We start from the raw sequence: 242,757 nt of genomic DNA on the forward strand, positions 1-242,757 counted from the left end.
GGGGAAATGCAATCTGCAACAAGTGTTGCCGTATACTCCCAGCCTCTTTGAGGAGTGTTCCAGTTCAGTATCCTAGCTAGCCTGGAACAAGAGCTTTATAGTGCTCACGGGAGGAGGAAATGCAAAGTTTCACGCCAAGCTTATCTCACAGGACAAAGTTCTTTGTTTTATTGACCTTGCTTTTCAACTGAAAGCCCTCACTGTGGCTCACAACATATAAAAACTGTGATGGGTATACTTCAAACCATTAATTTCAAACAATACAAACACCAGCCTATCTGAACCAGGGCAGAGGCCTGGCATTGTCTTTTCTTGCCTCCCCCTTTTTCTCTCAGAATCCTTCCCACAGGGCAATGGATGGCAGGTGGGGGAAGAGGAGACAGTCCAGCCTGAGTCCAGCCTGCTTTTGTCTTCACCTGGTCCTTCCCACTGGGCATCTGGTCTTGGATTGTCTGTGTTTTGCGAAGCAGTGGTCCAGCAGGAACAGCCATCTGACCATAGTCTTTCCCTGCTTCTCCTACCCCTTTCTCTCTGGGTTCCTTTCCACAGGAGAGGCAATCCAGCTAGACAAGGAAGAGACATCTAATGTTATTCTTGTATGCCCCACTCAACTCTGAATTGTTATCAGGATATCCTGGATCACCCACTGGGGAAAGGCCATAGCTAAGTGGTAGAGCATCTCCTTAACATGCAAAAGGTCCCAGGTTCAATCCCCAGCATCTTCAGGTAGGGCTGGGAGAGACCCCTGCATTGAACCCTGAAGAGCTGCTGCCAACCAGTGTAGACAATACTGAGCTAGATGGACCCATTGTCTGACTCATTATAAGGCAGCTTCCTATGTTGCACATTGTGTTTTCCTGAACTCTTTAGAGCACAACTGGTATTCAAACGGATTAATTTAAAATCAGGGGGGATCACATGTAACTGTTTTTAATAATACTGTATTTCCAAACATAATTGTAAAAAGTTTTAAACAAAATCATTTACAGTACAGGTAAACATGAGGCACCCAAGTTCTTCCTGGCCTGTCCCCATCCCAGTATAGCACAGCATCTCGTGAATTTAAACCTCACAAAACTAAGGTATGCTCTTTAGGGCAAAAGAAAAGGAAATATGCAGCTCCCTGGCCCATGGTAAAGATGAGCTGGAAAAAATCCAGCTCACTAACAGATGACCAGTCCAATTATGTTTAAGCACTTTATGGAAAATCTAGTTTATAGAAAGGTATTTATGGTATTGCAACTGCCTCTCTAGATTCTCTCCGACATATAATTCCTTTTTCAATCTTTCCATAAGAAAATCAATTATTTCATATTCTGTTTCAGTTCTGCTTTGCCTTGCCTCAGTTCTTCCACCCTCAAACTGAAAGCTCCCCCCTCCACCTTTTCCCTTTCTTTCATATCATCTCACAGCTTTCAGGGGGGAAAGCTGTCTTTCTGTATGCTATGTTCTTAGGCTTTAGCAATTTTCCATTTCACTTCTTCCTTGTTATACTTTTTTCCATTTAATATTTTGGGAGAAAATTTGTTCTTTTGAAGGTGAACAGGATCCTGTCAAAATGATTCAAGCCAAGAATGTTTAAGTAGAAAGTTTAGTTTATGCCCAGTTTCCTTTTAATTGCCTTTAACGCTTGGGTTTTTTGGTGTGTTTTTTTTTTAAGTAGAAAGCTCCAACAGAAGACATTCATGTAACTTTTGGGCTTTTGCATGAACACTTGCTGCTGGCTTTGGAGAATGTCCATTCTCAGCTCTGGTATACCTGACCCACTGCTAAGAAACTGGACTGTGTGGGTTTTTCCAGTTGTGCGAGTTTGCCAAATAGAAGAACAGTCCACCTTCCAAACCCCCCTGTTTGCTTAGTGGCTATTTGGTTCAGCACAGTGTATCTATTCAGCTTTAATTTTTTTTACATCCAGAAGAGTTGGAAGAAAGAAGTTAGAGCCACAGTCAACAGATCTTCTGTACCCATTGGCTTTTCTGGGTTCTTATAGTACTTAGTGTATCATTCTGGGGGATGAAACAATTGTGTGCTGTCAAGATGTCTACGCACCATTGACCCCTTCTTAAGTAGATTGATAGTTAAGTGTCTAGAAGGTTGGCACTGTCCTAGTTCACACATTCATCTTCAAACAGGGTGGGTACATGTAATGACTCACTTATACATATAAGTCATCACCTGATCTTGCAGTAATCAAATGATAAATAGTGCTCAGTACATGGTGTAGCTACAATTACTGCTTTCCAGAGGTAGTCACACCTGCGCATAGTGCTATTATGAAAAATACCATAGGTGACCAGTTCTTTCATGCACTTCAGTGGGTATTCAAGTTGCTTTGAAATGAACTTGAAATGGATTGGTGGCATATTGGGGCCTTTGGTTTTTCTTTTCACAAACAATGCAATGTATATTAATTTTTCAATGTATAGCAATTTATATTCCATTTCTATTAATGTAGGCAGTGTACACAGCATCACTTGAAATGGTGGGAGATCTGTTCAGAGCAAATTGTGTGAAGATGAAACTATGCATACAAGGCAAGACTTTCTATATTCTTGTATTTGGGATTTTGAAAAAGTAGAAAAGTGGGAAAGATTTGGAAAAGTGGATAAAAACATTATTTAAACTGGACACTCTATAAATAAGAGGGTACTTCGAGAGTCACCTGGTTGGTTGGTTTGTCACAAACATCCTCATCAAAGCAGGCCTTTATTTAAGACTCATTTATTGTTGCCGCTGATGACTTCTAAAAACTGCTAACCCGCATAATTGAATATTCAAAGCAGACAAGACAGGGAGGGGGACTTGTGGCCCTCCAGATGTTACTAGACTGCAATTCTACTATCTCTGGTCATTGGCCCTGCTGGCTGGGGCTGATGGGAGTAACATCTGGGTGTCGAAGGTCCTCATCATTTGTAGGCCAATGAAGCATCCCTTAGTCCACAAGTAGATTGTCATCTGCCAGTTGGGCATCACTACAATTTAGATCTCTACTAAGAGGGACTTGTCTCTAGTTATGAAAAAACACAGCAAAAGAGATCATGGTAGAGATTTAGGAAATTATGCTTGGTGTAGAGAAAGTTGACAGGGTTTTTCTTCCTCTACCACAGTAACAGATCATGGTATCGCCCCATGAAATTGATTGACAGTAAATCAGGATGAACTTAAATGCTTCTTCACAGAATGGTTTAGATTGCTTCAAACAGGAATTAGATAAATTAATGTAAGAGAAGTCTGTTAGCCATGATGAAACTTCATATTCATGGGAAGCATGTCTCTCATTAACAGTTGCTGTGGGCAAAAATGGGGAAATATTATTATTATTATTATTATTATTATTATTATTATTTATTTGCCCTTTCCAGTAGCATTTAGTTGGTAACTGTGGGAAGCTGAATACTGATGGACCTTTTGGTGTAATCCAGCTGTGTCTCTTATATTCTTATGAACTGAGGCCAGTCCACATATCTGAACTGGAGGTGGGAGGGAGAAGTTCTTCAGAATGGCTCTAATATTGTGAATATTCTAATATGAATACTGAATATTATTGGATTAATCCTGATAATGAAATTTCTAAGAGAATAGGATTGCATGACTGAATGTTTCTCCCATATAAATACAGACACCCCCATTCAAACCTAGAAAACGTGTTTGCCAGGAATAAAGCCCACATGTTAGGGTTCCATGAACCAGGAGGGTTTGTTGTTGTTGTTATTGTTTTATTATTATTAACCCAAGAAGCATTAAGGCATGTGATACTACCACCCGAATTTTGATACAGTTTCAAAAGAAGCTGAATGTCTAGGCTGAACTTTGGAATGTATTTATTTGCGGTGCTCTATAAAAATATTGAGTATCATATCAAGCTTTAACATTTTCCAGCGAAACAGTAATGGAAAGATCATGTATCACTGGCACATCACTGTATATTGTAAGAAAGAGGGCCGATGTGTCTCTGCCTAATTTTTCACAGAGAAATTGTTCAAGTACAGCTCAATTCTGTTAAAATTTATTTCCTCATTGCTGTCAAGGTTGTTGATGTGCTCTGTAAATGCTGATTCAGGAAATCACAATTTTCAAGGTCATCTTTGATGTGCTTTTTAAAAAGTAGACAGACCTCTCTGTTGAGCTGCTGAAGCTTAGAACAGATGCCCAAACATTCTGAAGGAGAATTGTGGTTGAGATTGCCACGTTCCATTAGAAAACGGTGCATTGAACAAACGAGAAATGAAACAAATTAGTTTTATTAATTTATTACTTCAATTCCTAGGCTGTTTACTATCCAAAGATCTTTAAGTCATTTTTACAACACATGAATATATATGTCTACATATGCATAATGAGTACAGAAAAAACCATGTCAACAGATTGTTAGTATTGTGGAGAAATCAGTAATGGTTGCTCCCTGGCTCCAACGGCTCGCTGCCAACAAGCGAAAACTTATTTCTACCATGGGCTGAGTGAAATCTAGCTGTTCGGCGCCAGGAATGGTCACCACTATCTTACTAACCAAAGTTGGTAAAGGTACTCCTAGCAACTTCAATCAACCCATGTTGACAGGAAGTCTTCTTTTGTTAGCTGTTGGCTGTTTCCAGAAAGCACCACCCACAAATGTCTTAGGATGCAAGAGAGTGGGGCTGAATAGACTTGTTCACAATGCTACCGGTGCAAACAAATTTTAGTTGCCAAGAATCTATTTCTTTAAAATGGCTTTAAAATAATTACAGCTATAAATGATTTCAGATAAAGCTATAACACCTTGGCCAATAAACCCAACCCCAGAAAGAGAGGTCTCTGCATGGAGTCCTGTGCGCACAACCAACAGGAATACAGATGTGAATCTGCATTGCAGACAAGAGTAGAACAGAGGTAGGGATTGCTGTGGTTTCTCCCTAGTGACAGCAGTGAGCTCCAGGGGGTGTGCAATTTTGCACCACCACTGAGTGTGAGCTTGAGTTGGGGAGCCAACAAAAGTGAGTGCATTGCTGCCAATGGGGGGTTGCACCCATTGGGACTGGTAGGGTGGAAGTCAGTGAGACCAACAGTAGGTGGAGCCAGAGCCAATTCTACTTCTGCTACTATATTCCCCTTTGCAGAGTTAAAGAAGAACAAAACAGACTAAGGAGGAAACTGACAGACAGGGACACCCCCGGAACTGGTGTAAGTAGAAAAGCAGGCAAGTGGGGGATGGCACAGGGCTGACTGAAGTTGGTGGTGGCAGTGCTCCATTTACCTTAAAGGACACTGATAAATACATGATTGTATATTTGGTAGGTTGGGTTGGTTGCCTCTGTTGTGTTTCTTTATTTTGGATCTGCTACTAGTGTTTATGGCCCCCATAGATTGGCTGTTTTAGTTTATCTCTATTCTATTCTGGGTATATTATCTAATTGCTACACTTTAAAATGTGGATTTTATATTTTTTGTATTTATTTGTGATGATTTTGTAGATCGTTCAGAGACTTCTTTGAAATATAGAGTGGCATATAAACTACCAAAATCCAGACCCATTGAACTAGTAGCGTCCATCTTTTGTTATGGATTAGGACATGCAAATCAATCCAGATACTTAATGAGTTAATGTGGGTGTGCACTGTGTGCAACAAGTCAGCTGTTTAAGGGAAAGGATCCTCCTACTCCCACATGCTTGTTCTGCGTGAAGTTTTCTTGCATTTTCTTGTTCTCTTTTTCATACATTATAAGGCTGAGCACGAAAAGCTGGAGTTTTCTTTTTTAGGAGGGCCACAGGGTAAACAGGAAACCAATTCCCACAGGTCCTAGTGGGCAATTCAGTGAATTAATATTGCACTGGAGCTTCTGCTGCTTCTGGATTATGTTGTTTTATAGCATTCATCTTCTGTATATTGGATATACTGTCATGCTTTACTTTTGAGTGGGCATTTTTCCATTTTGTGTATAAAGAGCAGTATTTAAGTTGAATAAAATAAATATGTATTTTTTGGGGGGGGGACTGGGGAAAGTGATTTTTGGAAGGGGAAATGATATGTGGGGTTTAAAGTTTGGAGCTTAGTGATGTACTTTCACTTTGTGCTCAGTCACTTGTCTCCATCTAGACCAGCACTTTGTTGCCCTGTTGTTGGCCTCCAGAACTTGGCATTTAGAGATATGCTGTCTCTGACATGGAGATGTTATCCAGCTACCTGTACTGATAGGAGCTGCTTCCATTGGTGTAGTATGTAGAAGAGACTTTGGGTGGGTGGGACTTAGGTGTGATGGTAGTAGCCTTGCAGCATAAGTGAGGCTTGTAGAATCCCCACTAGCTGAAGGTACTGTCTGCTTGATGTACATATCTCATTTGAGTTTATAGGAAAGCCAGTTGGATTTGAAGAAAAAAAGAAGTGTTGGTCCACTGCTAGTTAATTTATTGTCTCCCTCCCTCCTGTAAGCTATGAGCTTTTTGCTTTCCCCTGTGTTGTTCAGTTTCGTTAACTGTTTTACTGCTTATGGTTTCAAAGCTCTACAAGCTACCTGCTTAATTTCAAATCCTTTGCTTTTCTATTCTGCAGTTACTAGTGACAAACAGTAATCATCTTGGTAGGTTGTCAGTAAGAAAACCTGCTAAGTTCATTTAGGGTTTCCTGATTTCATTTTCAATTTAACCACCTCTATCTTTGCTTGATAACTTGACCTTGAGCTTTCTATTTCAAGAAAGACAGCATGTGCAAAGAGAACAGTATGGAGCCAGACTTTATCTCATAGGTGATTCAAAATGGGTGGGTTGTTTGATTAAGAAGATATGGTATGTGCAGAACAGAGTTAAACATTCTGAAATGCCACAGCTTCTGCTGTTTGAAAGAAAGCATTTGGAGCAAAGCCAGCTTAAGCCTTAAACTTAAGCACACTTACTTGGAAGTAACTCAATTTCCATTTAAATCAATGTGATTTACTTCCATGTAAATACATCTGGGTTCAGGAAACCACCTTGACAGTGCTAACAATTGAGGCAAACAGAATGGGAGATTGACAGAAACGGCTCCCCAAGTCTTTTTGCATTCAAATGGATTGTGGAAGGATGTGTGGGACAGAAAAGAGTAGAACTTTGAGATTTTGGAGAAAAACATTTAAAAATGCTTGATATTTTACTGGACAGGGCTGGGCCTTAGCTGCCCTAGCAGACCAGACTCCACTGACTTTAATCCAAAAGCAACATAAATGAAGAATGGAAACAATGCAACAAACTAAAATACTAAAATGCAACAATGGTGATACATTGTAACTGTGTTTCAGAGACACCCTCTCAGTTAACCACATATACTAGTAACTAGGAGTGGGCTCAGCTGTAAAGGGCTCTAATCCCATGCACTCTATGCATACATGTAAATCTGCCACTGTGGACATGTGTTTTTTGTATGTATGGTTATAGGGGCAGAGACTCATCAACCATTTTGCCCAAGCCTGCAAGGAGTTCAGCTTGACAAATGCTGACGAATTTTCTACATGTAGGGATTTTTCTACGTGATTACTAAGATTATAGGACCAGGACCATCCTGTGTGATAGCCCTGTACATGCTGTACTTGTTTTCCTATCTAGAGCACTAAAATTATAATCTGTAAAGGCAGGGAAATGGAAAAAATTTGTTTCACTATATATACCAAAATAAAAGATTTTATAGATCAGTTAAGCAAAATGATTATCATCAGATCCTATGAATTAATGCACATTCAGTTGTCTTTAGTGTTAAATGAATTTAATTACTTTTATAAAATACTTTTATAAATGTTGACTACAACTGAACCACATACTTTTACCAATCCTTGAATTAAACAAACCTGAGTGGCCAAATTTGCATGACAACAAAACTAGAACAGGTTTGTTGTGGGGATTAAATGGGGGAGGGCGGAACCCTAAACACCACCTTGAGTACCCTAGAGAAAAAGGTGGGATACAAATGCAATTAATTCAATAGTAAAAATAATGTTTTGTGTTTTCTTCTCCTTTTTTTGGCCTCTGCTGTTGTCCCCACCCCCCATGCACACTACTTTTCAAAGCTTTGCTTTACTTTCTTATGCCACTTTCCAGTTTCATTGTCCTTAATAATCATAACCAAAAGACTATGTTTTCAAGATGCATGTGTCATCTAGAATTGTACATTCTCAAGTCCTGCCACTGCCACTGCATCCAGGTGGCTGATAATAAATGAAGTCATTATTCCCATTTTTTGTGTTGGACAACTGAGACCCAAATTGCTGAGGGAAAGATGCCACATGCCTTAGGAGTTCCCAAGTGCATGGGGAAGTTCCCTGTATTGTCTTACTGCTCTGTGAGCATTCAAAATCTCTTTGTGGTGTGCAGTAGGTAGGCCATGCCAGTGAAGCTTTGAATTGCGTCTCTCAATCTTCATCTTGACTATTGCTTAATTTCAAAATTGCTCATTTCAGTGGTAGAGTGTCTGCTTTGCATGCAAAAGGCCTCGCCTTCAATCCCAGTATCTCCAGGTAGAGCTGGAAGGCACTCGCTGCCTGAAACCCAGGACAGCCAGTGCCGATCAGTGTTGACAATATTTTGAGAAAGGTCGACATAAGGCAGCTTTTTGTGCAAAATGCCTTGAAGCATCAATCTTGCCTTCTGGACATAGGGTGCTTCCTCATACAATGTCAGACCACCAAACCACCTAGTCCATTTCTACCTTGCACTCACCATGACCCGTTCAGGATCTCAGAGAGTTTCACATCACCAGCTCCCTGGCGAGGCACGGCCCCGAACCAGCAGCTCACTGCAAGCCCAGTTAGATCCGTTGTTCCGAGCATGGCGCTGATAATGCCAAGGTTTCAAGTTCACTCCGTGTAGGTGACAGCTGCATATTCCTGCATTGCTGGGGCTTGCACTCACTGATCCTCGGGGTCCCTTTCACCTCTGCAATTTGGCGATTCTACACTTCTAAGCTGCAGGCTGGAGCTGCCTTGAAGTTCAACTCTGCACATGCTCAGAGGCTCTCCCCTCTCTTCCACATTGCTTCAAACGGCCCAAGACAGAGTAAAGCTAAACTACTGGGGACAGGCAGGAAATGGGGGCTCAGCCTTGCTCTTAAAGTCCTAGCACCCACCAACCCACATTTTCTCTCTTCTTTTCATTGTCTCCTGTCTCTCTCTCTCCCCCCCCCCAACCCCCTTTTGCCTCGTTTTCCCTTCCTTCTTCCTACAGAAGCGCGGAGATGCCATAGTAACTAGCCCGGGTAAGGGGAGAAGTGCAGGAGGAGAGTTGGCAAGGGAGGCCTGGCTGGCGGGCGCCACAGCGCCCCCTGTCTGCGCTCCGCGCGCGCTCCGCGGCGAAAGCAGCAAATGGCTCTGGATTCGCGAGCTCCTTTGTGTGGAGCACACTCGCAGCGAAGCGGCCGAGGCGCACGCCGGCTGCCTCCTCTCCGCCCTGCCGCCAGCGACGCGGGGCAGCCCTGCCGGAGCTGGGGATCCGCCTCAGTCCGTAGCCCAGCGGCTCGACGGTAGCTTGCGGGGGCTGGTGCTTTTTCCCCCGGCTCTCTCCCTTGACTCCTCTCGAGGCGGGGAAATAAAGACCTCCGAAATAAAGCCGCTGAACAGAGAGCGGAGAGAGCGAGCGAGAGGGCGCGGGCTGGGCAGGGAGAGGCGAGGGCGCCAACTCTCTTCAGGCGCAGCGCGGTCCTGGGCTGCTTCGGCGAGCGGCGCGTGGGGGGACAACGGAACTCCTCGAAGTTACCTGCCCGGCCGTGAGAGAGAGAGAGAGAGAGAGGGGAGGACGCTTTTGCCTCAGGTAGCCGTCGCCGCGCCAGGCGAGCCCGGTGCTTTTTGGAAGAGTTTCTCTCCCCTCCCACCAGCCCTTCTTCTCTTTTACGAACCGCAAACGGATGTGAGGCAGGGAAGGTGTTTCTTTCCCAGCCCCCCTCCTGCCTGCTTCTCCTCAGGCACCTCAGTTTTCAGGGGTTTCCCCGCCCCCCGCTTTCTCTCTCTCTCGTTTTGTTTTGTTTTGTTTTGCCTGAACGCCGACGCGAAGCGGGAAGACGAGGAGTTTGCTTGATGTTTTAGTGCGATGGACGTACGATTTTACTCGCCGCCGCCTCAGCAGCAGCCGCCGCCGCCCTCGCAGTCCGCCACCGCTCCGGAGACCCCTTGCCTGGGACCTTCTCCTTGCTTGGACCCCTACTACTGCAACAAGGTGATTCGGCGTGAGGGGGGCCCTAGCTACCCCCCCCACCCTCTCTCTTTCCTCGAAGGGAGTTTGGCTTGGTTGGTAGATGGCTGGGCAGCTTGAGCGAGACTTGGAGCGGGGCAGGTTGCAGGCTGGAGCCAAAGGCACCACCAGCGTCGTGTGTGTGTGTGTGTGTCTGCTTGCCTTGGCGTTGTGCAATGTTTGTGTTGTGCGCGACGACGGGGGAGGCAACTGGGCGCTTTTGCGAAGCCCCTCTCGGCCTCTTGTGTGGGGTGGCCTTGGGCGCCTTCAAAATGCAAATCCATGAATTGGCCGAGGGAGGGAGGGAGGGGGGGGGAGAGAAAGCCGCCTCGGGCTCGCAGCCCTTACTCGTGAGTAAGTCCCATGGCAATTTATGGAGAATCTAACGTAGGGAAATGTTCCCGGGACTGCAGCCCTGCCTAAGCGCAAAGTCTTTTCTCAAGTGCTCTCTCTTCCCACGCTTGGGATGCTCATGCGGGAGATTTAAATTCACTCCTCTTTTGGGTGTTACTTTAGGGGAGGGAGACTCGAAGGACAAAGCGTGGTCAGATCGTAGCCTGGCCACGGTTGGGGTGGGTGGGGTACTGGGGGGGGGGGTGTTCCAAATTGCAGAAGCGTGGCACGTTTTGTATTGAATAGAACGAAGCCCAGAATCAAACTGCATCCATTCCCTTTATAACTTGATTCAGCGCCATCAGAGCAAGTTTTCTCCTAGGTAGGAAAGACGAGGCGGAATTTGCAACGCCCGGTGCAGGACAGAAAGAGAGTGGAGTGTACTGCTCAAGAGTTTCGCGGGACTTATTCCAAGTATGTGTGCGTAGGGTTGCAGTCCGGGTCGTCTTCTGTCTGGTTTTGTGCTACGCTTAAGGCTTCTGCCCCAGAACTTCAGGGCCACTGATTCCTTATTTTCCACATTCTTTTTTCTCCCTGGCTTCAGCCAGCTGCTAAGCCTACTATGCATGATGTGCAACGCTCCCCCTCCACTCCTCTGTTGTAGAATGGGCAGTGCTGGCCATAGGAAATAATCAGGAAGTGTAAGCTTTCCAAAACACTCCCCCAGGAGGGGAGAGGAACAGAACTGTGAGCAAGCATTGGTAGTAAGATTTGTTTAAACCTGGGTGCCTGTTAAGCTTTTGTTTAAGCGGATAGCCTGGAAGGCTGGAGCTTTTGCAGGCAGCACCAGATCTTTTTGTGTATGTGCCATATAAACGCCTCATCTGACTAATCAGCACCTGGCTATTCCTTGCTTGTTGGTGATTCTGTGCTTGGTTATTGATTTGCAACAGAGAAGGAGTTAAAGATGCCTTTTACAAAAGGGGAGTGTGTTCACTTTATGTTCGAAAGTGGAGTGTGGGCATAAGCCCTGGGGTTTTTTTTCTGTCGTCACCAGTGTGTTTGTGTTTACGGTAGGAGCTATTTCAAGTGTTTGTCTAAGGCAAAATGCACCTAGACATAGTGCTGTAAATACACACTTCTGTTTTGCTGCTTGTTTAAAAACACAAACTGTTGCACTGTGATAAAGACCCATTCACTTTTCAGGAAATATTTCCTGCATGATATCATCTGTCATTCATTATTTGTGGAACACTGATGAGGACAAGACTTAAGAGTGTCCTAACATCTTAAACTTGGAGCTTGATGGCAGAAATTCATTAGGTTGATTTGTGTACAGTGATCATCTGGGCTGCAGCACTTGGGCTTTTAATTGTTACAATCAAGTAAAACCCTTCCTTTGGAAAAGTTACCTCTTTTTTAAAGAAAGAAAAAAAGGATTTAAGTTTGGATAGCAGGAATGAGCCCTGTATATGTGCCAGGCTGTTCATGTGCTAAGGCTTCTTAAGTGTACTGAGCAATGATGATTATAGAACTACTTTCACTCTGTGACTTGCCACTATAAAATATAATCTCGATTATCTTTTATTGTGAATTGTAAGCCTGCCATGCTGAAAAGTAAAGAAGCATTGGGTAGAATTAATGACATAAGCGCCAAAGTGCCTGAAGAGCCATTTGGCAATGAAAACTGGACGAACGGTTATTAAATCTATCAGTGATTTAAAGCTTCAAAAAGAAGGTAATGACTTGAATACACATTTCGCTCATCATACTCAAGATGGTGAGCCAGATTTAATTTAAAAGTTAAATGCTTTGGAAAATCAGGAATTACGTTAATATATTAAATCATTTTCCAATTAAGTGCTTTAAATCATTTTGGGTGGCTATCATTTCTGATTGAATAAATTAATTTAGAAAGCTTCCCCCCTTCTCTGTTTGCCCTATGTTCCTAGTCAGTTTTTTATTTGCCACCACCACCCCCCCGAAAAAACCTGGTTAAGTCCAAGCATAAAGAAGCAAACTTTTTTTGACTTTGAAAATGAGGCACCCTATTCAACTTAGTCAGGACTGATAATGGATTTCAGAAATGCTCAGTTGTAAGACTTGCTCTGTTCTTGTTTCTTTCTCTCTTTTTCTCTTTCTAAGCTTAGGAATGACATACCAGGAATGTTTCTTGTAAAACAAGATTCTTGAAGCAATGTATATCTCTGTCAAACAGCCCTGCCAACGACCATTGATTATAGAAAATGGAATTAGAGTAGCTTTGCTGGCTGGGCCCCTATGAGGCATGTGTTGACTGATCATCTCATTTTCCTCCAGTCCCTCAGCCCCATCTATCCAGGCTGATTTAACATTGTTATAAAGCCTTAACTTTATGTGTGCTGTTGTTCTTGGGTACAAAGAACATTTTTATGAACAGTGTTGGAGAATTCCCCCCCCCAAATGCTGCATCATCTTCAGCAGATTTTATGAGTACAGATGCAATGAGAAGCCCTATAACCTAGAACACTAATAGCAGACGTATGCTTGTGTTCACAGTTTCCTCAGAACTTTCAAGCTGATTAGACATTGCAGGGCAAACTTGTTTGCTTTGTATAAATTGTACTATAAGCTGCATTTACTTCAGAGTGATCCCCTTTAAGCCAGTAGAGTGGATCACAGTCTTAAACTTGTTTGAAATGATTGGCAATCAATCAGTGATCCTCAGGTGCAGGTCTTCTGACATACAATGTCATAGTTCATGTGTAGTATAAGAGTTGGCCGTATCTACACATGTCCGTGCTGCAAGTTAAAATGAATCACCCTTGACCATGCTTTAAATAACATACAATTAGCACAGACATTTCTGCTCAGCTGATTTTTCTGTTGGCTGTCTTTGTTTCAAAAGATGACTGAGGTCTTTATAAACTTAAAAATAATGTCCCGAAACATTTTAGTTGGCCATTGCCATGTTTTGCCTTTCTGCATAGTGTGCTTTGTACGTATTGTATTGGATCATGTTTCTTTCCCATCAAAACCTCAGAGGGAGAAAAGTGAAAGAACAATGCAAACAATGTTGGTTATGGCAACTGTGTGAGGTATCTCTTGTACAAACAGAGAGAATGGATGGTATGCTGCTGTATATAGGTCAGCCTTTGAAATAACATAGTGAAGCTCATAGGCTGGGCAGGCAGATTTAGACTTGAGGTAATATGGTTTAGCTCTGAAACTTCCAGGAGAGCTGTTTAGGGATGGCAGCCTAGATCCTCATAACTTAAATTTCCCTGGAAACAATTATGGTGTTATATGCACAGGGTGTGAGCACAGCAGTAAAATAATCCACTAGCCTTCTGCTGTTTAGAGATGTCATGCCTTTAGTTTGAAGATATGCCCATGAAAACCAGTATATACTCCTTACATACACTGATTTCTTAAGTACTGTGAGTAGACGGTTGCTTATAATTTTTCTAAAGTTGCTGTTATTTTGAGCACAGCTGAACTGTTTAAGTATCTGCTTTAATATAATTTTGTTTTGACACTTGTAATAACAGAGATGCTGACTTATGCCAACAACAGGAGGGGCATAATGGCCTTTATGGCTCCCAGTAGCTAGCATTGCAAAATTATGTACGGATTTTCTCCCACCCCCTGAGATTTACTGGTAAATATATATATGCCTATGGCTCATTTGCTGTTTAATTCTTTATACTTGTCAATCCAGTGGAAAAATACAAGCTGATTAGATAGAGAGAAAAACGTAGACTAAACAAAATGGGGGCAGGGAGCAATAAGGAAATGAGTACATAAAACAACTTAGTGGGCAAGTAGTATTTTAAAACTTCTTTGTGACTCCATAGTCAGAAAACCATGGTATTTTCAACAAAGATTCTTGTTAGTCTTTAAGGAGCTATAAGACTCTTTGATACTTTATCTATGTTGCAATCTACAACACAATGCAAAACAACTACCCCTTGGAAAATGTTTATAGTGTTTATTTTACTATTGTATCTTTATCATGCCAAACCAAAACTAAAATTGAGCTCTTTATAAAATGTCCCAGAAGTGTATCTCTTTCACAAGCATGCTTTGTTTCTGATGCTTGGTAGTCTAACTCCTACTCCCCATTGAATTCTAGGAGATTCCCTCAGGAAAACTCTTAAGTGCTTATGTAGCTAATATTTTGAAAAAATTCAACATCTGTGTGGGATCAATTGGGTATTGAATTTATTTTGTTCTTTATTGTTTTCTTGAAAGGGTAGTTTAGGGTGCTCACAAAACATTTTTACTCCATATTTGTGAGTTCCTCTTAAAGAGAGAGAAACTGCTTGTATTACTGATTTGTCGTGTTGATGTTTTTAATAAGCTTTGGTACATTTTATGGTACCAGTTAATGGCCACTACTTTTTGTGGACAAATTAGATTGCAGCAGCCAATATGGTACCCTTCAGACATTGGGTACCATCAACCCCAGCCATCAGGGATGATGGGAGTTGTAGTTCAGCATCACATAGTGAATTAGATTCTCTAATCTGTGTGTAATAATGAGTGGCTCAGACCATCACTTTACCTATAAGCAGTGACTTCTGCCAGTCCTCTCTTGGGAAAGGCCTGCACAAAACATACTTTCATGAATGGATTCAGCAGGAGCCCTAGATTCCTATTCATTGCAATTCTTATGCAGCTGAAATATTTGCTGACCACGTTGAACTGGGACATGGATGAGGCCCTTCAGATGCTGTTGAACTCAAGTTCCCATTAGCTCCAGCCAGTCTGTGGTCAGCAGTTATGGGAATTGTAGTCCAGCAACATCCGGAGTCTCACAGGTTTCCCAAACCCTGGTGTGGGGAAATCAGGATATATTGTTCAGCTTGACCTGTCACAGTTTGAAATTTTCAGCTCTTAGGTCCTGATCTTGAAAGTCTTGTGTCCTTTGATACCAAAAAGTATTAGATAGCATAGAACTATTTTCACAGTTACATTTTTTAACAAACAAACCACAGAAGTTTTGATAATAACATAACCTAATAAAAATATAACATAATAAAATATATTTAGGCTCCCTACCAAGGATACAAACCTAGTAAATGAAATGCCATTGATTCCAATAGACTTTGCTCAGAGGCATGTCTGTTTAGGATTAGGGTCTGAATACTTGCATTAGGTGAGAGACCAGAATTCCTGAAACTCTATATCCAAGGCTGACACAATAGCACATACTGAATACTCCTAGCACAAGCTTTCCCCTTTCAATCAGGGTTTCACAAACTTTTAATAGAAAGTAGGCATCCATTCTCTTCTATCCATGCTCTTTGTGTCAAAACGGTGGCAATGTCTGACTTTTTTTTTTAAGTGAAAGTGGTGCTTGCTCTATGTGGATGTTTTCATTAAGGAATTGTTATTCATTAAGAAACCTGTTATAAGCTGATCAGTAAATGAGGTTCTCAATGCATGTGCCAATAGACAGTTAATTATAGACAGTGAGATAAGGAATTTGCTTAACCCAAATGAGATTTTTCTGGTGGTAGGTAACATCCCCCCCCTACAACATTGGGCTTGAAAATGGCAACCTTGTAATATACTCTGCAATGAAAAGTACATTCCAGTTTGGCAACAGATTAGACAAAATATTCTATTCAGTTTCTTGTCTGTGCTGCAATGTTCAGTGTACTGTTCGGTGGATAAATGATCTGGGCTGAAGATACATCTTTTCTATTTGCATTTTAAATGTCTGTTTGTATGTATGTAGTCCTTTGATGTTCTTTTGCATATACAGTATATGCAATTATGTGTGTGTGTGTGTGTGTGTGTGTGTGTGTGTGTGTATATATATATATATATATATATATATATATATATATATACTGTATATAGTTACTTTCTTCAAATCTACTTTAGTGCATAATCCAAGTGAAGTTTGTTTTTGTATAACTGCTGCGCCCCCAACTGCTTGTCCAACCATTTGATTTTGTTGGTTGTTGGGTCACCAGTCTTGATGATTCTGAATAGCTTGCATACCCATATTTGTGTATGAAACATGTTGGATTACCTTTACACTAGACACCAGTAGCAAATGATTAGCTAATTTTCTTTAAATTGTTGCACACACTATACATATATATTGTAGCTATTGGCTGTGTTTAAACAACTGCATTGTCTCCAGGTCTATTTCTGAGTACAAATTATTTACTGCCATTAAACAAACAACTTGGCGTGATGGTACTGAAGGACTGCTTTCTTCCTCATGGACCGCCTGAATGGTGAAATTCTCATTGGAGTTTCTTTGCCCACAGAGCTGGCCCTGCCATTAGGCAAAGTGACATTAAGCTGCCTCAGGCATCTGATTTTGGCTGTCACGAAAGGGCAGCAAACTTCTTTTTTAAGAGGGGGAGAGATGCTTGCCAAAATAAGTGGCTGTGGGTACTTTGCACCTTTGAGCATGCCATGTCCTGAGTTCTGTCTCAGACAGCAAAATATTTGGGACTGGCTTTGTTCTCTGAGTCCCCAGCCTTTGAAGGTGAGGTGGATGGTCTGGCCTTTGCTGTGGAAAGGCCTTTTCTATGGTGGTGACTCAATTATGGAACAGTATCCCCAGGGATGCAGGTGACGCTGTGGGTTAACCACAGAACCTAGGGCTTGCTGATCAGAAGGCCGGTGGTTCGAATCCCTGCGACCGGGTGAGCTCCTGTTGCTCGGTCCCAGCTCCTGCCAACCTAGCAGTCCAAAAACACGTCAAAGTGCAAGTAGATAAATAGGTACTGCTCCAAGCGAGAAGGTAAACAGTGTTTCTGTGCACTGCTCTGGTTCGCCAGAAGCGGCTTTGTCATGCTGGCCACATGACCTGGAAGCTGTACGCCGGCTCCCTCGGCCAATAACGTGAGATGAGAGCCGCAACCCCAGAGTCGGTTACGACTGGACCTAATGGTCAGGGGTCCCTTTACCTCTATCCCCAGGGCAGCTTCTTTGTGCTTTTTTTGTTTTAGCATTGAGTGAAGACAGTTTTATTTGCTCAGGCCTTTTACATTTGGTGGTTGTGATAAGGTACAACTGGTTGTTGTTCATATTGTATTGAATTTTTTTGGTCAGCAGTTTAACTACGTAGCATGAATTAATCTGAAATCCTTTTGACAGAACAGCAGGAGAGGCAATTTTTGGAATAAGTGAATAAAAGTATCAGTCATTCCTGCCGCTATCACTTCTTTGGCTGGCTTGTCCCATAGACCATAATGCCACTGAAGACAACAGCAACTTGTCACGAGAAGCCCTGTATCAGTCCCCCTCCCCAATACTGCCACCTTGTTTATTCAGTACATAGGCCTTTCTCAGGACTGTACACATCATACGTTTAAAACCACTGGGAGCTGTAGCTTATCTTTCACAGTGCTACAGTGCCCAGCACCCTTAACAACCTTTAATTCCAAGGGTTCTTTGGGAAAGTCATGTGCTTTAAATGTGTGGTGCTTACACAACCACTTTCTCCTTCAACCATCATTCTCTGCTTTTCAGTTAATTGTCTTCCATCTCTCAGCAACCACAGCCTGACTTTAAACCTCCTTCTTAGCCCTCTGCTTTGACATTGCCCAGTACTTCTGTCCTTCCTTCCTATCTTATCCCTCAAAGCTGCATAAGCTATGGATGGGCAACTGGTCCAGATGTCACTGGACTCTAATGCCTATCAGCCCCAGGTGGTATAATCAGGGATGAAGAGAGTTGTCATCTAACAACATCTGGGGGGGGGGCGCACAGGCAGCTTGCACTGGCATTAACTTTTCCTGCAGTGAGCCTTGTGCAAAGGTTTCAATGCTGCGAGCCAGATAATTTTCTAGTACTTTTATTTTCCATGGGAAATTTTCCATTTCTTAAATTCATTAGTAATGATGTCAACATCTAATACCATATTGGGCAAGCTTGGAAGCTTTTAACTTTGTTAACTAACTAGAACTACAATAAATATGCTAAATTAGATAACTAACTTGATTCTTTTCTGATGCATTGGGGGGGGGGATCCAATTTTTCAAAAAAGAAGCCCACATCACTGGAAGGTTTTTCTATTTTCCTATCTTCTCCCTAGTATTCTTATCCTGTATAAGCTATGTATTTCCTCAGCTAAACCTAACATCCTAGAAAATGCCCCCCTCCACACAATCCCAACCTCTCTGGGGCACAGATGGTAGGAGGGAAATACTGTAGGACAGGCAAAACAAGAACAACCAAAAAAACCTGTGTACCATTTGTTGAAGTCAATTATATCCAATTCAGCATTGTTTTCAAAGGTATATAAGGTACTGGCAACATACAGGGATTTATGTGTAACTTGTGTCCAATGTGGGCCAGTGCATACTGTGGTTCATGTGATGGGTTTCTCAACATTTGGAGGAAATGCCTCCATCGCGCATGTGATGGACTTATTGAAACTGATACTATCAAAAGAGGGATACAGTGTTTGTGTGGAAACAGCAATACCAGGGTATAGGCATCCTGCCTATGGTGGCTCTGTCTGTACTAAGGATCAAAGGCTTCACCTCTTTCATTCCAGCTTTCTCTCTACTTGTGCTCACTTTCTCACTGTTTTCCACAATAGGGGAGCATAGGACACTATCCATATCTAGCATGCCTACTTGATTCTTTAGGATGCTAGTCTGCCTGCTATGCTCAAAGGGAAGTTGATGTCCCTGCTGTCATTAGATGGGGAAAGGGATTTAGTACAAGAACATGAATTTCTTTTCTTTTTTCTGCTGTGGACAGTGCTGAGGTAATCCAATGGTGTGTCATCTAGGGCAGAACTTTGGGTGATTTGCAATAGAATGGAAGGATTTCTGCCCCCTAATTGCTAAACAAGAGCAATACACCGAAATGATCCTTCTCCAAATTAGACTGCTGAAGTGAAAAAAAGAAGAAGCTTTGAGTAACCAGGAATGGATTTTTATGTGAAAGGACTGTGAGTTCAGCTTATTTCTGGTACTCAAAGCAAATCCTTGTGCTCAGTAGCTGCTCAGAGGGAGGCTCCATGTTCTTGGTTATTCCTTTGGAGCAGGCTATTGCTTTCTTGCCCTATGTACACACAGAGGAGGATCACTTTGTCTAATCCATGTAAAATTTCATTTATAGTAAAGGGAGAAAAGTACTATCATTTTACAGTTTTTTGTGTTATATATTGTGGTTAGGCTGAGTTGTATCCTGTGTGTTCTCGTCCATTAGTGTGTCCTCTCATTCACTAGTTAGTTTCACTTTGTAAGCTTAAGATTTCATACTCAAGGTCTCTTAACAGTTTGGGCATAGTTAATCTGTGTGGGGTAGCCAACATAATGCCGTACAGATGATATTGGACTATAGCTCTCATTGGCTCTAGCCAGCTGGCCAATGGCCAAGGATGATAAGAGATGTAGTCCAAGAGATGTATACGGATTGATTACTCCTGATCTGGAATAATAGAATCATAGAGTTGGAAGAGACCACAAGGGCCATCCAGTCCAACCCCCTGCCAAGCAGGAAAATCTATACTGAGCAATCCTCTCTGGGTTAAGAATGTAACTAATAAGAAGTTACTTGCCTATGCTTTGGAAGAATCCTAAAAACACTCACACACTAGTATTCCTCCAGAAACTGACCAGTCTATCTTCTGCCCATCTCCACAAGAAAACAAATCTTTATATCTGTATGTCTCCTCACCCCGTTAGTATATGATGTTATAACTACTGAAGTTGTTTCCCTAAAAATCCACATCCCTTGCCCATTTAATAGCAGTAAATAAACTACCAGTTCTGTGGTTTTCAGCCATGAACATAATAAATGACACTATAGTTCTCCTTCTTTCAAGTTCTAGCATTGTGATACTTCAGTATTATATTCCATCACCGCCACCCTTTGCGAATGCAATCAAATTTTTTGAATGGGCTATAATTCTTCCACTTTGGGCAAGGCCATCCTTACATCTGACAATAAATGTTTAATGTGTTGTATTTCTGCCCCCCCCCCAAGATACATGTATTGTAAAGCTTGTCAATTTATTTCTGGATCAGTCCAGTTTGTGTTGTTTACAAGACTTGCTTTCCATGGAAGTGGCTTCCAATGTTACAAAGTCCCTTTGGCAAAGAATAAAATTAAGCTGATACACATTGTGCATATCAGCCTCAAGTAGCATGCTTTAAAAAAGGAAGTAAATGTAAAATGGCAAGAAAAACTTTCAACAAAGCACATTTTACATTTGGCAAATGCAGTAATTAAAATTAGTCATAGAAACCTACAGATAGTAGAGCTTAGCATCATAGTTAATGATTTATTTTATGTTAATGACTTTCTGCTAGGGCATAAAAGACTGCTCATAATGGACTCTCAATGCTCTATTCAGTTGCCAAGGATAATGGGATAATCTTCCCCAAAATTAAGCTTTTTTGAAGTATATTATGCTGTTATTTTTCAAGTTAACTCTTCAAAATTTATTGCAGCACTAATCTTTCAAGACCTACTTGTATCCTTAATGGAAATGTGTTTTAGAAACATCAGGTTCCTTGCTCGTTAACCAGGTCAGTTAATTATGTTGGAAATGTTTCATTTTATGTTTAGTTTTATATTCTAGAGATTAATATTCATGAAGTGGAAGTCTTAAATGTGGCGTTAGGTTCTGTGCTGAAGCTGTAGATGTTCTAGCGGATTGCTTAAGTGAAGGGGTTGGAATATAAAGCTTTTTAGAATTTTCCAACCCATAACTAACTGACCAGCAGTGAAACCATTTTTTCATTTTGGACTGGGATGTTTGTGGGTTCTTTTTTTAAAAGAATGTTGATAATTGGTTACAACCAACACTATATTTCAATAACAGATAATTTGCCTACTGAAGTTTGCATAATGTGCTAATCATGTCTAGTGGTTAATAAAGGCCTCCTCTCTCACTCCCCTGATGGCTATAAAAGGCTATTATGTTTGTGGCAGCAGTTCAGGTACAGCTGCTGTGTGTTAATAATGCATCATTGTCCCACTAATAAACACAGCAAAGGTCATCACCCTAAGCACCTAAAATACCTATTTTCTATCCAAAATATTTATTAACACCTTAAAAGCATATCTATTCATTTTAGTTAACTGTATGTGAGTTAATGACACTCATAGCTTCTTGTGTATCAAAGCTTTTGACTCCTCTGTTGTACTGTGGACATATGTTAGTGTTGTAGGTATGATAATCTCTTACTACTATGTTCCCTGCCCCCACCCCTGCCCATTTTAGCAAGCTGTGCAGTATGTGAAGACTGGTCTGGCATTGTACAATTAACTTGATATGCTGCTTAGTAGTAATGCTAAGTTTTTAGGTGGCTTAGTTGAAGATCATAGGATAAGAGTTCAGGCTGGTGGGTATGAGGGACAGGGGCTTTTCTACCATTGCCCTATAGCTATGGAACCCCCTTGCTGAAGGTGCCTCCTCCCTGAGAGTGTTTAGGTGGCCTCTGAAAACAGTTTTGTTTAGGATTGCTTTTAATGAGGGGTTTTAATAGGCAGTAGCCCCTGTTTTTAGTCTTCTGGGTGGCTGTATTATAGGGACAGAAATCCAATCACCTAGAAAGATATGAAATGTTATGATGGTGATGTTTACATTTTATATGGTTTTAAATTGTTTAAAAAGCTGCCAGCCGCCGGGGGAAATACTGTATTTTGAACGGCACCTAGTAAAAGTATTAAATAAGTAAAAATAAATGAATACACAGTCTTGAGGACTGGTTGACAGTAATCATAGTTAAAATGTAGTGATGTTAATTTGTGTGTGTGGCCTTGCACACATGAGTAGGGTGTGGATTAGTTTCTTGCATCTGTTTGTGCAGTACACTTATTTAAATTTTAGCTTAGTGCTCTGTGCTGTATGTCTGTGGCCTATTTATTACTCACATATTCCCTTTTAAAAGGCAGGGATTGCTGTATTCATAAAGGCTTTATAAAATATACTTTCTCCAGACAAAGAGGATTCACATGGGATTTCCATTTTGCCAAGGAAACATGCAAATCAATAGGCCAGCACTTATCTGCATTGAAATTAGGTATACTGTAATTTATGGGCATAGCAATATTTTTTCCTCCGTGTTCCATAGCCTAACATTCTTTAAGGTAACCCTGGTTATGTCTCCTTGGAGAGAAGCAACTGAACAAATCTCATTTTCATATCATGTGCTATTGTCTCATGTTTTCTGTTACTCATTTTGATAACCTTGCATTTCTCCCCTCCTGTTTTGATTTGGAAACAAATGTTCAGAGAGCAGAGTGATTCAACTGTGTTTCTATCATCAAGAGAAATGAGAAAAGCCTGACTAACTGAAGGAGTTTTATTTGTGCCGTACATAGCACACAACAGTTCATTTGTCATGGTTTAAATATATAATACAGACAATAAAATGTGTGCAGGCACAGTTGTGATATATGTAGTGTCTGGCCCCATTGCTATTGTTCGTGGTCTCTACGGTTGTCATACATTGTTCTTTGCACATCATCCCCTTACTTTGACACAATTTCTAGCTTTCAGTGCTGCAGCATTTTCATTGCACAATATACATGAGTTTGACAGGGTGTGTTGAGGACAACTCTGGCAAGCAATTGATATTTTGAAGTGGCAAGCGTTTCAGCAGCTGCTTGCTTGTGAAAAAGGAATGATAAGATATACTGTATTGTTAGTTTCAGGCAAAGCATTAAGGTTTAAGCTCTGTAAAAATGTACACATTATTCGTCAGTGGTGAAGCAAGTCTTTTATGTTTTTTAGAGCTTAGCTCCCTGGCTGATGTGAACTAGAATGACATTGGTTTAATGGTCAGTAAATGAATAGGAGTACTTTGAATTTGAACTGCTGCCAATTTTGCACCAACAAAGAAACTGACAAAAGAAAGATTTTATGTGAAATGCAAAGCGCAAGAAATGTTTTGGAGGGAGAGGAGTAGCAAAACTCCAAAAGAAATATTCTTTAAGGCAGCGTATAATTTAAATGATACCAAAATGGTTAAATTATATTCATTTCATGTGGCTCAACAGTTTTGGACATAAGCTGTTACATTTAATGTCTTGCAGAACTTGTGTGTCTGCCCAGTCTTTTAGAATATATCTGTGTGGAATTCACAGTGTGTTTTTCTAAGTACTGCACTGTGCCCTGAAGGCCTGTTGGAAGAACATTAGAGTTGTCCACTGCTGGGGTTCCCAAGTATCTGGTAGTGCGAAATTGTAGTTTAATCAGTTGTGGCATTTCCAGTGTGTAACATTCATTAGCAAGGCAATTTGTCATGACTGTTAATAGTCAGAATACATCTGTTCTCCTCCTCAGTCACTGACCATGATAGGTACAAAGGCAAATATTTCCATTTCTGAACTTAACTTCTACTGAATTGTAATCTATGGTTAACTACTTCAAGATGCATGCACCAGCAGCACATCAATAGGACTATGTTTCCCCGACTTTGCTTTTTATGGGTTTGTTTCTATTAAGTATATTAAAGGCATTAAAGGGTAGGCATTCTTTGATTAGATGTTAAGCAGGAATTGTAAGTTATGGGTGTGGTATTATCTATATTCTGAGAATAACACTATTTAGAGAGTATCATATATTAAAATGCATGAATATATATATTAAAATAATAGCAGCAAGTATATAGTCTGCCAGTGATTATTTATTTGGAGTGCTTCACTGATTTTATATTCACTTGATATTTTAGAGCCAAAATCTTCCTTTAAATTAAAAAGAAAAAAACTATTATTGTATATAGCAATATGATCAAGATCTAATTAGAAAAACTTTAAATGTTCACCCAACCCCTGCAAACTCCCTTGTACTCATGGTTCTAAAAGAGGTTACTTTATTTCTGTTAGATGTTTTTTACACATAGATGTAGCTCCTGTGAAAGACACAAGCTTCATGGTGTATTCTTAATTTTAATAAAAAGTCCCCTACATTTGATACTTAAAAAAAGAAGAAGAATCTGAACCTAATGTTGATAAAATCTCTTCCTGCTGATAACAAAACTGTTACTGTTTAAGTTCTCATTTAGCAGTTAGTTGGTACGCTTCAGTGAATGTTGTCAAAAAGGCTTTTCTCTTGAGTGATAGCCTTGTAGGAATGTGAATAGAGATTTTAATTGTATATCATGTGTGTATATCAGAGTGAGTGGATTCACTGACTCTACTTAGCTAAATCTTCACAGGTCAAACATGCAAAAAAAATACTGTATAATTTATTTTATTTTATTGTGTGTGTGTGTGTATATATATATATATATATATATATATATATATATATATATATATAGCTTAAAGATTCTGCCAGCCACTGGGTTGCTCACAGTATTATGTACAGTACCTTCATTTTCATTATAAAATGACCAGAGAATGCCAGGATGTGTGTTTTTTTAAATATAGCCTTTGCTCAGCAAAAATTTATAGTTATCACAAAACTAGGTTTATTTTCTAAGCCAGTGAAATTTTTAGCTGAGGCCAACTCTCCTTTAGTAACGTGGTTTCTACAGCCTTGATTCACAAATCAATAAATAGGAATGCATATGATTGAATGGGACCTGACATGGCCTAAATCTAAGGCTGATACTTTACCTAGGATTGCACAAAGTGAGGATGACTTTGAATAAAAATGCACAAAGTTCTAGAACCAATGTGCACTCCCAGCTGAGATGCCTACAAATGTGAAGGTAGTGCAAGCCGCTTGCATGGGAGGAGATCTGAAGGTTCTGGTTTGGATTAGGAAGCAGAAAGCTTGAATTACTCCACTTCCTTGTTTCTCCCTAAAGTTTCAAACATTCAGAGTGAGCTGCTCTTTCTGTGATGATTAATGTTCGTTTTATGCCACAAGGGTACTAAGCATTATAACAGTGTGAAAAGTGACATTCTAACCAGGAAGCATAAAGCCTAAGTGTTAAACTACATATTACATTGAAAATCAGCAGAGTACTATGGTTTCCTGAACATTATTATAAAATTGAAATGAAGCTATTATTGGGAGAGGGTCTGCCAACTAGTTTGCAATGGTGGTCTTGAAGTTGCCCTCCCTCTCTCAATTGTTTTTACTCAAATTGCCCACTTCGAGCTGTGGTTTGCCTCATGAAGTGAATACCCCACAGGACAAACAGCAGTTGCCCTTTGAAAAAGGGAAACTTGCCCCCACTCCAAAAAGATTGGCAGTTTCCAACAGCTCAGTTTAGGAAAAGAAGTCAGAGAATCAAATCACAATGTTTCATGTAAAGTGTAGTTTGTCCTTGAGTAGACAGGGCAGAAGTCAAAGGAATTTGTGACATCTCTGTAGCCTTTATCATCTTTACCCCAGTTCTGTTCTTAGCATCCCAGAAAGTCAACTGGACTTACCTCAAGATTAGATCTTCCCTCAGATATTCGAGGAATTAATAGGTGATACCACTTGCTGTGAACAGTATACTATGAGGTAGTAGAAATCTCATTAGGATGCTTAGGTTTTATCTGTGCTTTTGTTTTGTTATGACACTGTGTTTCAGATGGAATTTATCTACTGTACCTTGCCCTTAAATGGATATGATATATCAATTGGATTAAAAATAGCTTTATTTACTGAATAAATATCTTACATAGCACCAGGAGGTCCATAGTACCAGGTGGTAGGAATGAATTCAAAGTCTTTATTTCTGCGCATGTAGCAGAAGATGCTGCAAGGACTACAGGGAACATAGCAAGCTAGCTCCACTGGAAGACCCTTAAGACCTGGTTGTAGCTGTATAGGACCCTGCCTAAGAAATTGAGGCCTGCTTAGGATAATGGGCCTTAGTGAGCAACATGTACTTTCCATTAGGAAAACAGGTAGATTTCTTGATGAAACAAATTACAGGTACAAATTTAGAAATAGTCTTAACATGTCTGTAATTTAATTTGTTGTATCTTGACTCAAGAAGTTTTTGGGAAGTGAGATTTGATACTGAGGCCAGGGAAATGGGTGTTGGGAGATGCTGGGGAATGTCAGCAGACAGTTCAGAAAAGTAAGAACTACTAGGTCCAGAAAGAACTTTATCAGGAATTATGCAAGTCAGAGGGCAACTAGAATGTATGGGGTGGTGGAGGAACCAGCATGCTTTCCACACTGCTTCCTCTCACACAGTAACTTAACATGTAATTGGAACACCTGAAGAGGGTAATAAAGTTTTTGTTGATATTTGACCAGTCCTGGACTCTAGGAATGTGTTCTAGTTCTACTTCTGACTAAGGAATGTAGCCTTTGCCAGTGAATGAACCAATTATTATTTGGCTTTTTTCTTTTTTATATACCAAGTGTAAAAATAGAAATTTTGTTTACATATACAGGAGCAAGGAAAGGGGGATGTCACATCCCATTGCTAACATTGTTTATTTCTCTGTGATGAAAACGTTTGGTCTATACTCTGCTTGTGTATAATCCCCAGCAGGAAAAACTGAAACAAGCGTATGACACTGTTTGCTCACAGCACATCACAAATTGTTAAAAAGCAAAACAAAACATGAAACCCATTGAATCACTGTATCATTCTGCAGTGTATCTGTGTTCCTGGGAATAATCCTGGGTGATTCATTCAGGAGAATGCTGTCAGATTAACTTGCTCTGTGTTCTCACCAAACTGAGGTAAATATACAGAAGGTAAAATTACCATTAGTGAAGAAACTTCAGTTTTGTTTCCTGCTTGGCATGGGGTTGGACTGGATGGCCCTTGTGGTCTCTTCCAACTCTATGATTCAGCTAAATGTGTGTTGCTTTTTACAGCATACTCTCATTGTCTTCACTTTCTTTCATGACACCCCCTGATGGGGAAAGGGCTCATCTTTAATGCTTTTCAGTGTGACAGTTAGTGTATGCTGAAAACTGCAGCCATCTAGTTGCAAGCTGAAGTTAGCCCATATTTCTTTTAGCACAACGCTGCTCCAGTCTCATATTTATCCAGTTAATACAACAGTATAGTTTTGTTTATTGGCCAGAGAGTCAAGGTTTTGAACCAGAAGAGTTGGATGCAGTACAACACTAATAATTTCATACAAGTCATTTTGGGCCTGCTGGGAGGAAATTTGACTTTCATAAATCAGTGCTTGTAAACTGTTTATACTTGCAAGTATATAGTTGGATATACTATTGTAAGTGGGTGGTGGAAATTACAGCATGGGAAAGCACCTTCCAAAAGAAAGTGTGTGGAAATGTGTTTCATGTGAAGCCTTCTGACTGGAACACTGAATGGCAGCACTCTGTGTTGTAGCATTCTGTTGCAGTTCACACTTGTACTTCTGAATACAGTACTAGATTCAGGGGTAATTATCTCAGGAATGCAGTTGCTTTCTTTCCCTACTTGTACATTTGGCTAGGATTTGAGATGCCATTTGCCCAAAACAATGCAAGTGAGCGACCTTACTCCCAACACCAACCACCAGTGCTCCATCATTCTTTTAAAAACTGCAACATGTGTGTCAAAATCAGTGCCATGCCATGCATGGTATGCTGTGAATTGTTTCTCCTCCTACCTCTAGTGGTATCCAATCATAAAAGCCTAATGCATTCAGGGATCCAGTCTATAGGACAGAGCCACTGAATAAGTAGACGTTCATTCTTTATTGTGAGATGCCATACTACACTGACCTTTCCAAGAATTCCAACAGTAAATACAGTATCCTTGGAATGCCTTATGTCTTCTGTAACACCTTGTAGATAGCTCACTAGTAGTGAAATCCACTTCATTGTCCTAGGGCTTTTATGCCAGTAGAGGTGTCCCCTAATGGTGACATTTTTTTTTTTGGCAATACTTCTCCCTCCATGGTCTCAAAAATCTGTTCTAGAGGGTTTCCCAACCTACCAGATTTTTTGTGAGTCCAGGGCACCACAGGGGGAATCTGGAAAAACATCTCCTTCTCCACTAAATCAAAAGCCCTTGCCCAATTGAATACAACTGGAAGGTAACATTTATACCTCATTGATGAAGTATCTGTTTTAACACATATTTTTTATTTCATCTATAGATCATTTATGATAATTTATTATTATTATTTTTAAAATATGTATATTTTTAGAAGAAGGCCTGTTCACAGTAGCCTGGCTAATTTAGTAGTAGTTTATGTCTTGATTTGAAAAGATGAAGTCCACTTAAAAAGCAATTACCTGACAAAACATATTTGCAAGTAATTATGGCCAACCTTGCTTACAATAGTTCAACAAACCCTATATTTTCTTAACATGGTATGCAATTAGATTATGATTACACCTTCACAATGGTTTATTGTAAGAATTGAAATACACTCCGGGAGCTGTTATTACATTTTAAACACACTGTTTGCTTGGGACCACTGATGGCTGTCAGTAGCTCTTCCTTAATACAATCTCATCTCTCCATTTTTACCTTCATGTGTTTTAAATTGAGTTCAGTGCCAATAAAATTCTCTTTGTTTTTGAATTTTTAATGTTCCAGCACTTAAAATAGCTGAAAATGACACAATGCTAGCCACAGTTTGGTAGGCTATGTATGTCTTTAGAGTTGTTGGCTCAGTAAAAAAAATGAAACTACTTTTCATGTCAAAAAGAAAGGGGGAGAGGATGGTTTCAGTACAGCGTGTGCCCTTTTCTTGTTTTTAATATTCATCTCTAAATTAAGAATTACCCCTTTAACATCTTTCTTACTTCACTGGTTAAAAATTTTCCTTTCATATGCAGGGCAATCTTTGGGTGAGTCATTCCAAAGTGCTGGTGGTGTTTGTTCCTTCCTTATAATTGCATTTAGTGTAAAGCTCTCTGCTCTGGGTTATGTCCACTTAGTTGTTTAGATGAGATAGTGTGTTGCTGAGATGGACAGATTGCACTACAGTGGTACCTCTGGTTAAGAAGTTAATTTGTTCCAGAGGTACATTCTTAACCTGAAACTGTTCTTAACCTGAAGCATCACTTTAGCTAATGGGGCCTCCTGCTGCCGCCGCGCCGCCAGAGCACGATTTCTGTTCTCATCCTGAAGCAAAGTTCTTAACCTGAGGTACTATTTCTGGGTTAGCGGAGTTTGTAACCTGAAGCATTTGTAACCCGAGATGCCACTGTATTGCAATATGTTTAAGTGCAACAACACATGCAGAATATATGTCATGTTTTTATATTGGCCATTTCCTTGGCTTCATCCATAGCTTTGGGATTTTAGAAAACTTAGCACTAATAGTATATCTTAATGTCACAAGTTTCTTCCTGAAGACCTTATTCATAAATATTAAAGGAAATTTTGTCTACAAGCTCCTTTATTTTGTCAGAATTTAATTTTATTCAGGAGCAGACATAATGTCCTAACATACATTCTCACATTTAATGTAACACGTAAATCACATCTTATTAAGGATTCTATTAAATAATTAAATACTGCAATTTTTTAAATGTCGTATTTTGAACCTGTGACCAAAGTGTTATTGGCAAATAGATGCTTTATTGGAAGCTGCAAAGAGTTTGTAGCTTTCCTCTAGGGAGGTTTGACCAATGTTGTGTTTTTATTTAAAATATTTCCCCAGAATTCCCATGCCTGTTATGCAGGTGCTAGTTTTGTTGGGCATCTAGTTTCTCATGCTACAGTGAGATGAATTGCACCACTTGAGTTCAACCACAATTTTTCCATAGTCAACTAGTAGCAGGTCCATGAAGCCAATAAACACATGCCTGCAGTTACAAGCAAAGAGGACCCTAAACAGTGTTACCAGTGACTACCGGTACTACTAAAGCATATTCAGAGGCGGTATAATTCTGAGGACCAGAAGCTGGTGATAGGCACTGGGTGGTATTTGATTAAGTCAGACTAGATCCATTGAAACAAATGGATTCAACTTAATCCTAACACAACCCAATCAACTTCAGTGAGCCCACTCTGAGCATGACATAGTTGAAAACCACCCATCATTGGATTGCCATTGTCAGCTTGACTTAGTCCTAGAGGATGGATCAATTTGCATGATCAAGAAAACCAACTCTGTCTTACCTGTATTAGCAGCAGAGGATGGAAAGCCTTCCCATTAATTTATGATTTCTTCATATCTCTTAATAGGCATTTCTTAGAGTTGCCAGTAAAACTTTAGAAAGGAGCTTCTGCTGTGTGTAGTGGTTTTAATATAAAGGTTCTACTTGTGTGTGTGCAGACATGAAATGAATAATGCACCAAAACATGGATGCCGTGAGCAGACAGTGATCAACTAATCCCACTGTCAGGCCCAAGGCAGGTTCCTCAAAATACTTGTATCCATCAAAATATCTGTCCAGAACTATGAGTCAATGAAATAGGTTGTCAGTTTTTGTAGTTCTGAAAGCCTTAGGGAGGCATTCATGATAAACTATGAATTCATTTTTGGTTTGTTAGAGAAAATATCTGTCTGTTGCTCTAAAAAGAGGGGGGAAATATATTTGTACAAATAAATTAAAATGTTTATTATTTATCACTTTAATAATGTTTTTATTCAGTATTATCTACATAAAGGTTATCATCCAGAAGATAAAATTTTGTAAATAAAACAAAAAATACAGAAAATATCAAGCAGATTTCAAAGTATTAAAATTAACCTAGCATAACTTCTTAAGGTGCTTGATTATACTGTACTGTATCATATTTTTGTGGCAATTAATGTAATAAAGAATTAAGAGTAGAAAGAACAAAGAAAATGAAAACTCAAAACTATGCTGTATTTTAAGGAAGCATAAGTTCTTCTGAAAGTATTTCAAAAATGGTCTCCATTTTGCAATAAATTGTTGTGCCCCTGTCCTATTTCCTTGGATTAAAAATAAAAATATAATCTATTTGATTTTGACCTCATAGCAAAATCCCAAAGCATCAAATCAGTTGTCTAATGTTTAATTCAACTGGGGACCTCTATTCCTGTATGAGCAAAACTCATATGGCAATTATCAAATGCAAAGTCAAATCTAGATGTTCTGTATTGATGATAATGATAATAATAATAATAGGGGAAGTGGTAATATGTTAGATATTAAATTTGTAGCTTTCCCACAGTATTTGTGCACTATACAGCAGGAGTTCCCAAACTGTGGTCTATAGACCACCAGTGGTCCATGAGTGTCATTCACATGCTTCATGGCATGTAGCGTCAAATATTAATATTGATTTTTAATTGTATTTTTATTGCTTCTTTTATCTTGTATCTTGTATTTTACTGTATTACAGTTTGAATTCTACGGATTACACATTGTAATTCAATAAAATACAAGATACAAAATAAAAGAAGCAATAAAAATACAATACAAACCAAACAACATCTAGCACAGTGCATTACAATTGCAACAAAAGGCAGAGAAATCATTAAGAGGTTCTTTAAGACCATCAGCAATTTTCAACTGGTCCATTTTTTGGGGGGGGGGCAGTTTCGGAACCACTGCTGTACTACATTTCCAACACATACAGTGCTAGCCTCCTAGTTGTTTCCTACACCTCCAACATGTTTTTGAATAGTACATTTTATTCTATTGATTGTTGCTGGAGTTAGTTACCAGCTTGACAACACCTTAATATATAATGAGACCCTAAGGGCTTTATTTCAGAGTTTTTCCCAGACTCCCTTGGAAATATTACATCCACCATCTTGTGCTCATTTTACCATTTAATTCTTTCACTTTCTCATTTTAGCTTTCATATTTCAACAGCAATTTATATATCTTAGATAGTTCATATTTTTTAGTCTTTGAAATACCGGTAACTTTCTCAAATTCAGTTAATTCCATTAACGAATGATTTGCTTTCAGATACTCTAGTAGTAACCCTCTTATCTGAAAATTCTCAAATCACGGAAAATCTTCTGAATGCCTTCTTATTTCAGTCCAATTATTTGTTTTATAAGGCCTTTATATCTAAATAGGTTGTTCCTTCTCCAGTTCTTACAATTTAGGGGTTTATTTTATTACAGCTGTTTTTATTGGATCATAAATACAGTAACTACTTTTGTTGTTATGGTATTATTGACCATGCCACTTAATGACTTTTGTTTGAATTTCCTTGATAGTTTCTGTTGTTACTCTCATATGAATACTTTTTGTTCTTTGTTCTTTTGAAATTTTTGTTTTCATTTCTTGACAGCTGCTGTTAAGACTAAAAGTGTAAAGGTAGTATTTTTTAAAATGAATGAATGAATGAATTTATCTATGAAGAAATCTCCATAATTCCACTGAAACAGTCTTTTAGCATCTCAATAAATAATAATACAGTGGACCCTCCGGATACGAACTTAATTCGTTCTGGGGGTCTGTACGTACCCCGAAAAGTCCGCATCTAGAGGCGCCGCTTCTGCGCATGTGCGCGGTGTGATAGAGCGCTTCTGCAATAAGCATGACGCGCAGAGCACTTCTGCGCATGTGTGACGGCAAAACTTGAAAGTATACACTTCCGGGTTTGCCGCATTCGCAACCCAAAAGTTACGTTACCCGAAGGTAACATAACCCGAGGTTCCACTACAAAATTATTATGGCATAAACCTTGTGGCCTGGAATTTAAGCCTATGAAAGTTTATGTCATGCAAAATTGTTGGTCTTGAAAGCACTACAGCATTCTCTGAGCACCTTCTGGCTGTCACTACAGGCATAAAGCGAGATGAGCGCCGCAACCCCAGAGTCGTCCGCAACTGGACTTAACTGTCAGGGGTTCTTACCTTTTAAGTGAGGAGCAGCCTCTAAAATGCCTCTAAATGCTCGCTTGTTTCTGGCTGTCCAGCTCACTCTTCAATCCAGACCAAAAAAAAAAAAAACTACCCTGTATGTCACCTATCAGGCAGGGAGTCTGAGCAGCTTAAAGAAAACTGCTGCACCTCCAGTCTCTTTGGGGCTTCTTCCATGCTCACGTCCTCTTCTGGCTCTGGGGAAGATCTCCTCATGAGCCACAAGGACTGTCCAGGGCTCTCCTGCAATTTCCTGGTATGATTCTATTCATTTATTTCCCAGCACTGCCCGTATACGCGGTTGCACATGAGTTAGTCACACGTATTTTATGGTGGAATTCAGTCACATACTGTAGTGGCAAATTCAGGTTATGCAGTTATTGTTGATTAAGAAACCTTGCACAACAAACCTGCGTCCTGCAGAGAGAGAGAGAGAGAGAGAGAGAGAGAGAGAGAGAGAGAGAGAGAGAGAGAGAGAGAGAGAGAGACCTTTTTGTGAAAAGGATAGTTTTGGAAGATTTGCTGGGCAGTGTGGGATAACACATTGTAATCTAACCTTCTTAGAGACAAATCAGAATGAACAGGTTGTCTGGAAGGTCCCTCTGCTGTCTAACACAGCTACTCCTCTGCACGTTTTTAGCACAACATGCATTTTCCCAAATCACATTCATATTGTTGTGTGCTCCATGTTAGCTAAATGACTAACCTTTAAATTTATAGGTCTCCTGGTCTTTTAGTCACTACCGTAAATACATTTTGGTCCAACAGCAGAGCCCTATAGTAGTTGTGCTTGGTCCATTGCCTATATTCATGCAACAGGTTTTATAGGCGATGTGGTTTGTTTGTGGTTGCATGAAATACAGTAAATGAAAATGTTTACATTGATCTCAATTGACTGTAGATTGAATATAAATACTGCCTACTCTTTTATTTTAGAAGGAATGCACAGTTATTTAATAGTTTCCATATACTGGGAGTATCAATATTCAGTGCTGCATGAATTAATAACATTTTTAAAGTAAATATATGATGCAGCCATGCTATTTAATTTGGGGTTAATAAATGCTTGCCAGACAAATGTGCAGTCATGTAGTTGGGCAAATGCACAAAAATGTCATTAACTTGTTTATATCTCTAGGCAGTGATGTATGTGACAATGACTCTGAATTGTCTTGCTTTGCATACATCAAAAACTACCTCATTTGCCAAATACGGCTGTGATCTTTTGTCTGTATTAATTGAGAATGGCATCCTTATTCATCATGTTCAATTTTCTTTGTAACCATTAAAATACCATCCAGAAATGACCCAACTGAGGAGAACCACAGAATAATGCATAGCTCTCAATGATCTGTTGTTGTAAGCTTTCAGTTTTATGCCACTGAAATGAATGAGACCAGAATGATATTTGAGTTGTAGTACAATTGCTACAGAGATTTCTTTCCTCCCCCCCCTTTTTTTTCTTTTTGGAATATATCAGTAACAGCATTTTGCTTAAAGCAATTTCATCAGCAGTGCATTTTTGTTGCCTCCTTTGACCTTCTGGCAAAAACAAAAGCTCATGAAAAATATATTAAGATAATTTACATTACTTGTCAAAAACTGTGTTTGTTTCTTGGATAATAAAGGTTTCATTCCGTTGATTATATTTATGTTCATATTTGACATTTTCCTGGGGTACATAAATCCACATGGCAGTTAAAGTCTATGCACTCCCAGTACCGAGTGCCAGCTTGAGTTGAATTTGGACACATCGCATAAATAAAAGTGGTTTTACATTTCACCTTCATCTGGTAGGTAAGCACTCCACCTTTTCTTGTGAAACATAATCGCTTTTGACATAGCAAAATTAGATCCTGGCTATTTATTATCTGCTGAAATCAAAAACCATAACTGGAAAAGCATGTGGCAAGTCCATTGGAGCAGCTTGCATGCAGAGAGGAAAATAGAAGAGTTTCCAATTTTTTTAGCTCAAGGTGATTTTCCTCTAACACCCACAGCATTTTAATTAATTACCCTGAAAGATAGAGTAAATTATTATTTGAATACTTTATGGCATTACATGTTAACATTTCAAGGACAAAGTGCTTTACTTGCTTTTCAACAATGCTTCATCTGTCAGAATATATCTTGTGAATTTATGCAGTATACCACACTGTAAAGGATAGTCAGGTCTTGACTACTATGAATTATTATTAGGAGCCTTAGTAAAATTTGATCTCCTGGAATAGAAACGAATATTTATGAACACTTTATTTGGGCCTGAAAATTAGCAAAAAGTGCAGATCTCTCCTGCTTCTTGCAGTTCACACAACCTTTATATGGTTGTTCCCCATTATGTCAGTATAGCATGGAGATTTTATTGTATAGAGTTGTGTACTGATGTTGTGTATCATTTTTTACAAATTTAGTATATAACAATAATCCTGTCCCCTGCCCTCAGCATAGTAGTCTTTTTGTACCTTTATATCCCACCTTTCTTTCACAATGGAACTCAAGGCAACTGTAGAAGGGGTTTCCATGCAGTCTGCTATACAGGCACTGACCCTGACCTAAACCTGCTTAGTTTCAGCAAGGTGGCTCCATCATGTGATCTCCAGCCATGCCCTGGCACAGTGCCTGAGCCCCACGCCAGCTCTAGCTCATGTTGGGTGGGTATTTTAATGTATAATAAATAATATAATATAATGTAATGTAATCTGTTTAGCAACATTTGTGTGTGTGGCAACTTAGGGAGTGACACTGGGGGGGGGTGTAAAGGGCTCTAGAGCAGGCATCCCCAAACTTCGGCCCTCCAGATGTTTTGGACTATAATTCCCATCTTCCCCGACCACTGGTCTTGCTAGCTAGGGATCATGGGAGTTGTAGGCCAAAACATCTGGAGGGCCACAGTTTGGGGATGCCTGCTCTAGAGCTTTGTCCACTGTCCTTTGCTTTGTTCCATATCAGGATTGGATTGCTCCTGCCTCTGCAGGAGGTGTAAGCTCCCATTGGGTTGTGAGAAGGATTGGGAATGCAGTGGGGCACAAAGGGCTAAAGCCCCCATACCCCATACCCACACCGTCTTTCCAATCTAGGTCCTGTCTGGAAGAAAACTCCTGCGCTGAAAGACAAACTATGAGATTAATGTAATGTGTTGTCTGGCTCTTAGCTACAGTGTGGCAATAAGCCTTTACCCGGGCTTTGCTGTATTGCTACATTGAGGCTAAAAAAAGATGAAAGAAGGCAAATATGCTTCTTGGTTCCACTAACCAGAACAGTTACAGTACACACCCTAAGGTGGGGGGCAGTTCTTCACATTGGAAATCCAAGACTGAGATCGTGGAACCTATGTGCATTGGCCATTGGGGCTGCCATATGTGCATCTGGGAAGTGCCAGGGAGACTCTGTTTTCTATGCATTTTTCACAATCACAGTTGTCATATAGCATGGAGACTTTCATCTGTGCACCACCACCTCCAAAATCTGGATAAGGCTCATAAAAATATTCAGTCTTCATGTGTGTACATTTATAGAATCTTTATCTGCACCTTGTACACTATTAATGAGGACAGAACAGTGGCCTGTGGATGTAAATTTAATTGTTGCAAACTATTGCAACTAGACTATGCATCTATTTGCCAAGTTCAGCAATGATTTAATTTGTTGGACATTAAGTGCATTTAATGAATTCCGTTTACTCCAGATTCTGTAATTTTATGCGATTAGTGAAAGAAAACAAGATATAAAGCTGACACTTGCCAGTGAGTCTACTTAGAGGTGGAAAGCACATAAAATGCCTGAGCTGTTAACTGAACTTTCTAATCAATAATAACAAGCTGTACTCAACAGATATAATATGTCTTTTGCTATAAAAGCACCACAACCTTCTCCTGATTTCAGCCAACCATCAGTAGATTAGATTAAATTCCCATTTGCTGCATTATATTAATATTTTCAGTCCAAGATATAAATGCGTCAGTTTCTATGGCTACACTATAATGGGCACAGCCATAAGAGAATGCCTTAAAGGCACATAAAATACTTAATGTACAGATTGAATAGGTGCACATTATTTATTACTAAACTATCAAGCCAAGAATTTAGTGATCTCATTTTTTCAGATTTGCCATTTGAACCAAACTAATTTGCTTGGCCGAGGTTATTGACTATTTAAAGATCTCACAGTGGGGTTCTTTAAAAAAAACAACTTTAAACAACTTTTAAGTAAATTTGGCTTAGAGCCTTTTCATGATTACTGTGTCATATTTTGTTAATAATAAAACGTAGCAGTTCTTGCATGCCAACTATCAGGTGACAAGAATACAATGTTTGTTAAATGGATAAGTTGTGAAGTTTAGTTCTGAAGTTTGTTTTATAAAAATATATAGCTATTTTTATAAAACCTCTTGCTTAGTCTGTTTTGTATTACTATATGTGTATCTGAAAGCATCCTTTCCACGTGTTCCATGTTTGAGTACTCTGCTATGTCAGAAGCCTACTGTACAGTACGTGGGAAGTTAGCACATTGTGGGAGATGCTAGCAAGCAAGATATGCCTTCACTGTTTAGAAATACAGCTTATAACTTTTGTTATCAAAATACTGCAAACACTCACAGCACCTATATGTGGTTTCAGAATTAGGGCAAATAAAATAGTGTGTTGGTGTAGGGCAGGCATCCCCAAACTTCGGCCCTCCAGATGTTTTGGACTACAATTCCCATCCTCCCTGACCACTGGTCCTGCTAGCTAGGGATCATGGGAGTTGTAGGCCAAAACATCTGGAGGGCCACAGTTTGGGGATGCCTGGTGTAGGGGAAGCCTGCCAAGCAGTTTATGAAATGCAGTTGACCCTCTTGATTGGGTCTACCTTCAGTTAAAAACAAACAGTATTCTTGTATTTGGGGAGGAAGCGTCATGAACTAGTAAAGCATTATACTTACAGGCTTAGTTGGCATTTCTGGTTGATGTGCACCTAAGTCATACCCAGAGCATATTTGAAAAAACCTGCTGCACATGGAAAGCTAGTACATGAGAGCGAAGGCTAAAACCCTCATATATTGTGCTACTTGTGCTCCAAACATGTGATTGTCACCTGTAGTCTGAAGTGGTACAATCCTGGATGAAATGTACTATCTAGTTTTTTGCCTGTTTGATTATAGCATTGCCCAAAACAATGTTTGGTAGGTAAGAGTAAGTATTGGTTGTACCTTCTGTTACAACAATACATGCCAGTAGCTAGTACATAAGGAAACACAAAGGAGCAGTATATATTAGAGCAGGCATCCCCAAACTGCGGCCCTCCAGATGTTTTGGCCTACTAATCCCATGATCCCTAGCTAACAGGACCAGTGGCTGGGGAAGATGGGAATTGTAGTCCAAAACATCTGGAGGGCCGAAGTTTGGGGATGCCTGTATTAAGAGGATGGAAAACCCTCAAATTCTAGTTTTTCTGACTTGAGTGTAAGAATTTCAGAAGAGTGTTGCAAGATATGTGTCATACAAACTAGATTAGGGAATCCACCATGGTACTGGCAATAATATTCAAATATGTGACATGCAATATGTAGCTGCAGCCCTTTGACTTGCATTTTATTTCTAATGAGTCCACTGTTGTTGAACAGCATACTAGTAGCCCTCTGCTTTAGAGCTTGCAGATTTAGAAGAAGGCTTTAAAAATATGCAGGATCAAAATTCTTTTTTTGACTGCATGTCCTAGAGGAGTTGGCAAGGTCCTAGTAGGGCCAACTATTATGTCTGTCCTGGAGCCCCCTCTAGGGAAAAAAGACTTGTCTGGTACAGAGTTGCTCTGGGGCACTAAAAATGTAAATTAGACCCAACTGGTTTTTGTTATTTCGGGTACTGCTGTCCATTTTCATCACCCACCAGCAGAGTACAGGATCTACTAAAGGGCACTTGGGGAAAAATGTAGATTAGAAATTATTGGACCTGATGCTTGCATACTCATAAACAATGTCTCTGTATCATCACCAGTGTCATATCTCTTGTGGGTTTTATCATGAACAGGCGGAAGTATGTGGAATGGATTGCAACAATCCCCAACTTGTTAACATTTTTACAATAGGGTACGACTGGGAAGCCACTGAGATTGTATCCTGACCATAGATTGTGAATATACCCATTCTGAAAGATTTGATGAAGGAAAAAGCTGTATAAAATATTATTTTGCACTTCCTACGTCAACTGATATTATGCTTCATCTTAGTCTGCTAATATAACAGTAGTAGGCTGCAGTGCTGCCAAGAGCTGACATTTCCAGAATTTCACATGTCAATAAAACTGTTTAAAACATTGTAGGGAGTCTGAGTGAAGACAAGAGAGACTTAGCAGAACATATTAGTGGTTTTAACAGAGGCCTCCCGATCTAGTTAAGCCTTAAAATTTATGTTGTGGAAAATCCCATTTCTAGTACCGGTAAGTCAAAATAACCTTTGTGACAACTTTTATAAACATAAAATGCTACAGAAAAGTGACAGTTATTTACAGAGCATAGCTTATGTAGAGTGTGAACATAAAGTTATAACCTATGAACTGGTTAGAAATAGAATAATATGCCCATGAAGTACTACAGACTTGGGAAAGCACAGAGTGTAATGTCTTTGCCACCTCATAAGTGACTAACGTTTATGGGCCCTTTGTGGGCATTTGCCATTATCAACACTACAGTAGTCCTTTGCTTTTAAGTACTCTTGTGGATTAAATACATCTTGTTAAAACAACCAACTGCCTATTAGATTCCAGAGAAAACATAACTTTCTGCAGTTTTTCTGCTGCTGATGGAAGGAAATATGGAAGGAAATGAAACATCTGTAGAGTGGGCAATTGATTTGGCTATGCTGTGTAAAGAAATACCTTCAAGACAGTGATATTTTTGTGAAGCCACTCCTCTCTGATGCTGTGGCAAACTATTATGATGCAACTGTTTGGATATGTTAATTACATTTAGAATATGTTACACTATCCAAGGCAAAACGTCATGGAAAGTATGAGGAAATAGTTGCTTCATGTACCTTCATATAACCTCTGCATGAACAAATCAGGATGAACGTTCAAGAAAAAGGTTAAGTGTAAGAGGCTGATGCGGCTAAAGCTAGAGGGGAGATAATTTAGACAGAAAGTGTTCACAGTTTTAGGTCTAATGTTATTGTTTAGTCATTTAGTTGTGCCCGACTCTTTGTGACCCCATGGACCAGAGCAGACCAGGCACTCCTGTCTTCCACTGCCTCCCGCAGTTTGGTCAGACTCATGTTGGTACAGTGGTACCTTGGGTTACAGACGCTTCAGGTTACAGACGCCTCAGGTTACAGACTCTGCTAACCTGGAGCATTTATAACCCGAAGCGTTTGTAACCCGAGGTACCACTGTACTTGAAGCATAGAGAGGGCAGCCCATTTCAGGTGGTCACAAAGAACATTGGTGATGCAGCAAGTGTTGCATCCACTCCACTCCAACCTTTCAGACTTCTGCAGGAACAGGAGCATAGCTGAACACACTTAGGAATTTCCCTTTCTGCTAATGGAGTGTTCTTGATTGCAGGAGGCATATAAGTGTATACAACAGAACAAACTTAGTAGCTTTGCTCAACATGGAAAGGTTGTTAGTGCAGTGGGCTTCCCCAGTGCACACAGGATTTGGAGAAGCCCCAATTACTCTCCCTAGTTTGAGCAATCCTACACTCATTTTTAAATGCCTACATTTCTTTCAACAAAAATCTTTCTCCATTTGTACTAGTTGCATTGCAATGAACAAATCAGACCTTTGAAGTAACATCTCCCCTGTCTTCTAATAAATAATTTTTTCTATGCCTAGGTTAAGCACAGAGTTTTATCCTTTGAGTCATCTCTGTGCCTTTTGGAGAGACATTAGCAAAATATATTTAAATAAGAAAACGTGAATGATATATTTTGAAGCATTCTTAGAAGTGAGCTATTGCTCCTTTCTGCTGTAGTCATTAATAATGACAGATGTATATTGTGTTCACCCACATTATTGTCAGTACCGGTGAAAGAGAGAGAATATTTATTACTTGAGGAGGAGAGGGAAAAGACATGAAGTTTCATTGGAAGAAAAGAACAAAGCTGAATGTGTTTCTTTCAGATATTTAACGAAGTGCCTTTGTGAGGGTTTGGAGCTCAGTAGAAGTGAATATCAATATTTATATAGCATTTGCTCACTACCTAGTCCTCTAGGTGCTTTTCAAAACACAGTGCTTACATTATATAATAATATTTACATATCATGTGACTGTTATTATGGAGAAAAGTATGGAGATACACACACACACACACATTTTGGGGAAGGGCTTTAGCTTAGTGGTAGAGCATCTGCTTTGTATGCAGAACATCCCAGGTTCAATCCCCCTCATTATCAGGTCGGACAGGGAATCTCTTCTGCCTGAAACCCTGGAATGTGGCTTCCAGTCAGTGTAGGCAATACAGCTACCGTGTTTCCCACATTTTAAGACACCGTCTTATAATTTTTTTACTCAAGAAAATAAGCCTATGGCTTATTTTCGGGGGGTGTCTTAGTATGGTTCCTGCCTCCTCCTGCCGCGACCGGCGTTGCTGCTGCTGGGCTGGCAGCACTCTGCGAAGGCAGGAGAAGCCGGCCAGACCGCTGGGGGGGTGGGGTAGAAAAAAGTTCGGAGCGCGTCCCAATGGCAGCACTCCTCATGCGCCACAAAAGCTACCAAACAACTGGGGGGGGGGGAGGTTAGAAAGGTGGCCGGAGCGCAGCCTTATGGCAGCGCTCCTCACACACCACAAAAAAGACGCAGAAAACTGGCAAACAGCTGGAGGGGGCTAAAAAGCAGCGGCGGCCACAGCTTTAAATGGCTGGATCGCGCCTTCCGTCCCGCGCCTGCGCTGCGCGCCAGGTTTTGCCCGATCCGTCGGGGAGCAGGGAGCGCTCAGAATCTGGTGAGGGGGGTCTTTCTTCCCATTTGGGCGCCCGAGCATCGCCGCTCGACTGGCCGGAGGCTCTCGGCGGAGTGGTCTGGAGGAGCGATCGCAAGCTCTTGGCTGGCTGGCTCGCTTTCTTTTTGTTGCTCACGGAAGGCGGAAGGGGCCAGCAGGGCTCCCGCCACCGTCAGTCGCCCCGCCGCCCCTCTGCCTTGGGCCATGCAGCCCACAACGTTCCGGCAGCGCGGCTCCCGCTGCTGTCAGTCGCCCCGGCGGCGCGGAAGGGCCAGCGGACCTCCGGCCGCCGCTCTGCCATGGGCCATGCAGCCCACAATGTTCTGGCGGCGCGGAAGGGGCCAGCAGGGCTCCCGCCGCCGTCAGTCGCCCCGCCGCCCCTCTGCCTTGGGCCATGCAGCCCACAACGTTCCGGCAGCGCGGCTCCCGCTGCCGTCAGTCGCCCCGGCGGCGCGGAAGGGCCAGCGGACCTCCGGCCGCCGCTCTGCTGTGGGCCATGCAGCCCACAATGTTCTGGCGGCGCGGAAGGGGCCAGCAGGGCTCCCACCGCCGTCAGTCGCCCCGGTGGCGCGGAAGGGCCAGCGGACCTCTGGCCGCTGCTCTGCCTTGGGCCATGCGGCCCCAGAACGTTTCGGCGGCGCGGCTCCTGCCGCCGCCTGTCACCCGCCGCCGCTCTGCCTTGGGCCATGCGGCCCCAGAACGTTTCGGCGGCACGGCTCCTGCCGCCGCTTGTCACCCGCCGCTGCTCTGCTTCGGGCCATGCGGCCCCACAACATTCCGGCAGCGCGGAAGGGGCCAGCAGGGCTCCCGACACCGAGGGGTTTCCCCGTCCGGGCTCTCGAGTGTAAAAAATTTCTGGGAAGTGTGGGGAGGCTCCCAGCGCGGCTCGCCTGGCGACGCCGAAAGAGGGCCGAGCGCGCGGTGCTTATGCCTCCTCCTGCTTCTCCCCCCCGCCCGTGTGTGAGGGAGAAATTAGCAGTTGAGGGCGAGGACGGATAGAGAGCTGCACGGCGCTTCAGCAGCAGCAACAGCAGCAACCAGTTCCAGGTGGCTCGGGGTATGGCTTATTTTCGGGGTATGGCTTAATTCCGCAAAAGTGTAAAAATCCTGCTACGTCTTATAAAATGACTACGTCTTAAAATAGGGGAAACACGGTAGATGGTCCAATTTTACGACTTGAGAGGTGGTTTCCTGTGACCCTGAAACAGAACAGAAAATTTTAAAATGGAAATCTGTGACAAAAGAGTGAGGTCAAGAGCAAGCACTACAAATTCAGATTTCAGTAACTGTTTTTAGGGGGAGCGTGGAGAATCACAAAGTTTTAAACTACTCCCCAAAAAAGTTCATAGAGAGGAGGGATACTGCCATGGGAGATAGTGACAGGGAGTTGGGAGCAGACAGGGTCAAGGGAGCATGTAAGGGATTACACAAGGACATCACTGAATGAGATGGCAGGAGGAGGGTTGAGGGTATGTAAGTGGGAGGAAAGCTAAAGGAGAAGAAAAGGGTCAGGAAAAAGAGAGAAGGGGGAAAATCAAAGTGGATAGTTTCATTTTTATTGTGGAATAAGGATGCAAACTCTTGAGCAGAGAAGAAAGAGTAGTGAAATAGTGTGGGCCTTGCCTTGGTAAGGCACAAAACTTTAAAGATTCTTAGACCTGAATCATGAAGGTAAAGTAGTGTTATTTAGCCAGGTAAATGGAAGACAATAGTGTATCAACCTCCTAGGGGTGGGGGGAAAGTGTCATGTACAGGGGAGCTATAAACCCTGTTTAAATAGGGCACACTCCTGTTGGCTGCTTTCTGAATATATGGTACAGATATGCATACCATTGTTGTGTTTTAGGAACACAAATTTAATTGGATTTGAGGGCTTTAAAAATGTGGTGCTGAACTGATGCACTTAGCTCTATAGGTGCTATGGTTTAAGAGTGCTGTTCTAATACTACTCTTATTCCTCAGATGATTTAATGACTATTATTTTTAGAGTAACATTACTGTTGTACAGAAGATGCTTTAAAAAAAGGAGATGGCAGTGTAAAAGTTGTGAAATAATGATTTCCGCCTGTGTTTACATGTAAAAGTAACTTGGAGCATGATCTTATTACAGAGAGAATTGCCTCTATTGTGGGAGGGGAAAATATTATTTTTCTTTTCTTTCCTTTTTTTTGGTAAACTGAGCATTTTAAAATTTAGTTTTGTATCTATTATGGGGTTTATTTTTACAAACAAAGAATTTTAACTAGGGATATGTTTTGGTTTTTTAATTTTTTTAAAAAAACCCTAGAATGAAAGTTGAATCTAATTAATTGGGTTGGGTCCAAAGTGGGGTGAGCAGCCATCAGAACAATTAAAGCACACAATTATAGGGCAAAATATTTAAATCACTCTTTTGTATCAGAATGTGTCAGTCTGAAGCTGGAATCAATCTCTCTGGTAGTGAGGAGGACTCCCTTTGCTTACAACATTTTAGGGAAGAATTTGTAGATTGCACTAGTACTGTATTATTATTATTATTATCATCATCATCATCATCATCATCATCATCAGCTCTGGTTAATTATTAACCTACTTGATAAAATCCTGTCCTGGTCAGAATGACCATGAAACTGTTGTCAGGAACAAAGAAATGAAATGTAGGCCCAATATAGGAATCCTCAACCTTTGCGGACTACCTGAATGTCCATCTTTGACCATCACTGGTGTGAGAATAATTGAACTAGAGTCTTCAGCAATGTCTGATGGAGTCCTTGGTATGAGAATAGGGATTTTTATAAGGATGTCCCTGTTGGATAAATGTTGCTTAGAGTTAACTGTGTGTGGAGCTGGGCTCATGTGGTTTTGTTTAAGGCAATCTTCTAGTCAAGGGGCTGCTTGTGTGAACTGGGTCTAAGAAGTACTACTATGATTGTGAATGTGATGCTGTGCTTCTGAATCATGACCCCTAATCTGTATTTACTTGTATTGTTGATTAAGCATACTCTTTTGTCATAGCTGCTTAATAATATTGTTTTGGAAGTACAACAGATAGACAAAAGCGAGGATAATTGCACTATACCAGTGATGCATGTTGACTCTATTGACATGTGACCTCCCCCCCCCCCGCCCGCCAATCTTCCCATGTACATAAAAAGTTAATTGACCAGGTTTCTTTTGGCTCATTACATAGAAGACATTTCTTATAGCCAGAATCATATCCTGAATTCCTTCAAATGAGAGCAGAATGGAAATATAACAAATAAACTATGTTCTCATTTTGTGTTTCAAACTGCTGTGATTTTCTTTTCCTCTCTTACGAAAATGTTTCTGAGAATGCAGTTTATTTCTTGTCACAGTTTAAAATGCTGTGTTATTAAAGGTATGAAAGGGCTTACTATTTGCTCTTTAATTTCCTTACTAATATGTTGGCATGTTTGGTTTGAACCTGAGCTTGTGGAAGTTTATTCTTAACCAAAGCAGTTCCTTTTTGAAGAAAGTAGGTTAAATGTGAGTTGTAGAGCCCCGGGGCTCTTTTTTTTGTTGTTCAGCTTTAAAACTCCTTCAAGTGGGCCTCCTTTTAGAGACCTGGATTCATATGTTTGTGAGGTTGATCCAAATTAACATCAGAATACTTCCTTTCAACTTTTATATATACAAAGAATTGTAAAAACAAAACAAAAAACCTACTATACTAAACTAACAGGGTTTGAAATCCCTCTGAATAAAGAGAGTTAATTTTCCTTTTGCTCAACGGGGTTTTTAAATGCCTGTAAGAGTATGTTAAGGCGCTGTAGAGTATAATAAAATGCTATTACTGTCAAAAAAAAGGTACATAATGAAGGCATCTGCACAAAAGGCTCGTATAAATGTCAATCACTTCCTTCTGGCTTATACTCTTAAGTGCAATATTTGAAGCAGATAATGTTTAATGTTTGGACAACATTTCAGAACCTTCCATTTTCATCAAAATATCAATCTGTTTTTATCGCACCATGGTAGAATGGCTTTGTGCGTTATTTAGGTGGCATTATTTAGGAAACAAACCAATATTGCATAAAACATTTTTAGCCCCCAAATGCATGCGTGTATGTGGCCATGTACACACATGAACACACACATAAATGCACACATGTGCATGTGCACACATGTTAGAGCATGTTCAGGTTGCTGCTTAAAGAAAGTGGGCAGCCATTTCCACAGTTCTTTCAGTTCCTTTGTTATTTCCACCCAAGTCTCTTCACTTCCACAGTGCACAGTGCAGGTTACCTGGGAAGCAAGGATATAGTTGTATCCTTCATAAGATCTAGTTGTGTGTTGGTAACATGTAACGATTTGGGGGGGGGGGAACCATGTGGAAACTGAGAAAACTATGTTAACTTCTGTGTTCAACTGATCATATGAAAAGCAATGTTCAAAGAACATCAGATCTGATCTATAATGGGGAGATCTTTTTAGCCTTTAGGAATTATCATAGAATATATCTTACTTTACTTAAATTATTGTTATTTGGCCTTAAAACATTTAAAGACTTTGTATTACTTAATACATACATTCACTCAATAAATTAAAATTGATTTTAAAAATTTAAAAATTGATGTGTTCTACTGCTGTGTGTAATCATCCAAAGTTATGCCTGAAATGTGTATAATTCCATCAACTAAGCTTATAGTTTTGCTTCTATACGGTAAATAAGCACTATGTCAGAAAGTAGCATCATAACATCCAATAATTGTAGGTCTTTAAAGCTTGAAACTTCATGCTTAGCTATTTTTATCGTCAAGTTTATTAAAAGCCCAAACATATATTATTTCAAAGCATATATCAAGAACAAACCATAGTCAAGCGCAAGTTCAGAGGATAAATAAAAACAACAATAATATTAGTTTCAATTACACACTTAAGCTTATTTACAATAGTACGTGGAGATGTACAGCTTGTGTGGAAGGCTTCATATCAAATATGAGTTTTGAGAAAGGGTTTGAAAGAAGCAAAGGAGGTAGAATCACATAAGTGAGGGGGTTTCAAACAGAAGAGGCAGGGTGGGAGAAAAGTTGGAGGGAGAAGGAGAGCTTTTGACAGCAGCAAATAAAAGGGCTGGTGGAGCAGAGTTCATGAGCAAAGATGTACAGTATTGGGATATGAGAGCAGAGAGATAAAAGAGGACAAAGCTATGGCAAGCTTTTAAGATAAACACAATAAGCTTATGTAGTATATGGAAATGAACATGGATTTAAGGAGGTAAGAACATAGAACATAAGAAGCTGCCTTATTCTGGGTCAGACCATTAGTCTATCTACCGGTAGCTCAGTATTATCTACACTTTCAGGCAGGGGTCTCCCCAAGCCTGCGGAGATGCTAGCAATTGAACCTGGGGGTTTCTGCATGTAAGGCATATTCTCTACTCCTCCCCAATGTTCAGTTACCCCTCTCCTCATGTGAGGTGTCCTGCATGATTAGAAGGATGAGAGAAGTGAACAGTTTAGGCAGCAGAGTATTGGACAGCTGTGGGTGGAGATACTGGAACACCAGGCAGGAAAAGCTTACAATTGGAAAGGCCAGAGGTAACTATTGTGTGGAACACCCCATAGTCACATTTGACTGGACTTAACCATCCAGGGGTCATTTACCTTTACCTTTTATGGTATAGAACAGATGGGAACAAGAGATCGTAAGGGTCAGAAGTGATGTGACTTGGCAACATTCTGAATGTGGGGAGCAAAGGAGAGAAAGGAGTCAAATCTTCTTCATGTTTGCTAATCCATGGTGTCCTGCTATTATCAATAGCTATGGAGAGGAGTGAGGAAAGCAGGATGCCGGGCTTGGGAGGAAAGATGAGAAGCTCAGTCTTTGTACATGGTGAGTTTTAGAGGACAATGAAGCATCCAGGCAGAAATCCCACAGGCAGGTAGAGATGAGTGAATGGATCCACATTTACACCTGGGAACAAGGTGGCATCAGCAGTGTTTGCAGGGCTCTAGTCAGTGGCTTTCAAAAATCTCTGTGGTTGATTTTCTAAAGGGAGTAGAATGAAACAAGGCTGTGTGTTGAACTATAACAAGGTGTTCCAGTTCTGTGCACCAGAAATGTAAGTCCACTTTAATCATCATCATCATCATCATATTTGAGCATTTTGTTATTTAATTTTTACATGGTAAGTTGTAAACACACTGACTAAGGGATGAGGTAATATTAAATCAAGCAATAACACTATACAGTACATCTAGTATTTCCATTTCCAACAGTTTTGTCCAATCTCTTGAATGAAGAATATTCCTTCAGAGCTTGTCATAGTTTCTGGGCTGGATCAGACTTCTAACTTTTATGCTTCATTCCACTCTTTCCCCTCCCTCCATGAGGTCTGATTTCACCTCTGATCTGCTGTTTGGGCAAAGCATGGCTTATTGTTATATCTAAATCAGCAGATTATGGTTTACAGTTGCCTTTCAAACCAAAACTAGAAATCATAGTTTGGAGGGCAAGCATGAAGATAAGTGTGCTGATTAAGAAGTAATGGCAAATTATGGCTTGCTTGAATAATAAAGCCATGAAGGGCTTTAGGTTATTTAAAGGACAAAGGAAACACAGAAGCCCCAGCTCTTTGATCAAACAGTGGTTTGCATCGTTTCTGAGGTCGGAAAAAAAAAGGAAATGTAAGTGTAATGAGTAAATATTTGAAAATTTACTCTATACAAATTTATTTAAAGGCCAAGCTTTCTATGCTTTTTAAAGGACTGACTATACAGTCTAGGTCCTGATCTACGATGCAGCAGCAAAAATGGCTAATGCTATTCTAGGCTTGCATCAACAGAAGTATAGCATCCAAGGGAAGTAATAGTAGCACTCTATTCTGCCTTGGTCAGACCACACCTGGAAGTCTCTGTCCAATTCTGGGCACCACAATTTAAAAAGGATGTTGACAATTTGGAACATATGGAAAGGAGGGCAACCAAGATGATCAAGGGTCCGGAAACCAAGCATTATGAAGAACAGTTGAAGGAGCTGGGTATGTTTTGCCTAGAAAAACGAGACTGAGAAGATATGTGATAGCCATTCCAATATCTCAAGGGTTGTCACGTGGAAGAGGGAGCAAGCTTGTTCTCTCTGGCTTTGGAGGGTAGGACCCGAACCAATGGTTTCAAGTTACAATAAAGGAAATACCAACTAAACATCGGAATGAATTTTCTGACAGTAAGAGCTATTTGACAGTGGAACAAACTCCCTGGTGGTAGCAATCCTTCCTTGGAAGTTTTTAAGTGGAGGTTGAATGGCTGTCTGCCATGGATGCTTTAGTTGAGATTCCTGCATTGCAGGGGGGGGGTTGAACTAGATGAGCTTTGGGGTCCCTTCCAACTCTACAATTCTATGTTTTGTGCTTTAAGTGTTCTGGCAGTACTGTTCACAACCAGAGCACTTTCTGACATTTATGCAGCTGAGCTAGAGAGGTTTTTGATCAAGATAAATAAGATGCTACAGTTGCTACACTATTAGATACTGTTCATATTATCTGTTAAACTGGGCTCTTGTCCACCTTATTCTCAGCCGAAAGTTGTTCAGCCGTGAATACTGACTTTAAAAGTTAATCCATCTACATACATGGTCATGTTCCTTTTACCATTCCACCCACAGATTACTTCCTGTCCTCCATAACATACAAGCAAACTAGTTGTTTGATGCAATGATTCTCCTGTAAAGTAGCCTGAGATACACAATCCTTAAAAGATTGTGTAACAAGTTTAATAAATAATAATGATATTGAACATAATAAGCCATACTACTATTGAACATACTTTCCAGAATGGTTAACGGATTATGTTTTTCGTTGGCAGTGAAGGACAGTTACATTTCTTAGACAGTACAGCAGCATGAAGGGTTTCTTAAGAATGGGTGCAAATGAATGCCAAGTGATCCTTTACTCCCCATAAATTAACTGTAATAAAAGATGATTTGCAAACACTGCTCTTATTAATGTAGCACATTGAGAAGTGACTAAAACCAGATTATATTGTGTAAGTGTATGTAGCTGTACAGGTTAATGTTAGCAACAGGTTTTAAACAGTGCAGCCTATATTGTGCTTAGAGCCCCCAAACACCCTCCCCAATATAAAAAAAAACACAAAGTGACAAAGAATTAAATTTAAATGTTTTTGGGCATAATTTTGGCCACAACTTTATTAAAATACACCAAGTGTGACTGGTATTGGCTTAGGCATTGGTATTAAGCTCTATCTGGCCCCTGACCCAAAGCAGGGAGCCAGAAAAGGTAAACATCCAACAGAGGGAGCTCCATCAAGGTGTATTGACTGGGCAGCACCCCTGGGGTTCCCAGGTTCTGATATGGCCCTCAACCCTCTGTCGGGTTTCGGACAACCCAGAACCCGGATTCCTTTAACAGAATACCTTCTAAAATTGGAGGGGCAGGCGATGGCCGGACCTCCCATCCCTGCAGATTCTTTTTGACCAATGCCTAACCGCCAAACCTTACAAAGTTGTGACGATTGCTAAGGAGTAGGCAAAAACCAAGTGGCTACAGCCAATCTGCCAGAATGGACAAAATTCCTACCCGCGCCTGTTCCAAAACAGATGACCAACCGAAGTCCAAAGCAAGGCCAAAGAATTCCTAAATAATGGGTGGGCTGGTGGGTGTTTGGTAGTTCGAATCAAGAGAAGATCCCCACGTCGCGCTGCCATGTATTTTAACCCCCAACCCCCAGGCCTTGCCACACTGCCTATTGGCTAAAGCCATTAGCAAATATGACTCCACCGGCTGAGGGCGGGCCAGCCCCGTCCCCAGGCCAGTTGGGGAATGACGTTCTGGGGCCGAGCACAACATGGCCCCTCTGTTAAGAGGATCCACCTTGTTGTTTTCACACATGTGCATTTGGAATCCAGGGGAAAACATTTTTTAAAAATAAAAATGTTGAAGTGTTGTGCTTCTGTTTTCTGGTTACCTTGGCTGTATTCCCAACACAGACAATCCACTATGACTGTGAGTTGCATGTTTGGTTCTTCTGAATCTATTAGTATGTTGTGACCAAAGCAATGAAACCGGGCACCAAGGTAGTTTGCTTAAAATATTTGAAGATCAAGATAAGTTACAAGCACTTTTCATACCAACCTTTAGACTGCAATCCTGTACCTACTTTTTGAATAGTCATTGTGTTGTTAAGGTATGTAATAGCGCAACAACAATACGGGCACTACCAAGAAGTCCTCTGTAGATGTTAAATGGGCCTCTCAAATATGTAGGTAAGTGTAAATTATTTTTTTTAAAAAAATGTATTAAATTTCTTTTCTTTTATTTAATAAATAAATAAAAACTTCCTGTATTACCTTTCCTTATTTCTGGGAAGGGTACAAAAGAAGCATGGAAAAGATCTGCAGGAAATATTATGAAGCTAAAATACATTCAGGAATTATTTGGCAACAGACAAAGAAAATATTGAGGAAATGTGTAAGAGATACTTTTCAATTTCATCTTGAGATGCAGTAGAGTTTTTCCTAAACTGTTTCAGGCTACTGTTGAAACACTACAGAAGTGATTGATATCTAAAGTAATTTGTAGATTATGGTACCTGGTTCCCAGGTGAGCTCTGTTCTGCTGTTACTTGCAGTTAATTCTAGAATTGCCTGGCTCTAAATCTGTTTCTGTTCACTTACTTTACTCAAGATAAAGTAATTTTCTTTCCCTACGAATGTAGATGTAGTAGGGCACATCTTGTAGAAGGACTCATCTAAAAATACCTTTTATATTTCTTACCATATATTTCTTAGCATATCTATTATGTATTACAAATGCAAATACCCTTTAAAACATTTATCTAGAAAGGTTTACAGGTTTTAGTAAACATGTTGGATTTTTTCCCATCTTACTTAGGAACTGGATTAGCATTTTTAGACTTTTACACTTTAACAAGTTACTGTCATTGATCAGCTACTTACCGGTAATTACCATTGATTCTCCATAATCTCATGGCATAGCTAGAGTAACAGTTGCTAAGAACAATTTAACATCATACTCTCCCTGTGTGTAAATGTATAAAATCATTTTGCTTTCCTTTTTGGGCAACATGTTTCCTAACAGCTGGGATTTTTTGAATAACTGCCGTCACTTATGAAAAATGGCAAATCTTTTTGCAGATTTGTGGTCAGTGTTATTGAATTCCAATCCATATAAATGTTGATTAAAATCTGTTTAAGAGCATAAACGTTCTGAGATTGTGCTGAGGATCCATGGTTTATAAAAGTAGGTTTTCTGTGTGAAAAAATATGGAGATAAACACATATATTACAGTATTAAATACATACAGCATTTCAGTGTTCTGATTTGATTATGCTGTGATTCGCCCTGAGATCTATGTAGAAATACAAATTTAATAAATAATAAGTAAACAAAATATTAATAATTATGAACCTTTGCTAAAATATGAAAGTCCTGACAATGGCAGTTTATTAACTTTTCATTATACCTATGTTAACAATCCACCATGTTTTTTGTTCAAATCCTGCTACACGATCCATTCTATGGTGAAATATGTGTTTCTATGTTCAGGGCATCTTCTTGTCAAATACCGTGTTTCTTGTCATCTTCTTGTCAAATACCGTGCCTATAACATAAGCCATGGCACGATTTTCTGGAGGCAATAAAATATAAGACATACCCCAAAAATAAGACGTACTGGGGTATTGTTAGTGGTGGGAGCAGGTCTGCATGGCGCTTCTGCAGCGCGCGCCTCGCCGAATCCCGACTGAGCGCTGCTGTCTCTCCTGGGTCCTGCTGGGTCGGGACTCGCCGTGGTGCGTGGTGCTGTCTTTGCCGGGTCCCGCTCAGTCGGGGCTCGGTGCTGTGCACGCTGGCTTTAGGCATTGTAAGAGACATGCTTTAATTGTGATGGAGAAGCATACCCACCCGCAAGGCACCAGAAAGCAAAACAAATTTAAAAAAACCACCCTAATAATGTTATAAGCAGCTCATCAAAATGGTCATCACAGCCACCAATCATGTGTGAAGGGACCCAGCAAAACTCTCTGAAAGCTAATACCGGTAAAAAATAAAAAAGCTTAACACAAAAAAGACATCCCCTGAAAATAAACTGTGGTGTGTTTTTTGGAGGAAAAATAAATATAAGACGGTGTCTTATTTTGTGAGGAACACAGTATTTCCTATCAGGTTCTAATGTTAACATCCCAGGATGCAGTGTGGTTGGGCAGAGGAGTCTCTGTCAAAGATGAAAGCCCAGTTGAACATGACAGGGAGGCTCTTTGGGATTGCCATTGACTTCTGAGAATCAAGAGTTTAAGGCGCTGAATGTCATTGGAACCTTTGGCTCAGGCTCTTGCTATTAGGAAAAAAGACAAATGCGGTTCCAATAGTTCACTCTCAGGTCTGCCATAGTCCATCTATTTTTCTGACCTTGAAGTCAGTATCTGTTTCAAAGATTTAAGTTATTGGACCCGTGAAGATTTAGGCATGCCTTTTGTTTTGTGGTGAAGTCTGCCAAGCCTCCCTTCTCCCACTCTTCCTTCTCCTCCTAACAGATTTTTAAAGGGGTATAAATAAGATGTTAAGCAGCCAAAGGTCTGGTTGAAGAGGTGCCTGTATAGGTGTTACCTAGAAACCTAGCAAATTATGATGAATCAGACCATGTTACTCCCATAAGTATCATAATTACACATGGATGACTGGGAGACTTTCACTGGGGGAAACATAGGTCTTAGCTGATGGCTGGGGTCAGAGATACAGTGGTATAGCTGGGGTGAAAGAGTGGTCTTGCTATAACATTTAATTTGCCCACTTTTCAGAGAAACAGGCTTGTCTTGTTCGTATTGACCATAGATTGTGGGCCTGTTTGGGGGGTGAAGTAGTCCAAATACACAACTGGAATTAGTGGTGTGTTACAGAGTGTTGGATCCACCACAACATCCAGAGCTTGTACTGGCCAGGTTGGAAGGTGTTAGGGAAAATTCATTGTGGTTTTTTGCCCCATTGTGGGGTTAAGCGGAATCATTTATACATTCTTTTAAATATTCTTCTCTTCTTCTTTCGTGATCACTCGTATCCGAGTAAGATTGTCTTCCATAAACATGGTTTTAACAATGGGTCCATAAGTGACTGTGGAGGCCAATTCTGGATCCACACGTCCTTCTACAGTGGGTACATTGGTTTCCAGGCGGGTGTTGATCACGGTGTGGATTTGCCAAATACTGTGAGGTCTTTTAAATACTGTGAGGTTAAGCAGAATCATTTACACATTCTTTTGAATATCACATTTTCAACTTTTTTAAAAAAATTAAAGTTCTAAAAATGTAGTTACAGAACTAAAGTAAAGTAATAATAATTTCATCCCATGCATACTATATTTTTTGGAAATGCCTAACTATTAAGACATGCCCTTGGTTTACACTATGTTTATTTCACAATAAATTGCTGTAATGTTGCACAAGATGTGTGTATATATTTAGTGAGTCAAAAGAAACAGTAAAACAACCCAGAGTATAAAGGAACAAAAAGAATTTTCAACAAATAGAATGTATTCCCACCTTAACAAAAGAGCTTTAGAACTTCCCAAGGGTCATCAGTAGGTCAGCTACCCAGAGAAGATAAAGAATAGTATTTTGATAATGTGTGTTTGCCTTGCCTCCCACAAGTGTAATATACACACAGTTTTAAAATTTGCAGTTTTAACACTCCAACCCTTCCTCTTAATTGTTTATACCATTTCTCCATTTTATTTCACTGGGCATTATCTTGTTTTTCTCTGCCTCATTACACTTACGAAAAATAGCTTCATGGCCTGATCTTTCAAATTGGTGTTAACTGATAATGTCCGTTTCAGAATCATTCCTACCAGTAGACTTGTGTCTCTCTTTAAAATGGAGAACTATTGTTATCTACATACATACTGAAATAGCTTTGTATGCCAGCGTTCTTTCTTTCTCACAGTGCTCAAGGTACTGTACATAGGAAATCCTGCCCTTCTGTTCATTTAAACGGCCAATGACCATGTAAGATTTTTTTTTGCTATAGATGGGGAGGGCACGATGAAGATTGGAAACATTTTTTTTCTGTTCCCCAAATATTGGTTACATGTACTGTTGAAATGGGGCAGGTTTATTGGAAGGCAAATGTTGCAGCTATCAAACATAAGCTACACTTCTTGGCTGCCAAATGTGAGTGATTGGCATAAGCTGCTTATTTCAAAATGTGTTAATTATTCACAGTTTCTGCAGAATTGTTTTCCTTCACACATGATTGGTGGCTGTGATGACCATTTTGATGAGCTGCTTATAACATTATTAGGGTGGTGTTTTTTATTTGTTTTGTTTTCTGGTGCCTTGCGGGTGGGTATGCTTCTCCATCACAATTAAAGCATGTTTCTTACAATGCCTAAAGCCAGAAACTGAAACACACAATTTACCATGTCTACCTCCTTTCACTAGGTGCTCATAAATGTAAGTTATGCAAGTTCATGAATAATGATACATTGAGAGTGCTCTTTAGGACATTAAAAGTTAAGTACTGTGGTTCAGCAAAAAAATATTACACAGAAAAATATTTGTAGGGCAGAAGGAGTTTAAGGATGAGAGCATAACATATATATCATGTGTGTTTATGACTAAACAAAGACGATAGAAAGGTACACTCCATCCATAACTGCAATTTCTTGCTTGGGCTTTGTACAAGCTTGTGGTGTAGTGGCAAATTCTGAAGTACAGGGATTCTTCCTGACCACCCCATAGCCAGGTACCCTTAGCCATGCCCCTTTGTAATACTATATAACAAAAATGCATTTTTGATCAGTGCAGACGTTATTTCTTCAGGAACAAGCCAGCTTTCCCCCTCAACCTCTGCTCTGTCTAACATCCAACTTGATGAAAAGTTCTGTTGGATTCAGTATTTTATGGTACTTGGTTGGTCACAATAAAGAGGCCTTGGAATATTCCAAAATAATGGGCAGTTTAACCCTTAGCCTTGCCTGCTAATGCAACCTGCCTCTTCCTATGCTTAGCTTATTTCATTGGCTTGTGAAGAAAGCTTATTTATTTGGCATGCAGAGGATTAGGCAATAAATAACACCCCAAGACATGAAATCATTAACATCTTATTGTAATTATTTGTATGATTTTAATAGATGTTATATATGTATATCGTTTTAATTCTATCAATGTTTAATTGGTTTTCAATGATAGTTTAAATAAATATATTAAATATAAATATACTAATAATCAACCATACTGTGAAATATGTAGCCATGTTGGTCTGACGTAGTCGAAACAAAATAAAAAAATTCCTTCCAGTAGCACCTTAGAGACCAACTGAAGAAGTGTGCATGCACACAAAAGCTCATATCAATGACAAACTTAGTTGGTCTCTAAGGTGCTAGTGAAAGCTGGACTATAAAGAAGGCTGATCGCCGAAGAATGGATGCTTTTGAATTATGGTGCTGGAGGAGACTCTTGAGAGTCCCATGGACTGCAAGAAGATCAAACTTATCCATTCTGAAGGAAATCAGCCCCGAGTGCTCACTGGAAGGACAGATTCTGAAGCTGAGGCTCCAATACTTTGGCCACCTCATGAGAAGAGAAGACTCCCTGGAAAAGACCCTGATGTTGGGAAAGATGGAGGGTACAAGGAGAAGGGGACGGCAGAGGACGAGATGGCTGGACAGTGTTCCTGAAGCTACGAACAGGAGTTTGACCAAACTGCAGGAGGCAGTGGAAGGCAGTGGAAGACAGGAGTGCCTGGCGTGCTATGGTCCATGGGGTCACGAAGAGTCGGACACGACTAAACGACTAAACAACAAGGTGCTACTGGAAGGGGGAAAAATTACACTGTGAAATAGGTGGTGATGCTGCTTTCTCACTTATCCTGGCTCCATTACAATAATTAATTCTGTAACTGTGTTCATTAAGTTATTATATCAGCTTTGGAAGTTGAACTGGATCTCTTGGTTCCAAACAAGCTATTATTTTAATATGTAGAATGACTTACAAATAATCGTTTCCCATCCATTATTATCATAGGTGGCAAAACTTTTGTGCTTGAATCAGGGTCTGCACCAGACCTTGGGGGGTGGGACATGACATGATGAGCTGATGATGAGCCCTTAGCCAGACTATAGATCTATGAAACCAATAAATTTCATAGATGTATGGGCTAGATCTTCACATTTTGGGTAACTCAGCATTGTGGGAGGCCACCACAGATAGGAGCTTCACTTCACTTCACTTCACTTCCATTTAAAACCAGCACCAGCACCTGCCCCTTAAAAGCATCCTGGGGTCTGGCAGGAGTTGTGCCAGTGAGGGGATCCTCAAGTCCCTTGGGACCTTGGCAGGTGTCCAGGCTTGGCTCAATTGACCAGAAATTGAGGAATCTTCAGTTTTGTCTCCATACAAACAGAATGATAGCAGGTTCCTCATATTTAAGGTACAGTGCAGAAAATGGAGGCTTTTGCTAGGCTTTTGAGAACTGGTATGTTTTTAAAGGAATGATTTTGATTAAATTATTTATACAAGGCACCTACCCATCCTTGTTTCAATTTGCCTCTAGATATTTGAGGCCAATGCGCTAAGAGTCACAGCTGCTGAGTTCACATGTTACATTATTCACATAAGTGCAGTTCACTTGATAGACTGAACTTGTGCTACTCTTGCCATCAGTTATTTCCCAATCCAGCGGGTATCTGTTGTGCATTTACATACTATTTGACTTAAATTGACTGAAATTATCCCCTTTGGACCATTTTACATTAGCAAGATTGTTGGAATATATCCTTTACCAGGTGTGCCATCTGCTGCCCATAGCCATATATCCCTCCAGTGGAAAGCTGAGAAACCAAGTCATCCCTACAGCCATATTAGTCTTTTATCTGTTTGAAAGATTATGCTCCAGGAACTTGCGTAGTACATGATGAAAAAGTTTATTTCCCTTTATTTAAACCATACTACATTATTCTTTTATGCAGGCTTTTTTGACATGTTTTTGTTTCCATAGCTTCACATTAATAACCTGAGTACTCATTTCAGCGAGGTAGCAGAATAATATGATTGAATAATTTCTACCATAAACTAGATCCATAATTATGTTACTGTATATATACTATATCTATCTATCTAAGCTGAAATTGCCTATAATTTTTTTCTGGAATTATCTACAGATGTTTGTAGAATTTCCAGTGGTTTTTTTAAAAAAAGAATTTCCAGTGGTATGCTTTATGCAAGTTTCTTCATCCTAAATCCCCCCCCCTTTGGGATGGAGGCAGGGCCTGCTATCTTTGGTCGCATGGATTTTAACTATAGGTTACCTAGAAACACTGGATTGATTCTAAACACTAGAATGGCAAACTTTGACCTCCTTCATAGCAGATGGAACATTTAGTGAGCAACTGGTCATGTGTAATGTTAACTCTTAGCAACTAACAAAGGGACAACATATGCCCTGTTCTTCAGTTTTGCAGAGGCTGGAAGTAGATGTTATTAAAATTGCATCCTCCAAGCACTATACAGTTGTAACATGAAATATTATGTTCATTAGAATGGAGGAACATTTCCCTGTATTGCCTTTGCAACAACTGCACAGCATGTTTTTAAAATGAACATTAACAGACATTATACATAGCCACAGTTGTCAGTGTTTAATTAAGGAGGGTCTCTGCAATGTAGAATGTCACTGTTTGTAAATGTGTTATAAAAGGTTCAAATTAAAATGCTGTACAATTAGTTTGCATGACAAAATGACTTTGCAAGACCCCTACAATAGACAATTTAGAGAAATAACTATTCTGTGTTTAAAATACTAAAGGAGCAACAATTTAAGCAGATGGCAGTGGCTTTCCTCTTGATTATAACTTTGAGGCATGCTTTACTAAATGGAATCAGCGGGGTTCATTAAGGTCCCGTTTGATGTATCAGTATTATAAAAATACCATGTTAATTATCCTCAAACGTTGCAAGTTACCTCCATTTTCCTGCAATCAGAAGATGAGAGAAACCCTGTGAAGCAAATTAGTCCTAATTGAAAGAAGACTGATTAATATTTAAATAAGGCATTGTGTGAGGGATTCTGCCATGAGAAAAATAGGCTGAACATCTGAATTAATTGCATAGCAGGTTAAATTAAATTTCATATAACGGGTTGGAAGATGAGTTGGCACAGTGCTTTAGCAAGGAACACAATGGCTGAAATACCCGTCTTTTCTTCCACTCTTGGCTGGATTCCATCAAGGTCCTTGTAGCCCTTACCTCTTTGTTGTCCCTCTTTCAATGCAAACAAAGGTACTAACAGAAAATTGCAACTACATTTTTTTAAAAAAAATGTTAATCCTCCCCCTTTTTAGGGGAAAATGGAGGGAGGGGAGAAAACACCTGTCTACATTTTGTCCATTTCTCTTCCATGTTAGCTGCAAAACTAGGAAACATCAGTATCTTTCTTTCTTTTCCCCCACCCCTCTGTTCCACATTTAATGAGGATTGATGACATAAAATGCTAATGGCTGGAATTTAGTTAGAATTGTGCTATTAGTGGGTTATCACTGTCTGACATTTTCATGTACAGGAGCATACATGTGGAGCCTGTTTAAAGTGATTGGGTTACTTAAGGGTCCCTGTTAGGGATATTTAATCCAACATAAATTACTTATGCACTTTGTTAGTGTTCAAAGAGAGAGTGTCACATTGTACATGTTGGCAGTTTTCCAGTCAAGAGCTGTTAATTACTGTACAGCTCGTGAATACATTTTGTGGCAATAGAAGGGGGGGTAGAGGAGGAGAGGAACTCTGTATCCATAGTCTGTTTTACTAAAAAATGGCTAGGTGAGAGTGCAGGGGGGCAGCAGAAAATTACACTGAAGTCATTTTCACCCTTAGGAGATACAATGTGATTTGTTTTCATGTTGAATATAAAAACAAATGACAGTACAGCTCCCTAAGGGGGAGAGTACTTTAGCTTTAAAGAATCCCTGCCAAAAACAAGCCATTATCTATTTGTTTAGCGATAAGAAAAAAAGATCTTCTCTAAAGCTTTATTTCAGAGTCTCACATCTTTGTAAAGTTCAGGGTTTGCTATGATACTGTTTGCTTATCAAATTGCATACAAGTGATAACTCAGGAAAATTGTGCATATAACATATCTATCATTTCTTTTAAGTGTACTGTATAGCCAAGTTCTCTGAACATTGTTGAACTTACATTAGAAAATTAATTTTCATCCCTCAGTACAAGGGATGGGATGGGGGTGGGGAATTAGCAAATGTTGGTTGATATAGTTACACAGCTTAACCTTGGCAAGTAGCCATAAGAAATACCACTGACCAACTAAATATATTTAACATGGAGTCACATAGATCATGTTACTCTATTAGCAGAATAAAAAATATTATTGTTTTAGCAAGTTATATGAGCACTATGGAGATAAAGGATCTTTTTCTGCCCTTCATTTTTGTAAAATGGAAATGAGGGGAGCTAACATTTATCCTAAAGTAGTATCTTTCTTTCACATTGTAGTCTAACATTTCTATTACTTGTGGAGTTGTCCATAGAAATTCCTTATCATGAACACATTTCATTTTCTGTCTGTATTTTGAAAATAGCTTTGGGCACAAAATATGCAATATTATGATTATGTAAGGAAACTGTTCTTTGCATGCATCATTTATAAAGCTGGGAGGGGGGCTTTTCCAGCAATTTTACAGATACCTTGCCCAGCTAAACACAGACTGTGAGCTGTAGAAAATCTAACCAGCTGTTTAATAAGTTAACACACACTTGTTATGGGTCATCTTATCTGTGAACAGTTCTATTTCCTGTTTTGCAATTCATCAGAATCAGTATGAGGTCATCCAATTAAGTTCAGGTTATGTCTTCTCTCTAGCTGAGAATGGTTTTTCTGTGCTTTTTCTTTTTTGCAAGCTATTAAACATGTGAGGAGCAAGGGTGCAAATCTCCAGCAACTCAGTACCCATTGGTATCAAAAAACATGGGCCTGGCAACTGAGGAAGAAACTGGTTCCTCTTCCTCTGATGTATGCAACTGCTAGTTGGATTGGGCATCAGCATAACTTTGTTGAATGTGCCCCACCTATTATTTCTGTTGCTGCACTTTATCTAACCCAATTACTATTTCATGATTGAGATAATGGCCTGGTTGGCATGACACTGTAAGCCACACTATGGCTTGCCAGGACTGTGTAAATGTGTGGCTCCCAGAGACAGAAGCTCATAGCTACTTTGCTGCTCCCCAGTTTCCTTTACTGCTGCACCGCATGCCAACTGAACTCATGGCTAAACTCTCCTCAATTACCACCAACGAAGTTTGGCTACCGCTCATGGTTAGTGGGATTGAAATAATAGGGACTCTTTGGATCCTTTTCCCACCTTGGGTTTGTAAAACGCCTGAATTTTGGCTAGAGTGTGTGATCTAAGACAGGTTTGTCTTACAATGGGGAATAGACTGGTTGTTGATTAAAGGTAAAGGGACCCCTGACCATTAGGTCCAGTCCATAGCTGTCAAGTTTTCCCTTTTCTCATGAGGTAGCCTATTTCGCATAAGGGAATTTCCCTTTAAAAAGGGAAAACTTGACAGCTATGGTCCAGTCGCGGATGACTCTGGGGTTGCGGTGCTCATCTCGCTTTACTGGCCAAGGGAGCCGGCGTACAGCTTCCAGGTCATGTGGCCAGCATGACTAAGTGGCTTCTGGCGAACCAGATCAGCGCACAGAAAGTCCGTTTACCTTCCTGCCGGAGTGGTACCTATTTATCTACTTGCACTTTGACGTGCTTTTGAACTGCTAGGCTGGCAGGAGCAGGGACTGAGCAACGGGAGCTCACCCCATCGCGGGGATTCAAACTGCCAACCTTCTGATTGGCAAGCCCTAGGCTCAGAGTGCTGGAAATGATTGGCGGTTGTTGTTGTTTTCTTTCAGCTGCTGCAAGAGCATGGGGCTTCCCATGCTTCCCCTCTAGGGCTGGTAGAAAATGTATACTGTTATTTTTTTCCCAAACACTATTTTTTTTAAAGTGTTACGGTAACTTTACTAGAAGTCTAAAAAAAATACTTTTATCTTTCGGTACCTATATTAATTACCCCAAAAAATGAATTAGTTAACAGTTGTGAAACGATCAAACACTTTTTTGGGGTGGGGGGACAAGGGTATTGAAATTTAATAAATAAATAAAATAAAGCAGCCCCCATTCCCACCGTATTAAATAAATGACACCATGATGAAATTAGAGAGGTACACTGCCACCAGCACTGTTGTATTTGTGACTTCATATGGATGATTTACTGGTATTTTTATTATTGGATTTTATTCTTGTTTTAAATTGCATCAGGACCCCTTTTTGTGGGAAGCGATACATAAATTCAATACACCTAACCATAAGGAAAGTTTGTAAACTGGAATAAAATCAACTGTCTGACTGACTGACTTAGCAAGAAATAGGTGGCTATTGGCTGATCTGTTAACTTGTGGTCCACATCTACATCGTTCACCTCAACCTGTTGCTTGAGGTATTTTTTTCATTGGGCAGAAAAAAAAGAACCTGGGGCAAGGGATGGAGGGGGATGTAAAGTGCAAGAGGCAGGCAAGATGCATCAGTAACTCTTTGCCAAATCTTCATTGAATGGAAGAAGTAAGCCACCTCACCTTTGCTTTATATGTGAATGGGGATGACATGTGCATAATGACCCTTGTGGCTTGTTTGGACTAGCCCTGATTCTACAATTAAAACCCATTGGTTTTCGCTATGTTGGCTAGCTTTCCCCTTCAGTTGGTAGAAGAGGAGAAACTCCTGTCCTTTTTTGCCTTCTCCTGACAGTGCCTGCCCTTTCCTCACTATTAAATGTTAAACAAGTCTGTTAGTTTAGCCTGTATTAAGCTGCAACCTTGGTCTATAAAGCACGACAATACAGCATGCGCAGGCTAAAGTATCTATGGGATAAACAAATACATGAGGGCAAAAAACCAGCAATACAGAAACCCAGAACCACTTTAAAATTCAAAAAAATCCACAGCGGCCTAAGTAGCAAAGTGCCACATTGACAGACACTTCAAAACAATTCACTAAAAGGACCTTTAAAAGGGTCAGTGGTTGCAACTTAATATTCAGGCAGTACTGTGCTTGGATTGCCCTGTGGTTTTTCACTTGAAAGTCATGGTGGTTAATTATAGTAGTACAGATTTATATTATAAAAAATAATTGAGACCGCTTTTTTTAACTAATTATTATTTATATTTCAACATACTGATTATTAATGTTATTTTAACTACAGTATTATATATGGAAGCTAATATGCGACCAGAGTATGTGCTCTGCTATTGCACCATAATCTGTAACTAGGGATCCCACTTATTCTAGCTCTCCTTCTGGAAAAGAAATGGCAAAATTTATCTAAGGATGAATCTGTTGACAATTACGAACTGAAGTTCATTCATAGACAATTCATCATTTAATGCAAGAGCTGATTCTCACAAGCCTATTCATAACTAAATTACTTCAGCTCCTGATGACATGCAGCTGAAAATTGAAGTTGCCTCCCATTGAAAAAATATTATGTTTCAAATTCAGAAGAAGAATGTGCCTTTGGCATTTGATCTCTGGAGGCTATTTACACATATAAGCTTTAATTTGATGTTGTAGCAACCATGCATATAGAAATTCTCCTAAGAATATGGACTGAGAAGAGACCACCCAGAGCCAGTGTGGATGGTTAAGAAAGACTAATGGTACAGTGCATCCAGGAACACATCTCCTCATAGTGTACAGGGTGATTCATAATGAAGTATACAGGTTCCATTCAGTATAAATGGAAACACTATACGTCATTATGAATCACCCTGTACTTTGCATGTACTGTACAGTTTTAACGTTCCATGTTAAAATGGGCCTGCCACTTAAAACTAGGGTTATCAGGGACAATATTGTAGCATGTTAACACATGTGGATGGATGTAGGAGGGGGGGGGTTGTCTGACTAAGCATTTCATAGCAGAATGACTGCCAAAATATATGTCATTGTCTGTATCTTGTATTTGTCTAATAGAATTGAAGACCATAATGTACAATGTCTCTACTAAAAGACAAAGACAAAGATTCACTGTTCCAAACCATGGTTATGAACAGCTGCCTAACTCTGAGAATCCCCCCCCCTTTTCTTTGTAATGCCTGATGATTTGCTTATCTTCACATTTGTTGAAAGATGTAATTAGAACATTTATTTCGTGAACAGCTTTTAATGCACAGTCAATAGTATCTGTGGTTATCTGAAAATGAAACAGTTATTACAAAGAGCTTATTGTTAAAATTAGGGACTGCAGATGCAAAGTTGTATTGTTTATTCTAGTTCTTCTGTGCGCTCTGTAAATTCTTATAGCATGGTAAATTGTATCATCCTTGTTTAATTTCTAATCCTAGATGATTAGCATTGTTCACAAACTCGGACCCCTTAAAAAAGTTATAGGCGATAAATTTGCTGGCCATAGGAACGATCAGACACAGGTTACTGAAATTTCTGGCAGATATCTAGAGTATTCACAGCATTGCATTTAATGTAGTTTAGGTGGCCTTCCCATTTCCATTTAAATCACAGGAAGCAATGAGAAACCTTTAAAATTAATGTATGTTTATTGTTAACTTCAGCAAATATAATTGCACTGAGTGACTACAGATTACCCAGCACAGAGACACAAGTGATTTGTTTGGTGGTCTGTCTGTTCTTTAATACATCAGTTTGATTCCTGTAATTTATTCCACCTTGACTTTCGGTTTAGATTATTGCAGTGCATTTTAGTTGTAGCTATCTTGTAAGATAGCTTGGAAAAGTACATATGGTAAAACCGAGTCTCTTAATCTTGTTAGGAAGCATTAGCCATAGGGAACAGGTTACCCCAGTTCTTCAAAAACTTCACTGACATGGTTACTTCCAGGTCAAATTCATGTTATTTAGACTGATCTTTAAAGACGTATGTTGGCCATTACCTGTGGAACTATTTCTTAGGCTTGTTTCCTAAACCCCAAGAAAGGCAGTGCACCCTTTCAGTATTTTTTAATCCTTGCTTTCAGTTGGAAATGACCTTTAACCTCTAAAGAAGCATGTGTGTGGGTGTGTGGGTGTCAGTCTGATCTTGCTCTTAGTTTTAAGGCAACTCTCCTGTTTCTTTACAAATAAAAAAAGAAAGTAAGTGAATTAGGCAAGTGTTGTGTAAATTACAGATTTTTCTTTGGGTTTGAAGAGAATCAGTAGAGGTAAGAATAACAACGGATCTATGAAGGAAGTATAGAGAGAGAGATATCTTTATTGTCATTGTCCCCTTGCGGGAACAACGAAATTACTCGGTTGCTACATCCACTCAGATAAAGCATTCCGCATAATCCAAAATTACAAAAGCTAATTAAAAACAGTAAATATACTACAAAATAACAAGTAAAATAAGATGACTTCAAAGTCCGGGCTTTCCATTTAAGGCCAAAATTGCTCTAGAGAAGAAACTGTTCCTGAGACGGCTCGTTCTTGCCTGCATTGTTCTATATCTCCGTCCCGATGGCAGGAGCTGAAAGAAATGGTGACCAGGGTGCGTTGGATCTCTTGATATATCTAGTGCTTTTCTATGGCACCTGGTGGTGTAAATTTGTTCTAAGGTGGTGAGTGAGCAGCCAATAATGCTCTCTGCTGTTTTAATAATTCTACACAGCCCTGCTCTGTCCTGGGAAGTACAGCTTCCGTACCACACACATAAACCGTACGTGAGCACGCTCTGTATGGCACAGTGATAGAAGGCAAGCAGCAGCTTTTGTGGAAGATGGTTTTTCCTTAAAATTCTCAAAAAATACAGTCTCTGCTGCGCCTTCTTCACAAGCCCTCTTGTATTAACACTCCAGGACAGATCCTCCTGTAACTCAATGCCTAGAAATCTAAACGTTGTTACCCTCTCCACACAAATTCCGTCAATCAAGAGTGGCTGGACCTCGTTCTTCTGTCTCCTAAAGTCCACCACAAGCTCCTTAGTTTTCTTTGTGTTTATGAGCAAGTTGTTGACTCTGCACCACTCTGTCAGCCGCTCCACCTCATCTCTATACTCAGTTTCACCCTCCTTATCAGAGATGAGCCCGATCACGGTTGTGTCATCTGCAAATTTGACAACCCTATTTCTAGGGTGGGCAGCGACACAATCATATGTATAAAGAGTATAAAGGAGCGGACTAAGCACGCATCCTTGTGGTGTTCCTGTGTTAGTCCTAAGCATGTTAGACATATAAGGGCCCAACCGGACCCTCTGGGAGCGATCTGAGAGAAAGTCCAGTATCCACCCACAGAGTGATAGCGGGAGCCCCAGATTTCCCAATTTAGTTATCAGACGTCGCGGTAGAATGGTATTGAATGCCGAGCTGAAATCTACAAAAAGCAGTCTGGCGTAGCTCCCCCGCTGCTCCAAATGCTCCAAAGTATACAAATTACTGAATATTTTGCAAAACTTACATACTAATTAGTCAGAAGATCTCTAAGCTGTTTACAAAGGGCAATCCAAAAGATTCATTAAAGCACACCGATAAAAGGTAACTTTTTTTAAAAAAAGTTAATATAATATTTAAAACTATAAATAAAACCATCAATCTAAAAAGTCATTATGCTTATTAACGATCCTTGTTGGTCACATTGGTCAGAAATGTACATATGCTCTTCATTTACTTCTCACAATGTTGATTTTCAACAGTGAATTGCTTGGGGGTATTAAGTCACTCTTGCATTGTTTGGTCCCATGCTATAAAAGTTACACCTATAAACTAGAACCATGTGCATCATGTGACAAATGCAGTTGTTCTCCATGTTTACCTCCAACATATACTAAGTAACCTATAAATTGTGCCATAGAATTTATATTTTTGAGGGGTTGACTCCATAAATGTTTAATTCAACACTTCTGCTGAAATAGCTGACAGTTTTGGAGAAAGTTCACTGTTTTAAATGGACCTTTAATCTTGGTTTATTATAGCGGTTCTTATATTTGTGTGACAGGTCCTGTGTCGGATACCAGGAGCGATGTATGAAAGGAAGATCTGGTTGGCCAGAAAAACATGTTGAAACTATATGAATAACATTCTGTAGATTTTTCTTTCAGTGTGAAAGTACATACAGTGGAACCTCGGTTTACGACTACCTCCATTTACGAACGCTTCAGCGAGCGAACACCACGGACCCAGAAGTGTTTACATCCGGATTCCATGGTGTCAGATGCGCAGAAGCAATCTGCGCAGTGCATGCATGCGCAGAAGTGTGCCTTTGATGAGCAAACGCCTCCGTGGAACGGATTGCGGTTGCAAACTGAGGTACCACTGTAATTCCTCACAAAATAAGCCCAGACACCAAGTTACTTGACCCTGTCTTGTTGAAGTTGTTTGTCACAAAATAACCTCTCTGATACTATGGGTTTATAGCAACAAAAGTAGTAGGATTATGGCCTACTCTCTTCAAGACATCTTTGAAGTTGGCAGAGTATCTTTAATTTTATTTCAGCTTTGGGATTTAGATGTAAGTGCTTAAGAAGCTATTAGCTTGGGTGGATTCCAACACAGTAAAGAATGGGACTAAAAATCTCTAATAGCATACATGTTGAGAGAGTGTAGAGTTCTTGAGTTGATAGAAGGTGTTTGTGGTCCTGGGGAATAGGTGACTAGATGTTGAGCTTCAGTGTGCAAATGCACACTGTGCAGATGTTCGGCAGAGGAAGCATGAGGCGGTTTAAGTCTGCCCTGCCTCTCCATCAACCTAAAAAAATTCCTTCCAGTAGCACCTTATAGACCAACTAAGTTTGTCATTGGTATGAGCTTTCGTGAGCAATAAATGTGAGCCAATTCATCCAACCTTGTCTCTTGCTTTCTTATTTCCCTGTGTGGTCAAAATAATGAGACTAAAATTCTCCTACAGAATGTGTTGAGAGAGTGTACGATTAAAAACAGCTCTGTGGATTCATGGGTTCATAGAAGATGTCTAAAAGTTTTTGATGCATTACTTGTTGGATAAGAGGTTGCAGTTGGAGATAATACATTTATGCTGCAAAAACATGTAACTAACTAGATGTTATTACTAAATCTGAAATGAAATGTATGTATGTATGTATGTATGTATGTATGTATGTATGTATGTTTATGTGCCGCTCCTTCTCAAAGGGTTAGGCAAGCAATGAGAATGGAAGCATACATGACACTCTGTGACATGTAATGGGATCCCTCTATGCAGTTTATGGTGTGGAGAAGGTGCTTAAAGCTGCCAGAACTATTGGAGACTGTATTTGGTGGGGGCAGCAGACGAAGGCAAGGGGGCTTCCTGCATTATGGATAGGCTTACCTCTTCCTGCTGTAAACCTCCATGCAGCAGTACTTTCTCCTCCTGCCAAATACTCTTGGGAAAGTTTTTTTTGGGGGGGGGGGAATAGCAAGAAAAGGCTAAAAACTTTTTTTATTCCTCTTCCCTTCTCAGCAGCACAACCATGTCTTTAGATTTTAATGATTTTGTAGCTTGCAAAAACTTTACCATATATATAAACCAAGAGTGATATCAGGTTGTCATATTCAGAGTGCACACATTGAAATGAGCCCTGAATATGACTTAGTTATTATCACCCTAATATTATAATATGTTTTTCTAAACATATTTCCCCCCCCCACTTTTTAGGGTGTAAGGATTTTATACCTTTGGCACAATGAAAGAGAATGAGCTGAAATATATTTTAGCCAAGCAATCATTTTAAAATTTTCATACTTTCGACAGTGACTTTTATGCATGAAGTAAGGTAGGATGAATGGCCTACTTCTGTCTGTTTTCATTACTCCATTATTTCTCTGTGCTGTTCCATCTTTTTTACTCTCTATGCCTTGTGGGATATTAAACTTTCTCTAATTATTTCAATAAGATCAGGGGTTATCGATTTTTAGGGTATCATTTGCTTGTTCCCTAATAAAACCTGGCTCTGTGCTGAAAGCCAACAAAGTTATTTAAAAACAAAACAAAACACAAACAGCCACTTTTAAGTAAAATATATTAGAGTATATATTTAAAGGCCAAAATTATATCACATGTAGTTTTTCTTTCCTGTTAAAACAAGAGCCTCATTTGTTCTAAAAGCTAGTAAGTATTGCAGTTTTGGTGTTCAGCTAACTGATTTTCTTGCTTTTCATAATAAAGTTTTTTTATAAGCATATTCCCTTATAAATAATAGTGAAGATGGATTAGGACTGGAATAGGCAGCATACGACCTTCAAAACTATTTCATACACTCATTTATTATAGCTTACATTTATTTTTGCACCAGCCACCAAGGGCTTCTGCATAATTTGGATCTCATTAGTTCCTGCCTTGATTGAAGATTTGGCTCAACATGCATGGATTTCATTGCACTTATGATACCACGTTAGGATGGTGGCTGACTGCGGAACCCTCCGGTAAATTCAACCTGTCTGCCTAGTCTTGCTCTCCCAAGGCCAAAGACAGTGATTCATATACATGATTATGCCTTCAGGACTTCATCAGATATGAATGATGACACAACATATACACACTGGATAGCCTTACCTAGCTAAACCACGGCAACAACACATAGATAACATCTTAGTTTGGGCTTTGTAGGCCACCTGTAGACTACAACCACCCAGAGGCAGATGGTATTGGGGCTGACTAACCTCTGGTTAGTTGCATCATTGTTGCTTACCGGGCAGCTAGAGGGAATAAGGTAACAGTGTCATTCACGCATGGCAAACACACTGTGGGGCACCAGATTGGCTCCACCAGTGCATTTGCACCACAGCCAACTCACTGCCCCCCTGTCCCCTCTACCTGCTAGTAAGCAACATCGAAATGACTGATGGGAGGCCAGCTGAGCACCCTCCAACCCACCATATTATCTGCTGCTGCAAGCTTCACTAGGAAATCCTTACAATCATAACATATATGCAGTGTAAAAAAATAATAATCTTGATGACTGCTCCATTGCATTTGAAAGGTCTTCTGCCTTGAGATTATTTTAAGTACATGAGATTGGGATTGACTTTAGGGACATGTAATACATGTGCTAAACGTCAGCTATCTTGTCCCTCTCCCGTTGTCCCATGGTAGTTCAAAGTAATTATTATAACAGATTCTAGTTTTGATATAGGCTACATGGTGTTGAAAGATTTTTATCACCTCAGATTTACATTATTTGGGACAGTAATTGTGCACTGTAATAGATTGATATAATTCACGTTGACATTTAAAAAGCATAGTTTATATTGATTCTGCTAAATAATACCATAGCTTTGTGAAGAAGAAGAAGAAGAAGAAGAAGAAGAAGAAGAAGAAGAAGAAGAAGAAGAAGAAGAAGAAGAAGAAGAAGAAGAAGAAGAAGCAAACTGACACCTGGATAAAAACTGCATTACTGTTTTTGATCAAGCCTTAAATGTTTACACATTGGGTACTAATGTACACAGATATCGTTTTAAGACTAACTGTGGAATTGTGCTACCTCTGACTGGAGTGCAAAGGCAATTGAGCTTGAAAATTGAGTAAAACTATACAAGCTCGTTTCTCTCTGTCTTTTGTTTTTAGCAGACATTGACATCAAACTTAACTTTCAGAAAAGATTTAAAACTATTTCCCAAAATCCATGAGAAGATGTGGAAAGCAAGCCTGTCGCTTCACGTCTCCACATAGTTTATATGTAGGTTGTAGGCATGGTATCCTCCATGTGTTGTTGGACTCCAACTTCCATTAGCCCCAGCCAGCACTCCCAGTGGTCAGGGTGACTCAGGGAACATGGAAGGCATGGATCAGCAACTTCAAGAGGATACATGTTGGCTACCCTTCATTAAAACTCTTGTTTTTGCAGAAGGCACTACTTCCTTATTTTGAAAGTTATTTGCAACATTGCCTCCCGCCTGTCTATAGTCATATACATCTCTGCTTTTGACCTTGCTTCTACAACTTCATCAGCCCAAAGGCCCCATCTTTTATTAAACAGCTCTTATTTGTTCTCCTCAGTGCCCATTGTTAGGGTTGCCAGACTCAATTGTGGACAGGACTTCTGTGCCTTTAATTGCCCTGCTCTCTCTCTTTTGAGTCTGGAAACCTTAAAGAGAAACCAGCAGACCCTTTGCTAAACAAAGGGTCTGCTGGTTTCTCTTTAAGGTTTCCAGACTCAAAAGAGAGAGAGCAGGGCAATTAAAGGCACAGAAGTCCTGTCCACAATTGAGTCTGGCAACCCTACCCATTGTACCTTGGACACCCTCCTAGAGGTCTTAGTTGTGCTATTTGCCTCTTTTTTCTCATTTCCTTGTGCATAAATCTACCATTACTGTATCTGTGAACAGGGTCCACAAATTCACTTTCCATCTTGTGGCAAGCACAAGGTGAGAAATGTGGGGGGGTTAATCACTGACCATATGCTAGACTTTGAAGCACCTAGAAACAGTGAGATTTGTCACTGCTTTGGGGTACCTCTGAAACTGAGCTGTTATGCAAGGCTGAAGAACCTCTGTCTTTCTACCAGAGCAAAGGAGGTGTCTCTCTGCAATGTCTTTATTTTTATTTTAAAAATATTATCCCTCCATCCAGGCTTCATCTTACCTCCAAAAGGAATTGAAGGCACCTAACAAATCAAGAAAGGCTATAAACCATATTAAAAAAAAACATATTAACACAATATAGTTAGCAGGAAACAATACCTAGGGAAAGGTTTTTTTAACCCTTTCAAATTAAACAGGAAAAATGTTCAGCCAAAGCCCTCTTTAAATAACCAAGTTTTTACCAAAACAGTGAAGAGTAAAGCTGACAGAGAAGAGTAAAGCTGACAGAGAGCAGGCACCACTACCGGTAAAGTTTGCCTCTGGTAGCTGCCAGCTTCTAAGAATCTGAAGTAGAGCCTCCAAGGATAAAGGGAACATACAGAGAGGAATTCCCGAATTCCCAGTTCCAAGCTAAACTTAACGGCCTGGGAACCCAGAAACAAGCAGGCAACAGTTACAAATCAAATGGGACAGGACTTCTAAGTGTCTTCAACTCTTCTAGTGGCTGCAGGTGTGATCTTCTTGCCCTCATCCTGAAACTAAGAGAAGAGGAGGGTGGGGTTGTTCTTTCAGTTGTGCTGAATTTTAGAGGCACCAGGAAAAACCTCTTTTGGAATTCCTTCAAAGTATAATCCACAAGTGGAGAATGCTGTTGCTGTTCTACTTACAGACTTCCCTTGAAAATCTGGTTGGCCACTATAAGAACAAAGTGCTAAATTAGATGGGGCTTTGGCCTGATTCAGAAGGGCTCTTATATATTTAACTGCAGGATAAGTCTCAAGAGCATATAATCAGTGATGGGGACTTTGGGAGGGGGAAGAGAGTTGATGATGGCCACTTTTTGGCTGACAGCAAGGCCTTTCTACATTTGTTGGTTGAAGTTCTCCATCCTCAACTGAAAGTACACATTTCTTCTTTACCCCCTTGTTGCTCTTGTCACTCTCCCTCCCATCCATCTGTTGTCACAGGAGCTTTGCCAGGAAAAACAAGCTGGAAACCCTAGCAGTGTGTAATTGTTAAGTGGAATAAAGGATACAGAGCAGTAAGATTATGCATTTAACAGTAACAGTAATTTGAGGTGAAAATAGGTTGCTTTGTCCTATTCAGCTGTTGACGTTTTCTGCAAAATTGGGTGGGCTGGAGTGTGTACTCTTATGGGACAAAACTCAAAAGTAGGTGAGTGTCAGTTTAAACTATGTGTGGAAGTTACTTTGCTTCAGGCAAAGCTCTAATCTATAGAGCAAGCATTTTAGCAAAATAAAACTAGTAGGTTGAAATGCCAGTCTATGCCTGGTAGGTAGCCTATGAACTACTTAGTGCATGGTGTGTGTGTGTGTGTGTGTGTGTGTGTGTGTAAAAGGGGTTAATAACCGGCTTAATTAGACATTTTAGTAACATAGCACCTAAAGCACAAGTGTAAAAACAACTTCTGTTTCTGCTTGCTCTTTTATTTTGTGGTGGTCAAAATGAAAAATAAAATAAAGTTATCGAAAGCTGAAGTAGAAGGAAACCAAGTGTTTTTTTCCATTCACCTTATTATTGAGCTGTGGTTACATGAACTTCCTTTTTTCTGTTATCAAAACCTCTCAGCTAAATGTCAGTTAAATATGGTAAATAACCAAACTGTTTCAGGGGCAAAGAAACAATGTCAAGGTACCTGTGCTTGATTGATTATGGAAGGCCAAGACATACATGTAAAGTGTAGTGACTAGCGCACTTTGCATTGCTCTTTTAGTTAATAAAATAGTTGAAACATTTATAAAAAAATATTTTCCATTTGAAAAAAAGTGTTTCAAACAATAGTAAAAATAAATAAATGCTCTGGTCTTTAAAGTGGATTACTTTGTAAAACTGAAAGTGTGTTGCTATGGCGCATTATGACATAGCAAAGTAGTGCTGTTCAAGAGATTAAGGCTGTTATCCATTGGCCTGGGAGTAAGCTCCATTGAACTGAATAGGACTTACTTCTGAACTGGCAGGTACAGAATTTCATTGTAAATGTAGTAAAACTGCATAACCGCACAAGCTGTATGGGTGATACCAATGTTAGTACATCTACTGAAAGCACTGGGTGGCATTCAACTAAGTTTTACTCAGAGTAGACCCACTGAAATTAATTAACATGACTAAGTTAGCTCCATTGATTACATTGGGTTGACTCTGAGTGAAATTTACTTGATTCCCACCCATTGGACATAAATCCATTGATTTCAGTGGATCTGTTCTAAGTATGCCTTAGCTGGATTATCGCACTATAATTACAAGACTGTATTGCCTCAGATGGAGAAAGAAGACAAGTGCCACAGGATGGATGAACTTTGCCACTCGGGAAGGTCTGATAATTGCCCTGAAATAATTGCCTTATAAGGTGTATTGTTGCAATAACAGAAAAAAATCTTAATAATACAAAAAGGAATTTGACTGGAAAGGAAGACATTGATCTGACATAATAAACCTAAAATCAGAAATTCTGACTGAGTCTAACCTTCCAAAGCCTCTTCAGCATGTCAAATAGCATTTAACTTGGCTGACTTGGCAGAAATCCTGCTCCAGAATACTGTGTTGGTAATAGGCTTCAAATGATTTTATTGGTAAAGGTCATTGTGACCTCAACACCACACCACTGTACTAACTTAAACTGATGAAAATAAAGCTTTAATGGGTTGGATCATAACATTTAATTTAATTAAACCACATTTTCCATTTATGAAATCATAACAGCATTGTGTGAAGTTCATGCTAAGGCACTGTAGATAGTGTCAGTACATAATTTATTCACAAGATGGCACCGAGTTTAGTTGTATCTGAGTGAAGTCAGGTGTTTCCTGTGGCTTATTGGAGAAAGAGTAATGCTATTGTCTAGCTTCCTAACTGGTGTGTCCTCCATATCTTCCAAGCCTTTTATGATAGGGACCAATCTGTGGGTGACCATCATTTATTGTTTACAAGCTTTGCCCCCATCCGCAGAGGTTGCCGTTTGCAATGGGAAACCTGCAGGGAAGAAGAGACTCAATCCCCACTGGTTGTTTTTCTGCTGAAAATTACCTTTCCTAAGATGCTTATTGGCTGGAAGAACAGATAATAGTACTAATTTGAGGTATGGCTTTTCCTGGGGGGGGGGACTTATGAAGATGAAAGAAGGCACTTACGGATGGACAGTGAGGGTGATCGATATAAGGCACTGGCATAGCAGTGGTATTTCGAATACCACTGCTCTACCCACCATATTTGTGGGTGGTTTGGGGTTTATTTTCACTTTCAAAATATGCCATCAAGTGATATTTTCTTTCCTTGGAAATGTGCAGCATCCTTGGATATTGAGCAGAAATATTAAGTTGGATTTGGCTGCTGCTATCAGTAGCCCTGTAAGTAGCATATTGCATGGAGACTGTTTACAGCTGGTGAAAATATCGACCCCCTTCGGGCAATTCTTCAGCATCAAAAGTGTTTGCAGAATGGCTGAACACTTGCACAGCCACATTCTTCCCACGCTCACAAGTCTAACCTCCCATCCCCACTAACTTGTACCAGTAGTTGGGTGGTCATGTGGTAGTGGTCTGGTCAGTAAAATGTGGAGAGCAGCAGTTATGTTCAGGGTTGTGTACAAACATTGCTATGTATGTTGAATTGATTAGATTCGCCCTTTTGTTGGGTCCTCTCCAACAAAAACTATCAGGGATACTATTCTAAAATATATTTTATTGGGGCTCTTCCAATTTTATTCTTGATTTCCCCACCAAAGGAAAGCCAAGGACTAACAGTGTATACACATAACAAACCTAGTTTCATTTTCTTGTAGCTTGCTTTCTTCTTTCTTTCTTTCTTTCTTTCTAATCAATGAATTTGTTTTATAATGATGAAATTGCAAATGAAGTCTGGTCTAGAAAGATTAATTTAGTCCTGCTCACAGCTGTGAAGACTGTGGAAATAAATATCCCCTGCAATAATGTGTTCTTGACAAAGGGCATAACAAAAGAATGATTTCTATTCAGAGATAGGGGGAATATTTATTTTGCATGCTGGGGGGAGGGGTAGTGGTCTGTTGCTGCGACCCTGACCTAGTTTTGTAGCTGCTTATTATTCAGCTATATATTTCAGCTCTTTCTGTAATTTAATTTGGCAACTTTTTCTGCATGTCTGCTCTGAGCTCATACCAAGAGCACCTACTGCTATGTCCCGTCCAAAATCACATTTGTGTTTTGTTTTTTAAAAAACCTAACACATTCATAACTCGAAAAAGAAATTCTTTAATTGTTACCAGAGAACTGCCTGATTACAGACTGAATGTCTCGTCCAGGCCCTGCCATAATTAGTAACCACTGTTGACATTTAGATTTAAATTGAATTTTCTTCTAATTAAACCCAGAGGGGGTTGATCCTCTCAGATGTACAGGTTAATAAAATTAGTCAGAAACTGTTAAACAGTAAGCTGAAATCTCTGAGAGTGCTGTGCCAGTGTATTGTTAGAAAATCTGTAATTAATAATAAAAGGATTCATTAGATTACAGAATTGCCTTTTTGTTTTGGATTGCGTATGATTTTGTTGCAGTTATTTCTTTAATTGGTTCCCCCCCCCCCTTGGTAACTATAGTAGTACTAATTTTTATAATACTTGTGAATATGTAATCAGAAGCACTGTAGCACTATTCATCCATGCCTTGCAATATAATGTTTAATAACAGAATCTTTTCCCCCCAGACATGCACTGAATGGTAATGAAATACAAAAGACAAGACTCGAATGGCTTAAATTTTGAGCAATATTCTTCCTATCATCAAACCATGCAGGGCAGATAACATCTTCATTCCAGTGTGTCTTACTATTTTTGCCCAATTAATAATTTGAGCTACAGTACATCCAATGAGTCTGATATTAATTTGTAATTTCTTTGCCCACATATTGCCAATTAAGTTGTGATTTACTTTATTTTTGTCTGGCTAACAATCTGTTGTTCTGCTTTCTAATCCTACTTAGAGAAGGAAAGAAAAAACAATTAGGAATGTGTTAATAATGGGAAAGCTTAGTTGTCAAGACAATACATAAACATAAACAATGGACATGCCGAGAAGGTATGGCATTTCCTGTGATTTGTTGTTGTTGTTTAGTCGTTTAGTCGTGTCCGACTCTTCGTGACCCCATGGACCATAGCACGCCAGGCACTCCTGTCTTCCACTGCCTCCCGTAGTTTGGTCAAACTCATGTTCGTAGCTTCGAGAACACTGTCCAACCATCTTGTCCTCTGTCGTCCCCTTCTCCTAGTGCCCTCAATCTTTCCCAACATCAGGGTCTTTTCCAAGGATTCTTCTCTTCTCATGAGGTGGCCAAAGTATTGGAGCCTCAGCTTCACGATCTGTCCTTCCAGGGAGCACTCAGGGCTGATTTCCTTAAGAATGGATAGGTTTGATCTTCTAGCAGTCCATGGGACTCTCAAGAGTCTCCTCCAGCACCATAATTCAAAAGCATCAATTCTTCGGCGATCAGCCTTCTTTATGGTCCAGCTCTCACTTCCATACATCACTACTGGGAAAACCATAGCTTTAACTATACGGACCTTTGTCGGCAAGGTGATGTCTCTGCTTTTTAAGATGCTGTCTAGGTTTGTCATTGCTTTTCTCCCAAGAAGCAGGCGTCTTTTAATTTCGTGACTGCTGTCACCATCTGCAGTGATCAAGGAGCCCAAGAAAGTAAAATCTCTCACTGCCTCCATTTCTTCCCCTTCTATTTGCCAGGAGGTGATGGGACCAGTGGCCATGATCTTGGTTTTTTTGATGTTGAGCTTCAGACCATATTTTGCGCTCTCCTCTTTCACCCTCATTAAAAGGTTCTTTAATTCCTCCTCACTTTCTGCCATCAAGGTTGTGTCTTCTGCATATCTGAGGTTGTTGATATTTCTTCCGGCAATCTTAATTCCTGCTTGGGATTCATCTAGTCCAGCCTTTTGCATGATGAATTCTGCATATAAGTTAAATAAGCAGGGAGACAATATACAACCTTGTCGTACTCCTTTCCCAATTTTGAACCAATCCGTTGTTCCATATCCAGTTCTAACTGTAGCTTCTTGTCCCACATAGAGATTTCTCAGGAGACAGATGAGGTGATCAGGCACTCCCATTTCTTTAAGAACTTGCCATAGTTTGCTGTGGTCGACACAGTCAAAGGCTTTTGCATAGTCAATGAAGCAGAAGTAGACGTTTTTCTGGAACTCTCTAGCTTTCTCCATAATCCAGCGCATGTTTGCTATTTGGTCTCTGGTTCCTCTGCCCTTTCGAAATCCAGCTTGCACTTCTGGGAGTTCTCGGTCCACATACTGCCTAAGCCTGCCTTGTAGAATTTTAAGCATAACCTTGCTAGCGTGTGAAATGAGGGCAATTGTGCGGTAGTTGGAGCATTCTTTGGCACTACCCTTCTTTGGAATTGGGATGTAGACTGATCTTCTCCAATCCTCTGGCCATTGCTGAGTTTTCCAAACTTGCTGGCATATTGGGTGTAGCACCTTAACAGCATCATCTTTTAAAATTTTAAATAGTTCAGCTGGAATATCATCACTTCCACTGGCCTTGTTATTAGCAGTGCTTTCTAAGGCCCATTTGACTTCACTCTCCAAGATGTCTGGCTCAAGGTCAGCAACCACACTACCTGGGGTGTACGAGACCTCCATATCTTTCTGATTTCCTGTGATAGCCAGGGTTAAAAACAAAACAGGGAAGGCAATACTGTAGTTATCCAAGACTAAGACATAACTTTATTTCTCATATTATCATCTGCCACTACAAATGTTTCATCTCATAGAAGATGACGATGAGGTCACACGTTGCTGTTGTTGTTGTTTAGTCGTTTAGTTGTGTCTGACTCTCTGTGACCCCATGGACCAGAGCACGCCAGGCACGCCTGTCTTCCACTGCCTCCAGCAGTTTGGTCAAACTCATGATGGTAGCTTCAGGAACACTGTCCAACCATCTCGTCCTCTGTTGTCGCCTTCTCCTTGTGTCCCCAATCTTTCCCAACATTGAGGTCATATATTATTCTTCATTTTAAATTTATACTACTATTAAAGGCAAAAGAGCAATCCTAACATGGTTGGAGGGGGATTATGTTGTGAGAGGTGGCACAAGAGCCCGAGCCTTGCCAACCCAGCAGTCAAGGGAGAAATTTAGGGACTTGCTTTTTTTTAATCACTACACTATAGCTGCACTAGATAGCTTTAAAGAAGATTGGACAAATTCGTGGAGAATAAGGCTATCATTGGCTACTAGCCATTGCTGGCTATGCTCTGCCTCCCTGGCTAGAGGCAGTATTGCAGGGGTCCCCAAACTAAGGCCCGGGGGCCAGATGCGGCCCAATCGCCTTCTAAATCCGGCCCGCGGACAGTCCGGGAATCAGCATGTTTTTACATGAATAGAATGTGTCATTTTATTTAAAATGCATCTCTGGGTTATTTGTGGGGCCTGCCTGGTGTTTATACATGAGTAGAATGTGTCCTTTTATTTAAAATGCATCTCTGGGTTATTTGTGGGCCATAGGAATTCGTTCATTATTTTTTTCAAAATATAGTCCGGCCCCCCACAAGGTCTGAGGGACAGTGGACCGGCCCCCTGCTGAAAAAGTTTGCTGACCCCTGCAGTATTGCTTCTGAATACCAGTTGCTGGAAACCACAGGAAGGGAGAGTGGTCTTGTGCTTAGGTCTTGCTTGTGGGTTTCTCCATAGTCATCTGGTTGGTCACTGTGAGAACAAGATGCTGGACTGGATGGGCCTTTGGCCTAATCCAGCAGGCTCTTGTTATGTTATTACGGCATAGCTGAGAGGCCCAAGAATCTGACAACTTGAGGTATAGAGAGGATTCAAAGCTGCTGTTGTTCTACCTCAAAATGTCACATGTCAAGGCTTGTTGCTTGCTATTGCTGGTGAGAAAACTGACTATTGCTGGTGATTAGCTTTAGTCTTCTGGAGTGCACCTGCATTGTGACAGATTTTCTCTTTGTCTCCACCAGTGGAACTCCTCTCTGCCAATGGAGGCCAGCAGAGAGGCACCAATATGCCATTCTAACCTCCCAGTGATCAATATGGTGGAGGGAGGGGCGGTTGGATAGAATTGTTAAATCATAATTATGGTGCATGAACATTTTAGTTCCACCTGTACGATGGACTTGCAATAAGACCTTGATTTCTTTTCACTTCTCCGTTTGTGAAATAGCAGTAATCAGACCACTTTTTGAAGCTATTGCAATAGCATACAGAAGTATTTGCAACAAGGTACACCAATGACAGCTCCGGCTGTTCCAGAATTGAAAGATACTGCTCTGATAACCTCTTGGATAGATTCGAGCAGTATCTATTCAAAGGTCTACCCTTGAAGATTCTGGAACCTATCCATTCTGAAGGAAATCAAGCCTGAGTGCTCACTGGAAGGACAGATCCTGAAACTGAGGCTCCAATACTTTGGCCACCTCATGAGAAGAGAAGACTCCCTGGAAAAGACCCTGGTGTTGGGAAAGATTGATGGCACAAGGAGTAGGGTATGACAGAGGACGAGATGGTTGGACAGTGTTCTCAAAGCTACAAACATGAGTCTGACCAAACTGCAGGAGGCAGTGGAAGACAGGAGTGCCTGGTGTGCTCTGGTCCATGGGGTCACAAAGAGTCGGAAACGACTGAATAAACAACAACAACCCTTGAAGATAGCTTAGGAGCTGCAGTTGGAATGGAATGCCACAGCTTGATTGCTATGGGGAGCAACAAGAAGGGATCACATGGTTCTGATTTTTGAAAGAACTGCCTGAGAACCACTCAGCCCCATTCAAGGATTTGGACAGATGTATGTGAAGGAGCCCCTTCTTGTACCTTCAAACCCATGCATTGCAATGGGTTAGCTTCAATGGTGAGTAAGATGGGCTTTCTCAATGGTGGTGCCCTACTTATGGAACTCCCTCCCAGGGGAATATTCATTTAGCCTTCACTTTAAAAGTATTTAAATATAAGTTAAACACTATTTTGTTGTTGAGGATTTGGGGTTTGAACAATGATTTTTTAGCATTATGCTGCTGATAGTAACTCTTGCTTCTGTGAAGTTCACTTTAATTTTTTGTTTTTAATTTAATTTGTTTTATTTTGTATTGTAAGTTATTTATGCTATGTTATATTGTTAGCCAACTGGACTCATTGTGTTAAAAAGATGGGGTTACCAAACAAACCAAATATCAGAACAGAGTTTGAAGTGAGTTCCAAAATTAAAGTGTAGATCAAATTGAAGAGGGCAAAGTTAGCATTCAATATAAATGGCCCACTTTTTGGCCCCGGCTTTTTATTTTCATTTGTAGATGGAGCAGTAAAGGAACAGGGTGAAAAACAAATGTGGTTAGGTCACTAAGGACATAGAGTTGAGTACCTATATCATAATTTCAAATGGTAACTAGTTGCAGGTGCAAATATTTTCTTCTAAAGTGAATGGAAATTTCCTTCAAATGTGTTTGTTTTCCTGCTTTTTTGCATGTCCATTCAAATATCTAGGTAAGGTATCTACACAGATAACCTCACAAACAAAGTTAGTTAAAAGCAGCATGGGTAGTGTGGTAATATTTAAATACAAGGGTTTTTAGAATAAAATAATTGATCAGAAAATGAATTGATGAAGCACTCTCATCATATTTTGCACTGTTAAAATGTAGTCTAATGGGGAATCATTACTGGAGGTCAGTCCACTGACACATTTTGGACTGTTCTTTATTTCTAGAGATCACAGCTCAAGAGAAAATGACTAAATTGCAAGTGTGAACAGCAAGGTCTCATAAGCATTTGAAAAAACTCACATACTTAATAAATTCCATAATGGTTTTTTTTTAGTTCAATGGCTTTCTAATTACTTAAATTCCAAAATGCTGAGTACTATTATGCTATGGGTCATCATTTGAAGGCTATTCTTCTTCCACAGGGTGTGTTGGTACAGTTTGGTTCGCCCTGCCCTATTGTCTCTGTTCTGATCACCATTCTTATACCTTTAACCTATTTTCCTAATAGGCTATTTTCCTATGGAAATTTGTGTAAACATTGGGTTTGTTTTATTTGCTTAATCTCAGTAATTGGCACAAAGCAGATAAACAGATCAGAAAGCTATTGCCTGAAGTCTTCACAAAATGTTAAATGGTTAAAAAGCAACCCTGAGCTGGCCTCCTCATTCACATCTTCATGCAGACTATTAAAATGAAAGATTGCTTTTGCTCAGGATGTTTATATTCAATCTGTAGCAACTATTTATAGACACCTTGTGCTTTTTATTATTATTACAAGTGACCTTTGTGGTTCTGGGTATTAACCTGTAGACTAGTATCCATAAGGCTAGGGGGGGATGCACGGTAGTTTCTGGGCAAATAAGTGGATCGGCCATATTGCGGAGAAAGCTAAACATCTGGGGAAAGGAAGAAATCTTGTTTGTTTGTATACTACCACTTGCTAACTGTGTAGAGGATAAGTGGGTATTGAATGTATAACTAAGTGAGGTGGTACAATTTAAATGGAAAGCTTTCAGTTCAGTTCTCTTAAAAATAGATTGTCAGGACTTCAATCCTTAAAAGAAACAAGGAAAAACGTCTCATGAATTTCTGCTAAATGAAGATTCATCAGCACAGTGTTCTTGCTGAAACCATATAAGGTGTGCTGTACATAGGGGGTTTAGTAGTACCATAGATAATCAAACCTAATGGAGCTAAGGTTTGGGGCATGTGGCTGGAAGGTTAAACCCCATGTATTGGGAGCACCCATGCTGCCATCTACAGACAGCACACAGTAGTACCAACATATTTGCATGTTTTGCTCCTTGAAGCATTTAACAATGCCAGTAGCCTGAGACGGCCCGAAGTGTATCATCCTGTGCTAACAGCAGGATTTATCTTGCCCTGAACACTCCAGACAACGTATCTGGGCATGCACTGCCGCTCACACTGCACAGTTCTATGGGCATATTTCCAGCACTGCTCTTGAAGTGAATAATCAATGAATATGTCTCTGTCAGTTCACATCTGTGGTTGCCTGATATGTAAATATTCCGTTTGGCAGTTTTTGGATGACTTCCTTGTTCTTGTATAGAAGTTATGTACTCTTGTGCTGTGATTAAGCAAGGAGAAGTGTTTATGTTTGGGGGGAAAGGCTTGCTATGGTGTGCTAGACAAACCTGTGACTAGAATAGGAAAGGTTGTTGCTTCTCTTCTTTCCCTATGCATAGCCTGACTGAAGTCAGTGGAATGCCCACAAATATCATACAAAATTTCACTAAATATCAGGGCTTTGCACAACAGCCTTTCACGGCAACATAAAACAATGATTAAAATGACTGGCAACTCAAGAAAATGTGTTGGCAGAAAATGTATTAAAGACACCCCTGAAAGCCCAAAGTGAGAATGCCTGCCAAATCCATACTAGAATAGTGTTCCACAGGATGGTACCAGTGGCACTAAATGCCCAACTTCTGGATGAGGCCAGTTGGGCCTCTGTAACATGGGGGACAATTAACAGCGCTCCTCTGTAGTAGTTGTGCACATGATTCTATTCTTGTCATTGCCATTACTTGCACAGTTGACCAGTAAAGCAAACAGGAATATTACAAATAAGTATCTTTAACTCAGCAGCCTTTCCTTTATATTTTTTTAAAAAACGTAATTTGAAATTTAAGATGCTTTCTGTACCTTAAAATATATTGTGTGGTAGTGAACTTCCATTTTTCAATTTATACATAATCAATTTTTGGCGACTATTAAAGATGTTGCACTGTTTTTACCACTTAAATAAAGTTTAGAATGCTAGGTAACACCAAACTATGCTTTGCCACTACATGAATGAACCTTGGATCATGAGTTTCTTTTCATGTGCTGCAGTGTCCTTATTGTCATTCTGGTTTATGGCAAGCTATAGCTTGCAAATTACATTTGAACCAGCAAGGCAAGCCGACCCATTGTTTGTCAGCTCTGTTCTGCAACATACTATGGTTTGCCACAAACAAAGAAAGAAGTCAGATCATGATAGGGGGAAGGGAGTGCACTAAATCAAGTTCATTTATGTACAGGTAGTGTCAAACTCTATTTTCTCTCTCTCTCTCTCTCTCTCTCTCTCTCTCTCTCTCTCTCTCTCTCTATATATATATATATATATATATATATATATATATATATATATATATATGAACCAAGCCATAACATAATAATTATGGCCATGTTCATATAAACAATTAAATTTAGCAAAGATGCTTGAAATCTTTATTTGTTCATTATGTATCTTTCTATACCATCCTTCATTAAATGTTCTCAGGGCACGTTACATAAGAAGAAAATACACAATTAAAATATAAATCAAATAGCAGAAAGACCTTCAGATCCAGATAAAAACTATCAGAGGGGTACAATTATCCCCTCAGCTAGACCAGTAAAGAAAAAGAGATTCATATGTGTTGTATGTGCGATATAACATTGTGCCACCAGATGGTGACATGGAGTCCCATTTTTCTGTACCTGTTTTTGCTTTTTAAATTTACAACACTTCTTTGATGTGTCTAGATCCAGCCCATGTTTAAAAGGCCTGGGAAAATTGAAAAGGACAGTATCTGAAAGGACAACACAGGAGGACCTCTGGTGGACCTCTTTGGAGAGAGCATTACATAGTTGGTGTTTCTACCACTGAGAAGGCCTTCTATTTTCCACCTGGTTTGCTTCTGCCTATGTACACACTATACACAAAACTAGAATGTGAATATTTGTTTCTATACATAAGATAATTCCCCTGACTTTAAAATAATGTTTCACAAAATATCCTTGTGGTTTGAATTCTACTGGTTCATAAAGATTTGCAAATGACCCGCTAAAATAATAAATGCCAACTATTTTTTCAACCTATTTTCTTAGCTCTGAATTGAAATCTTTAGATCTTTTCCAGGAAGCTGTTGCACTTTGAAAGGGTGTGCTGTTAATGTTAGCGCTGTTAAAGAAAAGAGAGGGCTGAAGAAAATTGCTGTTGACTGGAATCAAACTACACTTGTTGCTTACAATTGATTGTATGTTCTTCAACCACAAAGATAAATTAGAACACAGAAATACTGCAATAGAAAAGTGGTCTAGATGTCAGCAACAGTATAGCTATTTTTATCTTTCTGTTGTAAACCATAGCTTACAGTGGCTGAAATGACATTGAACTGTTTTTCTCTTTTGGTGATTTACAGCCTGTAGAGTGCATTGGAAGTAACAGATATCACATTTTATGTATTTGAAAGTATCAACACTGATGAGTTATGCTTGAAGATTTTGAGCTTGAGTCAATATAACGTAGCAATTTCAATTTCTTAGATCCCCCCCCCGGGGGGGGAACCATAATAAACTATGCACACAGGGAATTTGTTTAGTCGTTTAGTCGTGTCCGACTCTTCGTGACCCCATGGACCATAGCACGCCAGGCACTCCTGTCTTGCACTGCCTCCCGCAGTTTGGTCAAACTCATGTTCGTAGCTTCGAGAACACTGTCCAACCATCTTGTCCTCTGTCGTCCCCTTCTCCTAGTGCCCTCAATCTTTCCCAACATCAGGGTCTTTTCCAAGGATTCTTCTCTTCTCATGAGGTGGCCAAAGTATTGGAGCCTCAGCTTCACGATCTGTCCTTCCAGGGAGCACTCAGGGCTGATTTCCTTAAGAATGGATAGGTTTGATCTTCTTGCAGTCCATGGGACTCTCAAGAGTCTCCTCCAGCACCATAATTCAAAAGCATCAATTCTTCGGCGATCAGCCTTCTTTATGGTCCAGCTCTCACTTCCATACATCACTACTGGGAAAACCATAGCTTTAACTATACGGACCTTTGTCGGCAAAGTGATGTCTCTGCTTTTTAAGATGCTGTCTAGGTTTGTCATTGCTTTTCTCCCAAGAAGCAGGCGTCTTTTAATTTCGTGACTGCTGTCACCATCTGCAGTGATCAAGGAGCCCAAGAAAGTAAAATCTCTCACTGCCTCCATTTCTTCCCCTTCTATTTGCCAGGAGGTGATGGGACCAGTGGCCATGATCTTGGTTTTTTTGATGTTGAGCTTCAGACCATATTTTGCGCTCTCCTCTTTCACCCTCATTAAAAGGTTCTTTAATTCCTCCTCGCTTTCTGCCATCAAGGTTGTGTCATCTGCATATCTGAGGTTGTTGATATTTCTTCCGGCAATCTTAATTCCGGCTTGGGATTCATCTAGTCCAGCCTTTCGCATGATGAATTCTGCATATAAGTTAAATAAGCAGGGAGACAATATACAACCTTGTCGTACTCCTTTCCCAATTTTGAACCAATCAGTTGTTCCATATCCAGTTCTAACTGTAGCTTCTTGTCCCACATAGAGATTTCTCAGGAGACAGATGAGGTGATCAGGCACACCCATTTCTTTAAGAACTTGCCATAGTTTGCTGTGGTCGACACAGTCAAAGGCTTTTGCATAGTCAATGAAGCAGAAGTAGACGTTTTTCTGGAACTCTCTAGCTTTCTCCATAATCCAGCGCATGTTTGCTATTTGGTCTCTGGTTCCTCTGCCCTTTCGAAATCCAGCTTGCACTTCTGGAGAAGATCAGTCTACATCCCAATTCCAAAGAAGGGCAGTGCCAAAGAATGCTCCAACTACCGCACAATTGCGCTCATTTCACACGCTAGCAAGGTTATGCTTAAAATTCTACAAGGCAGGCTTAGGCACTTTCACTTCCCACCCCAGTTTCACTAATAACAATCTCTATTTTTACCCTTGGCTTTGCTTATGTTAGGGGCATTAAATACATGCTGTCACTCATTTACAAATATGAGTGATAAAATGCAATACAAACTGAGCAAAGGGCTACATTAAGGTTGTTACAATGTTAAAAGTAGACAGTGTAACCTAAACAAGTTTACTCAAAGAGGAGGCTTTTTTATTTTAAAGGGACTTGCTTCCATGTAAGCGTGCATAGGATTAGAAGCTAAAGCTGCAGGACTGAACTCAATGTTGTAGGCTCCATTTAACACAGTGAAACTTACTTTTGAGTAAACATGCACAGGACTTCCCTTTAAATAATATACATAGAATTATTTCTTCTGGTTCCCTCCCCTTTTTCAGATTGATTTTATCTGAGCATTTTAGGTCAAGTTACTGAGTCTCTTAAATGAACAAAAACACAAATTTGCATTTAAATGGAAAATGCTTTGAGCCTGAAACTTCTCTCTCTCTTTCCCTCCTTCCTTCTCGCCCTCTCTCTCTCTCTCTCTGTGTGTGTGTGTGAGAGAGAGAGAGAGAGAGAGAGAGAGAGAGAGAGATGTTGGAGGGCTGGGAGAGAGAGAGAGATCAAAACAGTTGGACAAGTAATGAAGTAAAGACCCACAAGGAATGCAGTCTCGTACCTCCTGTGCATGCATTTTGAGAATAAATTCCACATATATAAGTATACTTACTACTGCTGAAGAACTTGAAAATGAATGACCACAACTGAAGTCCTACCGAGCCCATGTATTCACATTATAACATATTTTTTAAAAAACAAAACAAAACACCGTCTTAGCTGAAGTCAATGCAAAACAATAGAATTATAGAACTGTAACAGACCTTGGAAATAATCTAGTCCAATAATGCAGGATCTTAATGCAGAATACAACTAAACCACTGCTCACACATGGCTGTCCAGTCTCTGATTAAATACCTCCAATGAAAATAGATATGTTCCACCAGCTCCCAATGCAGAGCAACTCATACTATTAAAAAGTTTCTCCTAATGCTTAACAGAAATACATTTCCCTTCAATTTCAGCCATTCATTCTAGTTCAGCAGTCCCCATGTTTTATATTTTTCCTGGTACTGCAGAATGTTCCCAGTTGTAGACAGCAACGCTGCCTGAGTGCATGAGGGCTTTCTGTTTGTCAGGTTACTGCCTTCTATATTTGTGTTCTGCTGGCACTAGAAGACCTTTTTTTAAAAAAAAAACAAGCTTTGGATCCTTTCCTTCCTTAATTTGATTTAATTATTATTGAGGGGTTTTTTTGCCCTTGATGCTGCTTTTAGTTTGGTAATTTATTATTATTTGTGCAAAAATATTGTTGGCATCCATCTATCTCCTGAGACAATGGAGTGCTCCTCTGGGGGTGAAGTAAAACCACTGGAGAGTCACAGTGCCAGCTGTAGCTGCTGAGACTGATTACCCGTAATTGCTGCCTCCTATGCTGTTCTTGCTGTGTTAGCAGTACCAAAGTCATCTCCCCTGGGGCACGAGTCTGGGCAGTGTGTATGAAGGTCCTGGGTTGTCCAGTCGACAAGTTGCCCCTCTTGGCCTCACTGATATGGTCTGAAGGAAAGCAGAACAATACATTTTGCACTGGCTTAGCTGTAGGAGTTGCCAGAAGGAGGTGTACAGGATGTCATCCAGCCATCTTAGGGACTCCATTCCTTATTGTGTAGGGCAGGCTTCCTCAAACTCGGCCCTCCAGATGTTTTTGGCCTACAACTCCCATGATCCCTAGCTAGCAGAACCAGTGGTCAGGGATGTTGGGAATTGTAGTCTCAAAACATCTGGAGGGCCGAGTTTGAGGAAGCCTGGTGTAGAGCTTACTCCTCAGCCGTTTGTTCTCCTACAAGAGAGTGGGTATAGATTTTTCCTCAAGATTTACACCTGCCTGAATAAATAAATTGAAATTGAAATTTGTGGGCCACAGGATTAAGCACACAATACCTATTTTTATTGAGTGCAAACGTAGCTAACATTCTGTCAGTTTTTATTTGATGCACAACTCTTGCATGTCATGGCCTGCCATAACAGGAATTTTTAATGATTTGCTGTTGCTGTGCCCAAGCAACACATTTTTAGGCCTCACATCTGTCAGTAGGCATGCTACTGCAAGTCCCTTAGCCCTGTAGAATTGGTATAAAACTAGAATAATGAAGGCTAGCCTGCAGAAGGCTTTGATAGTTTCCACCAACCTATGCATAAATCCATCATTGATCCCAATGACGTTGGACTCAATCTTCTTTTTGATCTGCCCACTTTAGGGCCATTATAAGGAAGTATCCTGTGTGCACAGTCAGAATTGCTGGAATTGCCCTATTTCCAGTACAGAGCCCACATCATTTTTCGAAACTGGCAAGTGCTTTTCAAGAGCAGCTCACTCCAATGAGTACAAAGTAGAGCAAGTGTCTTATCTTATGCTGCTTTTCTTCTGTTCTTTTATATTTCTTTTCACATGTGTGCATCTGAGAAATGGCCATATCACAAGATATAGAAAGCTCAACTATGTGACAGGGAAAAGGGGGGGGGTGAGGAGTCACCACTCCCATTTCTCAGATACACACATGTGAAAGAATATATAAATGTTCCCCAGCTATAGAAGAAATAGTGCTGTAGATCTTGCAAAGATGTTGATTACATTACTTGTTAGTAAAAGCTGCACTTTCCTGGGAATATGTGAATGTTTGTGAATTGTTTATGGGGATGGAACATAGTTCAATGGTAGAATATCTGCTTTGTCTGTAGGAGGCTCCAGATTCTGCCTTTGGTATCTATTGTTTTGTTGTTGTTTAGTCATTTAGTCGTGTCCGACTCTTTGTGACCCCATGGACCATAGCACGCCAGGCACTCCTGTCTTCCACTGCCTCCCGCAGTTTGGTCAAACTCATGTTCGTAGCTTCGAGAACACTGTCCAACCATCTCGTCCTTTGTCATCCCCTTCTCCTTGTGCCCTCCATCTTTCCCAACATCAGGGTCTTTTCCAGGGAGTCTTCTCTTCTCATGAGGTGGCCAAAGTATTGGAGCCTCAGCTTCAGGATCTGTCCTTCCAGGGAGCACTCGGGGCTGATTTCCTTCAGGATGGATAGGTTTGATCTTCTTGCAGTCCATGGGACTCTCAAGAGTCTCCTCCAGCACCATAATTCAAAAGCATCAATTCTTCGGCGATCAGCCTTCTTTATGGTCCAGCTCTCACTTCCATACATCACTACTGGGAAAACCATAGCTTTAACTATACGGACCTTTGTTGGCAAGGAGATGTCTCTGCTTTTTAAGATGTTGTCTAGGTTTGTCATTGCTTTTCTCCCAAGAAACAGGCGTCTTTTAATTTTGTGACTGCTGTATCTATATTTGGTATCTATAGTTTTTTTTTTTAAATGAAATATTTCTGATAAAGACCCTGGAGAGCTACTGCCAATCAAAATAGACTATTCTGGGCAAGATGGACAAATTGTCTGATTTAGAAGAAGGAGAGTTCATTTGTAATTTAAATTAAATGTGGCTCTACAGCCCAAAAGGGGGCCAAAAGCTAAAACAACATTACCAATTCACACCCATTGTCAGAATTTGTTGGCAAATTCTGGATATGAGTAAGCACTACTAGATTATTGCTGTCAGTTGAGCCCTTCTGTTTTTTTGTGAGTCTGAAGTTTTAGACTCACAAACTTTTTTTTTTCCTATTAACTTGTCCAGTCACATTAGATACAAGTTACATTGCTTGCCATTATCACATCCCCATCATCTTGCTCAGTTGATGAGGTCTCTTGAAGGCAGCACATTCATTTCTGAGGAGCTAAAAATAATCCTCTTGGATTTTGTGTGGTTAGCCTAAACTCTGTTGAATGTGTTTGATGATCTAGGTGGTTTTCTTTTATGTTTGTAAAGCCCTTGGCTCCCTAACCCTTGAAGAGTGTTGGCTGTTATCAAACCCATGATCTTGTAACTGGTTTCCCTTCTCCTGACGCCTCTAGAGAACTGTCAGAAGCTTGATCCATTTGAAGGGAAGGTACCGTATTTCTTTCCATTCTGTATCAATATGGTTTGACATTTTTATTTTGTTATAACACACACACACACACACACACACACACACACACACACACACACAAATAACCCCCTGGTACCAAACCAGTTGCTATTTTAGCAATGTTGATAGTCCTCTGGGTTGATGCAGTAAGCTATGTTGTAAATGTAGCAGGATTTCAACAGAATTATAACCAGATATTAAGATGAAATGGAAATGGGGAACGAATGTAAGTAGAAGAGAGTTGTGTTTATTTATGAGGAGCAAAAATGAGCAGGACAGCAAATTCTTGGGAAATTGTCATTCACAGATGTAGACTGATCTTTACTGATATATTCTGTAAGATTTACATATAGCAATCTACCAGGACACATGTCCTGTTCTTACATATGTATGTGGTCGATATTTTTTGGTGGTGTTAGCTACCTTAAACACAGGGGAGAGCTCCCACTCCCGGTGATATATAAATCAGTTAAATTGGATTACTTAAATTCAAGATTAGCTTGATGTGGATAGGGATGAAAACTTGACTTCATATCTTTTAAATTGAGCAGAAAGTATTTGGGGGGGGGGAGTTGCATTTGTTTTCAAGTCAAACCAGTGTATAGTGGCTTCATTATTTTCAGCAGTTAGAATGGCTTTATAATGTAAATAAGTAGGGGACTTTTACCCCTATTCTTATCAGGTTTAGTGCTTTGAGTTGCACTGAGCTTTTCCTGTTAATTTATCACTGTGGAACAAAAATATGTGGAGAAACTTTGATCAAAGCATTAATGACTCCCAATTCAGTGATGTAAATGGAAAGCCCGACAAATGAAGATGCATGTTTGTCAGTTTAAGGGTAGCATGTAAAAATCAGCTGTTTTTGTATGTGAATATTCAAACGTATTAATATCTATTATTTGAACCCATGGTTAAATAATCTGTTTTTCACTCTTCTTTTATCCTTCAATCTTGATTTCCTGCATTTCATCAGAAGCATCTGTTAACTGACAGGCGCAAAGCACTATAAGAATATAATTTACCATGAGTTTTAATTACTAGTTGATTGTTCTTGTAATAGTCAATTAATTTACCTATCATATTTGAGATATAAAATGAGTTTATTCTCAGCTTTCTGTATGGAACTAAATGTGTGTTTTAATTTTCATTCTGCTCCTATATTGTAGATTTAGAGTTTTCTGGCCTCTGGCTGAGACAGTTTAATTACCTCTAATATTTATTTTTTTCAGCATGAAAATAAACTTCCTAGACACATGCGGCATTGTTTTAGTGCATGAAAACTTGAATGTCAATCTGAATAGGTCTAGATCTATGGTGCAGCCACTGTAGAAAATAATAAATAACATGGCATAAAATGCAATTCTGATCATAGCTGCCAAGTTTTCCCTTTTCGCGCGAGGAAGCCTATTCAGCATAAGGGAAAATCCCTTTAAAAAAGGGATAACTTGGCAGCTATGATTCTGATCCTTATCATGCAGGGAAAGCTAATTTTGAATTAAACTTGAGTGGAAACAATTTATGAATCACATTGGTACAGTTTTAATGTGACCCTAATCTTGGAGATTATTTGAGTTTAACTCAACTAGTTGAGCAGGTTAAAAGCAGTAGCATTTGGGTAGCCTAATTGGTTTACATTTACAATACAGTACAGTAGTTTGTGCAAGTTACATCATTCGTCTTTAGAAATAACATAATATGGAGGCTTTGGTTGCTTTGCTTTTATTAGCATTCTTCTCTGTTTTTACATGCTTCCAGAAAGGCAACTTCCATATTGCTTTATGCACTGCAATAAAAGTGTGTTTGTGCCTCCTCTTTTCATTTGGAGGTGCCATTCACTGACCAGTAGAAGAGACCTCTTTAGAATGCTTTCCTGTCTATAAATAATGGAGTGGGGGACAAGCTTATTATCTCTCTGAGAAATAAGTTCTTTAAGGATGTGCTTTTATCAGGAAGGAAGAAACTCTGCTGGATTTGTCAATCTTAATTCAGGAGCTGCTTTTTTCTGTTGAGAAAGTAGATCATTTGCTGTAAGCCTGTCATCATGAGTAGCTGTGGGGATTTTTAAGAGTTGAACTAAGCAATTAAATGTAGAACATTACAAGGGTTTGGGTGTGTGTGTGGGGGTGTGTGTTTTAAAGTTGATCATTATGCCTTAATGGCTTAATGCATCATTTGTAGTACAGCATGGTCACTTGTGTTTAGTCATGTTTCAGTGGAACATGAATGACACAAAACTGGTATATTTCTAGGTGTTGATTTATTGCACCTGAATTTAACTGATTAATAGGTGAAATTGATCTTGGGGGTAAAGAGAAAGTAGAATAGATTGGATTGTAGATTTCTTACTCCACAGAAGCCAATAGCAGGCCACTGAAATGCTTATAACCTCACAACTACTGAAAGATGAACCCATAAGTGACAAAATGGGAATAGGTTACTTTTTAAATAGTCAGATTCCATTTTTCATTTGGTTTAGCTGGATATGTTTTTTCTTACTAAGTTTTTGTTAAAAATTGTTTACAAAAAAAGTCCTCGGTTATTTTAATTTGTATTCATTTAGTATTTTAAGAATGTATTATATTCTGCATTTTACTGTCTCATCTGCTATGTACGCACTGGTACATTTATAGTGGCCCCCAAGGAATGATTTCTTTGAAACACATCAGGCCTGGAGACTTTCTCTGTTTTTACCTCCAGATAACCTTCAGAACGCTAGTTTTCAATTATATTAAGGCATCGTTAGAAGATAGGAAAGGACTCTTCTAATACTCTACTAATACTCTTCTGATACTCTACTAAGTATCAACTAACATTATTTGTACCCATTGTTATGCTGGAAACAAACCATGAGTCTGGGTTTGGACAACATGTTAAGTCAAGGCTTATTGTTTGCTGTCGCTACTATAGTATACCCAGGAGCAGAAAAAGAGCAAATCAGGGACTTTTGAACAGAGTGCCAAGCATGCTGCTTGTTTAATTTAAACCATAGTTAAGCATTAGCTATGGTTTAACATAACACCTTTGAACACACCCAGAGAACATTTCCTTTAAATGTTTGGACATCTACAACATATTTGGCGGTGGATGGGAACAGCTAGAATGATGTCCTGGTAATAAATTAGATAAGCCTTCCTCAACCTTGACTCCCCAATGTTGTTGGACTGCAACCCATCCCCAATTATCTGGACCAGTGCTCAGGGATGGTGGTAGTTGCAATCCAGCAATATCTGGGGAACCAAGGTTAAGAACAACAGTGCTAGATTGTTCTAAGCAGTGCTTTCTTCTGGAGGTATGCAGGGGTACACATACATTTCGTGCATCTTTGTACTTTTGTTCATTTACTGTACTGTATTTATTTTTCCTGATTTGAACTATAAAATGGTGGTTTTCTTGAGTCAAAATGAGAGTACCCCTTAACCTTATTTTTTTAATTAGAAAAAAAGCACTGGTTCTAAGTACAGGTGGCAACCATTTTGTCCGTGTTCAATTGATGCATGGCCTCTGATGCACAGGTTGTTTTGGACCCAGAAGAGGCCAGAACAGGAGTGGAGCAGGGTGGGCTTATGTGTGCTGCACCATCTTGTGTGGAACCAGGATGGCAATCCCCATGGAACTTGGAAGTTCTCTGTATAAGCACACTGCATAATTAAAATGAAATTTGGGCTTTCCTAGATATCAGATCTTTATTAAATGCCCTTCCTCCAAAATTGAGGCTATAATGCTATACACATTTACCTGGCTGGGACAACCCAGTCAGATGGGCAGTATATATATATAGTATATATATTGAGTCCTGTTGAATTTAATGAGACTTCTAAGGATACATACCTATGATTGTATATGTTATAGTTGTACAACAACCTGTAGATTAGGTTGAGAGATAACAGTTTTTGAAGATCATCCATCATGCTTCACAGCTGTGAAGCTTTGAACCTTCACATCCAGTCTAGCTCCAGCTCTACACACTGCATGAAAGAGAACAAGATGAACAAGGTGAGAAGAACCACTTGTGATACCATTCTGTCTTGGAAATGGGCATGAGAAATGGGCATGACTTTGTTAGTGGCTTTGTATATGGTATGTCACTAGATTCCTGTAGTTCTGGTATTGAAAATGTGGGATTCAGAAAGTGGTTGTCTGGATGACCTCTCTGCAATCTGCAATGAGCGAACCTTAGGAAATTTTTTAATCTTAATTCAGGAGCAGCTTTTTTTTTTTGAAAAGCTCCCTCTTTCTGTTCATAGAAGCCTCTGCTTGAACCACAGCCTTCTGTCACTGGAGGGACATAACTCGCTACAACCCATAGTTCTAGTTACAGGTAGGTAGCCGTGTTGGTCTGAGTCGAAGCAAAATAAAAAAATTCCTTCAGTAGCACCTTAAAGACCAACTAAGTTTATATCTGAAGAAGTGTGCATGCACACGAAAGCTCATACCAAAATATAAACTTAGTTGATCTTTAAGGTGCTACTGAAGGAATTTTTTTATTTTGCTTCGCTACAACCCAGTGGGCTTTATCACCATTTAAATTCTAGTGTCTTATCAGGGATGTCAACTTGAATAAAATGTTGTGGGGGCCCTGGTCAGCCCCACCCTGCATAATTGATCACATGACACAGTGCGCGCACACACCATTTGAATGGCAATGGCCATCAACTTTGTGGAGGCCCGGCCCCTCAAATATTTTATAGTGGGGCTGAAGCCCCCTACATCCCCTAGGAGTTGGCTCCTATCTGCCTTATAGTGACTTATGGTGCTAGAAACAGATGTAAAATATATTTGTCCTTTTTGTATGGAAGGTATGTTATGTCTATTTAAAAAATAATAATACATGGCTTATGATTATGATACGGAATGTAGATTGGCCTCAGGGCCGTCCTTCCCATTGGGTTGACTGGCTCGGTGCGCCAGGGTGCCCGCCCAGCAGGGGGCACATCAAGGAGGCACACGGCTTGCCTCTGCCTTGCCCGCTTCGCTCCTTTTCCAGCAGCGGTGGCTAAAGCAAGGCGGTTGCAGCAGCGGTGGAGCTGTCTCCATTGAGGGACAGCAGGGAAGAGGAACAGGGCTGCCTGTATTTAACAAAAGAGAAGGACAACGCCCCCAAAATAGCCGAGAAATACAGTCTGCAGACAACAGATCCGACGCGAGTGCAGCCCGACTGCTTTGAAAGCTCTTTGCTTACTCTGCCCCATGGGCTGATCCTTGTCCGCCTTTCCTTCAAGTCACCACGGAGCATTGTGGGGCAGCGCTGTCTGTGCTCGCTGTGACTTGAAGGAGTGTGGGCAGGCGCTGCCCCACAATGCTCTGTCGGCAAACCTTCTGTCGGGGCGGCAGCTAGCTATTCGGCCGAGCAGGTGGAGGTGGCGCAGAGCTGGCAGCATCCCTGCCGGTTGCGCCACGTCCTCCGGCTGCCCGTTGCGCCTGGCCCTGCCCGGCGGAGTGCAAGGGGCGCCGGAGGGATCGTCACGCCACAGTGCCCGATACACTTAAGACGGCCCTGATTGGCATATATTTTATTGGTAGTTCATACTACTATAATGCATGGTGTCGTAAGAATTAAATTATATGAGAAAAGACATATCTGCTTCTTATATCTGTTTCTTATAAAGTGAGTCACTTGAACTGAAATGGCATTAAACCTGTTGACAACCTGTATTCAAACATATCATTGTGGCGAAATCAATTTGGAACTTTAGTGCTGAGGATTCTGATGGGAATTGTGCTGTCTTGTCTTCAAAATATAAGTGTAATATATAAAGGTAAAGGGACCCCTGACCATTAGGTCCAGTCGTGACCGACTCTGGGGTTGCGCGCTCATCTCGCATTATTGGCCAAGGGAGCCGGCGTATAGCTTCCAGGTCATGTGGCCAGCATGACAAAGCCGCTTCTGGCAAACCAGAGCAGCACATGGAAACGCCGTTTACCTTCCCGCTGTAGCAGTTCCTATTTATCTACTTGCATTTTGAAGTGCTTTCGAACTGCTAGGTTGGCAGGAGCTGGGACCAAGCAACGGGAGCTCACCCCATCACAGGGATTCGAACCGCCAACCTTCTGATCAGCAAGCCCTAGGCTCAGTGGTTTAACCACAGTGCCACCTATGTCATGGTAATTTGAGTTGACCTATTCTATAAGTTTAGACTCTAAAAATTAACATTAATTTATGGTTTACATATCTAGGATTAGGTTTGTTAGGGTGTTCTTGTAACATTTTTTTAAAAAAATAAGTTGTGTGTGTGTGTGTGTGTGTGTGTGCGTGAAAACAGAATGCAAAGCTGAGACAATAAAAAGTTACTTTGATTTCTTCCGCTCAAACTTCTGTTTCCTGCGGTTTCCTTCCATGTTTCCTGTAACGATTTTTATTTTAACTTCTTGCACTTTTATACCTGTCACATTTCAGCCTTTTATGTTCTGTTTGAAAACAAGTCTTTCTAAATAAGCTACAAGCTAGTTTCTTGAGCAGACCAGAAAGATAGCCTGAGGTTGTCCTGAGAGTTTTCATTTTATCATTGTTCAGACACAGCAAGGCCTGCCAGGTACAACTAGTGTAACAAGCACTCCAGCATCTCCATCATGCAGCAAGCTGCTTCTAGCAAACAGATCCTGTGCAGTGAAAACACTGGTGGAAGAGCACAGATTCTGTAAATCATGTTCCTTTCATTGATTGCAATTTCAAAGTGCATTAACGCTCCTTAAGGCTCCAGGCACCACTTTAGTAAATACTAGTGATGTGTACAGCTGTTCAGGCAAGCTTTATGAAAATACATTTGTTGATGCGAGATAAATACACACAGATAAATGTACATGGACACATACCTGACTGCAGGATGTAAATATGTATCAGATGTATCGATTACTTTCCCATCTCTATGTGTATTTACAGCTTGTTAAAAAAAAGAGAGAGAAAATTTCATTTGCATGTATACAATGGTGAAATTTCAAATCAGCTTTGAAACATTCCATATTAAAATAATAAATCCATCAGCTATGTAAAGCAGCCTTTCCCAATGGGGTGCCCTCCAGATGTTTTACACTGCAACACCCATCAGTTCCAGTCAGCATGGGAATGACTGGAGTTGCAGTTGAAACCATCGGAGGATATCACATGGGGGAAAAGTAGAGTAGAGAAAGTAGAGCAGGTTATGTGGAAGCTTCAAATAATTGCATGAATTCAGGTTTTGTTTAATCAGGTTTTTATGAAGTGCAATTTTGCATCTGAGTTTTCCATAGCCTGGATTATATTTGTTTCTATTTTTTTAAAGTGCCTTTCCTGTTGGGTTTTTCATTTTTGTACTTCCATGCCAGTACTTTGAAGGCTTTAACATTTATGTGAGTTTATTCAGAAAAAAAAAATAGACTTCCTTTCTGCTTGAGGAGCTAAGTGATTTACTCTGTTTTTGAGCTTCAGGGCCAATGCTTAATTTTCTTTTTATCGCATTCTTAGTTCTGTATGAAGCAATTTCCTTTAGCTTCACTGCACCAAAATTCTTTGGGTTTATGCTATTTACATTTTGCATTGGTTTTAGGATTCAGTTTGGGTTCTGCTATAGTGGACCCAATTTTACCTTAGTTTGTGCATAGAAGATGATAGCGAAAGGGTACAAATTTGAAATCCTAGGGTCAGGGATATCCCTGCCCAAGGCATTAAACAAGGGAAAAGGTCCCCAGGTATCAAGGAGCAAAGCATCCTTCAAAGATCTGAATATGCAACAACATCGTGCACAGTATAGGTATAGGCTTAAGCAAAGGAGTTTCTCCAGTCACTGCTAGGGGAAAAAAGTGAAAGATTTGTGCTTTCACAAGATTCAGTCCCATATTTCTTTCTATAAAGAGAAGAAAAAGTTAGATGAGTAAGTGTTCCTTCTTAGAGCTTACAATTCCTAGCAAGAATGTCAGAAGAGCCCTGGTGGATCAGGCCAGTGGTCCCTCTATCTAGTCCAGCATCCTGTTCTCCCAGTGGTCAATCAGATGTTGATGGGAAGCTCTCAAGAGTTGAAGGATTTGACCTTGTTTTTATAAACAGAGTATAACTTACAAGAGGATGTAGCAGTGCTTTACCAGTTTGAGTGCCGTAGAAATAAAGGGATCGCAGCAGAACTTAGTGCTACAGTGCAATGGTAAAGGTAAAGGTAAAGGGACCCCTGACCATTAAGTTCAGTCGTGACCGACTCTTGGGTTGCGGTGCTCATCTCGCGTAATTGGCCGAGGGAGCTTCCAGGTGATGTGGCCAGCATGACGTAAGCCGCTTCTGGCAAACCAGAGCAGCACACGGAAATGCTGCTTACCTTCCCGCTGTAGCCGTACCTATTTATCTACTTGCACTTTGATGTGCTTTTGAACTGCCAGGTTGGCAGGAGCTGGGACCGAGCAACGGGAGCTCACCCCGTCGCAGGGATTCGAATTGCTGACCTTCTGATCAGCAAGCCCTAGGCTCTGTGGTTTAACCCACAGCGCCACCCATGTCCCTATACGGTGCAATGGTACTAAAGCACAATTACTTGCTGCAGTTGTTTCCCATTGAACTTTGAAGAGGAACACTGTAGATTTAGTGTTCAGATTCAGAGCTGGCAGCAAATCTGACCCCTGCAATATTTCTTTTGCAGTCGGTGGGTTTTGTGTGTAGTAGTATGGTTCTGGTGCGTGTGATTCTATGGTGGCAGGGTGCCCATGACAGTTTTTTATTTGTTTTAAAATTGTCACAGACCCCACCCCACATCTAACGACTGTACCATACTGCTATATTCAAAAATTAAAGGAATAGGCATTATGTATGTCATCCACTAGGTGGCTTCCTCTGTCAGTATTGTAGTTCTGGCAACATTTTTGCTTCAAAAATCAGTGTCTATGCATGCACTACCATATTTTGCCAGAAGTTGCTGCCACAGACTTTAATGGGGTAGGAAAATCTTAATAATGTTCAAACAACTGCTCAGACCTTTACTAAACCAATAAAGAATTGTCTTGCTTTCAAAGACTGAACAAAGAATTACATCAGTAGTTTCTCCCATAATTAAAAATAAATATGTAATGTGCCAGTTTAAAAAAAAGAGTAAACTGGGAACCAACATGTCAGTTTTAAGCACTATTTAACTTGTTCTATCTGTGTTAACTTTTATTGGATGGGTTTGAAATCTGGCACATTCATGGACCCCATCAGGTACAAGTCTATATAGTTTTAAGTTAACTCAATGGGTGCTATTTTTATAATCTATAGAATTTTGAAGCTTATTATGGTAGGTTTTTGTTTCTGTTTTGCTACTCATGCATACTAAAAGAGCATTGTTTTTATTTGTTTCTGTGTTATGTATTTTTGTGTTTTTATTTTTTAAACTGCCTTGTGAGCCTCAGAAGAAGGGCGGTACAGAAACATAATTAATTAATTAATAATACTCTGCCACTTTCGTATTCAACTTAGTCTTTAAGTGTTTATTATTACCATATTTTAATAAGGAAAAAGCTTAAGTGAATCTGAAACTGGGTGACATTCTTTTTTGTTTAGATTCTGTAAGCTTGAAACATTCTTTTTGGTGAAAATTCAGGTCATCTATCTTTTCACATTTGCTTTGTGGACTACTAATAACCGAATTAAGTTTTGTAAATAATGGTTTAAGTAAAGAAATAATATGAGAATTGAAGTTGTTTGCCATCGTCCTCCTCTCCCTGTCTCCCCACCATATTTGTACATAACCCTGTATTTGTCCTCAGTCTGCTGTTTTTGGAATCCTAGAAATGGGCAGGCAAAGGGGAGATGGGAGGGTGGCTTTGACACATCTTGTTTCAACTTCTAGGTCAACTCAGGGAAGATATATACATAGACCACCCACATGTACATCTTGTTCAGGGAGCAAAATACTATGATCTTGATACTATGATCAGATGGTTCTTGGTGCTCCTGTTCAGCTGGGATGATACTGAGGGGTCATCCTGCAAGGATATAGAAGTCAGGTCTTTGTTGTGAGTTTGTGTCTTATCCATCTTCCTCTCAAATGTGCTAAGAGAGCTCAAAGCCTCCTCCTAGTTGACTCTTGCTAAGCTTTTTGTTTTGGCAATGACTGCCAAGCAAGCTTTACAGTTGCCTCCTGGAAAAAAAAATCCTCATGTGTGCTGATTGGACATTGTTTTGATGGTCAGGGGGGTAAAGCCTTGAGAAAGGATGTGTTCGTCAGTTTCTGGAAATTGTGCTCAGGTCCTGCTTTTGGACTTTACACAGATATCTGATTGGTCACTGTGAACAGGATGCTGGACTAAATGGCCTGATCCAGGAGAGTTCTTCATACATTCCTATGTTCTTGTGCAACTCTTTCCTGTGGACTTCCTTCTAGGTCTTTGCTCACCTCTCTTCATACTCAGAACTCTGTATGAACCATTTATTGGTTAATAAGTTGTCTGACAAGATAGCCACTTTGTACCTAATTGCTCAGTTTATTTATGTTTTATTGATGAGCTCAGTCTTGAACTCCATGTTCCTTGGAGGCTGCTTGATAAATCTGTCAGCTAATCCTGTGTAAGACACAGAATTTCCTGCTGTAGCATAATACATGACATTGCTTTTACTTTGTATTCCTGAAAGAAACCTGGTTGCACATTTTCAGTGGGCTGTGTCTGGCAGCATGAAATAAAATCAGATACATAATTCACACTGCTTTCTGCATTACCTAGAGTTCCACTGTGATGCCCTGTAATGTGGGGAATATCTGTTTAGCTTTTAAAATCAGTATTCTGGCTGTTCTGGCTTGTAAAGGGTCACCCTACTGAAAGCTATTTGAGTGAGGCAAAGGAAACAGGTGTTTTTAGCCTGGAAGAAAGAAGGCAGTTTGAGTATCCAGAGGGTTCTTATGAAGAAAGAAAAGGTGACAGTTTATCACAGTACCTGAGGAAATGGAGATTAGAGGGCTCAATTTGTAATAAAGAAAATTTAGGTTAGCTTTCAAAATATAAAGAATGGCCATTAGTATAGAATAAGTTACCAATAAAGTTGTGAATTATCTTTCTGGGATGTTTCTAAGGCAGAATTAGGTAGTGAACTGCCTCTGGTAGGCTTAAGTAAGGAACCCTTATTGAATTTTCCAAGTTTTATGACTTCAAACTGAAGACACTTTGCCAAATGCGTAAGCCCCATTTACTTAGAGACTGTACTGAAGTAGCACATGATGGGTTCTGTTCTTACGTACCTATCTGTGAAATCTGTCTCACACAACTTGATGGGTCTTTGTAAGTGGAACTATACCTTGCTGGGAGCCACAGCCTCACATCTTCTCCGATAAAAGTAGTAAAAAAAAGAGTGTGTGACTTAACTGTCTGCTAAGGAAGTGTAGTGAGAGGGGGACTTGATCATGTCTTCTCTTTGTAATTGGAAAGGGGAGAAGAAGATCCTTTGAGGTATTCAGAAGAGGACCCTGCTTTAGATTCCCCTATGGAACCGTGTAAGATTTATGATGGTATATGGTAGAGCTTTCTTGGTGATGGATAGAGCTGGGTCATATCTGGTTTCCAACATTGCAATATATCATCAGCTAAACATTGTGATACACCAATATACACAATATCTGAAATAAGGATAGAGCTATGTAGAGGCATTGACTGGCTTCACAGTTTTTCCCACATTGTGATTTTTGCATAGCACTCACACACATCATGATTTGTGATGTATTGCCAGGTCAAAATTTATGAGAGGAAAGCAACAGGGAAACTGAACTTGTCACATATACTTGTCACATGAGCAGGGCCAGCCCTACGGCAAGGCTGGGTGGCGCAGGGCGCCAGGGGGGTGCCGCGCGGCTATGTCCACTGCGGCCGCATGGCGGGCGCTGGGAAACATGGTGGGAGGGCACGGGAGGGATCTTCGCACCACGGCGCCAGGGCACCAGATATGCTTAAGACGGCCCTGCACATGAGGAATCTTTGCCAGGCTTGGTTCATGTTTGCAGAGATAAAAGTGACTGCTAAACTACTGTTTCCTAGATAGAACCATGCAGGTTCTGTAGTTTTTTGTATGGAGGTCAAGTACTTATATACAGTACAGTATTCTAATTCTGTGAATGGAAAAATGTGTATTGTTTTCAGATATAAATTTTCCTCGCACATTGAAGGTCACATTGAATGAAGCTGTAGGACAATGCTAGAGAACAGTCTTATTTTTCTAGGTGAAGTAATCACACCCTCTGGGAAAATAGAAAAAAAGGACTTTGCACCATTCTTGGTTCATAACTGAGGATGAGAAAGATTTTCCAAAGGAAAATAAGTCAAAATATGAACTTTTGTTGCTGTCGCTTTCTTAGGCTGCTACCCTGCATATTGGCCAGTCTGCAAGAAATCCTGCTCATTGTGGCTAACTCAAGTGTCTGAAAAACCCAAAGTTAGGAAACTAGATACATGTATGTGGTTAAGTTTTAATTAGTGAGATGGATTCTGTGTTACTAACTATCCACATAGATACTGGGAAAAGCAGGTCATTTGAACTGTATCCTTCCTCAGCCTTTTCTCATTTCTCATCCTCTAACAAAAACAAACTCACTTTCATGGTGAGTAAGTAAAAGATATTAATGGAATGCCAAATTCAAGGAATCTACCCAAGAGAAGGTGCATTCATACAGGATTATTACATTAGTTTTCCTGGTTATAATGGTAGTGCTGCTGCACAATTTATATATTGCGTTAATGGTTGCTTTATGATACTGTAGCTTTTTAATCAATATATCACTGTGTTTATTACATTTTAAATGACAGGGGGAAGTGTATGTTGGGATTAGTGGCCCAAATGTTGTCCTTACTCATAAAATTCCCACAACTGCCCTGTGAGGTAGGTTGAACAATTACTGACCAAAGGTCCCTCATCGAGTTTCCTGGCCAAGTGGGGATTTGAACTCTGGTCTCCCAGACCTAGTCTGACATTCTAACCACTACATCACAATTTTGCATACAAAAGATAAAATTGTTAAATTTGTATATGACGGGTTCAACTGAAAAGCCAAGTCTGGTGAGAAAATAGATGCTTGCTTGAGAATCCTATGTATGCCACCCTGAATTTGCAGATTCAGAAGGCAGAATATAAATGTATGAAATAAATATCAGTGCACCCATGAATTTTAGTGTGGCATAATGCACCTGTACATTGTGTTCACTCTTCTGGGGGGAAATGTAGCAGTGGAGAAACTTGAGTTTGTGGAGAATGTAGGTTCCATAATAGTGAAGTATTATTATTTATTAGACTTGTTAGTTTCTGGTTACCCAAATGACTCCAAGCAACCTGCAACACATTTAAAAACATAAACATAGATAGGTTTTATCATTGTGTAAAAATACCAAAATACATAACATTAATTAAAATATATGAACACACCAAAAACACTCCTCCCCCCAATATATTTTTGCACAGAAGGGAGAACTCTGCTGGCTGTGGCCTCTCCCATAGTTTGGACTGTGAGGAGATAAAAATCTAGAAAAGAAGAAAGACATAGTTCAGCTATTCTCAACAAAGCATTGCCTGCTCTTCCTTTGGCGTTTCTTAAATTCCTTATTTTTCTTTGATTCATTAAATCCCAGACTGTAGTACAGGCAGCATGAAGAAGTTCTCACTCTTCATGTGTTCTCATCTGTCATGTGACCACTGAACTTCTTTCCCCCCTAAAACATAATGCAAAGTGCTGAGAGAGGATGCTTGGTGCCAGGATCTTGTGACTTTTGGCGGATTAGAAAGTGACAGTTCAGCTTCTGCTAAAGTAAATAAGTGTGCAAAATTTGCTAGACATCTAGGTGCATGTTGTGTAAATGTGGTACAGATTCACAGTAAAAGGAAAGAAGCTAACTCTGTTAATGAAGGATGTTGGACAAGCTAATGTCCCACATGAAGACTCTGCTTAGACACCTATCCTAAACTATTGAACAAGCTTGTCCTTCTTTTAATGAGGTACCAGATTTGCATAATTATTCAGGAAAGTGGAGTAGCTTGGTGATGTTCTGTAGATCATATTCTCTTTCTCACATTTCAGATAATCTGGCATGCTTTATACCATGTCTGGTTATTTCTCCATCTATCCCAGTACCGTCTACTCAAACTGGCAGCAGCTCTCCAGAGTCTTAGGCAGAGTTCCTTCTCATTATCCGATCATCATTTATTTATTCTTAACTTGAGATGCCAGAGATTCAGCCTTGGATCTTCTGCATGTGCACTGCTACTGTGTTATGGCCGTTTCCAAATCAATATGAATATAATCAGCAGATGGCACAGAAACCTGAAACTCTGGATTAAAATGACAGAAGTGATATATGGATAACTGGCAAAGTAAAGCTTTGTGCTTATACACACACACACACACACACACACACACACACACACACACGGTTATTGACTCTGGTTAAATACTTAGACTTTTGTGGGAATGAGATACAATGAGAGTTCTTTATGCTAAGCTTGAACACTTTGGTTAGTGGGGAGATGCTTGCAGCATTTTTAAAAAAATAAAAATGATTCAGAATGCCTTGACCTGGAAAAAGTGAAATGCTGCAGTTAAAACGGCCGCCTGTTGTTGGTCAGGACACAGCAGCTTAATCTGTTGCTTCTGCTTTACTTTACTTTATTGCTTGCAAATGTGTAAGAGAATATTGGGCCACTGTGGATTTCTATCTTTTTCTGAGTTGTTCCCAGTGCGTGTAGTATAGTAGTCTGAAAGGGGTTCCTGGTGAAGCCCCACAACTATAGGTCTGTAAGAAATCCTTCTATTAATTCGATACTGTACACAGAAGGGAAAGGTCTTGTATCTGGCTGTATTAACACAGACTTGGCTCTGGCATGGGGGAACTTAGGCAGGCTGCCCTTTATGATGGCACCCAGGTGCCTGCCATAACTTAGGTCTCTCCCTACTTGCATACTTGTGAGTTGACATCTAATGGCAGTGGCCCATTGCAAAATGACCACTGCTAACTAGGTATATCTGCTTGCAAGCTAGTGCAGCTGGTAAGCTAATGGCTGTCTCTACCACAGTGCTCAGTGCTCTGCAAGCAGGCTTTCTTTGCAGTGGTGCTGTAATGGGCATCTGCTTCTGGATGAATGGGAGGCTAGTGGCTCCCTCTCTCCCTCTTTGACACCCACATTTTTCCTGTATGGTGATATCTCCCACAAAAGGAGCTAATAGAATAAAATTAGAAGTTGGTCCAAGATGCAGAGCATTTAATTAATCGATCACTGACTTCTTTTTTATTTGCTTTAAGTGCATATCTACTTTTCCCACCATGTACTGTATTCTAAATGGCTCACAACTAGGGGAAGGGGATAACACTAGAATCATCATTGTGATTATGTTCTAAGATACTAAGGTAAATGAAAGAACTAATACAGTATATGACCCTATTGAAACACACACACACACACACAGAGAGAGAGAGAGAGAGAGAGAGAGAGAGAGAGAGAGAGAGAGAGAGAGAGAGAGAGAGAGAGAGAGACCCAGAAGCTTCCCCAGTCCTTCCAAATAGACAAGCAAAGAAGAATTCTTGCTCAGCTCCAGGATGAGGTTGTTCCATAGCAGAAAAGGTTCTCCTTCTAGCAGCCGATTGTCATTACACAGATGGCTGGTACCATGAAGCAGATTCTAGTTTTACGAGCATAGATGGAAGAAAAGTCCTTGTCATTTATTTTCACAACTTACAGACCTAAAAAAAAAGCTGTTCATTTAAAATACAGTAGTTTCTCTTCCCGTGAATTCTGTTTTTAAATGAATAATCATATTTATTGCTCTAAGATGTTTACAACAAGGTGCTTTTAGGATTCTACAAAACTAATCTATCCTTGAAAGGTCGAGCACATCTGCCAGAATTGGGAGGCAGCTTCAGTGTTGCCTGTCCTCTTCAGAGGTGTCTGATTGCTTTCGTCTCTATATTCAATAAACAGTTTATTCAGTGTTTCAGGATTTCAGTGGTCTTTTAAAAAATTTAACCCACAAGGTCAAAGGAAGATGAAATCCCACAGAGAGGGTGCATAGTTCACCACCGCATGCCCACAGCCTTACACTAAGCAATATGGTAACTCACCCTGTGGTGTCTGATATATTCACCATGTCTCTGTCTGGACTCTCCTTTCGCTAGCCTGCTGTGCTCAGTGCTGCAACTTCATTCATTGCAGAGAGAGATGACAATAATTTTGAGACTCAGCCAGGCACTGACACATGCAGCTCAAGGCAGAAAGCTAAACAGACTTACAACCTCTCTTAAAGTGTTGCATTAACTTCTGTCAGAAGTACAAGAAATGAATGAAATTGAGGCTTGATCTCTGTTCTATGGCTTCAAAATTCATTCTGCTTGTATTGCACATTTAACCAAACATTCAACTCCTCTATATTTCCAAATTCTTTTTTGCTTGTCTATTTGGAAGGACTCGGGAAGCTTAAGAACAAATTAAGTGAGAAGTAAACACTCATAATTTTAATAATATTTATGTTTCCTAAGGATTGTTTTCACCACCAGTGCTATAATATGATCTTTGTGGTTGATTGGAAGCAGCTTCTATGGCATTTTCCATATAGCTGGCACCAATGGTGAAATCCCACTGGGGATCACTTTCAGTTCAGGAGATTATTCTTCTTTTTGTGTGCTATGTATACATAATCAAGTGATTAAATTGCAAGGCAAAAAGGAATGTTGGTATGATTTTAATATTGAATCAGGATTCCTTTTTCTGATTGTTTTTAATTAATGCACATACATGATCATACATAATGGTAATCTGTAAGAAAAAATATGTAAATTGTATGCTCTGAATATAATTTGTATTTGCTCAGAAGTCTAGATCTTTAATTTAGAAAAGCAGCGACAATAAAAATGGAAGTATGGTGAAGCAATAGTATCAATAGTCCATAAATTGGATAATGTTGTTTAGATCTGGAGAATTTTGTCAGCATTACAATTTGCTTACTGATCAAAATGTATATGTGCTTCTTAACTCATGTAAAATTATTAAATATACATCTTTACTTTTGTGGAGCAGCTGAACATGAGATTGGGTTCTTAATCTGCATATTATTTTTCACAAGCGTACTCCTGAGAAAGGACAATTACATTTGTTCTGGAGTCATTTTCTGAACTTCTAAAAATTGATAAATGCTTTAAGCAAAAGAAAAAATCCCAATCACACATGCCTCAGTCATGAGACACGGGAAACGCAGCAGTCATGGCTTATTGATTTATTAATTGCATCTATGTCTCACCTTTCCTTCAGGGAGCTGAAGGTGGTGAACATATTTCTCCCCCACTTCAGTTCATCCTTACAATAGCAGCACCATGAGGTAGGCTAGGGTGTGTTATAGGAGAAGAGCATTCCATGAATAGAAGGGGAATAGAGCCTACACTACTGGCCTTGCCCATGGCATACCACACAGTGAGCACAGACATCTGAACCTTGCATGATCAGGGTTCCATACGGCACAAAAGCCAAGCACATAGACTTGTGTACATTGGCACTTTAAGATGAACCCTAGGAGAGATAGATAGATAGATAGATAGATAGATAGATGTATTGTCAGAAACAAGGGCTCACGCCTTTTAGGGTTTTTCTGTTTGTTTTGTTTACCTTCACTTGGAAATTTCAGGCTGCTGTGTAAATCACATGCCAAGTTAGGAGAAGATTCTGTTTCAATTTCATAATGACATATCATTTACAGAGCCGTTCTGTTTTTAGCTATAATGGTTTCTGTAACAAGATCAATTTTTCCCCTTTAGCCTAATCAGTAGATGATTTAGATTTGCTTCTGTAATCTATCTTTGCTTCATCCATATTTTTCCATTTCTGACTAGCAAACCCTAGAAATTGCTCTTTCTGTATCTGGGCTTTGGGTTTGTTTTTTAAATGACTGCACTTTGAAAGCTTTTTTGGGATTAGTGTTTTACAGAAAATACAGGTTAAAAACATTAGTAACCCTCCCCCAACGCATTAAAATACAGAGGATCACTAAGTGGTTATGGTTCATATTCTCTCTCTCTCTCTAAGTGTGTGTGTGTGTGTGTGTGTGTGTGTGTGTGTGTTGAATTTTGTAATGCTGTGCTTCTTAACAAACTGCACTATAGAGCAAAATATTTTCTTTTTTTAAAAAAAGAAAATTCTATGCAGCTAATAAATCAAATTATAATATTGGCTAGAAGGCCAAAAATTGTAGTTGCATCTAAAACTTGTGAAAATGGCTACTTTTAGTCAGCATAAGCAAGCAAAATGTGTTGACTGTTTAGAATTCTTAAGCCATTTGAAGAAGAATATCCTAGCAGGAATAAAATAAAAGGAAAAGAATCATGTTCCAGGAAATAGGTTTATTTGAGTTGCTTGCAGGGCTGTCTTAAGCATATCTGGTGCCCTGGCGCCGTAGTGCGAAGATCGCTCCAGCGCTCCCCCCCCCCGCCCCATTTCCCACCGTGGCTGTGGTGGCCCGGTGCCCTGCACCACCCAGCCTTGCCTTAGAGCCAACCCTGGTTGCTTGCTCTATGTCTATAGCAACTTTGCAGAATAGAAGTTGATCACTTTATGTTGAGAAGAAAATGTGACCTTTTAGAAGAAAGCTGTGCGCTTGGGGGCCATTTGTCACATCAGTATTAATCACTTGACAATATGTGCAAAGGAGAGGCAGCTCATACCCTTCTGTCTCTTTAAGAATTGTTAACTCTGCCCAAAGACCCTTTCATGATAGCAAAGCAAGTCAGATGGTAAACTTCGCTTGAATACACAAGAAAATAGTTAATCCCACCTAACAAGAATTTAGGAGGAGAACCTTCCCAATTCACACCTCTCTTGCCCTACTTCCAGTGAATAGGAACACACATAAAATTGGGGTTGCTTCCATATCTTCTTAGCCCATTAGTTCCAGCAGGGTAAGTGCCCTGGCTGACATTTAGGGTCCCACTCAGCATAAAGAGCAGGGCTCCCTTAACACATTTTTAAGTAAGTGAAGTAAGAGATATTACCATTTCAATAGGAGCCTTGTTAAGCTCAGGGTCTAAAATAACATAAGAATACAACTGTATTTATCTCAGTGGTATGGACAGCCAAATGAGATGTCATCCACTATAGCTTTGTTCACAGTGAAATTGCATCAAATAAATTGCCAGTTTCTCCTGTGGGAAGACCTTCTTGCAGCACCTGTTGGTTCCATACCATCACTAGCATTGTGAGGAGTCTCACTTATAGGCCATTCCAGTCTTAAGCGTCAGAACCCAGGAACATATCTCAACCCAACTGTGCACCTTCCCTTAATTCTTATACTGCTTATGTTTTCCACATCCATACTTCTTGTGTCACAGGTTTATCTCCCCCTCCCATCCTTAATACCATTCACAAACCTTTGAATTCCTGCTGCTGTGTTATAACATTCTTCCTCAGAGAGGTGAAAGCCATCACAGTTGATGTTTCCTCCTGACAATGATCCGGCAATTACCCTTATTTATTTTCTTTTTACCTTACTCAGCTTATGGAAATACACAGCCCTTATCATAGCATCCTAGAAACTATCTCTATCCTATCTATCACAGTGCCGAGAAACATCTGTTTAATGGACCTGACATTCCCTGTACCCTTGGTAACAATGTATTTGTTTCATTATTTGTATTAGGTTGTTACTCGTCCTTCACTCGAAGGTCCCAGGACAGGTTGCAACAACACAAATAATACAAACAAACACAAATGGAACACCATAATTACATTAATTAATAGTTTTCAGGTAGCTCACAAAAATAGTTTTCAACTGTCATGGCCAGCGAAAAGGGAAAAGTCTTGGTGAGATATGTGACCATGATAATTCTAGCTCAGGTAGAATTGAAATATTATTTCATCTGTTGATGCAGGAGCAGGTCACATTGTATTCTTTGAGAGTTAATGTTGGCTTTGCTCTCCCATTTGGCACTGCAACCAAGGGTAATATATTATTTATTTATTATCTTAAATCAAGAATAAGAAAAATAACACGCCCCACCCAACTAGAGGAATATCAAGAATAGCTCAACCCCCCCCCCCCAAAAAAAAACTACACAAAGATTCAAATGCCTGGGTAAATAACAAAAATTTTGCTTGGCGCTGAAAAGCTGACAACTTTGATGCTCCTTTCATTCTACAACTGGGCTGCCACTGAAAAGGCATTTGGAACATTATAGCACTGCAAGTTATTTGGTATGATACTTGCATCCTTTAGGTAATGTTTGTGTTGGGTAAGTACTAGTCTGCCTATGTTGGTCAGCCAAAGAACACAAGGGTATATTCAACAGTTGGGACTTGCATAACGTAGGCGGTAAACTTCCCTGCTTTAATTACATGTCCAAAACGTAAATCCTTTGTTTGGTGACCTAGTAACACGCATGTAATACAAATGGGCACACTTTGTTTTCACTGACGCTTTTCAGATCCCTTAGCTGGCAGTGAATGTAGAGCATTAATACAGAATATTGCATATTGCAGTTTGGCAAAACGGTCAGCAGCCCAAATCGAGCATTTTAGACCTTTTCATCAAGGAAGTGAAATAAAATTTAATGATGTGGGAGAAATAGCAGAGACTTTTTTGGGGAAAAAACTATGTGGGACAAGAAGCTGGATATGGGGACAGCTAGAACTGGATATGGAATAACTGATTGGTTCAAAATTGGGAAAGGAGTACGACAAGGCTGTATATTGTCTCCCTGCTTATTTAACTTGAATGCAGAAATCATCATGAGAAAGGCTGGACTGGATGAATTCTAAACCGGAATTAAGATTGCCGGAAGAAATATCAACAACCTCAGATATGCTGATGACACAACCTTGATAGCAGAAAGTGAGGAGGAATTAAAGAACATTTTAATGAGGGTGAGAGCACAAAATACGGTCTGAAGCTTAACGTCAAATAAACTAAGATCATGGCCACTGGTCCCATAACCTCCTGGCAAATAGAAGGGGAAGAAATGGAGGCAGTGAGAGATTTTACTTTCTTGGGCTCCTTGATCACTGCAAATGGTGACAGCAGGCACGAAATTAAAAGACGCCTGCTTCTTGGGAGAAAAGGAATGACAAACCTAGACAGCATCTTAAAAAGCAGAGACATCACCTTGCCGACAAAGGTCCGTATAGTTAAAGCTATGGTTTTCCCAGTATGGAAGTGAGAGCTAGACCATAAAGAAGGCTGATCGCTGAAGAATTGATGCTTTTGAATTATGGTGCTGGAGGAGACTCTTGAGAGTCCCATGGACTGCAAGAAAATTAAACCTATCAATCCTGAAGGAAATCAGCCCTGAGTGCTCACTGGAAGGACAGATCGTGAAGCTGAGGCTCCAATACTTTGGCCACCTCATGAGAAGAGAAGACTCCCTGGAAAAGACCCTGATGCTGGGAAAGATGGAGGGCACAAGGAGAAGGGGACGACAGAGGACGAGATGGTTGGATAGTGTTCTCGAAGCCACCAACATGAGTCTGACCAAACTCACACCAACATGAGTCTGACCAAACCGCATACTACCTTTTTCATTTACAAGGTGTATAGAATCCTTCATTCATTTCAAGTCATACTAGGAATCATGCTGCAGAATCCTGATAGTCTTCTTTCTCTTCTTGTTGGTTTCACCCAACTGCTCATGCAGTACCAATTTAATGTGAAAGGAAAATTTGTCAGAAGTAATTTATCATGTTTGAAGTATCATATTAATTTTCATATAACAATGGGTTTCAACTAGCATTAGCATGGCACTTGGAAGCCCAGCTATATAAGCTCAGACTAAGTATCATATAGCTAAAGAAAGCATAGTCAAACCAGTTAAGTATTCTTGGATTGACATCAGTCTGGCTGATGAGTTGATTCTAGTAAATTAACAGCACAGTCCCATACTGAGAGGTAGATTCCATTAAATGCAATGGAATGGTTTATGGCTTAAGAATGTCACATAAGAATGTCACATAAGAATCTGAATTTGAACATTTATATATGGGCAGACTTCAGGCTTGTTAGATTTTTGTTTTTAGAAATACAGGGGGTTTTGTTTTTGTTTTTATAAATCCAGGATCTACCAACCAGAGTGTGGTGCAAAAGACATACAGCTAGAAGTGAAGAACTGGGTGCCTCTGAACACATTCCAAATCCAGAGATTATTATTTTATTCAGTATTAGAACTGAGTCCACAGCTCTCTCACACAAAAGTTATCTCCTGGCTACCTTTATTTCAACAGTCTAGAACAGGCATCCCCAAACTGCGGCCCTCCAGATGTTTTGGCCTACAACTCCCATGATCCCTAGCTAGCAGGACCAGTGGTCAGGGATGATGGGAATTGTAGTCCAAAACATCTGGAGGGCCGAAGTTTGGGGGTGCCTGGTCTAGAATAGATTAGGTAGGAAAAAGACATTGTTGCTAATGTGAAACAATTGTGACTCAGAAAACCTCACTCCAGAGTCAGTGGACTTTCTCTGGGCTGTCTAGGGCTGTGTTTTGTAATAGGCAGTTTGTTGTCTTGTAGGTACAGCAGATTAAAATGATTTTACTTTCTCCTACTGCAAATGGTTTCCAGGAAAAGTGTGAGTGAACAAGGATGGAGAGGAAGCTGGGAAAGAGTTCAATTTTAACTCCTGTCATTTTAATTTTTGTCAAGGATGATAACAGTGCAATCCTATATATGTCTACACAGAAGCAAATCCCATTGAGTCCAGTGGTGTTTCCCAGGTCAGTGGGTATAAGATTGCAATCTAAAAAGGCTAGCTTTGCACAAGTCAAACACTGGATACAACAAGCCAGATAGGCTTCCAAAAAAACTAGTTTAATTAAAACTGTAATCCTACCCACATTCACCTGGAACTGTGATCCATTCAACTCAATGGAGCTTAATGCTAATTAGGCTGTATAGGATTGCATTGTTTAGTACTCTAAAATAACATGATACAGGAAAGTGATTTGGTACAAAAGGTAGGTTTTGTAACTTGAATGCTGTTGGGATAAAATCCTGGCTCCTTGTTACATACTTAAAAAACAAAACAAAAACTTCATTACTTCCTTGCTCTAACTTTATATGATCTCTTACACCTGTGAACAAATTGCACAAAATATACTCACCAATACCATGGAGAAACAATTTTAACAAGCATAGTACAATTCTCAGGATTTCTCCCTTAACCTTCTTCTAAAGGTAAGAAGGAAAACACTAAGAATTACTTGCACATTTAGATGCATACTAAAGAGTGGAATACGAAGTATGAAATAAACAACACTTGGCGATAAAACGTCTCTTCATTTCATAGTTCTGTGTACTTGATGGTATTTATATAATAGATTATGTAATGTTACACTGACAGAGATTTATCACACAACTGTATTGAATAACATGAAATGTATATCTATTCTATCAGTTTTGGGGTGGTAATTTCAGTTATGGTAGCAGAGAGTAATTTATTTTCACTCTATCAACTCTTGCCTTAACATGTCTTTGTTTAGCTACATATATTTACCACCTCAAATTTCTAAAGCTTTCTCCTTATTTTTAAATGGGAATTTAATAAAGTTAATATTTAACTGATTATAAGTTGTTATTTATCAGTACTGAAACATATTCTGTAAAGAGCCATTTTTTAACTTTTCCATTATTCTGCTTTTCTTATATATATAAAAAATCCATTCACTACTGCTTACTGCAATAAGTATACATGGTGCACAAAATGAGCCACAAAATGAACCATTCATTGCCTGCTGTAATTACTAGAGCACTAATTACTCCTAATCACTGGCATCCAGGGTCAATAAGGATGACAACAGGAACATTAAAGACAAGACGTGCACTTGCAGTTACATGTCTTTTAAACCAGGCTATAATTTTTTTAATAGCGACCGTTTGTCACTTGACGCTAGAAGCATTCAAAGTTGCTAATTTTTAATCCACATATAGATAGATAAATAAATGTATATTTATTTCTTTTTCATTTGCAGTTTGACGGTGAGAACATGTATATGAGTATGTCAGAGCCGACCCAGGAGTACGTGCCAGCCAGCCAGGTGGGTTAATTAATCTTCTCTGCCTTGTTTCAAATTGTAATTAAACAAATTCAAAGAGTTGCATTGCAAATGAGTGGCACTATCAGTAACTGCTGCAATCAGAAATAATCATAATTTATAAACAAAGCATTTAAGCCTTGTTTCCAGCTAATGAGATAGCACTGATAAAACGCCAGAGTTGGCAGTTGTTGAAGACACTACTTCGTTTGCTCTCCAGAATGCAAGCAGCTGTTTTGCCAGCATGATCATTCCCAAGCAGTTGTTTTACCTTTAGGAAATCCTCTTTACAGGTGCATGCTATTTGTTTATCTGACTACAGACAACTTAATCATTATAAGCCACAGGTGCCACAAATTGCTTAACTTATCACGTTCAGCTCTGTTTGGTCTAAAGAACTGGTGTATTCAATTGCAAGGGCACCCTATTCCCCCCAATAAATTCAAACCCGCCACATGGCCTGTTTAGACCTTCAGAGTTACAAAACAGACCAGACAATAAAATACTAAAAAGCAAATGAAAGCTCGTGCTGAATCATGTCTGGCTTGTCCAGACATTTGTTTCTGATCCTGGCAGGTAATAATCCATAGTATGTTACAACTTTCATATTATGGACTCTCTCTCTCTCTCTCTCTCTCTCTCTCTCTTTCTCAATATATATATATATATTATACCACACACCCACATACCCTTCATTCTGTAATTAAACAAACTTTAACATGACTGGGCCATGATGTTAAATATTTTCTTTTTTAAAGCTGTGTTTAAAAAGAATGTGTTCCCAAAAGATTACTTCCCAATTGCCTGCTGAATTTATTTTAGAGTGCCTTTTGGAACTTCTATGATTGAACTTGCTTGGCTAAGACTGCTATAAACTCTGCACGTAGTTTTGAATAGAACTGTTTGATTAAAAATTGGGGGTGGGATATTCTTTTTTAACCTTTACATCCAAAAAACTGTCTTGACAAGTTTAGCAGTACTGTGTTAGATTAAAGCAACCAGGCATCATCTTGTTCATGCCTTAAGGGCTTTGAAGCACAAGGGCTAATTGAATTTGTTTGAAACTGTAGAAGTACAAACTCTCTGAATGATTGCTGTTACAAAGCAGCTGCTACCTTTCAGAGAATCATTATGTCTGTCTTAAATAGTTTTGAACAAAGAATGTACCTCCACATTTTCCAACTGAGCCATTTTCCTTCTGCTGATACGCTCTATACCATGCATATTAAAACACCAGGTATCACTTCCTTGAGATATTTTAAGGTACTTTTAAAAGTTGGTTATACATTTAGAGGACTTCTGGTAGGTTGTTACTCACGAATGGACACGTTTTCCCCGTGCAGTCGGGGTGTACCCGTTCGGCAGCGAGGTCAAAAAAGGGGGGAACAGGGCTAAGTGAACCCCAAAGTCTTGGGGGGGTATCCCGAGACAATATGGAATTGCTGGGTTGCAGAGAAGAGGACCCTGACACCGCTCGCAAGATGCGAGCAGGCAGAGGGAGAACTTCAATGGTGCTAGAACCAGCGATCCCCTGCTGCCAAGAAGCTCAAGTCCGTGGGCTTTTTTTATCCACCAGGTGTTTTTTAGTTCTCTTGTTCTTCTTTGAACCGCAGCCTTAGTGTTGGCATAGGTTTTTTTCTTAGTGTCACAGTTTCTATCTCTTTGCCAGATCTGAAAGGCCAGATCTGAAATTAATGACGAAATCACAGATGAATGTAAAATAAGTAAAGGGACTCGCCAAGGCTGCACACTGTCTCCCTTGATTTTCATTTTGATAATGGAGGTCCTAAATAATTGGATTCAAGGAGACCAGTTGGTTAAAGGAATAACCTTGGGAAATAAATCCTATAAACTTAAGACCTTTTGATGACCTTTTGATAATGACCGAAACTCCCAAAGAATGTTTAAAGAGAGCAATGGAACTGATTAAGAACTTTGGAGAAGTTGCTGGTTTCAAATTGAATACCACCAAAACAAAATTATTGGTTAAAAATATATCTTCACAGGAAAAAGATCTAAGATCTAGAAAAAATAACAGGCCTGAGGATATGTAATAAAGCAAAGTACTTAGGTATATGGATACCCCTAAAAATATAAATATATTTCAGGACAACTATTCCAAAGTATGGCTAGAGATAAAAAAAGAAACCCCGATATTTGGAGCAGGCTATCAATGTTAGGGAGGATATCCATTATAAAGATGTATGTGCTCCCCAGGTTGACTTTTCTGTACCAAATGATACTGATACTAGGTGGATACAGATTCGACTTACAATTTTATTCGACTTACAAATGTGTGTTCGGAACGCATTAAACCACTGTATAGGCTGTAGACAACAGTAAATCATTTTCAGAGTACAGTGGTACCTCTACTTACAAATTTAATGCGTTCCGAACGCACATTTGTAAGTCGAAAAAAATTGTAAGTCGAATCCCATAGGAATGCATTGGGAGAAAAAATTTGTAAGTAGAAGCAACCCTATCTAAAAATTCATAAGTAGAAAAAATCCTATCTAAACCGCATCCAAGATGGCGGACGGAGCTCCATTCGTAAGTAGAAACATTCGTAAGTAGAGTTATTCGTAAGTAGAGGTACCACTGTACTTTTAAACTTTAAATACATGTATTCAAAATATGACAAGAAAGGAAAATTCCACAGATGAAAAATGTTCATGCTGCTTCTCATGAATTTATACTTCACAATGAGAAATAAGATGAATGTACTAAGAAAGCTGAACTTCAAATTCCTTATGTTTACTAGAATGTGTTCATATTCATGGAGTCATCTTAGGGCCTTATTCTAAGGCTTAAAAGTCAATTCATCACCTTTAGGCTAACATAAGTAAAAACTCAACTGTCAATCAGGAAAAAAAGTATAACATCAAACATCTGCATAGCTTGGTAATCCAAGACAACTTGCCTCACAGCATCACTTGACAATTATCATTTCTGTTCAATTTTCAAATCAGTACATGCTTTGGGACTTATGTACTAAGTTGCTAAGTAGCAACATATGGCTCACTACAGTTCCTGTGATGTTGCTGCAAGCAAACAGCATAATTCCAGACTTGAAATGATTTCCACAGAAAGCTGTTCTTGGAAATGAGCCAGAAGTATAACTATACCATAAAAAATAATGATATTCTTTTAGTTTGTCCCAAAAGACTGTTTGATGCTGCTAAGCTTGTGTATATTTTATACTATGTAAATATTGTATTCTTGGTGACAAATATCTGCTGTAATGTTATGCATCTCAGGCAGCTTTCAAAATATTCTCGCCGCTCAGATATTCATTATCACACAGTAAATGGTGACGTTTTCATTAATAATTGAACTTCAGTGTGATGATATTTAAAACAGCATGGAATGTGCACCCGTTAGGGACTCTCTTGCCTTTGCCTCATGGTAATCTTTCATGGTCATCTGTGTGTACCTCCTGATAGTATTTTCCATGTGACATATCATGGAACTTTTTAAAGTTGAATATTTTCTAGAAATTTGAAAAGATGACCATAGTATTTTATCAAGAGTCCCTTGGTTGTGATTGTGGAATAGGTAACACCAACCTGGAGAATACATCAGGCATGATGCCCTATGGAATGGGCATTGCCTGTTTCCCTAAGTATCTAAGATTAACATATAATGATTGTTATATTTGAGATTATGAATTAATTTTCACCAATTCCAGCTTCTAAATCAGTGAAAGGCTCTATAATTACTTTATAACACATCTGAAAGGCTCTATAATTACTTGATAAGATGTGGCAAATTCCCTTCTAATTTTTACCACTGCATGTGATAGGATTTTGCTTTCTAATTTTTTTGTTAATGAATTGGTCTTCCGGACCTGACATTGCACCCCTTTATTTTTCACACTTTTTTGTTATCCTAAACAGCTTTGATATTGACAGTCTGATGCCTTCCCTTTATGGTTCAATATAAACCTGGATTACAGTTATTATTTTTTGTGCAAGGCTATACCTCATTAAAATGATATGTTAATTTAAACACCGTATGCTATCTATAATGTGTTATACAACTTTTATCAGCTGCAGTAGCTGGCTTCTCTGTTAATCAATAAAACAAAAATAACAAAAGCTATTATTTTATCTTGCAGAAGGCAAACAGAAAATCAATCATCCAATGATACATTTTCAGGGAAGTGCTCGGGTTATTTCCTCCCAGCTCATAATGCTTGCTTTTATTTTCTGCGTGAGATAACATACCCTTGGATGGTTCATACCCAGTATAAAATGCCCCTTAAAATATGCACTGTATGTTCTTCTGTGCTTTTGTTCAGGTGTAAAAAGTACCCTGCAGGTATCATAAAATGTAGGCTCCTTTCTAGGTAACTTTCTAGGGCAGCAGTTTAAAGATAAACAACCATGGGGAATATTGAATGAACTTCATGAATAAGATGACCATCTAGGTCTATCTGTGGGTATTAAAGTATTTTGAACAACTTATTAGGCAAACGACTATGGACCTGTTCCTTGCTGCAAAGGCTCCCTCTGTAAAGTGAGCTTGACCTGTTGACCCTTGACCCAGTGAAACAATAATGATAGGAGGCTACAAATTAATCTAGTTAATCTCACAATGTCTGGCATCTCAACAAGCCCAAACTAGTTACTCAAACCCGTCTTCAGCATAGCATTCAAATGATTACTCTGTGCAATCCCAGAGGTATTCATTACAGACAAAATTGCTCTTGCTGCCTTGCATACAAGCTGAGTTTTCAATGGGAAATGAAAGGCTGCCTGGAAAAATAGGACACCTAATTAAGTTAAACTACTCTAGCATTTGGCTTGACATCTTCATTACTCAAAATTAAAAAGATGCTTCACTTGAGCACACAAGTTACTATTGTTTATGTTGTTGCCTTAAATTGGCGGCTCACACGGCAGTCTGTTTTTCAGAATTATATCTTTTAATAGCTCGCATATTTCTTGCAGTTTATAAAAATGTCTTAAGAGCTACCAGTAGTACTCATAATAGTCTATATACTGTAAGTACAAATGATTGCATATCCAGTCCTCAGTCTCAGCTGTTAGATGCTGTGCTGGACTCTTACACTAGGCTTACCCATCCTGCGAGTCTTTAATGATTTAATTTTTTCTCATCCACCCTAATTTTACAGATTAAATAGAATACTCCTTCCAATAACTGTGTTCCCAAGACCAGATTCCTTCTCCTCCAAGAGATACTTGGGACTATAAAGGGTTTTTGTTTTTTTAAGTAGTCTTTTCAGCTCCCTTTGTGTGGTTCTCAGTGGAGAAGCAATGCAACAAAACTGTATAGAGCAGTCAAAATCAGAAAATGGAAGTTCTTTTGACAATAGCAGAATGGAATTTTTTTTGCTCAGTTTTACCTCTAATTCTGAATTAATTGGTTGCATCCTAAGATGGAAAGAGATTTTTACTGATTTACTTTCCTGCTTGCAGCTCATATCACCCTCACCCCGAAAAACAGCATAAGAGGTGACATGGGGGATTACAAAGGAAGATGGAACTGGATACAGTTGCCCCCTCTCTTTCCATTCAGATGCCCCTTTTGGTAGGAAAGGACTGTTTGTGAGTGGAAAGTCACCTTTAGATCCAACACTGTGTGTGTGTGTGTGTGTGTTTTAATGTCCAGTAAGGACCCAGGTGGCGCTGTGGTTAAACCACTGAGCCTAGGGCTTGCTGATCAGAAGGTCAGCGGTTCGAATCCCTGTGATGGGGTGAGCTCCCGTTGCTCGGTCCCAGCTCCTGCCAACCTAGCTGTTCGAAAGCATGTCAAAGTGCAAGTAGATAAATAGGAACCGCTACAGCGGGAAGGTAAACGGTGTTTCCATGTGCTGCTCTGGTTTGCCAGAAGTGGCTTTGTCATGCTGGCCACATGACCTGGAAGCTATACACCGGCTCCCTTGGCCAATAATGCGAGATGAGCGCGCAACCCCAGAGTCAGACACGACTGGACCTAATGGTCAGGGGTCCCTTTTCCTTTACCTTTTAAAGCCCCAACTTACATATGGTACCATGCCTAAAGCTAAAACTGTGTGTTGTCAAAACACATTGGGTTAAATGGGGAGTAGGTTTACCAAAGTCATTTCTCCAGAATCCCAGTCTCTTTCCTTACCCTTTATAACTCCCCCCCCCCCCGGGTTGTTGTTGTTGGTGTGTTGTTGTTGTTTTTTGCTACTCTCATAAAGCTGAATGCGCACAAATTAAATGTGTGTACTTTTCAGGCTTACTGTATAGCATAATAGAGGTGAATTCAAAAGGGAAATAATACTAAGCAAAAATTGACTGTGTTAAAATATAGCTGTCTTTGTCATATTAGGGAGTCACCTATTCACATATTGGAGTGCATTGCCCCCCCTCCCCCCATCAGATTAATTCAGCTAGAAAATCGGTTCTGTAAAAATTAATAGAGAATTAGTAAGAATAATTCTGGATTTCACCCCAGGAAACCCAATTTCCTTTCTTTCTGCATAGTACAGTATCATGTGTTCTGATATGCATTAGTATGGAATGTTTTCATAGTAAGCGACTTTAGGTTTTCAGCCTAAGACTACCACAGTAATGAGAACATATGAAAAGCACAGCCTCTTCATTGCTAGTTTTAAAGTCAAAGATGCTAATGAAGCATCTGACAGGTTAAATGTGGTGTATAATATACATTTTTGTGTAGCAGCAATGTTAATATTAAGACATATTTTTATGCTGCAGTTTGATTGCTACATTGTTTTTAATGGTGTGGCGTTGATTAATTCTACTGCGTTTCTTTCCAGTATAACTTAGGCTATCTGACAAACCGGGTCTATAAAACAGTACTTGCAAGCAAGCATCATTGATTCCAGCAAAACCTACCGGTCCTTTCAAGTCCTTTCAGGGTTGAGGGATGAAAATTATCACTTGGACATTTATTTTCATACTAAAGCTCTATGCTTCACAAACACTAAAATATAAAAGTAATGGGTGGCAGACTGCATGGCTGATGTAAGGAAAGAAGAAGAATGAGCAGAAGGAAATAATTTTCAATGGGTTTTTAAAATCTTGTTTTATCTATACAGTATGTGCCACTTTGATAGCTGAAAGTGAAGTAAAGATTTTAAAGAAAAGGGGGAAAGGGGAAAATACTCTAAAATGCAAAAAAAGTACATTCGGAATGGAATGGAACATCATGAACCTCACATGTTCTAACAAGGTGCAGTTTGATCTCTTTAAATATAGAATAAAAGACAACCAAAAATCACAGTAAGAAGAAGCAAAGAAAAAAGCATGTATCATATGACAGGACTCAATTATTACTTTTGGATAGCTTTATTAGGGAAGGACAAGACTTAGTCCCTGGTAGTGCTGTATATTGTTGCAAGCAAAGATCAGATTGCTATCTAAAAATATGTGGGCCTACGTATATGTACAACTTTGGAAACGAACTATGAAAAACCAAACCCTGCAACAAACCCAGATACCAACTCTGTCCCTGTATCCACGAGTGGCTGGCGTAGAGGACAAGTGCCACAGACCTAATCTCCTGACGTTGTGTTGCTGACATATACTGGGTAGTGAGGGGCAGGGCACAGTGGCAGTAAGGTTAGACTCCCCCAATCTCACCACCACCCTGTCCTCACAGTCCTGGTGTCTGGCAGTGACACTACTGCTATTAGGCAGCTTTGTGGGCCCAGTGCTCCCCATTGGCCATTACTGCTTTTACCTACTTGGGCAAAAATACTACAGAACCTAATAATGTCAGCCACAACTTCAAGGATTCATTCACCTGTTCATCTTCCAATGTGATATATATCATCATCTGGCAGCAATGTCCTTCTGCATTCTGTCTTGGACAAACAGGCCAGTCTCTGCACAAAGGAGTAAATGGATACAAATCTGTTATTAATATGTATATATTGCTTAAGACATTTGATAGTTTTTTAAGGTGCCACAAGACTCAAGCATGCCTTTTAGTATCTTTGTCAACAGTGTGCATTTTCCACTGTTTGGAGAGAGGTAGCATGTATGCAGCAATAGGACCATACTGGTATTTCATCAGACTGAAAAGATGCGGGCATGGTGAGGGGTCCAGTTCATATGGTTTGTAACAGTGACCGCAAGGAGCTAATGCTGCTTGGTTACTTTCTGAGTAACAGTTACTAATTACCTAGTACAATCAGTGAATAGATTATTGCATCTGCAGCCATTTAGCTGCCTTAAATTTCCATGGAAATGGGGTTCTGTCTGTTGGAATGGCTTTTTCCTTTTGCATGTCAAGGCCACCAAGCCAGCCCCCCTGTTGGAATAAAGAAATTCACACTGACACAGAATTTTGATTTAAGGTTAATGGGCAAAATTTAGGCCACAACTTTATTGATTATAGCAAATGTTAGCGGTATTGGCTATTTGGCATTCAAAATGATTGGCCAAGAGGCCTGGGCTGATTGTGGTGCCACCCTGGCATGAGGGTATTACTCCACCCATGCCAGGAAGGGGGTGGGGACTGGCTTGAGGGCCTGCCTGCAACCAGGACCATCTTATAAGATGATCCTATTTGCTGCCAGGAGTAGCCGCCATTGAATTGAATGGGACTTAGTTGTAAGTAGGCATGCATAGGATTGTGATGAACCTGTTTAAGGTTGGGTCACTACCTATATTAAAATAGTTGGGGAAGCTATTCAAATGGCATGTTTAATTAATAAACATCTATTTCCTTTTAGGGGACTCTGAATTTGCTGCTTCAAAAATCAGTTATGCAGCACTCAACATTCTCCTGGTCTTGAAGTGGAAAAATAATGTTTTGCTTGAAGCACTGCTCTTTGTCTAATGTGAATTAAAGAAACTGATGAACACTTCACAGGGAAAATGTACCTTCTGCAGCAATATGCTCTTGATGACTTCTGCTTGACTTAATTTATTGTGTGTGGTTTTTTTTTTTTAAATGATTGTGACTTATTGCTGTTGTCTGTCCAATAAAGAAATACAGTCATACCTTGGTTTAAGTATGCTTTGGTTTGAGTACTTTCAGTTTAAGTACTCCGCGGACCCGTCTGGAATGGATTGATCCACTTTCCATTACTTTCAATGGGAAAGTTCGCTTCAGGTTAAGTACACTTCATGTTGAGTACTCCACGGACCTGTCTGGAATGGATTAATCCACTTTCCATTACTTTCAATGGGAAAGTTCACTTCAGTTTAAGTACGCTTCAAGTTAAGTACTCCACAGACCCTTCTGGAATGGATTAATCCACTTTCCATTACCGGTACTTTCAATGGGAAAGTTTGCTTCAGGTTAAGTTTGCTTCAGGTTATGTACAGACTTCTGGAACCAATTGTGTCCTTAAACCGAGGTACCACTGTAGAAGAAATTCTTTACAGGATCATTGACTTAGACATATCAGTGATGCGGTTGGACATTTTTTGCTGAGTGTTAAGATGATTTATAAAGTAGATTGAAGTGTTGTACAGTAATGTATTATTGTCAGGGGAAGAGAAGCTGTCACCTTCTAGATGTTGCTGGACTACAACTCCCATCATCCCTGACCATTGGCCATGTTGATGGGAGCTGGAGTCCAATAACATCTGGTGAGCCAAAGATTCCCCAACCCTGATTTTTTAGTTTCACACTATCTTAGTTTCTTTATGCGTAGTTGAAAAACGTTGACCACTGCTTGGTTCTTCAATACTCCTAATTTTCAGAAAGAATAATGCTGTGGCTTTCCCTGTTTTAACAAATCATGTCTACAGTGTCTATTCCTAGCTACAAAAATACTCATTTCCATTGAAGTCACTATGATGTAAGCATGTGAATTGGGTATAAGCTGCAAGGCTTGACCCGCTGAAGATGCTAAAGAGCTTATTAATGATTAGGTTGCATTTTGCTACCACACTGATATCATTCTTTCAGTAAAGTATGGTCAATAATATTAGTATCTAATAGATTTATGGGGAAAGAGAGGTGGATCGCAACTGCTGGAAAGCAGTCAAATTTTAGTGATTGAATTCAAGCTACGGTAGAATTAGTCATTGAACAAGCATCAGGAAACAAAGCCATTTCTATGTAACCCAGAGGAGAAAGGTGGCATATATTTATACTTAATTACTATCTTTTCATTTTCAAATACTTTGATGATAGTCAGGATGTCATTATAATTATTATATATTAGCTTCACTTATTAAGTCATGCTCTGTGCTTTGCCATGAAGTGTTACTGGGCATATTTTACAGTCCAGTTAAGAGACAATAGTTTAGACTCACTTAGCTGGTATTGTGTCAGGCAATTCACTCACATTGCTGACCTTTGATACATACTGGAACCTGATAATTTGTTAGAATGTGAATGACTGGATCCTATAGGATATAGCATACTGTTGTGTCACAAGACCTGATATTGTAGGCAGATACACTGACACATCTCAGTTGTGTTTTAGATTAGTGGTGGGATGTGAGGTTCTTGCTTTTATAAGTTCATTGATACAGTTGAAAAAATAGAAATTATCTAATTTGTTAGTTTCCACATAGTGTGCATTTCTTTACTATTATGTTGTGAGAGAAATATTTATAGGACTTCTGTTTCAGTGTATCTGAAGAAGTGTGCATGTACACAAAAGCTCATACCAATGACAAACTTAGTTGGTCTCTAAGGTACTACTGGAAGGATTTTTTTTATTTTGTTTTGACTATGCCAGACCAACACGGCTGCCTACCAGTATTTATAACACAGTTCCACTATGTCTAAACTATCTCCAGAAAAACATAGGTTGATTTCCATATAATAAGTGAGCGTGTGAGACTCCCACAGTGAAGTCACCATCATTTCACTCTGCTTTATGTATTATGCAGATGCTCTTAACCTGCCCTCCATTCCTCAAATCATGGATATCCTCACAGGTGTACACATCCTTTACATATAATGCTGCTACTCCTCCCTTCCTGTTTGGTCTATTCCTTTTGAATAGGTTATACCCCTCATTTTCTACATTCCAATAATGAGTCTCATTCTCAGGATCCAGCCCTGTGTGACATGTAGCAAGGTGAAGGTGAGTTAGTCACAGGTAGCTTGCTGAGAACATTAAAACTTGTGGTTTAGTTTGTTCTACATTGCCATAAGGCAGCTCTAAAAAGGATACCATGTTAAGGTTGTCTTTTTGCACTTTCTCCTTGATATACAGCGCAAGTTGCTAATAATTCCTTGTGCTTCCCTGCTGTTTTTTCAGTAAGAAGCAAACTGATTGTATGTTTTGCTTGTTCTTATCTTGGTAAATGGATGTTTGGGTTAGAATCTCCAAGCCACTCAGTCATCCAAGGCATGTAGAACAGATTTTCGGTAGAATACCCTGATGATTCAGCTCCAAACTTACTAGCAAGTATCTGAGTCAAACCTGGCAGCCATACCTTATACTGAAGGTAGGTGGGATTGATGGGCTTCTCCTGTTGACCCACAGAAGACCAATTCCCTTGTCCAGAATGTAGGGATCTTGGGACTTTCCCAAGGCATTCTCAGTCTTTCATTGATATCCTAGATTCTGTTAGGAGAGGCCCTTCCTAAGAAGTTCTTCTTATTTGATTGGAATACATGAATTCACAGAACTTGACACACATGTCTTTTCCTTCTCCCATTGCAACTTTGACAGTATTGCTTACAAATTTATGGAGAGCAGCTCAGTGGTGCCCCCCCCCGGGCAGGGTTAACTTTCAGAGTAACTTCCCAATCGCCTTCTAAATCTGGCCCTCAGACAGTCCAGGAATCAGCATGAATCATACATGAGTAGAATGTGCCCTTTTACTTAAAATGGAAGCGAAAGGAAAGTCCGATGCTGTAAAGAAAAATATTGCATAGGAACCTGGAATGTAAGAACCATGAATAGAGGTAAGCTGGATGTGGTCAAAAATGAGATGACAAGAATAAATATCGACATCCTGGGCATCAGTGAACTAAAATGGAAGGGAATGGGTGAATTCAGTTCGGGTGACTATCATATCTACTACTGTGGGCAAGAATCCTGTAGAAGAAATGGAGTGGCCCTCATAGTCAACAAAAGAGTGGCAAAAGCTGTAATGGGATGCAATCTCAAAAATGACAGAATGATCTCGATACGAATCCAAGGCAGACCTTTTAACATCACAGTAATCCAAGTTTATGCACCAACTACCGGTGCTGAAGAAAGTGAAATTGACCAATTCTATGAAGACCTACAACACCTTCTAGAAATGACACCAAAGAAGGATGTTCTTCTCATTACAGGGGATTGGAATGCTAAAGTAGGGAATCAAGAGATAAAAGGAACAACTGGCAAGTTTGGCCTTGGAGTTCAAAACGAAGCAGGGCAAAGGCTAATAGAGTTCTGTCAAGAGAACAAGCTGGTCATCACAAACACTCTTTTCCAACAACACAAGAGACGACTCTACACATGGATATCACCAAATGGGCAGCATCGAAATCAGATTGATTATATTCTCTGCAGCCAAAGATGGAGAAGCTCTATACACATAGCTGCCAAGTTATCCCTTTTTTGCTTCTTATAGCAAAATTCCAGCTTAAACTGAAGAAAGTAGGAAAAACCACTGGGCCAGTAAGATACAATCTGAATCAAATCCCTTATGAATACACAGTGGAAGTGAGGAACAGGTTTAAGGATTTAGATTTGGTGGACAGAGTGCCTGAAGAACTATGGATGGAGGCTCGTAACATTATACAGGAGGCAGCAACGAAAACCATCCCAAGGAAAAGGAAATGCAAGAAGGCAAAATGGCTGTCCAACGAGGCCTTACGAATAGCGGAGGAGAGGAGGCAAGCAAAATGCAAGGGAGATAGGGAAAGATACAGGAAACTGAATGCAGATTTCCAAAAAATAGCAAGGAGAGATAAGAGGGTCTTCTTAAATGAGCAATGCAAAGAAATAGAGGAAAACAATAGAATGGGGAAAACCAGAGATCTGTTCAAGAAAATTGGAGATATGAAAAGAACATTTCGTACAAAGATTACCATAATCAAGGACAAAGGTGGTAAGGACCTAACAGAAGCAGAAGACATCAAGAAGAGGTGGCAAGAATACACAGAGGAATTATACCAGAAAGATATGGAGGTCTCGTACACCCCAGGTAGTGTGGTTGCTGACCTTGAGCCAGACATCTTGGAGAGTGAAGTCAAATGGGCCTTAGAAAGCACTGCTAATAACAAAGCCAGTGGAAGTGATGATATTCCAGCTGAACTATTTAAAATTTTAAAAGATGATGCTGTTAAGGTGCTACACCCAATATGCCAGCAAGTTTGGAAAACTCAGCAATGGCCAGAGGATTGGAGAAGATCAGTCTACATCCCAATTCCAAAGAAGGGCAGTGCCAAAGAATGCTCCAACTACCGCACAATTGCGCTCATTTCACACGCTAGCAAGGTTATGCTTAAAATTCTACAAGGCAGGCTTAGGCAGTATGTGGACCGAGAACTCCCAGAAGTGCAAGCTGGATTTCGAAAGGGCAGAGGAACCAGAGACCAGATAGCAAACATGCGCTGGATTATGGAGAAAGCTAGAGAGTTCCAGAAAAACGTCTACTTCTGCTTCATTGACTATGCAAAAGCCTTTGACTGTGTCGACCACAGCAAACTATGGCAAGTTCTTAAAGAAATGGGAGTGCCTGATCACCTCATCTGTCTCCTGAGAAATCTCTATGTGGGACAAGAAGCTACAGTTAGAACTGGATATGGAACAACTGATTGGTTCAAAATTGGGAAAGGAGTACGACAAGGTTGTATATTGTCTCCCTGCTTATTTAACTTATATGCAGAATTCATCATGCGAAAGGCTGGACTAGATGAATCCCAAGCAGGAATTAAGATTGCCGGAAGAAATATCAACAACCTCAGATATGCAGATGACACAACCTTGATGGCAGAAAGTGAGGAGGAATTAAAGAACCTTTTAATGAGGGTGAAAGAGGAGAGCGCAAAATATGGTCTGAAGCTCAACATCAAAAAAACCAAGATCATGGCCACTGGTCCCATCACCTCCTGGCAAATAGAAGGGGAAGAAATGGAGGCAGTGAGAGATTTTATTTTCTTGGGCTCCTTGATCACTGCAGATGGTGACAGCAGTCACGAAATTAAAAGACGCCTGCTTCTTGGGAGAAAAGCAATGACAAACCTAGACAGCATCTTAAAAAGCAGAGACATCACCTTGCCGACAAAGGTCCGTATAGTTAAAGCTATGGTTTTCCCAGTAGTGATGTATGGAAGTGAGAGCTGGACCATAAAGAAGGCTGATCGCCGAAGAATTGATGCTTTTGAATTATGGTGCTGGAGGAGACTCTTGAGAGTCCCATGGACTGCTAGAAGATCAAACCTATCCATTCTTAAGGAAATCAGCCCTGAGTGCTCCCTGGAAGGACAGATCGTGAAGCTGAGGCTCCAATACTTTGGCCACCTCATGAGAAGAGAAGAATCCTTGGAAAAGACCCTGATGTTGGGAAAGATGGAGGGCACAAGGAGAAGGGGACGACAGAGGACAAGATGGTTGGACAGTGTTCTCGAAGCTACGAACATGAGTTTGACCAAACTACGGGAGGCAGTGCAAGACAGGAGTGCCTGGCGTGCTATGGTCCATGGGGTCACGAAGAGTCGGACACGACTAAACGACTAAACAACAACAACAACACTTAAAATGCATCTCTGGGTTATTTGTGGGGCATAAGAATTCATTCATTCATTTTCTTTTCTTTTCTTTTCTTTTCAAAATATAGTCCGGCCCTCCACAAGGTCTGAGGGACAGTGGACCAGGCCCCTGCTGAAAAAGTTTTCTAACCCCTGATCTAAGTCATATTTCTGGCTAAGCAAGTAAAGGAGAGCAATTATAACAACAACCCTTTGTGGGGTATCCGAGTGCATTGCCCATTGCAGTTTCCCCTTGGCCACAATATGGCCAGAATGGAAGCAAAGTAGGCAGAGTGGAAGCAAGAGTTTGAAAGGAGATAGAATTCGGGAGAAAGCAAATTATACCTGTGTATGTTCTTCAAGTCATTCAGGAATACTTGAGCATTATAAGCCACGTTGCTGTGGCTTTAAACCAGGCTTCCTCAACCTTGACCCTCCAGATGTTTTGAGACTACAATTCCCATCATCCCTGACCACTGGTCCTGCTAGCTAGGGATCATGGGAGTTGCAGTCCAAAAACATCTGGAGGGCCTAGGTTGGGGAAGCTTGCTTTAAACAGTGCTTCAGTAAACATGCACCTGAAGGCAGAATAATTTCAGGTGTTCTAATGCTGCTACAACAGTTTTAAAGGCTACTGTATTACCCAACTCTCTCTCTTTCTCATGCCCAAGCCCCTTTCACAAAATACGGTAGTCCAATTATAAGAATACACTTACAGGACTTTGTGCTGATGAAAACAAACACAGCATAATTCTGAACGTTTGAAGAAGAAAAGAAACAAGTTTTCTTTTGTCTTGCTGACATCCAGCATAATTCACTTGGTTCACTGTTATTTAGAAAATTATTACTCTGCTTCTGTTGGATATTTACCATCTGCCTAATTAACACCACCAGCCAGCAGGAAGGGGGGACGGGGACCTTAAGCAATCAAATTATCATTTAGGTGGATGACTTTACATTAATTTGTATGTAAAAATAATAATAATTGTAATTTGGAATGTGGTTACAAATATACAACTTGATCCAGCTGGATAGTGCAGGCCTGGAAGCAGTACTATGTACATGGATCCAGGCTGCATCCAACTCCTGTTGTTGGACTGAAAGTCATGAGAGCTACTGCTGCAAACAGATGGTAGGAGCATAGCTGCCAAGTTATCCCTTTTTTAAAGGGATTTTCCCTTATGCTGAATAGGCTTCCTCGCGAGAAAAGGGAATACTTGGCAGCTATGGGTAGGAGTTGTCAGTACCATTAATTTGTTGGGTGGACAGTGGGTGATACTGTCAACACCATTCACATTCTCTCCCAAAACTGTTTATTTGTTTGATTGATTGATTTATATGCACCCTTCATCATAATATCTCAGGACGGTTCACAGATTGTAGGTCCTGGGTGACCAAGTTGATATCACTAACAGTCTTGATTGGTGTATACAGTATGTGTGTAAGGTTAACATTTGAACCTGCAAATGTGCATAGAGCTGAATCCACTTGTAGATACCCATATAACTGTATCGTAAACAGACTTACATTCTGTTTCTAGGTTAATTTGGTTCTTCTAGTACAGCTGAATAATGTATTCTTCTCCTGTACACCTCAGAGCAACATTGAAGCACAACATTTCTTCCTCCCCCCACTTCTATTATTTTTGTTCTTGAGTGGCAGAGAATCTTATGAGGTCTTTTTGATCCAATGTTAATTTCATAAATTGCATTCCACTTCCAAAGTTCCCATGAAAAGGGTATTCAACCCAATCAAGACTCTGAGAAAATTGTAATGGGGCTCTTGAATTCAGCTGCTTGGGAGGGGGGTTTCTATCTAATAGAAGCTGTGAAAATATCAAAGGTTTTATGCCTTTGAGGCAATTTTTATTCTACACACAGTAGTGCAATTGCTTTATTACAGTGTAAGGGTGTTTAAAATGGTCTCTTTTCCAATGCAGAAATGACTGCTTAATACTCTATGGGATTTGAAAAGGGAATCTGGTCATTTTGTTTAAGGTTTGCGGTGTTCTTATTTATCTGCTGCCTTTTATCCTACCCTATCTTAAGGCTTAGGGTTCATGACATTTTAACTGAAACTCTGCTTTTTCATCTTTCCACAGTCTTTTCCTGGCCCGAGTCTAGAAAGTGAAGATTTTAACATACCTCCCATCACTCCACCTTCATTACCTGACCATTCACTGGTACATTTGAATGACACAGAATCTGGTTATCCTTCACTGTGTCACCCTATCAACCATAATGGCCTGCTTCCATTCCATCCACAAAACATGGACCTACCTGAAATCACAGTCTCCAATATGCTTGGCCAAGATGGAACACTCCTTTCAAACTCACTGTCGGTGGTAAGACTTTTATCTACATATTTTTCAAAGCATGTTTCAAGTGCCCTTATATCCTTCTGTAATTGAATTTACGCATCTAGTACTGCTTTGTGGTTTGCATATGTAGCTTTCTTAATAGATTATGTCTGATATGCAGTGGTTTGAGATAGTGGCTGGTGAACTCTTCTTGATACAATTAACAATTGGACTCGGCAAACAAAACTGCCCCCACCCCCCGCCAAGAATCAGAAAATATTTGTTTCTCTTCCTGAGTCCAGAAACATTTAGCATGTGTTGCTCTCCTGATGAGAAGAATGGGGCCCAGATATCAGGCATCCCACTCCTTCCCTCAAATGTACTGGATATATGGTAGAGAGCTATTCCTTAGGCTTCCTGGTACCTGTAACACAAGGGAGAGAGGAAGGGAAAACCCTGGTTTAGGCTTCATAGTGGAAACTTAGAAGGTAAATGTATTTGATTCATAATTAAGCTAAGCATTGTGAGCTGGAAATATTTATAGTTTCCAAACCAGGCTGGTAAATTTTTTGGTTACATCACCTGCTTAGATTTAAACCTACATTGAGACACAAGTAGAGTTCTTTCAGTTTGACTGGATATGGTCCAAAGTAGTTATCCACAGTAGAAAACCATAGATCACATTTGTACCTGTGGCAAGAAATCCACAGCTGGCCCTGCTTTTTCTTGCTTCTTATTATCACACATGTTGTTCATTCCAGTGTTGGAAAATAGTTGAGACTAGACAGTCCACTGGATTTTCAATTCTCTTTTGAGGTCAGAGCTTGACCATAGTCCTTCTATTTTACTGGGTGAAAGGTTATTTTTAGTAATTTTGGGAACTACTTCAAATTTGCTTCAGTTTCAACTTACATATAAAATAAGCTATCCCAGCTTTACATAAAGGAAAGTGATCTGAATGATATGGAGGGTCTTAACAATAAAAAATAGTAAAAGTACCCGGAGAAGGTAAGGGCAAGCATCTGGCACTTCAACAAAGTGCTCCAGCAGTGCTTCGTGGACGTGACCCCTTCTGTATTGAAGTTAGAGTTTGGAAGCTGAGTGTTCCCTTAAGTATTGAAGCTTCATATCTGATTCTTGCAAAGAAATGGGAACAATAGAACTTTGAGAGCTTATAGATCATTGCACTGAGCAACTGGAGCAAGGGAAAGGAAAGGGAGGCCAAGGGATGCAAGTAGCCAACCTTCTTTTGAGATCTTAAAGTAAGGCAGGCAAATAGAAACTCAAAACATAAGGGGAGAAAAATGATTTAATAAGACTCAAATAGTTTGTTTTCCCTTGAATTATGTGTGATCATTGTTATTTAATCACAGGGTTTTTATTTATTTGTTTTATTTTAGGAAATGTATAAAATCATTCATATCAAAGCATTCTCTTTTTTTTGTTTAAAAATACTTTTATTTCAAAAAAATTAAGATTACATAATAACAAAACCAGAAAGAAACAAATACAAAAATAAGAACCAACAAAAAGTCCTCAAATAAGAAAAAGAAAAAAGAAAGAAAAAAGGGGGGGAAAAGGATTCGAAAATCCCTCATTCACAAATTTACATAAATCATATCTTATACTAATCATGCATACAAAACTAATACTTCCACACGTACAGTATAAAATATAAATGCATACCGAAAAAAACAATGAAAAATTAAAGATACAAATAGAAACACAGATAAAAATAAAAATTAAAGTATAGAGAATATAAAAAATGCTTCCGATTGTCTGTCCACTGTTATTTTACAATATACTCCTCCTCTTACTTGTTACGTTCCCACTTTCCTTTCCGGCCAATTCCGGATAGTCTTTCTTACTTTAACCTAACATATATTATCTCTTTGTACGGATCTTAGTTTAAGCATACCACCAATTCCGAATTTAATCCCTCTTTCCTTAAATATTCCTCTAATAATTTCCATTCCCTTTGGATAATTTCCCTTTGGAAAAATCCATATCAAAGCATTCTCTAGGCGGTGTACAATAAATAAAATGTAGCACAGCGAAATCTTTGTTTAATTCATTCTTTCTCTGAGTTCATCAGAGCCCCGCCTTAACACTTCTCAGAAGGCTAAAACCTCAGTCTCGGCCAGTGGACGTCGTCAAGAATGTCATCCAGGCAGGAATCAAGCAGTGGAGCAATTGATAGGGACTAGCCCCCTGGAACTAGTGACAGATATTACAGGAAAGGGTACAGGCAGAATCATCCGTGATTCACACAAGCAACTTTCTTTCCAATTATAACGCACAAAACTGTATGGAACCAACTCCTAGGGGCCAAGGTTCCTTTGTCCCTCCCCCCATAAAATAACTGAGCACACACACCCCAAGTTGATGGGTATTGCCATTCAAGTGGTCTGTGTGCCCCACATCATGTGATTGATTATGTGGGGTAGGGATCCAAAGATGAAGTAGGCAATTAGCTGCCAACTACTGAGTCATAATAGCTATTATAGCCCCAATTCTGTCACTACTCTTTTTCTTGTATCCTGGCCAAACTTGCAGTGGAACTTTTTTCTTTCCCACTTTTTCTTCACAGTCCCCAATGACCTAGCTGACCTCTTCAGCAAGTGCTCCTTCTATATCTTAAAATTCTTTTATCCTGCCTAAAACTAAACCTCATTTTCCCTGCCTAAGTCCCGAATCCATCATCCATCACACCTTTCCTTTTTCTTTAGCAGTCTGAGCTCGTTCTTGGGAGCTCATCAGTCCAAAGCAATTCAATATACCGTAGCACTTACTAGATTGTATTGAGATAAGACCTCATTCACAGACAATGGTTGTTTTGGAAAAGGTTGGTTTTGGGGTTTTTTATTGTAAAGTAAGGAACGAAGGTTCTTTTTTTTTTTTTGTACCAAAGAACATCTACGTTCTTTTAAAGGTCTATTATCTGCATGGCAGTTAAAATAGAGCACATATTCTTTCAACATTATGACATATTTTGGAAACTAAAGAAGGAGAAGATAAGATGGATTTCACTTTATCTGAGTGGTTTAAATTTTTAAATTGTGATGTTTAAAGTGAAAAAAGACAGTAAAAGGCAGTAAAAGTGATGGATTTATTTCTGAAATGCTCTTTTTTGTACTAGCAACAAAAGCTGGGATAATGCGGGTTTATTATCTAGCTTAGCATATATTCAAAGCTCCCTTTGCATTCTAAAGGCTACTGAACAAGTGTTTTGACAATGATTACATCAATAGGTAGAACAGAGGACACATGAAACTAAAGTAGAAATGTTTCTATAAGTTTGTAGCAAATGCAGCATATCAATACATTCAGATGCTTTCACTGTAGCATTTCCAATTTGCTGCTTACAGGAAAGAATGACATATTGAATAATACCACTTTCAAAGTGGACCATTGTTGTTTCCATTTCTGAAATATTCTTAAATGTTTGCATCATTTTATTTTATATAAATTTTTCAGTATGTCAGAATGTTATTTGATTTTTTTAAAAGCACCAAAGATCAGATAAAGTTACCAGATTCAGAATAATGAAATCATTAATTTAAAATAAAATAAATATTATAGGGATTCAGTTTCTTCATACAGAAACTCAATATCACAGCATTAGTTTCCATCATATTGGCTGCAATAAAGGCTGCAAACAGTTATATAACATTTCTGCACCAATAGCTGATGCCTATTTTTTATTTTCATGAGGGGACTAAAGAAAGCATCTTACAAAACACTGGAGGAAATGGAACACCTCTACTTTATTTTTCTGTCTCATGTAACATAAAATTCTTTATTTTTTGTAACTGGTGGTAGTGAACCTTATGTAAGAAATGCCTGCTGTGTGTAACAACAGCAGCATTTTGTTATAGTTTGAGCTAAGCTCAAGTTACTTGTGGATCTCGGCTTGCATGTACTCAGAAGGATTTCTGACTTTCTCCCTTCTCGGTACCACTTTCCCTTTAACACATCAGAAACTTCTGACCATCTCTCTCTCTCTCTCTCTCTCTCTCTCTCTCTCTCTCTCTCTCTCTCTCACACACACATCTTCCACCACTTCATCTCTGTGTCCCATAAGTGTGAGCTGAACTCTGAGTGCTTTATACCTTCACCTGGTGTTGGCTGATTGGCTGATTACATTTGATTGCTGTGTCATGCTGAAAACCAGGGCTTGCAGTGTGATAGAAAACAGCATCCCTGTGACCCAAATGTGGGGAGTAAATAACAAAATAATCAGCTGGGTGCCTGGATTCAAAACACAGAGCTAAACTCACTCTACAGCAGGGGAGAGCACCCAGTAGCAGAGCTTAAACTCATAAAAGTCAAGCAGCAGTATAACGTTAGGAATACAGTTTGTTAGACACTTTTATCTCATTTAGTCTGCTTGCAAACAGCACCCACCCCCTCTTTCTACCCCTCTTAGCATCAACAGGACCACACAATGTAAAGTAAGTTTTAAAAGCTTTACTTACAAAATGTTCGAAAGGTCAGATTCATGCATTTATCCAAGCAGCAGCAAGGAGAACACAGGCAGAATACGCCTGGGTAGAAAATAAAGATAGTTTCAAACAAGTGATCTAAGCTTGGATCTTGCTTAGACATGTCTTCCTTGATCGTTGACATGGTGGAGAGAGAGAAGGAACAGAAAGAGAAGGCTTCACCTCCTGCCTCATCAGAGAAGAGGGGGGGGGTGACCTAGTCGAGCCTAGGAATCCAGTTTTTTTGTCTTAACCCCATCATACACTAACTAGTACTCATACATAGTTATGTTTGACTGCAATTTCCCACATGAAGATCTTGCTGTGACCCACTGACAATCTGCATTCTTCCAGAATTAGAACATTACTCAGTTGTACACTCAAAGCTTATAGTCTAAACTCTAACAGAGTGGGTGCACCGTAGATAGAGGGAGCAAAAAAATAGTTACACAAGTATAATGTAAATAATATGTGAAAGAGAATTCAATTGACCATACTTAGACTTAATTTCTGCCCAATGGCACAACCCTATACATATCTATTCTGAAGGAAGCTCAACTGATTTCAGTGGAATATATCTCCAGGTAAGTGTGTTTAGAGATAAGGGTGTATAGGATTGCACCCTAAAAATACTACCAAAACCACCAAATGATACAAAAGGCACTTTCTATATATAATGCACATTCCCAGCTTAACTGTCTACCCCAGATGGCTTGATTCGGAAGCTACGGCATTTCTCTATGCTGAGATAGCACTATATGAAAAAAAGAAAATACCCATGCCCCTTCTCATGAGAGTCCATAGAAAGTCCACACACACACACACACACACTTATATTAAACCCACCAAAAAGTAACAAACAAAGTTGCCTTCTCAAAAATACATGCATGTGCAGGTATATACACACTCACAGTTTCTCATTCAGTAATGGAGGAGCACAACTAGGTAAAATGGGATGATACTGCCTAGATAATATTGACTTCATTCAAGCAGCAATATTAGGAAGAATATGTAGATGCAAAATATCTTCAGTTTTTGAAAACTGAAAAAAGCACCCATCCGATTGTCTCCCCCAAAGCTTGCAGTGAAATATCATGAAATAATCTACGGTAAGAAATGCCTGATGTTGATGCAATATGGTGCTTTGTTCCCCTCTTAACAGAGATTCCATAGAGGTTGAAGGAAAAGAGAAACCAAACATTTATAAAATTGTTGCTGTAGATATAATTAGATCCATTTTAGGACCAAAAGTTTTATGTAGCAAACTGACAGAAAGATACACAATAATTATAGTTCGTTGACAAGCTGAAGAGAGTTCCCTTTTTATCTTGCAGCTTTAGAAACTAAACTGTAAATAAATATGCTATTTGACAGATTGTAATTGCCATCAGCAGGGCATCTTTTCATTTAATCAGATGGTGTTATTAAAAAGGGGGTTACAATTAAACATTTTATAATGTGACGTAGAACTCCATTAAAATTCTCCAGCAAACAGTAATTTGCATTTGATGCTTCTGCAGCCCCTTTCTATTTGCAGAAATGTTATTGGCTGTGACCTTCCACTGGATAGGTCTCTGTTTGCTGCTCTTTTCATTCTTTGATAAATGATATTGAGCATCCTGCCTCTCCCTCTCTCCCTGCCTCACAATGCACTTGAAAATACAGCATGTCTACATTAGATCCTTTTGACCCTTACAGTGGAACATGCAAAACAAACGAAATGAAATGTTGAATTCTCTTGATGTAGAATTAATGTTCTGGATTTATTTTGCAAATAGTAGGTTCTATCCAATTTGCTATTAAATCTGTTTCACTCAAGAGTAATAGGATTCCTTTAAAGGAAAAATAGCAGTTAGGGCTCAACTTAGGAAATAATTTAATATCACTCAGTGAAGAGTACTGTGGAGAACACACACACACACACACACACAGCGAGAGAGCTCACATTTCAGAAATGTTAAGGCAATGTCTCTTGCAGGGTTCCCCTTTTTACTTATATTCCTGTTCTTTACTAATGTTCTTTATAGAAAAGAACTGATTGAGCTGTAGCTCTATATCCTGCCTTCTGAATAAATACAAATCTATTTTTTTCTGTGGGTTTGTGTTATAGAGACTATACAGTGGAGTATTTGATCCAAAGTACTGATATAGACATCTCATTTCTGGATTGCCACAGACATACATTTCTTAAGAATAGTATATGTGTGAAGAAGAGAGAGCAGGCCCAGTATAATACATTTTGCTGCCTGGGATGAAGGATAAGATGGTACCCCATGATTCCACATGTAGAAGCCAACTGGAATGGCATTTCAATCTTAATTCTGAGCGGATACATCCAAAGCGGGGGGTGGGGGGAATATAGAATTCACACATGTTTTAGCCACACATGCTTTATTCATCGGTCTGCATCCTTAACTGGCTTAGTCTTTTCGCCAGCTTCAGCTTCTTTGTCCCTCCTTTCCCCCCACCCTCTGCACACATCAGATGGGGAACTGCTACCTATGAAAGACCAGCACTAAGCACTGTGCCTTTGAATATTAGTTGCTGAGGAGCAAAGTAGGGAGATTGCCGCTGCACAAATGTCCTGCTAGTAGGCTTCCCATAGGCCAGGGGTGCCCAAACTTTTTTCAAAGAGGGCCAGATTTGATGAAGTGAACATGCATGAGGGCGTGAGCTTTTTTAAAGGATTTTGTCCAAAGACATATACTGCCACGGGGGCCGGATTAAATCAATCGGTGGGCCGGATTAGGCCCCCCGAAATGGACTTTGGACATGCCTGCCATAGGCAGCTGGTTGGCCACAATGAGAACAGGATGCTGGATTGTCAGTATTCTTACCTGTCCTTCACTGTGAAGTCCCGGGATCAGTTACAATAATAATAATAATAATAATAATCAATTAAAACCATGTAGAGAATACAGGCAACCCCCTATTTATGTGTCTTCAATATGTGCATGACGGTGCATATGTGCATCACACCAAACCCAGACGTGACCCAAAAATATCTGGAAAAGGGGTGGAGTAGGGCAAGGGTAGGGAGTGGCGGGGGCGGAATGGAATGTTTGCAGACATTTTCAATGGTGCTTGAAATATATGCAGTGTAAATGGGGAGTTGCCTGTAGTTCATTCTTCAACATATAGAGGTAGTTGTTCAGTTCTTTGGATCCTAGTCAGTTATTTTATTTCATCCACTTCAAACAAGCATTCTCATCAAGCAAGCACCCACAATGTACATATGGAGAGTTGAGACTGAAAACAACATGTCAAGCCACCCCCTTCTGCAAGATTCATGATTTTGAGGCATATTTAAATGATCTATGGTTCAGCCATAATGTTTGGCAAGATGAGCCACCTGTTGTTTGCTTTTAGCATATATAAAAAGAATTAAAATGAAGGCAGGTATTTAATTTATGTGCCCTGCTTTCTCTGGCTTTGCTTTCACCATGGGTCATGTAACAGGACCTGCAATGTTGAGGCATAAAATAGCTCGTGAAAGGGTAACTAGTTACTACTCCTTGGTGAAAGGAGATCTGAAATGAAGTGTTGGCAGTTCCATTGAATCACAGGTTACCAGGGAGACTATGGCTCATGTTGCATGTGCTTATGCCATAGCTGAGCCATACACAACAATCGAAGTTCAGCCAGGAGCCACAAACCAGGAGCAGGAGTTGCACCAGGGATTCCAGAGGAAAGGGAACAAGCCAATAGTCAGAGCTAAAGAATGCATGGAAACATGTCATAGAGGGGAAGACACTGTTGCTCCAAAAAGGTCCCAGCACAAACAGAAATATCTTTACAGTCCTCTTGTCAATGAGTGTCCAATCGCCAGCCTAGTTGTGTAGAGCTTCACCACATGGTGATCCAACCACCACCATCCCAACAAGTCCAGGGGGTGGATTAGGCAGAGGAGTACTTCTGCCCAACTCTCCTGGCTAAGCTGACTTCCTGGCAAATGGATGGCAGACCCACTGACCAGTTCCACACTGGCAGGTGCAAGTAGAAAGTCTTGTAACAGAGTGTTATGACAGCCAGTGCAGGATCCACTGGATCCAAAGCTGGTCCCACTGTCGCTGCACAATAACATCAGGCCTGATTGTCCTGCCATCCACCTGTGAATGGCAGGGCTGCAGATGCAGTGCTGGCTCCCTTAGACTACTATACAGACAAGGAGACGTGGCAGGCAGCAGTTTTGATATGGGCAACCAAACATAAACACAACCAAAGACTTCCAGCTTGCAACCCTGACAACTCCCAACAGCTTATTGACTTTGCTTGGACTACCTGTTCCTGTTGGTTCTATTAACCCAAGACCCACAGATTGGAGCATTGAGGAGTAAGGAAAAGGACTTTGCATTAGCTGAGATTCCTGCAATTCAGGAGGTTGGACTAGATGACCCTTGGGGTCCCTTTCAACTCTACAATTTCATGATTTTTATGACTCAATGATAGAGAAGGCCCCAGGTTCAGTCCCTGACATCTCCATGTTTAAGTGGGAAGGACTCAAAAGCCATTGACAGTCTGTGTACCAAGCTGTGATAAACCAGCAATTTGGTATGAGGCAGCTCTATGTATGTGAGCTGGAAATATTTTCCCTATTCACTTTCAGTCATTATCCACTGCCCAGGTGGATCATGTTTAGTCAAAACTCTCTACTATGACCTGTCCATCTTGGGTGGCCCTTAGGATGATGACTTTTTTACAACCTCATTTCCCTGTATCATAATTTGATGAGCTTTCATTAAAGATTAGAGAAAATCTTACTTTCAAAGAGATTTGATTAAAAAAAAAAAACCTCACGCACAAAATGATTTAAAAAATTTTATTTATCAGTTTTTTGACCATTTTTGAAGTCACTGTAAGCAGATATAAAATTGAACCCAAGCTTTGGAGTCATATGTATACAACGTTATATAGGGTCATCAAACACACAAGGAAGCTTTTTTTTTAGCTGCAGTAACAGTATAGACGCTGCTAGAGGACGATGTTTTGCTACCTCTCCTGTAGGTTCTTTTCCCAGTATGTCTGGCAGGGTCTGCTGGCTGAGTTTTGAGGTCCCCAAAAGGGGCTTTTACCTTGCGCAGGTGTGACATTTATATACCCTATGTTGCTAAGAACACTGCCCATTGTGGAATGTGGTGTTGTGTCCAAATTTGATACGAAATATATATAGAATTGTTAATACAATTTTATGAAATGGTAAAACGGCATACAAAAAAAATTAAAAACGGTTTGTGCGTAGTAACCTTTTAAAATATTTCAATGGAATATACTGGTACCTCATTTTAGTCATTAAGAGGCAAAAGTTCATCCATTTGTGCTACAGGAAATAATTTTTGAAAAAGTCATCACTCTAGTGGCCCTGCACAGCATAGCTCATAGCTTCTCTGAATTATTCAAGCCCCTTCACCACGACAAGGCAGTGATACATGAAGGCCACTGGTCCCATCACCTCCTGGCAAATAGAAGGGGAAGAAATGGAGGCAGTGAGATATTTTACTTTCTTGGGCTCCATGATCCTTGCAGATGGTGACAACAGTCATGAAATTAAAAGACGCCTGCTTCTTAGGAGAAAAGCGATGTCAAACCTAGACAGCATGTTAAAAAGCAGAGATATCACCTTGCCAACAGGTCCGGATAGTTAAAGCTATGGTTTTCCCAGTAGTGATATATGGAAGTGAGAACTGGACCATAAAGAAGGCCGATCGCCAAAGAATTGATGCTTTTGAATTATGGTGCTGGAGGAGACTCTTGAGAGTCCCATGGACTGCAAGAAGATCAAACTTAACTATTCTGAAGGAAATCAGCCCTGAGTGCTCACTGGAAGGACAGATCCTGAAGCTGAGGCTCCAATACTTTGGCCACCTCATGAGAAGAGAAGACTCCCTGGAAAAGACCCTGATGTTGGGAAAGATGGAGGGCACAAGGAGAAGGGGACGACAGAGGATGGGATGGTTGGACAATGTTCTCGAAGCTACCAACATGAGTTTGACCAAACTGCGGGAGGCAGTGGAAGACAGGAGTGCCGGTCCTGGCATGCTCTGGTCCATGGGGTCACGAAGAGTCAGACACGTCTAAACAACAACATAAAGCTACTTTAGGCTTATGAAAGGCCTTGAGTTTAGTCACTAGGATTTTTGGCTTCACCTTTTTCTTTAAACAACAGCTACCCCCTCCTTGTTGCCATATCACAAGCTGTTTAGCATGCATCAATGTGCTGTGAACTAGATAAACAGATCTTTAGATCCTGGCTTTGAATTTGACAGATTTGCACGGGTCCAAATAGGCAATGATATGGCTGATCTTACTGTACCATTTATTAGTCTGAGCAATACTAAATCTAGCCAGGAAAGAGACACAGGAAGAGAAATGACCAAACAGCCAAGTAGAATAGTTTTGTGTTTCCATGTTACATTTCATACTTTCTTGCATCCGTGTAATAAATCCTCAACTTCTGATTATTTTCAGTTTATGTTATATGATCCTTACTGGAAATTTGAAGACTTACTCTAGACATACTCTCCCCTCCCCTTTTGTGGGGGCTTATTTACTACCCTTAGTAGTAGAAAAGTCCTATTTCAATCATATTTGAAATACCTCATTTTAGACAAGTACGTGCTGCTCTGCTTACAAAACATATATGAGTGGAATATGCAATTACCACAACTCAGTTGCCTGCCACAGAAACATTTCAGCATTATAGCATTACAAAAATAGAATGACATGCATAATGAAAGATTTCAAGATTCACCCAAGGCATTTATTCTCTTCACCTTAATGTTCTCAGCAGAAGCAGAGTATCCATTAAAAGGTACTATGAATTATGGTTGCCTAGCAACAGGAAAGAGCTTGTAACAGCACCACAGAATGAAATGGCTGGTTGATAAAATGAATTTTCTCTGAGCATTAGCCTGTTGAAACTGCCTTTTCTTGTGGAACATAAAGTGCATTTATTTGTCTCATGCATTTTTTATTAGAAAATTATTTGAGTTCCAGAGACTTGAATCATTTTGCTACAGGAGATATTTGATTTTAATGTGTTGTACTAAAATAAGTGATAAAAGACATTTTCTTCAAAGTAAAGACACCACACAATTCTAGGTAGCTTCTTTGAAGTAATAAATAAAATCTTATATCGGGCATGCAATTACTTATTTCTAATTAAGAGTGACATTAAGTAGCAACAAAAGTAAACTTTTAGATTTTTCTTTGAGGGACAAAGTTCGACATAGTGGACAATATGTGGTGAATAAGGCAAACAGTTCTGTTGTAGGTTTGACATGAGAAAAATCAGATTTTGCTTCGTTACATGGTACATCATTCTCTATAGAAGCCTGAAATACAGAAACAGCTGTAACTATTATTCATGTCTACAGTTTACTTTAATGCTTATTTTTATCTTAAATTTCCATAAGCATTGGATAAATGTGTGTTAGAGAGAAAGAGAGAGAGGATATGACATCTGGAAGATAGGCTTTGTTTTAGCTATTGCTAGTAAATCATAGCATATAAAAGATAACAGCTTTCTTTTAAGCATTTTTATTAGGATACAAGTAGCCAATCTAGTGCCCCCCATATGTTGTTGGATGCTGCAGTACAATTCCCAATCCCCAGTGGCCAGTAGGCAGGGATGAGGGAGTTGTAGTTCAACATCATTGGCTACGCCTATAGTATGTAAGGATAATCTCTAAATTGTATTGTTTTCCCTTCCTGTATCTGGTTTATATAACATCTGTAGCAGTCATGGCACAAACAGAAACTTTCTCTGTAATAGCCATAGAGCCATCCTGTGTGTGGCAAGTGGGCAGTGTTGGCCTAGAATAGTATTCTTCCTGTGGTCCCTGGTTGGGACTGTACAGAGCCTAGGGCTTGCCGATCAGAAGGTCGGCGGTTCGAATCCCCGCGATGAGGTGAGCTCCCGTTGCTTGGTCCCTGCTCCTGACAACCTAGCAGTTCGAAAGCATGTCAAAGTGCAAGTAGATAAATAGGTACCACTCTGGCAGGAAGGTAAACGGTGTTTCTGTACGCTGCTCTGGTTTGCCAGAAGCAGATTAGTCATGCTGGCCACATGACCTGGAAGCTATACACCGGCTTCCTCGGCCAGTAATGCAAGATGAGCGCTGCAACCCCAGGGTCATCCACGACTGGACCTAACGGTCAGGGGTCTAGCAGCTCTTAGCAAGTGGCATAAGGTAAAGGTAAAGGGACCCCTGACCATCAGGGGCAAGTAGGCCGGATCCCAAATCACTGCACCACCTCCAGGCAGACACAGTGGTTTGCCTTTCCCAAGCTTCCAACCTGGCTGACATGAGCAATGGGGCTGTGAATGAGGTGGTGGCTCCACCAGTCTGTCACATCCTATTGTTGTCTGGAGGGGGCTTGGATTGTCTTACTGGACAGTTTGGTTAACAATATTCAATAAACTTTTACTTTTAACAGATAACTGTAACACACTTTAATTGCTGGCAGATCCTGTTTCTAATTTTTTTAAGTTCTTTACTGTGCTTTCCTATGCATATTCATTCAGAATTAAGTCCCACTGAATTCAGCTGGAAGGGAAAAGGAATAGGATTGCAGTCTTTAATAGTGGAAATTGTTTAGTCTTACCGGTATGTCACATTATAAAGGACAGGTAAAGTGTGTGTGGTTTATTTTAAACCATTTTGAAACAGTTCTTCATTAGGTTACATGCTGAGGTGTTGTAATTTAGTACTGAACCTTTTATTAACTTTGTGGATCAATGCAACAGATTGATACTGATTGCAAACAAAATATTCCATTTAAACAGATAATTTATTATGTTATTAGTATTTAAGGTGTTACAAGAAGATTATTCTGTCAGCTCTAGTTTATTAATAATACTGCTTCTAGATGAATTCATTTCACACTAATTTGCTGTTTCATTGTTTTTCCCCTTACAGAAGACAGATGTTCATAACATTTTTTCTGAAGATTCCAATGCTTTGCTAACCATAACATTATTTATTACTTGTTGTGTTTCATTGCATTCTTGAATCTTTTTTGGAAAGGCATAAGACTTTGTATGGGAAAACCTGCATAGCAAAAACTAAGTTTAAATTAGAACATCTCATTTAAAATGATGTGGCTTGTTTTCCGGTACTTTGCCATTTGACAATGCATATATATAATATGATGGGTATGTTCTTCTGAAGAGTACCTTTTAAAGCTCTTCCTGGTTGCATACGGTTTTGATTCATAGATATGGGTCTAGGGGCTCTTTGGGTTGCTTTGACTTCTACATGACTTAGAAACCATGAATACAACATCAGAAATCGCTGGGATTTTCCCCCCCCCACATGGTTATTTATTGTTGCTGTTCACAAACCAACTGACCAAGCTGTTTCAATGCTTTGATTTCAGCAAAACGTTTTATGCCTTTTGTTTCATTTATTCTATTTATCAAAGCCAAGTCTTTTAAAAAATTGGCTAGAAATACCATTCTGGAGTGTACAGTCAGAATGAGACATATGGTAGATAAAAATGTGTAAAGAAATAGCTAAATGTGGCTGTAAGTATTTTTCAAACATTCATCCTAATAGATGGAATCAAAGATACATAAACACTACCCACAGCCAAATTTAAACAATGGGTCTGCCAAAACAGATAATATAGTAACAACATGACAGTATGCAGCATGCTGTGGAACCAAATCTTTATTTGTCTCTTGTGCTGTTAATTACCATGCACTGTAACTAAAGGAGTTGCAATAGAATCTACACTATTCAGTTGTATTGCAAAGACATGGGAGTTGTGTGCCAAATAAGGCAGGTCAGGAAATAAACTTTATAAATAATGTTGGGAGAAATGCTCATTATGTAGCAGGAACTTAAGGGAGCATACCTTGCAGCATCTGGTTGGCATAACTACATCACCAGGAAAAGAAACAAAGTATTCAAGGGCAGAGACCCTGCTGTTTTTCACCCTTTAAGACTGAAAAATTCATAATTGGATGCAGGACTGAATTCTAGCCTCGGAACCAAACCACACTTTGAGAGAAGTAAATTTCACTGAAACCAGTTACCTTTATTCCCAGGTAAATGTATAGCACTTAAAGCAGAAAGCATGGTCCTCTTTCATGTTCTAAGTCTCCCATAGATAATAACGCAGATACTGTTCATCCATTCATCATTCATTCATTTTATGTGTATACCTCCTATACACAACAAAATCATGTTGAGCTTGAATCCTGACAAGACAAAAATACTGTTCTTGGGTGAGAGGGGGTGGGCTGGTGTGGAGGACTCCCTGGTCCTGAATGGGGTAACTGTGCTCCTGAAGGACCAGGTGCGCAGCCTTGGAGTCATTTTGGACTCACAGCTGTCCATGGAGGCACAGGTTAATTCTGTATCCAGGGCAGCTGTTTATCAGCTCCATCTGGTATGCAGGCTGAGACCCTACCTGCCTGAGGATTGTCTCACCAGAGTGGTGTATGCTCTGGACTGCCGCAATGTGCTCTACGTGGGGCTACCTTTGAAGGTGACCCGGAAACTACAACTAATCCAGAATGCGACAGCTAGACTGGTGACTGGGAGCGACCGCCGAGACCATATAACACCATCCTGAAAGACCTACATTGGCTCCCAGAACGTTTCCAAGGACAATTCAAAGTGTTGGTGTTGATCTTTAAAGCCCTAAACGGCCCCGGCCCAGTATACCTGAAGGAGCGTCTCCACCCCCATTGTTCTGCCCGGACACTGAGGTCCAGTGCCGAGGGCCTTCTGGCGGTTCTCTCACTGCGAGAAGCAAAGCTACAGGGAACCAGGCAGAATGCCTACTCGGTAGTGGCACCCGCCCTGTGGAACGCCCTCCCATCAGATGTCAAAGATATAAATAACTACCTGACATTTAGAAGACATCTGGGAAGTTTTTAATGTGTGACATTTTAATGTATTTTAAATCTTTGTTGGAAGCTGCCCAGAGAGGGTGGGGAAACCCAGCCAGATGGGCGGGGTACAAATAAATTATTATTATTATTATTATTATTATTATTATTATTATTATTATTATTCAATGTGGCCTATAACAAAGAAACATGCATTTCAAACAAACACCATGAAAATAATTTCTTAATAAAACAGAAACATAGTTTAAAACAATTAATAATGACATAGCATAACAAAAATATAATAATATACAAAATCCCCACATTTCAATTCTATAAATATAACAAGATTAATTAAATAATATGCAGCATCCAATAGCAAAAATAACAAGGGAACTTCACAGTTTTCACCTTAGTTCTAGAAATACCCCTCTCATGATGTCCCTCTCCTGGAGCCACTTGCAAGGCTTCCGATGGCAAGGGAAACACCCCTCTCATCCAGCAAAGGAGTCCCACTTTAGGAGGAGGGATCATAACCCAGTGGCACATATTTGCACACACAAGGCTCCAGGTTCAATAATCCTGGAGAGCTATTACAAGTCAGAGCAGATAGTACTGGTGTTCTAACAACTAGCCCAGTGTTCTTCAACCTTGGTTCTCCAGATGTTGGGATACAACTCCAACCATCTCCATACAGCTTAGCCAATAGGCAGGACTGATGGGAATTGCAGTCTTAACAACATCTGGGGGCTCAAGGTTAAGGGACATTTGCCTAACCTGTTACTAGATGGTTTCCTATGTTCTTATGGAATCCCTTGTACTTGGGTATATTTAGAAATGAATGTATACTAGTAACATTCTTTATTGAGGATTGTAGCTTAGTGGTAGAGCAGCTGCCTTGTAAGCAGAAGGCCACAGGTTCAACCCCCAGCATCTCCAGGTAGGGCTGGGAGGAGCTCTCTGTCTGAAACCATAAAGAGCTACTGACAATCAAGGGTCAGTGTAGACAGTACTGAGCTAGATGGAGCAATGGTCTGCTATCCATTTACATTAATACAGTACCTTCAACATTCAGAGAGTAATGGAAGCAAAGAGAGAGGCATGGAGAAGGGAAAAATTATTACAAGCCTGGTAGATGAAGGGAATGCTGTGGATATAGCCTTTCTTGATTTCAGCAAGGCCTTTGACAAGGTGCCCCGTGACATTCTTGTAAAGAAGCTGGTAAAATGTGGGCTAAACAATGCTACCATTCAATGGATTTGTAACTGGCTGACCGACCGAACCCAAAGGGTGCTCATCAATGGCTCCTCTTCATCCTGAAGAGAAGTGACTAGTGGGATGCCACAGGGTTCTGTCTTGGGCCCAGTCTTATTCAACATCTTTATCAATGACTTGGATGATAGGCTTGAGGGCATCCTGATCAAGTTTGCAGATGACACCAAATTGGGAGGGGTGGCTAATACCCCAGAGGACAGGATCATACTTCAAAATGACCTTAACAGATTAGACCAGCGTTTCTCAACCGCTGTTCCGCGGCACACTAGAGACGCTGGCTGGTGTGCCGTGACGTGCGGCGACGAGAAGGGCGATTTTGCAGCTGCAAACTCCACCTCCCTGGGCGTCCTATTTCTAGTTTCCACAGACCAATCAGCTTTCATTATTTCCATTTTCCCCATGCCTCACGTGACAGGATCATCCCAGAATCCTTTAGCCAAGATGGCAGCCCCCAGCTAATAGTGCCGCACGTGTGTCTCTTTTTTGGAAAATCGAGCGGACTTCAAGTAGCTACTTTTAAAATATTCAATCTCCATCATTCAAAAGGTAGTTTGTTGCTAATTCACGGAGGCATGAAGACCTAATCGTCCTCTCACAAGTCCGAGAACACGCACAGGGTAAGATACGGGACGGCGGGGTCGGGTGGGGTGGATCAGAAACCCGGATCTTTTAAGAACTCGGCAGCGCTGACCCGCCGGAAAGCAATATTTGGCAAGTGTTTCTTACAGTCATAATTATAATATAGGGCGGCACAGAGTTAATTTTTAAAACTTTTTTAATGGTGGTGTGCCTCGTGATTTTTTTCACGGAACAAGTGTGCCGTGGCCCAAAAAAGGTTGAGAAACACTGGATTAGACAACTGGGCCAAAGCAAACAAGATGGATTTTAACAGGGAGAAATGTAAAGTACTACACTTGGGCAAAAAATAATAATAATGAAAGGCACAAATACAGGATGGGTGACACCTGGCTTGAGAGCAGTACATGTGAAAAAGATCTAGGAGTCTTGGTAGACCACAAACTTGACATGAGTCAACAGTGTGATGTGGCAGCTAAAAAAGCCAATGCAATTCTGGGCTGCATCCATAGGAGTATAGCATCTAGATCAAGGGAAGTAATAGTACCACTGTATTCGGCTCTGGTCAGACCTCACCTGGAGTACTATGTCCAGTTCTGGGCACCACAGTTCAAGAAGGATACTGACGAGCTGGAACGTGTCAAGAGGAGGGCAACCGAAATGGTTAAAGGCCTGGAAATGATGCCTTATGAGGAACGGCTTAGGGAGCTGGGTATGTTTAACCTGGAGAAGAGAAGATTAAGGGGTGATATGATAGCCATGTTCAAATATATAAAAGGATGTGATATGGAAGAGGGTGAAAGGTTGTTTTCTGCTGCTCTAGAGAAGCAGACGTGGAGCAATAAATTCAAGCTACAAGAAATTGATTCCACATAAACATTAGGAAGAACTTCCTGACAGTAAGAGCTGTTTGACAGTGGAATTTGCTGCCAAGGAGTGTGGTGGAGTCTCCTTCTTTGGAGGTCTTTAAGCGGAGGCTTGACAGCCATCTGTCAGGAATGCTTTGGTGGTGTTTCCTGCTTGGCAGGGGGTTGGACTGGATGGCCCTTGTGGTCTCTTCCAACTCTATGATTCTATGAAATGCAAGGTGGCCTTCCCTCAGCAGATTTGATTAGAGTGTATGTATAGAAGATTTCCTTTACGTGTGGAATTGATAGAACAGAACAGTTTCCATCTCTGGTTTGGTCAGATTTCACCACTCCAGTGAGGTGCTTGGGACTAAAAGAAACAACTACAATTAGAAACTTGAAAAAAATGAACTAACTTTCTCGCCTGCAGCAAGGCTCCCCCATTATGTCTGAACATTTATGAAGCTACCAGTGGTTGATTTATTACTGCTGTAATGAACTTCACAGGCATCAACAGATTAGTATCTACTTTGACAAAAAGCCATTGTCAAATCTTGTTGGACTGCCTGATCAGTTTACTTTTGTTATTAATGACTCTGGCCAGCTTTCTTGATCTATGAGCAATACTGTTAGATGACAGAGGTCTTCCATTTGGGCAGGAAAAAGAGAGAGAGAGAAAGAATCAATGCAGACACAAAATAAAAGCATTTTGTTTCCTAGCATTTTGTTTCCTATCAATGCTGTTGATCATATAGATTTGTAATTTCAAACAAAGACATTAAAGTAAGTACTTCTAATGTATGAAATCTTCTGTGGTATTTTCCCAATGTTTAGTGCGAGTTTACCCATGGACTGTGTTTTCTGTAGCTGTTGGAATAAATGGATTGTCAAAAGTTCCTTTCAGTTCAGTTGTCCTTACCTACTGTTCAGAATACAGTTAACTACCTATTCAACTTCTTCTTCTTCTTCTTCTTCTTCTTCTTCTTCTTCTTCTTCTTCTTCTTCTTCTTCTTCTTCTTCCCTTTGGAATGTCACAAATAAACCTCAGTGACTAGACCAAAATAGTTATTACCATGTTGCTTGCTTTCCAGTGTTCCAAAATGTCAGACATTTGACCTGCATAGCTTTTAAACATGACCTCATTGCTGCTTTCCATTCATTAAGCTATCCCCTTTTGCTCTCTTGTCATAAAAGATAAATGAAGATTCACACAATCTTGGTATGAGTGAAGATTTATTGTTTACATTAATGTAGATTAAGTAGAAACAAACCAATTATAAATCATGCCAATCTTGTCATTTTAAGACTCCATCAGTTTTCTTATTCCCATGATTACAATTTCTGGCCCTTTATAGCACTTCAAAGATGAACAACTCAGACTACTTTCCAAGTTATAGTTAGCAATTAGAATGTATTCTGCAGTAGAGTTCTGAGATTTAATTATGCAAAATTCATGCTTTCTCCAATTAAATTAATAAATATATCAGACTTGTCTTTTATGCAGTCGATAATAAAATGTTCTCAGCTCTGTATGTGAACAGTGCCTCTGGAAACAAATAAAAACATTAGTTCTGCCTCTGAGACTTACAGAATAACCTACATCTTTGTTGGGTGGGAAATCAGTCAGTGTTTGGGTGGCTTGTTTCCCTCAAGGAAACAGATTTGTAATCTACTAAAGATAAAAAAGTGGTATTGGACCAGCATTCTAGAACTTTTCTGTGTGCTCCATTTGATTATTTTGTTTACTACTTGAAAGCGATCACACCTAGATATGGGATGTGAATACAGATGGATATGAACCCTACAGCCACCTGCAGAATTGTAATTTCTGTCTGTACCCACTAGTAGCAAGTGATTGTGTGACTGTGGTTGTGGACATATTACTCTGCATGGATTCCACATTATTATTTTTGTTTGTTACTTGGTGCCATCCACTATATCAGTCCCTCTTTTTTTTAATACCAGTAAGCTATTGGGGGTTCTGAACCAGTGCCTCAAGAGGGTAAGGATCTGGATGAGAAATAGCACACTTGAAGTTCACTCCAAACAAGACACGTGCTCCTTTTCTGGAGGAATACAGACTTGTAAACAGAACTTGTTTTGGATGGAATTCTACTCCACTTGGGAGTTCTTCTGGATTCAGCTTTACAGTTGACCAGGTAGCAGCAGTGGCTAGGATTGCATTTACCATGTCAGGCTGGCATATCACTCATTCCTCCATTATCGGTTACTTCAATGCACTCTTCATGGGTCTGCTGTTGGTGAATTTTTGAAAGCTGCAGTCAGTCCAGATTTCAGCAGCAATGATGTTTGTGGGCATAAACTTATGGAATCATGTTATGCAGTGGCTGCTCATTTGCTTCCAGGCATAATGTGAAGCATTGCATATTACCAATAAAGGTCTAAAGGATACATGCGGGATCACCATCACATGCTAGATGGAATAGTCTCCTCTCCCTCCTCTCCCTACATTCTGTTCTGGAGGTTTTCCCAACCACCCTGAGACAATTTGTGGAAGATGGGGGCATGGGGAAGGAGAGAGGAGAAAGTCCCGTTGCGCTAGCAGAAGTCCTTGCACTGGCTTCTGCCAGTGGGACTGATTAGTTGAAACTGGCCCATTGTGTCTTGTAGATAACTTGTGGGTTACATTTCTCCAGCTCTGACCTTTGAGATAAGTGGAATAAGTATTACTTTCTTTGTTACGTATCTGTTACTATGACTCTTCCACAACTACAAAAGCTTTACTTATAGTATCACATCATCTGTCATGTGGAGGAAATACCAGAATGATACAGCTTCAAAAAGCACAATAACGTTGGGAAGTAGAAAAGAAAAAATAATTTGATTTCTTAATCAGTGTGCAGTTCAGTGATGTTAGACTTTTGATATATAACATGAAGAGCAAGATCAGATTTGGCAAGTGTTCACAAGTTAATTAGCTGGTGCTACAGTTTCACAGATGCTATGGAAGAAAACAACTTGCAGTTATACTGTATAATGTGTACACAAAATGCTACAAAATGTGGTATACTAGAGCAATTGTGAGACAAATTCATTGTTGCAGGGTGAAGCAGCAGTTCTCCAAGTCTCAAGCAGACGCCATTCTTATTTGTGCTACCAACCTGACATCTTGCAACTGTCACCGTGAACGAGGGACCTTCTGCATGCATATCATATATTCTGTGACCCTTCTTCAGGACAATTGAAGCATAATAATTTAATCTTTTTGATCAGTAAGCAACTATAGAAGTTTTAATACAACTGTTTCAGTTTTACATCAACCTGGAACCCCATTGATACTAAGACCTGTATACTTATAATGTATCAGTGATGGCTTCTTGCTGAACTATACAATGTTCTTTTTAAATGACATAGAATTGTCAAGGGTTCAGGGGTCCAACCCCTGAATGAAAGACACATTTCTTGCCTTGCTTTTGTTGCACAGCAACACAAATTTATTATTTCTAGTGATTCTTAGGGGCCCAAGCTGAGGATGGTGTGGCATTGAAGATCTGCATTAATAAACCATTGCAGAGTACCAGGTGGCAAGTTCAGTCTGAAGAGAATGGACATGCAGAAAATTTTAAGGTTTTTATTTTATTTTATTTTTGGAAACACTAGATACTGTATAAGCTTTCTAAAGCAAAAGGGGAGTGAGTGATTCATCTGAAATGGCACATCACTGCATTTCCCCTTAGAAACTGCACCTGAGGGCAGAACATGGGTGGGGACAGATTCTTTCAGATTCTGACTTAGCATAGCAAGAGTAAAATGAGATACTGCAGTGATGGGAATTGTCACTCCTGGAACAGGGCTAGAACCGCATATTACGCTGCAATTACTGCTTGTCATTGACAGGTATCAAATTACATGGCTGGACTTATTAGAAAAAAATAAGTGAAAGAAAGAGGTTGAAGAAGGATTGCAGGAAAGGAGCTGCTGCATAAATATTGGAGCAGAAGAAGTAGCCAAGCAAGGAAGCTACAGCAACGGATGTCAAGAAGGGATTAAGACCTTTACCTATCATGCAAGAAGACTAAGCATCAGTGATTGAATAAATAGACACATGAGATGAAGATAGTTCTCTCTCTTTCTGACATGCTGAATTTTTCAGAATTCTCATTTGGGGCTTCTGAGAGCTTCTTGCCAGGAAGCATGTATATATGATCCCAGTTTAGATTCCCTACACTGTCACCTAGGAAACATTGGTTGTGTTGAACTGAGTGCAGTGTGGTGTGAAGAGAATCACCACGCAACATTACTGTGCATTGCTGGCTAGGTATTGTGCCCTGAAAACAGGGATACCTTTCCATATCGATAAGCCCAGAAGCGAGCAGCTTTTCAAAATTGAGAATACCATCCACAATATTGCCAAATTTAAGTTAGCGTTCTCTGTGACCATAAGGCTGGAATTTTATTTATTTATTTTAAAGGACATGGGTGAGGCCAAAGAGAATTGTATTGGTGCCGCCCACCCTTCCACATTTAAGATGCTTAACATATGTAGGTGGGACATTTTTGAAGTAGAACTGTATTGTTTCTGAAGCAAAAATTGACAAAAAGGCGAAACAGACCCATAAATGCCTATCCAACATTAGTGTGCATAACAAGGTGTATATGGTACTTGCACTTGTTGTTGTTGTTTAGTCGTTTAGTCATGCCCGACACTTCGTGACCCCATGGACCATAGCACGCCAGGCACTCCTGTCTTCCACTGCCTCCCGCAGTTTGGTCAAACTCATGTTCAAATGAATTCACCTTTCAAATGCCATGTGGATCGGCTGCTGTAAATAAATGATGGGATTTTAGCATTTATTTTTTAGCATCAGATTTTTCTTTCCATACTACCCTTATGTTACTTTAAAGGCTTAGCTTGAACGCTTCGGAAAAACTTTTACAGTGTAATCTTGCATTTAAGATTTAGAAGCAGAGCCATGTATACAGTATAAAAGGCACTCTAGACTGAAGTGTGTTTTCTAAGTATGTTAGCGTATTCTTTGTTTTATTATTTTAACCTATATATTCAATTCTAGTGTTGTTCTTAAATAGCTTACCCAAGGTTGACAGTCATTCCTTGCTTTCTTTTCACTCTGAATTGCTTTGATACATTTTCTATCAGAGAGCCATTGAATGAGCCAAGTATATTTTTTTCTTAAGACAGGCATAAATGTCACTTGAGATTAGATAAGTTGTTTTAGATTCCCATGGGCTGTTTTACAATGTGATCCAATACATATCTGCTCAGAAGTAAGCCCCATTGGTTGAAGCCTTATTGCTCTGGCAAGAAATTTTACCATTTTTGGTGAAGGTTTTGGTGAATGATGGGGCTTGATTTGCATAAAAGTGGGGGTGATAAGTAAGTGGGAGGGCCAAATAGCAAAGATTTGAACTTGCCCTTAAATGGCTGCGGTTTTGGTAATCAAGCCTGTGTTCTTGGCATGGGAGAATTGCCATTGCTCCCAACTGCTGTAAGCTGTGAATGAGAATCCTGAGGATACATAAGTCTATATCAGCCTTTCTCAGATTGGCACCCTCCAGATTTTTTAATTTGGCTCAAATTCTTATTAACCCCAGATTTTATTGCCAGTGGTCCAGGATGATGGGAGTTGTGGTTGAAACATTGGGAGGGCACCCAGTTTGGGGAAGGCTGGTCTATGTAGTGTGACCTTATGTTAAATTTACACCAACCAAGATACGGTTCAGTTCCTTGTTGGACATTTGCGTGGACAGGTGGAGTCCCCCAAACCCCCAGGTGACCCGCTGAGCAGAATAAAGATGCGTAAGAACATGCTATGGGATTCAAATTGGCCACAACTTTATTAAGATTCAGATGTAAGGAGACCTTGGCTCAAGCATTGGGCATTATCCTTCCCAGTCCCCAGCCGGGGTTCTGGGAGGCGTCGGGGTTATCCACATGTATGGGGGTTGGGGCTGGCTCTGGAGAACATATGTTCAAGCAGAGAGAGCCCGCCTCCTGTTCGCCATCACTGGAAGGGGGAAGTGATGACGCCTATTGGCATGGTCAAGGCTTCCCCCAATACCCCGATTTTGTTGCTGCAAAGGGGGTGAGGTCTGGAGGGTGGGAGAAGCTCTGGAACCAATTGGTACTTGGAGGTAAGATTCAAATTCTATTGTGTAAGCCAGACAGTCCCTCCCCTTACCTGGCCATCCCCTGGCAACACCTCCCCAGGCAGGATTGGACGCTAGGCTTGGGTAGGGGAGACCCCTGGCATCCTACCTGGGAAGGTGGTGCCAGCCCCAAACTACCAGGGAGTCGCCTCTGGGATCAGGGGGCTGTGCGCGACCATGCAAAAGTCGCCCCCCCCCATTGATGTGTGGAGTGGTCATTGCGGGGAATATTGGTCTATGTGTCCTGTTGATACTTGAGACTTACATTGAAACACATCGGCAGTGGTGGTGATAACTAGACATTGCTAGCTGTAAACAAGGTGCTCTGGTGATACCATTTGCTCATTACAAGGCTTGAAAGGGATCCCACCCCACCCCTCAATATCCAAAACTGGCTAAAAAAAGCCAGATTTATTTATTTATTTCATATTCATTGAGGTATGGGGCCGCTTTGCAAGATTAATCCTGGTTTTCCTCTCACATAATGAATAAGTAATCTGTGTTGGGCCTTGTGTATTGATTTTTGTCAATTATGTAACTAATAGCTGTTTTTATTTTAATAATGCAGATCTTTCAGTGCTTCATTCTGAAATCAGACCTTTTCACATTGGCTTACTCTCGTGTTTCAAACTACTTGTCTTTTATTCCCTCTTTGTTCTGTCCCCGTCCATTGAAGCTTCAAATTATTTTATTCTGCAACCTCTTATTTTTCTTGCCCCGCTTTCAGAACTCATTGTCAATACCCCAGTCTCACTTTTAAATTAAAGGAATTGCACATCTTATCCACATGATGGGTAGAATATTTCTGCTAGTTTTTGTTAGATTTCTCCAGTTGTAGTTCACAAGGCTAGGCTTTGGCAGTACATATAAAGAGGAGGTGTGTTTTATCTTAAGAGTGGTTGATTTTACTGTAGGGGGTGCAAGAGGATGAAGGAAGTGCTACAAAACTGGTTTCAACACAATACCAGTTAATTGCAAATGGGTACATTCTTTCTGAGATGTTGGGTCATTTGTAAAATGTCAGCAAGATGACAATGATAAGAAGAATCTCTATTTGCCTCATAATTTAATATAAAAATAAATATAATATAATAATATATATATTTGTGAATAGCGTATGAAATAACCTAATGTCTTCATATTGTCTTGTTTAATGAGATATGCCATGATTTCCCTCTATTCTTTGAAGACTGGCCATTTCTTTTCCAAATGCAGCAAAACCAAATCATTATATTTTCCTGTTTTTAAATATACAGTGCTTGGGGTGGCAAACTGCAGTCGCATTATTATCCTGCAGATATTAATAAGACAAAGTTGTAAATAATACAATACAGGAGAAAGAGAGACTTATTAGCATATCATTAAACCACTTTAGTCCCCAGAGTAAAACCCATTTTTATCACTTACTAGAAGTGTCTTGCCTTATAATTATACATATATGAAATTGACAAAGGCACAACATTTGACTGTGGTGCTGGGTAGCTTGTTCCTTTTGCCATAAAAAGACATAGTCCAGAATATTTAAATGGCTGCTATTCTTATTAATATCAGACTGTTCATATGTGTGTCTACTCAGAAGCAAGTTCCGTCGAATTCAGAGGGAATTACTACTAGGTAAGCAAGTATAGGATTGCAACTCAAGACATTTAGGGTATTGTTATTGCTCATAAGTATTTGAGCACTGTTTTCAGTTAATAATTCTGGGAGGAAATGTAATTACCTTAGTATTGTTACATGTAATAATAGCTGTAATTTATTATGTAGTTTAATTATAGAATGTTATATAGTTAATCATAAACCCCCTTGGTGACTCTGAAGAGTCTTATAGTGCCCATAATTTCCCACCACCTCACTGGACAGTGGAATGTTGATGAATGAAATAACCAGTACTGTACTCCTAAACCGATACATATAAGAAAGAAACTTCAGTTACTAGGCCATTTAGCTTTAAATTGTTTGATAACTTGCTTAAAATAAAAAGCAAAATGGTCTTGCATATGTTTTCTTCTCAAGTATTTAATGAAATGCATCTTCATACTATAGGAGGTGCTTCAGACCTACTTCTCTATGGTTTCAATCCCTATTGTTGCAGTAACATTTAAAGGCCTGGCACTATGGGGCAGGACCAATGTCTTTTCCATTGTATTGCCATATTGAACCATAGGTGATGGTGGTGTTGAATGGGGCTGCATGACTGGTCCTGACATGGTGCCAAGCCTTTAAATACTTTGACTGCCAAATGAAGGCATGGATAATTATCTCCCACATTACAGCTCTAGCATATATGAAGGATACCTGATTTGGTGTCATAATGCAATGTGGTGCTGGCTTAGGAGTTCTAGGAAAGTGATTTTAAAATATGAAATAAGGAGTTCCTTTTTCACCTGTGATTCAGGCTTAAGTCATAATTAAGCATAAAGTGACAATATAGGCAAGTATGCTAGTATATAGGCTCACGTATTAAAATATTAACCTACTAGAATTAGGATGCACTGGGTTTGGTTTTTTTTTAAGATTCCCCATTAATTCTTCAAAATGAGTCACAATTAGAAGTTTTATTGATTGCTAAGAGGGTCCAAATGAGTGGACCCTGAAAGATGAAACTAAATTAAAGGCATCTGTCCAAATTAAAATGGAAGCATGCATGAAGAATATACTAAATGAACATGTATGCTCCTGTAATAATACTTTTATTATCTTCAGCTTGCAGGCCAGACTTTTAATTATGACCTCTTTTTATATATCAAGGAAAACCATGTATTTGGGATTAAAAACCTATTTCTTTAACTAGTCAGGTTAAAAGCTGTGGCTTGATACATTCCAGGCTGCAACTTTTATAAAAACCAGAGAACACTTCTAATAACACTTTTCTAATTTAATGGTTCAGTGCACAGTCAGTAAAGATTTAAATAATTCAGAAAGAAAGCCTATTCTCTTCCTTTATTGGAAGTTTGAGTCAGGCAAATTCTTTGACATTTAATAGGTTTTAACCCTTTTAATAACTTCTTATAATGAAATTTATTGGAGGTTGTTTTAAATAAAGGGTTATTATATTAGAGTGAATAGCAGTCAGTGTGTTTTTTATGATTAGTTTTGAGACCTTGGCCCTGTGTGATTCAAAAGGTTATTAACACATCAAGTAGAAGAGAATGTTAATATTCACAAAATTAAGTGTGTACCAAGAAATGTTACGCTAGTACATTTGTGTCATTACATGATCATGCTCTAAAAACCTGCCGTTAACATTTGAGTATTTAATTGTTTTAAAGAAGCTTACGGTCACTTACAAGAGCTGATATGGTGAAAGACAAGATGGCTTCCATCAGGAGAGCATTACCCAATGTTAATAGTAGAAACCAATAATTGAATGTTAATTTTTTCTTGTTTTTTATTACTGTGAAATTTATTTTAAGCCTTATAATTTCAGTTACTTAAGAATAAGATTAGTTTCTCATTAAATGAGAAGTTAGAATTATATTTTGATTCTAGCCTGAAGCAGATGAGGTTATTTAAACTGCAGCATGCTGTAAACCAGAGATCCTGGCAATGTACATCTTTTGTTACTTAAACTTTATCAGTAAATCACTAACTCCTTTAACAAATATATGAATATTTCCTATATTAAGGGTATATTTTGCACCTGTCATGGGCATCTTTAATTATCAAATTCAGATCACTTTTTTATTTCATCCTTTTGAATTATTCTATTCCAGTCCATTGTAACAAGTGACCAAATTGCAAAATTCAGCTACAGATTTCAACCATTACTGCTGTGATTAAAATGCACAGGCAGGTTTGTGACAGTCCTTCAAAAAGTGTTTCCTTGATACAAGGGGACTGTTGATCTGGAAAAATATTTCAAGCCTTGGGTGAAAACATGACATTCTTAGAGCAGTGGAAGTTCCTTTGTTGCATTTGGCCCATATGACCTCTTTGTCAAGGTCTGGGCGGGAGGTAGGGATGCCTGTTTTAAGAAGCTTGCTGTGCTCAGTGCTGAACAGTGAGATTCCCTGTTGTTATTACTGAAAACTGTCCTGCCACATCCTGCCACTAGCCATTCATGCAACTTTTAAAACTTAATAAGGAGTGGACAAATGGATTTTTAAAGGAATGCTTATGTAGCACTTAAAAACTTTAAAGGATGGATAGCTCACCTGGAGAATACAGAGGGGCAAAACTAATCACAGGCATGTCTTTTATTTCAGCTGCGAAACTGGACTAACATGGCAGCTGAAGAATTTGCTGTGAGCTCTGTTTTTATATTACATCTGTCTTTTCCTTTGGCTTTGGGGTTAATTTTCATCTTGCTTCAGCTAGCATGTATAGCAGGGGTGGGCAACCTGTGGCCCTCAGCCTTATTTTATGTGGTCCTTGACCAAATTCAGAAGCCCTCTGCAAGTGTTCCTCCCTGGCAGCTGCTGGGTAGAGAAGAAAAGTTAGAAAGAAGGTGTAAGAGAGAGGGCTTGCAGAGAGCAGCCCACTCTGCTTACTTCCATCAGATGGGAGAGCAGCAGCAAGTCTGGGAGTTCAAATCAGGAACAGGAAGGGTTAAGACGGGTCCAGGGCTCTGCAGAGTCCTGGTGGCTCAGCTCCAGGTTGGTAGCAGGGAAGCAGGGGAGGAGCTAGCTTCAGCAGGGGCTGGAAAGGAGGGAGGAGAGAGAACGGCACCTCAGGAGCCTGGTTTGGGACCACGGAGGACCCATAGAGCAAGGAGGAGGGGCGTTTGGAGTCTTAAAAGGGGGGTCAGAGCCCACGAGACGCCATTGTGGGCTTCTGCCCCATGCAGAGCAGACATGATTTGAGACATCTCACCACTGTATATAGCATGCACAATAAAACTATGAAAATCCAGAGGATGTGTGGAGTGCTTACTCGGGAGTAGCCAACACCCCATCTGTGACAGCAAGCCCACAATCTTTTGATGGCTACCCCGAGGGAAGAGGGCTGCAAATGTAGCAGCCGGCATGAAGTTGGCAGCATCTAAAGCAGAAGAGAGAGATGCCAAGGGAGGATTGGCATGCGTGAGGGGGGTAGCAGAGAGCAAGCTGCAGCCAGCACCCTGCAACTATGGAACGGCTCAAGCACCAGGTAGGCACCCGGGCACAGGGGAAGCCAGGCTTAGTGAACCGAGCAGCTCTGAACACAGCCAAGCCGGAGGAGCGGAGGCTGGACAAGCAGAGAGGACACTCGGGACGGGCCAGCACTTTGTAGGGCGACCCTCAGCACAAGCTGGCTCTAAGGCTGAGAGGCATGGTGGCGTGGAAGTGCAGGAGGCTGAGAGGCGAGTCCGGGCAGTGGGGACAGACGGAGGGGAAAGGCAGCGGCCACAAGTTCCCATACAGTCCCGGAGAGGCAGCTGCAGCCCAGCCCAGACCCCTCCAGCCAGATGTGATGCAGAGGGACAAAGCCCGCGCGCGGGTACTTTCAAACGCTGACGCGGGAAAACAGAGGGAAGAGAAAGGCGGGAGATGCCTTTACAATGCACCCAGCCACTGGGTGGAACACTGCCCCCAGAGGAAGGAATGGCGAGAGCAGGCAGGCACAGACACAAGCCTGGATGCCAGATCAGGAGGGGAGGGGCCAGGCAGAGCACCAACAACTGAGCCCTCCTGTAACACCCCACAGCAGGACAAAGAGATGGAAGTAAGTCTGCAGCTGCCAAGAGGCCAGACCCAGGAGACAGTCGGGCTTCTCTGCAGGGGCAGCAGCAATGATTTTCTATCGGTGGACTTGGCTAAGCAGAATCAGATTCCCATTTTCCCAAGGGAGCTGCACATGAGCGTCTTGACCGTAGGCGGCCGGGAATTGCAGGAGGGTGAGGTCACGCAACAGACCCCCTCTCGGAAGATGACAATGAACAAGCACGCAGAAGTGCTAGCTTTGGACTTAATGGACAATGACCCTGTGGGCAGCCAGCGCCGGGGAGATCTCACCTTTGGAGATGCAAACGGCAAGGAGCACTGCAGGAAAGAAGGAGAATCCTCAGGATCGCACCACATCAGCTCCCCAGGCGGATGGAACGACGCAGAGGCGGGGATGCAGGAAGAGAAACTGAGCCAACTCACCAAAGAGGACACTTTTACCCAGAACATACGGAGGGACTTGAGGGAGGGAGAGGGGGCAGGGGAAGGGCTTGCAGAGAAAGAGGGGTTACTCTTTAGCAATGATGCCCGGTATATGCCCCAGGACTCCCTCAGAGGGAAGATTCTCAAGCAATATCATGACAACCCCACGGAGGGGCATGCAGTACATGTCTTCACGAGGCTCACACCCAGTAAGGCCAGTCTTGGGCGAAACCCCAGAGCCTTCCCAGAGCAGGGGGAGGGGGAGATTGGGGGACCACCTATTGAGGCATGGGGTGAGAGGAGGGAGACAGTACACCAACAACTGGATGGAGACGTGGCAAGGGGCAATGAGGCTTACAAGGAGGGGGCAGACCATCACAGGGGACTGGAGAAGGTCTTCCACGGAGGGGACAGGGTCTGGCTGTGGTCAGAAGGCCTTCCCATGGGGGGAAGGGGGAAGAAGCTGGCACCCAGAAGGCTGGGGCCCTTCAAGGTTCTGACACAGATCAACCCTGTCACCTTCAGGGGGGAAGTACCTACAGCGAGAAAGGTCCATCCCGTGGGTCACAGGTCTTTGCTCTCACACTTTAGGGAAAGCCCAAGGTTCAGAGGACGTGACACACATCCAACACAAGACGCTGACAGGAGGGAGGGGGAGGAAATCACACAAAAGACACTAGACAGAAGGGTGGAGGGAGAAGGCAGCCAAGAGGTTCCAGAAAGAAAGGAAGAGGAGGAGGTCTACAGTGCCACAGCGAGCCCGGGCTCCCGGTGGGGGGAGGGGGGGTTAAAATGTCTGATGGCCAGGCAGGGCACTCCTGCTTCCCAAAACGCGGAGGCAACCACGCACACCATGCAAGGGGAGGACCGCACACTGGAACTGCACGCTCCTTTCTCCCACAGACCCAAACCACCACACGTCAGTAGCACAGGGAACACAGAGGGGGAGGGCGATCCTAGGTGGGGAGCAGGGGAGACGCAGACCCAAGGAGCCCTCCGGGAATCGGAAGCAATTTTCCAGAGGGAGGAGGAGGATGACAACGGAAGGAACTACACGGACCAGCCACCCAGCACCGACTGGGAACAGGATTTTACACACACTACAGAGGAGGAAGACCTGTCAGGCTTCCAGCCCTCTTTACAGACATCAGACCAGGCAAACCAGGCCTCAGAAGGGGGGGGGGAGCCTGGAGGGGGGGTGGATGTAAGAGAGAGGGCTTGCAGAGAGCAGCCCACTCTGCTTACTTCCATCAGATGGGAGAGCAGCAGCAAGTCTGGGAGTTCAAATCAGGAACAGGAAGGGTTAAGACGGGTCCAGGGCTCTGCAGAGTCCTGGTGGCTCAGCTCCAGGTTGGTAGCAGGGAAGCAGGGGAGGAGCTAGCTTCAGCAGGGGCTGGAAAGGAGGGAGGAGAGAGAACGGCACCTCAGGAGCCTGGTTTGGGACCACGGAGGACCCATAGAGCAAGGAGGAGGGGCGTTTGGAGTCTTAAAAGGGGGGTCAGAGCCCACGAGACGCCATTGTGGGCTTCTGCCCCATGCAGAGCAGACATGATTTGAGACATCTCACCACTGTATATAGCATGCACAATAAAACTATGAAAATCCAGAGGATGTGTGGAGTGCTTACTCGGGAGTAGCCAACACCCCATCTGTGACAGGTGTTGAAAAAGTGTTGCTCTGCCCATTTTTAGTTGTAGCCTCACCAACAGCCATTTTTGTCCCACACACAATTGATGTGAGGTTCCTGACAAATTGCCCCAAACATTACCCACCTCTAACTCAGATGCCTTGTGGAAATGGAAAGGTACCTGAATTCACACAAGATGTACTCCCAAATTTCCACCAATTTTCTCCTTCTATTGAAGCTCAACACTACATCTCACATTGTTCAAGAATGTCTCCCAACAATTGGCAGTTGCATTTGAGCATTTGCAGAGATGTGCAGTAAGGAAGAAGGGGTGGGAAAGCCATTTTCTTTGGAATCAAGGTATTATGATTCATGTAAGCATGATTACTGTGATCTAAATCAAAAGAACAAATTTGGTTGTTCTGTGCGCTAATAACTAGTGTCATTAAAGCCATAGTTATTCACCATTCATACTTATCTGAAATGGATCCTTGTGTAGTTCTGTGCTTTCTTGATTCAGTCAGTTTGTGCAATGGGAACAATTGGTCGGGCAAAGGCCCAGTGGTAGATAGGTCAGTGTTGACTATACTGAATTAGGTTGACCATTGACCCAACTCCGTATAAGACATTTTCACATATTTCTGTAAATTAATAACAGCTGACTGCAGCCCCAAACAAATTCTGCCATAGAAATTTGCTGCCAGTATTTATTTCCATATTTGATCACTAGGTTGAACCTATTAACAAACTGCCTCACTCGCTGCCCCAATAGCTGTCTTACTCATTTCTTGCACAATGTGGTCTTCCTCTTCTTCTGCCTTTGTACATGCAAGCTCCTTTTTCCTTCTAGTTCACTATGGTGCTGTGTTTCAACTGCACAGATACCAGCCATGGTTAGTTTTCAGACTAGGTGCTAGTGGTGGGTAGGGCAATAAGCGAAAGTGGCTGGATAAAAGACTGTTAATTTTACCTTTGTACAGTAGGCTTCTTTCTACCTGCACACAGACTGCCCTTCACCCAGGAAAAGAAGAAGTATTATTAGTGTTCATAGACACATTCCAGCCAGCCAGAAATGCCACGTAAGAATGCAAGGCAGGGCCCACAGGGAGAATGGCCTGAGAGAAGGAGTTGTGGCTGGAGAGGTGGCCAGATAGAGATGCCTGGGGCCTGAAGTTCCACACAAACACATTCTCTACCTGTATTGTTTTGGAACTGCAGGAAACAGGATATGGTGGTATTAATGTGTAGATTACAATTTCAGCTATCCATTTTAACAATACTCAGCTTTAACTTTGCCTCATTTCATTTTTTTTTAAAAAATGCTATGATAATGTACCACTGCAATGTATCGGAAAGGCCCTGTAGATAAGTGCTGGAGGGAGGGAATACTTTGTTGAGTAATTGTACAGTATAAGCTCTAGTCACACTTTAACTCATGCAATGCATTTCAGTAGCCTTGAGGAAAACTCTCTCCAGCATTCAGGGTCAAACGATAACAGGCAGGGCTAAATGGAAGGGCTTCAGAGATGCCTCACTTCTCCTTGTTCTTGCTGCATCTGGCACACTTCCAGGCCTTTCCTGCTAACACCACAGAAAGCAGCAGCTGGTGACTAACATTAGCAAATAAGGCCTCAGGGCTGCCCATATTCTAGTTCTTCATTCACCAACTGCTATTCAGCAAAACAGCTGGATCAGAAGCGATACAACCAAGAAGTAGTTAGAGTTTTATGTGTACAACTGTTCAGATATAGATTGTCTGCTAGAGGCAGAGATAATGATAGCTTTCAAGGCTAATATGTTTGACTAGGATGGAGCTGGTGTTTGAAAGAAGAGATTAAAGTGCCAGTAACAATCACAAAATGTTTTTCAAGATTCAAATGTAAGCCATTGGTTGACAGTATACATTGATTTTCCCCTCTCCTCTTTCTTTCCCCCCTCCCTAAGTATAAATTCTACACGTGCCAGAAATTTTATTACACAAATCTGTACAAAGCCTGTTGAAAGAGATAATTCGTATTGCAATATTCCACATTAAAATGTTTGGGTGAAAAATAAAACAACAGTGCATGTTCTGTTACTTCTAGATACAGCTGGCATGAATGTGTTGCAATCCATGTGCATGCCAAAAAAAAATTTAAAATAAAGCAGATAAAAACCTAATCTCCATAGCATTTCATAAATGATAGTCAAGTCCTTGGTTCTTGATGGAAATATTACAATATTATAATAAATACCCTACCTGTTGTCAATAGTTATATAATGATCTCTAAGGGTTGTATGGTTTGTAAGAGATGCAAGCATGTTTGTGTCCAACCTAGTTCAGACGTAGCTGGAAGAAATGTTTCCTGCTTGGATGCTGAACCACAGTGAACCTCAGGCTCCCTATTTCACCCTCTTTATTCCGTCTTCCTTCCCTCATCCTTTCTTTCAGATGAAATTTAATGCTTTTGTTTTTAAACTATCCACATTTCCTCATGATGTTCAAACTTGGGGAACTGTGATTTGCTAGATCTATGAGCTAAGGTCAAACAAAGGTAAAATCATGGTTATAGACCCTGGCTTGTTCTCAATTCATGTTTTAAACAAAACTCACTTTCCCAAACTCAGACATCATAGGGAACTGTGGTTAGCTTCTGGTGCATAAATAAGCAGAGGGGAGTAAACAAGCCCAAAGCTCTCCATGCCTCATTCTCATGCAGGAAATGTGGTTCTTTCACAGCTTAACTGGGCCTGTGTTTTCATAACCAAATATGTAAACTTCCTGGAATTTAAATGTTATGATAAAAATAAATCTGAGAGAAAATTTAATTATTTGCACCAATTAGACTGACATTACTACTTTCTGCTATATATGTTGGGCAGACTTCCAGACTGTGCCCCTTCATTAACTGTTCTGTATTGTGCAACACTTGAAAATACGTCTACAATTTACAGTCTTTCATCCTCATATAGTCAAACACAGAAGCACATCTATCATCACTTACATCACCAATTTGATCATTTGATCTCCTCCAGTGCTGTGCCAGCAGGGCTTCACTGGTACAACAGGACTTGTTTCCTTTCTTCCCCTGCGTGCCCCCAATCTGCTCTGGAGGTGACAGGAGAGGAGGGCCTGCTGTATGCTCAGAAGTCAGTTGTGCCAGCGAATTACAGTAGGACATTGTGGGATATCCATGGACAAGTATATTTGTCTTTTGGAGAAGTAAAGCACTTCATTTTTCATTGATTACTCCTCATCTCAGCAAAGTTTGGAATCATTGCTTGAATTAAAAAACAAAATCAGAAGTCCATTAAGATTAAAAGCAGCGACACAAATAACGCAATGGATTAATTTGTTGGGTTCAGAACTTTAAAGCTCTTTGCATTCATTTATGGTTTATCAGTTCAATGATAGCATTTCTGAAATCACAATAGTTCCTCAGGCAGTTTTTAGGTATATTAGAACTACAACCCCATCTACTGAAGAATTCTGCTGGCCTCATATTGAAACCCCATTGATTTAGGAAATGTTAATATTTAAATCTAATTATACAATTGCAGCTCATAATTTTTCTGTGCTTGGAGTGTTTTTCAAGGCATGATAGGTGAAGGGATATTCTTCACTGAAGTCATTAGAATTTCCTTAAGCACTGAGCTGTTAAACACTGTTGTTCTTAAATGCTGCAATGTTGTTTTAAAGGTTAAGCAAAATATTTTCAAACTCCTAATGAGACAGAACACTTTCAACAGTGGTATAATGATGATACACTCTCACTTTACAAATTCTCCTTTTTCTTTTAGATGCAAGAATTACGGAATACAGAAGGAGCTCAGTATAGTTCCCACCCCCAGATAGCAGCCATGAGACCAAGGCTTCAACCTGGAGATATGAGGCAGCCTGGAATGCTGCAACATGGTCAGCTGACAACCATTAACCAGTCACAACTAAGTGCTCAGCTTGGTTTGAACATGGGTGGAAACAATGTTCCACATAACTCCCCATCTCCTCCTGGAAGCAAGTCTGCAACTCCTTCACCATCCAGTTCAGTTCATGAAGATGAAGGAGATGATACTTCAAAGGTATGACTAGCAACATAGTTTTGTTTTTCAAGGTTTGCAACTTGCAGAACATCACAGTGTAAGGTCAAGTGAATTATTGAAGCTGCAAAATAATCAGGTATTTAAGAAATTAAGTTTCACTGCACTCTGAATAATTCTGCCTAAACAGAGAAGTATGCACAGGACATAATTTCCACAGAAATCATGTTTTCTTTCATATTTTATGCCTTTGAATTTTTTTAGTATTCATTTTAACATGGGAAAGGTAATTTGCAAGTTAAATCCATAAGCAGAAGCCAGTTCAATGCTTTATATGTAGTTTCTGCCAAAATGTTTGCATGTTGGGCCGGATTCTGCTTTATGTTGAGCTCCCTCTACTTCTGCTGAATAATTTCTTAGTTTTGTTTAATAATGAAACATCTTCACTTATTTTTTTCTTTTCTTTGAGATTGATTATTTCATACTATGGTAATAATAATTTGTTTTCTTATAATCTAGTAGAGTTAATTCACTGGTTAAATATATAGATATAGATACACATATGCACAGCACTTTATCTTAAGCTTACAAGAAATAATTAAAGCATTAAAACAGTAAATATGAAACTGCAAACCAATAAATCAAAAAACACACAAAAGCAAAAGAGAATAGTCTGATAAACAGAATAGAAGCAGAAGAAAACAGCCAAAATTATTTAAAAGGTGAATAACCACCATTGCAGCAGCAGAAAGCCATTACAAATAAAAACTTTCTGGTTCCAGGGTCCTTCTTGAAAAGCTGGGCTGTTGACTAATGCTGAAGGCAAACAGTGTTGGGCACTTCGTGGACCCCCATTCCATTAGGATGGTGCCACTACTGAGATGGCCCTGCTAATAGTTGACAGTCATTCTACTCCAGTTAGCATGGAAAGGAGGGACATTTGAAGCTATTTGATGCAGTGCACATAAAGTAAAACATGAAAGACGCCATTCTAGTACTGAAATACTAGTAATCATGCTGGTCACCTCGCAAACATCCTTGCACTAAAGAGATCACATCCACAAATGGTGCCCAAGTAGAACTAGTACAGTCGTACCTTGGATCCCAAATGCCCTGCAACTCAGACGTTTTGGCTCCCGAATGCCGCAAACCGAGAAGTGATTGTTCCGGTTTGCAAATGTTCTTTTGGAACCCAAACGGGGCTTCCGCGGCTTCTGATTAGCTGCAGGAGCTTCCTGCAGCCAATCAGAAGCCGCGCTTTGGTTTTCAAATGTTTTGAAAGTCGAACGGACTTCTGCAACGGATTCCATTCGACTTCCAGGGTATGACTGTAGTACTATTATTACCTGATTAGTTTAAGTTGTTAAGCCACAACTCAAACAACAAAATAGTATTTTTAAGGAAAATATAAAGATTCAAACTTTGAGTGTGAAATGGAAATGTGGCAGACATGTGGCACATAGTGAGAGTGCTTCTCTTGCTGTAGGGACCAGCAATAAACCAATGCCTGGTTTATGTTTTAGATCACAAGGGGGAAAGGCCTTCACAGTCATGGCACTAAGCTTATGGAATGCCCTGCTCAGGCAGGCCTGCTTGACTCACCACAAAATGCCTATAAGCAAAAATAGGAGTAAGTAGCGCTTATGTAGGAATAGATAGATAAAAGCCAAACCCTTGAATCATGCTAAGAAGAAAACATGGAGCCAGTTGCAGGGAAGGATCTCTGGATCAATGTCTGAAACAAAGAATTGAAACTTTTTCACAAATTAAATTTCACACACATAAAGAGAGACTCAAATGCTGATAATTATGGAAGGCTGGATACAAGCCCAATTTTGTGCAAATTTCCCTTTTGGGTGATTTTCCCTAGAAGCACAGTCCTTAGCTTAGAAGAAAGAATTCTGCCGCATTCATTTTCGTTAGTGATGGATGAAGTTTTAGGACATGGGTAGGCAACCTAAGGCCCTGGGGCCAGATCCGGCTCAATCGCCTTCTAAATCCGGCCCGCAGACTGTCCAGGAATCAGCATGCTTTTACATGAGTAGAATGTGTCCTTTTATTTAAAATGCATCTCTGGGTTATTTGTGGGATCTGCCTGGTGTTTTACATGAGTAGAATGTGTGCTTTTATTTAAAATGCATCTCTGAGTTAATTGTGCGGCATAGGGATTCATTCTTCTTCTTTTTTTCAAAATATATTCCCCCACAAGGTATGAGGAACAGTGGACCAGCCCCCTGCTGAAAAACGTTGCTGACCCCTGCTTTAGGACTTGGCAATAACTAGAACTTTGCAGTTGCCATTTCCATGTACCTTTGCGGTTATTTAATGTTACTTTTCCCATTTCCTTCCCATTTATTTTGAGCACTTAAGTGTTCTGAATGAGTACTGCCTCCCAGTTAAATGTAACAATTCATCCTATTGGTTCATTAAACATGTATATTTCTGGTTTTGCTATTTATAATTGTGACACAATTATCCGTATTCCTAACTAGACAGATGACTGTGTGTTGCATGGTTGTTTGAATTTCACTTATGAAAGGATTTCATGGAATTTAGAGAACAGAGAATAATGAGAGGACTGTAAACAGCAAATGTTAACTAACTGAAACATGATCACTAAAGTACTACTGCAGCCTATTCTGTTTATGTAGCAGAGGCTTTACCATTTTTACTTTATATGGTAAGTTATAAGTAGAATTTTATGTTGTTTGTTCAGTCTATTATGCAGATGGTACTTGATTAAAATCTATTTTAAACTATGGTGATTACTGCGAGATAGTGTGAACGAAACAGCTCTCTTACTGCCATTAAAGGCCTTGGAACTATTGCAGTTTATTTTAAATATGCTTATAGGCGTTCCTTAACTTCTCAGGGGACATTTAGATATCAACAATGTGCCTTATTTGATAGTCTTAAATCCTCTACGATATATCCTTGTGATCTATTATTTGTGCAACATGGTTAATACACACATTTTTAAAATGAGAGACTATTGCTTTCTTGTGATAAATAAGTTAAATACATCACTATAATTAAGCAATAAGGCCTGACAGGAGGTGGATTACCATGAGCTAACTACACCTCTAGGGATTTTGAAGCACAAGTCTATGCTTAGCAGAATAAGTATGAGGATTTTTTTTAATTATTTCCCATCTGTCTCTGTTTTGGTGGTTAGCAGAAAAGTCTGTGTAACTGCTAGATGGTTGTAAGCATAAGGTTGAACATCATCCCCATTATTTTCAAGGTTATTAGTTGTGGAATTCTTTTTAATTTCCACGTTGTAAAAAGAAAAAAGAAAAGAAAGAAGAGAATTTCCCCAAGGAATATTCGCTCTGCAGCGTGGTAGAGAAACAAGTCAGAGCCAATGGATCATTTAAACTCCTTCAGAGATGTTCAATTTGCCAAATAACAGTTTCCATACTTAACCTTTTGTGAACATTAAAAGTTACTCACAAGGCTAAGCAGTAAGTTATAACTGTAGCCCAATACTTTTGAAGAAGTTGAATTTCCCCTTAGTGCTGTATTTCTGGCATGATAATGTGTTGCCGTGTGAACATGACCAGTCCAGCAGGGGAAACGCTTCAGAGCTGTGCATGGGGAAATGGCAGCCTGACAACTGTGAAAGCACTCTAGTGCTTTGGTATTTAGGGAGCAACCCCAACTCGCTCCAGCCTAGTGAGGCCACCACTACATCACCAATGCTGCTTCCTACAGTGCTAGAGGATAAGGTGGGGACAGACAATGTCTATGGAATATGCAACCCCAAGGTGTAGTAATGGCCACCAATTTGGACTGACCAAAAGGATTAGACAAATTCATGGAAGATAAAGCTGTCAGTGACAACTAGGTAAGGCGGCTATGTTCTACCTGCACTCTGGATGGCAGCATGCCTCTGAATATCAGTTGCTGGTGAGCACAAGTGCAGAGAGTGCTGTTGCACTCATGACCTGCTTATGGGGCTTCCTATGGACATCTGTTTGGCCAGTGTAGGAACAGAATGTTGGATTAGATGAGCCTTAGGCAACAGGTTTCTCATGTTCTTATGAGTCTAAGGGCTGAAAAAGGTACTTACCCAGGCCAAAACGTTCCAGCAAGTGAAAAGCTACCACATCAGATAGATTGTCAGGCTTGCATATTTTCCACTACAATGCTGCTATTAGACCAGAAACAGCTATTACATAAGTAATCAATTTGCAGCATAAGACGGAAGATTTAAACCACAAATTTTAAGCTTAATGAGCCTTGCTCTTTTTCCTCAGGTTTCTCCCACTTTTTGGTAATGGTAGGCAAACAGATTTGGTTTAATAATCCATATTGTGCATACAGTACAGCTTGCTCACTTCCATTTCATTCCCCCTCTGATGCAAGCAGGTAAACAAACCAGGGGGGGGGGGAGCGCTTAGTCCAAACTCAGGATCATGACTTGCTTCTATCCAGTCATGATCGCCCGCCAAACTTAACTCATATTTGTTGACAGTTTATGGTTATTGCTTTTTTAGACAGCAACAAACCACAATCCCAGGTTCAGATATGATGCCTCCCCCAGAGTGAAGCAAACTGGAAGCAACAAAACTGTGTGCCCCAGCTTCTTAGCTTGCAGTTCACAGGGCCTGCTTAATATTGGCTACAGTGACAACCATTTTAAGACTGCAGCCATTGCAGACTTTATGGTCTAAGTCAGCTTTTTGCTTTCTTTCTTTTTCTCTCTCTCCCATTCCCCCTCGACCCCACACATTACTTCCCTTAATATCCAGTCTGATGAAATGTTTTTGGAAAATTCAAAAGCTTCTCACTAAACCTTTGATATTTGAAGATCTGAAGAAGAATTATATGGAAGATTTCTCCTATTTGTCAGCAATACCATCTTTATACTTGTTCTGTGATTCTTTCTTGGCTTCAGTGGTGGTGGCATTTAGAACATAAATAACATTGTGCTTCTTAATGAATTGTTGGAATTATCTTACCCCAGCACCAGTATCAAAGTTTTAATAAAGCTGTTTTCTGTTCTCTTGTCTGGCAACTGAACCTCCAGGGGAAAGCACAATAGACATTTGACCTTGAAAGGCAAAGTGATAAAAAATGATACCCCTGGCCATACAGTTATGTTGATCAGCAGCCACGTAATAGAGATACTTTTAAGTATCCAACTTCAGATACTGTTACACAAACAAGATTTCAATAATAGTTTCATGTTTTTTTGTTTTTTGTTTTTTAACTTTATTTACAACATAGTCCACAACAACTCATACATACAAACAAACCTACCACCGTTGACAATTTAATTATCGAAATTAAACTCCTATCCCCTTACACAAAGAAAACATAACATAAAAATAAAAGACTTCCTTTAACCTGTAAATGACCTCCTTATTTACTTCTTGTATACTGTTTCTTTTATATATGATTATTACAATTTTTCCTAATTATGACTTAAAAAACTGCAAAGTCTCCTGTAGAAATTAATCGAAACAAGTCCAGGTGTATATTTTGGGTCACTGTTTGGTAAAGTATTATCTGCATTTCCCCCATTCTTTTTGAAATTCTTGTCTAGGTTTCATCTTTTTTGATACAGCTGAATTGCAATCATATACAATTCATGTCCAATCCCATCAGGAGGAAGACACATTGATTTATTAGGGGGTTTTTTTAAGCATGCATACAATTGCTGCCAGTACTAAAGAGGGAAGGAAGAAATCTCCATAAGAGAGAATGTAACTTTTACTGCACATGGATTGCCCCAGTGGTTGAACTATAAGCCAGTATATAATGTGTTATGAAACACTTTACAGTGATGTCATGCCATTAGCAGTAAGACTTGAAAAAGATGAAAAGTTTAGCCAGAACTTAGATGCAGCAATGAAATGAAAGCAAACTGTAAATGTATAATAAAATTATGAAAATAAGATTACATAACCAAACGTATCTAAAATGCATTTTATAGATGAAATCATGTAAGATGCCAACAATCTGGATTATGAAAAGCACTATAATTAAAATACAATTTCAAGCAGCAGAACCCCAATTGCATATTGGTTGAGAAATGGGGGTTTACGGGTAGTTTGCTCTACGATCGTGATAGTTTGTATTGTAATATAGTCTTTGCTTTCTTTGCAGATCAATGGGGCAGAAAAAAGACCTGCCTCCGATATGGGAAAGAAGCCCAAAACTCCCAAAAAGAAGAAGAAGAAGGACCCTAATGAGCCACAGAAACCTGTTTCTGCCTATGCATTATTTTTCCGAGATACTCAAGCTGCCATCAAAGGCCAAAACCCAAATGCTACCTTTGGCGAAGTTTCTAAAATTGTCGCTTCCATGTGGGATGGCTTGGGAGAAGAACAAAAACAGGTACAGCAATACACATATACATATATTGTTGGTTTAACTTTCCATTAGAGATGGGTCTAATGGCTACTGTATTTCTTTGATTCCACATCAGAATATGAGTCACAAGAGGAAAACTTGCTAGAGGAAAACTGGATCAGCTGCATTAGCATCCTTGCCTATATCTTGACAGTGTTGTTGTGGTTGCACAAGCTCTGGGCCTAGATTCAGTTGCTGTTATATTAGGAGAGCTTTAGCACAGATATTACCAAACAGCTGCAATTTTGGTGCTCATCCCAGGCACATTCCACCTTAGAAGTTGATTCTGATCTGTTGATCTTTTCAGGACTTGCCTCTTCTAGCGTATCCTTCTTTGCTTGTTTGAAAATTCCCGCAGGATCATACCAAAGGAGTGCCTGTGCGTTCCTTCCATATGACTGGCCATGCACTTTGCTCTTTTATAGGAGAGCCTGTACAGTATTCCCTTTTAGCCAGTGCCAGTGGTCCATCAAAGGAAGCCCTTCCCAGTAGTATCTGATATTATTCTGGCTCCAGCAGAATATGATTGCTGTAGCACACTGATGTGCAAAATGTTATTCTGTTTTTAACATACCTATATGTTGTGTGAGATAAGTAATAGGCACCCATGATACACATGCAGCCCCATTCCAGACAGTATTTGGAATGGCTATTGTTTGAGAAAATTGCATTTCCCAAATGACAATGTGTTTCTGTTTAAGTGGTAGGAAAGTGTGATTTCCTCATCACAAAGGAAACCTTTAATAAAAGATATCTGGATTACTTTGCAATAACTGTGAAATTATTGTATAATAAAAAGATGTCTAGAAGGGCCCAGGACATGTCTTGGGCTTGAAAGAATTAGCAGCTACCTTTGTAATGCAGCCCTTCTGTGGAAAAGAGAAGTGAAAGTCTGCGATTTCAGATGGGGGGGTGCATTATTTTAACGCAAATGCAAAAAGGAACTCTCAGCACTACTTTATATTCCTCCTGATTGTCTCTTCCAACCACTGTGGGGCTTTCGTCAAGTGAATGGTGAGGGGAAACTATAAATGAGACCTGTGAAATCAAATGATAAGGAATACAACAATTTCTAGACTCCTAATATATATATATATATATATATATATATACACATACAATATCTTCCATATACAGAAGAAAAATGCATTTCTTGACCACATGTCTGCTATTTAACTACAGTATTCCCTCTGCACTGTTGCTGTTGGTTCTGTTTGCTTTTTGGCACAGTTTAAATCAGGCACCCCAAACTTCGGCCCTCCAGATGTTTTGGACTACAATTCCTATCATCCCTGACCACTGGTCCTGTTAGCTAGGGATCATGGGAGTTGTAGGCCAAAACATCTGGAGGGCCACAGTTTGGGGGTGCCTGGTTTAAATTTTAGTTGAGTTTTGCTGTGTACTGTGTGGCTTGCTTGTTGTTTTAAGCTGAATGGAACCCGACTTGAGGATGCATGGTGAAGGGCAGCCTATAAATGATTGTAAATGTTGTTGGATGCCAATTTCCATGAGCCCCAGCCAGCTTGACCCATCGGTCAGGGATGATGGGAGCTGTAATCCAGCACCACTCATAGGGCCACAGGTCCCTGAGAACTTCCCAATGCAACAAGAGAAGGGCCCTGTTACCATGCACAGAAATAATTAATTCCCCTCCACTACCACCACCATACAGTGCTGCCCCATCCTCAGGCCATGGCTACCCCCCACATTAGTTCCCCTAGGGAGAGTTAACAGAGATCTTGCAATCTGAAAAGACAGAAGGTGGTGGAAGCCCAATAACTACTAGGAATACACTCCCCTCCACCCCTTAAAAACAAAACAAAAAAACCCCTTCTCCTGTCCCATTATAGGGAATTCACAACAAGCAGCCAGTCAGCTGAGATGAACAAATTTGTCCCTTGTTTAGAATTTACACAGAAATGGTTGCATACAATTATTTTCTTTTGAGTATTTGCCAGGCATGTTACATTAATTGATGGAAACATCCAGGGGTTTCTCATTTTCCAGCTGTGTTTATTTGACTAGCATATGGGAGCATGCAAATTATTAAAGGAAAGCTGTGTTAATCACTTGGCTTTGGCAGTTTCTCTTTGTGAATTGCAGAGAAATCAATGTGTATTCCATTAAAGAACACATAGTACAACCCTCTGAAAAGTTGCTACCTATTGTCATGTAAGTCTTAAACCTTCAAGCCTAATTCAAGACAGTGACCACTTTGGCATTATCTTCAACAAAACAAGATGTTGCCCTAGGAATCTGTCAAGAAAGGTTATTCTTCTTCTAGCCATCTTTATTATTTATGTGTGGCTTATAAGGACAACTAAATTGGCTAGTGGGCCAAACACTGGGACAATGGATAGCTTGTCCAGGTGCATTAAGGAGGGATTCCCCCCCCCCTTCAATACTCTAATGTATACAGCAATGTCTATTGCTTGAAGTAACATGCTGGGTTGAATGGACTATTTGTCCATTTCAATACAGGAATTCTTCTACAATATGTGAATATATTATATTTCAGCATCATGTGAGTGGCTGCTTGCTTCAGGGTTCTAAAGTACATGCTGTGTTCAGACAAGCTCAGGTGCAAAATAAATTGTGGCCTCCTTAATCTCCCACCCTCTTCTCCCAAGGCCAACATTAAAATGATAGAATCATAGAACTTCAAGAAGCCTCAAAAACTTTTCCAGAAATATATGTTCCTTCGGAATAGACAATATGTCAAGACCAAGATGTGAGTGGCCTTTGTATATCCTTGCTGGATGTAGGATCTGGGAAGAATCTTATATCATTTAAGCATGGAATATACAAAGTTGATCCGCAGTATTTTTGTTAATGGGCCAGTCTAGGATTGAACAAAGGGGCACTGCAGGTCCTTTGGATGGGCTTTCATATGGCAATAATTACTTGTCACCACAATCCATGTTTTCGTCCTGTCCAGGCTAGACTACTGCAAAGTGCTCTACAGTACTTGGGGGCTGCCTTTGAAGGTGGTTCAGAAACTTCAGCTTGTCCAGAATGTAGCTGCCTGAGTACTATTCGACAACTTTATTATATCAGCTGCACTAGTTACTAGTGGGTTTCTGAACCAATTCAATGGGTTTTGACCTTTAAGGGCCTAAGCTGTTTCCTTGCAAGCTGTTTATTTGATTGCCTGCACTCATATTTCCTTGTCCACATCTTATGGCCTGTTTTGTAGACTTTCATGCTGTGCCCATCCCCATGGTCAGTAAAGTGGGTGGCCACAAGAGAAAGGTTCTGTGGTGGCACCATGACTATGGAACTCCTCCTTATTGGACCTGCACCAAATCTCTATGCCACAGGCTTTTCTGAAGGCCCTGAAGAGGAATCTTTTCCAACTGGCCTTCCAGGCATGGTGTTTGTTAGCTGAGTGACAGTCTGACTTGGTTATGTTCTCCCCAGTTCTGTATTTTTTAAACTCAAGTGTTGATTTGCAGTGTTTGACATTTTCTATGGTTTTTAATCTTTTGTTTTATTCATACACTGGTTCAGACAGGCATTTTCCCCAGGAAAGTTGCCTAAAGATACTTTAAACAAATGAAATAAAATAAAAACTTCCCACATTATTTGTGAAAGAAATATTGCTTGCAACTCTTATGGTGTTAGCATCTTCCATTTACATCTCTGAGCAAGACAAGGCTGGCTTAGGGCATCTTGCCACCACTTTATCCCTATCTTTCTTTTCAGCTGTGCCTTCAAATATTTATGACATTGGTACTAAGCTCTGCCACTGAATCTTTTAGCCACTTGTGGTTTGGGTTAGGAATGTTGCCTTCTGTTCCCCCTCCACATCACTTGGCGTGCCCCTTTGGTTTCTTTGTAAATAAACTTACACTGGCCATTTTTCTCTGCTCGTGCAAAACATGCACGTGGCAATTAAGAGTTAAAAGTATTGTGATAAATGGAGCTTTCCTTGGCTTTCAGACAGAAATCTGAGTTAAAAGGCAGTGTAGGTAATTTTTCTTCCCCATTCTTGGAGTCTAAGAAAAAAACCAACAACTTAAATCCAAACCAGATGTAAATGTAAAATGAAACTTAAATTCCTAATTGGAGACCCAGTGAAGCTATAATAGAATGAACAAATTACAAACAAAATGTTCTTGTTTACATTAATATAACTGACTTCATGGCTTCAGCCAAAAGAACTCACTAAAACATGCCATTATGCTAAAAATGGAACTGCATGGCCACTCCAAAGTATGCTGTGCAAAGTTCACCTCTTATTTGTAATGCCACTGTTGTCAGTTGAGTCAAAGCAGGAATGGCCTGGTCCCCAATATATGTGCATTTGCACGTGTATGTTTATTTAAACCTTGTACTTGGACCTTGTAGGAGAAAGACCAGTCTATGTTCCTAGGGACCCACTGCTTAATGATCAGATAAGACATGCCAGGGAACTGTTGGGAGTGCTGTAACATATGCTTTCTTACAGGCTGCATAATTTGTTCTCAGTAATATTAGCTGCAACAGTTCAGCTCAATAGCAACACCTCATTATTTTATCCCTCAGTATTTATTCCTATGTTTGACGCCTCATGAAATTACTGTTAATGTGTTTATATAAGGGCAGATCTGACACAAGTGGGAAGGATTTAATTTCCCACTCAGTCTTTCCTGCTGATATGTCCTCTTTCCCCCTGGTAGAAGTGGCAAGTGTAAATAGTTAATTTGCTTCAATTATGAGCCTGTCCTGCTAAATTAGAAGCAGCAGGGATATGAAGAGCTGGAATTATACTTCTGAGGCAGCTGACAAATCCTCTGAGCCCACAAAATCAAATCATTTACTCCTCGCTGGTGTTCAAACACCCACTAGACAAATGCTGCAGCTTATTCTGTATCATTGGATGAAACTCAGATTTTATCCTGCCAATACTTAAGGAAATCAAAAGCATTTTGATGATACCGTCAACGTTTGTATTGCTGTCTGCTTCTTCTTTACCAAACTAACTAAAAGCTTACAAGGGTCTGAAACATGGCTACTAAACATTTCTCATATTGCGTAAACACATGCAACCTGGAAACATGCTCATATTGATGGATGGTAATTAAGGGGTACAGGGATGCACCTTTAGTTGAAGCAAGTACAGTAGGGGGGGTGGGTAAACCCCATTCATTGGTTTTCTATATATTATTCTATATTTTGTAACAATGATAACCTGTTGAGTCAATGACTTGAAATTTGTCATATGGTTTACCTGATGTGGTCTATGAATGTGTCAAATGTGGCCAGAGGTACAGCATTATTTTAAAAGTGCTGAAAATAGATATTTTGACCTTCTGGGGGAGGCTATCTGTATTGCTTACTCCTTTCGTTTCGGGATATGACAGTGTGGTGCATTGGTTAGATGAGGGGTCACCAGTCTTTCGGCACAAACAATCTGTTCCCTGCCTCACAACACCTGTCTCTGCAGCCCCGCTCCCACACATGCAGGTAAATAACACATATAGCAGAATTTTTAAGTACTATTTTAAAATAGTTTTTAATATTTTAATATATTATTATTCCATTGTATTTTATAGTATTCTTTAAAATGTTAATATATTTAATCCATTTCATTTTTAAATATCATGGAAATTCAATTATTAAAAAAACAACCTTAAGGTTTATGACCAGAGCTAAGGCTACCTTGTGTTGGATCAAGCTTCCCAAAGCTTGCTACTGATGCTCAGACATACATAAATTCACAGGACGATTCCTCTAAGCAATACCGTTAAGGCTCAGACAGCAAAACAGGACCAAGAAAACTGTCATCTGGATTGAGCCTGAAAGACCAAGGAAATATAATGGTGTGCAGAGGCTAAGTTGTAAGCAAAACCATTTAAGAATACCAATGTCAGAATACTAAAAGCCTAAGAACCAGCACCAAAATAAACTACAGTAAAACATAGTGTTAGTAAAAACCTGCCAGACACTGACACAACAGCCATAGTTTTAACTATGAATATTCATTTCCAGGACATTTATTCATTTTTTATTCATCATCAACACGTTTAATTATTATTTTTATTGCTCATAGAATGAAATCAATATATCTTTTCAGACACTCACACAGGAAATAAGAATGAGTTGTGTCCAAACACCGTGCGAATTGAAATCTGTTTGAGCGATATGTTTTCTCCCTCCCTCCCTCCCAAGCCAGCATACCCCAGCCCTGGAAAGCCTTGCATCCCTCTTGTCCATACATTGGGAAGTACCTAGCATGAGAGGTTGCAGTGGGAAGAGGCAATCACAGAAAATTGGGCAAGAGGAAGCTGTATCATTTGTTTATATTTTGTTTCAAGAAGAACTCTTTCTGATAAAATAGTTTAATAAACCACTTTTTAAATTCCATTCATTTAGATACAAAAACAGCCATACTGCTTTGCTTTAGATATTTGGTTCCTTCATTGCTTTCTATTCTTTTGGATGCAACTGTGCTTAATGAACTGCAACCCAAGTAGCTTGATAAAATATGTCAACTGATGGTGAGATACTAGCATATTTACCTAAATAACAACACTGAAGTCTTCTATGCAAACTAATTGGTTCCCACTGGGTCCTGTGTGATGTTCCTAATAATTTCTGTGGGAGTCAGATTTCAACATCTACAAGAGGATTCATAGACTGAAAATTATCAGCAATTTTGCACAATTGCATTTGAGATTGGTTTTCATATTTCTTTCAGGTGTCTATCAAAGTACAGTAAACTCTTTCCACCTGTAATAAGTTTCCATGAAAGATGACACATTTAAGTTTAGGGAAGTTTTTAATGTTTAATGCTGTTTTGTGTTTTTAATATTTGGTTGGGAGCCACCCAGAGTGGCTGGGGAAACCCAGGCAGATGGGTAGGGTATAAATAATAAACTATTATTATTAAGTATGTTATGTTTAGGCCAGGGGTCCCCAAACTACGGGCCCCGGGCCGGATGCGGCCCAATTGGCCTCCCAATCCGGCCCGCGACGACCCCCGCCGCCCGCTGCCGCCACCCGCTCTTACGGTGTGCGGTGCGGTGGCGATCTTCAAAATCGGCAAAAAATCGCCGAAAATCCTTTGTGTGCATGCGTATGGGCCTCTCCCGACCCAGAAGAGGTCATTTCCGATGCACTTCCGGGTCGGGGGAGGCCCATACGCATGCGCACAAGCGATTTTCGGCGATTTTCTTCCGACCGTGTGCGCGTGCGCATGCGCACGGGCGCGCACTCCCCTACCCTCCGGCCCGCCGCGCGGTCGGCGCGACGGGCACCGGCCCGAAGCCCGGTAAGTCTGGGGACCCCTGGTTTAGGCTGTCTGAAACTTCCTACACCCCAACACCATTGATGCAAAATCCTGGTGCTATCAACAAACGACTTGCTGATTCTTGCTATGAAGCAATGTGTTTATTAAAATGAGCATTTAAAGGTAAAGGTAAAGGGACCCCTGACCATTAGGTCCAGTCGTGACCGACTCTGGGGTTGCGCACTCATCTCGCGTTATTGGCCAAGGGAGCCGGCGTATAGCTTCCAGGTCATGTGGCCAGCATGACAAAGCCGCTTCTGGCAAACCAGAGCAGCACATGGAAACGCCGTTTACCTTCCCGCTGTAGCGGTTCCTATTTATCTACTTGCATTTTGATGTGCTTTCGAACTGCTAGGTTGGCAGGAGCTGGGACCAAGCAACGGGAGCTCACCCCGTCACAGGGATTCGAACCGCCGACCTTCTGATCAGCAAGCCACAGCGCCACCTGGGTCCCAAAAAATGAGCATTTATCCCCCTTTTAAAATTATGTATTGACTTCTTAATATGTTCCTTCAATACGGTAATATCATGCAGCAAGTATAATATTTAGGCTCAATACCTTCTAGTTTATTGATCATAATATATCCAATATAGAGCATATTAATTATCTACATAAGTCTCAAAGCATGATTGAGCAAGATTGCTGGCCTGGATCTAAACATTGCCTTGATGGGACACTGCCTGGAAACTCTAGCCTAGATCTTCAGTTCCATAAGCTGAATGGAGCTCAGTTCATTGAATGGGCTTTCCTACCCCAAATGTCTCCCTTTCCTTTGCAGCCCCATGAAAACCCACTCTTAGCACTTGGACAACCCTCAAGAATGCCACGGCATGAGGGGCTGCTATCTGTCTTTGAAAGCTTGCCCAAACCCTCTGAATTTGAATGTAGTAGTGGAGTAAAAGGTTACAAGAAAGATAGTATTGTCCTGGATGACTTTCCTTAAACACAGTCTCTGTATTTAAGAAGCCCAAAAGTCATGTTGTTGCTCGAGTAAGAGCCAAATTGTCCCATTAAATTTCTGTGTTGAATAGACGTGTGGAGAATTCAGCTCTTTATGAGACTGCTGTGCAATTTCTCCATCAATCTCCATCAGGTTCATTAGTCAACTCACATTTGAAGCACCACCACTGACTCTACTTTTAGTAGCTGCACCGAGTGCAGTAAGCATGGTTAAATTGTATGAACCAATAAGTGAAACGTGATTTGTCTTAACATACTTACCATGAACATCAATATAATTTTTTAAAAAGTTTGTTGCAGCTTAATTTCCCATGAGAGTCCTGGTGAGATCCCATGGAGAGCCTTCATATTCCATTTCACCAGGCCTTAATTCTCAGGCTCACCATAATGAGGCTTAAAAAAATAAAAAATAAAATACAAAGCTTATTATGGTTCGGGGGTGGAGGCGTATCAGCACAGGGTTGCTGCTGGGTGTTAACCCTTCCCTTTTCAGCTATATCCCCTTAAAATGTCTCTCTGCTGCTGCAGTGAGGCTTCAAAAAGCCTTCCATTGGCTCCAGTTGAAAGCTTCCCTGCCTGCGCCCCCCTCCCCCCACCAATATCCTTGAAGATTAAAGATGGGAAGGATTAATTCTTCCTCCCTAGCTGAACTTTCCAGAATAATTAAACACACCAAAAAAAAATTAGGCTGGGGGTGGGAGGGAAGCAAAAGTAGGTTTTTTTTATTATCTACTGGGAGGGGCAGCAGATAATGTGTGAGCATGTGATTATGGTGTATATGGTTGCAGTGCATGTGGTTATAGTTTGTATGTAGCGCCCAGTTTATCCAAGAAATAGAATATAGATATCAAATCCTAACAATCAACAACACTAATGGGAAACCTGTGGCCCTTCAGATGTTGCTGGGCTACCACTCCCTTCACCCCTGACCATTGACCATGTCAGCTACTGCTGATGACAGTTAAGAGTGAAACAAAATTTGGAGGAGCACAGGTTCTACCTCAGGCATCCCCAAACTTTGGCCCTCCAGATGTTTTGGACTACAATTCCCATCTTCCCCGACCACTGGTCCTGTTAGCAAGGGATCATGGGAGTTGTAGGCTAAAACATCTGGAGGGCCACAGTTTGGGGATGCCTGTTCTACCTCCTTGATTTAAGAGTGTTAGCCCGAAGCTACATAACAGAATTCCTCCACAAAAACAACTCAGAGAAAGGTCAAGAGGGAGTGAGAGGGAGATTTTAGGCCTTCCAGAAAGCCTGAGTAGTTGTAGTGAAGAACTACAGGATTCAACAGATTTTCCTTCATGATTTTATATACACACACCCAAAAAACCCAATCCTTCTCACTTGCAGCATGGGGAATGACTAGGAGCTACATTTTATATTAGTTAAAATTAGTAGTACAGTAGTAGCAATAGTAGTGTAGTAGTTAGTCACTTTATCTTGCCCAAGGCAACCCAAACTGACTTACAACTAAATATTAAAAGCAAAACATCTAGCCTAGCACACAAATAACTTATGTGTTCACTTTCATGCTTCTGAGTAATATGATAAACAAAAACAGGAGGCTGCTTGAACTCCATATGTAGTAAGAAAAGAACAACAAGTGTTTGGGTTGCCCTTAACTAGTTGTCTTTCCAATTCTCTATTTTTTACAACCCTAATGGGGCATGGTTGTGCTTGGCCTCTCTAAAAGTGGAAGTAGGCATTCTCACATTGATAAAATGCAGTTGTGAATATTATCTCTCACCTGCAAGTCTCTTAATCTACAATTTATGCCTAAAGGGCTGTAATATTTGGCATCTGCAAAAAGAATATGGGTGGAACACGCTGTCTTTCATAAGTATTTTATGTGCCGCAATTGCCACCCATCTTGTGTCTCCAGCTGCCTGCAGTGTATGGGGCATGCTGAGGCTGGTGAGAAAGGTGAAGATCTGGCTTTTGCTGCCAACAGACTGCATTCCCATTCAGACTTGTATTCTAGTCAATATTGGTTGTACAAACCTACCCTTTGATGGGCCTATAAACCCAACCAGTTCCCACCTACAGCTCAGACATAACACTAGAAATTCTTCAATTCACCTTTACCTGGGTGCTAGAAAATGGCCTAGTGCTTGTAAGCCCTAAACGCAGTTGATTCTACAGTTGTATCCATGGATAACATGGCTTATACTGCCAAGAGGAAATATGCTCCAGACAGGAATTGTTTGGAGAGGGTTAAGGTGAATTGGATTAAATCAGAACAGTATGGATCATGATTCAAACTACTAGTGATCTAAATCTTCTGGTTCATGTATTTCCTCAGCAACTTTAACAGCTAATTAGTTGTTACACTAATTAAAGCACCCAAGTTTATATTTAAATTGAGCCTTTTCAGAACGTAATCCAAAAAAATTAACTATTCATTTCTAACTTCTAACATTCATTTTTGCTGTACAGATTTGAGGTTTGATCCAGGCTAAGTTAGCTGAAATCAATGGGGAAAGTCGTAATTCCCATTGAAACTAGTTGGATCTAAGTTCAGCTAACTTAGTTTGGATCTGTCCATCATAGTTGCTTAAAGACAAGAAAACACTTGTGAAATCAATTATTTGTATGGTTCTGTAGCAAGATCTAACTAAATCAATGAAGTAGGATAGACCACGAGTCACATTTTAAAAGAACTGTATACAGTGAAGTACTCCTCTACACAGCTCATTATTAATTTTCTTCCAGAAGATGAAGTAATGGCCACCAAACTAAGCTGCTTTCAAACAGGGCTACGTGATGTGGCAGCTATATATTACCATTAGCATTAGAGGCAGTATGCCAATGTATACCAGTTGCAGGGAAACTGCAGTTGCAAAGCGATATAGTGCTCATGTCCTGCTGTTGGGCATTCCATGAGTATCTGAGTGGCCATTGTGGGAAATGGGATTGTGGACTAGATCAGCCTTTGGTATTCTCTTGTCTTTATGTTTTATTAATGCTTGCAGTACATGGATATAGCTAAATGGAGATGGCTTGTCATGATTAATTTCTAATGCAGTTACTGTCAGGCCCCTGATACCCAACAGGTTTTTTTTAACTTTCTTCAATTCAAAACCACATGGAAGTACAATCAAAACTGAACTCTGCACAGTTAATACAATAGCCCTTTATTGTGAATGTTGCACCAGTATCAAAATAAAGAAGCCACTGTGTGGTGAAATGTGAGTTTTCACATGATATTTGAATCTTGGGACTTGAGCCTACCATGTGTCTACAGGATTATTCCACTTTAGTCATAGTATTTTCCTGTCATAGTTGCACTGTTTAAAGTATAAGACTAGTTTTATTGCACCACAATCTTAAAAGAAACCCAGAAGGTGCTTAGAAATGCTTAGCACCTAAGACTGTGCATGACTGGATAGGGGAAATGGCACTATGTTTGTATGATAGGGTGCCATAATCATGCTTGCATAAAAAGCTCTATAGAAATACCATTAATTGGACTTACAAAATGAGAAATGCCAGGAATAAATCTCTGTGATCTTTTATTCTTATTGGGCTCTATTTTTTGTTTGGAAAATGAAATAACACAATTATGCAGATGTATTCAAACAGAGAGTGCAATTTGCATTCTTGCCTCTTCTTTCAGGTCAGGCAAATTTAATTTTAGCTGCTGGGGAGGGGAAAAACCTGTCAGCTAACGGGTGTTTCATTTCCTTGAAACAAACAATACGTTTTAGCAATAACCACAAACAATCAACTCAGAAACGCAACTTGTTATAAATCCTTTCTGAAACAAAATGAGCTCAGCTTTGTAATCTGAAGAAATTGCAAAAGAATGCACACACGCCGTTGCACAGCTAGAACCAATCTATTATATTTATTCCTCTCTTGATATTTACAGCTTTAGTATCCTAGGATGCCTGTTTCTCCATTATGATCTTATGTTTCCCTGGGATGCAAAATCTTTAATCCTTTTAAGCAACCTCTGGGTTTTCCCAGCAGAGATCAGAGGGACCTGCATGCTCTTGAAAACACAGCTTTGATGGAATAAAATAAAGCACATTTCATAGGAATAATGTGGCACCACTTCACAAATAATTTTGCAGTTTAGAAATCTACCGTACTTAGGAGTATGTATGTGTTCTTCTTTGGTGATCACTCGTAGCCAAGTAAGGTTGTCTTCCATGAACACGGCCTTAACAGTAAGTGACCGTAGAAGCCAATTCTGGATCCGCAGGTCCTTCCACGGTTTGCCAGACATGTCTTTCTCTTAGCACGTTTCTCCCTTTTGTCCTTAGTTTGAGCATTTTCAAAGTCCATGACACCTTTTATAAAGGCTGTTCTCCAATTGGAGTGCTCACAGGCCAGTGTTTCCCAATTGTCAGTGTTTATTTGCCTTGAGAGAGTCTTTGTACCATTTTTGTTGACCACCAGCATTACGGTTTCCTTTTTTAAGTTCGGAATATAGTAGTTGCTTTGGAAGACAATAATCTGGCATCTGAACAACATGGTCAGTCCAATGAAGTTGATGTTGAAGAAGCATTGCTTCAACACTGGTGATCTTTGCTTCTTCCAGTACACTAACATTAGTTTGGCTGCCATCCCAAGTGATATGTAAAAAGTTTTTGGAGACACCATTGATGGAATCTTTTGAGGAGTTGGAGATGGCATTTATAAGTGGTCCATGTTTCAGAAGCATACAGTAAGGTTGGTAGTACAATAGCTTTGTAAACAAGCATTTTGGTTTCCCTGCAAATGTCCCAGTCCTCAAACACTCTGCATTTTAATTGGGAGAAAGCTGCACTCTCAGAGCTCAGGCGATGCTGGATTTCAGCATCAATGTTGGCCCTTGTGTAAAGATAACTGCCCAGGTAGGAGAAGTGATTGACACTTTCCAGCGTTACACCATTGAGTTGGATTTGTGATGCTGCAGAGGGCTTGTTTTGTGCTTGTTGGTGCAGCACTTTGGTTTTTGGGATGTTGAGAGATAGGCCAAAGCTTTTCGTAAGCTTCTGTGAAGATATTTAGGATGGTTTGGAGATCATCCTCTGAGTGTGCACACACTACGTTGTCAACAACATATTGAAGCTCTATGATGGAAGTTATAGTCACCTTACTCTTTGGTTTCAGCCTACGCAGATTAAAGAGCTTTCCTTCTGTTTGATATATGATTTCTAGTCTGGTGGGGAGTTTCCCTTCGACAAAGTATAGGATCATGGCAATGAAAATAATAAATAGAGTTGAGGTGATAACACAACACTGTTTAACACCTGATCCCACTGTGAATGGTTTGCTTTGAGAGCCATTGTTATCTTTGATTGTTGCTGTCATATTATCATGGAGGAGCTGAAGGATGTTCACAAATTTATCTGGGCAGCCAAATTTCAGAAGGACAGTCCACAGGGCATTATGATTTAGTGTTGAAGGCCCTAGTCAGGTCAATAAACATCATATACAGGGGGTGGTTTTGCTTTCTGCATTTTATTTGAAGCTGTTGAGCGGTGAAAATCATGTCCACTGTTCCCCCTAGAAGGTTGAAAATCATTTTGGGATTCAGGAAGGGTAGCCTCAGATATTGTTAGAAGATGGTTTGCTAAGATCCTTGCAATAATTTTGCTGTCTGCAGCTAATAAATAGATGCCTTAATAGTTTCCACAATCCGTTCTATCACCTTTAAAAAAAACAAAAAAATAGATTGATAATTTTTGCATCCCTAAAGTCTGCTGGGATTGACTCTCTCCCAGATTTCTCTGATGAGCTTGTGAAGTTGTTGTGTACGTTTAATTCTGCCCACTTCGGCAAGCATCCCATCAGGGCCACTAGCTTTGTTGTTTTTCATTTGGTTAATAGCTGTACACAACTCTCCCAGATCTGGAGATACTGCAAGCTCATCTCTAATTTGTTTTTTCGGAATTTGTGAGAGGACTTCAGCAGCTATGGGGGAGTTGCGGTTAAGGAGGTGCTGTTAATGTTTTTTCCAGCTTGTGAAATAGCTTATCTTTTAGAAGTGTAGTACCATCTGTTGAGCATAGGGGGCATATGCCATGATTTATTGACCCATAGATGGTCTTTGTGGCTTTAAAGAAACTCTCTGCATCATGAGTGTCTGCTAAGTGCTGGATCTCTTGAGCTTTCTTTATCCACGTTCTTTAGTTCTCTGGTTCTGTGTATGCATGCACTAGATTAAATTAATATGGAATAAGAATATCAGAAGGGATCAATTTAATATTACAGTAATTGTGCTTACTCTAAAACATGAGTAGGGAACACTATATTTGTGGAGATCATGAAACTGCCTCCCTTCTTCCAATGAGCTTATTTTGGACACACAAAATGATTGTGCTCCTTTGGACCACATCAGCGAGGCTAAGAGGATGTGTGTCTTGGCATCTGAACAGCCCAGGACCTCCATACACATTTCTCAGGCTTGCATCCCAGGGAGCTCACTTCGATGCTGCTAACACAGTGGTTTCCCTTCATCCCAATAGGCACACTCCATTGTCTCATGAGATAGATGAATCCCAACAACAGTTCACTGTTCCCATCAAATTCAAAACAATTGGCAATAATTAGAGAATATTGAGATGTGTAGCTGGAAGTGTCAATAGGTAGGTTTTTATACCTGCCCCAAACGATGTAGAAAGGGCTCTGTTGCTTTATTTCCAGTAACAAATACAGTAGAGGTAAGCAGGATAACGTCCCTTCTTCCACATCCTTTGTCCGACTCCATCTTTTCCACATGAAGTATCCTGTTCCTTTAATTCTCATTCCCAACTGAAATAAAGTACAGGTAGCTTCATTTGCCCACATCCTTCTGTCTCTATGCCTGCATCTTGTTCCTTCATTCTGCTTTTTGCCCTATTATCTCTTTGGGATTGTAAGCTTCTTAGGGACAGGGGTTTGTCTTTTTTGCCCATGTAACTGTAAGAATCTGTGTTCACTGAAGGTAATGCATAAATGGTAATATTAGTAGAAATAGTAAATATTAATAATAATTAATAGTTCACTCTATTTCTGACATTCAGAGGTGAATGTTCTAACATATAGCCAAAATGGCAACATCCTTACACTATAGGGAGTTTCTGAGAAACACAAACATTTACAAAAGTACAATAAAAAGCTCATTGGCCGTAGAATGCTGTCTGTCTGTTGTGGAAGAAAAACAGGAATGGATGGGAGGAGGAGTGGAATGGAGTTTGGTGGAGGGCATTGCTGGCTGGCTGAATCACGGATTGGGAGCTCTGTACACTGTAACAGTTTGTTGTAGGTCCTACATATTGATAATGCCAATAAATGAAAATCAACCAGGAGATAGCCATGACTAAGTTCCAACATAAATTGGCACAGATAACTTCAGTATTATGATTTGCAAGCTTGTAATTAAATTGGAGACATTTCTCATTCTAACATTAGCAGCTCCTATTGCTATTTTTATAAGACAGGTGACTTATGATGCAAAATAGCTACCATAGATCAACAGACATGGCTTCCTTATTACATGAGCGCAGTACTCACTCTGTGGAGATGAGTGAGTACCTCAGGTGATAATCTTGCCACTTTTTAATTAGCATCTCAAAATGGCCATGCAAATTATTTCTTAGGGCAGCTAGTTCTGTTCTGACTTGCAGAGATATAGTGAACTTTGCCCTCTATGCCTTTGCAAGTCAACATTTCATACCCAATCTCATTGGATGGGATCCAGACCAAGTTGGTCACACATTAGTCCCCTTGAGATCAATAGGACTTCATTTAGTCATGACTAATCTGTCCCAGAAATTTATGTAGGACTAAAAGTGTGGTTCATAGAATCATAGAATCATAGAGTTGGAAGAGACCACAAAGGCCATCCAGTCCAACCCCCTGCCAAGCAGGAAACACCATCAAAGCATTCTTGACAGATGGCTGTCAAGCCTCTGCTTAAACACCCCCAAAGAAGGAGACTCCACCACACTCCTTGGTAGCAAATTCCACTGTCAAACAGCTCTTACTGTCAGGAAGTTCTTCCTTATGTTTAGGTGGAATCTTCTTTCTTGTAGTTTGAATCCATTGCTCCGTGTCCGCTTCTCTGGAGCAGCAGAAAACAACCTTTCACCCTCCTCTATATGACATCCTCAGGATCTGACTTGTTTAATTTAGGTCAACCCAAGACAGGTTCTTTCATTATGACCACCACATAGTAATTGCTGGAAATACTTCACGGTGGCAGGTTATATGGGGAAGTCTTGCCCATATACCGGTGCCAGCCACTGCCAGGAATCTGTGGCATGAAAACATACATGCCCCAAGTGATCAGAGTGAACTGTAGATCAGCTCAAGTGATTCTTGCCACTCCATAGAGCCCCTCCCATGCAGGAAACATTTCCAGGAGCTTCTACAAGATGGCAGTAACATAAAAGCGGAGTTTGAGTAAACCAAACTACTCCTAATTGTGTATTATTATGCTTACTGCATTTATTTGTCATTTACAATATAAAACGTCTCAAGGCGAACTACAAAAGCATATATAATGTAATATACATCAAAGATATATGAGAACATTATGTTCATCCTAATGTAATAAAAGATTCTCAAAACATAGTAGCTTTGATCAACCACATTAAAAACAACTACAATTATTCACTCTCCATTCATTTTTTAGCTTTATTTTTTAATTGGATCATTGTGTTTTTGTCATGTTCATAGTGTTGAACAATGTTTTTCACATTTCAACTGCTATCTTGCTTGCTTAGTTAACAAACAAGCAAAAGTTTACAAGGTAAGAAAGATAGAGAGAATAGGGAAGTTTGCTGCTGCTGTGTAAATATTGCAGGTTATGATGTTTGAATTTATAGCCCAACAAGCCTAGTTGCTGATTTGCCACTCTTCCTTCTTTTTCAGGTGTATAAAAAGAAAACTGAAGCTGCTAAGAAGGAATATCTGAAGCAGTTAGCTGCATACAGAGCAAGCCTTGTATCCAAGGTAACATCTTTTTAATATTTAATATTGAAAGTCACCCTGATAAGTTGTTTTTTATCGGTCGGGTGTAAACCTTAATAATAAATAAGTAAGTAAATATGCATTGGATGGATTATAGGTGTTCCAGCCATATTTTTTTATTGTCCATCTGCGTAATATGTAAAAAACAATTATTGCTTCTCTAAGCTTTTAAGTTAATTCTGGGAATTGCTGCTTAACACAAACAGCTGTTTGTTTATGCTAGATGACAAACCCTACCCCAATTTCACCCTGCATTTCCATAGCTTAGAGGCATGAGCAGGACCGCAAATGAAAGATAAAATTGACTACTGATAAATCTTACGTCTGCGAATGGAAAGTTGTACCGCAACCAGAAACTGGCTGTTTTGATTTCCAGTAGTTTGTATGTACTTGCACAACATACTCACCACCTTGTAGGTGACATATGGACTAGTTGTACATGGCATGGGCTTGGATTAGTGCCTTGTACTAATGGAAAAGCCACTTTTGCAAAGGCAATGTAGCTTTTCCACCCTTCAGTTTCTGCCAATACCTCCCTCCTGCTGCAGCCCTCTGTGCCTTTTCCAGTGCTGTTCCAAAGGGTTCCTTGACCTTCAGGAAGGTAGCCGTGTTGGTGTGACGCAGTCAAAATAAAAATAAAAAAATCCTTCCAGTAGCACCTTAGAGATCAACTAAGTTTGTCATAGGTATGAGCTTTCATGTGCATGCACACTTCTTCAGATACACAGTGTGCATGCACATGAAAGCTCATACCTATGACAAACTTAGTTGGTCTCTAAGGTGCTACTGGAAGGAATTTTTATTTTGACCTTCAGGAGTCGGGGTACAGAGGGTATATAGAGGAGGAGTGGTGTAGAAGAGAAGCTGTGTTTCCAGTTTGGATCCAATCCATTTTTCTCCTCTCTCTCTTCTTTTTCTCCCCCCCCCCCAATAAATGTACCTATATGTTATCCTTTATCTATGCAAGTCTGATCCTAAAACCAACATGGCATCTTCTGGTAATATTGGAATAATGTGTACTTGTGATGAAGCACTTATGTAGCTGTTTCTGAAACCCATTGTAAGCATCCGTATGCTGGTGCAGCAAGTCTTAATAACATATTTGAAAGTCCTATGTATTCAATTACAGTGGCTTGAAATGAGAAGTGTTTTCATGCTGATGAGTCTAAAATTTGATGTTTCAATACTCTAGATTTACTTTATTTTATTTGTTAGGATTACCAGTTGCCAAAAGGTGACCACTCTTCACTTGGAATTGATGATACAAATGTACATTAGTCTCCATTAAATATATTACAATGTTTGCTAGAGCTTTTCTCAAAGCCTATTCCCCACTCCTGCCTTAGAATTATTGAAATTAATGGGGCTACAGTCAAGCTGTTTGATGTGTGTGGAAATAAATATATAAAGTAAAAAATCACATTACAAAGCTTTTTTTTATAATGCTATTCAGATTATGATATTATTTATAATACTGACTAAGCTTTTGCATTGCCCTTAGTTGCAACTTTTACTACTTTTGCTAGTAGTTTGTATAGCAAATTGTATAGCCTTATTTAAAATGCTGTGAATTACAATTTTGAATTTTTAAAAAGCAAGCACTTTTATTGCTTAACATGGCATTTTTGTGTTCAGGCTGATAGTAGATATGTTAGTTTACCTGATGAGTCGATATTTATAAAGTATTTTATGGAGGCAGCTCTAGAAGCTTAGCATATAAAACATGCTTTAAAGGTACCACTGACCATTGCCGGTAGGTCCAGTCACAGACGACTCTGGGGTTGCGGCGCACATCTTGCTTTATTGGCCAAGAGAGCTGGCGTACAGCTTCCGGGTCATGTGGCCAGCATGACTAAGCCGCTTCTGGCAAACCAGAGCAGCGCACAGAAACGCTGTTTACCTTCCCACCAGAGGGGTACCTATTTATCTACTTGCACTTGACGTGCTTTCGAACTGCTAGGTGGGCAGGAGCTGGGACCGAACAACGGGAGCTCACCCCGTCGCGGGGATTCGAACTGCCAACCTTCCTATCAGCAAGCCCTAGGGCTAGGCTCTGTGGTTTAGACCACTGCGCCACCCGCATCCCTAAAACATGCCTTATTTTATTTCAAAAGATAACGTGCTATTTAGATCAAACTGGGGCCCCTTCTATATGCAATCAAATAGAGTATCTAACATGTAACATTCATTTCATGAACGATTTAGGCAGTACCTTTCCTCCTTTGGAGAACAGCTACATTTGTTAGGGGTAGGGTTGCCAGACTCAATAGAGGACAGGGCAATTAAAGGCACAGAAGTCCTGTCCTCTATTGAGTCTGGCAACCCTAGTTAGGGGGCTACTTTGGGACTCAGGTGCAGGATGATGTTAAGTCCATAGTTCTGGTTAAGTCCATACTTCATCTGGCATCAAGTCTCTTTTAAAAATATTATAATCTGTTTATTCAAATATTTACATAAGAGACTACATATATTATTATGAATAAAAGAAAATAGATATATGAGATGATCTGAGATATAAACAGGTAAAAATATAACTCAACCAGTGTTTATAAAAGCATGTATGGAGATAATTTCATTCCTTGTAAAACCCTATCATTATTCAAATGTGCAGACACATAAAAATCCCCATTGAAACCTGAATAAAGGGTATTATCATAACAGTATTTAGATGGCTAAAAATATAAGCAAATATTATTATATGTCCCCTAAAGAATATGAATTAATTAAGTCTTGCACTTTGTTATTATGATTGCCCTTTCACCAGAGCTGCCTGCTTGTCCATGTCTACAATTCCAATATCCTAGGACTTGGCATAGATGTTTTAAACACTTTACAAATTTTAGACTGTCTTTGGAAGACAGAGAACAAATAAATCAGACAGGTCTTTCTTTCCAAATTTAGTAACAAGTCTCACTTTCCAAATCACTGAAGTCTTTCCCCTTAAGCCGGTAAAACCTTTCAGCTTTCAAACAAACGTCCTCACACCATCACTGATGTTGCACTTCCAATGCCTGGGTCCCAGCATCCTTAATCTGTCACTTCCCAGCTCTGGTACTCTGAATTCTTCGCCCCATCTCCTCTCTGCCACCACTCCCTGCTTTTTCTCCAACCCTGCACTGCTGGCTGCAGCCTAAAGAGGCAGGGGTCTAGGATCATAGAATTGTTGCATTAGAAGGGACCCCAGGGGTCATCTAGTCCAACTTCCCACAACACACAGGGAACAATTAACCTCCAACCCAACCAGGCAGGCTGGTAATTCTCTATCTCTAGCCCAGGCTTCCTCAACCTTAGCCCTCCAGATGTTTTTGGCCTATAACTCCCATGTTCCCTAGCTTGCAGGACCAGTGGTCAGGGATTATGGGAATTGTAGTCTCAAAACATCTGGAGGGCTGAGTTTGGGGGTGCCTGCTCTAGCCCCTGAGACTCTGCCCAGGCCATGCCTCTGCCAAACCGCACTCTTCACTGAACCTCACCTGTTTCCTCCTCTAGTGTTTTTACCTGGCTAGAATGTGATAATTACTCGTGCTTGCCTGTATGGAGAGTGGCGTGTGTCTGACCACACCTATTTTGCCACACCCACCACAAGTGCATGCCCCCACCCCACCAATAAGGTTGCATTTGAGGGAATGCAGTTCTGAGGCTGAAGGCTGAAGATGGTTCCCCACCCTAGTGGGGTACATAACACCAGAACAGTGAAACAATGCTATTAGTCAGGGGTAGGCAACCTAAGGCCTGTGGGCCAGATGCGGCCCAATCGCCTTCTCAATCCGGCCCATGGACAGTCTGGGAATCAGCGTGTTTTTACATGAGTAGAATGTGTCCTTTTATTTAAAATGCATCTCTGGGTTATTTGTGGGGCATAGGAATTCGTTCTTTCTTTCCTCTCCAAAATATAGTCCGTCCCACTACATGGTTTGAGGGACGGTGGACTGGCCCATGGCTGAAAAAGGTTGCTGACCCCTGCTATTAGTCAATCCCCACCCAGTTTAAGAGAGCTTTAGAGAATGTTAAAACCCTTCACATTGAGAAAGAAAATGACTCCCCCTCAGTAAGGTTCAACATTTCTTTTATGGCACTATAATAATAATAATAAAAGAGAGAGCTACATTTTAAACCTATTGCCTTGTGTTTGGGTTTTCTGTGTGCAAGTGGAGTAGTATCTCACATTGGGGGCAGGTGGAACGCATATTCTTACCTATGCGCCGAGAATTGAATTCCCTTTATCATTTCCATTTAATTTTGCTCAGTTTACTGGAGAAAATACATTTTTGTTGCCATCATTACTACAGCTTGACTTGGGCAAATGAAGTTATCATCTTTTTCATTGTATATCATTGCGCATAATGAACCAATTTCTGTAATGTGCATATTGGCTGATTGGTGGTGATGGTGCATACATCAAAAGGAATACAAATGGTTCTTCACAGGCTCCAGTGACCCCAGAGTGCCTGGAGTAACGTTAAACTTATTTTGACTTGTAAATGGAAGAAATGTGACATGGAGGTTATAGAATAAGGGCATATATGCATCTTCCAACTCTTGTTTTGACATAGTACTGCCTTCTTTCAAAGGAACATTTTATCTCTCTCTCTTTTTTTCCTGGCATGTTTCACCTTCCACTAGTTATTCATTCAACTTCTCCCTAAGAGATGAATTATTATTCAGGTACATATCCACTGGCAAGCCCTGGGGGAGTTAATCTCTTGCTCTTTGCTGCATTTATGTGAGCACATCTAGTTTATAAGTCAGCTCTGATGAAATGACTGTGGGGAAAACTGATGTAAATAAACTTTTAAATATATATATATGTTATATGGAAGTTATTAGGAAACACAGTTATCCACTGATTGTTCCAAAAAGTTTCATTTAAAAAATGTTGCTGGAGAATGTATATTGGGTTGATGACCTAGAATTAGTAGAGCTGAGCCTGCTGCAGGTAATTTCTGAGACCTTGCATAGACTTCTCTCCAGGGCAGAGATGAGGAGTGCAACTCCCATCTTCTTGGGCTCAATGGAGTTGGAGTCTCACAACACCTGGAAGGCCACAGGTCCCACGTCCCATATAAGTTTCACATGCATTCGGTCATGAGTCTGCTTCATCCTGCTTGAGATCTATAGAACAGTGTTTCTCAACCTTTTTTGGGCCACGGCACACTTGTTCCGTGAAAAAAATCACGAGGCACACCACCATTAAAAAAGTTTAAAAAATTAACTCTGTGCCGCCCTATATTATAATTATGACTGTAAGAAACACTTGCCAAATATTGCTTTCCGGTGGGTCAGTGCTGTGTATTGGCGGCCGCCAGGCTCGTTTGCACTGAGCTTTGGGAAAGAGGAGGAGAAATATTGCTTTCCGGCGGGTCAGTGTTGCTTATTGGCGGCCGCCAGGCACGAGACAATGCAAATCGCCCTTCTCGTCACCGCACGTCGCGGCACACCAGCCAGCGTCTCACGGCACACTAGTGTGCCGCGTAACAGCGGTTGAGAAACACTGCTATAGAAGGATCTTCTGTGTAGCTGCAGAAAAGCCTCTAAACACAAGACTCGGTTGTTTTATTTAACAAAATTTATATATCGCTTGATTGTAAGTAGAACCTCTAAGTGGTCTACAAACAGTAGTGTTGTCAGTATCACAATGTCATTCACAAATAGTGATGTGATAGTTACTGAACAGCTGTTCATTACTTTTCTTTTTGAAGTAATAATAATAAAAGCCATGTGCCCCTCCTTGCTCAGTGTCCTTGGCCATACTTTGGAGGAGATGCTCACCTAGGCACTTCATCTGCTCTTGTCCCACCCTTTCTCTCATTTCCATCTACCACTCAATACCTCTCAATGGGCATCTGGAATGAGCAAGGAATCATATGCAAAACAGCTATAGAACTGTAGAAACAACAGTAAGGACTTGGCCATGCCTCCTATCCCACTGCTTTCTCCCAGGGAAAACTGTTCTTTAGTGATCAGTCAGAGCAAACAGCAATTCCAGTTTTCCCCATATTGCCATTTGTTTGATCTATCACTAAAGAGGGGGTTTGAGAGGGGGAAGCTGCTCAGAACCATGTCTAGAAGGTGTGGCTCAAGCATAAAACTGCTCGGACCTGCGCTTTCTAGGCTTGGCACAAGCAGAAATGTGGGTGAGCCCAAAGACTTCAACTCAATGAGAATGAAAGTGAATGCAGAGGCAAGAGATAGTAGGAGGAAACCAGTGAGGTCAGGGGGAGAGAGAAAATATTAAGGATGCAAGTCAGTAAGTGGTATGTTACATAGCTGGACATATTCATGACAGGAAAATGTTTCTCTAATTCCTGGCTCTTATTTTCAAGGTCATGTACAACTTCTTGTTTTGACTTGCCTTTAGGTTTCCAATGCTGTGTCTTTTATTATTTATATTTGGGCGAGCAGAACAAACTAAGAGCTTGTTGCAGACATGCCCTGCTTTAGTCTTTCCATAAGCATCTGCTTAGCCTCTGTGAGAACAGAATGATGGACTAAACAGCCCTTTGCTCTGATTCAGCAGGGGCCTTTGTACATTCGTAACCATGTCATGCATTCAGTCACTTTGGCTATCATGCTAACAGCACTAACAGCCTTTAAGTATTGTCTGGTGTTTTTTTTTTTTCTGAACAGAGCTACAATGAACCTGTGGATGTTAAGGTATCCCAGCAACCTCAGATGATGAACACAAAGCAGTCAGTATTCCATGGATCTACACAGCCTCATTCGGCATTGTATCTAAATTCCCATTACCACCAACAAGGAGGAATGAATCATCACATAACAGCCATACATCCCAATATTCCTAGGAATATAGCACCTAAGCCTAACAGCCAAATGCCAGTGACTGTTTCCATAGCCAATATGGCTGTGTCTCCACCTCCATCCCTTCAGATGAGTCCTCCTCTTCACCCGCACCTCAGTATACAACAACACCAGCCACTTACAATGCAGCAGTCCATTGGGAACCAGCTACCAATGCAGGTCCAGTCTGCTTTACATTCACCTACAATGCAACAAGTAAGTCCTACTTATGTTTTTAATCTCTGATGATGCATTAATATTTGTGTTACTTCCCATTTTTGCATTGGCTCAGAGTTCCAGGTTTCATATTGCAGCTGCGAGTTATGATCCCCAGAAATCTGCTTCTTCCTATGGAGGAAAACCAGGTGGTTCCTGTTCTCTAACCATATAAAAAGTCACACGTGTGTAGACAACTTGCAGGCTAGCATGAGCAAAGCAGAAGCTCAGCTGGTTATTATATGTGAACCTATCTTCTTCCAAGCTTGAGGCCACTTCGTAGCCTTGTTGAACACAGGAAGCTGCTTTAGCCTGAGTCAGACCATAGGTTTAAGGTTTGTCTACCCAAATATTGCTCACTGTGACTAGCAGTTCCTTGGCTGGAGATGCCAAGAACCTGGGACTTTCTGATGTCCCACAACTATGCTACTTCCTTTGTGATAGCAACAAGTGAACTACAGTCATACCTCGGTTTAAGTACGCTTTGGTTTGAGTACTTTCAGTTTAAGTACTCTGCGGACCCGTCTGGAACGGATTAATTCACTTTCCTTTACTTTCAGTGGAAAAATTCGCTTCAGGTTAAGTACGCTTCAGGTTAAGTACAGACTTCCGGAACCAATTGTGTACTTAAACCGAGGTACCACTGTAGTTCATTCCATATAGAAGTAGGGAGATGCCAGGAGGTTCTGAGCACTTGCTCCCCCTGTCCATTTCTGGTGTGTGTGTGAATGCTATTAGAACTTATGCAAACAAAGGAGAGAAATGTTGTGGCAATTAGAGCCATAATTCATACCATTAATCATTCTGAATCCCAGTACTGTGTTTTATTCTTTTTATTCATCAACAGCACTTAAGAGGAGTCTTCCCCTAAGCTTACAACTCCCATATCTCTGACCATTGGCTGTGCAAGCTGAGGCTGATGGGAGCTGAAATTCAAAACTTCTGGAAAGCATCAAGTCAGAGGGAAATGAATAGCAGAGTTCAGATGGGCCTTATTCTACATTGTGTTATGTCAACCAGAATATCAAAGTACTTGTTCCTCAGCCCCAAAATGAAAGAACCACACTTGATATTCTCTTAGTCTCTTCTTTCTGAGATACTGTTTTTGGAACATTAAAAGACAGGTTATAAGAGGCATACCATCAATTTATATTGCAATATGAAATCAGTAGCATCTTGTTTGTGGACTTTTGTGACCCTGCCCTCAGTGCTAGGCATTATTCAGATGTTTTCATTTAGTGTGCACTCAGGTGACCAGAGCTTTTTCCTAAGCGGTGTCAGTTAATTTAGATTCTCAACATATGAAAGTTTCCCCAATTATTTTCCCCCAATGTGCTTTAACTTATGTATGTTATAATGAATCCATTATGTTGCTCATTCACTTAGATTCATTGCCCCTCTCAGAAGTTTCGCACAGGTCACCTGTCAGATATTACCTTCTAAATCATGAGCTTCATTAGAAAAATGCGACCTAAATAAAGTCTAGCTAAATTAGTCACATTTCTTTTGATTTTCATGGGCTAACAAGACATTTATACAGGAATTTTGTGTTCACACTGAAAACAAAAAGCACTACAATTCTTTTTTTTAATTAAAAAACAACAACCCACACCATTTCCCCACATCTTCCAGAGAACATGGTAACAGAAACATTGTTGCCATTATGTGTGTAAAACTGTCTGGTTTTTGGTAACGCAGATACTCCTAAAATGAGAGAGAGATACGTAAAATGAATCAACAGCCCCAATGAAATTCCATTGCTGTTTTCAATAAAACAGAACAAAAGTCATGTATAAGGAACCCAAAGTCTACCTACTGAATGTCTACTGTGTGTTTGCAAAGATTTGCGAGCACTCTGATTAACTTCCTAGAATATTGACTGCCTGCCTGTCATGTGAAAGACTTGTTTCATACAGGTTTTTTGTCATTTATTACATGAGAGGTAACTATCACATATACATACCTCTATCCTCATAGTGCTAGTGTGATGTTCACTCTCCTGTTCTGTCACACCAGCCTTCCCCAAGCTGGTGGCCTCTAGATATTTTTTGGTCCGTAACTTCCACCATTAGCCCCAGCCAGCTTGGTCAGGGATGAGGGAACGTGTGGTTTCAAACCATCTAGAAGTCACCAGCTTGGGGAAGGCTGTGTTGAACTAGAGATAGGAGTACTGACCTACTAATCTATTGTTTTTCTATGTTGCCACGATAGAAGGCCTACAATGCCGTTCTTTATTTTTATCACTTCCGTTGCAATGTGATCACATGGGTAGCCTTTTCAGACATTGCAGCTTTACTTCTTCCGAACTGTTTTTATCCCGTCAGTTCTCTGGCATGCTTTTTTTTTTTGGCCACTCTTTCTTTCCCCCGCCCTCTATTTCCCCCACGTACCATGTTTCTGAATGTGGCTAACAGGCATGGGGAGAGGGAATCATTAATATCTGTCAACTGTCCTTATAACCTTAAGGGAAAATCTTTGTATGATATCACACAGACATATTTTCAATTTCCTTGTGTAATAAACAGATGCTTTAGGATTTGGATGCAATTTAAAGGTTTTAAAAAACATCACATTGAGATTGATGAATAAATCAGTTGTGAAGACAAAAACATTGATGCCTGTTGAAAATACCTCTCCAGACAGGCAGGAAATGAAATTAGTTCCCGGTAAAGTGTAGAGATGAGGATCGCACTTTAGGTTCTGCTGCAGGCTTTTTAGTACTTGCTACAGTCGCACACAAAAAACCCAGCTAGGGATACAGAAATCTAATTAAAGAGCAAATGTCCCGTCTGACATCAAATTAATCTTTATCAAGTCCCCTATTTTTATTTCAATCTGGCGCAAGAAAATAAAACTTAAAATTTGAGGCATGTTGCAAAACAGTTGCTGATTTTATCTTGAGCATTACAAAGCAAAACATTTGGCATTGTCTCATTAGCCCACAGAGCATCCATTTTCTGATATTTTTTATTGCATTGTTGTTTGCAAAACCCTTACATAAAATTCTATTTAAGCCATTCTGCATCAGAGTGGCACAAGCGTCCAGTGAATATTATAGACTGCTTGAAACAGTAGCCAAGAAACTTGGCCTTTTGTTAGCTTTGCAATTCTAAAACTCTTCAGTTATATTTTGTTAGCTTTGGCTTAAACCTTTTGGGCAAATATTAGAACAGCAACATGATTTCCTGGGTTGTGGGAAGCTCCTACATCTGTTCTGTTGGCTTGTAACAGGGGAGAAGGGAGCCTTCATTAATAAGGAATCCTGATAACCCAAGGTTCAAAGAACTATTAATTATGGTATGACATATTTTGTTCCTTGTTGTTTTCAATCAGTATCCATAACTGTGACTGCTTTTGTACATAGGAAAAACAAACGAAAGTAAGAGCCATTAGTCGAAATTCAAGAAAAGCCACTAATCAGAGCTGACAGTTCCAATATAAGCCTCAAATTAGACAGTTCCAAAGCACTTCCAATATAAACATCAAATCACACACTTGACAGCTGAAGGAGCTATACTATACGAAATATAGGCTCCATTTGCATTGTCAGCTTTAGTACATGCTTTGACTTAAGAATACTAAAATCACAATTTAGTGAGACAGTTGTTTGTTTGAGGGTTGAAGCTTATAAATGAGCATGGAGAAGCTTGTAGACAAGTCAACAAAGCAGGCACAGCATAGTATTCTGATTTAGGCTGTATCTTCTGCATGTGTAAGTCCTAATTGAAATCCTGTGCACTAGTGACATTTTAGACAAAGCGAGCAAAGGGTGTTTTTTCCTGTACTATGGGCAATCATGGGGAAGTACTGGAGCTTTGGGTGAAAGGCAAGTGTTGCAATCAGATTATATGTGCTGAGTCCTCTGCTTGGCTATTGTGAGAAACAGGGTTCTGGACCAGCAAGGACCTGTTGGTCTCACCATAAGCTTAAAAGATGGAGAAAATAGAGGCTAGAGAGAGAAGGGGTATCTATAGGTCATTAGGATTGGGGGAGCTTCCATGTACTTCGTTGAGGTCATAGCCCTCCACGCTGAATCCTAAAAAATAATCCTTTAGAGACGATGCTTAGCTCTGCCTGAGCAGTACTTAGTGCTCAGGGTTTAGACATAAACTGAAAGCAGTTTTTTGTGTATGTGGAGAATTTCATTTTACATTTTGAATTGCAAGTGGACTTCTCAGACAAATTACATTCAATTTGCAAGACATTAGAGCATTATGAGATAGGCAGATTTGTATTCTGAAAACTTCAGAAACATAGTTTTCTGAGACCCACTTCAGATAGCAATCTCAAAGACTGGTCAAATGGAAAATCTGGTTAACAGCTATGGTATTTCCTGAATATAGATAACGTAGTCACAGTGACTCATGCTCTGGTAACCTTCCATCTGGATTAATGTAATGTGTTTTACATGGGGATATCGTTAAAAAATGACCTGGAAACTTCAATTAGGGCAGAATACGTCTGGCAGAGTGTGGTCTGTGACCATGTAACACCAATACTGAAAGATCTTTATTGCCTGCCTATACGTTTCTGAGCTGATTTTAAGCTGCTGGTGCTAACATGTAGAGCTCTAAATGCATTGGGACCCAAATATCTGAAGGCATGTTTCTCCCTCTATCAGCCTGCTTTATCAGGTGCCACCATTAGAGTCCCACCAAAGGAAGATACACCATGTGGTGACATGAGATAGGGCCTTTTCCATGGTGGTTGTGAAATACCCTCTTCCTGGAAGCACAACGGGTGCTGGTTTTGTTAGCATTCCAGCGCCAAGTAAACAAATATCTGTTTCACAAATCCTTTCAGGCATTTTAGTCTGGCACTGCAGTGAAAAGGGCCATAGCTCAGTGGTAGAACATCTGTTTTGTATCCGGGTGGTCCCTGATTCAGTCCCCAGCATCTGCAGGTAGGGCTAAGAAAGATTCCCTGTCTGAAACCCTTGAGAGCCACTGCCACCCAGGTCAGACAAAAAGGGAGCTTCTAATGAGATGTTCCTTTGGGGTTTTCAGTTATGCTGATTTTATCATTGCTTTCATCTGCTCTTTTCACTTTCTGTTTTATTGACTGTGATTTTAACAGAAGTATAACCTGCCTTAAGATCATTGGACGAAGGGTGGAACTAAAAATAATTTAAATAAATTAATAGCCATGATGTTACTTTGACTTTAGTGCCAGTGAACTATTTAAGAGAGAATTTGCTCAAGGGAACTGAGGACCTGTGAAATGGGAGTGCTAGTTCTCAGCGACGGTTTCTGAAGATCACTTAGGAGCCACAATTACATTTGCACCAATCTTATATTTTAGGTAGCAACATTAGATTTCATCTTATGGTAGAAAAGTGGATACAGGTTTGTTAATAATGAACTCATTTTTATTTATGTTTATATTTATATTTCAACTTTGTCTCCAAGGAGCTCAAAGGGCTGCACATAATTCTTCCCAATTTATCCTCGCAACCACCCTGTGAGGTAGGCTAGTGTGAGAGACAGTGACTGACCCAAGGTCACCCAGTGGGAATTTGTGCCCTGGTCTCCCATCTCCCCTAACCACTACATCACACAGGCTTAAATAATAGGATTTCAAAAGAAAAAGAAAAAGTGTTCTAATAACTCTCCATTTATATGTTAAACTCTCGGTTTGAACTAGGCATTTATTGTATTTGCCAAATGCAAACAAGGGTCATAAAAAGTACCATTTCAACCAGATAGGCTCTACATAGCAAAATGAAACCTTTATTTTAGTTAGTGTGCCACTTTCTGATGTCATCAGGAGGTTCATCTCTGTTCTCTTCTAGTCAGAATTGGTGGGTGTATAATAGTGTTTCTGCGCAAAAAGTGCTTCTGACCTTTCAGCAATGTTCTCTGTATATTTAAGCTAAATACTGTACTGCAAATCAATACATACCATTCTTGAAAATCTGATGTACTCTGCTGATTTTGGCAAACAGCATTTAGGCATTCTCACTCTTGGCTGAAAACAACAGCAAGTTGGGTTTTTATGCTGCTTTTGCTACATTAGTCCAACAACTGTTAAAAAGCCTTAGTTGAATTTTTGTGTAGTTGAGAGAGAAGTGCAAATAAAAGAAGGAGCAGATGGTCCTTTTGTGACTGAACCAAATAAAAGGGGTTTGAGAACAATAATTGTGAATAGGTGTAGTCTAATAAAACACTCAGCCACCTGCTGCCTGCATCCTTCAAAAAGATTCTGTTGCATATTCTTGGAATTAACTAATAGTGTATCCTTGGGTTGAATCGAAATACGAGCTGTAAGAAACACACAGACCTTTCTTTTATTTTCCCGTGTTGAATGAGTTGTTTTTCATGGCTTTAAAATGTCTCTGTTCTTTGTCTCCGAGTTCTGCACTATTGCAGTGTGTTATCTAGCATTTCTTCTCAACCAATTAAAAGAATGTGTGTGTGTTTTTTTCCTTTTGGAAAAGCACAAGCATCCTTCTATTTTCTTTTCTTTTTTTTCAAGTTTGAAAATGTAGAAGTACAACATGGTACTTTGTCAGAACTTTCAGTTAAGAGGTTAACTTCGATCTGCAAACCTTATTTTGAATTCTCCCCCCCCCTTTTTTTTTAGGGTTTTACTCTCCAGCCTGATTACCAGAATATTATCAACCCAACATCTACAGCTGCACAAGTTGTTACCCAAGCGATGGAGTATGTTCGTTCAGGGTGCAGAAATCCCCCAGCACAGAGTGTGGACTGGAATAATGATTACTGCAGTAATGGGTGAGCAGCCAGTGAATGCCACCTTGTGTTGAGTAATATTTATGACAAAAGCTGGGCAACAATTGTGGTATCTATTTTTATATTTATCATTTAGCTCAGATTACAGGGTTCTGATGCCTTTGGTTACTAACAGATGTCTAGTGAAAATAATAATAAACAAGCAGTGGCTTGCTTTACATCAGACCAATATTAGGGAGACTGTTATTTAAGAGAACAAGGGCTGCAGTACTGCACATAATTAATTGCAAATAAAACTCACCCTCCACTGAAATCAATGAGAGAAATGGAAAATTGTGTCCAACCACTACAGTAAACAGAAGAGAATATTACCTTGTTGGCAGCTGTCTGTCTCAGGAGACAATGAAGGAGTGCACATTTGGGGATGAAGTCAACCTGTTGGAAGGTTACAGTGGCTGTAGAAACCAATATGGGAGAGACATGTTTTGTTGCAGCTGGGGCAGATGAAGGCATACAGTCGTGCTGCTGCAGATGCACCATAGTGTTTCTTCTCTCTGCACTTCTCCTAGTGGTCACAGACTACACACTCCTTATCCAATAAATGGAGATCTACAAATAGGGTGGGGTTCATGGCCCTTTCCTCCTCTCAGCAGCCACCTGCCTCTGTACCACATTGCTTCTAAAGTGATGGGGTGTCTGGGATATTGGTCAGCTTGCTTAAATAAGGAAGAATATTAAATGTGTCTATACAGTGATGGGGAACCTGTAGCCCTCTAGAAGTTGTTGGACGATGCTCTCTCCCACAGGTCCAAATACAGACCAGGGTGCTTTTCCCATCAACCCCAGACAGGGTGGCCATTGGTCAGGGGTGATGGGAGTGATAGTCCAAACAACATGTGGAGAGCCACAGTTTCCCCAGCATTAGAAAGAGCCTGTGCTTTTCTGTTTTCATGTGCACAGCCAAGCAAAGATGCTTTGTGTTCAGAGCATTTATGTTCAAAGACTTCTGGTGGGAAGAGGCAGTCAGATACGTTGGTTTATAAAGGGGCATAGGCTTACTCCCTGCTTGGCTGCGGTGCTCCCTGGAGCCTTGGCTGGAATTGCATGCCTGTCTTTGGCCCGGAACTGGGGGACTTTGCTAACACTTCTGGCCTGCTTAAGATATCAAAACACTGATCTCAAGGCTTAACATGTGGTTTTGAATGTCAACACTAAATGTAATTCTCTTTTCTCTCCCCGCCCCCCAAATTCTTTCTCAACAGGGCCATGCAGAGGGACAAAGCTTTGTACCTTACCTGAACAGTTTGGGAAAGCGCCTCTTCTTTCCACTGAGGAATGCAGGGAAGTCTTTTCATCCCAGATTGCTATATGCAGTCAAGGCAGTTCTGCATTTATTTAGAAAATATAAGTTGCTAAGCACTTAGGACTATTTAAGCTGGTGGGTCATTCACTCTGGGGGAAAATAGTCTTGCTCCTTCCTCCACCCCCTTGTTTCTTTTTCTTTCTCCTTCAGCATCCTTTAAATGGACGTTGCTTTTCTTCTTTCATTTAGGAAGGAGGCTTGGACCATTCAGATTTTATGTTGGTTTTTATTTTTGCTGTGAAGTGCTGCGCTAGTAACTGCCTTAGCAACTGTAGATGTCTTGGATAAAAGTCCTGGATTTTCCATTGGTTTTCATAATGGGTGTTTATATGAAACTACTAAAGACTTTTTAAATGGCTTGATGTAGCAGTCATAGCAAGTTTGTAAATAGCATCTATGTTACACTCTCCTAGAGTATAAAATGTGAATGTTTTTGTAGCTAATTGTAATTTGAAACTGGCTCATTCCAGTTTATTGATTTCACAAAGGGGGTTAAATTGGCAAACATTCATATTTTTACTTCATTTTTAAGCAACTGACTAATAGTTCTATATTTTCAAACTCTTTGAAAGAAAAAAGGGAAATTATTCCCAAATGAATTTAATTAAACAGAAATTGGCTTTCTGTCATTAGTTATACAAAAAAAAGTTTAGTGTTGGGAAAAGAGCAAACACATTTATTTTGTACTGCCTAAAACTGCTTTTTTATCACTTTATGTGTAATGGTTAGTAAACGTCATTTACGTCCTCTTATGTATAAAACGGCCAAATGCTTTCTTGATATTTTATTAGATGCTGAAACAGATTGGAAACATCTAAATTATAACCTTTACATACGGCTATGTATTATTGTTTCTTCATACTGTGTCTGTATTTAATCTTTTTTATGGAAGCTGTTGCGCCTATTTATGAAATAATAAATATAGGTGTTTGTAAGTAAATTTGTTAGCATCTTAAAGAAGATTTTTTTAAACTACTTTTGTTGGCATCAATGTATTTGCTGCTGGTGTGAATACTTTTAGTTTAGTTTTTACAGTGATATGAATAAAGCCAAACCAGCTTTTCATGGCAGAAAATGAAGGTAATCAACATTTATTCTATACTTCCTAAGTTGATCTGTGACCAAAATTTAAATAAGTAGAGGGAGGGGGAGCTAAATCCTTAACAAACTTCCCTGTATCTCTAGTCACAAGTTACCTAGATCACATTAGTGAAGACTAGATAAGGTGATATAGAGTACGTCAAAAGTCTGATGTGCACAGGGACTTCCCCATTCTCTTCTATGAAGGGAAGCTTTCTGCACATAGGTAGGAATGGTGTTACATGCACAGCTCATTCCTGTGCCTACAGACGACAGCAAAGAAGCCCCTACATGAATGCAGCTCCATATAATGTATTGGGGCAACTGGAGCAGTGCCACTGTTTTAAATGGATGCCTTTGGCATTCAGAGAACATTTGCCCCAAAAAACAAAGGTGAATTATAATGGAAAAAAGAAACCAAAATGTAAAGTTACCAAAAATACTTCAGTTATGAAGGCAAAAAGGGCTATGTCATAATTTTTATGAGTAGGAAGTAGCAAGAACAGGGCTAAATTCTTCAGTAACCACTGAATGGCCCAAGAGTAGAATAGTGATTAAGAGAGGCCAAAACTGAGTATTTTTACCACTTAGATTAAGGGAAGTCCAACATGGTACCCTCCAGATAATATTGGACCACAGTTCCCATAAATCCTGACTATTAGTCACATTGGGGAGGATGAAAGTTGTAGTCCAACACTATCTGGAGGAACCACGTTGGCTACCCCTTGGTTTAGAACATGAATAGTTATGAATAACCCATTCTGAGATGAATCCATCCATGGTCCTCCAAATGGAAATGGGCCTACTTAGGAAGGGATGAATAATGAATAAGGGATGTTGTAGGTGTGTCAAACACTGCCAGTTCCATAGCTGCCAAGTTTTCACTTTTCTCGCGAGGAAGCCTATTCAGCATAAGGGAAAATCCCTGTAAAAAAGGGATAACTTGGCAGCTATGGCCAGTTCTCCCATCTGTATATTGACTATGCCAGAGACAGAGTTAACCAATCAGCCTCCAATTGACATTGAAGGTAGCACTCTTAATTTTTTGGATCCTATCTTTGTTTCCTTAAGAGTTCTCCTTCTCCCCATCCAAACAGAGGATCAAATTATGTTTTGAGCAAGCTGGTGCAATTCCTGTTTCCTTTTGTCCACTTACTCTTGGCTACAAGCTCTGCCAGGCAATTCATATCTCCTGTTTGGGAAAATCTAGTATTCTCATCTTAAGGGATGCTCAGGGTGGCAAACTTGTACTGGTTAAATTGCGATTCATCTGGCTTCTATTTCATATATGAAATAGAGATATTGTGTTAATCCAATCCAAAAGAAAAAGATGTAAAATGCCTGAAAAGGACATTATGTTTGCTTTGAAATGAAATTAGGCAATGTACAAACTTGAATCACTTGAGCATGTAATAACTAATAAATAATGCAGATCAGATGTGATTATTCAAATGGCTATAGCTGAGTTCTAATTTTCTTGTCTTGAATCCATATAGGAAGTCACAATTACATTCATGGTTTTATTGTCTTTATGTTGAGTGTTTTAGAAATAAACCAGCACTAACAATTAGATAATATTTCCTATTAAATTCTGTTATAGTAAAATTTCATTTCCCACTCAGAATAATTCTACAAAGAGAGAAGCAGTTGGCAGTTACGGGAATCAGCTTTACCAGGATTTGATGGGAGAGTGCTGTGTTATCAATATCTTTGCTAGAGAGGCTGTGCTGTCACAGAATACCATTTATTAATTTCAGTAGCCAACCAAGGTTCAAACTAGAAGCAAATATTAATGTCAATAAAACGTATGTCATAATTAAAGAACTTCTGTGTGGTGGTGTTGCTGTTCAAGTATACACTGGAGGTTAAAACCTCACCCCTTTGCACTGCTTGGAGGTATTTTAGTCATGTTTCCACAGAGCAAATGCACATTACATAACTGCATGAGTGGTTGTTCCCTAACACACATTCTGTGGAAACTTGGCCTGATTAGTGCAATGTGCTATTTCACGTTATTACTGTACCGGCAAATGTTCAGCCTAGAGATCAAAATTGCAGTCTTGAAAATGAGAGTAGCTACAGTATTTACTTGCCTAGAGCAATTAGCTGCCCTTATAATAGGATCCTGAAAACTCACTTAAATGTCCGACTTAGTGCATATTTGCACAGCAACCACTTTTAAATATGATTTATATACAGTGCAATCTTATATTTATCTACCCATAACTGAGTTTATGTACCTGGAAGCAAAGTATAAGTTTATGTAGCCAGAGGTGAGTATAAGATTGCAGCCATACCCATGTTATCAAGCTCAGGATATCCTTTCTGGAAAGCACCATACATTTAAAGCATTTTGCATGTTAAATATAGCATCACTGGTAAAATATTTTGAATGATAGGTGGAAGACTAAAACATATATTTCAAACTGCAAAATGCAACTCTGAGAATAGTTTAGTTATATGAAAGATGTCCACAAATTATACAAGAGGCTAGCAACCTTTCCAGATTTCCCGTTTGAAGTCATTTTCATTTTTAAGGCCTCCAATCCCAGCCTGCATCATTCCCTACCTTTCTTGCATGTCTGTTTTAACCATATAGAAAAGGTTAAAGATTATGGAGCAAGTATTAAGTCACATGTTGTTAGTGACGTAGGAAGGGGGTGCAGGCCGCCCTGGGTGTCTTTACTGAGGGGGGCTGACAAAATGGCAGCTCCTGTGCTGCTTCCTGATGAGAGGTGGGGAGCCGCACTGCTTTGCCAGAGGCCTTTCCCCTTCATTTGGACAGCTCGAGGGAGGCTTGGGAGGTTTTCCCCCACCCCAGGAAGCAGCCTGGGAGTGTGGGGCAATGGGGCGCCACCTGCCTGCAACTCCCAAGCTTCCCCCGAGCTGTCAAAACATCAGGAAGAGCTTTCTGGCAGGCAGAGCTGTTTGACAGTGGAAAGAACTCCCTTGGGAGGAGGTCACCTCTCCTTCCTTGGAGGTCTTAGAGGCTGGATGACCCTCAGGGGTCCCTTCCAACTCTACAATTCTGTGGTGCAGGTTTGTGCAGATTTTTAGGTACAAGTTGGATGCAAGGGGTGCATAGGATTGCAGCCAATATTATGCATCGGTGGCTCGGGAATAAGTCCCACTGATCACGATGAGACTCGCAGGCAAGTAGATTGCTGCTGTGCAGTCCTACTTTTTAAATAAATGTTTTCCTTTTCAGATAATACAGAGCATGGTGTAATCACAATAAATAAAACCTCCCCTTCAGTAGCTTCAAGCACTACTACAGGTTCCACATAATATCTGTACTGCTTTGTTTAGTGTAGCAGCACCTGCACTTTGGAACTCCCCGCCTATTGCAAGAAAGCATGTGCCTTTGCTGTACTCTTTTCAGGCACCTGCTAAAAGCATTCTTGTTTAGGCAAGCATACCCAGCTGCTTAGGAAGTTGAAGTAATGTGGGAGGCAGTGGAAGACAGGAGTGCCTGGCGTGCTCTGGTCCATGGGGTCACGAAGAGTCGGACACGACTAAACAATAACAAATGTTTTAAAGTAGGGTTGTTAATTTTTCTTGATTTTACTGCTGTGGTGTTTTTTGTTTTGGTAAACCACTTTGCAGGTTGTTTTCTAAAATAATTTTTTAAACATAAAATAAACAAAAAATATAAATAAAATAACACAAGCCAAAACACAATCCATCCTATAGATTTAAGTATCTGTCCACAGTCGCCTACTTGTTATCAGAGGCGCAGAATCCACATTCCTTTGTAAGAGAATATGAAATTAAGTCAAACCATTTTTGCAGGCAAAAAAAAAAACAATGTGGAGGGGGGGCAGACAAGAAATTTTCCGTACCGGGTACCAGCTGACCTTGCTACGCCACTGCATGTTGGGTCTCTTTCTTTGACATGCATTATAGGTGTAGCATTGGGTACTGAATTTGCATGGCCTTTCCAGATTAATGACACTAGAACAGAACATTTGTAAGGAAAGATGAAAATGTTTGTCATCAACAGTGACAACTTGGGACTTTGGTTTTTTTCATGCAGTATCCTGCTAGGTGTGAAGCAGCGCATGTGGTTGATTTCACCAAAGGCAAACATGGGCAGGAATGCATAGGAACCAGGAAAACATTTATCCAGTGCTGGCAAAGGATTTCATCAAGGTTCATCACTTATCTTAGAGCACTGGTATAATGTTACAGGACTTCTGGCAAAGAAACACACGTAATCCTCTTATCACTACACATGGCACAGTGTATCCTCCTTGGCAGGGTTATTTTTCTATTTTCAGGCATGCTAAATCATAAGTGAAATGTAGTCCTTTTATACAAGTAGAAAAATTCCAAACTTTACTGTTGGCATTTTGGAATTCTGTCAAGGTTGTTGCTAAATGAAAAGAAACCCACCACTTTTTAGATAAAGGTAAAGGTAAACGGCCTCGGTCCGGTATACCTGAAGGAGCGTCTCCACCCCCATCGTTCTGCCTGGACACTGAGGTCCAGCTCCGAGGGCCTTCTGGCGGTTCCCTCATTACGAGAAGCCAAGTTACAGGGAACCAGGCAGAGGGCCTTCTCGGTAGTGGCACCCACCCTGTGGAATGCCCTCCCACTAGAGGTCAAAGAGAACAATTACCAGACCTTTAGAAGGAATCTCAAGGCAGCCCTGTTTAGGGAAGCTTTTAATGTCTGATGGATTTCTGTATTTTAGAATTTCTGTTTTTTTGGAAGCCGCCCAGAGTGGCTGGGGAAACCCGGCCAGATGGGCGGGGTATAAATAATAAATTATTATTATTATTATTATTATTATTATTATTATTATTATTATTCAAGTTCTGGGCACCACAGTCCAGTTCTGGGCACCACAGTTCAAGAAGGATACTGACAAGCTGGAACGTGTCCAGAAGAGGGCAACCAAAATGGTCAAAGGCCTGGAAACGATGCCTTATGAGGAACGGCTTAGGGAGCTGGGTATGTTTAGCCTGGAGAAGAGAAGGTTAAGGGGTGATATGATAGCCATGTTCAAATATATGAAAGGATGTCATATGGAGGAGGGAGAAAGATTGTTTTCTGCTGCTCCAGAGAAGCGGATACGGAGCAATGGATTCAAACTTCAAGAAAGAAGATTCCACCTAAACATTAGAAAGAACTTCCTGACAGTAAGAGCTGTTTGACAGTGGAATTTGCTACCAAGGAGTGTGGTGGAGTCTCCTTCTTTGGAGGTCTTTAAGCAGAGGCTTGACAGCCATATGTCAAGAATGCTTTGATGGTGTTTCCTGCTTGGTAGGGGGTTGGACTGGATGGCCCTTGTGGTCTCTTCCAACTCTACGATTCTATGATTCTATGACCCCTGATCATTAGGTCCAGTCGTGGATGACTCTGGGGTTGCGGTGCTCATCTCGCTTTACTGGCCGAGGGAGCCAGTGTACAGCTTCCGGGTCATGTGGCCAGCATGACTAAGCCGCTTCTGGCCAACCAGAGCAGCGCACGTAAACACCGTTTACCTTCCTGCCAGAGCGGTACCTATTTATCTACTTGCACTTCATGCTTTCAAACTGCTAGGTTGGCAAGAGCAGGAACCGAGCAACAGGAGCTCACCCCATCATGGGGATTCGAACCGCCGACCTTCTGATCGGCAAGCCCTAGGTTCTGTGGCTTAACCCACAGCACCACCCGCGTCACACTTTTTATGTTCATACAAATTGATATTAACTGGTGATCACATTTTGCTAAGGATTTCATACTTGGAACATCAATTCATTCATGATATGCTACATTTTAAAAGTGGTTTAGAAAATTAAAAGATGAACCAGCAAACGTGAGGCAGAGCATAAAGGAACATGCATTTATTATGTATTTGTTATGTTTATAGCTCATCTTTTTCTTTAAGAAGCTCAGTTTGGTGTACATGGTTTCTCCTCCTCATTTAATCTCCACAGTGACCCTGTGAGGTAGGTTAGGCTCAGAGGCAGTATCTGGCCCAAGGTCACCCAGTAAGTTTCATGGTTCAATGAGGATTTGAATCCTGGTCTCCCAGGTCCTAGTCCGACACTCAAGCCATTACACCACATTGGCTCCCAAATGTATGTAGCTCCAGTCTATTCCAGAGCAAAAGGTTCATCGTTTAATTCAAATTTACATTGAAACCAAGCATAATTGTCCTGGTGGGCTGTCAACGCAAATATTAATTTGGCAAAGATTAATATTGACTTGCTAAGATTAGAATTGATTTGTTAAGGCTGTCTAGCAACTGCATTTGGCAACATTCCTGCAAGTGCATGTCATATCAGAGTATAAGGCTCAGACGTGGTTGCTTGCCAGCTGTTACTTAAAGCACCCTTACACCATTTTGAGTATTCTTGTTCTCCAGGCTAAACAGCAAGGTATAGCCAACTGAGAGTCTTTTATTTGACCGAAAGTTTAACTTTCAGTTCATGGCTAAGCTGATAACAAGTACCGGAAGCCAGTAGGTGGTTAGGATGGTATTTGAAACTCAGGTTCCCTCTGCTGAATGTGGTTGTGCTGTTTCTTTCCTTAAAAAGTCAGAAAAACCACAGCGAGTAACTGTTTCATGCAAAGGGCTTAAAGCAATAACAACATATAGTTTGAGATTCAGGGAGCTGCTTATATTCATGCAATGGACTTGAGAAAACCTAGTGAATTTTTTGACACTTTCTTTGTTCTTTTTGGCACACTCACAATCTGCTTTTGAAATTCAGACTGCAATCCTGTGCAGCCTTAAAGGTAAAGGGACCCCTGACCATTAGGTCCAGTCGCAGATGACTCTGGGGTTGCGGCGCTCATCTCACTTTACTGGCCGAGAGAGCTGACGTTTGTCTGCAGAAAGTTTTTCCGGGTCATGTGGCCAGCATGACTAAGCCACTTCTGGCGAACCAGAGCAGCACACAGAAACGCCGTTTACCTTCCCGCCGGAGCGGTACCTATTTATCTACTTGCACTTGATGTGCTTTCGAACTGCTAGGTTGGCAGGAGCAGGGACCAAGCAACGGGAGCTCACCCCATCGTGGGGATTCAAACTGCCGACCTTCTGAATGGGAAGCCTTACGTTCTGTGATTTAGACCGCAGCGCCACCTGCATCCCTATTGTGCAGCCTTATTACCTGCAATTAAGCCTCACCAATTTGGGGACTTATGGTACTTCCAAGTAAATAGGATCATACTGCTCCCCAGTTTCTAAAGCAGATTGCCCACGGACAAGGGGGGGGAAACAAATCTAAAGCCCCTTAGACTTATGGAACTAGTTTCATGGTATTTGGACTCCTATTCATATATACCTTGTGCTTTCTCAGAACATACTGATCTGCTGTACACTCTATTGGCAAAGTTAAACACAGGTGGGTAATGTATTGCCAGCACACAGCATATAAAAGCCAGGCACAGATCTTTCTTAAACATATGCATGGAATATCCTCGGTCAGTAAAACTAACCTTAAACTATATAAGCTGCTTAAGTTATGCAACATAAAGCACAGTTTAGCATCAAATATAAGCAATCACAGAGATTCTGGAGTAAAACAAACATTAGCAATGAAAAGAATAATGCTCCACTGTGGCTAAATGTCAATATAAATAGCAATGTGCTACAATTAAAGTTGATTTGGCCTTTCCAATAGAAGTCTGATTTTCTGGGATTAATCTCGACCTTTTCAAGTTGCATCAGGCTGAAATAAGTTGTCAGAACAGATGTGAATTTTATTTGCAAAGAACAATTGTAATGTTGTAACCCTTAGAGGGCCAATGTTCTCCAGATTGCCTGGCAGATGAATGCATCAGACATGGACATTTTGATAATTGCAGTCATGGAGCAAAATCCTTTCATGTCAAAAGATGATAATGATTTTAATTTTCATAAAAGAAAGATGTACAGTTGATGTGTTTACCTTGGATGACTGCTTCTGCAGCACTGAGACATTTCCCCTTGTATATATTTGTAATATAGCTGAGATCTCAACACCCAAGCATTATCATGTCTCCATGAATTATTATTTTTTGGGGGGGGTACCCTGGCCCTGTTACGAGATCTTTTACCTACTACATTGTTTTGGAAGTCTACGGTGTCCCATTCATTAGACTCAATTGGGTGGAAATTATGGCTTTCACTAAAGCCCCTCACCATACCTTGCACCCCATAATTCAAACACTGTCTCTGTGCAACAATTCACAAAGTAAGAAATCCAAACTGACCACTAATGATCCTATGATAAGTATTTGCTGTATGTATGCATGAACACTGGGACGCAGGTGGTGCTGTGGGTTAAACCACAGAGCCTAGGGCTTGCTGATCAGAAGGTCAGTGGTTCGAATCCCTGTGACGGGGTGAGCTCCCGTTGCTCGGTCCCAGTGCAAGTAGATAAATAGTGCAAGTAGATAAATAGGTATCGCTCCGGCGGGAAGGTAAACGGCGTTTCCGTGCGCTGCTCTGGTTCACCAGAAGTGGCTTTGTCATGCTGGCCACATGACCTGGAAGCTGTATGCTGGCTCCCTCAGCCAATAGAGCGAGAGGAGTGCTGCAACCCCAGAGCCGGTCACGACTGGACCTATTGGAGGGGTCCCTTTACCTTTTACCTATGCATGAACACTAGTGGATGGCAGTAGTTGCTGTACAAGATGTCAGAGACAAAACAAGACTGCACAGCTCACTTCCCCTTCCACATTCACCCAACATGCTTCTGGACATGCTATGTGATTGGTCACATAGTTTGGTTAAAGCAAAACAGTGATGCAGAGCCAATCGCTGGATCTGGACTATGAGTTGGAGGCAGAAAGCTTTGAACTTTTGCCCTTGCTATAGTCCCAAATGGAATCAACCCCTCACTTCCCATCCATATTGTTTGCAATGGGAGATTTCTTTTGATTACAAGTTGCAAGTGTGTCTGTACAGGGAGGGAGGAGGGGGGAATCTGATTCCAGTCAGGACCATGGAGCAATCCAGTTTGTTGGTGATGCCCGCCCACCCTCCTCACCCCCCGCACCATGCCAGCCATTGGTTAATGAAAAAGCAACTATGCAAGACCAAACTATCATGACAAAACATCACATCTACTTTAGTCCAAAGTTGGACTATATATTCAAGATTTTTATATCCAAAGTGGACACCCTGCAACTCAAAGAATTGTAGTTGCGGGTCATTACCTTATTTGCTTTAGCTTATTTATTTTTAGAGTGTTCCATTTGGATTTTGCATTTAAAAAGAAAGCAAAAGTGGATGTTGCTGTGAGTGTAATTCCCTGTGGAGGTTTATCTAAAAGGAAATAACCTTTCTCAAACATATCCTCCCAGCAAAGCACACAACTCTGATTCTCGAAATGAATTTGTTTATTATTTTGTCTTTCTGGGACCTTAACCTCTATGCCCAGAGAACTCTGGAAACTAGAGTATCTTTGTTGACAAAGACAAGGTAATTGGTCTGAATTGGCTCTCTGGTGAGCTGGACCTTAGACAGACAAGGGGAAAGACAGAGCATCCTTTTTCTTTTTCTTTTATGTATAGCAGTCAGAAGATGTCTCTGAGGCTTCCTATACGTGACTTCACATTCTAATACGTTTGCACCAACAGATGGTTTAGATACAAATCTGTTAACTTCATTTGGGCAAATGGTCCCATACCAGAAACAAAATCCAGTTTTTAAAAAACACATTTTGCTTGAAGCTGTAAGTTAACATTTTCAAAGAAGTTGGAGAAAATTTTACTAGTGTCTATTATGTTAATCATCATACCTGTCATCAGATAATAGGCTTCTGTAACAGACGGGGACTCTAAAAGGAAATTTATGCTTTTTAAAAGGGCATTAAAATGTCTTTGTACATTTTGATTTATGTGTCTTACACTCCTCTCTCTCTCTCTCTCTCTCTCTCTCTCTCTCTCTCTCTCTCTCTCTCTCTCTCTCTCTCTCTTACATGTTTGCAGTTTTGTTATGATCATTTCTGCTTCAGAATAAGTTAGTATCTGCTCTGTCAAGCATAATGAGGCAAGTTCTTCATTTGTTGCTATAATAATAATAAAAATGTGTCATTTCTGGGAAGGATTTGATCAGTGAATGAAAGCTGGGGAAAAGACTGCTTGGGGAAACCTAATTACTCCTAAGGGAACTTCTAACATCTCTGAGTCCTTTCTTGACAAGGTAGCCTATTGGGTAGCTGCCATGAAAAGCAAAAGTATGGCTTTTATGGGTGTTCAACTGTGTTCTGCAGGAGCTCAAAAACACCAAGGCCAGAGGATTCACCACATGGGACCAACTTTTCTATTCCTGGTGATATTACACTACTGTAGCTGTTATAACTCAACAGTCTTCACACACACACACACACACACACACACACACAGGCTGAATTTGTCATTACGGATGTGATTACAGATGCAATTAAATGTTTTAAAATCAGATAGAGTACAATGAATACATGTGCAACTGCTTCCCGATTCTGGTAAGCATTATTGGGAGTCTCACCTCTCTCTCCACCATCAGAGGTGCCTTCGGATTAAAGTGGATTTCAGATGTACAGGTCTGAAAGGCAACTGCCATAGGGATCTGTCTCCTCGCAGACAGAATGGTAGTAACTGTGATGTGTGCAGTCAAAGCTATGGCAGGAGCATCACCAAGTGAGCGGCAACTCAGACCCTGCCAGAATGTGCCACATATGCACATTTTCCAGGCTAGCCCCAATGACAACTTGTGCATGCATGATGGTGCCAGTTTTCTTTGGGAAATCGGCAAATTGCATTTATTCATTTTCTAAATTGAACTGTTCCCAGGGCTTTGAGTAGGTTATAGGGGAAACTGGGTTTTCTCAATGGGCTTAGAACAGGAGCCTCTGAGAAGAAAATCCCCATGACCACCAGCCAAGTCCCCTGCATCAGCATGCTTTTTTGTATTAAATTCTCCAAAGGGAAAAATGATCATGATGAGGTTGCTATTAGTAAATTTCAAAGTTCATCAGTAGAAAGAACTAACAAAAGCCATGGCAGTGATTTAGAACTTTATAGTTGGGATTTTAATAGCTGCAACTACAGAACTCTGATGCTGGGAAAGATGGAAGCTGAGGCTCCAATACTTTGGCCACCTCATGAGAAGAGAAGAATCCTTGGAAAAGACCCTGATGTTGGGAAAGATTGAGGGCACTAGGAGAAGGGGACGACAGAGGACGAGATGGTTGGACAGTGTTCTTGAAGCTATGAACATGAGTTTGACCAAACTGCGGGAGGCGGTGGAAGACAGGAGTGCCTGGCGTGCTCTGGTCCATGGGGTCACAAAGAGTCAGACACAACTAAATGACTAAACAACAACAACAACAGAACTCTAAATGCCAAAAGGAAACAAGCAATGTGGGAATAGAGTAGCAACATTTCCTGCTGCCTGCACTCAAAATACAGAAGACATTGTTGGTGCTCTGTGCATGGATGTGCCAGGACTTTTACAATATTTCAAATATGAATGTTAGGTTATTTGGATATCATAGCTGGCTATCAGTTTCCTAGAAGGGGCTGCTATTTTTAAAACCAGATGCCTCCTAGTGGCTTCCTCTGTATCTGCCTTTGTATCCTAGAATTTAATAACTTAAGAGGCTCTGTAAGCTGACTCTAAATCCTGCTCTGCAACAGATATCCTAGGAGTCCCAAAAACTTACAAGGAAACCGGCATTTTAAAACAAAAAAACAAAATAGGATAGATTTGTTACTGTACCAAGACAAAATGCTTCATCCCACATAACATAGCTTTACTTACTAAGTTAGTACAGGGCTAGAAAGCCTCTTGCCCAGATGTGGGGAACTTTTAGCCCTCCAGATGCTGCTGAACTACAACTCCAGCAAGCATCACTTAGCAAGCATGGCCAATAGCCAGGGATGGTCCCACTGAAATCAGTGCAGCTTACTTCTGAGTCCACATGCACTGGATTGCACTGTGGGAGTTGGTAGATCAAAATGGGCACTAGCATGTGCATGCCTGATGTTTCACAACTGATATTTGCTGCCCTTTATTTTCAACCCAATTTAATGCCAGGAAGTGAATCACTTCACCCTGCCTAATGGCATTACAGCCTAGATATCAACTCTTAAGTGATGCAGGTGTGTGGAAACTTTTTTGTTTGATGGAACCTATGCTAGACAAAACTTGGTTGGAATAAACTAAAGCATCTGGTGGGGAAATAGAATAGATACGCACCAGGGCAGTTTCCTTTTGCTGTACATTATTATTACAATCAATATCACTTATGTTCAGTCATGTGGATTGTCTTCATATTAGTTAGGCTTCGTTTTGTATTATGAAAAAGGATATATTTGAAAACCGATCAACATAAATTATGCAGCTCCTAAGTAATTTCTGATTTAAACTGTGTTTCATATGGTGAATTAGTAGTCTAGATAGTAGAGTAGATAACTCTAATCTTGATTTTAATGTGTGTTACATTAAAACTGGAGAGGGTGTTACATTTATTCCATTAAGAGTAACTATGTTGGGTCAAGCAAGCAAGGGTCAACTCTGTCACTGATCTGGCTTATAGGACAGAAACCACACCCCACAATTATATATGAGAAGTCACTTCAAAGTTAGAATCCTCTCAATACCAATGGATGTTTGATTTCAGAAGTTTGCTTTCTCAGGAAAAACCAGGCAAACAGATCAAGGCTGTGCCTTGGAAGACAAGCAAGTGAAACACGGAATTCAGCAAGTGAAACACGGAATTCATTGTGCCTTATTCCCAGGGTAAGTAGATTTTGAATCAGAGGTAGCAGGTGTGCTGACTTATTGCCACGACACTCTCTTCTATTCTGCCTGAGCTATGTTCTTATTTAGTTCATGAGTATTTAAGCAGCCTATAGGCATGAAGCTAAAATCAAATCTGTTCTAATGCAGTGGAGCTTAGGGCTATGTTTGGGAAATGGAAGTTTTCCACTCTCACCCAGTACCCTTCATATGAAACTTAACCCATAGGCTTCTCATACAAATCCTTCCATTAGGCAGTGTGATGCAGGTGCCTCAGGCAGCAGCTGCTGAGGGGTGACAAGATCTTGGAGTGTGTGTCATGTGGTCTGGGCTTGCGCCCTCTAAGCTTGCCTGTTGCCCGCAGGTACTGTGGCAGCACCAATCTGGTCAGCTTCCATACATGGAGCAGGAAAGTAGCACTATCTTCTGCTTTGCCTCAGGTGGCAAAGTAACTTAAGCTGCCCCTGCATATAAAGTCTAAAAAGATGTTATGATTGTGTGGTATTCCATTCCTTTGTGCCTGCCTGCCCCAATATTGCTTTAGCCCAGCAGTTTCGTATACAAAACCACTATACAGTGGTACCTTGGTTTAAGTACACAATTGGTTCCGGAAGTCTGTACTTAACTTGAAACGTACTTAACCTGAAGAGAACTTTCCCATTGAAAGTAATGGAAAGTAGATTAATCTGTTCCAGACGGGTTCACGGAATACTCAACCTAAAGCGTACTTAAACCGAAGTATGAGTGTAATTGGTTCTGGAAGTCCGTACTTAACCTGAAGTGGACTTAACCTGAAGCGAACTTTCCCATTGAAAGTAATGTAAAGTGGATTAATCTGTTCCAGGCGGGTTCACTGAGTACTTAAACTGAAAGTACTCAAACCGAAGTGTACTTAAACCGAGGTATGGCTGTACTTGGTTTCACTGACCAATGGCATGCATATCTCCATAGACCAAATACAAGGTATTGAGATATCCACCCTGGATATCACATTGCAGTCCTGGTGGGAATAACAGCTTATATGGTTGTTTGACATAAATATTTGTGTGTTCCAAAGAATGTATAAAGCAGCCATACAGTGTTGTGTATCAAAGACATTACAAACTTTAGGCCCAGTCCAGAAACATATAAATGAACCTAAGTCCTGATTGGTGGGATCATTAAGTCTTTAAGGCCCATGGAATACAAGAAGCTATCTTTTTTCAGCTCACTGTTTTTTACACTTGGACTCATAGAGCTGGAATTTGTCCAACCCTATGCCAATGTAAGAAACCTACAGCAACTACAGCATCCTGATGGGCAGTCATCCAGCTGCTGTTCCTAAAAACAGCTAATGAAGAAGAATCCATTACTTTCCAAGGCAACCTATTTGACTGTCAAACACCTTGTACCATTCGAGGGTTCTTCCTAATCTTTAGTCTAAAGAATTTTTGTTTTTATTAGAATCCATTGGTTTGGGTGCAGAGCAACAGAAAACAAATTTGCTCCATCCGTTCAGTTATTCTATTAAATGGTATGATGAATTTACATATATACAGCCCTACATTTCTATGCTGTGACTGTGTACTGGTAAGTAACAACATCTGAAATCTAGCTGTAGCCCATTTCGACAGCAAACAAGAGTGTAAACCACTTTAGACTCTTGGAGTTAAGTCAATTTACTTTGGGAAAGAGCTGCAAGTCTGTACAATGTCCAGACACACAGTAATGGTGCTTTCACATGGTCAATGTAGTCACAGCAGGAGGGCACCTGCATTAGCATCATGCTTCCCACTATACCAACAGTGAAGGCAATGATTGGCCACAGTATTCAGAGGTACACAACTTCTGAATATGGGGAGTCCATTGAGTTAGCATGGCTAAAGGCCACTGAAAAGCCTATCCACTAATGTCCTAGCACACACTGCTTACATGTCAGGCCTACCTGCATTCAGCATGGAAGTCCAAAGGCGCTTCCAAGTGTGTTCAGGTGACCACACTTAGAATCCTTCCAGCAATCAGAAACCCTTTGTTGTCAGGGTACCTGGTCACGGAGAAGATGCTACGCATTATCATTCAAAGATATACAGGCACTAGCTGTACCTGGCCACGCGTTGCCGTAGCTTAGTCAGGGCCCCCGTTTCCCAGGACAGGGGGAGGATGTGACCCACCCGACCCCTGTCTGTCCCCCCCCCCATATTAAGGATTCATTGTTTGGGGAGGATCTGTGTGGATCCCCCGGTAGATCCTGGTGGGGGAGCGGGGAGGGGAGTACCTGTAGGTAATGTTGGGGAGGGTCTCCCGTTTCCCCCGTGGTGGTGGTGTTTCTGGGGCATGCACTGGTGGGGGGACCGGGCATGGCTCCCGGGGTGGCCTGGATCTCGCTGGGCTGCCTGGCTCTTGATGGGCTGGGCAGTGAGTTAGGAGGAGGAGGAGTGGGCGGGATTACAGCCCTATTGCTACACAATGGCGTCTATTCCTTTGATGTCCACTGAAGGGCGCTTTTTTAAAAACACAAATTCAGGTTTTTACCTGCCATAGGTGTGACATCTGTCCAATCTACGTGCATGCAAACACTCACATATTTGCATGTGACGTTGTGGCCAAATTTGAACACGATCGGGCAAGTGGTTTCAGAGAAAAGTGGGCTTTAAAAAACATGGACCTTCTACATTATATATATATAGATATTCAGCTTCCCATGCTGTGAACAGAAAGACTTGAAGTGGAGCCAGTGCATGCTGGGACACTGGGTACAATGCTTGTTTTCATGAAGCCTCTCTCAACTTTATGCCCACATGCAATTGCCCCAAAAGGATGGATAGGGCTACTGTGTTGCAATGGAAGGGGAAATACTTTCTTGGAAACGTGGCTCAGTTTCAGAGCACTAAACGATGAGAAGCCCTTTCTGATTTGAAATCTGGTAACCTATGGCTCTCTGTGTGCTTGGAAACCTCAGCCATTTTATTAGTAAAACGGCCATGCAGCAGTAGAAGGAAAATAGGTTGCTCTGGCTTCATGCCACTACATTACCATCTTAGTAAATGGTAGCTAGCCATGTGTTCTGTCAAATACACAAGGCATGAAATTGGTCTAAGATTAGCCCTATGTGCCATTAATCCCGGAGTAGTTCTGGCCTTAAAACAGCATACGATGAAAGAGTCTTCTGATTGGTTGGAGAAGATTCTGTATCAAGAGCACATCATTCCTTGGTTGTTTATTATAAGACTGAAAAGAAGCCACATGCCCATCTTGCTTTATGTTTTCCCTTTGCCGGCGGGGAGGGAATCAGTTAAACAGAATAAGCAAGCAGCTCACAAAAGGTAAACACCAAGAAGAGAAGATAACCAGATGGGATACTGTCAAGGCAGGTTGCATTTTTCTCTCAATTTAATGATAAACTCTTACAATTGATAAAATCTTCAAGCCAGCCTATGTTTGGTACAGAAAATAATTTGTGCAAGGGAAGCATCTGTTCATTATCATTCAAGGGTTTAATTGTATGTTTCTCATAACCTAGAGGTGTTTATATACTAACCACATGCATTTCCGTATGTCCGACATCTAAGAGAGAACAGGTTTTGTTTTGTTTTTCCTTTCAGAAAGAAAGGTAGCTTCAAATTAGGAAAGAGACAATATTCAAGGAATGGAAGCTTGTGAAAACTCAAATGATTGTTCAAAGAATTCTGCAACACCAAAAACCTATGAATGGTTTCTAGGGATGGAAGGATCAGTATAGTGTTCTCCACTCCAGTTGCAATAAAAAAATTACCTCAAAGAATGTGCTGTGGGGCATTTATCTATACTTTCATTGCAGCTTCCTGTATAGAATTAAGTGAAATTTTATGCCTGACTTGCTTTAATACCTCTAAGGGGCCCCAAATGAGTCTCTTGTCCAAGGGCTCCCAAACTCTAGGGCCACCACTGCCTGCTTAGATGTTTAATCACTGAAGGACATGGTAATGAACATAGGACAGAGTTGTAGAACCTTCAGCATTATTCAAAGATGGTAGTGCCTTGCACAGCATATCTTGGGAAGACAATAGATGTAACATTAATATATGCCTATGAGATTTTGGACAGAATGCATATCAATGATACCTATTTTCCCCAATGAAGTTGTTAAGTATAATTGTTTAATTTCACACAGAAATTGAGAATACCTGTATGTATGTTGCTAAGGGTTTGACCGTGGAAAATTCCACTGATGTTCTCTGCTAGCATTCACTTGAGTGTTTAACCTTAGAACATGTGACTAAAGTGTTTAATCACAAATTCGCCATTTTGAAGGTAGTTGTCTTTGCCTTTTGTTCCTAGACACAGTCAGAGAAAGAGGTGATGCCTCTCCAGGAACTGCATAGCCTTAGGCTGGATGCAGACTAATGCATACTATGGGAGAGACAGAACATTTATTTCAGCTCTGATCATAATTATGTTATATATTTAAGAAAAAGAATATATGCTTCCATATGCATATGATTTACACAACTTTCTGGATGTATCATTGATGTTTTTGTGCCTGTTTTTGAAGAAGTTCTGGCTCATAAAGTTTTGAAGAATAATTATGGATCTGGACAATTTTTATTCCAAAAGGATTCAGTTTTTAAGCATCCAATTGCTTCATGCTGAACAATATTAATATCTGCAGTAGTTGTTTTAGCTCATATTGAATGCAGTAATGTCAGGTGATCCAGACCTTTATAGTCATGGCTTTATAAGGCAGAAAAGACTGGATGCAAATAATGAAGTTAATCACCAGGGGAACCATTTTTAAATATCCATCAACCCTCCCATTATTAACACACTTTTCTTAGATGAAAGGATGCCCAAAAAAATGAGGTCTTCCAAGGATAGGCCTATTCCTCATGGGTTGCCTTGTAGATATAGGGGAAGGACCATGGATATGCCTGCCTCTCTATCATGTATACTGGATTCTCAGCAATGTGAACAATAAAAATGATCTACTTTAGTTCAATAACTATCAGTATTAGAAACATAGAAAAGTGAGGTGCCCCAGTGTACAATTCAAAAAGATGACATCAGAATTCACTGTAAGTGGATACATATTTTAATAGTTTGATTCACAACTATAGCCTATAAGCAAAAATACACAAAATATATTAGCAGCAGCGATTCATGAATGTAAATGTGGTGCTAATCAGGAAAAAGAGACTAAGGAGTTACAGTACATAAATCCCCCAAAGCCCTCAGCCTAATTAGTGAAGATAAACTGGTTGACAGATTGCGCAGCTCGAAAAACATACAGCAAAGAAGGTTATAATATTTATTATTGTGGTATAAAGAGACTGATTAGACAGCCCTCACCCCCCATACATATAGATCTAATCGCTAGCATCCACAAAGGATAACAACTTGCTCTGTCTGCTTGGTTTGATAAATTAATCCAGATCAGGTCCAAATAAAGGGATTTGCATTCTTTAGAGATTAATGAACTTCATGCTAGTAGAGAAGCATCCTCACCAAATGTGTTAATTGCATCGCTGCTAACTAGAACAAAATGCATCATCGCAGAACTGAGGGCAATTTCTCAGATTATACAAACACATCCATATGTAGGGAAATGTGCAAATCCAAAGTGTTGGGAAAGTATTGGGAGTTTAGGGTCCCTGGTATGATGTGAATATTATATTATTATTATTATTATTATTATTATTTATACCCCGTCCATATGGCTGTGTTTCCCCAGCCCCTCTGGGCGGCTTCCAACTGAATATTAAAAACACAATACAGCATCAAACTTTAAAAGCTCCCCTAAACAGGGCCGCCTTCAGATGTCTTTTAAAAGTAAGATAGTGCCTTATTGCCTTGACATCTCGTGGGAGGGCGTTCCACAGGGCAGGTGCCATTACCGAGAAAGGCCCTCTGCCTGGTTCCCTGTAACCTCACTTCTCACAGCGAGGGAACCGCCATAAGGCCCCCGGCGCTGGACCTGGACGATATAAGCTTATAGATCTCCAGCCAGGCACAACCACACATTTATCAAGGTGGGTGCCTACACTTGCACAGGGTTCCTGCAACTTGGGCATTCATATGTAAGGAAACTGTAATACATGAAGTAGCCAATGATTGTCCAAACACTATTGAAACTAGAGATAGATGAGCTTTCCCCCACTTACTTCAGATTCTGAAAGCTTTTGAGGCTTGGAAACGTCCTCCCCACCTGTCCCCCCAATCGCCAAAGCATTCTCATTGCCAGCCTGCCCCTTTCTATCTAAACCAGTGATTCCCAACCTTTTGTTGGCCATGCCCCACCTAAGCATCTCTAAAATCCTGATGCCCCCCTCCCTGTGACATATAATTCTTATTATTCAAAAAGTGAACTCCTATTCACATGGAGGAAGCCCAAAACACCGCTCCGAAAAATGGCGACTGCTCCAACTGGGCAGCTACAGAGCGGTTGTATTCAGGGAGAAATTCCACAACTGTAGACTGAGGGCTCCCCATGAATGCGCCCAGTATATTTTCTGTTTAGATAACCTTTTCTATTTAGATAACCCCTCCATTATCACCAGCTGACCGCTGTGTACATTGTGATTTTAAAAATGTGTATGTCACAATATATATTTATATACTGTATATCACCACATAGCTGGACCATAAAGAAGGCTGATTGCCGAAGATTGATGCTTTTGAATTATGGTGCTGGGGGAGACTCTTGAGAGTCCCATGGACTGCAAGAAGATCAAACCTATCCATTCTTAAGGAAATCAGCCCTGAGTGCTCACTGGAAGGACAGATCGTGAAGCTGAGGCTCCAATACTTTGGTCACCTCATGAGAAGAGAAGACTCCCTGGAAAAGACCCTGATGTTGGGAAAGATGGAGGGCACAAGGGGACGTCAGAGGACAAGATGGTTGGACAGTGTTCTCGAAGCTACCAACATGAACATGGACATGGACTGTTAATAACTCATTCTCAAATTGCCCCTCTTTAAAATCAAATTGCCCCCCTGTGGGGTGTGTGCCCCACGTTGGGAACCATGGCAGGAGCATTCATGGTAGGCTCATGAAAAGAGGAGGAGGAATGTTTTCTTCTCTTTGGCCCACCTCCTGTTATGGACCACTGTTGTGTTAATGTTCCTGGGCCTGGTGATCAAAATTAGAAATGAGCTCTGTTTTGAGGCATGTTTTTTTTTAACCCCCAAAGTTCATTTCAAAGTTTGGGTCAGAAGAACTTTACTAGCACTCCTCATCCATACCAGTTATGTGAGCATTTAGTAAATGTTTGTCCCTAGCATAGATATTGGTAAGAAGCAGTAAAAGAAAAGGATAACTGAAATGATCAAGGGGTTGGAGCAATTCCCCCATGATGAAAGGTAAGGAGTATGGGCAAGGGAGAAAGCGATAGAGGTGTATAAAATTGTGCGCAATGTGAAAAAGTAGATAAGAAAAAGTTGTTCTCCTGCTTGCATAATACTAGGACTTGAATATTGGAAGATTGAGGGAGGCAACCTGTGGGATTCGCTTCCATGGGAGTTAATGATGGCCACAAACTTGGATAGATTTAAAAGGGAATTGGGCAAATTCATGGGGGATAAGGCTATCATTGGTTACTGGCTATCCAACCTACATAGCCATATGCCCCTGAATTCCAGATGGTGGGAGTTGGGGAAGTGCCGCTCCACTCAATTTCTTGCTGTCCACTTGCTGGACTAGGCGGACCATTGACCTGATCCTTAGACTCTTGGGTTATTCTGTTCATGCAAAACCTTATTGCTGGGCCGTGCTATGCCAGAGCCAGAGACATCCCCAGCAAATATGGAGATTGCATGGCATGAATTTGGGCTGCCACAAAAAAAAATCTTTAGACATTACTGCTTTGGCATAAAGTACTGCCACAGAGAAGAATTGTTCACTGGCACTAACATGGAGAGAACAAAGCATTTAGAAGCAATGAAGTTCTAAAAACTGGCACAGTAAGAATATTTTATTCTGTAGAACCATTTCTCATCATGAATGTTCAGGAATAGTTTGACACAAAAGGATGTTACTGCCTCCACGCCCATCATTAAGGAAACTCTGCAATAATACGACATTGTGAACAGCGAGGAGACTGTTGCCAAGCAGGGTGTGGTAGGAGATGAAAGATAAAATGCTATAATGGCAACCAGAGTCATTATAGGACCGATCCGGAAAGAGACCACCCATGAAGATTGGTGATAGCTCTTTTATGTAGCAGCAAATTATGTGATGTGCTGTAGCTGGTGCAACTGCCAAGAACTCCATTCTGCAGGTGGAGTATGTTGTAGGAGAGCCTGGAAGTTTACCAGAAAGCAAAAATGCCTTGTGAATGTGTTTCTGCACCTCAGGTGCTTCTAGTTGAAAAGTGCCCCAAATTCTGCTAAATATAGATTATCCTAGGGTATAAAACATGCTTGAACCAAAACCATAGCCATTAACAGCTGTCAAAGGTGGGATCTGGCAATTGTTTACGGACTAAAAGAGCTTTCTTTCGCCTCCAAACTATAGTACGGACATTATTAGTACAGTGGAACCTCGGTTTATGAACACCTCGGTTTATGAATTTTCGGTTTATGAACGCCGCGGACCCATCTGGAACGGATTAATTCACTTTCCATTACTTTTAATGGGAAAGTTCGCTTCAGTTTATGAACGCTTCAGTTTATGAACAGACTTCCGGAACCAATTACACCCATGTTTCAGTTTATGAACGCTTCAGTTTAAGTACTTCACGGACCCGTCTGGAACGGATTAATCCACTTTCCATTACTTTCAATGGAAAAGTTCACTTCAGTTTATGAACGCTTCAGTTTATGAACAGACTTCCGGAACCAATTGTGTTCATAAACCGAGGTACCACTGTATTAAAAACAATAACTGCTACTTTATGGGAGTGGTCAAGTACTGAATGTTGCTAGAGCTTCAAAGACGTAAGAGCTGTGTATGCAACCCTAGGGAAAGGACTGAGCTTGCTACATGGTTGCATTATTAGAATGCAGGATGTGCAGGTAAGGAAACATCTCAAAGTAGCACTCAGATAAGACTTTGGTTGTTAGAGCTTACTACTGTATGTCCTCAGAGAAATCTCAATCGAACATGAACCCTCTCACGGATAAAGAGATATTTGCTAAGCAATGATTGCTCCTCAAATATTTTTCAGGTTGTTCATTTTGCTAGTTTTGCTTTTAGAAAGTCGACATAATGTAATTGGCCAGGTGCCATATGCCTTGGCTTTGTTTTGTCTTTTAGATACGGTATTTGTCTTTCCTGGAAGCAAACAAGAAATTACCAGTACTGAAGGCAAGATGCTGGGGCTGGATAGACCAAGGAGATGCACCACTCTCATAAAATCTGCACTAAATTTTGATAATTATATCTGATTTCAGATTATAATGCTCTAACATGCAGAGCCTATTTATGAAAACTGAATTTCAATATTTATAGAATGTTTCATACTTTCAAAAAACAGGCAATATGGGAATTATTCTTGGAAAGATGCCTTTGTCTAATCTGCAATATCACCTTCTGGTCTCCTTCTACTCCCCAAAACCATCTGTTTCACTGATAGAGAATGTGTGTGTGTGTGTGTGTGTGTGTAATGCATCTGGTTATATATATATATGGACATCAGAGAAGATAAAAGTCAAATGTTACATCTGTATGAAATATAATATATTATACAAAATTATATTTAGAACATATTTACTATTACTCAGCCTTCAATATTAATTTGACCTCATTTTATGGCAACATTTCCAGCCTCTCTTGGGTCAAGATTCACTGTTCTTAAGTGTGACTGTTCATCACGCATATTGGTTCTTGTCTGGTGAAAAAAACCCCATGCATATACATAGGACCTTATGTACAGAGCTGGCTCTGCCATGCAGAAAGTAAATGTACCTACTTCAGGCAGCACAATGTGTAGAATGGGGGGAGTGAGAAAATGAAGGCAGAAATTGGTGTCTGAATGGTGTGCAGCGAGTCTTTTTAATGTGTTGGTCCTATAGGAAGGCAGAAGGAGAAGAGGACAATCAGATGCCCATGGGAAATCTATTCTCCACAGTTTTGTTCCTCATGAACTGGTTTTCAGAGGCACACTGCCTCCAACAGTGGTGGCAAGAACAGACCTATCATGGCTACTGGCCAGAGATACCCTTATCATCCATGAAGTTATCTTATCTTATTTAAAAGGTGGCCTATACTCCCTCAGTTCGCACATAGCACTAAGCCAATCCCATGGCTAACTATAAATGAGTCAAGAATAAACATTGGATACAGTTTGTGGTTTGTCTGGTGTGAGATAAACCACAAGCTTGGGCTCAGGTGTAGCACTAAGCCAAACCATGACTTAGCTCCAGGCAGCAAGGCAGCAAGGTCAAGCAACTGTGATTTTTGCTCTGAGCACTTCCACACTTGCTTGTTTATGCTTAGCCATGGTTTGACTTACAGTTACATGTGAACAGGGCCCCTGAGCCGGAACTTGCATCTAGCTCAGTATTGTGTACAGGGCCGGCTCTAGGTATAGTCCCAGTGGCGCTGGGCCGGCAGGCGGGGTGCTGCGCGGCAAAGCCGCATGGAAGCCGTACTGCGCGCTGCGGGGGCACCAGAGCGATCTCTGCGCCTCAGCGCCAGGGCGCCCGACCTGCTCGAGACCACCCTGATTGTGTACATTGAGTGTCTGTGGCTCTCTTTAGAAAGGGGTCTTTCCTGGCCCTACCTGAAAATGTTGGGGGTTGAACCCTGGAAATTTAGAATGTAAAGCAAGTGCTCTACCACTCACCTATGGCATCTATAACGACTTAAAGCATGAAATCAAAGTTTTGTTTGGAAAATTCCAGTAAAGATATGGAGTCCAGCCATCTCTAGCTGCAGTCTACCTCTTCAGGCTCCCTGGTTCCAAGTCCAAAAATATCAAAAAGTAAGCCACAAAGCTGTGCAATATTCCTTTCTAAACAAAAATTATCACTGGAATTTATCTAAATTATCTGGTTTTTCAACATGGCAAATAATCCATCTTATGGCTGTAACATCTAACACAGTTTGCTGTGCTGCACAAACATATATATATATATATAAACTCCACTCAAAAGGCTTGGTGAAATAGGAGAGTCTTCATTAGATGCCAAAATGACAACAAAGATGGCACCAGCTTGATATGTAACATGAGTGAGTTCCAAAGGGATGTGGATTACTTGCCACATGGAGGCCTTTAGCAGTTCTCTTCCGTGCCAAACTGCACAACATGGGCCAGTTTTGGCATTTCTTGACTTAAGTTTAGAGACTCTTAACAACAGCAGAATGTGGAGGTTTAATTGTCTCATTGCACAGAGAAATCTTCTGGAAACTCTGAAAACCAGGGTTCAAATTAAATAAAAGTAGGCAATTCTCTAGAACCACCTGCCATTTTCAGAGTATTCCAGCTCATTTGCTCTCCCAGTTTCTTGACTATTATCCTATTAAGTCAAAGAAGATAATGCCTGGTGTTTTCAGATAGCTGTTATTTCTCTTGAACGTTTCATATCATATTGGGTATTTCCCCACCCCCTTCCAATTCAAGCCACACTTCTGCTCAGAAATTATCAGAGGATTGGCCCTTGTTTCATCTTGCTCAGCATCTATTAATAGAACTTCTTTTGATCATTAAGAAAAAGAGCATTTTATGTCCTTTTTATTGCCTCGTAATATTGATGAATTCGACCCACATTGTGATTCATCCCTTCAATTGGTTTGATGTACTATAAGGCAGTCTTAGCAGGCCTGTGGGCTAGAGGGTGCCTTGGGTTTTTTGTTTTCTTTTTATATTCTTTATTAAAAATAAAAAAGAATTATAAGACAGAAGACAGAAAAGAATATAAAGATTTTTTTTTCCCCTTAACAATAGAGATTCCTTGGTTTTTGAAGCTTTTAGAGCTTTCCTGTGGACGGTCTCTGGCTGAGAAAGATAAGAAGTAGTTATCCCAAATAATTGTCTCTCTAATATTAAGGACCTCTATTTCCACCTTAATTTCCAGACAGGCTCTTTTTTCACAGCCCGCCTTAACTCTCCTGGGCCTCCCTCCCTCCCAAACATCAAGACTGCTGGTAGCTGCACAGATCACAAGTTATAGAGATCTTTATTTGTTAATCTGCCAATTTATACTACTCTAGTCTGCAGGATTGGGACAGGTCACAACAACACATTAAAATATAACAGACTGAATGCTCATAAATGTCCAGCAGTACTGAAATCTAAATTGCAGCTCTCCAATAATACTTGAATCCTGTCTACTCAACAATGTTTCTGGCATGTGGTCAGGTTGAGCTGATTTGTCACCTGAGGAACACATTCCAAAAGAGTAGCCATGCTTGGTTCCTTAAAGAAGAAAAAGGTGACCTTTGATACGATGAAGATTAAGAAATGCATTGTGGGGTGAGCTTTCAGACACAAACACAAGAACAGCCACAATCAAAATTTACCCTCTGAATACAATTTATTCTTCACAAAATTAAATGGCCATGAGATTGTGTTACATACATTTGTGTGTTAGGTTAGTGAGGTAGTGCATTGTATAAATTAGGGCAAAACAAGGCGAAAGTTTAAGGATTCAATAGCACCCTAGGCACATCCATGCAGGACGCAGGCCAGAGATGCCATAAGAAAAAAAGGACAAGAGTTGTTTTAGCAGCAGTCAACCTCAGACAGAGTCTTTGATAGGATCTGCAGCTGTAACGTAGCTAGCTAAGTGACAGCAACTTCCTCACCCTGTTTTAGCAATTGACTCTGAAAGACATGGAGAGGCTGTGGCTTTAACAGATTGAGGTTGAATCCTGACAAGACAGAAGTACTGTTCGTGGGGGACAGGAGGCGGGCAGGTGTGGAGGATTCCCTGGTTCTGAATGGGGTAACTGTGCCCCTGAAGGACCAGGTGTGCAGCCTGGGAGTCATTTTGGACTCACAGCTGTCCATGGAGGTGCAGGTCAATTCTGTGTCCAGGGCAGCTGTCTATCAGCTCCATCTGGTACGCAGGCTGAGACCCTACCTGCCTGCAGACTGTCTAGCCAGGGTGGTGCATGCTATAGTTATCTCCCGCTTGGACTACTGCAATGCGCTCTACATGGGGCTACCTTTGAAGGTGACTCGGAAACTACAACTAATCCAGAATGCGGCAGCTAGACTGGTGACTGGGAGTGGCCGCTGAGACCACATAACACCGGTCTTGAAAGATCTACATTGGCTCCCAGTACGTTTCCGAGCACAATTCAAAGTGTTGGTGCTGACCTTTAAAGCCCTAAATGGCCTCGGTCCAGTATACCTGAAGGAGCGTTTCCACCTCCATCATTCTGCCCAGACACTGAGGTCCAGTGCCAAGGGCCTTCTGGTGGTTCCCTCATTGCGAGAAGCAAAGCTACAGGGAACTAGGCAGAGGGCCTTCTCAGTGGTGGCGCCTGCCCTGTGGAACACCCTCTCAACAGATGTCAAAGCGGAAAACAACAACCAGACTTTTAGAAGACATCTGAAGGCAGCCCTGTTCAGGGAGGCTTTTAATGTTTAATAGATCACTGTGTTTTATTTTTCTGTTGGAAGCTGCCCAGAGTGGCTGGGGAAACCCAGCCAGATGGGCGGGGTATAAATAATATATTATTATTATTATTATCATCATTATTATTATAGGTGTTCCACACTAGCAGCCTTGCACCCAGCGTTCCTTGAGAATTCTAAGAAACCAAGAAATCAGTGCACTTTTGAAATCAGCAGTGAAAATCAGTGCATATTTGAAAGCTTCAGTTCTCCATTTTGATTCAGAATGGCATTCACTGTTATGAACTGGCAGGATGACAGGGAGGAGGAGGAAGAGGATCCCGGCAATGGGTGTAACCTGGACGGGGACACATCAGGGCGAGCAGGAGATGGGGGAGGAAATACTCACCGGGTGACGGAGGATGCCATGGGGATGGAGGTCAGTGCACAGGAACCAGAACAGCAGGACCCATCACCAGAGGACACAGCAGACTCCAAGGCATAGGGAGCAGCAGGAGAGGCACTCTAGGAGGCTGAGACAAGAAGGGACCCACAGCCCGGCTCTCTAGCTGGCCAGGTGGGGCTCATTAGCTCTGAGAGGAGGTGTGTGATTCCTCAGCTAGGCTAGGAACAGGTGAGGCTCACATGCCTCATCAAGCCCAGATGCTGCAATCATCCTGCAGAGTATAGAAGGGGCACAGAGCTGAGGCGCTGTATCTGCTCAGCTGCCTATGTTCATGAACCTTGACTCAGATCCTGCTGCACCTCTATGGAACTGTTCTTTGGGTTTGACTTTGGGGACCAGGCATCCCCAACCTTCGGCCCTCCAGATGTTTTGGACTACAATTCCCATCATCCCTTGACCACTGGTCCTGTTAGCAAGGGATCATGGGAGTTGCAGGCCAAAACACCTGGAGGGCCGCAGGTTGGGAATGCCTGCTCTGGACTGTATCTTGACTGCGGGACTTCAGACTTGGCTACTTGGATTGACTCTGGACTGCATTTCCTGGCCTTTGCTTGTGTGGATTGACGCTCAGACTTTGAACTTTGGACTTGCTGCCAGGTAGGCCAGGGGTTCAGGACATACACTTACTTCCAAACATAGATGAAGAACTTCTCCTTGGTCTTCGGAAACATCATGTAAAATTTGGTTGTGATACCTTAAGTGGTCCAAATGTGGTGTTTTAAGAAGTCCAAATGCAGAGCAGACAAATAACTTTGTAAAAAAGATAGTACAGTAGATTGTTCTGTTTCATATCTGTATTATTACAGCAAACTTGCATAGTGGGTATATACTATGTCTTTGTGTATAAGAGGCAGCGAACCTCACTTCCTAGTGGACAGTAATGCTAAGCCTTCATGAGTGAGAGACCTGATTCTATGGCTACAATCCTATCCACACTTTCTTGGTAGCATTCCCATTGACCTCAGTGGGGCTTACTACAAAGTAAACATGTATGAGATTGGACTGTTAGGTTCTCCCCCCACCCGTACAATAGCTGTTAGAAACTTCAGTTAAATCCAGATGATTACCTTTGCAGGGGGAAAACATCACTTGGTCAGAGAAGACTTCACCAAATGTCATTGATACATGTCAAGTCCCACCTCCCCAAACCTGAGAATGGCTTTGCTTAGCAGCTTTTATCTCCTCATCCCATTTCTAGGTTATATAATTTAGAAGGCATTGCAAAGAAATGAAATGTAGCAATGTCCCTAGAGATCAATTATAGGATGCTACAGATGTCTGCATTCCACTGCTCTGCCTTCAAAAATACTAAGGATTATGAGAAGAGGGAGTAGAAATTGTGTGTAAAACATTTTACCAGCATTGCACCATTGCTATACCAGCTTTTTGTATAGAAGGAAGGACACTTTGCTTTCAGCCAGGGGATCAGGGGATCATAGGAAAGTTGTGCCTACCTGGAAAAGCATCATGGCAAGGAAAAGGTCAGCCTGGCCCCATCCACCAAGCAGAGAACAAACAGCCGCAGGAAGCTTCCTTCTCCCCGTCCTAGCAAGAAGAACTCTGTCTCCCCCTGCCAGCAGCCCTGACAGGGGTAGACTTTGGTCTTCCAAATTTCAGCTGCGCCCAGTGTGAGGCCTTCTGTTCTGATTGATTCACAATGAACGCCCTGTGGAACGTCCTCCCACCAGATGTCAAAAAGGGAAATAACTACCAAACTTTTAGAGGACATCTGAAGGCAGCCCTGTTTAGGGAGGCTTTTAATGTTTAATCGATTATTTTATTTTATTTCTCTGTTGGAAGCCGCCCAGAGTGGCTGGGGAAACCCAGCCAGATGGGCGGGGTATAAATAATAAATTATTATTATTGTTGTTGTTGTTGTTGTTGTTATGAATAGTTATGAATATGTCCTAGTTATGGTGCCCTGCAGCGCCCCTTATGCTCGGTGCCCCTTGCGACGGGACTGGTTGTGCTGCCCTAAATCTGCCTCTAGCAATGGGAAGATGACCCTAGCCTCTGGCAATGGCCAGAGGAACAAGGGCTCTTACGGCATTTGTTTGTTGTTGTTAATATGGTTGTAACTTCTTGTCTTCTGCCTTGGAGATAATTTGATCAAAAGGCAGGGCAAGCATTTATAAAATAAACTCAATACATATAATCTGTTCTTCTCTATCACACCAAGGCCTTTTTCCCCCTATCACTGACTTCATCGCAGAGGTGGGGAGGATTATTTTCCTGGAGATTCCAGCTGGGGAGGGAAGGGTAAAACATTCCACCCCCTTGTGCTGTGGTCCTGATAAAAATCGCCTCCCTACATTACTGTTTCCAAAGGGGTAGTCATCTTAGTCTGTTGCAGAAAATGCAACATGGACTCTAGTGAGTGGTACCTTGAAGACTAACCAATTTTATGGTGGCATAGGTTTTCATGGACTAAAGTTCACCGCTTCTGCAATAAGCAGAAACACCTGATATGGTTCATAGTAATACATTAAGCAACAACATACCCACAGCAATGCTACATTTAATACACTAACACAGCTTCTCCCAAAATGTGGTCCATTATCTTCATTCAGGTGATACATGGTGTGTCAGTGGATTTGTGGTTGAATATGGGAGATGGCAGGTCCATTGCATTAAATACTCATGTTGATTTTAATTGTATTTTACTGCTTTTTTATTCCCTATATTGCATTTTATTGTATTACAATTTGATGATGAAATCTAGCAAAGCACATTACAACTGCTATAACAGGAAGTCATTAAGTAGTCCTTCTCTGGTCAGCAATTTTCTGGTGGCCTGGGGGTGAGGGTGGGAGTGAGAACCAGTGCACTAGTAAAATTAGCACCAAGACCACTTGATAAGGTTTTTTTAAAAAATGGCAAAATACATATCGGTTATTTTAGACCAGGGATCAGCTCTGGATATTATATGTGAAACCTTAGCAAATAGTGTGCCTGTGAGCATCAGCAGTATGTTATTGCTTCATCACTGAGTAACCACTGAGTAACAGAGACAGTTTTGTGCCCTGGCAACTCTCCTTATAAATTAAACACTACAGACATGTAAACATTATGCACCGCTCTTGCCAGACTCTGTTTCTTGACAGAGTTCCAAGTTTCAAGCGAGCAGCATTTCTCTAAAAGTTGAAATAGCTTAGCAAAAAAAAAAAAAAGACGCTTTAGAAAAGTGTGTGTTTCTCTAAAAGGGAAACACACACAATCTTTAAAGCTTCATTTTTTTCTTTTTGCTAAGCCATCTCAACTAAAGCTTGCCAGCAGAGTTAGCCCAGCTTGGGTTCCGTTTCAGTCACTCTTCCGAACCCCACTACTGCTGAGTTGTGGATTATCCTTTTCTTACAAACTCGAGCCACCTTTCCATGAAGGTGAAACTCATAAATTATCAAAAGAACCACAAGCAGTGCATAAATTAGGGGCAATGTAAGTTGAGTGCATAACAGCTGGTCATTGTGCACATTCACCAGGCCTTAGGGACAACGTGCATGAAATCTGTCCAAGAATTTGTGTATATCACCTGTATACACACTCTCCAGCAGCTCTTGGTGAATGTGCATGCATCAACTGAATTTTGTAGGTTATGCAACCATTTTGAATAATCCTCAACAGGCTTTGGGTAATCTCAAGAAAGCCTTGGGGAGTGTGCATATGTCAACTGCATTTTGTACATTCTCCAGGCAGCATGCACATTATCTAGTCAGTATGCATAGTCTCTAAGAAACATGCCCTTGTTTTCTACCTCTAGTCCAGAGGTGTGCAATCTGCACCACTTGGATTGCTTCTAACCTACTGCCTGACCTTGGTGGGGCACAACAAACCCTCCCACTGATCAGCTGGGCAGTGAGAAGAAGGAGTGGGGCTCCAGTACACCTGAAGCAGTCCAGCTTCATATTTCACCATTGTGAACAAGAGAGAGAAAACAAGTGCATGTTCTAGAGTAGAGCAGAGCTGGGGAACTTGTGATCCTCCAGTTATTGTTGGACTATAACTTCTATTATTCCTCCCATTGACCATGCTGGCTGAGGCTGATGAGAGTCTAGGATGCCACACATTCTCTATCCCTGTTCTGGAAACTGCATTTTTTAATTTGAGTGGGGTTTTCAAAACCATTGCCTTCCCAGGGGGGGGGGGGGACTGGCCAAGCTAGTTGTTAGAAGAAGAAACAACCCAATCATTTTCTCTCCCGCTGGAACAGCACCAGCTTTGAGTCTTCTTGCCCCCATCTCCTGAAGTAGTGCCATTTTGGAGCATTTGTGGAAAAATGAAGCAGTAGCTCCAATCTGCTCAAGTGTTCACTACAGCACAAGAAAAAGGAGTCCTGAATATATGGGGGTGGAGGGAGAGCTCTCAAGGCTCAGGAGTGCAAGCAGTTTCCTGAAGAAAATATAAAATATACACAGAGCCACCACTGAAAAGGCCCTTTCTTGGGTACCTGCAGTTTCTCTCTTATCCAATGCAGGGACCATTAGGGAGGGCCTCATTTGCTGATCTAAGGTTTTTCCACACTTTATTGGCTGCCCCTTTGGGAGATGATATCACAAGTTTTTACTTAGACATTACTGAGGAAAAGCAAGAGGAAGAGGAAGGAATTCACGTTTTTGTCACACTCTGTTCCACCTTGTAATTCCCATGATTTATTTAACAAGATTTATATAACACTTAATTTAGAAAGCCTCTAAGTAGTTACATAATATGGCTGGTATTTTTATGATTATATAGTATATCAACATACTTTAAAAATATGTAGGCATAACAAAATTATTAAAATACTGATGAAACCAACTGTTTTAAAAATGAATATACAAATATATATATATTTTAAAAAATGTAGCTTTCATTTTTCAACAACAAATGTTTTTGCTAGATTCTTAGTTATCTCCCATTTGTAATGTCAAAATGCTCACAAATACATATGGAAAGATGATATAGTGTTTGAAATTCCTGCCTAGTACAAATGAACAAGCAATATCATTATCAGCGTATTGTGATTGTCTTCAAATTTTGTGTTCAATTTAGTGCAGACCCTTCTAACCAGACTGACTCATATTGGGGGAAACATGTGCTCTTTGTCAAGTTTTTTACAAAACTGTTTGAGAGTTGAAGTTGGAACAGAAAGTTATGGGCTAATAAAAACCAGCTTTCTTATCCCATTCACTTGTCCAGTCCTTTTCAAAGCAAAACCACCCATGCAGATAGAAGGTAGTTTAATATTCAGTTGGTGGAGCTCATGTTCTTCCAAATAAATACTTCTTACTCCTGAATAAGGGAGCTTTATATGTAATCTGGATGTAGGAATGTTCATGCTAATGTAAAAGTTCCATCACAAGAAGATTTAAACACTTCCTAGCAAAGTGGGGGTGGGGGAAAATAGCTGCATGGTTTCATTTCAAATTAGACCAGACTCAATTTAGCCTATGATCGATTCACCCTCCTTATAGCCACGTAAGCGTTGAGATAATTACAGTCAGTTATCAATCATTATCATGCAAAGAATAGAGCTACCATACACGGAGTCAAGCCCATTAAGGAGTGTGTCTTAATATTAGGCATGACATACCTTCAAAAAAAATATTCCAGATATCCTCATTGTGTAATTGTGTTGTCCAATTCTACCAAGTCAAATAAGACATTAATGATTTCTGATGGCTTCATAAAGCATGGTAAAAGCACAGCTCCTGTGTTATGCTGTGCTCCTGGAGAACGAGGGGTGGGGGTTGGGCTAAAATGTTCCCCAAATTTTTTTCCTTCCTTTCCCAGTTAGAATCATAGAGTTGGAAGAGACCACAAGGGCCATCCAGTCCAACCCCCTGCCAAGCAGGAAACACCATCAAAGCATTCTTGACATATGCTTGTCAAGCCTCTGCTTAAAGACCTGCTTAAAGTTGTTTGACTGGACCTTCCTCTTCCTATGGCAAGGCAGTATAGGAAAGGAAATAAACATATTATATGAAGCAGCAAGGTAGGAGGGGAAAAGAGCTTGTTTTGAGCAAATAGAGCCTTGCTCATAATCTACTGGGACTCCAAAAACAATGATACTGAAAGACCTTTCTTTCCTTTTGCACAAAATATTTCCTCCCCTTCTTTTCTTTTCTTTGACAATACTGGAATCTTCCCATGAGATTTTTCATATTAAACAAATCTTGCTTACCCGATAAACTCTTAGCTTTAGATTTTCTTCTTTCTCTATTCATTAACATGATCAGACAGTTCTCTAGAGGTTGATGCTGAATTAACATCACCATCGCAGAAGCTGAGAGGGGAAAGCAGTTTAAGAATAAACTGGCCATAGACGGCCTAAAGTCACACTGAAGCATGATCAAATAAAACAATAAAGGATTCCAGATTGTTGATGTTTCTACTGCCTGCTCTTGATGGCGTTACACTTCATAGGTATGTGGGTATTTCTGGATCCAACACTGTTGCTTGAGGCTCAGGTGGCCTTCCATTAGCTTCAGCTGGACAGGGACAGCCTAACATCTGTTGCCTATGCTCTGGTAACTTGTAAATTAGATTACTGCAACATGTTGTATGTTTGGGAAGCTTCAGCTGGTGCAGAATTTGGAAACCAGGTTGCTCACTGGGCAAGATGGTTTGAGCACATTACAAAGATCCTGGTCCGACTGCACTGGCTGCCAATTAGTGTCCAGACCCAATTCAAATTCCTGGTTTTGACCAATAAAGCCTTAAACTGCCCAGGACCACAATGCCTCAAGGACCACCTCTCCCTTTGTGAACCAACCCAGACCCTGCGATTGTCATCTGAGGCCCTTCTCATCATGTGTCTCCTTCACAAGAGGTCCAGAGGGTGGCAACATGAGAACAGGCCTTTTCTGCACTGCCTCCTTGCTTGTCAAATGCTCTCCCCAGGGAGGCTTCCGAGGCAGATTTATGGAAGCATGGCCAGTTCACCTGCACTGGGTGCCAAGCCAAGGGGACCCTGCAGGGGCCACTGTAACAATGACTTGGAACAAAAAGTGAGGGGGGGAAAACAAATTTTGGTGTTGCACAGGGTGCTGCTGAAATTTGAAAGCCCAAAGTCCACAACTGGAGGCTTGCCTGGTGCCATCATTATATATCTTTAGAAATGTTGTTAAATGAGATGGGGAAACCTGGAAAATGGTATGGCAGCACAAGAATTGTGCTCTGTCTTCAGTTTTGCCAGAGAAGCCTAGCAGGACACTGGAAATGGCCGTTGTTTAGAGTCTTCAGAGAATTTTGTATGAGGGAGTTAAAAAGAAACGAGGTTGGAAACAAGATGAGGCTTCACCAGATTAGCAATACAAAAACTGAGCAAATAGGTTTTTTAAGCATGTCGGTGGAGGTTTTGTAATTTGTTCATTCATTTCCGATTAGGACTTGCCTGCTGTATTTTGATGAATTTTTAAGTATCTTCTTCCATTGCCAAAATCTAGCCCCAAAGAACATGAAACACAAACATTAACATTACCAGTTTACATTATGGCAAAGCACCTTCCAATGTTGGATTAAGATGTATACTGTGTTAGTTTAGTGCCATCAAGTGTCCAAAAATGAGAAAAGGCTCTGAATATTTCTTTGTCAAACGCCATGCCTGTGGAGGCATTGATCTCTCAGCCTCCTTCCAACAGAAGCTGCAAGCTTGCCCTTATTCCCATGGACATCCCTGGTGACCCTGATACCACATTGATTCTGGTTGTGCTATGATGCTAGCTCATCCTCAGCTCCTTTACCAGCCAATATCAGCATGTGTGCCAATAAATATATTTTCCCACTGATGTATTTTAACCAGTGTGTGGCTATGGAAACATGTGTGCTTGTTTGTGTGCCTCCACAAAACTGTACTGATCATGGGGAAGGAATCCTGGAGAGAAACACCCAAATCAGCGTAATCAGTAATGACATACCGTAGATGAGGGATTTTCAACCTTTTCAGACCCAAATGCACATTTGGGGACCCATTTCTTCATCTTTTACCTTATCGTTGCATAGTGGTTGTGCTCCTGCTGCGGCCCAAAGTTATTTATGCCTTTCAAGTGCTATGGTTCCATTGGCTGCATCCAGTTAAAATGTACCTCTGTGCTTGCACAGGTGTTTGGGTGTCTTCAGCATGTACTACTTCACAACATTTCTTTGTTTCCTCCATTGAAATATCAGGTAGCGAACATCATGAGGATAACACATATATTCAGAAAAATCAGTATGTTATAGTATGGTGTGCAGTTGCCATCTTAAGCACGTTTACTCAGAAACAAATCATACTGCCTTGCGTTCAGGATTGTGGTCTTAGGCTGCAGTCCTGGGCAGACTTACCTAGGAGTAAATCCCATTAAATTTGCTTCCCAGTTAATGTATGTGTGCACATGTGTTTGCACTGTTAATATAGCAAAACAAACAAAAACATCACTTTAAAAGGGTTACAGTCTAGATTTGTCTTGTCTCCAATGAGGCATTTGGTTTTCACCAATGCTTCCCTTTTGAAAGTGATTCCATGCAGGACCACACATGGAAATCTTCTTCAAAGATTGGTCATTCACATAAATTTTTAATCAGCAGAGTCTTGTAGCATCTACAGGGCCATCTTTAGCGTATGTGCCGCAGGGGTGCAAAGATCCGCCCAGTACCCAGGTGGCGCTGTGGGTTAAACCACAGAGTCTAGGGCTTGCCAATCAGAAGGTTGGCGGTTCGAATCCCTGCAACAGGGTGAGCTCCCGTTGTTTGGTCCCAGCTCCTGCCCACCTAGCAGTTCGAAAGCACACCAAAGTGTAAGTAGATAAATAGGGACCGCTCCGGCGGGAAGGTAAACGGCGTTTCTGTGTGCTGCTCTGGTTCGCCAGAAGCAGCTTTGTCATGCTGGCCACATGACCCAGAAGCTGTCTGAGGACAAACGCCGGCTCCCTCGGCCTATAGAGCGAGATGAGTGCCGCAACCCCAGAGTCGGACACGACTGGACCTGATGGTCAGGGGCCCCTTACCTTTATGCTTATGTCACTATTATCATTTGATAAATAGCGCTCATGCCTGCGCAGCTCCAAAATGAGGTTTTTTGTGTGTTTTTGTCTAAAACCAGCTTTTCTAAAGAAGACAAAGAACACATTGGGAGTCGATGTAAAGACTCCATGCATGCGCTTACGGTCATAGGGAGGTGTCTGAAAGATGAGACGGGCAGGCATTGTGCACATGCATGGGAGAGCCATGACGGGCAGCCTTTCATTGTGGCAGACAGGCGGCGCAAGATCAGTCGTGTCAAAGGTGTCGCTGACCCTGCTGCTCCATAGCAGCTCGATACAGTATGCTTAGGCGACTTCAGCGGCAGGCGCCTGGTGCCCCCCAAAATTTGGCACCTGGGTGCCCCACACCCCTTGCCACCCCCACCCCCCCAGTAAAGATGGCCCTTGGGCATCATGGACTAAAAATAAATAAATTATGGTGTTTTCTTACATTC

General features: G+C 40.5%; 1 protein-coding gene and 1 long non-coding RNA gene across 5 annotated transcripts; both read left to right on the top strand.

Moving 5' to 3' along the window:
• The first annotated feature begins 9,301 nt into the window (after positions 1-9,301).
• On the top strand, positions 9,302-211,266 carry TOX (thymocyte selection associated high mobility group box). Of its 4 annotated transcripts, none has more exons than XM_035125638.2 (10): positions 9,302-10,144; positions 114,159-114,224; positions 130,945-131,187; positions 159,500-159,538; positions 166,767-167,045; positions 173,118-173,348; positions 190,448-190,528; positions 197,174-197,560; positions 204,143-204,294; positions 205,515-211,264. In XM_035125638.2, the coding sequence occupies exons 1-10, from the start codon at positions 10,019-10,021 to the stop codon at positions 205,549-205,551; spliced, it is 1,641 nt and encodes a 546-aa protein (XP_034981529.2). In that variant the 5' UTR covers positions 9,302-10,018; the 3' UTR covers positions 205,552-211,264. The 4 variants fall into 4 exon arrangements, with proteins under 4 accessions (XP_034981529.2, XP_034981530.2, XP_034981531.2 ...); XM_035125640.2 differs by lacking the exon at positions 9,302-10,144 and adding an exon at positions 16,309-20,991 and having other exon boundaries at positions 205,515-211,266; XM_060277788.1 differs by lacking the exon at positions 9,302-10,144 and adding an exon at positions 66,420-68,760 and having other exon boundaries at positions 205,515-211,266.
• Positions 159,545-164,296, top strand: LOC132592544 (uncharacterized). Its single transcript, XR_009558015.1, has 2 exons — positions 159,545-159,741; positions 163,018-164,296. It is a non-coding gene; the product is annotated as an uncharacterized LOC132592544 (long non-coding RNA).
• Positions 211,267-242,757: the final 31,491 nt, after the last annotated feature.

This window comes from Zootoca vivipara, chromosome 8 (genome assembly GCF_963506605.1).
Source record: "Zootoca vivipara chromosome 8, rZooViv1.1, whole genome shotgun sequence".
Classification (NCBI taxonomy): Eukaryota; Metazoa; Chordata; class Lepidosauria; order Squamata; family Lacertidae; genus Zootoca; species Zootoca vivipara.

What these genes read in the sequence shown, in the direction of transcription:
- TOX (XM_035125638.2), top strand. Translation starts at nt 10,019, where the DNA reads ATGGACGTACGATTTTACTCGCCGCCGCCTCAGCAGCAGCCGCCGCCG. An exon ending in ACCCCTACTACTGCAACAAG is followed by an intron (nt 10,145 to 114,158) that starts GTGATTCGGCGT and finishes TTTCATTTGCAG; the next exon opens with TTTGACGGTGAGAACATGTA. An exon ending in AGTACGTGCCAGCCAGCCAG is followed by an intron (nt 114,225 to 130,944) that starts GTGGGTTAATTA and finishes ATCTTTCCACAG; the next exon opens with TCTTTTCCTGGCCCGAGTCT.